General features: G+C 42.3%; 2 protein-coding genes across 2 annotated transcripts; both read right to left on the bottom strand.

Annotated features, from left to right (window-relative positions):
* Window positions 1-16,462: 16,462 nt before the first annotated feature.
* Window positions 16,463-144,934, bottom strand: LOC123774159 (probable glutamate receptor). The gene is made up of 13 exons (XM_069312765.1): window positions 144,931-144,934; window positions 141,597-141,715; window positions 141,363-141,479; window positions 121,333-121,556; window positions 121,062-121,190; window positions 117,272-117,400; window positions 108,962-109,052; window positions 46,757-47,057; window positions 39,371-39,588; window positions 27,599-27,779; window positions 23,194-23,293; window positions 17,455-17,584; window positions 16,463-17,304 (listed from the first exon to the last, which is right to left on the bottom strand). The coding sequence occupies exons 1-13, from the start codon at window positions 144,932-144,934 to the stop codon at window positions 17,221-17,223; spliced, it is 1,827 nt and encodes a 608-aa protein (XP_069168866.1). The 3' UTR covers window positions 16,463-17,220.
* A 16,993-nt stretch (window positions 144,935-161,927) lies between these two features.
* Window positions 161,928-163,097, bottom strand: LOC138356564 (protein starmaker-like). The gene has a single exon (XM_069312763.1). It carries the CDS (start codon window positions 163,095-163,097, stop codon window positions 161,928-161,930), a length of 1,170 nt encoding a protein of 389 aa, XP_069168864.1.
* Between the last annotated feature and the right edge of the window lie 49,403 nt (window positions 163,098-212,500).

Genomic DNA, 212,500 nt, shown 5'->3' with positions numbered 1-212,500 from the left:
TCCCGGGCTGTGAGGAGTTCAGAGACTACATAGCAGGCACCATAACAATGGGAGGACCAAGAATAGTAGTAGCAGTAATATACAACCCTCCACCAAATGACAGGAGACCCAGTCAAGAGTATGAAAACAACAACAAGGCAGTTAACACTATAATTGAGAGGGCAGCCTCTGCTGCCTGTAGAAATAGATCCCACCTGCTCATCATGGGCGACTTCAATCACGGAAAGATTGACTGGGAGAACAAGGAACCGCATGGAGGCGAGGATACGTGGAGAGCCAAACTATTGGAGGTGGTGACAAGCAACTTTTTAACGCAGCATGTCGGAGAACCCACAAGGATGAGAGGAAATGACGAACCAGCGAGACTCGACCTAGTCTTCACTCTGAACGACTCCGACATAAGAGAAATCGGTTTTGAGGACCCAGTAGGAATGAGCGACCACAGTGTACTGGTGTTTGAGTACTTGATTGAAGAAGGGTTATTGAACTCGAGGAGGGATACCGAAACCAAAAGGTTAGCATACCGAAAGGGAAACTATGAGGGGATAAGAAAATTCCTAACAGATATAGCATGGGAAACAGAGCTCAGGGGAAAGACGGCCCAAGATATGATGGATTACATCACGCAGAAGTGCAAGGACGCAGCAAACAAGTTTGTCCCAGTCCAAAAGGAAAACAGAGAAATGAAGATGAGAAACCCATGGTTTAATCAAAGATGTAGGCTAGCTAAGCAGCAAAGTAAAAGGGCATGGAGAAACTATAGGAATAACAGGACACTGGAGAGCAGAGAAAGATACCAGAATGCCAGGAATGAATATGTCAGGATGAGAAGAGAGGCAGAAAGACAATACGAAAATGACATCGCAAGCAAGGCAAAGACTCAGCCTAAATTGTTGCATAGCCACATTAGGAGAAAAACAACAGTAAAGGAACAGGTTATGAGATTAAGGATAGGGGCGGAAGGATTCACTACAAATGACAAGGAAGTGTGTGAGGAATTGAATAAGAAATTCCAGGAGGTCTTCACCTTAGAACAAGGAGAAATTCCAGAGGTAAGTGAGGGAATAGCTAACCAGGAACCACTGGAAGAGTTTGAGATTACCAGTGGGGAAGTAAGGAAGTGTTTACTAGAGTTGGACGTGACGAAGGCTATAGGCCCAGATGGAATCTCCCCTTGGGTTCTAAAGGAAGGAGCAAGAGAACTGAGCCTACCACTCTCCATAGTGTATAACAAATCACTGGCAACAGGGGAACTGCCAGATACTTGGAAAGCAGCTAACGTAGTCCCGATATACAAGAAAGGGGATAGACAGGAGGCACTGAACTACAGGCCAGTGTCCCTAACCTGCATACCATGCAAGCTGATGGAGAAGATTGTGCGAAAAAAACTAGTGGAGCATCTGGAGCGAAGGAACTTTGTAACACAGCATCAACATGGGTTCAGGGATGGCAGGTCCTGCCTCACAGGGTTACTTGAATTCTACGACCAGGCAACAAAAATAAGGCAAGAAAGAGAAGGGTGGGCAGACTGCATATTTTTGGATTGTCAGAAAGCCTTTGATACAGTGCCACACAAGAGGCTAGTGCGAAAGTTGGAGATGCAGGCTGGAGTGAGAGGGAAGGTACTCCGGTGGATAGAGGAATACCTAAGCAACAGGAGACAACGAGTCTGTGTGAGGGGTGAGGTCTCAGATTGGCGAGACGTCACAAGTGGAGTCCCGCAGGGGTCAGTCCTTGGACCTATACTGTTTCTGGTATATGTAAATGATCTCCCAGAGGGTATAGATTCGTTCCTCTCAATGTTTGCCGACGATGCAAAAATTATGAGGAGGATTGAAACAGAGGATGATAGTAGGAGGCTACAAGATGACCTGGATAGACTGAGTGAATGGTCCAACAAATGGCTGTTGAAGTTCAACCCGAGTAAATGCAAAGTAATGAAACTAGGCAGTGGAAACAGGAGGCCAGGCACAGGATACAGAATAGGAGATGAAGTACTTAATGAAACAGACAGAGAGAAAGATCTAGGAGTTGATATCACACCAAACCTGTCTCCTGAAGCCCACATAAAGAGAATAACGTCTGCGGCATATGCGAGGCTGGCTAACATCAGAACGGCGTTCAGGAACCTGTGTAAGGAATCATTCAGAATCTTGTACACCACATATGTAAGACCAATCCTGGAGTATGCGGCCCCAGCATAGAGCCCGTACCTTGTCAAGCACAAGACGAAGCTGGAAAAAGTCCAAAGGTATGCTACTAGACTAGTCCCAGAACTAAGAGGCATGAGTTATGAGGAAAGGCTGCGGGAAATGCACCTCACGACACTGGAAGACAGAAGAGTAAGGGGGGACATGATCACAACCTACAAAATCCTCAGGGGAATCGACCGGGTAAACAAGGACGAACTTTTCAACACTGGTGGGACGCGAACAAGGGGACACAGGTGGAAGCTGAGTACCCAAATGAGCCACAGAGACGTTAGAAAGAACTTTTTCAGTGTCAGAGTAGTTAGCAAATGGAATGCATTAGGAAGTGATGTGGTGGAGGCTGACTCCATTCACAGTTTCAAATGTAGATATGATAGAGCCCAATAGGCTCAGGAATCTGTACACCAGTTGATTGACGGTTGAGAGGCGGGACCAAAGAGCCAGAGCTCAACCCCCGCAAGCACAATTAGGTGAGTACAATTAGGTGAGTACACACACAACTTGTGTGTGTGTGTGTGAGATCTTTCTCTCTGTCCGTTTCATTAAGTGCTTCATCTGATTTTGATTGTTGCCGCCGAAGGCGGCTAGTTTATTGTGCACCCCATACTCATCCTGTGAGCGGTAGCGCAAAAGCATTACAGAGGGCACAAAAGGTCTTTATCAGACCTCATCTTAGATTATTACATAAACAATTTCTTCAATCCTTCACACCTTATAGATACAATGTCAGCTAGTTACAGAGAAAGTGCTATTACAAGAGCTACATATTTACAGTAAGTCATCATACATTAATGGTAGGTCTTGTCGTTAATACATAATAGTTTGGCTAATGGGGATATTACAGAGTCATAGGGGAGCTTCTGTTTATTATTAGTCCTCACAATACACTACTTGTTTCTGAATCTCATATGTCGTTCATCTACTGGAAGCAAAATGTGGGTATGACACTGTACTTGTTTTTATGAGATTCAGAGGCCGCCATTGTTCTTTTGTACTTTATCAGTCTGCAGTTTCAGGAAAGCAAGTATGTCTACATACCGGTTGTAGTGCTTTATTACAGCTTCTTTTTCCTCTTCAGTCAGCACATCACCTGTCACCATTTCTTTAAATGTGTCACGGCGGAACCATCTGGGATGTGGCGTGCGCGGCCCGAGGCGGGCATCCACGTCCAGTTGAACTTCGTCACTATCACTACAAGCGTCACTGGTTTCACTTTGTTCTTTACCACAATCACTTTCAACATTTCCACTACTGTATTCCTTCAAACAGAGTTTATTAGACCCGGTATCAACATCTTGATCGTCATCACCATTAAAGTTCTCACCCTCAGTGTCACTACGTTCATCATCAGGATCAGTTGCGCCATAATACTCATCGACAGCACTATGCGTTTCTACGTGGAATAGTTTACCTCTGTTCATAGCGCACTGCGTTGATGAGGCTGGGGTGTGGGGAGCCGTGGTGGGAGAGCCCAGCTGGTGTGAGGGCTGGGACACCCCCTGCTGGGGTCTCCCCTGGGGTGCTGGCCGCATGGGAGCACATGGTGGTACCCCAGGTTGGTGTGGCCTGCACTCAGTTAATACTCTCACAGTTTCCTGAAGAGTGGTTATCATCGTCTTTTGGTGCATGATTTCCTTATTTTGGTCGGTTATCTGCTTGGTCAGGTTTTCCACAATTTTGTTTTGTTTTTCTACTGTATGCATAAGCTCACTAATTTTCTGTGCCTGATCCAGGCCCCCCCGACCAACATGAATTGGTAGGGCCTACAACTGTGTCACTCGAGCTACTAGCCGTGGCGTTGGAGTGGTTGGGTAAGGGAGGGGAGTGTGACGGAGTGACCGGTGGGGGCACAGCAGATGAGCCAGGGTGGTTACTGGCGCCCCCAGCTGGTGTACCCCGGGCAGCCCGTCTCGGCGGGAGTGAGGTACAGTCCTCATGCTAGGCGGGAACTCCCTCCACGTGACAGTTTGCACACCTCAGTTTTAGTGCACCACCCTTTTTAGCATCACACACAGACGTTGCATGCTTTCCGGCACAGTGGCCACACCGCTCATCATTCCAACAGTTCCTTGCAACATGATTCCACCGTTGGCACTTGTAACACCTGCGCCTGGGAGGGTTGTAAATCTTCATTGTTAGTTGCCGATAAGCACATGGAACAGTAAATCTTTCCGGCGGAGTCTCTTCGCTGGTCCAGTTGGCGAGAATAGTCTCTCTGCCCTTAGTTCTTTTCGCATTGAAAATATATTCATGCTGCTCTACCATTGTGTGATCCTGGTAGAGGTCCAGACCAAAAATGATGACAGGTGTCCTGTGGGTATGAGCAGGCGGTGGTGGTTTCCTCATTGTTATACCAGCAAGCTCTTGAGTACAGAAATATTGCACCATCTCATCAGTACTGTTCATACGAACATGGTTTGCATGTCTATTCGCCAACCAATACCCACCACCAGGGTGTTTTTTGGCTGCCTCAGCCAACCATGCATATTTTGCTGCAGTTCCCGTGCCCGAGGGAAACTGCAGGTTGGTTCTTTTCTTCTCATGGTTACGATTTATGATATTTTTGACTCCTTGTGTCTTCCTCCGGGACGATACAGTTGTCCAAGGAGTTTCGTCACTATCAGGCTCCTCCTGTCCAGCATTTGAGTCCACTGTGAAAGATACCATGCTTGTATCTTCCTCGTGTAGACCACTTGATATACTAGCACTCTGGTGTGAGGCCACTGAGGCAGCACCTGCCTTAGAGGCAGCAGTCGCCATGCCTCGAGTGTCGCCTGGGCAGGTTCACAGCTGCACACAGCACGAACCACAGAGTTACACATCAACCACACAGCAAAGGGACTCCAATCATATCGCACGATCAGAAGGAAAGATTCACACACTGTTTATGCATGCAGAAGCACTGCTAAGAGGCGGGGCACGAGGAGTTAGGCCTCACTGCTCCACATAGGCGCGCTTGTTTTCAAGGTCACTCAGTCCGAGCTAAGATTCTTGCCAAATGTATCATTTTGTCACATGTGTAGCTCCTTAGTGTGCACAAACACCTTCTGCATACAGTGTAATAAAACTAACCACTGAAAAATTATATATAACACAAAATATATGAATCAGCAAAATTATAAATTAAATATGCAATCTGGTATGCACATGACTTGAAACTGGAGTTATGTAAATTAATTGGATCAGGTAAAGCATAGTAAATTTTATCATAAAACTGAGAGATGTAAATTTCATGAAAATAATTACACAAGTATACAACACTCAACATGTAGTACAATATGATACTTAATAATGGATAAAATGTAGAAAAATATACACAAAAGAATTAACATGTAATGCAGAACATGTAGCAATAAGGCATCAAGAATTTAAAACAAATTAACTTTCTGTAAATGTGTAAATAAGAATAATAATAGAAAAAAAAAACACTGTGGAAAGAATACAAGAATATTCTGCAATGTTATAGCAACTGCTGTAATTAGCTTATAATAAAGTTATAGAGTACAGTACTATAAACACAGATACTGTAACATTTAATATAAAATGCTAAAGGAAACTTCAGATTAAGGTCTAGGGAAAACATAAAATTTGTCTATAATGCACTTCAACTGCTGAAAAAAACAATATTATTTATACTTAATACACTGCACCATAATGTACTTGGAATCACTTAACATAACATTACTAATGAACAATGGAACTTGTAGCACCAAACACCACAAAAAGGAATTGAGTGAGGAATGGGCAGCTAATTCCTCTTATCAAGTCACTGGAGGAAAGAATATTTGATATACAGGGTTATTTCCTTATTAAATCGCAATTATTATATAGCACAGAGTGTACCAGCTATAGTTTACTTAGCTTCGGGCTGTGGTATCCTCAGAACAACTTTGGCTATCGTGAAAAACAATCCATGAGGAGTCGTGTGGGGAGGGGGGGGGGAGGTGAGTGGCGGCGTTGTTTACATCCGGAGGCGATCCTGGCGTCGGTTTCCTGAACCTGAGCTGACGTCATGGACTGCTGTGACGTCATGGGCTGCCGTGACGTCATGGGAGGACGAGGGCGACGATTACAGAAACGAAGAGTACAGATGAATGTTGTAATGTAGAAAATACTCCATCCAGTGAGCAGTACACTTCAAAAGGCGCTAGAGTTGACACTCGGCGGCGATAACAGTAGCTAGGGAGCACCAACGAAAATCTGGGCGAGTAGGCTGCAGCGTCACTGGACGTTTGAAATTCAAAATGGCTGGGTGAAGCTGGCCTTTCCTCCTCCCTGGATGAAGTAATGTTCTTGTTGGCTATAACTGCCTTACTTGGAGACGTTGACCTAGTGCAATAGTTGTCTGGTAAGACCCTGGACTAGTTAGATTATCGATGAAAGCAAGTGTTGCTGTGGTAGGTGGCTTGTGCTTGCTATGGCGTCGTGAGTTTCATTACTTTGCATTTACTTAGAAACTTGTGTAAGGAATCTTTCAGAACATTATATACCACATATGTCAGACCAATCCTGGAGTATGCGGCTCCAGCATGGAGTCCATATCTAGTCAAGCATAAGACTAAACTGGAAAAGTTCGAAGGTTTGCCACCAGACTAGTACCCCGAGCTGAGAGGTATGAGCTACGAGGAGAGACTACGGGAATTAAACCTCACTTCGCTGGAAGACAGAAGAGTTAGGGGGGACATGATCACCACATTCAAGATTCTGAAGAGAATTGATAGGGTAGATAAAGACAGGCTATTTAACACAAGGGGCACACGCACAAGGAGACACAGGTGGAAACTGAGTTCCCAAATGAGCCACAGAGATATTAGAAAGAACTTTTTTAGTGTCAGAGTGGTTGACAAATGGAATGCATTAGGAAGTGATGTGGTGGAGGCTGACTCCATACACAGTTTCAAGAGTAGATATGATAGAGCCCAATAGGCTCAGGAATCTGTACACCTGTTGATTGACGGTTGAGAGGCGGGACCAAAGAGTCAGAGCTCAACCCCCGCAAACACAGCTAGGTGAGTACACACAGGGACCAAAGAGACCAAAGACACATACACACACACACACACGCCAGAACTGAGAGGCATGAGCAACGAGAAAAGGCTAAAGAAGCTGAAACTCAAGTCCCTGGAAGACAGAAGAGACATGATAACAACCTATAAAATTCTCAGGGGAATTGAGAGGGGTGGACAAAGACAAACTCTTTATCATGGGTGGAACAAACAAGGGGACAGAGGTGGCAACTGAGTATCCAAATGAGCTACAGAGACATTAGAAACAACTTTTTCAGTGTCAGAGTAGTTAACAGATGGAATGTATTAGGGTGAGATGTGGTGGAGGCTGACTCCATACACAATTTCAAATGTTGATATGATAGAGCCCAGTAGGCTCAGGAACCTGTACACCAGTTAATTGACAGTTGAGAGAGGGGGGGGGAACAAGGAGCCAGAGCTCAACCCCTACAAGCACAACTAGGTAAACACACACAAAGTCATTGCGGCAGAGGCAAGGAAGAAGTGCAGGGTGAGTTGCAGTTGTCCAAATAACTTGACAAGCCAAAACCATATGGAATAATATTTCTCTTAACGCGTCTTTTAAGAATGTAAACAAGGGCCTCCTTCAGAGCTTTTTCAAACCAGCGCCATATCTGATATTATGTGTCTTTTTCTAGTCCCTCGTAAAAATGTTCACCCAATCTTCGTACTTCTCATGGAGGATTTTCGTATGTTGGTAAAGTTGTTGGTCTACTAGCAAACTGAGTCACTAATCCAATAATAAGGGGTAAATGGGGATCTTTATCCATCCTGCTGTTGAATTCAGGCGGTTCTCCAATATGTATACTGCCGGGGTTACTGCGATAAGATACAACAGCACGATTTTTGTAAGGAAAGTTTTCACGATGTAAACATGCATAAGGGTAATGATCCGACAATCCATGCACTATTTTACACATTTGTACATTTGTCACATCAAGATCATACAATAAACAGTCTTGATTATTATAGACAGGTAGAGAGGCAAAGTCTCCAACAATAGTCTTGATCTCCATAGTGTCGATTGTCAGAGCTTGAAGAAGATTATGTTATCCAAGAAGAGGAGGAAGCCGTCAGAGGACAACTCCGGGGAAGCATATATATACATCTTTTAGGATGCGCATGGGAATACTGCACACACATAGGGTTGCAGAGTGTTATTTGCTCTTCTTCTGCATATTTTCCTCGTTAAACAGTAATTTAATTTCCACTCCATAGGGTTTTAAATGTTTATACATATCTTGAATAACAGGAAGATAAGTGTTTTCCCAAACTTCATCTCTTTGAACACAGGTACGCCCAATTCCTGTTGGTATTATAACTCTCATAATTTGAGGATAGTCCTTGTTAAAGTTAAATAAATCTTTCATACCATTATTGAAGTAGACGAGACGATTAATGGATGTATCTTCTTTAATTCCAGCGAGCATGTTTCTGTCTTTTGATTTTTCTATAATTCCCTGAGCAATGTTATTACTTTCTATAGGTAATCCAATACCATATTGAGTGGCTAAAGCAACAATATATGGAAGATTTTCTCCTTTAGAGATATGAATTGTTCCTGGTACTGGACGATCTAAGGGATACATCTCTTAAGACTGTACAAGGGTCGGCGAACATTATAAGCGTTGGAGTGAGGATATTTCTTGGCTAAGTCTAGGGCCATTCCTCGGGAACACAGGATATACAGTTCACTCTGTACACAACGCAGATTTCATTATCACAAAAAGATTCGTCTGTTAAATAACCCTGACAAGTTTTCAGAACAGTTTTCATGGTGATTTTTCTTCCTCGTAAGGTAGTAGATACGGTCCAGTTAGTCTTAATAATAGCTCTAATGTGAGGTCCGCGCTCTTATATTGGAGAATGTGAAAGTTGCCACCTAATTCGATTATATTAATAAAGATTTTTTGATACCCTTGAATGTATTATATGTGGCATTATAACTAATAGTATATTTCAGTTAAGATGTAGATGCTTTAAGTATATTTAAAAATTCGAATAAATAGAGTTTTTTACTAAATTATATTTATATCTATCATTTATGTATGGCAGCTATGAATAATGACATAATTGTCTACAAATACTTTTAGTGAGATTGCCAAAAGTGATGTATTTTTTTCTAATTTTGTTAAGAAATGATAAAGGTAGTGTATTAAGTATTTGAACTTTCTTTATTTAATTATGAAACTTAATAGATTTATCATTTGAGAAGTACTCAGAAGCTATAGCTGTCTATTACAAATTGGGAAATATTATTATATGTGTTGATGTACGATACTTCTTTTTAGGGGATATATATACTTGTTTATCTTACTCCATTGGTTAGTGATGTCCTTACGCGATGGATCCTTTGTGTGCAAAGAAGTTTTACAGCATAGAGAGCCTTAAATGTGCAGGAGTTAGACTACAAACATTTGTGGACTGGCCTGTTAAGTGGTTAAACCCTATAGACTTAGTTGAAGATGGATTCTATTATCTCCGTACTACTGATTATTGTTTGTGTGTATTTTGTTATTGTATAGTAGGTGCTTGGATTGTTGGTGATACCCCATGAAGACGTCATAAGATGATTAATGAAGACTGCACCTTTATTAGAGGGAAGAGGAGTGATAATGTTTCTTTAGAGGTGTTGGAGATAGCGTTCCAATATTGACTGAAATTTGTTTTCCCATAAAATTGAAATGGAAAAGAAGGAAATCTGTGATAGTAGTAAGTATATATTCTTATGATGGCCTGATATATTCTGTATAAACTTGCTTTAGTAGGTTATTCTTCTAAAGAATATTTACATGAAATACATTATATTTTGGGTGGTGCACCTGGCAAGGAAGATCTCGGATTGATAAAATTTAGGAATTCGCTAAGTCCGGGAACGGTAACTTATAAATGTCACCTACAGACATTTGATATGACAAGGCCTGGAAGCGTCAAGGAAACTTCTCACGAGCTGTCTGAAGCTGTTTTTTTTTTATTGTCGTATGAAGTGTTTTAATTATTTTAAAATTAATAGAGATATAAGTAAAGGAATAATGATTACTAGTTCAGAAGATAATAATGAGATGTTGCTGGATTAATAGTGACATGGGTTTTTCAGGTATACGTGATCACGTCTGCTGCTTTTATTGCGGCTGTGGACTACGAAACTGGTGACCGGAGGATAATCCTTGCACATTACATGTGAGATGTAGTCCTGAATGTGCCTAAGTTATTCCTACAAGGGGCGAGGAATTTGTTAAGAATGCTGGATTGGCATTACCATTTGTTGTGACGCTGAACCCCGGTTCATTCCGAACACAGCGATTACACAACACATAACACCTTGCCTCAGCAACCGTTACTGCCACCGTGTACTCCTACACACACCAGACCCTTGAGGCGTACCACTAGGTTTGTACTGGAACACAATGAGTGAACATATGGAAGGTATTTAAAGGCCGTCGTGTTTTGTCATTTAATTACAAAGAATAGACTCTGACATATAATAATATATTAACATACTCTATTAGGTCAATACACTTCCAATACCCATAGACCACTTGACCTCCGCGATCACCACACACACTCGTAACTTCCTCCTAAGTCCCTAATACGGAATGATTACTACAACGCTCCACACCCGGTTAGTCTTTCATTCAATACTCACATACTGCAGACTTAACTTGGTCACTAAGATCACAACAGGCTCTCGCATAGCTGTCTGCTACACTTCGCTGCTGCCACAAACGGAGACCTCGGAGGACTTGCTAGTTCAACTTCCACAACCAGACTCACTCTAGCCAACCATGGCCTCAAACATTTCACCACTCCTCTCAAGGAAGGTATAATCCGATTAACCTTATCCCTAGAGCGGTAACCTTGATCCTAGAAGCCTGACGACGAATAATTCCTCTTTCCAGGAATTATTAATTTGGCTAAACAGCTTCGGTCTTAATCCATTGACCTTTCTTAGATATGTGATCCATAGTCTGTCTACTTACATGTACTTTCAATCATCATTCGTTAAGTGTTGTAGTAATGATCCTCTAGCTAATAATTCCTACTAACTTGTGGATTACAACACCATTACCTATAAAACCTATAGACGATGCTTTAATTAATATCCTAATGGAGGGTTTTGATAAGTTTAAAAATCTGATTCATCAAAAATTAATACCTGTTGAGAATGTAAGACATGCTTTACGGCAATACCTTAAGGGATCAAGGGATTTATTACCTTTATTATACAAAGTCTAGAAATAGATTTGAGGTATATGCAAGAGGGGTACAGATATTAGTTTACAGGTTGGGAAATAATTAATGAAGCTGTGGGTAATAAAGAGGATGAAGAAGTTACACCTGAAGATCTGGGATAACAAACTTCACCTGAGAGTTGTACTAACACTGCTGAAAACGAGGATTGTAAAGAGCTATCTTGGGAAGAGGATAGTTTATGCAGAGTTTGCATGGAAAAAAAATATAAATATTGTAATACTGCCATGTAAACATATGGTGACATGCAGCCGGATGTCTTTTATCTCTGAAAAGCTGTCCAATTTGTAGAGGAAATATTTCATGTATAATAAATCATATTGCTTGTTGAATAGCTTAAAATGTTTATTTCAATATAAGACTGTATAGGAATATGTTTACGAGTTCTTGAATAATTGTATAAGTATTATGAATAACTGTATATGTTTAATATTTGAATAAACTTGATGTCTTTTCTAAATAAGATTTCTTTATCCTTTAATAGAATAAGTTGCTTATTACATTGGGGGCAATAAAAAAGTATGATTACTTAAAAAAAGTAGATTGCCACTGAATAATGAAAACTCTTAGTAAGTTTAAGGGAAATATTGATTTAAATATGACTTGAAAAGTTACCTTTGACTACTGAAGATGTATTTTTTTTAATTAGGTTGAGTTATGAAAAAAGTGCCTTAAGATGCTGTAAGTAATGACTTAGTGTACTGGTATGTATCTTTAATTGCACGAAGATGTTTTAGAATGAATTATATTGACATAGTTTTGAAAATACAGATGAAGAATAACTACTAAATAAATACGTTGTAGTAAGTCGTTGAGAATTAGTAATGTTACTGTTGTTAATAAATATATAAGGATGGACTACTTACTAAATGACAGAAATAATTGGTTTAAGAATTAGTAAAAAAGATGAACGGAGAACGTGTAAGGGAATGTAATGAATGGGTAAGATCATGTAGCGGAGGGATAGATGGAGGAAAATTGCAAGGAAAGGTAGCGAGTTAGGTGGAGAACATGTGGAGACATGTAAAGGAGTGAGAGAGAGATTGTAGTCTGGCTAAGATGTCTGTTTTCCATAACGAAACATCTAAGACAATATTCTCTGATTTTTTTTTTTAATTTCGGTCATAAACTTGTAAATACACTTCTATGATAATGTGACCTCTGAAATATTTAAAAAAACTGAACTCAGATTTTTTTTAAATTTCTCCCATAAGAACTCTTTTAAGAACGTATGAGTGATTATTGGTCTGAATTTCCTCCATAAGAACTCTTTAACTCCAAATGAGTGATTTTCTAAAAAAAACATAAATGGCCGTAGAGTTTATTTTCAGTAAAAAGGGAGCAGACTTTGTCCCTGACTGTTTTTAAGATTTTCTTAACAAACTTCTGTGAATTCTGGAAATATTTTCAATTTCTACCATAAGAAACTTTCAACTCCAAATCGGAAAACTGGGAAATTTATTGGGAAACCCGACAGTTTAAACGGGATATTTGACCTGGAACCCCCTGCAGTCCAAATGCGAATTTAAAAAAATCATGTTTAGACTACACTCCCTACTGTTGGTGATCCCTGATGCTGCCTGTATGATGGCTGCCTGCATATCTGAGCTGGTTGGTGATCACATATATGGTGGCTGCCTGCATACCTGAGCTGGTTGGTGATCCCTGGTGCTGCCTGTATTGAAATTGAAATTGAAATAAGTTTATTGAGGTAAAATACGCACAAAGGAATGAGGTAGCTCAAGCTATTCTCACCCTGTTCAGTACATCGTGTTAATACATACATATACACACATCACAAACAATAAACATATTGTCAAACATTCTGAGAGATAAACATCTACATTTCCTCCTTTACACAAGTAGTATGGTGTTACAGCCCTATTGGGTCGCAACTGGGTTCTTCTCTGATGTTATTAGAGTTTGGGTATCCGGCCCCAAGTTAGTAGTGGCTTTCAAGAGGTGTGTTCCATAACGCAAGTTAAATTAAAGGGGAAGGGATACAAATGCACTGCGTTATATATATATTTCTACCACCACCATAAATAAATATCTCACAATCACAAGTGGGGGCTATAACTACACTTATGTACAATAACTTGTCTTCCTCTGAAGACTCAGGATGTTCCACGGTGCTCACGATGAGTAGCCCTGGTTCTCTTCTTTGTGGCCCACAATGAATCCTCTGATTCTCTCGGCGAATCTACCCTGGCCACAGGCCAGATAAATCACAGTCCCACTGGGTGCACCGTCGTAGAGGCCTTCAACCACAAATCCAGCCTGTAGCTGGCAGATTCCAATCAGCTCCGCTGTGTGGGCCACTCCACGACCGATACTAGGGTTGCGAGCCCTAGGCAGGAGCCTCGTGTGATTCCACAGATCACTCTCCTCTCTTCGCACCACAGTGGCTAGTCTCTTCCACCAGCCAGCCCCAGATAAGACAATTCCTGGTACTGCCACGTCACAGGCAGGCAAACACACTCAACAGTGTTCGTCCGGGGGTGACTCACAGCTTCTGCAGCAAACACGTGGAGAGACTTTGGCTGCCTTGGGTAGACTGCCCCATTGTCCAATACAGCAGTCCCAGGTCGACTCTGTAATCAGACACGTCATTAATACTTGGACTAGGGAACCTCACTTACAGGCTTAGACACAAACGTCCACCTATCCACTCCATAGATGGCGTTGCTGTCTAAGCGCCACCTCACCAGAGGTCAGCAGCGGCTATGTTACGAGCTGATTAAGACGGGAATCCAGCACCTGTGGCCGGTATATCCTGTCCTCACTAGATAGCGTCGTCCATTTGGAGGGGGTTTCGGGAGCTGACTCACAGCTGGCGTTGTCGTCACTGCTCCGTGCTATGACGCTGGACTCGGGTCCGTAACATATGGTACCAGACGTACACAAATACTTTTATGACCTACGTATACTATATAGACAATTAGCAGGAGACATGTAGATAATTAAAAAAAAAATTACAGTCTTGGTGCAAAATTCTTATATCTCTCAAGAATATCATCAACCTTTCCGTTGTGACACATCCAGGCTATTTGTTCAGGAACAGTCCTTATCTCAGTGTTTCTATATACATTAATCAACAGACAATCAAGAACATAATGGGCAAGGGTGTGAGACCTTAACATACCGCATAGTTTACACTTCGTGTCATTATCATGAACATCTATCCCTTATTCTCAGTAATATTTGTACCCAAGCCTGAGCCGCGTGTACACAGAGTCACTCCAAGCATTTCTCCTTTTACCATAAGTGAAATGGGTGTTTTGACTCACATACATGTAGTGTTGCATGGTTTGACTTCTCTCATAGATTATACTTCTCTCCACTTCTGCCTGTGCCTGAATATTTCTGATTTTGCTTCTTATTTGTCTCATTGTGAATTCACATTCAATGTCAACTTGTGGTTTTGATGTGGCACGTTTAGCCAAGTCATCCGCCACTTCGTTGAGCACTATTCCAACATGAGATGGAGTCCACATGAATTTCACACTATGACCTTCCAGCTGTATCTCAGTTATACTTTTCTTACAATCCTCAACTATGGACATGAAGACTGGGTTTCAACTGTTTAAGGAATCAAGTGCTCCTCGGCTATCGACAAATACAAAAACATTTTTCTCGTCATGACGCACTTCCTCCAAACACGCCAGAATGGCCTGCAGTTCAGCTTGTGTGGATGATATATAATTACTAAGTCAGAGATCAATTATTCTGTCAACAGTCCCAAACTCAGTATATTCCCTTATTAGGACACCACACCCTGCCCTGCCATCCTCCGCCACCGACCCGTCACAATATACATGTAAACTGTTGCTTCTTGGTAATCGAGATATCATGCTTCCATACAAACACCGTAATTGTCCCGGTTCATGATGAATCTTTTTCACCTTGAGGGGTACAATTTCGACCTCTATTTTCTGTACTTTCCAGGGAGCAGACTTATTACATTGGTGAGAGGGTTTACAGCAGTCAAGTACATCGTATTCCCTGAGGTCATGAGCTAATCCCCGTGCGTAGCGTGTCTCCCTCAGTTTCCTGGAAGTGTGTGCCTGTATGGTGGCTGCCTGCATACCTGAGCTGGTTGGTGGTTCCTGGTGCTGCCTGTATGGTGGCTGCCTGCATACCTGAGTTGGTTGGTGGTCCCTGGTGCTGCCAGTATGGTGGCTGCCTGCATACCTGAGCTGGTTGGTGGTTCCTGGTGCTGCCTGTATGGTGGCTGCCTGCATACCTGAGTTGGTTGGTGGTCCCTGGTGCTGCCTGTGTGATGGCTGGTTGGTGGTCCCTTGTGCTGCCTGTATGGTGGCTGGTTGGTAGTCCCTAGTGCTGCCTGTATGGTGACTGCCTGCATATCTGAGCAGGTTGGTGGTCCCTTGTGCTGCCTGTATGGTGGCTGGTTGGTAGTCCCTAGTGCTGCCTGTATGGTGACTGCCTGCATATCTGAGCAGGTTGGTGGTCCCTGGTGCTGCCTGTATTGTGGCTGCCTGCATACCTACATCCTGCAATAATTTATTGACTTCTGGCATGAACTTTTTTGTCCTCAAATGTGAGCTACACACCTATAGAGGATCCCTCACTGAACTCACCTGGAGAGGATCCCTCACTGAACAATCTCGTTTGTTCCATTTAGGAAATGTATTGATTATTATTTTAGGATCCTTAAATTCCTAGACCAACCTCAGCTGAGTCTCAAAATTGTTTCTGAAGGTGAAGGAAGAGTGAGGTCAGAGGCGTGACAAGTGTAAACACTGAGTTTACATATTTTAGGTGTTTTGTTTTTCAAGGTAAAATGGTAACACCTTAAGGTAATAGAAAACCTTAGGATGTGGCTTTTGTTCTAATTCTATAAAAGGAGTATATCTCTTATCTCGTAATTTGTAACGTCTAAAACTAGTGCTTTCATACAGTTTCTTGTCGTGTTAGATTTTAAGTGAAGCATTAAAACTATTTTCCTTAGTGAGATTTATATTTAAATAAAGTTTTATACAATTTATATGGAAGCAAAGAAAACTATTCAATAACTGTTACACAGAAACCCAAGAACTGTTTGTTCTATGTAAATGAAATCTAAGTTGACGATGTGTTAACTTATTCTTTGAGGATAAAACATTGACATTAAGTATTTAAGCATTGACTAGTGATCGCAAAGACAAAGTATTGATTGGTGCCTTCAAGTTACAGCATTTTCTGATGGCCTCTAGAAACAGTGCTGACTGGTGACTTCTGGAAACATAGTTAACTAGTGACTTCTAGGACCAGTGTTGACTGGTGACCTCTAGGACCAGTGTTGACTGGTGACCTCTAGGACCAGTGTTGACTGGTGACCTCTAGAACCAGTGGTGACTGGTGACCTCTAGAACCAATGGTGACTGGTGACTTCTATGACCAGTGGTGACTGGTGACCTCTAGAACCAGTGGTGACTGGTGACCTCTAGGACCAGTGTTGACTAGTGACCTCTAGCACCAGTGTTGACTGGTGACCACTAGCACCAGTGTTGACTGGTGACCTCTAGCACCAGTGTTGACTGGTGACCTCTAGCACCAGTGTTGACTGGTGACCACTAGCACCAGTGTTGACTGGTGACCTCTAGCACCAGTGTTGACTGGTGACCTCTAGCACCAGTGTTGACTGGTGACCTGTAGGACCAGTGTTGACTGGTGACCACTAGCACCAGTGTTGACTGGTGACCTCTAGCACCAGTGTTGACTGGTGACCTCTAGCACCAGTGTTGACTGGTGACCTCCAGCACCAGGAGGAACACAGCCAGAACATGTCCACCAATAAGAACCACAAACATTCCCTGTAATGTAAAAAGGGTTTGATTATTTAGGCCGTCGATCTTCAAATAGTCCTTATACACATAAGTAAGCATATTTACTATTCATTTTAAAAAGGCAGAAATACAAATTTATAAACAAAGTCTGAGAGTATGTATGTGTGTATACTTGACCCAGAGGTTGGCGAGGGAGAGGGAGGTGCTGACGGCGATCTTGCTGGGAGGATGAACACATGAAGTAGCATTTGGAACAGTGTCCTTGAACCACTGTTCGTACAGTCCCGCCTCAGAGAACGACATGATCCTAAAAGAGACAATAACTATGTTATACGAGAGATGAACATGTTATCCTCCTTGTTACGATATCAACACCGTTGCTTGAGTGAGGAGTGGCGATTTCGGCGCCATCTATGAACCTGAACTCTAATTCAAAGGCATTAAGTGAGCCAAAGACAATGCCATCTGTTGGCGGTGGTGTGGCGTCTGTGAAAAGCTCCAGTTTCATATCTCAGTCAGGAGGTGAGGTCGATGATGATGACTTCTGGGGCTAGATTCACGAAGCAGTTACGCAAGCACTTACGAGCATGTACATCTTTTCTTAAAATTTGGCGGCTTTGTTTACAATTATTAAACAGTTAATGAGCTCCGAAACACCAGGAGGCTGTTTATAACAATAACAAAAGTTGATTGGGAAGTTTTCATACATTTAAACTGTTTTATAAATGTAACTAAAGCCACCAAAGATTGAGAAAAGATGTACACGTTTGTAAGCACTTGCGTAACTGCTTCGTGAATCTGGCCCCTGGTGATGACGTAACGGTACCAACGCCATCTAGATCGTGCATCCGATTGTATTTCAGAGTTCCCCGGTGACCAGATTGTCATACAATGTTCTCCCTGTATACTTTCTCCCTGCTAATGACTTTTATGTTTACAGAGGTGACGTAGAAGGTCTATTGAGCTATGCAAATCAGTTCTCCTCGGGCAGTCCAGAACTCCTGATGTTTCCTGTGTGGACAAGTGGCCGCCGTCGGTAGTAAGTAGTGTGTTGCCTGTTGTACTTAGGCAGTGTTGTGTGATTGATTTAATTGTTGCCGCGGGAGGCGGCTAGTTTACTGTGCACCCCAGCCTCATCCTGTGAGCGGTAGCGCAAAAGGCATTACAGGGGGCACAAAAGGTCTTTGTCAGACCTCATCTTAGATTATTACGTAAACAGTTTCATCCATCCTTCACACCTTTTAATTGCATAAGAACATAAGAACAAAGGTAACTGCAAAAGGCCTATTGGCCCATACAAGGCAGCTCCTATTTATAACCACCCAATCCCACTCATATACATGTACAACCCACATTTAAAACAATCGAGGGACCCCACCTCCACCACGTTACGCGGTAATTGGATCCACAAATCAACAACCCTGTTACCGAACAGGGTTGTTGAGGAAAGGTGTGAAAGATTACATGTCAGCTAGTTACAGAGTGTTCCATTTCAAGAGCTATATATTTGCAGTAGGTTGTTATACATTAATTGTAGGTCCTATTGCTAATACATAATAGTTCGACCAATGGAGATATTACAGTCATAGGGGAGCTGCTTTTTATTATTAGTCTTCACAACACACTACTTGCTTCCAAATCTCATATGTCGTTTATCTACTGGAAGCGAAATATAGATACAGTGTAAGGATTTCAGGTAATTTATCCATGGTAATAAGATAGGTTGCCATATCATACAGCATGAGCTTAGATTTATCTCTAAATGGCTCAATTTTACTACAATCCAAGATATAGTGTTCGAGTGTGTCCCTGTCTTTGTCCACACACATTACACTTTACTTCATATAGATCCCTATACAAGCCGAACTGCCAGAGATACTTGTAGCCAAGTCTTATTCGAGCTTTAACAACATCTGTTAGTTTACTGACTTTGTTACTTACCCCATACACATGTTTTACTTCACGCATTTCATTGTGATGAACAATGGACCTGCTAGTTCCAGTTTGCACTGTTCTACTTTCTTCAAATCCATCCAGGAGTTCTCGTCTAATGACACTTTTAAGGGACCTATTTGCTAACTCAAGATTCTGTTCAATACTGTCTTTATTTACTGCAGCCTTAGCAAGGGCGTCAACTTTGTCTTGTTCCTGCAGTCCAATGTGAGAAGAGATCCACAACATTTTTATATTTACCCTCTTGCTAAGTATGTTTATATATCTACGTCTAACTTCAGAGACAAGCACGTTATTACTTGATTGCAAACTGTTTATTGCTCGTAGTGAGGAAAGGGAGTCGGAAATAATTAAGCTGTCTACTCCAGTGTTGTCAATAATTTAGTGCTATCAGTATTGCTACCAACTCGGCTTGCATTGTGGAGTTACTAATTCTTATATTCCTTTGAATTGTGCTGCCATCGGGCTGATGAGCAATAACAGAACTTCTTGCCCTCCCTGTAGCTGTATTGAGTGATCAGTCAGTGTATATGATCTGTGTTATATTGTTTTAGCTTGTATATTGTGAATGTGTTCTATGGTGCTTAATTTAGCAGCAATCTGAGCATGAGGGTTGTTTGTGATTAGTTTCTTGGTGGGGTATGCAGGGGTCAGGATGTCAAAAGGTACTATCTGCCAGAGTGGAAGGAAGTGTTGTACTCTTTCATCTGTATATACATCGTACAGTCCTGGGATTTGGCCAAGAGGAGTTACAAGACGACAGTAGTGGCCGTCTGCTGGGAAGTGCTGCTAGTGTGTTGCTAGGGATTTATGCCAGGTTTTATTGAGGTTATCTTGAGATGATTTAGGGGCTTAGCGTCCCCGCGGCCCATTCCTCGACCAGGCTTCCTTTTTGTTACACATCTGGAGAAATTGCTGACCTGGAGAGCGTGCAGAGATCCTTTACTGCTAGAATCCACTCAGTAAAACGTCTAAATTACTGGGACCGGCTAAAGAGCCTAAATCTGTACTCCCTTGAGCGCAGGCGGGAGAGATACATAATAATTTACACATGGAAAATAATTGAGGGGCTGGTCCCAAACCTGCACACAGAAATAACATCACATGAGACCAGGAGGCATGGCAGGATGTGCAGAATACCCACGTTGAAAAGCAGAGGTGCAACAGGTACTCTGAGAGAGAACTCTATCAACATCAGAGGCCCGAGACTGTTCAACACGCTTTCACTACACATAAGGGGTATAACTGGCCGACCCCTCACAGTGTTCAAGAGAGAACTGGATAAGCACCTCCAAAGGATAGCTGATCAACCAGGCTGTGACTCATACGTCAGGCTGCGAGCAGCCGCGTCCAACAGCCTGGTTGATCAGTCCAGCAACCAGGAGGCCTGGTCGACGACCGGGCCGCGGGGACACTAAGCCCCGGAAGCACCTCAAGGTAACCTCAAGGTAACCTCCCCAGGAAGCAGCCCGTAGCAGCTATCCAACTCCCAGGTACCTATTTACTGCTAGGTAAACAAACACATCAGGGTGAAAGAAACTCTGCCCATTTGTTTCCGCCTCCACCGGAGATCGAACCTGAAACCTCAGGACTACGAATCCGGAGCGCTGTCCACTCAGCTGTCAGGCCCCTACAGGGTGTTAAAGACCCCTGGAAATGATAATATATCACCTCTGTTAATGTGTTGCTGAAGCTCTCTGCCATTGTTGCTGGAGAGCAGATGTGGGGTATTGGGACATCGTGACGATAAAGTGTATGGACTGCCCCATGTTTAGGACGGTAAACTCGCTGGTGAGTACCATTGAGCGTGGACGACGTATTCTTCAGAATGGACTCGCCGGTATTTGAAGACCACTGCAGATATATTGAGTGTCCTGGGTGAAAACGAAACTGTGTACACAAGTGTAGTTACACTTCGATAGATAATATATTGAAGGTGTTACTACATCTTGATTACCCCCCTCCCCTTTATTCCTTGCACTATTACTTGCTACCACCAGTTCTTGAGAACTTACCACTGACTTGGGGATGGGCTCATAGAAGAGGATCTAAGGCACATTACGTAAAAAGAACCCTGTTACTCGTTCAAACAGGCCATAACACTTCTTGAACATGTCAGGTCAGTAACCAGGTTACACGAGATATGAAAATGGTGTAAAAGGGGAGTACAACCGACTCCCTCAATGCCCATTGCAACATTGCAAATATTGCAACAGGTATGATCGTGCAAGGGGGCAATGTTGAGTAGAAGAAAGTGAGCTTCAAGGCAATGTACAGTAACATAGATGGGATTATAAATAAAACAAGTGAACTTGAAGAATGGGCACTAAAAGAAAAACCCAGACATAATAGCACTCACAGAAACATAGCTAACGAAAATCATAACAAATTCAGTGTTTCCACAGGGCTACTATGTAGTGAGGAAAGAGAGAGGGGAGGTGGTGTAGCTCTGCTGATGAGAAAAGGCTGCAGTTTTGAAGAGATGGTTATTTAGGGCTATGATGAGTTCAGTGAATACATAACAGGTACCATAATAATTGTTACTTCTCCTCCCTTCTTCCAGTCTCGTCCGCGCATGTGCAAGGGCAAAGCGTTGTTATGGAGAGTTATTTTTCTAATAATTTCTCAACCTTGTGAGATATTAAGACTAGGGTTTATTATCAGGAAGGTAATATTTATGGTATTCTCGTCCTATAATTGCTAACATGAAACTGTTTTCATATGGACGAAAAATAGGTGAAATTGGATGGAGAATTTCGTTACTCCATGTTAACTCTGGGATAACAGATTACTGTTATAAAGTCGTGATCTTCAACTAATAACGCAAAATGACGTAATCCCTGGTTTATGTAGAGTCAGTCGAAAATTCTTAACAAGAATACTGATATGTAGTGAGAATAGAATTGAATTCTCTGGTATGTAGATGTTATCTTTCCCTATGCTAAGTGATTGGACGTACCCACGCCATAGAGTACAAATATTCGATAAAATAATTGGCGCAGTAGGAAAGTATTAATATGATTAATTTACAAGTTAGTAATATTAGTAAATTACTATTGTTAGTACAAGAGTTCTTCTTGAAGTACTAAAAGGGATGAAAGTTATTGGATATTTCCAACACCTGGCAACATTGCATACAACATCTGCAAACAGTATCATATTGCAGTAGCATGACTTTTTCAACATTTGCAATGTTGCAACAGGCATGGGAGGGTTGGCCGTAGTCTCCTTTTTTACTACTGATGAATTCATGTTACCCTTGTCATAGAACATGTGAGGAGACAGTAACTAGGTTACACGAGAGATGAACATGTTACCCTTATCCTTGAACATGTGAGGAGACAGTAACCAGGTTACACGAGAGATGAACATGTTACCCTTATCCTTGAACATGTGAGGAGACAGTAACCAGGTTACTCAAGTGATGAACATGTTACCCTTGTCCACGAACATGTCAGGACTAAAGTACACTCCCATACCGGGAAACACGGTTCACATCACAATGGTCTTGTGGCTGGTGTAAACTAGACAATGGTTCAGATGGTTTCCCTTGTCTGCTGGTGAAAAGTGAATTACACTCCTGTGGCACCAGGGTTAATGATGCCCCTTTGGCTAGTTACCTTGTGTTAGTAATGCCCTGCCTGATCTATCATGTATTTTGATAACTTGTGTTGATAGTATGTCTTTGAAAGTGTATTGTGTTATATTCATCATTGTATGATTGTTGATATACTTATCATGGGTATACTTTGTTATCGTAACGATTGCTATGTTTTCACATGTAGGTATGAGTTCTGAGTGGCTAGCATGCTTTATGCTCCTCATTTCCATAGTTCGTCTTGAGGATAATCAGCTCCCCCAGAACACGACCTACCAATTGGTCAGGTAACAGCTCCTGAGTTACGCTATCATGACTGTCTCTGATAAGTCTTGTAGATAATGTAAGTAGTCTTCAGTACCCACCTCTTGCTAAGGGCAGGAACGAGGGGACTGTCTCTCTGGCCGATCATAGACAACACCATGGGCAGGAACCTCTCCCTCGAGGAGTAGAAGTCGCACCGTCCTGTTGGGGGTTGAGATGTGTTATTTCCCACCGTGTCCTAACATGATTACTGTGACCTGCACCTATTATAATGAGTACATTAGTCAGGTTCAATATATTTCTTGCCACGTCAATGCACCAGATCACCAGCGTGACATTATGTGAGCGGTAAATCAGTAAATGATCAGACAAAAGTAATGTTTTAGTGAACATATCTGATAACAACTCAGTGGAGTTCGTCAGACAGAGGGATGAATGGTGTTAGTGTTCATTTATTTAGACAGAGGCGCAATATATGACTGTGTATGGTGTTAGAGCAAGCCTTGAAAACACAACAGAGGTACTCTTTAGTACGAAGCTGTTTTAGCTTTCGTAAATATATATCATCTAACTATGAACAGCCAGTTTTCTGTGAGTTACAGCATATCAGCCTCTGGAGTCTAGACCAGTAACAACTTCCTCCTACAGAGGGAAGACAAAGAGAGCAAAAGGCCATCAGTGAAATATCGAGACAACTAAATATTTTCTCTCCTATGCAAATTCCAGAGCAAGAACTACATCCAGTATCAAGCCCCTGCGAAAGAAAGATGAAACTTTCACAGATGACAACAAAGAAATGAGCGAAATACTGAGGAATCAGTAAGACTGTTTTCAGTGAGCCACTGAACACACTGATGATATTGATAATCTAAATGAATTATTCATGGATGTGATACCAACTTCAAATCATATATCAGATGTCACCCTATCCTTGAAGGATTTTGAACAAACTAAAGACAGTGTGCCTTTGCACTCTGCACCAGGCCCTGATTCTTGGAACTCTATATTCTTCAAACAGTAAAAAACAACTATCACATGCAATTCGCCTTGTTTGGAGACAGAGCCTAGATACTGGAATTATCCCTGATACACTGAAAACAGCAGAGATAACACACCTGAATAAAGGAGGGAATAAGACAGAATTAAAAAATTACAGACCGATAGCATTAACACCACATATCATAAGTCTTTGAAAGAGAGCTACGAAGTAGGATCACAAAATACATGGAATCCCAGCATCTCCATAACCCCGGACAACATGGTTTCTAGAAAAGGGCGCTCTTACCTATTTCGGTTCCTGGACAACTATGATATGGCCTTAAATGACATGGAAGACAAACGAAATGCTGATGTTATTACACAGTTTTCACAAAAGTCTTCGTCAAATGTGACCATGGTGTTATTGCACACAAAATGCGTTCAGAAGGAACTATCGGAAACATAGGCAGATGAATTTACAATTTCCTGACTAACAGAACCCAATGAGAAATAGTCAACAAAATAAAATCGGGACCATCAACCGTGAAAAACTCAGTTCCTCTGGGTACTGTGCTTGCTCCAGTGTTTTTTCTCACTCATATCAAACATAGACAAGGACAGAAACTATAGCTCTGTATTATCATTTGCAGATGACTCTAGTATTTTTATGAGAGTAGACAACATAAAGGATATTGCAAACCCCCAATCAGATGCAAATCAGGCCTTTCAATGGGCCACCCAAAAAATATGGTATTTAATGAAGATAAGTTCCAGCTCCTGCGCTATAGAAGAAATGAAAGTATTTAAGCGAAAACCACTTAGGAAACGCAGTCAAATCATACTGTACAACATAAAAGCAATGTAAAGAATTTGGGTGTACTCACGTTGGAAGACATTACATTTAAAGAACACAATATAGAAGCCTTCACTACTGCAAAAAAAGACAGGTTGGATAACAAGAACCTTTCAAACAAGAGAAGCTATACCAATGATGATACTTTTCAAGACGCTAGTGCTTTCTAGACTGGAGTACTGCTGCACAATGACAGTCCCTTTCAAAGCTGGAGAAATTGCTGACCTGGAGAGTGTGCATAGATCCTTTACTGCTAGAATCCACTCAATGATCAGTAATAATCAATTTATAAGTTATCAAGTAATAATCAACATCAGAGGCTCGAGACTGTTAAATACACTTCCACTACACATATGTGCTATAACTGACCGACCCCTTCGAAGTGTTCAAGAGAGAACTTGATAAACCTGTCCAAAGGATACCTGTTCAACCAAGCTGTGATTCATATGCCAGGCTGCGAGCAGCTAGCGCCCAACAGCCTGGTTGACTAAGTCAGCAACAAGAAGGCTGGGCGGGGACCGGACCGCGGGGACGTTGAGCTCCGAAGTCATCACAAGGTAACCGCAAGGTGCCCCACACCTAATGCCACTCCAGCCAACATCACTATGGAATTCTTCAATTCACTTCATCCATCTTGGAGTGTATAATTTACTCCAGGCCCTTCTATCTGTGTCATAATTGATTAAAAGAGCTTCAATGAAACGTATCTTTCAGCTTCATATTAAACTGTAAAACCTACTTTGACAGATATTTTTCCAACTTTCCTCATAGATGAAGGACATGACAAATATAGAGAATTCGTGCTAGAATCCTTGATCATATGCTGTTGGTCAAAATCAATAACTATGTCCTTGTCTGCCTCTGTCTTTGTCTTTGAAAATGTAAGGATTGCCTTGAAAAATGCATCCCTAGGCGTCTGACCATAATAGAGTAAGAAAATGAACCTTGGAGAGTAAATTTTTTATCTTCCCTCGACAGTGCAGTAAAACATAAGAAATATTGAGAAGATTTGTGTTAGAATCATTAATCTTACCCTTTCGGTCATATTTAACAACATATATGTCTTCAAGAAAGACTGCTACCAATATATATATATATATATATATATATATATATATATATATATATATATATATATATATATATATATATATATATATATATATATATATATATATTGTGACGATAATCTCTTTCAAGAGAGATTGAGCGTGCTCTTCCCTACCAAAAGTTACGTCCAATTCTACAAGTATAAGATGCTACATTCAAGATACGTCACCAGTAGCACAAAACGTTTTGACCAGGAGACAAAACGTACCCAAGCACCCCCCAACTCCACACACCCTCCACGCCGGCTCGTCCTCAACCAGCAAACTACCCATCCCAGCCTGCCTGCTCCTCATTGGTGACTCGCCGACCGCGCACCTGCACCCTACACCTCAGCGCCATCTACCTGAGTCGACGTCTGAGCCTGACCAGCCATCAACTTCAGAATATTCTTTGTGCTCTTAGAGTTGACATCTCTCTTTGGCATACTAAGCTCTCTGGCTTTCATATACTAAGGGAGGTCTCAGCTAAAGCCAATATTCTCAGCACCATTTCACCATTATATTACTTAATCTATTGTGTTTTTGCATTTATCTTTGTCATTTTATTGCACTAGTCATTTACCCGAGATTTGTCTTTATTTTCATTTACGTTTAAAGTATATATATTAAAGTTTCATTGTTCATACTTTGTGTTTTACGTGTTCCTCCCTCTAACTTACCACAGACAACAGGCAAGCAGTCTATCTTTTTTTTGTAAGTGTGACCAGGCATTGACACCTGCCATTGGAGGACTGCCGAACATCTACACTCCAACACTTTCCCGTCACAATATATATATATATATATATATATATATATATATATATATATATATATATATATATATATATATATATATATATATATATATATAATGTTTGATAGATGTATAAAGTTTTGTATTTATGCTGCAAAGACAACCTAAACTAACCTAACTTAACCTTCCTAGCCCTATTGCCCGCTCTTGATACCTAATATAGTGCATATGTGTGCTAAACTAGACCTTGGAATATTTAACTTGGTTTTTCTTATTTTTGGGGGGACTCTATCAAGTGAATAGTATCAAATTCTATAGTATACTATACTATAGTAAATAGTATATGCTGGAGGTTCTGGAGGACACAAACCAGGACCCAAAAGGGGTTTTCTAGCCAACCCGACCATACTAGGCTTAAGGTACCCTGTTGTGTAAGTGAGCACCCATCGTCAGATCCCCTGTGTGAGTGAGTACCCAACGTCAGATCACCTGTGTGAGTGAGTACCCAACGTCAGATCACCTGTGTGAGTGAGTACCCAACGTCAGATCACCTGTGTGAGTGAGCACCCAACGTCAGATCACCTGTGTGAGTGAGCACCCAACGTCAGATCACCTGTGTGAGTGAGCACCCATCGTCAGCTCACCTGTGTGAGTGAGCACCCAACGTCAGATCACCTGTGTGAGTGAGCACCCATTGTCAGCTCACCTGTGTGAGTGAGCACCCATTGTCAGATCACCTGTGTGGGTGAGCACCCATCGTCAGATCACCTGTGTGAGTGAGCACCCATCGTCAGAACACCTGTGTGAGTGAGCACCCATCGTCAGCTCACCTGTGTGGGTGAAGTACTGCCCGATGATCATAGTTATGACGATCTCCAGGTCAATGAGGACGTGGTCGCCGCGCCTCACCAGGGTGTTGATGGCCTGAGGGAACTCCGACAGCAACTTGTACTTGACGCGGCTCTTGGTCTCTGCCTCCGCTACCTCACGGAATATCCCGGACTCCACAGCCTGCATGGAAAATATACACGATGAGTGAGATGCTGTTAATGAAATTGGTCACGATGTACTTGTTGATGCAATACTGAGTGATAAAGGAATTGACACAGATTCAATAACTACCTATTGGGAGTGTTTTTCCATACCATTATTGAACCTTACAGGGGCATATTGTTTTACATACCATTTTTGGGGAAGGTATTTAAAGATCAACCATTTTAAGTGTTTGAATCAATGAGTGTATTTATGCATTTGTGGGTGTGCATATTCATGTGTGTGTTACCTATTTTTATGATGTGAAGTGAAATGCCACTCCTTGGCCCATTGTCTTAGCTATCAGATGTCATGATTCCAGGAAGCCTAGTTTTATTCTAACCTAACTGTTATGGTTTTGGTCAGACAAACAATCTTCGTCCACATGGTTTTTATTCTCCGCCAGTAACAACAACAAAAACATTATCAGGTACATGAAATATTATTAACAAGTTCATAAACAAAAGAGCATCTGCTCCAAACATGCTACCTCCAACATCTGTAGTACTCAATCCCAACATTCCTCCCCTTTTAAATAAACTATATCCCGACAGGTTAAGTCTATCAGGCGGTCGTATGACTCTTCCTGATTTTCTCAACTGGAAGTCCTGACCTGATACTTCTGGGAAACATTCTTCTGAATTACTCCTTGTAAAGTCCATAGGGTTAACTGTATCCCCATTACCCTCTGCTGCCCCTTGCTCTGCCTCCCGGTCTCCTGCAGGTGCTGCTATCCCTTCATTATAAGGATGGATATCACTAGTTGCCCCCCCCCCCCCACCTGAAGGGTCTTCAAAATTCCCTGTGAACCTTGGCATGAGCTGATCGGCATGCCTTTTCCAATTAATGTTCCCAAAACTCTGCACTTGCACAGTGAAGTTCCTGCGGCCCAGGACCTCCCTAATTTTCCCTTCCACCCAGGGCTTTCCACTTCCAAAATTCCTTGCATATACTGCATCCCCCTCATTAAACAACAATTCCTCTCCCTGAGCCAACTGACTGGCCAAGCGAGTTATCGATTTCTCTTTATTGGGATCTGTCTTTACTGCTTCCATGTGCACTTTAAAGTGTCTATTAAACAGTAATTCAGGAGATTTACCAGTAGTAGAATGAACAGTTTTCCTTTGATTATATAAAAATCTACAAAGCCTTGTATTAATAGTACCTTCCGTAAACCGCTTTAACCCTTCTTTCAAGGATCTCACTGCTCTCTCTGCTAGACCATTTGAAGAAGGATTATAGGGGGCAGGTGTTACATGTTTAATACCATTTTTCCGAAAAAAATCCTCCATTTCCACAGAAACAAAATAAGGAGCATTGTCTGAGACAATTATGTCTGGCAAACCAAATTTACAAAATGTTTTCCTTAGTAATTCACAAGTTACAGATGATGTGGTGGAATTACACACATGCACATCCAGAAATTTGGTGTATGAATCCACCACCACTAGGTAATATTTATTATCCATAGGTCCCGCATAATCTACATGAAGTCTAGACCAGGGTTTTCCAGTGCATGGCCAAGAAAGTACTGGGGCCTGGGGTTTCTGATAATTCTTAAAGCAAATATGACAATTTTTTGTTACCTCAGCAATATCCTGGTCTATTTTTGGCCACCAAACCCAACTTCTAGCTTCTGCTTTCATAGCATTTATGCCATTATGGCCTACATGCAGCTGTTCCAAAATCTTACATCTCAGTTCCCCAGGCACCACCACTCTGTTCCCATACAAGAGTACATCCTGGTGAATACTAAGGTCAGCCTTCACTGCAGCATACTCTGACAATAACAAATTATCATTCCAACCATATTTGACATTTTTCAACAACAGAATTAATTTAGGATCTCTACCAGTTGCCTTCCTAATAGTCTGGAATGAAATATCCTCAAAAGACATAGATTCCACCAGGTTAACATACTCCACTGGAATACTGGGATTTAATTCTTCTGTCACAGGCAATCTACTTAATGCATCAGCTACTACACTATCCTTGCCTGGCTTAAACTCTAAATCATACTCAAACTGCGAGAGTAGTAATGCCCATCTTTGAGTTCTAGCATTGGCATTAACTGGAATCTGCTTACCTCTGCCAAACAATCCTAGCAAGGGTTTATGATCTGTTCTAGCCTGAAATTTCCTCCCCAGCAGAAAATACCTCAGTTTTTTTACAGCATATACCAAAACTAAGGCTTCTTTATCTAACTGAGAATAATTCTGTTCCGCAGGAGATAATTTCTTGCTAGCAAAATATACTACTTTATCCTGACCATCTACTTCCTGTAATAATACACACCCCACTCCTACTGGGGAAGCATCTACCTCCAGTTTTAACGGGAGTCTACCTGTAAAATTAGTGAGCACTGGAGAATTGATCAATTCCTGCTTAATATTCCTGAATGCATTTTCCTCTCTTGCTGCCCACTTAAATCTAGCCCCTTTTTTCAACAATTCATACAAGGGTGCTAATTTTGTTGAAAAGTTCTTCACGAACTTACAAAAATATGTAACCATCCCAACAAAAGACTGTACTTCCACAACTGATGTTGGGGCTGGGGTATCTATTATAGCAGCTACATTTTTGTGAGAAGGAGTAAAGCCCTTACCTGAAATATGGTACCCCAGATATTCAATGGCCTTGGTCTTCAACGTTGTTTTTCCCTTATTAATCTTCACATTGTGCTTTTGCAAAAGATTCAAAACTTGTTCTAATCTAGCATCATGCACTTCCTCATTCTCCCCACATACAATAATGTCATCTAAAAAACTAGCCACACCTTCAATGTTAACTAACAACTGGGACATGAATCTCTGAAAAATTGCTGGAGACGAGGAGAGTCCAAAAGGAAGTCTTTTATACTTAAATAACCCCTTGTGGGTATTAATCACTAACAATTTCTGGCTCTCCTCCTCTACAGGAATCTGCAAGTAAGCATCTTTCAGGTCAGTCTTAGAAAAAATTGCTCCCTTGCAGACCACTGACAACAACTCATCTATCTTAGGTAAAGGGTACTTCTCACAGTGTATGCGGTTGTTCAGTTCTTTGAAGTCTGCACAGATTCTCAAGGATTTCCGATCTGCCTTCAACACTGGTACAGTTGGGGCTGCCCACTCACTATGTGTAATTGGCTCTAAGATGCCTTCTGCCACATGCTTTTCCAGGGCTGATTCTACCAATTGCTTGTAATGAAACGGCACTGTTCTTGCCTTGAAAAATTTAGGTGAAGCCCCACTTTTCAGGTGAATTTTTGCCACCATGCTATTAATTGGCTTATCTGCCTCCACTGAATATTTGTCTAACATTTGTTTGGCACTCTTAATTGTTTTAACTATCGACAATTCATCTAGGCCCGCCAAGACCATTTCCACTTTTTCCATGAGATCCTTACCACATAGGCTAGGATTATGTGAATCCACTACATAAAAATCCTGGACAATTTCTTTTCCATTATAACCTACTTTTGCCGACCCCTTGCCATAGACCTTAATCGGTACATTATCATAAGCACTTAAAGATTTTTTACCTGGTTTTACATTCAATTGCAAGGTATCTGCCCAATCTCTAGACAATGTTGACACTGCAGCACCAGTGTCCAGTTCCAAGGGAACTAACTTCCCATTAATTACAAAATTCACCACTTGTGACTTCACTGAACATACCTTTTCTTTCACCAAATATAGTCGGTTTTCCTCACCTGCAGCTTCTTCAGACTGGTTACCTTCCTCTACTGCCTTGACCACAGTACCACTACCTCTTCTTCCTGCATTCCCTGGTCGTCTCCTCTCCCAGGCCTTGTTGTTCCTGTTCAGATATTCCCTACACACTCTCTGCAAGTGTCCCTCCTTGTTACAAAAGTTGCATATATGTGCACGAAACTTGCACTTGCTACTTATGTGCTTGTATCCACAGTGTGTACATCTGGTCTGGCTCTGTACGACCATAATTTTCTGAGTAGAAGTCTTAGTTCCAAAAGCCCTTTCCAGGTTCAATATCTTCTCGAGCACCGTCCATGAAATCATCGATTGTAGATCCAAATTTTCTGCCACCAGGTTAGGGAAATAATTCTCCTTGTCCACTGCCATGAACAACTGGTCCCTAACCCTGCCGTCCAACTGTGCTCCGAAGTTGCTGCGGTTAGCCAAAGCCTTCAATTCCGCAAATAAATCCTGTACGGATTCCTGCTGCTTTTTCGTCCTCTTCTGGAAATCCATCAAACTCCTGTGATATGATGGTTTCACCACATAGTGACGTTTAAGCAAAGTAATCAAGTCTACATAGGTCTTCGTGTGCGGTAGCTCAGGTGCACACAGATTTCCGAGAACACTATATGCTTCAGAACCCAGAGAAACTAAGAGTACCGCTTTCTTGGTGGCGTCCTCCTTAATCTCCCGGTACTGAAAGTTTGCTTCCAGAAGGCTGAGCCGCAGGTCCAACGAGATCTTGGCGGTGTTTAACGGCTCGATTGACATGGTAGCCATGGCAACTGTGTAACACACTCCACTGTTATATGCGAAGCGTCCACACGACGTACCCTGCACTGTCTTGATCCTCACACCACGTCTCGTACCCAGGCTCTCTGCCAGCGATGTTTAATTCTCGTCGCCACTGTTATGGTTTTGGTCAGACAAACAATCTTCGTCCACATGGTTTTTATTCTCCGCCAGTAACAACAACAAAACATTATCAGGTACATGAAATATTATTCACAAGATTATAAACAAAAGAGCATCTGCTCCAAACATGCTACGTCCAACATCTGTAGTACTCAATCCCAACACTAACCTAAACTTCCTAGGCTTAATACACACTGAGGCCTAATATAGCACATATATGTGCTATACTAGGCCTAGGAATATTTAAGTTTAGTTCAGCTATATTTTTTTCGGACTATTATATAGTACCAAATTCTTGACCAAACACTATCGATTTGAGAATGGTCCAGAACGGACCGAAACGTCATCGTCCCTATATTTTCTAGTGTGTGGTTTGGTCAATTATTTGAATAGTACCAAATCGGAATTTAGATAGTACCAAATTCTATTATCTAATTGCCTTTTACATCAATGGTGATACTATTATCCACATCACCCTCTATGGGCGGAACTTATCCCTTTCCTTACTCCCATCACTAATGCCGTACAACGTGCGCTATTTAGTCACCTGGGTAGCTGATGCAACCCCCTTGCATCACCTGCCCAGGTGGTGCACGTGGTGTACGGTGTAAATCTCCCTACTGTTGCTGCCTACCGCACATGACACCTGTTGCTGCCTACCACACATGACATATGTCGCTGCCTACCACTCATGACACTTGTCGCTACCTACCACTCATGACACTTGTCGCTACCTACCACTCATGACACTTGTCGCTACCTACCACTCATAACACTTGTCGCTACCTACCACTCATGACACTTGTCGCTACCTACCACACATGACACATGACGCTGCCTACCACACATGACGCTGCATACCACACATGACGCTGCATACCACACATGACACATGACGCTGCCTACCACACATAACACATGACGGTGCCTACCACACATGACACATGACGCTGCCTACCACACATGACACATATCGCTGCCTACCACACACGAAACATGTCGCTGCCTACCACTCATGACACTTGTCGCTGCCTACCACTCATGACACTTGTCGCTGCCTACCACTCATGACACTTGTTGCTGCCTACCACACATGACACATGACGCTGCCTACCACACATGACACATGACGCTGCCTACCACACATGACACATGACGCTGCCTACCACACATGACACATGACGCTGCCTACTACACATGATACATATCGCTGCCTACCACACACGACACATGTCGCTGCCTACTATACATGACACCTGTCACTGCATACCACACATGACACCTGTCACTGCTCACCACTTATGACACATATCGCTGCCTATCACTCATTACCAGTTTTAAGCCTTCTGCTCGAATGGCAAAGAGTGTGACGCCAGGAGATGCTTCCAACAGATGGAGGGGTCATCGCGCCCCACTGGGCAGTTACCGCCCGCCTCCAGCTGGGCAAACTCCAGCCAATAAGGTGTTGTCTCGCAACGATCCCATTATCCTTACTGGGTGCATGGGGTTTAGCCCAATCTAGAAGAAGACCGCCATCCTGAAATCCGCCACAGAATTGATGATTGAGGACCAGACACTGAAGCTGAAGCACTGGGTCGAACACTATTCCGAGCTATACGCCAAAATGTGGTCACTGAAGACGCCCTGAGCGCCATTGAGTGTCTGCCTGTCTTAATGGAGCTCGACAGCGAACCGACCCTCGAAGAACTCAGCGAGGCCCTAGATTCCTTTGCTTCTGGCAAAGCTCTTGGAAACAACGGCATTCTTGCCGAGGCTTTGAAGTGCTGTAAAGGTAACTCACTCATGGAGCTGCATGAAATCCTCTGCCTCTGCTGGGAAGAAGGAGAGGTGCCACAGGACATGAAGGACGCCAACATTGTCACGCTGTATAAGAATAAAGGTGACGGGCGACTGCAACAATTACCACGGCGTCTCCCTCCTCAGTAATGTCGGAAAGCTGTTTGCTCGAGTCACATTGAAGAGGCTCCAAGTACTTGCAGAGAGATTCTATTCAGAATCATAATGCGGATTCCGAACGAACAGGTCCATCGACATATTTTTTTCCGACTGCAGGAGAAATACAGGGAACAGAAGCAGCAACTCTTCATAACCTTCATAGGTCTGACGGAGAGCTTCGACCTCGTCAGCAGGGATGGCTTGTTAAGTTCCTCCCCAAGATCGGATGTCCATCCAGGCTCCTCAGCATCATCAGATCTTTCTACGAGAACATGAAGGGCACCATGGTCTTTGATGGCTCAACATCAGACGCCTTCGACATCCGAAGAAGAGTAAAGCAGGGCTTGACGCCTTCGGATCTGCCACAGAAGGCATCTACCTCTGGACCAGGTCGGACGGAAAGCTCTTCAATCTCGCCGGGCTGAGAGCCAAGACAAACGTTCCACTGAGGTGCATTCGCAACTTCCTTTTTTGCTGACGACGCAGCAGTCACCGCCCACTCAGGTGAAGACCTCCAATGGCTCAAGAGCCGCTTCAGCGAAGCCTGTCAGGTTTTCAGACTCACCATCAGCCTAAAGAAAACACAGGTCATGGGACAACGACTGGACTCCCCACCTGACATTGGTATCTCTGATTACAAACTGGATGCCGTTCATGACTTCGTGTAACTGGACTCCACAATCTCTGACTCCCTCTCTCTCAATACGGACCTAAACAAACGCATCGGTAAGGCATCAACAACCATGGCGAGACTGACAAAGAGAGTGTAGGCTAACAATAAACTGAGTATACAAAGATCCAGGTTTACAGAGCCTGTGTCCTGAGCACTCTCCTATATGGCAGTGAGTCTTGGACACCCTGTGCTCATCAGGAAAAAAAAAGCTGAACAACTACAACATGCGCGGCCTCCGACACATCTTGGACATCACCTGGCAGGACAAAATAACAAACAATAGCATCCTGGGGAAAGCTAGAATCACCAACATGTACACAATGCTGAAGCAGAAACGAATGCGCTGCCTCGGGCACGTGGTGCGAATGGGCGACTGCAGGATCCCCAAGGATCTCCTGTATGGAGAGCTGACGCAGGGAAAACTTCCAACAGGCAAAGCCCAGCTACGGTATAAAGACATGCAAGAGGGACCTAAAAGCCATGGACGCCGATCTTGTCATGTGGGAAACATTCTGGTGTCCTTCAGGCTGATCGGCCGCAGACCGATCAGCCTGGAGGCAGTCTGTTCAGAAAGGTCTCTCCAAGTTCGTGGAGTCACTTGCTAAACAATCGAAGGCAAAGAGACAGAAGGAAAGCCGGTAGCCAGGAAGACAGACCAGAATCAGACTTCGTTTGTGTTCAGTGTGGGATGGACTGCCACTCTCGGATTAGCCTCATCATTCACACTAGACGCTGCACCAGGATTGACAAGCAGAGCGCAACTCCATAGTCTCCCGAGACTGATGGATGCCTACTAGGGATCATATCACCTCTTTTTCTTCTATCTTCCAGTTTTGGCATGTTTACTGCCTCTAGTCTCTTCTCGTAACTCTCGTTTTTCACTTGCGGAAGCAATTTTGTAGCATGCCGTTGCACCTTTTAAATTATATTTATGTGCTTCTTGAGATTTGGGCACCATACAACAGTTGCATATTCCAATTTTAGTCTGCAGTTCCAAAGGCATGAACAGATTCTTTAGTCTTTCACCATCCATATAATTAAAAGCTAGTCTGAAGTTGGAAAGCGATGCATACACTTCTCTGACAATGTTCTTTATGAGTTCCTCTGGCGAGAGCTTACTATCCAAAACCACCCCTAGGTTTCGTTCTTAATTAGATTTCTGTAATTTCTTTCCACATAATTTGTAAGTTGTGTGTGGTCTATTTTCTACAATTCCACATTCCATAACATGGCATTTATTCACATTGAATTCCATTTGCCACATAATGCTCCAAGCACCTAATTTTATCTAGATCAATTTGAAGGGCATTACAATCGTCTGCGTCTCCTATCTTCCGTAGTATCTTAGCATCATCCATAAACATGTTCATATAATTCTGTATTCTTTCTGGTAGATCGTTTATGTAGAAGATGAACATTACTGGGGCAAGAACTGAACCCTGTGGTACTCCACTAGGAACACTCCTCCAGTCAGATAGATTGTCTCTGATTACTACACTTATCTGTCTGTCAGAAATTTTTGCGTCCATGTCAGTAGTCTCTCTGGCACCCCTCCAGCATGTTCCAGTTTCCAGAACAGCCTCTTGTGAGGGACTATCAGAAGCAGTTTTTAGGTCCAAATAGACACAGTCAACCCAACCACCTCTTTCCTGTAGTATCACTGTGGCTCTAACATAAAAATTAAGTAGATTTGTTACACAGGATCTTCCTGTTCGAAAACCATACTGTCTATCCGTTATCATATCATTACTCTCAAGGTGTTCAACCCATTTGGCTTTAACTATTTTTTTCTAGTGTGTTAACTACCACGCTTGGTAATGATACGGATCAATTATTTAGAGGATTCTCTCGACTACTATTTTTATAGATTGGTACTATGTTTGCCTTTTTCCATATATCTGCTAAGATTCCTGTGCACAAGTATATCTGGAATATTAATTGGAGTGGAATGCTCAGCTCAGTTGCATATTCTTGCAGCACTCAAACATGAAACTCCATCAGGTCCTAACGCTTTATTTCTTCCGAGCCACTTGAGTAATTTATCCACTTCTTCTTGAGATACCACTATGTATTTATTCTATGGCATACTCCTACCCGGCTTCAGTCCAAGTCCATTCTGTCCAGCTGTCGACCCCAAAGATGCATTCATCAATTTTTTACATTCTGTTCATTCCAAATAGAACTTTTCTCAAATATAAATTACTGTTATATATTAGCATATTGTGCATATTTAGGCCCTGGTTAGGTTAAGTTATGTGTTTAGGTTGTGTTTGCGATTATTTGATGTTGTTGTACGTGGGTGAAGCACTTACAATGCTGTAGTTCAAATTAAAGTCGTCAGCGAAGAACTTGTTCCGGAAGTGTTCGGACGTCATCGACTGTGAGTTGTCTGTAAACCGTTTTTCATTCATAAGCAGGGGGTTTGGCGGTTGCATGGAATGGACTTCGGGTCTTTGTTTAGAGGACGGGCTGAGTACTCTTGAATTGGTATTTGGTCCGACTTTTGAATACCTTATTTTGTTCAAACACACTTTGCAATTGTTCATTTAGTATTTCACACATTTCTCTTTCGTTCTCAGTAGTCCTGTTCCCCATTATCAATCTCTAGACTTCACCCATTACATTCAGCATGCTTTTAATGAATTTATAGAAAAGTCCTGGATCAGTTTTACATTTGTCCATTATACCTTTCTCAAAGTTCCTTTCTGCCTCTCTCCTCACTGTTGTGCAATTGTTTCTTGCTTGCTTGTAGCGTTGGTATCTTTGCGGGTTAGGCCTTCTTCCGATACTGAACCATTTTCTTGCCATTTTCTCGCTGGCCCTCTCATAATCTCTGTTGAACAATCCTGTTTTTCTGGTCCTGCATCTCTATATTGTATGAATGTGTGGTGGGCCTTCAACATATAATTCGTAAAATTTGGCATACATCTCATTTATTTACTGGCCTAGCACAAAGTCTGTCCAATTAAACTCATTAAAGAATTTTCTAAGTTCACATAGTGTCCTCTCTTGAAATAGAGTTTATCAACTGTTTCAATGTCCCAATTCTCTTCTAGATTATATCGCAAAGCATATTTAATTTCCAACAGGACATGATCACACTTTCCCCAAAAAGGAAGGTACTGGATGTCAAATATCTCTTCTTCTTTCCTGGTGTCCTCACCTAGTTGTGCTTGCAGGGGTTGAGCTCTGGCTCTTTGGTCTTGCCTCTTAACTGTCAATCAACAGGTGTAAAGATTCCTCAGCCTACTGGGCTCTATCATATCTACATTTGCAACTGTGTATGGAATCTGCCTCCTGCACATCACTTTTATACATACCATCTGTTAACTACTCTGGCACTGAAAAAGTTCTTTCTAACGTGCATGGGGCTCATTTGGGTACTCAGTTTCCACCTGTGTCAGCTTTTTCACGTACCACTCATGTTAACCTTCCATGGTGTACACACAGAAATCACAATAGCATGATATATATCTTATGAACAAATCCACAAGGGCCGTGATGAGGGTTCGAACTTGTACGCAGGTTGTTCCCAGATGCGCCTTAGTCAACTGTACCATAACGTGGTCAAAAGAATTGCTACCTGGAGTTCTACTGCCCTCACGAGAATCCCAGAGCTTTGGGATTTGGGATTTCACCCAATCTGGAATTGTGTGAAACCCCGTCTGTGCTTTGGAGAAGCTTCGAGATCCTTGTGAGGGCAGTGGCACTCCAGGATGCATTTTTTTGACCATGTCGTGGTACAGTTGATTAAGGTGCATCTGGGAACATCCCATGCATAGGTTCGAACCCTCATCACGGACCTTGCTGATTTGTTCACCTTTGGTGTATTTATGTGGGTGTGTATGTTCAAATATGCAAAAAAGTATGTGTGAATGTGTACATGCATGTGTGTGTACTCACCTAGTTGTGCTTGTGGGGACTGAGAGTTGGGTTTATGGTTCCCCTCTCAATCTTCAGTGGTGTAGTTTCTGAGCCTATTGGGCAATATCACATATGCATTTAAAACACACTAAAAATATCCTTTCTAATAACTCTGTGGTTCATAATGGCCCTAAGTTTTCACCTGTGCCCCCTTCTTTGGGTGCCACCGTATTAAATGGTCTGTCGTTATCTACCCAGTCAGTTCCTCTGGGAATTTGGTACGGGTAATCATGTCTCCCCTAACTCTACTGTACGGTAGCCTCACCTGGTAGCTTTTACCCCTCAGTTCCGGGACTAGTTAGGCGACATATCTCTGAACTTTCTCTTACATTCATTTGTATGTATGAGTGCATAGGGATTTTCACATGTGAAAATATATAGTGAGTGTAAAAAGTCGAACCTACACGAAAGTACTGAACGTTGGTTGAGTTGGTCTGCCACAGCATTGTTATGGTGGGATGGTCGAGGACGTCACGTATGGTCTGGAAGGGTTGACGGATGTGCCTCACGGCCAGCCCTGACATAAGGTCTCCCTGGTAGCTCCTGCTCACCACCAGACCCAATACCATCCACGCTACCAACACAAGCCGCCTCCACCCCACGATGGCTGAAGCTCTGTAGTCTTTGCCACCAGGAAGAAGAAAACTGTTTACCAGAGTTGTTCGAGTGTTCGTCTCTATATCAATATTTATTGTTTTTGTCAACGTTGTTTTTACTTTTGTTACTGTATTATTACTCATATTGCTACTTTGGTTACTGTAATATTTCGCATATTGCTACTTTTGTTACTGTATTATTACTCATATTGCTACTTTTGTTACTGTATTATTACTCATATTGCTACTTTTGTTACTGTATTATTACTCACATTGTTACTGTATTATTACTCATATTGCTACTTTGGTTACTGTATTATTACTCACATTGTTACTTTTGTTACTGTATTATTACTCACATTGTTACTTTTGCTACTGTATTATTACTCATATTGTTACTTTTGTTACTGTATTATTACTCATATTGCTACTTTTGTTACTGTATTATTACTCACATTGTTACTTTTGTTACTGTATTATTACTCACATTGTTACATTTGTTACTGTATTATTACTCACATTGTTACTTTTGTTACTGTATTATTACTTACATTGTAAGAAACGTATCTGTAACAGTGTGTTATTTATGACAGTTTGAAATATATCAAATGAATATAAATTAAATGATCTGAACTACAATGAATGTAAACAGAGTGGGACTCAGTAACGAGGATGTTAATGAGGCTACACTACGCAGCCACAACATTGGTGACATTTAAAAGTTGGAGTTGATTTTTAAATATTAAGTATATTTTAATCAAGATTTTTTTATATATAGTTGGTGTAGTACCCGACGGTGCCCGGGTCCGACACACATCATTACACTCAAACAAATAAATACAAAATATGAGAAAAACGATTTATAAATGCAAGCATGTACGGCAGCTCAATATATGCCAACACCTCTTCTCTCTCTTCTCTCTCTCTCTCTCTCTCTCTCTCTCTCTCTCTCTCTCTCTCTCTCGTTGTACATTTTTTTGCAAGTCTAAAGTTCAATAGGAATGCCACTGATGAACCATGGAGGATATACAACCTGCAATCATTGCTAAATGCAAAACAATACTAATGCATAAATAATTAAATTAAATATTTAAAAAAATATATATATATATTGACGACATTAGCTGTCTTCCAACTTTCCGGTAGATCTCCTATTGCCATTGTGAATTTGAAACCTCTTAGAATTCATGGTGAGATTCTGTCAGGCCGAACAGCCTTTGTCAAATTCATACCCAACAGATGTTTCTCTCACTCTTTCTCTCTCTCTCTCTCTCTCTCTCTCTCTCTCTCTCTCTCTCTCTCTCTCTCTCTCTCTCTCTCTCTCTCTCTCTCTCTCTGTGGTGTGAAAATACTTAAAAAAATAATAGTAGTAGGCATCCATCAGTCTCAGGAGACTATGGAGTTGCGCTCTGGTTGTTGGTTTGGAGTGGCCTCTCCAGGGCACAAAGCCAGGGTAGTTTGATATGGGGGAGAAGCCGTTACCCATGCAGCAGGTACCCCTCTCTCTCCATGGCGCCGAAAGTTTCCAATGGAAAGGCAGACGCCAATATGATTAGTTTCGGCGCAGTCGCAGGAACTGTCAGAACGAGGTTGAAGGTAACAACAAACTGCCCTAGGTGCTCCAGCTCCGGAATTTATCTCAAGGTTAGTGAAAGAAGGCAAAGTGACTCCAAACCTGGAGACCGCCATGGGCGACGGTCACTAAAAGTCTCTAAAGGTATACAAAGAATAATTAACCCTTATTATGGGTAATAACATTTTCGGGCAGATGGGACTCGTCAGCCTGGGAAGGCAGCTCATCGAGAGGAAGGATAACCCCGAATTCATACCTCTGCTGTCTTGTGGCTAAACCCACTCATGGGGAAAGGCTTTGGGAGTCAACCCCCAAGGAAAAATCCGGAGCCGGAGTCCCTAAGGCAGTTTGCAGCTGTTTACAGATTAATTCTGGCAACTCCTGCGACGACACTGGAGCCAACCATATCGGTGCCTGCCCTTCCCTTGGATCACATCGGTGGAGTGGAGAGGGTGGATCTGCTGCATGGGCCACAGCCGGTTCTCCATAATTACTGCCCAGGCCTGTACCCAGGAGAAGACACTCCAGCATCCCCTTGGCGATGTCTCAACACGGGAAGCGACAATTACCGGTGGTAAGCATACCGCTCAATTGGCAGAGTGAGGCGCCAGGGGTTGCCTCTGTTGGTGGGAGAAATTTTCTAATTTCATAGGACAGCTACCGCCCGCCTCAAACTGGCAGCCCGCAGCCAATAAGGTGCTGTCACGCCATGGTCCGCCTGCTCGCTCCACTGGGTGCGTCGGGCTTAGGCCACGATCCAACAGGCGGGTCGTCAACCGGGTAAAAATAAAACAAACACAGAGCCGCCCAGCTCTCAAACTAGGCACGTGGAATGTAAGGACCATGTCATCGGGTCTTTCGGAAGATCTACTGAAAGTGAACGCCACCCGTAAGACAACTGTGATCAACAATGAACTATGGACAGATGGACATAGTCGCCCTGCAGGAGACACGTCTGCCCGCGACAGGCAGCATGCGGGAGAAGGATTTTACCTTTTTCTGGCAGGGCAAACCACCAGAAGATGTAAGGGAGCATGGTGTTGGCTTTGTCATCAGGAACAGGTTGTTAGGATCTACAGTACCGCCCACGGATGGGTCTCCCAGGATCATAAAACTTCAGCTTAATTTAGCAGAACGAATGGTCAGCCTGATCAATGCGTACGCACCAACACTGACCTCTTCTATCGAAACGAAGGACGAGATCTATGATGACCTCGGCCTAGCTCTCAGAGACATACCTCAACAAGAGCCAGTCTTCCTCCTGGGAGACTTTAATGCAATAACTGGTTCTGATCACAGCTCTTGGCCTCCCTGCCTGGGCCAGTTTGGATTTGTGACGATTGATGAATGGGAGTGGGCAGCGCATCCTGAAGTTCTGCTGCCGTCATGATCTCTGCATCACGAATTCCTTTTCGACACCAAGTCCCAGCACAAGGTTTCCTGGAGACATCCCAGGTCTAAGCATTGGCACCAACTCGACCTGGTGCTTACGGGGCGTAACAATCTGAGAAGTGTCAAACTGACCCGCAGCTTCCAGAGTGTAGATTGTGACACCGACCACTCTCTCGTCGTTTGCAAAGGAAAGTTCCAGCCCCGGAAAATCCACAGAGCAAAGAAGGAGGGAAGACCACGCATTAACGTAAACAAGACCCGTGACCTTCACAAGGTGGAGGAATTCACTTGCTGAACTGTTAAATGCCCTTCCTGTACCACCCTGTGATAGCGCAAGTGAGAGGTGGTCACATCGCAGGGCATTTTCAAACACTGGACTAAACTGGAAAAGGTTCAAAGGTTTGCCACCAGACTAGTACCCGAGCTGAGAGGTATGAGCTACGAGGAGAGACTACGGGAATTAAACCTCACTTCGCTGACAGAAGAGTTAGGGGGGAAGACATGATCACCACATTCAAGATTCTGAAGGGAATTGATAGGGTAGATAAAGACAGGCTATTTAACACGAGGCACACGCACAAGGAGACACAGGTGGAAACTGAGTGCCCAAATGAGCCACAGAGACATTAGAAAGAACTTTTTTTAGTGTCAGAGTGGTTGACAAATGGAACGCATTAGGCAGTGATGTGGTGGAGGCTGACTCCATACACAGTTTCAAGTGTAGATATGATAGAGCCCAATAGGCTCAGGAATCTGTACACTTGTTGATTGACGGTTGAGAGGCGGGGCCAAAGAACCAGAGCTCAACCCCCGCAAACACATCTAGGTGAGTACAACTAGGTGAGTACTGGAATGTCCATCTTCGGTAAAAGGCAGAACAGGTCAGCAGATTGGTTCGAGGCCAGTCAGAGAAACTTGTACCCATCGTAGAGGAAAAGAGACGAGTGCTCTCATCCTACAAGAGACTACCCTCAGAAAGGAACCTATAGGTCTTCCGTACTGCCCGCAGTAGAGTTCAACAAACTGTGAGGTGCTGTGCTAACGATTACTGCCTCCGACGTAAGAGTCAACATAAGAGCCATGTACGAAGGGATCAAACAGGCAACAGGCCCTACACAAAACAGGACGACTCCTCAGAAAGTCAGCCACTGGAGAGATCATTAAAGACCATGATTAACAGATGAATCTCTGGGTGGAACATTACTCTGAACTCTACTCCAAAGAGAACTTAGTCAGCGTAGAGGCCTTGGATGCAATTGAATGCCTGCCCATCATGGAAGAACTTGACCTTGAACCAACTGTGTAAGAAGTTGAGAAAGCACTGGATTCACTTTCCTCAGGGAAGGCCGCAGGAGACGACGGGATTTCGCTCGTGGAACACCTAAAACTTAGCTTCATGAATCTGTGCCCGTGCTGGAGGGAGGGCTCGGTGCCACAAGACTTGAGAGATGCAAACATCATCACTCTACAAAAATAAAGGTGACAGAAGCGATGTCAACAACTATCGCGGCATCTCCCTCCTCAGAGTCGTCGACAAACTCTTCGTCAGGGTCTTCTTGGTCAGGCTTCAGATTCTCGCTGAAAGAGTGTACCCTGACTCACAGTGCGGTTTCCGAGCAGAGAGGTCGACCACTGACAGGGTGTTCTCCCTGAGACAGCTTCAAGAAAAGTGCAGGGAGCAGAGAAAAGCCTTGTACATCGCTTTCATTGACCTTACAAAGGCCTTCGACCTCGTGAGTAGGGACGGACTCTTGAAGATCTTGGCCAAAATTGCCTGCCCTCCCTCCCTACTCAGCATGATACAATCGTTCCACAAGGACATGAAGCTAACAGTCGTGTACGACGGCCCAACTTCTAAACCATTCAACATCAACAGAGGTGTATTCTTGCTCCAACCCTGTTCGGCATCTTCTTCACGATCCTTGTCAAGCATGCCTTTGGAACAACCACAGAGAGCATCTATCTCCGTACAAGATCTGAATGGAAAGTTCTATAATCTATCCAGACTCAGAGCAAAGACGAAAGCACAAATACGAATCCTCAGGGAGTTCCTCTTCGCCGATGATGCAGCGATCACCACACACACACAGCAGAAGGCCTGCAGCAGCTACTCTACCGCTTTACCACAGCCTGTTCCGCATTCGGCCTGACAATCAGCCTGAAGAAGACACAGGTGATGGGACAAGATATCAATGAGCTACGCTGTATAAACATCGCAGACTATGTGCTGGAGGCGATCCACGAGTTTGTGTACATTCACATTCTCAGACACCCTTTCCCTGGACACTGAGCTCAACAGGCGTATCGGGAAGGCCGCAACAACACTGGCCAGGCTCACAAAGCGTGTTTGGGAAAATGTCAAACTGACAGTGCACACCAAGCCACAAGTCTACCTGGCATGTGTGGTGAGTACACTTCTCTACAGCTCGGAATCCTGGATCCTGCGCCTCGCCAGAAGAGACGGATCAATACCTTCCACATGCGGAACCAGAGACGCATCCTTGACATCACATGGAAAGACCACGTCACCAGCATCACAGTACTCGAGAGAACAGGAATCCCTACAATGTTCACTCTCCTGAAGCAGAGATGCATGTGATGGCTGGGACATGTCACACACATGGTAGAGGGCCGTATACCGAAGGACCTCTTATATGGAGAACTGGCATCAGGAAAGAGACCCACTGGAAGACTCCAGCTGCGTTTCAAAGACGCCTGCAAACGTGACCTCAAGCAGATGAACATTGATATCAACACTTTGGAGGCAGCAGGTGCGGACAGATCTGCCTGGAGATGCAAAGTTCAGCAATTCGAAGGTGAACTGAAAAGGCAGATGGAGGATAATAAACTTCAGAGGAGGTCTCGACCACTGTCAGACGCACCTGCTTCGGCGTTTATCTGTGCTCGCTGCAGTCGGGACTGTCATTCTCGGGCTGGCCTTCATAGCCACAGCAGGCATTGCATCCAACTAGACTAGAATATCTATAGACTCAGGGCACAACTCCATAACCCTACGGGATTGACGGATACCTACATGATTATGGGTAATAATAATTATGGACAGCAGAAAAAAATATGTTAATTTTCCCGAGATCATTTGAATAATGTTGTGCTATAAGTTTATTTTTAAAATATTTACCAGTGAAGTTGTCCGGCAGTGCCAACAATTGTCGTGGGGGTTCTAATAGGACCCTACCACACTGTTCTCGTTTGAATTCTGGCGACCCCGACTAGCCTTTGTTCATCCAGTACCCCAGACCATTCTCTCTGCCAATTTGGGCAAAAATAGCCCCCAAGCATTTGGCCTCCAACTTTGGACAGACAGACAGAGCCATTCTCAAGCATAGTACAGATAAATCAACAAATTACTTTGAGAAGTCTAAAATTTGTGGATACACAATTGAGCTGAGACAGAGTTATTCAACTCATGTTTCATTTTTCACAATACATATAGATTCGAAGCTGCTGCGATCAAATCTATGGGAATTGGAAGTAAAAACAAGTTCGCTGTAATTTAGGAGGATTGATTGATTCTTCATAGTTATCTCAAACAGCAGATGGTGCAACATGCCTAAACCTCAACCCTCTGTGGTAAGAGATGTACTCGCAGACACGCCAGGTCTGCGAGCACATGGGGCATCTCTAACAACAGAGGCTTGTGGAAAGAGTTTGAACATTTAAAAGGCAAACGTCACCATATCATAGATCAAAGGGTAAAGGATCTCGTTGTTTTAAATACCTTCCAATATTATGATTATTGGTCAACATAAACTGAAAGTTAATTTGTGCAAAGTAATGTATAAAAAATTACAAAGGTCTTTCTAATATAATAAATACCAAACCCAAATAAGAAAATTTCACAATAATGCCTCCGAGTCATTTTTTTGCATGGAAGGACCATACGATCCCATTCAGCTGTGAAAGGTTCTCTTGGGATTATCATGCCACCAGGACAATGTTACATTATTTGTCAAGAAGTCATATTTCTCTCTCAGTGTTTAACTTACCTGTTTTAGAACATTGTCATGTTAAATGAAAACTGATTGGAAAATGTACTCAGAATGTTAATATTACAAAAACCTATAGTTTCTGTTTAAAACTATTTAAGTTGGTTGAAAAAGTTGACTCAATATAATGAAAACGAATTAAATGTCAAATACATTTGATCACATATAACCTTTAACTAATTTAAAAACCTCACACAGACTAAGAAACAGTACTTAACTAACCTTGTTGTAACAATATTCGAGTCAGGTCAAAAATGTCCTTCCCCCAGGTGTACTGTTTAAGAGTTGTGACTGAGGAGCATGAAGCCAGGAGCACCATCACGACAGGCAGCACCAGCAGCGCCGTCAGGATGGCCGCCCACACCAGGGGCTCCAAGGGCAGCACGAAGCCCCAAGGGTCCACAACTGGACGCCCTCGAGCGCCCATGATCATTGAGTACTGGATGGTGAATGGCCAGGTGAAGTCTATAACCTCAGTGCGACTCTCAGTCATACCAAACGGGCCAATGGAGAAGTCTGCCTCCTGTGTTGATCAGTCGACAAAATTGTATGAATGTAGTGATAATCTGCACTCTGTTATCATGAAAACACTCCTACCAACATGTTGACCAGACCACACTAGATGGTGAAGGGACGACGACGTTTCGGTTCGTCCTGGACCATTCTCCAGGACGGAATGGAGATTCTCATGTCACAATCGACTTGAGAATGGTCCAGGACGGACCGAAACGTCGTCGTCCCTTCACCTTCTAGTGTGTGGTCTGGTCAACATACTTTAGCCACGTTATTGTGACTCATCGCCTGCATATCCTACCAATATAATTAATAACAACCACTCTACAGGGAAGCCAGCAGTTACTGTGCTGGGAAGCTAGCGGTTACGGTGCAGGGAAGTCAGCAGTTACTGTGCTGGGAAGCTAGCGGTTACGGTGCAGGGAAGCCAGCAGTTACTCTGCTGGGAAGCTAGCGGCTACGGTGACGGGAAGCCAGCAGTTACTGTGCTGGGAAGCTAGCGGTTACGGTGCAGGGAAGCCAGCAGTTACTGTGCAGAAAGTCCCTGATCAACACCAGTATTAAAACGTCACTTTAGTGAGATCTCTGCGAACAGGCCACAAGTCAGGTTCTCGGGGACTGAACAAGAACAGCGCCCCAGGACACTACTGGAGACTTTCTCAGCAGGTTCAAGTTGGAGGCTTCTAAAGCAGGTTCCTGTAGGACACTTCATCAGTAGGTCCCTGTAGGACACTCCATCAGTAGGTCCCTGTAGGACACTCCATCAGTAGGGGCCTGTAGGACACTCCATCAGTAGGGGCCTGTAGGACACTCCATCAGTAGGGGCCTGTAGGACACTCCATCAGTAGGGCCCTGTAGGACACTCCATCAGTAGGGCCCTGTAGGACACTCCATCAGTAGGGCCCTGTAGGACACTCCATCAGTAGGGCCCTGTAGGACACTCCATCAGTAGGTCCCTGTAGGACACTCCATCAGTAGGGCCCTGTAGGACACTCCATCAGTAGGGCCCTGTAGGACACTCCATCAGTAGGGCCCTGTAGGACACTCCATCAGTAGGGCCCTGTAGGACACTCCATCAGTAGGGCCCTGTAGGACACTCCATCAGTAGGGCCCTGTAGGACACTCCATCAGTAGGGCCCTGTAGGACACTCCATCAGTAGGTCCCTGTAGGACACTCCATCAGTAGGGCCCTGTAGGACACTCCATCAGTAGGGCCCTGTAGGACACTCCATCAGTAGGGCCCTGTAGGACACTCCTTCAGTAGGGCCCTGTAGGACACTCCATCAGTAGGTCCCTGTTGGACACTCCTGCAGTTGGTCCCTGTAGGAGACCTGAAGATGCACTAGCAACGGGGCTTTATTGAAGATAACATAAGTTTTACACACCACCAGACCAGACCACCAGATCTAACATATGTAACGTAATTGTACTTTACGGCTCGTTGTACTAACAGAGACAAGAAATTAACGGTCTAGGGACATAATAAGACTGTATCTAACCGCGTGCAACCAGTGTAAACCCGTAGTTACGTACATACAAAAATAATTAGAATCAAAATCACCAGGGAGAAAAATATTACACCTGTATATATAAAAAGATTTATATTAAATAAAAATGTATAATAATCCAGGTAATTATTCCTTCAGGTATAATAGTAAATCAGATGGCTTACATTCTATAATCAAATAATATAAATTCTCACCAGACTAATTGTACTACTAAAACAACACAGAAATAAAACACAGAACAGACACTTATCCGTAATCAGAGCAGTTGACCCAACGCTCGTCTCCCAGTTACTGACTCTCGCGCCGTCTCTACCCATAATTCTCTCCCCCTCCGCCTCATCCAGGATGAGGGATGGAAAATAAGGACTTTTTAATATTTACAGATAATGGAACAACCTCTTTTTCTCAAAAAACATAAGAATGCAAATAAAATATAATAGTTACTTTCAAAATATATAAGTTACAATGCCACCTGTTTAATTACAGTAAATTAACAAATATATGAATATTAAAAAGTGATATTTGGAACTCCCATAACTGAACAGGTCCAGCAATTCTAATTTCCTGAATCTAACAGGCATTAGACGTGTGACGAGCAACCCCGCTTTTGTCTCACTGATATTGCCACACCACACGATAATTTACAAAAATATAATATATATACATATACAGGTAATGATGAAATGGAACAAAATAAGTTTATTTCAATTTATGTACGTATCCAGCTAGGAGTACGTAACAACATACCACCAGAAATAACATACACACCACCAGACCAGACCACAAGACCTAACATACACTCCACCAGACCAGACCACAAGACTTAACATACACACCACCAGACCACAAGACCTAACAAACACTCCACCTGACCAGACCACAAGACCTAACATACACTCCACCAGACCAGACCACAAGACTTAACATACACACCACCAGACCACAAGACCTAACAAACACTCCACCTGACCAGACCACAAGACCTAACATACACTCCACCAGACCAGACCACAAGACTTAACATACACACCACCAGACCACAAGACCTAACATACACTCCACCTGACCAGACCACAAGACCTAACATACACACCACCAGACCACAAGACCTAACATACACTCCACCTGACCAGACCACAAGACCTAACATACACACCACCAGACCACTAGACCTAACATACACACTACCAGACCACAAGACTTATGTTACATAAAGGTGTTCGTCGTGTTAGATCGTCGCATCGCGATAAGAGTTGTAATATTAAAGAGCAATATTCCCACTTAAAATGTTGTAAGGAGAATGAGGGTAACGACCATGAAGGTTGTTTAACCAGCGCATCACGGCTCGTCCGGTGGTCGGGATTCTGATGGCCAATCAGAGCCGCCGGACTGGGCAATGAGCCCCCGCCGAAACGGGAGCAAAGCAGTACTCTACTCCCATCCCGTCGACATGACGTCGTCGTTTGTGTGGCCAGCCTTACCCGTACTTTGTGACAGTCTGCTCCACTCTCTCCATCAATACGGATATTAGGATCTTGCTGAAGGTCAACACCGTATGTAGTCTCAGAAATTACCGACTCAATGACATAGTGAGAATATTTAGCCGCCTTAGGAGTTAGGTAATTTCTCCTGACGATTAAGTGTGCAGTATATTAAACCGTCGTTGAGGTTTAGTTGTCAGAGATAGTTACGAGAGCTCTCTGCTTTGGAGTATTGGAACCAGTCAGAGAAGTTGATGGTTCTGAAGTGAGATGAAATGACTAACGAGTAACGGCCATCTCATATCATTGTGTCTTAACGTGTGTGTATATATATATAACTGTACATATAATGTACCTACGTGTTTGCAATATAGATGAATATAGCCGTGATACATTCTTTACCTAAATTATTATTTCACGACCTTTAGTCAGGCTCAGCCAAGTAACGTGTGACCCACTTGACAATGGGTCAGGCTGACGTCACATCAAGCGATTTCGTCTATATATAAGGAATCAACATACCTGAGTGTGGTCTTGAACAGCTGCACTGAAGCGTAGTTTGGACACAGGTGTATGACCTCACTCACACCAGGTTCAGCAACAGACTTAACAACAGCTTTACTTCTAAATCACAGAAGACCATACAGTATCGTTATTCAAATATTTTGGTTCCAGGAGACCAGGCACATTAGATGTGGTCTTCATAAGAGTGTATTGATAATGCTACACCAAGACCAAATATAGTGAAGTCCCTAACACCTCACTACCCTCACCCTGCACACCATACCCACCATGCTGGACCTGGGAGGGGCACAGCATGACCGGCAACATGTCTCTTGTTGGGTGTCCTATCCTCTAATTATGGCTCCGTGGCGATTGTGGAGATTAGGGAATGAAAATATTCCCTCTCGTTTTTATGGCGATGACTCCTGTTCCTCTTATGACTACTCGGGGTCGTGAGGTGGGCGACCATGCCCCCGAGTCGGACTGTGTAGGAAAACCGGGCTCTGTAGCCCCTGCTACATAGGGCCCAGACGTAGTCTCTCCTCTGACCCTCCTGACTGCTCCCCCTCGGTTCCTCTCCCTTCTCTGTGGTTGGGTTGAGCCCTAAGCCCCTAGCGGTGACCACCTCGTCCCCTGGCCCGGCTCCGTCTCTCCTTGTAACTACTGCGCCTTTTAACCCCCCCCTCTCTCTCTCTCTCTGGGGGGTTCTCATTGCCATCCCCGCCGCGACGACACTTGCGCAATCCCTTCCCATTCTAATTTGTACTTGTTACGTGCTTGTTTGGTCCTGCTATGTGGACTAAGTACCTTGGCCTCCATCATTTAGATTCTACTCCTCCAGACGATTTTTCCTTCCATAAGCACCTTGTTGATTCCGTGGATGCCTCTGTTACGTTGAACCCCACCTTTCTCGGTACACGTGTTGTTGGTGCTCCTTCTTAGGATGCAGCTACCCGCTTGGCCGCCATATCCTGCATTGGCGAGACCCCTGTTTGGGTCTCCAAGAACGCTCGGTTAAATGCCAGTGTTGGCACTATTCTCCTCCCACACCATGTGTTGACCGCTATGGAAATCTAAAGAACTGCCACACTGATGTCCTGCATGTTCTAGAAGCCCAGGGCCATTCTGTCCTCCAGATGGACACGTTTACTCGTCTCCCTCGTGGTCATTGCCGTCAGCCCCTTCAGGTTGTGAAAATTACCTTTGATGGTTGGACAGTTTGGTCCCTTCTTTTGATAATTGCTTACTTACTTTGATGGTAGAACCCTTCTGCCCTCTGTCATTCTCGCTGGTGCCAGGTGCTCCGTTCAGGAGTACATTCCCTCTCCTCGACTCTGAAATAAGTGCTGGAAGTTTGGGCATGGGTGCCCTCCGATGCTTCAGTACTGTCTCTCTGTCCCTTGTGTGGGGACGAAGGTCACTAAGTGAGAGTGCACTTCTCCCAAGGCTCGCTACCGCAATTGCAGTGAGGCCCACTCTACCTTCTCCCACGCTGTTACGGCCCTAATGGGTCGCAACTGGGGTTCTTCTCTGATATTATTAGAGTTTGGGTATCCGGCCCCAAGTTAGTAGTGGCTTTCAAGGGGTGTGTTCCGTAACGCAAGTAAATTAAAGGGGAAGGGATACAAATATACTAAATTAAATATATATATTAACCACCACCATAAATAAATATCTCACAGTCACTCGCTGGGGCTATAACTATACTTATATACAATAACTTGTCTTCCTCCGAAGACACAGGATGCTCTACGGTGCTCAAGATGAGTAGCCCTGGTTCTCTTCTCGTGGCCTCACGATGAATCCTTTGATTCTCTAGGTGAATCTACCCTGGCCACAGGCCAGCCAAATCACAGTCCCACTGGGTGCACCGTCGTGGAGGCCTTCAACCACATTTCCAGCCTGTAGCTGGCAGGTTCCAATCAGCTCCGCTGTGTAGGCCACTCCACGACCGATACTAGGGTTGCGAGCCCTAGGCAGGAGCCTCGTGTGATTCCGCTGATCACTCTCCTCTCTATAGCACCACAGTGGCTAGTCTCTTCCACCAGTCAACCCCCGGGTACGACGATTCCTCAACTCTGCCACATCACAGGCAGGCTAACACTCTCAGCAGTGTTCGTCAGGGAGCAACTCACAGCTTCTGCAGCAAACACGTGGAGAAACTATGGCTGCCTTGGGTAGACTGATCCACCGTCCAATACAGCAGTCCCAGGTCGACTCTGTAATCAGACATGTCATCAGTACTAGTTACACTCTAGGGCACCTCACTTACCGGCTTAGACACAAACGCCCACCTATCCACTCCATAGATGGCGTTGCTGTCTAAGGGCCACTTCACCAGAGGTCAGCAGCGGCTATGTCACGAGCAGATTAAGACGGGAAACCTGCCCCTGTGGCCGGTATATCCCGCCCTCGCTAGATGGTGTCGTCCATTTGGAGGGGGTTTCGGGAGCTGACCCACAGATGGCGTTGTCGTCACCGCTCCGTGCTAGGACGCTGGACTCGGGTCCGTAACACCTCCCCACCAAAAAGAATTTGGTTTGGGTCTCTAAAAGAAAAAAAACAAACCAAATTAGTACGTGGGTACAACTCCAAATGGATTCACGTACACTAAGAACTGGAATGGCGAGGATGTCTTGTCCACAGAACTGTCCTAACGGGAAACTCTGGCACCAATGAAATTCGAAGATGGTAAACAATGACCTGCCTGTTGCAACTTCCCACACCGTCACTGAGACGTTAAACAGGGGCATAATCTCACGTGTCCCGAGTAAGGATTGGTATAGACTCGATCTGGGGTGTAGTGACACTTCCCTTTGTCGTGGCACCGATGATGGCTGATAACGGACGGCATTTCTGGTACCGGTCCGGTAGTCCTTCAGGGAGACGGGAACCTGGAATACAGGGGTCTGATAATTTAGAGTGACAGCGACCGTGGGTAAGTCAATACTTACAGCATACGCCTCTATTAGGTCCACACCTAGTCCCAACAGGGCTGTTCGTACATCGAAGATGGTGTCCGCTCTACCACCGTCAGGTCGATCACCGTTCCGCATAATGCTACATCCAGGCTCGGCAATCACGCTGGGGGCGTCAACCTGTCGGAAACAGTAACTCATAATATCACCTCTTGTACCTCCTGTATCTACCATCACCTTCCAGGTCCCTCCTTTGACTGCAACACTCTCAGTGTAAATCTCCGATCCCTGGGATCCCTTCGCGATGTTCATGGGAGCCATCATCTGTCGGGTCGTCCACTGGTCCTTACTGAGAACACACATAAGAACAAAAAATACCGCTAGGAAACATTTGGTTAACTGAGGGATAAGCTTCCTGAGCCTGTAATGTCCATAGCCGGCTATATCCATTAGCCTGGGTCAGACTGAAGAGGATACTATAACCTCCGCACATACCTCACATACCTCCGACGTCTGGGGAATCTCTGGCCGGTTCAGTATACATTGTACTTTGCCATACCACAAGTACTCATCCGCCTTCACTCCAGACTCTTGGGTATCCGTGGGTACTTGTACACTAGGCCTCTCTTCTTGCTCAGTCGCTTCTGCCACCATAACCTCATGCTTCTTGTCGGGAAACGATTCAGGAGACTCTGCTAGAATGTTGTCGATCTGTGGGTGAGAGGGAGAATTAAACATGTCATCTAATTCCATGTCTGTATCTACCTGGACATTACCACTGCCTGCTGTTACCTCAGACTTTGCTGTTCCGGCTGACTCGTCCGCGACCTTGGGATGATTGTTGCTCCAATCTGTCACCAAGTCGTTGGCTAGTATCATGTCAATCCCAGCTATAGGTAGGGTATCGACTACTGCCAACGCACATGTGCTGCTGAAGTAAGGCGAGTCGAGATGTATCGGCACCAAGGGGGCAACGTACCGCTTCCTAGGAAACCCGACCAGGACAACCTTTTGTCTCCCGTCCACACTCATTCCCTCGGGTAGCGAGTTTTTCACGATCAGGGACTGGGCTGCTCCACTATCTCTGAGCACTACAACTGATCTACCAGTATGATCACTCGATACATACCCACCTGAAGTGTGAGGGGAAAAACAATCTTGGTTCTTTCTGACTAGTCATCAGGGACGGGGTTCCCTCTGGTGGTGTCACACAGCTCATCAACATCACCTCCCTACGTTGGCCGCTACCTCTTCTGCCTCGGCACATAGCAGCTACATGCCCTTTCTGCCCACAAGTTCAACACACCATACTCCTCCTCGGACTCCGGTGTTTCGGACTGTTAGGACTGGTCCTTCGAGGGCTACTTGGGGGCGTCTTCTTAGCGCTTTGTGGGACAGGTCTCTCCTCTTCATGATGAGGTTTGTCAAACCGGCGGGGGTAATTCCTCGGGACATACTTAGTGGAAGGCCTATGCGTTAAGATGTACTCTTCAGCCATGGTGGCTGCCGCACGTAAGGTCTCTACCTGCTGTTCCTCTAAGTACGTCTTCAGATCTCCAGACAGACAGTCTTTGAAGTCCTCTAACAGTATGAGCTGCTCGAGGTCTTCTTTGGTATCCACCTTCCGAGAGGCACACCATTCCTGGAAGAGCCGTTCCTTGATTGTGGCGAATTCGGTTAACGTGTGCTCTGAGGTCTTTTTCAGGTTCCTGAACTTCTGCTTGTAAGCCTCAGGTACCAATTGGTAAGCCATGGGCACTACCTTCTTCACCTTGTCGTAATCGCCAGTGTCATCAAGGGACGACATGGAGTAGGCGATTTGGGCCTTCCCAGTCAAGACGGACTGTATCATGATGGCCCAATTCTCCTTTGGCCACTCCAAGGAGGCTGCGACTTTCTCGAAGGCCGCGAAGAACTTCGAACCTTCCTTCTCGTTGAACTTCGGGACCATTTTGATGTTCCTCACCGGATCGAAAATACTGGTGTTCATTGTTTGTCTCCCACCGCCTAATCGCAATACTTCTAGCTCATGTTGTCTCTCTCTTTCTTTTTCTTCTCTCTCTCGCTCTTCTCTTTCTCGTTTCTCTTCTCTTTCTCGCTCTTCTCTTCTTTCTTCTCGTTCTAATTCTAAACGCCTCATCTCTAATTCTTTTCCTAGTTTCTCTCTTTCCATTTCTAATTTCTGATCTTCTCTCTCTCTTGCTTTCTCTTCTCTCTCTCTAGCGATTTCTAGCTTTTTCCATTCTATTTCACGGTGGATCTCTAGTTCACGCATTTTCACAGTAAGTAAACTTATATCCAGTTCACTCTCATCACTTTCGACATCACTGCCCTTACCTTCCTTTTCAGTGGAAGCTATCTCCTCACCTTCCTTTATACTATTTGCCTTGCTTTCCTTTTTCTCCTCGGTCTTCAAGTGTTTGTGAACCTTTGACAAGATCTCCACATGGGAATCACTGGCGCGTATTTTTATCTCCAAATAGGCACTTACTAATACGAGTTCCTGTTTCCCCAGATATTTTAATCTGGCAAGACAGTCCTCCCTATTCAGAAAGGCCTGAACATCGTCCAGATCGTGGATGGTCGCTTTTTCCGCCATTGTCGCTTAGATGGAACACTAGCACTTAACACACCGCTTTCACTTTAGCACTTAACGCACCGAGCACTGTTCTACGTCAATATTGCACTTTATCGCACCTAACACCGCACTTGCCAATATTGCACGTAATCACACCGGGCACCGCACTACGATATTGCACGTAATCACACTGGGCACTGCGCTACGATATTGCACGTAATCATACCGGGCACCGCACTACGCAATACTGCACTTAATCACAGCGAACACCACACTCTACAATATTGCACTGAATCAGTACGAGCACTGCACAGGACGTATAGCGTCCTAATAGTCACAAACAGGGGGAATTATTTACAGGGGATTGCGCTACTTCACCACCCCTGTCAAAAATACTTGACAAGGGGTCGGATCCCGCTGGGGATGCCAATTATGTTACGACCCTATTGGGTCGCAACTGGGGTTCTTCTCTGATGTTATTAGAGTTTGGGTATCCGGCCCCAAGTTAGTAGTGGCTTTCAAGGGGTGTGTTCCATAACGCAAGTAAATTAAAGGGGAAGGGATACAAATACACTAAATTAAATATATATATTAACCACCACCAAAAATAAATATCTCACAGTCACTCGCTGGGGCTATAACTATACTTATATACAATAACTTGTCTTCCTCCGAAGACACAGGATGCTCTACGGTGCTCAAGATGAGTAGCCCTGGTTCTCTTCTCGTGGCCTCACGATGAAACCTTTGATTCTCTAGGCGAATCTACTCTGGCCACAGGCCAGCTAAATCACAGTCCCACTAGGTGCACCGTCGTGGAGGCCTTCAACCACAAATCTAGCCTGTAGCTGGCAGGTTCCAATCAGCTCCGCTGTGTAGGCCACTCCATGACCGATACTAGGGTTGCGAGCCCTAGGCAGGAGCCTCGTGTGATTCCGCTGATCACTCTCCTCTCTATAGCACCACAGTGGCTAGTCTCTTCCACCAGTCAACCCCCGGGTACAACGATTCCTCAACTCTGCCACGTCACAGGCAGGCTAACACTCTCAGCAGTGTTCGTCCGGGAGCAACTCACAACTTCTGCAGCAAACAAGTGGAGAGACTATGGCTGCCTTGGGTAGACTGATCCACCGTCCAATACAGCAGTCCCAGGTCGACTCTGTAATCAGACACGTCATCAGTACTAGTTACACTCTAGGGCACCTCACTTACTGGCTTAGACACAAACGCCCACCTATCCACTCCATAGATGGCGTTGCTGTCTAAGCACCACTTCACCAGAGGTCAGCAGCGGCTATGTCACGAGCAGATTAAGACGGGAAACCAGCCCCTGTGGCTGGTATATCCCACCCTCGCTAGATGGCGTCGTCCATATGGAGAGGGTTTCGGGAGCTGACCCACAGATGGCGTTGTCGTCACCACTCCATGCTAGGACGCTGGACTCGGGTCTGTAACACACGCGTGTATGAATTACAAGCCTGACGCAGCCGTCTTCAACTTGAAGCACCAGCAACGTTCGTCTTTTCCTGAGGCGAGGCACCATGTTCGCCGTTTCCCCCACCCCCTTACGCTGCAACCCGTTCTTGCACTTTCTTACAGTCAGTATTGACTTATTAAATACGTGCATATGTGATATACTAAACATACTAGATTACCTTGAAAAGCCTAATAGAAAACACTGACCTTACCTAACCTTCTTAGTATGTTAAGATAAGCATCTTATTGCTTTGTAATTACAATTATTACTTAACCTATACCTATAATAGGTTAAGCAATAATTGTAATTACGAAGCAATAAGATGCTTATCTTAACATACTAAGAAGGTTAGGTAAGGTCAGTGTTTTCTATGAAGCTTTTCAAGGTAAACTAGTATGTTTAGTATGTCACATATGCACGTATTTAATAAGTCAATATTGACTATACAAAAGTGAGAGAACGGGTTGTACGCTGGCGTCTGTTATGATCGCGTGTTGCACTCTTCCTCTTCTCGTCCTTCCCACCTTCCTGAATCTCACAACCGTTTCCAGGCCTTAGACCAAGAAATGCCCACTGCCTCCTCATTTGTTCCTTTACGTTCTGTCCTGAAGGGTCCCCCTCCTCGTTCTCTGTCTGGGGTTCTTTCTTCCCAGTCTGTCATGCCTCCTGTCTCTTCTTTCTCCTCTCCTTCTCATCCTCCTTCTCCTCCGTCTCTTAGCTCTCCAGGCCACCTGTCTGTGAGAGATGATGTCCAACACTCTCCCGTCAATCATCATGTTGTTCGCTCTCGTTCTTCTTCTCCTATTGAGACGATTGAGTCTCTTGCTCAGTACGTTGTTGCTGGAACACCTGTCTCTTTGAGTCAGTAGCGAAAGCCTGGTTCATCTTCCTCCTCCCCAGCGGGTAAGATGGCTTCGCTTTCTTCCTCGCCCCCCACCTCTGACTCTCGCTCCATCCCCTCCCATTTCGGTGGCCGAGCCCCCTGTTCCTGCTATGGAGGTTCCATTGGCCACCGCTTCCTTCTCGGTTGCTGCCCATGCTGAGGTGCGCTCCCCGGTTTCTGCCTCTCCTCCTCCTGCTGTCCTTGACCCTCGGTTGTCTCCTCCTCCTCCAGACCCTGCTCGTCCACCTCTGGTCTGTCCTCCTGCTCCCTTCCCTCCATCCTTACTCAGTTTATCCATGCCCCCTAACCCTGACTTCGCTGACCCTTATCCTGAGCTTCTTTAACATGCTGTGTTCCTTTTTACCCTTTATTTCTTCATTGTTCTATGTTGCTGTCCTTTCTCTTTTTGTCGATGGTTATTCTTCAATCGAATATTCGTGCATATTACGCCAATTTCCATGAACTCCAACTTCTGATTTTACAGTTCCCCATCCCCCCCTTTGTGTCTGTCTCCAGGAGCCGATGCTTGGTGCTCATCCTGGTTGCTTCTGTGCCTTTTTTTTCTCTTCCCCTCCCCCCAGTTTTTGCTGGATCACATAACTCTACTGCTCTCTTGATTCGTTCTGATATTCCCTTCATCCCCCTACTTTTTCCATCGCCTCTCCAATGTTCAGCTGCCCATATCTTTGTGAGTAAATGGTACACGGTATGTTCCATTTATCTCCCCCCCCCCCATATGCCCTGCTTTCTCTCCTGTATCTTAAACACCTACTGGACTCCTTGCCAGAGCCTGTGCTCCTGCTGGGTGATTTCAATTGGCAACATACCCTATGGGGTGATGTTCTGACAAACACCCGGGGGTCGCCTTCTCGAACTGTTCATCCTCTCTTCTTCCCCGTTTCTTCTGAATTCTGGTGAGCCCACTCATTTGGACTCTTGAACTCGCACCCTTTCCTGTCTTGATCTTTCTCTCTGCTCGTCGTCTCTTTACTTGGATTTCTCGTGGCGGGTTCTTGATGACCTCTATGGTAGTCACCATTTCCCCATCCTTGTTACCATTTTCTCTTTTCATCCTCCCCTCTCCTTCCCTAGGTGGCAGTTTGCCAAGGTAGACTGGAACATCTTTACTCTCCGAGCTACTCTCTCCGACCTCTCCATTCTGCCTCTCCCTCACACCCTCCTTCATTTTCATGACACCATCTTCGACGCTGCCCTCCACTCTATTCCTAGCTCTACCTCTCGGGGCACGCGGAAGTGCGTTCCCTGGTGGAATGTCGACTATGCCCGCGTTGTCCGCTGTAAGCGTGCAGCCTGGAAGAGACAGCCGCTGGCAGACGGCTGATTCTTTTCTTTTGTTTTGGAAGGCGAGTGCGATGGCCCATAAGACCATCCGTACGACTAGACGTGAGTGTTGGAAGTCTTATGTTTCGACCATTACGTCTGAAACTCCTCTGCCGGTGATCTGGAAGTGTATCTGCAAGATAGCGGGTATGTTCGTTCCCGATGTCTCGCCGGTCCTTCATCTCCATGGAACACTTGCGGCAGACCCGATGTAGGTTGCAGCCCAACTGGGTTCCTACTTTTCATCTGTTAGCTCTGGTTCTCATCTTCCTCAGACTTTCTTTCTTCGTAAGTCTGTTCTTAAATCTCATCCTTTAGATTTCCGTACCCATCTCAGACTTCCATATAGCAATCCCCTTCTTTCTCTCTGAACTTCAGTCTGCCCTGGCCCTCTGCAGTTCTACGGCAGCGGGCTCCGATGGCATTCATTATGAGATGCTTCGCCATCTCAGTACGTCTCAGTATTTACTGAGTCTGTATAATCGGGTCTGGGAGTCGTCGTCAGTCCCTGAGGATTGGCTCGATGCTGTTGTTCTCCCTGTTCGGAAACCAGGGTCTCTCGGGACATCCCCCTAAGGACTTCAGCCCTATTGTCCTCACGAGTTTTGTCTGTAAACTCTTTGAACGTATGGTTAACGTTCGTCTGATGTGGGTTTTAGAACACTATCACCACCTCTCCCCTTCTCAATTTGGTTTTCGCAAGTGCCGCAGCACAACAGATGGCCTGGTGAACTTGGAGGTCAATATTTGTAGGGGTTTTGCTGTGAATACTTCCGTCGTTGCTGTCCTTTTTGACCTGGAAAAGGCTTACGACACCACCTGGAGATATCATATTCTGTCCCAACTTTATTCTTTTGGCCTTTGTGGTAATCTCCCTCTCTTCCTCCAAAGCTTCCTCTCTCGTCGTTCCTTTCGAGTAAGGCTTGGTGCCACTCTCTCTGCCCCTTTTAGACAATATGAGGGTGTACCCCAAGGTAGTGTTCTGACCACTACTCTTTTTATAGTTGCCCTCAATGGTCTTCTTTTCTCCCTTCCTTCTGGCGTCTTCTCCGCTCTCTATGTCAACGATCTTATCCTTTGCTGTCAGCGTGATGATTCGCCTCTCCTTCAACCGCGGCTTCAACTTGTGATTGATGCCGTGTCGTCTTGAGTCACCAATCATGGCTTCAAGTTCTCTACATCTAAGACTTGTGCCATGACTTTTACTCGGAAGCATGTCGTTCTTCGTCCCTCTTTGTTGCTTTATGGTCATCCCCATGTGTACAGGGATTCCACTAAGCTTTTGGGGTTAATCTTTGACACTCGTTTGTCTTGGTCGCCCCATATCTCTTACCTCCGTGTTGAATGTTGTAAGGCCCTTAACCTCCTTAAGGTTTTATCCCATACTTCTTGGGGAACGGATAGGCGCATGCTCCTCTTTTTACATTCCTCTCTCATCCTGTCTAAACTCGATTATGATTGCCCTGCTTACTTGTCTGCTTCTCCTTCTACTCTTCGTCGTCTTGATGCTTTGCACCATACTGGGTTGCGCTTCAGCTCTGGTGCCTTTCGTTCGACTCCCACCCTCTTCATGTATGTTGACACTAGGTTCCTATCTCTCCAGGACCACCGTGATCGCTACTGTCTTCGCTATTTTGCGCGGTCCTTGCAACATCCTTCCTCTCGCCTCTGTCATGCTTTGAATTTTACCTCTTCTGTGGTTCCTGTTCCTCTTCACCACCTCCCTCTTTCAGTCCGGTAATCTCTCTTGCAAGATTCTGTTTCGGTTCGTATTTCTAATGATTGTCCTCGTATTATTCCTTCCTTGCCCCCCATGGAGAGTCCCCCCTTCCAAAATTTAGTACATCCTTGACCCGCATCACTAAAGCTTTTACCCGTCCTTCCGTTCTGAAATGCCATTTCCTTGAACCTCATGGCTCTAGTGTCCTTTAATCTAGTCCATCTGGTGGTCGTCGAGATTCAACATTGGCTGTTTCTTATCTCCAGTAAATTTAAATCTGTAGAGTTTTGCTGAGTTCCCAGCAATATTGGTGTTTCTTTCAATGAGCATGCAAATGCTGCCGCTTGAGAAGTTATCCCCTCTTGTCCCATCTCCCGTAAAGGTAAACCTTATTCTGACTTTTACCCAGTTATTCATTCCTCCATCCTTCCCCGTTGGCAGGGTTTTTCGTCTTCTGTTGTTGGTAACAAACTGCGTACTCTTAAGCGTAGTGTGTCCCCATAGCCTTCCTCCTACCACCGTAACCAGCGATGGGAAACAGCTCTGGCAAGGTTGCGTATTGGCCATACACATTTAACTCATGGTCACTTAATGAAGCGCCGTCCTGCTCCTTATTGTCCAAATTGCATTTTCTCTCTCTTACAGTCCTGCATTTCCTTTTTGAATGTTCTGACTTCCAGGACAAGCATGTGTCTTGCTTTGCGACCATCCCTCGCAGTCACTTTTCCCTCGATAGAATTCTTGGTGAATCGGGTGCTTTTCATATCATTCGCCTTGTGCGTTTCTGTTCTCATTTTGGCATTCTTGGTGATATTTAGCGCCGTCTGATTATTCCGCACATTTGATGGTGCCACATACCCTTCCCGGTTTGGTGCCTTCTTTTGATAATTACTTACCTACGTTAATTGCAATTTATCACTCCGACAGTCCAACAATAAAAACAATAATTCCCCTACAGTAATTACTCTATCACAAACACAATTAAACAATCAGTAGGTAACTCCATTAATTACTGTCACACGGACAGCTAATTAATCAAGACGAATTATGTTAACACAACTTTATCACTCAAGACAGCTTGCCAACAAGACTTTGTCACTTCACTTAATTACGTTAATTACACTGCCTCAACGGACAGTTAATCACAACAAAGAATACTTTGATGATTCTTCAATAAATAATGTAATATTATACAATTGTTTGTCTCAGTAACAAATCAGAAATAACGGTAACAAATCTCACTCTCAGAGGTTACTTAATACCACAACAGCACAACGAATCACAACACAACACAATCATAATGTAATTAATAATCACAATTAATTAACAACAAACACAGTAATCAATAATTCAGGGTATCACATCAGACCACCCCTTACCTGTCTAGACTCACTGGTTTGTTCTTCTGAAATGATATCAAAGCATACACATAGAAAATCTATAACAGTATCTGAATAATACTGAACCGAACCTCAACTTCAACACAATAGTGCAACCTGACTAAATGAGTAAATATGTGTACTCATACACAACCAGAGACGAATTTACAGTAATCACTCACACGTACTGTAACCATCATACGTGCGTTCCTCGACTATGCTTCTCTCTCCCGTACAGGTGATAATGAGATAGCGTCAGGTCATAAGGTTAAATCAGATCAATACTAGGAACTTAATGCACAAAACACAATACAGAGATAAATTTAGAGTACTCACATTACATCGGCCTTATTCCATTCAATCTCTCCCCATACATAAGTGAGTAATTCTGCAGTTGATTGGTGATCTGCTCAGTGCTCTCCACACGTTATAACAAGACCAGGTGGAGTATGGTAGCCTGGTGGTGTGGAGTCGGGAGGCATCCTCACGGAGTATAGTTGAATGGCTCACAAGGGCAAGTTTAGGGAGCTCTAGCCGGGAGGGCGAGCAGAGCGTTTGGTGACACAGGCGGTGAAGATACGGGAACACACGGGGTGAGCACACGTAGATGACACAAGGTGGTGACCAGGTGTTAAGGTACACAGGGTGACGGCGCGGTTGGCGGGAAGAACACTATGTCCACAGCAGTGGCTGGGATTTCTGTATATCACTTGAGAACAACTTCGCAGCTTACTTGGTACAATGCTCAACCCTTACAGATCACTTCTCGTAAGAATTTGATGGCGGATCATCACGCTGATTATAGATACAACCCAATGCAGTCTGACTCACTATTTGGGGTGACCTCTTTTTCATGCTAGGAAATACAGTAAATACAATACGAAATAACATGATAATATAAACAGGAAAAAAAACCTGAGCCACAAAAACTGAACATGGACAATAGTACTGGAGCATTAACCCCAGAAAATAAACAGAAACAAAGAACAAGCACAGAACATGGAACAGGAAAACACAGGAATATAATCATGGACACAAAAGGAAACATTTATAAATAACATGGAAAACAACGGGACAATACAAGCCAGAAGGGCATCAGGGAAAGTACAAAATCCCAACATATACAAAAATAAAGCCCCGGAACACACAGGAACCGGGAAGAACAAAACAGAACCACACATACACACACACACACAGAAACAAAAACAAAAACACCGGCACACTCAGGAACCGGGTATGACAAAACACAACCACACACTTACACACGGGAGATGTAGCAATGGCAAGGATCCCTACAATTGGTCCAACATTTGCTGAAATACTGAAGAGCCCAGATGCTATGTGCACAGTCAAGGAAGTTGTAATGAAAGCAGTAACCTCACAGGAGGCAAGCTAGATGCACAAGCCTCCTAATGGAAAGGAAAAGACCTGTAGCAGTGATAGATGTGAAGAAACAAGAGGGTTCCACAAGGGAGGAATGGAGGATTAAAGACAAAGCTGCAGTGGCAGGGATATTAAAAGAGATAGGAATGGAAGGGGCTGAACAAGACATAGAACAGTTCTTCCGGATTGGCCAGTACAACAGAGACAAAAAGAGATTGATCAAGGTAGTATTCAAGAGCGAGGTCATCAAAGAGGACCTCCTAGTAAAGAAGAGCAAACTGAGGTATGCAAGGAACTACAAAAAGGTATATGTTCAGAGGGACATGACCAGGGACGAGATAGTAAGGGCAGCAGATGCAAAGAAAAGGCGCAGGGAGAGGGAAGGGAGCCAGGGAACCTCAGCCTCCATCCCAGCAATTCCAGAGGGGAGAGGGGAACCCCTATCCAGCAACTTAGAAATCCCAGAGGGGAATGCAACACCCCAGCCCACCACCCAATAGGGCCTCCCCCTTTACCCCCAGCACAAACCTTTCCTTGCCCCTGCATAATGCCCACCATATCACCCAAATCCTCCCTCTCCCCTTACCCCAAGTATCCCTTGCTTTCCCAGCCCGTGGTCGTCCTGCCCCAGGCAGGCTCAGGCAAGACCTAAGACCTCCATCCCTAACTCCACCTCCCCCCAAACCCCTGTCAACTACATCACAGGAGGGCGTGCCCTCTCCCCAAGTAATCCCTGCCCCCCCCCCCCAACCTCAAGCACTCCCTGCCCCCTCACCCCCAGACTTCATCTTGTCCCAAGCAGGCCTGAGCAAGACCTAGGCCCTCCATCCCCCACTCCACCTCCCCCTGAACCCTAGGCAACTACCTCACAGGAGGATGAGCCTACCCAAGTAGCAATGACCATGGAACAACTTCCTACACTTGTTCGGAGTGAGGGTGAAAATGGATATAAGAAAGTGAGCTTCAAGGTAATGTACTCAAACATTGATGGGATTACCAATAAAGCAAGTGAACTGGCAGAAAGGGCACAAGAAGAAAACCCTGATGTAATAGGACTCACGGAAACATAATTGTCAGGCGTCATAACAGATGCTGTGTTTCCAAAGGACTACAATATAGTAAGAAAAGAAAGGGAAGGGAGAAAAGGTGGAGAAGTGGCCCTGATGATAAGGAATGACTGGAGTTTTGATGAGATGGAAATTCCGGGCTGTGACGGGTTCAGAGATTACATAACAGGAACTATAACAATGGGTGGACCTAAGATAATAGTGACAGTCATTTACAACCCTCCCCTAAATGACATTTTTTGTTTTTTGTTTTTTGCTGGGGTATTCTTATGCGGGCCCCTAAGCCTCTGGCTGGCCCACTAAGTGTTGTTTGTTTCTATTTTACTTGGGCGGAGAATGAGTATTTATGACTCGTATGGTCGCTTCAGTAAGATTTTGCCATGTGTGTTTAACAACTTATTCTGCTTTGCTGAATCTAAGTTGAAATATTAATGGGTTTGTAACTGTGCACTGTGTTAGATAATGTTCTAGTGGTCTGTCGGGCATTTCTCCACAGTGCTGACATTCCTAAATGACAGAAGACCCAGACAAGACTTTGATAGGAACAACATGGCAACCAATAATATAATATATTAGAGAGAGCAGCTTCAGTTGCCTGCAGGAATGGCTCAAGACTCTTAATCATGGGTGATTTCAACCATGGAAAGATAGACTGGGAGAATGAGGACCCACATGGTGGTGCAGATACATGGAGAGCTAAACTCTTGGAAGTGGCAACAAGGAACTTTCTGCGCCAGCATGTCAGGGAACCCACAAGAGTGAGAGGCAATGATGAACCAGCTAGACTCGACTTGATATTCACCCTGAATGAGTCAGAAATAAGGGAACTCAAAGTTGAAGCCCCCATAGGAATGAGTGAGCACAGTGTACTGACTTTTGAGAACTTGGTGGAGGTAGGGATAACCTATCCAAGGATGGGATCGGAGGGGAAAAGACTAAATTACCGAAGAGGAAAATATGACGAGATGAGGCACTTCCTAAGGGGAATACCATGGGAAACAGAACTTAGAGACAAGAGTGTGTAGGACATGATGGATTTTGTCACCCAGAAATGCCAGGAAGCTGCAGACAGATTTATCCCGGTCCAAAAGGAGAAAAACGAAAAACAGAAAAATCCATGGCTCAACCAGGAATGCAAGGAAGCGAAGCAACTGAATAAAAGAACATGGAGAAACTACAGAAATAACAGAACACCGGAGAGTAGGGAGAGATACCAGAGGGGCCAGAAATGAGTACCTCAGAGTGAGGAGGGAAGCAGAGAGACAGTTTGAAAATGACATAGCGAGTAAAGCCAAGACCCAACCAAAGCTGCTCCACAGCCACATCAGGAGGAAAACAGCAGTGAAGGAACAAGTGATGAAATTGAAAAAAGGGGAGAACAGATCCACAGAGAATGGCAAGGAGGTGTGTGAAGAACTCAACAAGAGGTTCCAAGAGGTTTTCACAATAGAACAAGGAGAAGCCCCTACACTAAATGAGGAGGAGGCAAACCAAGCAACCTTGGAGGAATTTGACCTCACCAGTGAAGAGGTCAAAAGGTGTCTGCTGGAGCTGGATGTGACAAAGGCTGTTGGGCCTGACAGAATCACACCATGGATACTAAAGGAAGGTGCAGAAGCACTAAGTGTGCCACTCTCTATGGTGAATAACAGGTCACTGGAAACAGGAGACCTACCAGTAAGTTGGAAGACAGCTAACGTAGTTCCAATATACAAAAAGGGTGACAGGCAAGAGGCACTGAATTACAGGCCAGTTTCCTTAACTTGTATGCCATGCAAGGTAATGGAGAAGATCGTGAATAAAAGGCTCGTAGAGCATCAAGAGGGAAATACCTTTGTAACGCACCACCAACATGGGTTCAGAGATGGTAAATCGTGCCTCACAGGTTTACTAGAATTCTATAACCAGGCAACAAAAAATAGGCAGGAAAGAGAAGGGTGGGCCGACTGCATTTTTCTGGACTGCCAGAAAGCCATTGACACAATACCCCATAAAAAGTCTGTTAAAAAAGTTGGAGCAACAGACAGGAGTAAAAGGGAAGGTGCTGCAGTAGATAAGGGAGTACTTAAGCAACAGGAAACAGCGAGTAACGGTGAAAGGGGAGACATCAGAGTGGCGAGATATCACCAGTGGAGTCCCACAGGGCTCAGTACTTGGACCCATCCTGTTTCTAACATATGTAAACGATCCTCGGGAGGGTATAGACTCATTCTTCTCAATGTTTGCTGATGATGCAAAAATTATGAGAAGAATTAAGACGGATGAAGATACATAGAGACTACAGGATGACCTGGATAAACTGGAGGAATGGTCTAGAAAATGGCTGCTAAAGTTCAACTCAGGAAAGTGTAAAGTAATGAAATTAGGCGAAGGGAGCAGGAGGCTGAACACAAGGTACCACCTGGGAGGTGAAATCCTGCAAGAGTCAAACAGAGAAAAAAATCTGGGGGTTGATATCACACCGAACCTGTCCCCTGAGGCCCACATCAAAAGGATATCATCAGCGGCATATGCTAGACTGGCTAACATAAGAACTGCCTTTAGAAACTTGTGTAAGGAATCGTTCAGGATCCTGTATACCACTTACGTCAGACCAATTCTGGAATATGCAGCTCCAGCCTAGAGTCCATACCTAGTTAAACACAAGAAAAAGTTAGAGAAGATTCAGCGGTATGTCACCAGGCTCGTCCCGGAACTGAGAGGATTGAGCTACGAGGAAAGGCTAAAGGAACTGAATCTCACGTCCCTGGAAAACATCAGATTAAGTGGAGACATGATAACCACCTACAAAATTCTCAGGGGAAATGACAGGGTGGACAAAGGCAAACTCTTTAGCACGGGTGGGACACGAACAAGGGGCCACAGGTGGAAACTACGTACCCAGATGAGCCACAGACGTTAGAAAGAATTTTTTCAGTGTCAGAGTAGTTAATAAATGGAATGCTCTAGGAAGTGATGTGGTGGAGGCTGACTCCATACACAGTTTCAAATGTAGATATGAAAAAGCCCAGTAGGCTCAGAAATCTGTACACCAGTTGATTCACAGTGGAGAGGCGGGACCAAAGAGACAAAGCTGAACCCCGCAAGCACAATTAGGTGAGTACACACACACACACACACTAAAGACTAAACTGGAAAAGGTTCGAAGGTTTGCCACCAGACTAGTACCCGAGCTGAGAGGTATGAGCTACGAGGAGAGACAACGGGAATTAAACCTCACTTCGCTGGAAGACAGAAGAGTTAGGGGGACTTGATCACCACATTCAAAGTCTTGTCTGGGTCTTCTGTCATTTAGGAATGTCAGCACTGTGGAGAAATGCCCGACAGACCACTAGAACATTATCTAACACAGTGCACAGTTACAAACCCATTAATATTTCAACTTAGATTCAGCAAAGCAGAATAAGTTGTTAAACACATATGGCAAAATCTTACTGAAGCGACCATACGAGTCATAAATACTCATTCTCCGCCCAAGTAAAATAGAAACAAACAACACTTAGTGGGCCAGCCAGAGGCTTAGGGGCCCGCATAAGAATACCCCAGCAAAAAACAAAAAACAAAAAATGTCATTTAGGGGAGGGTTGTAAATGACTGTCACTATTATCTTAGGTCCACCCATTGTTATAGTTCCTGTTATGTAATCTCTGAACCCGTCACAGCCCGGAATTTCCATCTCATCAAAACTCCAGTCATTCCTTATCATCAGGGCCACTTCTCCACCTCCTCTCCCTTCCCTTTCTTTTCTTACTATATTGTAGTCCTTTGGAAACACAGCATCTGTTATGACGCCTGACAATTATGTTTCCGTGAGTCCTATTACATCAGGGTTTTCTTCTTGTGCCCATTCTGCCAGTTCACTTGCTTTATTGGTAATCCCATCAATGTTTGAGTACATTACCTTGAAGCTCACTTTCTTATATCCATTTTCACCCTCACTCCGAACAAGTGTAGGAAGTTGTTCCATGGTCATTGCTACTTGGGTAGGCTCATCCTCCTGTGAGGTAGTTGCCTAGGGTTCAGGGGGAGGTGGAGTGGGGGATGGAGGGCCTAGGTCTTGCTCAGGCTTGCTTGGGACAAGATGAAGTCTGGGGGTGAGGGGGCAGGGAGTGCTTGAGGTTGGGGGGGGGGGCAGGGATTACTTGGGGAGAGGGCACGCCCTCCTGTGATGTAGTTGACAGGGGTTTGGGGGGAGGTGGAGTTAGGGATGGAGGTCTTAGGTCTTGCCTGAGCCTGCCTGGGGCAGGACGACCACGGGCTGGGAAAGCAAGGGATACTTGGGGTAAGGGGAGAGGGAGGATTTGGGTGATATGGTGGGCATTATGCAGGGGCAAGGAAAGGTTTGTGCTGGGGGTAAAGGGGGAGGCCCTATTAGGTGGTGGGCTGGGGTGTTGCATTCCCCTCTGGGATTTCTAAGTTGCTGGATTGGGGTTCCCCTCTCCCCTCTGGAATTGCTGGGATGGAGGCTGAGGTTCCCTGGCTCCCTTCCCTCTCCCTGCGCCTTTTCTTTGCATCTGCTGCCCTTACTATCTCGTCCCTGGTCATGTCCCTCTGAACATATACCTTTTTGTAGTTCCTTGCATACCTCAGTTTGCTCTTCTTTACTAGGAGGTCCTCTTTGATGACCTCGCTCTTGAATACTACCTTGATCAATCTCTTTTTGTCTCTGTTGTACTGGCCAATCCGGAAGAACTGTTCTATGTCTTGTTCAGCCCCTTCCATTCCTATCTCTTTTAATATCCCTGCCACTGCAGCTTTGTCTTTAATCCTCCATTCCTCCTTTGTGGAACCCTCTTGTTCCTTCACATCTATCACTGCTACAGGTCTTTTCCTTTCCATTAGCAGGCTTGTGCATCTAGCTTGCCTCCTGTGAGGTTACTGCTTTCATTACAGCTTCCTTGACTGTGCACATAGCATCTGGGCTCTTCAGTATTTCAGCAAATGTTGGACCAATTGTAGGGATCCTTGCCATTGCTACATCTCCCGTGTGTAAGTGTGTGGTTGTGTTTTGTCATACCCGGTTCCTGAGTGTGCCGGTGTTTTTGTTTTTGTTTCTGTGTGTGTGTGTGTATGTGTGGTTCTGTTTTGTTCTTCCCGGTTCCTGTGTGTTCCGGGGCTTTATTTTTGTATATGTTGGGATTTTGTACTTTCCCTGATGCCCTTCTGGCTTGTATTGTCCCGTTGTTTTCCATGTTATTTATAAATGTTTCCTTTTGTGTCCATGATTATATTCCTGTGTTTTCCTGTTCCATGTTCTGTGCTTGTTCTTTGTTTCTGTTTATTTTCTGGGGTTAATGCTCCAGTACTATTGTCCATGTTCAGTTTTTGTGGCTCAGGTTTTTTTTCCTGTTTATGTTATCATGTTATTTCGTATTGTATTTACTGTATTTCCTAGCATAAAAAAAGAGGTCACCCCAAATAGTGAGTCAGACTGCATTGGGTTGTATCTATAATCAGCGTGATGATCCGCCATCAAATTCTTACGAGAAGTGATCTGTAAGGGTTGAGCATTGTACCAAGTAAGCTGCGAAGTTGTTCTCAAGTGATATACAGAAATCCCAGCCACTGCTGTGGACATAGTGTTCTTCCCGCCAACCGCGCCGTCACCCTGTGTACCTTAACACCTGGTCACCACCTTGTGTCATCTACGTGTGCTCACCCCGTGTGTTCCCGTATCTTCACCGCCTGTGTCACCAAACGCGCTGCTCGCCCTCCCGGCTAGAGCTCCCTAAACTTGCCCTTGTGAGCCATTCAACTATACTCCGTGAGGATGCCTCCCGACTCCACACCACCAGGCTACCATACTCCACCTGGTCTTGTTATAACGTGTGGAGAGCACTGAGCAGATCACCAATCAACTGCAGAATTACTCACTTATGTATGGGGAGAGATTGAATGGAATAAGGCCGATGTAATGTGAGTACTCTAAATTTATCTCTGTATTGTGTTTTGTGCATTAAGTTCCTAGTATTGATCTGATTTAACCTTATGACCTGACGCTATCTCATTATCACCTGTACGGGAGAGAGAAGCATAGTCGAGGAACGCACGTATGATGGTTACAGTACGTGTGAGTGATTACTGTAAATTCGTCTCTGGTTGTGTATGAGTACACATATTTACTCATTTAGTCAGGTTGCACTATTGTGTTGAAGTTGAGGTTCGGTTCAGTATTATACAGATACTGTTATAGATTTTCTATGTGTATGCTTTGATATCATTTCAGAAGAACAAACCAGTGAGTCTAGACAGGTAAGGGGTGGTCTGATGTGATACCCTGAATTATTGATTACTGTGTTTGTTGTTAATTAATTGTGATTATTAATTACATTATGATTGTGTTGTGTTGTGATTCGTTGTGCTGTTGTGGTATTAAGTAACCTCTGAGAGTGAGATTTGTTACCGTTATTTCTGATTTGTTACTGAGACAAACAATTGTATAATATTACATTATTTATTGAAGAATCATCAAAGTATTCTTTGTTGTGATTAACTGTCCGTTGAGGCAGTGTAATTAACGTAATTAAGTGAAGTGACAAAGTCTTGTTGGCAAGCTGTCTTGAGTGATAAAGTTGTGTTAACATAATTCGTCTTGATTAATTAGCTGTCCGTGTGACAGTAATTAATGGAGTTACCTACTGATTGTTTAATTGTGTTTGTGATAGAGTAATTACTGTAGGGGAATTATTGTTTTTATTGTTGGACTGTCGGAGTGATAAATTGCAATTAACGTAGGTAAGTAATTATCAAAAGAAGGCACCAAACCGGGAAGGGTATGTGGCACCATCAAATGTGCGGAATAATCAGACGGCGCTAAATATCACCAAGAATGCCAAAATGAGAACAGAAACGCACAAGGCGAATGATATGAAAAGCACCCGATTCACCAAGAATTCTATCGAGGGAAAAGTGACTGCGAGGGATGGTCGCAAAGCAAGACACATGCTTGTCCTGGAAGTCAGAACATTCAAAAAGGAAATGCAGGACTGTAAGAGAGAGAAAATGCAATTTGGACAATAAGGAGCAGGACGGCGCTTCATTAAGTGACCATGAGTTAAATGTGTATGGCCAATACGCAACCTTGCCAGAGCTGTTTCCCATCGCTGGTTACGGTGGTAGGAGGAAGGCTATGGGGACACACTACGCTTAAGAGTACGCAGTTTGTTACCAACAACAGAAGACGAAAAACCCTGCCAACGGGGAAGGATGGAGGAATGAATAACTGGGTAAAAGTCAGAATAAGGTTTACCTTTACGGGAGATGGGACAAGAGGGGATAACTTCTCAAGCGGCAGCATTTGCATGCTCATTGAAAGAAACACCAATATTGCTGGGAACTCAGCAAAACTCTACAGATTTAAATTTACTGGAGATAAGAAACAGCCAATGTTGAATCTCGACGACCACCAGATGGACTAGATTAAAGGACACTAGAGCCATGAGGTTCAAGGAAATGGCATTTCAGAACGGAAGGACGGGTAAAAGCTTTAGTGATGCGGGTCAAGGATGTACTAAATTTTGGAAGGGGGGACTCTCCATGGGGGGCAAGGAAGGAATAATACGAGGACAATCATTAGAAATACGAACCGAAACAGAATCTTGCAAGAGAGATTACCGGACTGAAAGAGGGAGGTGGTGAAGAGGAACAGGAACCACAGAAGAGGTAAAATTCAAAGCATGACAGAGGCGAGAGGAAGGATGTTGCAAGGACCGCGCAAAATAGCGAAGACAGTAGCGATCACGGTGGTCCTGGAGAGATAGGAACCTAGTGTCAACATACATGAAGAGGGTGGGAGTCGAACGAAAGGCACCAGAGCTGAAGCGCAACCGAGTATGGTGCAAAGCATCAAGACGGCGAAGAGTAGAAGGAGAAGCAGACAAGTAAGCAGGGCAATCATAATCGAGTTTAGACAGGATGAGAGAGGAATGTAAAAAGAGGAGCATGCGCCTATCCGTTCCCCAAGAAGTATGGGATAAAACCTTAAGGAGGTTAAGGGCCTTACAACATTCAACACGGAGGTAAGAGATATGGGGCGACCAAGACAAACGAGTGTCAAAGATTAACCCCAAAAGCTTAGTGGAATCCCTGTACACATGGGGATGACCATAAAGCAACAAAGAGGGACGAAGAACGACATGCTTCCGAATAAAAGTCATAGCACAAGTCTTAGATGTAGAGAACTTGAAGCCATGATTGGTGACTCAAGACGACACGGCATCAATCACAAGTTGAAGCCGCGGTTGAAGGAGAGGCGAATCATCACGCTGACAGCAAAGGATAAGATCGTTGACATAGAGAGCGGAGAAGACGCCAGAAGGAAGGGAGAAAAGAAGACCATTGAGGGCAACTATAAAAAGAGTAGTGCTCAGAACACTACCTTGGGGTACACCCTCGTATTGTCTAAAAGGGGCAGAGAGAGTGGCACCAAGCCTTACTCGAAAGGAACGACGAGAGAGGAAGCTTTGGAGGAAGAGAGGGAGATTACCACAAAGGCCAAAAGAATAAAGTTGGGACAGAATATGATATCTCCAGGTGGTGTCGTAAGCCTTTTCCAGGTCAAAAAGGACAGCAACGACGGAAGTATTCACAGCAAAACCACTACAAATATTGACCTCCAAGTTCACCAGGCCATCTGTTGTGCTGCGGCACTTGCGAAAACCAAATTGAGAAGGGGAGAGGTGGTGATAGTGTTCTAAAACCCACATCAGACGAACGTTAACCATACGTTCAAAGAGTTTGCAGAGAAAACTCGTGAGGACAATAGGGCTGAAGTCCTTAGGGGGATGACCCGAGAGACCCTGGTTTCCGAACAGGGAGAACAACAGCATCGAGCCAATCCTCAGGGACTGACGACGACTCCCAGACCCGATTATACAGACTCAGTAAATACTGAGACGTACTGAGATGGCGAAGCATCTCATAATGAATGCCATCGGAGCCTGCTGCCGTAGAACTGCAGAGGGCCAGGGCAGACTGAAGTTCAGAGAGAAAGAAGGGGATTGCTATAGGGAAGTCTGAGATGGGTACGGAAATCTAAAGGATGAGATTCAAGAACAGACTTACGAAGAAAGAAAGTCTGAGGAAGATGAGAACCAGAGCTAACAGATGAAAAGTAGGAACCCAGTTGGGCTGCAACCTACATCGGGTCTGCCGTAAGTGTTCCATGGAGATGAAGGACCGGCGAGACATCGGGAACGAACATACCCGCTATCTTGCAGATACGCTTCCAGATCACCGGTAGAGGAGTTTAAGACGTAATGGTCGAAACATAAGACTTCCAACACTCACGTCTAGTCGTACGGATGGTCTTATGGGCCATCGCACTCGCCTTCCAAAACAAAAGAAAAGAATCAGCCGTCTGCCAGCGGCTGTCTCTTCCAGGCTGCACGCTTACAGCGGACAATGCGGGCATAGTCGACATTCCACCAGGGAACGCACTTCCGCGTGCCCCGAGAGGTAGAGCTAGGAATAGAGTGGAGGGCAGCGTCGAAGATGGTGTCATGAAAATGAAGGAGGGTGTGAGGGAGAGGCAGAATGGAGAGGTCGGAGAGAGTAGCTCGGAGAGTAAAGATGTTCCAGTCTACCTTGGCAAACTGCCACCTAGGGAAGGAGAGGGGAGGATGAAAAGAGAAAATGGTAACAAGGATGGGGAAATGGTGACTGCCATAGAGGTCATCAAGAACCCGCCACGAGAAATCCAAGTAAAGAGACGACGAGCAGAGAGAAAGATCAAGACAGGAAAGGGTGCGAGTTCAAGAGTCCAAATGAGTGGGCTCACCAGAATTCAGAAGAAACGGGGAAGAAGAGAGGATGAACAGTTCGAGAAGGCGACCCCCGGGTGTTGTCAGAACATCACCCCATAGGGTATGTTGCCAATTGAAATCACCCAGCAGGAGCACAGGCTCTGGCAAGGAGTCCAGTAGGTGTTTAAGATACAGGAGAGATAGCGGGGCATATTAGGGGGGGGGGAGATAAATGGAACAAACCGTGTACCATTTACTCACAAAGATATGGGCAGCTGAACATTGGAGAGGCGATGGAAAAAGTAGGGGGATGAATAGAATATCAGAACGAATCAAGAGAGCAGTAGAGTTATGTGATCCAGCAAAAACTGGGGGGGAGGGGGGAAGAAAAAAAAGGCACAGAAGCAACCAGGATGAGCACCAAGCATCGGCTCCTGGAGACAGACACAAAGGGGGGGGGGGGGGCTGTAAAATCAGAAGTTGGAGTTCATGGAAATTGGCGTAATATGCACGAATATTCCATTGAAGAATAACCATCGACAAAAAGAGAAGGGACAGCAACAGAGAACAATGAAGAAATAAAGGGTAAAAAGGAACACAGCATGTTAAAGAAGCTCAGGATAAGGGTCAGCGAAGTCAGAGTTGTGGGGCATGGGTAAACTGAGCAAGGATGGGGGGAAGGGAGCGGGAGGACAGACCAGAGGCGGACGAGCAGGGTCTGGAGGAGGAGGAGGAGGAGATAACAGAGGGTCAAGGACAGCAGGAGGAGGAGAGGCAGAAACCAGGGAGCGCACCTCAGCATGGGCAGCAACCGAGAGGGAAGCGGTGGCCAATGGAATCTCCATAGCAGGAACAGGGGGGCTCGACCACCGAAATGGGAGGGGATGGAGCGATAGAGTCAGAGGTGGGGGGCGAGGAAGAAAGTGAAGCCTTCTTACCCGCTGGGGGAGGAGGAAGATGAGCCAGGCTTTCGCTACTGACTCAAATTGATTGATTGTTGCCGCCGAAGGCGGCTAGTTTATTGTGCACCCCATACTCATCCTGTGAGCGGTAGCGCAAAAGCATTACAGAGGGCACAAAAGTTCTTTATCAGACCTCATCTTAGATTATTACATAAACAATTTCTTCAATCCTTCACACCTTATAGATACAATGTCAGCTAGTTACAGAGAAAGTGCTATTACAAGAGCTACATATTTACAGTAAGTCATCATACATTAATGGTAGGTCTTATCGTTAATACATAATAGTTTGGCCAATGGGGATATTACAGAGTCATAGGGGAGCTTCTGTTTATTATTAGTCCTCACAATACACTACTTGTTTCTGAATCTCATATGTCGTTCATCTACTGGAAGCAAAATGTGGGTACAGTGCAAGGATTTCAGGTAATTTATCCATGGTAATAAGATAGGTTGCCATATCATACAGAGTGAGCTTAGACTTATCTCTAAAAGGCTCAATTTTACAACAATCCAAGATATAGTGTTCGAGTGTGTGTCCCTGCCTATGTCCACACACTTTACACTTTACTTCATCTAGATCCCTATACAAGCCGAACTGCCAGAGATACTTGTAGCCAAGTCTTATACGAGCTGTGACAACATCTGTTAGTCTACTGACTTTGTTACTTGCCCCATACACATGTTTTACTTCACACATTTCATTGTGATGAACAATGGACCTACTAGTTCCAGTTTGCACTGTTCTACTTTCTTCAAATCCATCTAGGAGTTCTCGTCTAATGACACTTTTAAGGGACCTATTTGATAACTCAAGATTCCATTCAATACTGTCTTTATTTACTGCAGCCTTAGCAAGGGCGTCAACTTTGTCATGTTCCTGCATGCCAATGTGAGAAGGAATCCACAACATTTTTATATTTACCCTCTTGCTAAGTATTCTTACATATCTACGTCTAGCTTCCAAGACAAGCACGTTATTACTTGATTGCAAACTGTTTATTGCTCGTAGTGAGGATAGGGAGTCAGAAATAATTAAGCTGTCTACTTCAGTGTTGTCAATAATTTCGAGTGCTACCAGTATCGCTACCAACTCGGCCTGCATTGTGGACGCCCAGTTACTAATTCGGATATTTCTTTGAATTGTGCTGCCATCGGGCTGATGAGCAATAACAGCACTTCCTGCCCTCCCTGTAGCTGTATTGAGTGATCCGTCAGTGTATATGGTCTGGGCAATGTTGTTTTCAGCTTGTATATTGTCCTCAAAGAGACAGGTGTTCCAGCAACAACGTACTGAGCAAGACTCAATCGTCTCAATAGGAGAAAAAGAACGAGAGCGAACAACATGATTGCCGGGAGAGTGTTGGACATCATCTCTCACACAGACAGGTGGCGTGGAGAGCTAAGAGACGGAGGAGGAGGAGGAGGAGGATGAGAAGGAAAGGAGAAAGAAGAGACAGGAGACATGACAGACTGGGAAGAAAGAACCCCAGACAGAGAACGAGGAGGGGGACCCTTCGGGACAGAACGTAAAGGAACAGAGGAGGAGACAGTGGGTGTGTCTTGGTCTAAGGCCTCGAAACGGTTGTGAGACTTGGGAAGGTGGGAAGGACCAGAAGAGGAAGAGTGCAACACGCGATCATAACAGACGCCAGCGTAAGGGGGGCGGGGGGGAACGGCGAACATGGTGCCTCGCCTCAGGAAAAGACGAACGTTGCCGGTGCTTCAAGTTGAAGACGGCTGCCTCAGGCTTGTAATACATACACGCGTGGGAGAAGGTAGAGTGGGCCTCACTGCAATTGAGGTAGCGAGCCTTGGGAGAAGTGTACTCCGACTTAGTGACCTTCGTCCCCACACACAAGGGACAGAGAGAGACTACTGGAGCATCGGCGGGCACCCATGCCCAAACTTCCAGCACTTATTTCAGAGTCGAGGAGAGGGAATGTACTCCTGGACGGAGCACCTGGCACCAGCGAGAATGACAGAGGGCAGAAGGGTTCTACCATCAAAGTAAGTAAGCAATTATCAAAAGAAGGCACCAAACTGTCCTACCATCAAAGGTAATTTTCACAACCTGAAGGGGCTGACGGCAATGACCACGAGGGAGACAAGTAAACGTGTCCATCTGGAGGACAGAATGGCCCTGGGCTTCTAGAACATGCAGCAAATCAGTGTGGCAGTCCTTTAGATTTCCATAGCGGTCGCAACATGGTGTGGGAGGAGAATAGTGCCAACACTGGCATTTAACCGAGCGTTCTTGGAGACCCAAACAGGGGTCTCGCCAATGCAGGATACGGCGGCCAAGAGGGCAGCTGCATCCTAAGAAGGAGCACCAACAACACGTGTACCTAGAAAGGTGGGGTTCAAAGTAACAGAGGCATCCACGGAATCAACAAGGTGCTTATGGAAGGAAAAATCGTCTGGAGGAGTAGAATCTAAATGATGGAGGCCAAAGTACTTAGTCCACATAGCAGGACCAAACAAGTACGTAACAAATACAAATTAGAATGGTAAGGGATTGCGCAAGTGTCGTTGCGGCAGGGATGGCAATGAGAACCCCCCAGAGAGAGAGAGAGAGGGGGGGGGGGGTTAAAAGGCGCAGTAGTTACAAGGAGAGACGGAGCCGGGCCAGGGGTCGAGGTGGTCACCGCTAGGGGCGTAGGGCTCAACCCAACCACAGAGGAGGGAGAGGAGCCGAGGGGAGCAGTCAGGAAGGTCAGAAGAGAGACTAGGTCTTGGCCCAATGTAGCAGGGGCTACAGAGCCAGGTTTTCCAACACAGTCCGACTCGGGGGCCTGGTCGCCACCTCACGAGCCTGAGAAGTCGATCCCAATAATTTAGGTGCTTTATTGCGTCTATGCGTGCCGTATATGTTCTCTGTATTCCCTCTATTTCAGCAATCTCTCCTGCTCTGAAGGGGGAAGTGAGTACTGAGCAGTACTCAAGACGGGAGAACACAAGTGACTTGAAGAGTACAACCATTGTGATGGGATCCCTGGATTTGAAAGTTCTCGTAATCCATCCTATCATTTTTCTGGCTGTCGCAATATTTGCTTGGTTATGCTCCTTAAACGTTAGGTCGTCAGACATTATTATTCCCAAATCCTTTACATGCTGTTTTCCTACTATGGGTACATTTGATTGTGTTTTGTACTCTGTATTATGTTTAAGGTCCTCATTTTTACCGTACCCGAGTACCTGAAATTTATCACTGTTAAACATCATGTTATTTTCTGATGCCCAGTCGAAAACTTTATTAATATCAGCTTGAAGTTTTTCAATGTCCTCAGCCGAGGTAATTTTCATACTGATTTTTGTGTCATCTGCAAAGGATGATACGAAGCTGTGACTTGTATTTTGTCTATATCTGATATGAGAATAAGGAAAAGCAGCGGTGCAAGGACTGTACCCTGAGGTACAGAGCTTTTCACTGCACTTGGACTAGATTTTATATGGTTGACAGTTACTCGCTGAGTCCTGTTTGACAGAAAACTGAGTATCCAGCGTCCTACTTTACCGGTTATTCCCATTGACTTCATTTTGTGTGCTATCACGCCATGGTCACATTTATCGAAAGCTTTTGCGAAGTCCGTGTATATCACATCAGCATTCTGTTTCTCTTCTAATGCCTCAGTGACTTTGTCGTAGTGCTCAAGTAGCTGTGAGAGGCACGATCTTCCCGCTCGAAATCCATGTTGGCCTGGGTTGTGAAGGTCATTGGTCTCCATGAAATTGGTGACCTGACTCCTAATCACTCTCTCAAATACTTTTATGATGTGTGATGTTAGTGCAACTGGTCTATAATTTTTTGCCAATGCTTTGCTCCCTCCCTTGTGTAGAGGGGCTATGTCTGCTACTTTAAGTGCATCTGGTATCTCCCCCGTGTCCAAGCTCTTCCTCCATACTATACTGAGTGCCTGTGCTACCGGCACTTTGCATTTGCAGCAGAACGCTTTAAAAAGAGACCAATGTCGTCTATGCCTTCAAATGCCCACTTGGGGACTGTAAGCCTCAAAGAATTCAGTATATAGACAAGACAACAACATCTCTTTCCAGGCGATTAACGATGCATAAGCAATAGGGCTCCATTAAGGAACATATAATCTCTTCCCACAACCAGACCATCACCAGAGAAGTCTTAACAAAAAACACGGAAATCATCGATAGATACAGCGATAGCAGGTAGCTTGATATCTGTGAGGCACTACACATTAAGAAGTCAACACCAGCAATCAACAGCCAATTAATGCACAACTATATTCTACCCACTTCATGACTCCGCACCAATATAGAAGCATCAAGAAATATGGGCCAATAGGCCCTTTGCAGTTACTTCCATTCTTCCCTTTAACCTACAAAATATTATACCCATTGTTATATATATATATATATATATATATATATATATATATATATATATATATATATATATATATTGTAATGTGACGGTAAAGCGTTGGTGTTCGGCTGTTTCAAAAGCTGGGGGCAGGGCCTCGTCACATAACAAAAAAAAAGAGAAGTTTGTCCATTCGTCTGTGGTAAGGAAGACACACAAAACACAAGGTATATAAACAATGAAATTTTAATTACTCTAGAAAACAAGACATGAATAAAGACAATCTCATAAAATTCAAAACAGGTCAACAAACAAAACAACATGAATAATTACTGGTAATAAAAAGTTACTATAAGACAAGAATGCAAGTTACAATAAATTAAATAAATGAGGTGCTGGGAATACTGGCTTCAAGCTGCCACCTCCCTTAGTACACGACAGCCAAGGCTTAGTCTACTAGCAAGAGATGTCAACTCCAAGGAGCACAGAGATATTCTGAGGAGTACGGCATGCTGCTGGCCCAGACGTCGACTCTTGGTGGTTGCGTGAGTGCAGGTGCGGCGAGACACCAGCCAATCAGCAACAGGCAGGCGGAGAATGAGCAGTTTGCTGGTTACGGCGGGCTGTAGCCGGTGTGTCGGGGTGTGCATGGTACGATTTGCTTCCTGGGCAAAACGTTTGGCGATACTGGTGGACGTATCTTCAATACAGTATCTTGTACTTTAAAGACGTAAATATGTAGGGAAGAGCAGGCTCAATCTCTCTTGAAAGAGTTTATCGTCACAACTCTCCCCCGAAGCCTGCGGTTCTGGAAGAAGTTATGTCTTCATGTGGTGGAGTGATAGTTGGAGTTGCTTCTACTTCATAGACTCTGGAGAGGGTGTCGGCTATGATGTTGTCAGAACCCTTGATATAGCGGATCTCCAGGTTGAAATCTTGCAGATATAAAGCCCATCGTAGAAGACGTTGGTTATTGAATTGGGCTTGATGTAAGAAGCAGAGAGGATTGTGGTCTGAGAAGATGGTGGTAGACCTGGCACATTGTAGGTATGGAGCAAAGTGCTGGAGATTCAGGACGATGGAGAGTAGCTCCTTGCCAATAGTGCTGTAGTTCCTCTGGTGGGGTTTCAACTTGTAGCTGTAGTAGCTGACAGGTAGAACCTCCTCGCCTCGTTACTGCATCAGGACACCACCGATGCCGGTACCACTGGCGTCGATAGGAAGGACGAAAGGCTTGGTGATATCTGGCGAGGCGAGAATGGGATTAGAACAGAGGAGGAATTTGAGTTGTTCGAAAGCAACGGTTTGCTGCATGGTCCAATTATACCGCTGCTTGGGACTGGTTAAAATGATTAATGGTGTGGCTACCTTACCTTGGGGTTTTGGCACCAAGATATAGGGCGAGGCCCAGGGGGACTCACAAGGTGTAGCCAGTCCATGATCCAAGAGGAACTGCACCTCAGCACGCATGACTTCCTTCTTGCTAGGGCTGATTCGGTAGAAGGGTTGATGAATCAGCCGGGTGTCAGGGAGCAGTTGGATGTTGTGCTGGGTAACATTACACTCTTGGGGGTCATCTCGGAACAACTCCTGATGTTCTTTGAAGATTTTGATGAGAGGTGCACTATGATTGTCCTGAAAATAATTGTGAAGATCAGTTAGGATTTCCGAATTGGAAAGCGCTGACTCCTTGTCAGTGCTTTCGGGAGGAGAAGCAGGGAAGGTCTCACTGTGGATGTATGGCTCTTTAAAGGAAGAATATGTTATCATGACAGTGGGAGAGTACCGTTATATAACTTCAGGAGGTTGACGTGGCACAACTGGGTCTTCCGCCGCCTATCTGGAGTCTCTAGAACGTAGTTGTGGTTGTTTCTGCACTCCTTGATGCGGTAGGGTCCTGAAAACCTGTTTTGCAAAGAGAACCTGGGATAGGGAAATAAGCAAGCACGAAGTCTCCCGGTTTAAATTTCCTTACTTTGCTGGTCTGGTCGTAATGAGTCTTCATCCTCTCCTGTGCTTTCAATAGATTATCTTGGGCAAAACTGTGGACCCTCTCTAGAATGTGTTGTAGGTTTTGAAGAAACTGGGGCACATTCTGATGCTCACTGAAGGTGGCATCACGTAGAGAGTCTTTGAAAGCTTTGAGAGGAGTACGGCACTTACGCCCGTAGAGCATCTCATAAGGAGACACTCCTAGAGACTCATTGGGAAGACTTCTAAAGATGCACATTATCAGGTCAATTTGCTTATCCCAATCCTTAGAGGTTTCATTACAAAACTTCTTCAGGAGTGCTTTAATAGTCTGATGACTACGCTCAAGAGAACCCTGTGAAGCAGGATGATAGGGGCTGGACAATACCTGTTTGATGTTGAACTCTTCCAGTGTCTTCTTGAAGAGATCACTGGTGAAGTTGGTGCCACAGTCGCTCTAAACCTCCCTTGGAAATCCATACTGGGTGAAGATCTTCAATAAGTATTTCACAGCCGTAGCAGCAGTAATGTTCTTTACTGGAACTGCTATGGGGAATCTGGTGGTAGGACACAGGATGGTTAAGATATAGGCGTTACCTGAACTGGTCCGAGGTAAAGGACCAACACAGTCTATAATAAGTCTATGGAAAGGTTCCGCAGGCACCTGTATGGGAGTCAGTGGTGCTCTGGGGATAGAGATGTTCGGTTTACCTGCCATCTGACATGTATGACACTGTTTGACGTACTGTTTGACGCTATTTACCATACCTGGCCAGTAGTAGTCCTGACGGATTCCGTGGTAGGTCTTGTTAAATCCGTAGTGGGAGAGTGCTCCGTGGGCCAGGTGTAGAATAGTGGGCCGCAGGCTGGCAGGAATCACTAGTTGTTCGATGTTGGCCCAATCGTCCTCCTCCTTCAGTTTACTGGGTCTATATCTGCGGTAGAGCAACTCGTTCTCTAGGAAGAACCCAGGAATACTGTCAGGTTGAGTCTCAGCCTCGAAAAATAATGGTGTCAAGGTAAGATCTTCCCTCTGTAACTTACGGAACTCCAACTTGGTCAGATTCGGGGGTAGTTTCTGAGGGTCTTGAGGGACAGCGGTAGCAGTTGAGTCAGCTGGCTGTGGTCGTGCAGCTTGTGCACGGGTGGTCACTAAAACCGGAGGAGAAACTTCATCACTCTCTTGAACCTTTGCTGGAACATACTCAAAGATGGGATTATCCATTACAGAGGTACACACCTGGGGTTTGTCCATGACAATCAGGTTGGTCGGTTGCAGGTCTTCTGCCAAGTCGTTGCCCAGGAGAAGTTGCACTCCAGGCATGGGAAAAGGCTTTTCCCTGATGGCGACTTGGACTTCTCCGGTCACGAAGGGACAATCCAGGTGGACTCTGGCGAGAGGATAAGGAGTGGTAGCAGTGAGGTCAGTGATGAAGACAGTTTCTCCGGTGTAGGCGATATTGGGCACAGCCGACTTCAAGATGATCGATTGAAGAGCCTCTGTGTCCCCTCAAGATCTTCAATTTGAAACGTCCCTCCGGATTTGAGCCGTTGGTAGAGACAGTTCCAGTATACAGGTGTTTACTGAAAAGAGAAAGATCATTGACATGAACACCAACACTCATCACAGGCTTACCGGACTTAGGAGGAGTCTGTTTGGGTTTCGTGGATTCAGTATTTCCTTTGTATTGAGACTTACCACATTTATCTATGGTATGTCCATAGAGTCTACAATACTTACAGTACAATTGCGAGCCAGCTAGATCGGTACTCACTTTCTCATAACTGTACCAAGACTTCTTACTGGAAGATGGTTCTGGTGTCAGCCGGTGGATGAGGCTGTAAGTGTCAGCCGACTTAGCACACTTTAGGTAGTCGGTTTCTTCTTTATCTGCTAAATATAGACGGACAGGAAGCGGCACACGCCTCAAGAATTCTTCAACTAGCATGAGGTTGACGAGTTCTGCAAAGGTAGAGACATGTGCTGCTTCCAGCCATTTCATAAAATATCTCCTTTTGGTATTAGCAAATTCGAGAAAGGTAGTGGTACTTGCCTTCAGGTGGTCACGGAATTTCCTTCGATAACTTTCGGTGGAGAGAAGGTAGGCGTCCAACACTGCTTGTTTCAGAGTCTGGTAGTCATTCTCAGTCGCCAAAGTACTGAGTGTAACTGCAGCTCTACCTGTGAGATGTACTCTGAGAAGGATTGCCCATTGGTCGGCAGGCCAACTAAGTTGATTAGCAAGGGTTTCAAAGGTGGTGAAAAACACATCAACTTCTGTCTCTACGAATGGTGGCATTAACTTACTTGCATGTGATATATTGAAACTGACAGGAAGATTGGCGGTATCTTGCTGGCGTTGAGCGAGGTGTGTAGTTTCCAACGCGAATTCTCGTTGACGACATTCCATAGCCAGAGCTGCTTGTTGTTTGTCATGGTCGCGTTTCATCTCCAATTCGTGTTTTGTTTCAAGCTGTATACGTTCCCGCTCACGGAGTATTGCAATCTCACGTTCCTTGAGGGCGATTTCACGTTCTTGTTCTTCCTTCCTCAAGGCAGCTTCTCGTTCCTTTTCTTCCTTTCGTATGGCAGCTGCTTCCCTTTGTTGCTCGAGGGCTTCTTTTTGCATGGCAGCTGCTTCTCTTTGCTGTTCTCGTTCGATCTTGGCCAGCTCTAGTTTGAGTTTCAGAGTTGCCAAATCAGGTTTATCTGCAATAAAGTAAGTTTCGTGAGTTTCAGAGTCTATCTTACCTTTCTCTAAGAGATGATCCAGTAACAGGTTATGTATTTCATTTTTGTTGGCTTGGTAGGGAACTTCTAGTTGATACTCATGTGCAAGAGTTTGTAATTCAGTCCTCTTGGCACGACTTAAACTCCCTATTTCGCCTGCTGGATCTGTACGGAAAGCTTGGAGACGAAACATGGTGAATTTAGCAAATAAATGGACAACGAATATACTGTTGTAATATGGTGAATCTCAGAAACAGGACGACTGGCAACTGGTACCTATCCTGTGGAATCGTTAACAATTAATGTTAATTTCAAGATGATAAATGATTAATAAATCAAGGTCGCAGAAAATCTTGTACCTGGTACTCAATGTAAGAGGATAAGGGCAAGAAAATCCTACTAAATAAGCGAAACTGAGTTTCTAAAACAAATGAAACAGTTAATTGCCTCAAAAGTGAATTAGGTAGTCCAAGAATGTAGGCATACCTTGCCGAGTTTCTATAGGACATAAGCAAGTTTTTCCCACTGAAATTAATATGATACTTACAGAATTAGTGAACTTTTGTGCTCTGAAAAAGAAGGCTAATTCCCTACCAATGTAAATATCATCTTCTCTGACCGACGTGTAGGGGTGCGAGGTGTCAACTGGTGACGAGAACTGCTGCTGAGGTCCCAATTCAGCAACTAAAGTTCGTGCGAGAGGAACTATGGCCCTCTTTATCCTCCTACTGTCAGACTGCAGAAGATTAGGTGCTCTTGACCCGGGGACAGACCACAGTACCAGGATACCAATATGATGATCTGCCGAAAATATGAGAAATATCCAAGGGACAAAAGATGGTAAACACGAGTAATAACACGGAGGGAGAGATGACTAATTAAGAGAATGACTGAGGCCTACAGTCACCACGTAATCCAAAGTTGTCTCACCTTCACCATATGCTACTCTCGGAATGCACAATACACACAGCACCATATGAAAATAAAATTGAATATTGAAAATAGTGAAAAGCTACTTTACCAAAGGCAAATACGCTTACCACAAATTTACAATTTGGTACCAGTACCTGAGTGAAGCTCCGTGGACAGGTCTCCATGTAATGTGACGGTAAAGCGTTGGTGTTCGGCTGTTTCAAAAGCTGGGGGCAGGGCCTCGTCACATAACAAAAAAAAAGGAGAAGTTTGTTCTTTCGTCTGTGGTAAGGTAATGGGAAGACACACAAAACACAAGTATATAAACAATGAAATTTTAATTACTCTAGAAAGCAAGACATGAATAAAGACAATCTCATAAAATTCAAAACAGGTCAACAAACAAAAGAACATGAATAATTACTGGTAATGAAAAGTTACTCTAAGACAAGAATGCAAGTTAAAATAAATCAAATAAATGAGGTGCTGGGAATACTGGCTTCAAGCTGCCACCTCCTTTAGTACACGACAGCCAAGGCTTAGTCTACTAGCGAGAGATGTCAACTCCAAGGAGCACAGAGATATTCTGAGGAGTACAGCGTGCTGCTGGCCCAGACGTTGACTCTTGGTGGTGGCGTGAGTGCAGGTGCGGCGAGACACCAGCCAATCAGCAACAGGCAGGCGGAGAATGAGCAGTTTGCTGGTTATGGCGGGCTGTAGCCGGTGTGTCGGGGTGTGCTTGGTACGATTTGCTTCCTGGGCAAAACGTTTGGCGATACTGGTGGACGTATCTTCAATATAGTATCTTGTACTTTAAAGACGTAAATATGTAGGGAAGAGCAGGCTCAATCTCTCTTGAAAGAGATTATCGTCACAATATATATATATGTATATATATATATATACATATATATATATATATATATATATATATATATATATATATATATATATATATATATATATATATATATATATATATATTAGTATATTTTGGTAGCAGTCTTTCCTGTAGACATATATTATTAAATATAACCGAAAAAGTAAGAATAATAATTCTAACACGAATTTTCTCGATCTTTCGTACGTTTCTTTTCACTGTTGGTGGTAATTCAAAAATCAATTCTCCAAAATTCATTTTTATTTCTAGTCTGACGCGACACTTGAGCGCGTTTAGTAAAACTTATTACATTTTCAAAGACTTTAGTTTACACATACACAACTGAATAGAACTTACACATCTTCGATTTGTTTATATCTACATTTGAGTGATGTGGATGGGGTGAGGTGGTATTAATTGGGTATTAAATTCCTAAACACAAGACAGAACACGAAACAATGGGTATTGAATGGAAGTGATTGTAGAAAGGCTATTGGTCCATATTTCTTGATGCTTCTATATTGGAGCGGAGTCTTGAGGTGGGTAGAATATAGTTGTGCATTAATTGGCTGTTGATTGCTGGTGTTGACTTTTTGATGTGTAGTACCTCGAAGACGTCAAGCCGCCTGCTATCCCTGTATCTATCGATGATTTCTGTGTTGTTTACTACGATTTCTCTGGCGATGGTTTGGTTGTGGGAAGATATTATATGTTACTTAATGGAGCCCTGTTGCTTATGCATCGTTAAACGCCTAGAAAGAGATGTTGTTGTCTTGCCTATATACTGGGTTTTTTGGAGCTTACAGTCCCCAAGTGGCCATTTGAAGGTATAGACGACGTTGGTCTCTTTTAAAGCGTTTTGCTTTGTGTCTGGAGAGTTTCTCATGAGTAGGCTGGCCGTTTTTCTGGTTTTATAGTAAATCGTCAGTTGTATCCTCTGATTTTTGTCTGTAGGGATAACGTTTCAAATAACAATATCTTTCAGGACCCTTTCCTCCGTTTTATGAGCTGTGGAAAAGAAGTTCCTGTAAAATAGTCTAATAGGGGGTATAGGTGTTGTGTTAGTTGTCTCTTCAGAGGTTGCATGGCGTTTCACTTTCCTTCTTATGATGTCTTCGACGAAACCATTGGAGAAGCCGTTGTTGACTAGGACCTGCCTTATCCTACAGAGTTCTTCGTCGACTTGCTTCCATTCTGAGCTGTGGCTGAGAGCACGGTCGACATAGGCGTTAACAACACTCCTCTTGTACCTGTCTGGGCAGTCGCTGTTGGCATTTAGGCACATTCCTATGTTCGTTTCCTTAGTGTAGACTGCAGTGTGGAAACCTCCGCTCTTTTCCATGACTGTTACATCTAGAAAGGGCAGCTTCCCATCCTTTTCCATCTCGTAAGTGAAACGCAGCACGGAACTCTGCTCAAATTCCTCCTTCAGCTCCTGCAGATGTCTGACATCAGGTACCTGTGTAAAAATGTCGTCAACATACCTGCAGTATATGGCCGGTTTCAAGTTCATGTCGACTAAGACTTTTTGCTCGATGGTACCCATGTAGAAGTTTGCAAACAGGACACCTAGGGGAGAACCCATGGCGACCCCATCTACTTGCTTATACATGTGCCCATCCGGGCTCAAGAAATATATATATATATATATATATATATATATATATATATATATATATATATATTTATATTGGTGTATACTGGCAGCAGGTTTTCTTTCAAACATGTTTCATTGAATATGACCGCATATTCTGTATTTATTATTTTCTGGTTTAGGGCTTCTATCCCTCTAACTATTTTCTTAGCATCAGGGCTTAATTGAAATAGGAGTTCTCCAAAACTCATTTTCGTACTTTTAAGGTGAAGAAAAGAAGTGATTTTCTATAGAGTGTATTACACTTATTTATATAATTTGCACAACGTTTCGAACCTCCATGGTCATGGGCTTGTCTCATGACATTACTCTAACAAGAGAAATGTTGAACAAGAATACCTGCAGGCCTATCTCAAGTTGGTAAACACCCACGGTCAACACCCACGGCCAGCTCCCACGGCCAGCACCCGCGGTCAACTCCCCCACCGGTCAACACCCCACCTTGTAAGACCATCACCACTGAACAGAAGTGTTCAAAAAATGGCTTTGATAAAAACGTGCATAGAATGCAACATGAAGGTAGATTACCAACAGAGCTTTCAATGCCAACTCTGTTCAGCAGCCATACACAAAAAATGTGCCAACATGACTAACAATTCAAGGAGAAATGGTCCCAGTGACCACTCTGTGTACTGGCTCTGCAAAAAGGATGATGTAACTTTTTTGAAATTGATGGAAATCCTGGATAAAACTCCCGCCGAAAACAGAGAATTACTAATTAATGCCTGCATAGCAATTTCTAATGTCTTCAAACAAACTGTACATGACACCAAGGTACAACCAGATGCGACACAGAGCTCGGTGGCAGCGGCGCCTGAGCAGGGCGCGGAGTCGGGGATGCCTGAGCAGGGCGCGGAGTTGGGGATGCCTGAGCAGGGCACGGAGTCGGGGACCCCTGAGCAGTGCGCGGTGTCACAGGCACCTGAGCAGAGCGCGGTGTCACAGGCCCCGGAGCAGAGCGCGGTGTCACAGGCCCCGGAGCAGAGCGCGGTGTCACAGGCCCCGGAGCAGAACGCGGTGTCACAGGCCCCGGAGCAGAGCGTGGTGTCACAGGCACCGGAGCAGAGCGCGATGTCACAGGCCCCGGAGCAGGGCACAGTGTCACAGGCACCGGAGCAGGGCACAGTGTCGGGGGCGCTGCAGTAGAGTGCGGTCCCTGGCAGAGGGACACAAACAAAACAAGGCCCCAAAATCTGTTGGTATTACAGATGGGCTACCTGTAAGCATGGGGAATCGTGAAGAATAAATGGAACATGTACACACGATCACCCTAGAAAGTGCAGAAACCTCCTCAATACAGGTAAACGTACCAAAAGCTGTGAATTCTTTCACCCAGAAATTTGCAAGAACTCTTTGGACAGGAAAGAGTGCTTCAATGCTGAATGTCCAGCTTTTCATATAAGAGGTACCAGGGGAATAAAACCGACAGACTACCACTATGAAAACAGCCACTACTCCATCGACCGGGATAATTTTTTAGCAAGAGGAGGAGGAGAAGAATGGCTAAAAATGACCAGACTCTACCACCAACTCGGTCAAATGCTAGAGAGGACGCAAACACAGTGGCCTCCTTACCAGAGCTTCAGATATTAACACCAATTAAAGCATCCAGCACTTCCACTAACACGATAACATCATTTATATTTGCCAACATCCAGGGTATAAAAACACGCAAATCCAACAAAGTTCACTTTATAGATGGTCTCCTTCATGAGGCAAATGCAGTGTTTGCAGCCCTAACGGAAACTCACACAAAGGACTACCTTGATGGTGAAATATGGATCTCAGAATACAATCTCTTCAGATGTGATAGGAAACACCGGCTTCAGGGTGGGGTCAGCCTCTACATCAAAGACACACTCATCTGTACTGAGCTGCTAAACACCTCAAATGATATGGTGGAAGTGCTGATAGTCAAAATAGAGATCCTAAATTTAGTTGTTGTCCTTGTATATAAGTCATTGGAGGCAAACCCTCAGCAGTTTAAAGACCAACTAATGAAAATAGAGCACTGCTTGGAAAACCTCACAAATCCAGCTCCGAACATCATCCTGCTTGGGGACTTCAACCTACGGCACCTGAAATGGAAGCACCTGGCTAATACAGTAATATCAGAAAGAATACCAGGAAGTAGCCTAAATGAACAGGCACATGCAAATGACCTGCTACGGATGTGCGATAGGTTTGCCTTAAACCAGCAAATAGTAGAACCAACTGGGAAGGAGAACACGCTGGACCTCATTTTCACTAATAATGATGAGTTGATCAGGAACATAATGATTACAAATATTTGTTACTCAGATCACAACTTAAATGAAGTTCTGACAATCATGGGAAATGGACCTTCAAAACCAGTCCAGATTCCCGGTGGAGGAGATTTCAGCAAATTCAACTTCAATAATAAACGGATAAACTGGGAGCAAATAAACCAGGACTTCACAGAAATAAACTGGGAAGAACAGCTAGGAAATGCAAACCTGAACCAGTGCCTGGAAAAAATAAGCTCAGTAGCACTAGAAATATGTTCAAACCGCATACCCCTAAGAAAAAAGAGGAAGAGATGCAGATTGGAACGGGAACGTCGTTCCCTATATAGGCGAAGAAAACGAATCGCGGAACAACTTGAGAGTCGCACCCTATCTCAAGAACGGCGAGGAAGGTTAGGTAGAGAAATAGAAACAATTGAACTCAAGCTACAAGAATCATACAAAACCCAGGAGAGGCAAAGAGAGTAAAAGGCCATCAGTGAAATAGAGAGAAATCCGAAATATTTTTTCTCCTATGCAAAATCAAGATCAAAAACCACATCTAGTATCGGGCCCCTGCGAAAGGGAGATGGAAATTTCACCGATGACAACAAAGAAATGAGCGAGTTACTGAGGAAGCAGTACGACTCTGTTTTCAGCGAGCCATTAAATGCACTAAAGATTGATAACCCAAATGAATTTTTCATGGATATGATACCAACATCAAATCATATATCAGACGTCGCCCTATCCCCACTAGATTTTGAAGAAGCCATAAACAGTATGCCTATGCACTCTGCACCAGGCCCGGATTCTTTGAACTCCATATTCATCAAGAACTGTAAAAAATCACTATCGCAGGCCCTTCACATTCTGTGGAGACAAAGCCTAGATACTGGCGTTATCCCTGACATACTAAAAACAGCAGAGATAGCACCACTCCATAAAGGAGGAAATAAGGCAGAGGCAAAAAATTACAGACCGATAGCACTAACATCGCACATCATAAAAAATTTTGAGAGAGTGCTAAGAAGTAAGATCACAAAATACATGGAATCACAGCATCTCCATAATCCCGGACAACATGGTTTCAGAACAGGGCGCTCTTGCCTGTCGCAGTTGCTGGACCACTATGATATGGCATTAGATGCTATGGAAGACAAACAAAACGCTGATGTAATTTACACAGATTTTGCAAAAGCTTTTGATAAATGTGACCATGGTGTTATTGCACATAAAATGCGTTCAAAAGGAATTACCGGGAAAATAGGCAGATGGATCTACAATTTCATGACTAACAGAACCCAATGTGTAATAGTCAACAAAATAAAATCCAGCCCATCAACCGTGAAGAGCTCAGTCCCCCAGGGTACTGTGCTTGCTCCAGTACTTTTTCTCATCCTCATATCGGACATAGACAAGAACACAACCTATAGCACTGTATTATCCTTTGCAGATGACACTAGAATTTTCATGAGAGTTGGCAACATAGAGGACACGGCAAACCTCCAATCAGATGTAGATCAGGTCTTTCAATGGGCTACAGAAAATAATATGGTGTTTAACGAGGATAAGTTCCAGCTCATGCGCTACGGAAAAATTGAAAATATAAAAACAGAAACCACGTACAAAACTCAGGCAAATCTTAACATAGAACGAAAAGGCATTGTAAAGGATCTGGGTGTACTCATGTCGGAAGACCTTACCTTTAAAGAACACAGTAAAGTAGCCGTCACAACTGCAAGAAAAATGACAGGTTGGATAACAAGAACTTTTCACACTAGAGATGCTATACCGATGATGATACTTTTCAAAACGCTTGTGCTCTCTAGAGTGGAGTACTGCTGCACAATGACAGCCCCTTTCAAAGCTGGAGAAATTGCTGACCTAGAGAGCGTGCAGAGATCCTTTACTGCTAGAATCCACTTAGTAAAACATCTAAATTACTGGGACCGACTAAAGAGCCTAAATCTGTACTCCCTTGAGCGCAGGCTGGAGAGATACATAATAATTTACACGTGGAAAATAATTGAGGGGCTGGTCCCAAACCTGCACACAGAAATAACACCACATGAGACCAGAAGACATGGCAGGATGTGCAGAATACCCCCCGTTGAAAAGCAGAGGTGCAACAGGTACTCTGAGAGAGAACTCTATCAACATCTGAGGCCCGAGACTGTTCAACACGCTTCCACTACACATAAGGGGCATAACTGGCCGACCCCTCACAGTGTTCAAGAGAGAACTGGATAAGCACCTCCAAAGGATACCTGATCAACCAGGCTGTGACTCATACGTCAGGCTGCGAGCAGCCGCGTCTAACAGCCTGGTTGATCAGTCCAGCAACCAGGAGGCCTGGTCGACGACCGGGCCGCGGGGACACTAAGCCCCGGAAGCACCTCAAGGTAGCCTCAAGGTAGGTGTAGGCCGCCCAGAATTTCTTGCCCTATTTTGTCATTGTCGATCCAGCTGTAAGATGTGCCATCCCATAGCTGCGGCCACAACTACGAAAACACTGTCTAATGCGACACTAAGTTCATCTTGCTATCTTGGTTTCATCAATGCGAGTACGTTTTCAAAATCCGGTTTTGTGACAATAGGAATGTATGATATTACTAGCAGTTCCCGGCAACGCGTTGCTGAGCCACAGCAGCCTTCCCTGTCCCCCCAGTCCTCCCCACCATTTCCCCCCCCCCCCCCTCACCCGTCTCCTCGACCTCCCAACCATTCCTCACTCAACCGTCCCCTGACATCCCCATCATTCCCCACTCCACCATCCTCTCTTCCTTCCCGCCATGCCCCACTCCCTTGTCCCTATCTCCTACCCACCATTCTCCATTCCCCTATCCCCTCTTTTCCACCATTCCAAACTCCCCCGTCCCCTCGTCCTTCCCTACTATTACTCCCTCCCTTGTCCCTTCGTCTTCCCCCACCATCTCTTACTTCAATTACAGACCCATTTCATTAACATCATGCATTAGTAAAACTGCAGAACGGATGGTCTTAAATAGGCTACTGTGGAAGACTGGAGACCTTTATAAACACATATTTGGCTTCACTAGAGGAGTAGGTACTGCAAACTGCATAGCAACATTATTAGGATCAGTTAACTCAGGTCCAGCTATAGTGATCTTCCTTCATCTAGAAAAAGCATTCGAACTTGCAAGCCCGCAAGCAATTTTACACACCTTAGTTAAAAAAGGTGTAAAGGGAAATATGCTAGCATGGATTCAAGATTACTTAAGACACAGGTATGCCAGAGTAAAGTTGCAAGGACAAGTGTCGGACTACCACTTGCATGAGAAAGGACTCCTCCTTGTGGAGTCCCAAAGTCCTAGTCTTTTTAACAACCCTATGGAAAACCCTGTTACCATGACATTTACAGAAGGGGTTAAATTGCTAAGCTATGCTGATGATATATCATTAGTCATTACAGGTCCTTCACTTCTAAATAAAGCACAAGGTGCATTAGATAAAGTAAACATCTGAATGCAGCGTTTTAGTGCTTAAAATATCTGCACAGAAGTCTAAGGCAATGAGACTAGGCGGCAACACTCCAGACAGGAACCTACACATTCAAGACATTAACCTTCAGTGGGTTACACAATATCAATATCTCGGAGTGTGGATAGATTTTAAAATGACATTCAACAAGCAAATTCAATATCTAAAGGAGAAAACAAAATCACGACTAAATATAATGAGAGCAATCACAGGGCCCCGTCTAGGAGCCAGACTAAGTGTTAAGAATATTTTGCATACAAGCTGTTCGTTCCCTAGTTGATTACGCAGCGCCTGCCTTACTTACTCTTTCTCCTGGTCAGTGGGCAAACGTTGAGGTTATTCAAAACGATGCATTGCGAATCATAACAGGAGCTCCCAGATGGACTAAAATACTGAACCTAAGACTAGAAACCAAGCTAACGTCGATTGAAATAAGGGTAAAAGAGATTTCTGCATGCATGCTGACCAAGATATTGACTAAACCTAGAATCAGTTCACTCAAAGATATAATCACTGGAGCCCTAACTCTGGACAGAAGAATCTCCAATAGCAACAGGTGGACCCATTGTGCGATAAACACCATCAATACATTCGATATAACAAACACAAGTCACTGAGAAGGATGTCGACAAAATACATGCAGACTTTGTTATGCAGGCCCCTTGGGAATCTCCGCCAGCAGACTTTAAGATTATTGTTATTGAAGGAAAAAAGAACCAGACAAATCCTCATCTGCTACGTAACATTGCACAGATGCATATAGAAGCAAACATGGCATCCGACAGCTTCACTTACTTCACAGATGGATCAGTAGACCAGCAAGGACAAGAAACCGAAGCTGCAGCTAAAGCAGGAAACTCTGTAAATAGTTGGAGGCTCTCAAATGGGTGTTTGACTTACAAACAGAGATGCTAGCCAATCAAAAGGCTTTGGAACATGCTCTTGCTGAACACCGACAACATGTTATCATACATACAGATTCGAGAACCGCCATTGAAACCTTGCAACAAGAACACATATGTGATAACATACATCTGATCACAAATGTCATATCATTAATGCCAACACTCAAACGACAAGGCCGTCGGGTACTTATCAACTGGGTGCCAAGTCCTGTGGGAATAATAGGAAATGATATTGCAGACGAAGCTGCAAAACTTGCAACTAAGAGAAGAAATGTAGACATTTACATACCACAGAGTCTATCACAGATTAAGAAAGTAATTAGAAACAGAGCAATGCAAAAGATGTACAGTGACCACAACACAGCAGTTGCAACATCAGGATCTGCGGGTTGGTACAAGAATTCAACCAACTACGAACCCCTTAGTTTGATGAAAGGGAGCAGTAGAGCAACAGAAGTACACTTACATCGTATCAGGCTTAGATACCCATGTGCATGGGAAATAGGCTTACAGGTTTCGGAAGATGAGAGGAAATGTCAACACTGTGGAGAAATGCCCGACAGACCACTGGAACATTATCTAACACAGTGTGCAGTTACAAACCCATTAAGATTTCAACTTAGATTCAACAGAGCAGAAGAAGTTGTTAAATACTTATGGCAAAATCTTACTGAAGCGACCATACGAGTAATAAATACTCATACTCCGCTCAAGTAAAACAGAAACAAGCAACACTTAGTGGGCCAGCTAGATGCTTAGGGGCCAGCGCAGGAATATCCCTGCAATAAGTTTACATATTGCAGATATGTAAACGATAAGTTTACATATCTGCAATACTTTTCCCTTGCTGGATGCTTTGGAAATGTTGCACTTGGGAGTTTCAATGAATTGCATGTTCAATGGCAATTTCAAAGCTGAAGTAGCAGTTCTTCTACCTGGTAACAATGTCCCAACTATTCCGAACGATAAAAGAGCTAAGTTTATGCCATTTTGGGATCGAAATGCTGCCAGAATCAATCTAATTAGGAAGGATTTACAGTTCCTCCTGGCGCCTCTAAGAAGATTTTTCCAAACCCGTTATTGACAGTTTGAATTATTTGATTGTAAATGCCTTTTCGCTCAAGCGTTAGCTTAGGAATATTAGATTGCACATACGACAACAGATCACCCGAGTTGTAATTTTGTTCACGACGCAATTCTAAATCGAACGAAGCAGCAGCAGATCTATTCGGTGATGGCATTTCCAATTGGTTTAGAACTTTGTTCGTGAATTCTAAGCACAAATCTTCAATCATTATCAACACTTCGTTGTAGATTTCTGCTGTGGCATCCATGTTCATATTTGAATTTTCCTTCATATTCAATGGATAATATCTTCAGCCATGTATGATTTATATTTCTTCCATAACTCTGTTGTATATGAAGGAGAGCAGGCGGTCAATATGATTGCCAAAAATGCATAAATTTGATTTGGATGTAACGTGTTGGACACGTCATTAATGCATGCATCCCAGTGTCGGTCGTTCTCCAATAAATTCCGAGCTTGACATGCACTACGGAAAGTGGCATGTGTTACACCGTTGACAAATCTCGGTGGCTGGAAAGACGTTAGACTTGGCACATTTGCCAACAACATGCGAAGAAAGAAGCATGCATCTTGATTGGGATGCACGGTGTACAGTCTGCCTATCGTAGTTTATTTGAATATGCCAGGTTGTCCGTCGACTCGGTCTCCTCGTTTGCGTCGTTCAAATGATTTTCTACTGGCATTCCATGTGTTATACGTAGGCACTTCCGAATACAGCAGTGTTTTCGCAAATGCGTCATTTTGACATAACGTGAAGAAAACAGTTAACATTGTATCCGATGGATTCATACCGTTTGTTGTACATTTTCAGCTGTGAAAAACGTGCTGTCAATTTTCTTGTTTTCAAAACAAAAGCAACAAATACTAACGAAATATTTCAGTTCAAATGCAGATCAATCGACACAGCTCAATTTCACCACCAATTGCACTGAAAAATAAGAGAAATAGTTAAAAAAACAAAATGAAAACAATGAAAAAAGAAACAAATAAGCTATACCCACAAAATGAATGGAATGGCAAAACACACAGCTCAATTTCAATGCAACGTCACACAAAGTAATTAAATCAAAATGAAAATAAATAAAAATCTATGAAAATTCAATTTATCAAAGCAACCGGAAACATTAAAATGGAATCGTAACACATTTTGTGTATCATGTGTTGCTCTTATGTGCAACAGATGGCATGTTTTTACCTGTCACAGGTGTGGCATCTAAATTGTAGGTATATTAAAACATGCACGTATTCGAAAGGAACGTTGAGTCAAAATTTCAAAGCAATTGGTGAAGAACTTTTGGAGATTACAACGTGTGTTGCTCTTTTGCCCTACAGATGGCACTGTTTTAAAAAAAAAAATGTTTTTTCTTGTCACAGGTGAGGCATGTATATATTAAGTATGTAAAAACAATCGCCTATTTGAATGCAGTGTTGTGTCCAAATTTCAAAGCAATTAGTAAAGAGGTTTCAAAGATTTTCCTCACATGAAAAACACCCGAAAATTACACTTTTCAAAAACAGCATGTTTTTTCCCGTCACAGATGTGACATCTTTATAATATGTATATAAAAACCCGCTGGATGCGAATGGAACGTTGTGTGAAAATTTCAAGGCAATCGGTGAAGAACTTTTGGAGATTAGCGATTTTGAACAAACGAACATTTCCCTTTTTATTTATATAGATTAGTGAAACTAAAGATATGGAGAGATTGTGTACCATGAGGTCATCGACGATTGGCTGCTCGCGACCCGTTGGAAGTGGTCACGGCGCCTGCGCTCTCCATTTTTCACCTCGCACTTGGAGTGTGCGGTTGGCTGCAGGTGGTGCGGGGTGGTCCGGCAGGTTGTGGGAGCGGCAGGCAGTATGGTGTCACCTGTGGCGCCGATTCAGAAGGTTGACTCCTCGGGCTTGGAGTTTTTTGATGCTGCAAACTGGTCTGTCATGGAAGTGGCGCTCCATGACGTTTTAAAGGTGGACCTGGCTTCCATCTATGGTTTCGAGAAGGTCTCGGAGCAGCGGAAAGTGATTAAGTTTACCTATCCTGCTCTCTATTAGTAGTTTCCTCTCAACTGTCAATCAACAGGTGTACAGGTTCCTGAGCCTATTGGGCTCTATCATATCTACACTTGAAACTGTTTATGGAGTCAGACTCCATTACATTACTTCCTAATGCAATCCATTTGTCAACCACTCTGACACTAAAAAAGTTCTCAGTAATATGAGATAGTGCCCAAATGAGCCACAGTAATATCTGTGGCTCATTTGGGCACTCGGTTTCCACCTTTGTCCCCTAGTGCATGTGCCCCTTGTGTTAAATAGCCTGTCTCTATCTATCCTATCAATTCCCTTGAGAATTGATGGAAGCCAGGTCCACCTTTAAAACGTCATGGAGCGCCACTTCCATGACAGACCAGTTTGCAGCATCAAAAAACTCCAAGCCCGAGGAGTCAACCTTCTGAATCGGCGCCACAGGTGACACCATACTGCCTGCCGCTCCCACAACCTGCCGGACCACCCCGCACCACCAGCAGCCAACCGCACACTCCAAGTGCGAGGTGAAAAATGGAGAGCGCAGGCGCCGTGACCACTTCCAACGGGTCGCGAGCAGCCAATCGTCGATGACCTCATGGTACACAATCTCTCCATATCTTTAGTTTCACTAATCTATATAAATAAAAAGGGAAATGTTCGTTTGTTCAAAATCGCTAATCTCCAAAAGTTCTTCACCGATTGCCTTGAAATTTTCACACAACGTTCCATTCGCATCCAGCGGGTTTTTATATACATATTATAAAGATGTCACATCTGTGACGGGAAAAAACATGCTGTTTTTGAAAAGTGTAATTTTCGGGTGTTTTTCATGTGAGGAAAATCTTTGAAACCTCTTTACTAATTGCTTTGAAATTTGGACACAACACTGCATTCAAATAGGCGATTGTTTTTACATACTTAATATATACATGCCTCACCTGTGACAAGAAAAAACATTTTTTTTTTTAAAACAGTGCCATCTGTAGGGCAAAAGAGCAACACACGTTGTAATCTCCAAAAGTTCTTCACCAATTGCTTTGAAATTTTGACTCAACGTTCCTTTCGAATACGTGCATGTTTTAATATACCTACTATTTAGATGCCACACCTGTGACAGGTAAAAACATGCCATCTGTTGCACATAAGAGCAACACATGATACACAAAATGTGTTACGATTCCATTTTAATGTTTCCGGTTGCTTTGATAAATTGAATTTTCATAGATTTTTATTTATTTTCATTTTGATTTAATTACTTTGTGTGACGTTGCATTGAAATTGAGCTGTGTGTTTTGCCATTCCATTCATTTTGTGGGTATAGCTTATTTGTTTCTTTTTTCATTGTTTTCATTTTGTTTTTTTAACTATTTCTCTTATTTTTCAGTGCAATTGGTGGTGAAATTGAGCTGTGTCGATTGATCTGCATTTGAACTGAAATATTTCGTTAGTATTTGTTGCTTTTGTTTTGAAAACAAGAAAATTGACAGCACGTTTTTCACAGCTGAAAATGTACAACAAACGGTATGAATCCATCGGATACAATGTTAACTGTTTTCTTCACGTTATGTCAAAATGACGCATTTGCGAAAACACTGCTGTATTCGGAAGTGCCTACGTATAACACATGGAATGCCAGTAGAAAATCATTTGAACGACGCAAACGAGGAGACCGAGTCGACGGACAACCTGGCATATTCAAATAAACTACGATAGGCAGACTGTACACCGTGCATCCCAATCAAGATGCATGCTTCTTTCTTCGCATGTTGTTGGCAAATGTGCCAAGTCTAACGTCTTTCCAGCCACCGAGATTTGTCAACGGTGTAACACATGCCACTTTCCGTAGTGCATGTCAAGCTCGGAATTTATTGGAGAACGACCGACACTGGGATGCATGCATTAATGACGTGTCCAACACGTTACATCCAAATCAAATTTATGCATTTTTGGCAATCATATTGACCGCCTGCTCTCCTTCATATACAACAGAGTTATGGAAGAAATATAAATCATACATGGCTGAAGATATTATCCATTGAATATGAAGGAAAATTCAAATATGAACATGGATGCCACAGCAGAAATCTACAACGAAGTGTTGATAATGATTGAAGATTTGTGCTTAGAATTCACGGACAAAGTTCTAAACCAATTGGAAATGCCATCACCGAATAGATCTGCTGCTGCTTCGTTCGATTTAGAATTGCGTCGTGAACAAAATTACAACTCGGGTGATCTGTTGTCGTATGTGCAATCTAATATTCCTAAGCTAACGCTTGAGCGAAAAGGCATTTACAATCAAATAATTCAAACTGTCAATAACGGGTTTGGAAAAATCTTCTTAGAGGCGCCAGGAGGAACTGTAAATCCTTCCTAATTAGATTGATTCTGGCAGCATTTCGATCCCAAAATGGCATAAACTTAGCTCTTTTATCGTTCGGAATAGTTGGGACATTGTTACCAGGTAGAAGAACTGCTACTTCAGCTTTGAAATTGCCATTGAACATGCAATTCATTGAAACTCCCAAGTGCAACATTTCCAAAGCATCCAGCAAGGGAAAAGTATTGCAGATATGTAAACTTATCGTTTACATATCTGCAATATGTAAACTTATTGCAGGGATATTCCTGCGCTGGCCCCTAAGCATCTAGCTGGCCCACTAAGTGTTGCTTGTTTCTGTTTTACTTGAGCGGAGTATGAGTATTTATTACTCGTATGGTCGCTTCAGTAAGATTTTGCCATAAGTATTTAACAACTTCTTCTGCTCTGTTGAATCTAAGTTGAAATCTTAATGGGTTTGTAACTGCACACTGTGTTAGATAATGTTCCAGTGGTCTGTCGGGCATTTCTCCACAGTGTTGACATTTCCTCTCATCTTCCGAAACCTGTAAGCCTATTTCCCATGCACATGGGTATCTAAGCCTGATACGATGTAAGTGTACTTCTGTTGCTCTACTGCTCCCTTTCATCAAACTAAGGGGTTCGTAGTTGGTTGAATTCTTGTACCAACCCGCAGATCCTGATGTTGCAACTGCTGTGTTGTGGTCACTGTACATCTTTTGCATTGCTCTGTTTCTAATTACTTTCTTAATCTGTGATAGACTCTGTGGTATGTAAATGTCTACATTTCTTCTCTTAGTTGCAAGTTTTGCAGCTTCGTCTGCAATATCATTTCCTATTATTCCCACAGGACTTGGCACCCAGTTGATAAGTACCCGACGGCCTTGTCGTTTGAGTGTTGGCATTAATGATATGACATTTGTGATCAGATGTATGTTATCACATATGTGTTCTTGTTGCAAGGTTTCAATGGCGGTTCTCGAATCTGTATGTATGATAACATGTTGTCGGTGTTCAGCAAGAGCATGTTCCAAAGCCTTTTGATTGGCTAGCATCTCTGTTTGTAAGTCAAACACCCATTTGAGAGCCTCCAACTATTTACAGAGTTTCCTGCTTTAGCTGCAGCTTCGGTTTCTTGTCCTTGCTGGTCTACTGATCCATCTGTGAAGTAAGTGAAGCTGTCGGATGCCATGTTTGCTTCTATATGCATCTGTGCAATGTTACGTAGCAGATGAGGATTTGTCTGGTTCTTTTTTCCTTCAATAACAATAATCTTAAAATCTGCTGGCGGAGATTCCCAAGGGGCCTGCATAACAAAGTCTGCATGTATTTTGTCGACACCCTTCTCAGTGACTGTGTTTGTTATATCGAATGTATTGATGGTGTTTATCGCACAATGGGTCCACCTGTTGCTATTGGAGATTCGTCTGTCCAGAGTTAGGGCTCCAGTGATTATATCTTTGAGTGAACTGATTCTAGGTTTAGTCAATATCTTGGTCAGCATGCATGCAGAAATCTCTTTTACCCTTATTTCAATCGACGTTAGCTTGGTTTCTAGTCTTAGGTTCAGTATTTTAGTCCATCTGGGAGCTCCTGTTATGATTCGCAATGCATCGTTTTGAATAACCTCAACGTTTGCCCACTGACCAGGAGAAAGAGTAAGTAAGGCAGGCGCTGCGTAATCAACTAGGGAACGAACAGCTTGTATGCAAAATATTCTTAACACTTAGTCTGGCTCCTAGACGGGGCCCTGTGATTGCTCTCATTATATTTAGTCGTGATTTTGTTTTCTCCTTTAGATATTGAATTTGCTTGTTGAATGTCATTTTAAAATCTATCCACACTCCGAGATATTGATATTGTGTAACCCACTGAAGGTTAATGTCTTGAATGTGTAGGTTCCTGTCTGGAGTGTTGCCGCCTAGTCTCATTGCCTTAGACTTCTGTGCAGATATTTTAAGCACTAAAACGCTGCATTCAGATGTTACTTTATCTAATGCACCTTGTGCTTTATTTAGAAGTGAAGGACCTGTAATGACTAATGATATATCATCAGCATAGCTTAGCAATTTAACCCCTTCTGTAAATGTCATGGTAACAGGGTTTTCCATAAGGTTGTTAAAAAGACTAGGACTTTGGGACTCCACAAGGAGGAGTCCTTTCTCATGCAAGTGGTAGTCCGACACTTGTCCTTGCAACTTTACTCTGGCATACCTGTGTCTTAAGTAATCTTGAATCCATGCTAGCATATTTCCCTTTACACCTTTTTTAACTAAGGTGTGTAAAATTGCTTGCGGGCTTGCAAGTTCGAATGCTTTTTCTAGATGAAGGAAGATCACTATAGCTGGACCTGAGTTAACTGATCCTAATAATGTTGCTATGCAGTTTGCTGTACCTACTCTTCTAGTGAAGCCAAATATGTGTTTATGAAGGTCTCCAGTCTTCCACAGTAACCTATTTAAGACCATCCGTTCTGCAGTTTTACTAATGCATGATGTTAATGAAATGGGTCTGTAATTGAAGTGAGAGATGGTGGGGGATGACGAAGGGACAAGGGAGGGAGTAATAGTAGGGAAGGACGAGGGGACGGGGGAGTTTGGAATGGTGGAAAAGAGGGGATAGGGGAATGGAGAATGGTGGGTAGGAGATAGGGACAAGGGAGTGGGGCATGGCGGGAAGGAAGAGAGGATGGTGGAGTGGGGAATGATGGGGATGTCAGGGGACGGTTGAGTGAGGAATGGTTGGGAGGTCGAGGAGACGGGTGAGGGGGGGGGGGAAATGGTGGGGAGGACTGGGGGGACAGGGAAGGCTGCTGTGGCTCAGCAACGCGTTGCCGGGAACTGCTAGTAATATCATACATTCCTATTGTCACAAAACCGGATTTTGAAAACGTACTCGCATTGATGAAACCAAGATAGCAAGATGAACTTAGTGTCGCATTAGACAGTGTTTTCGTAGTTGTGGCCGCAGCTATGGGATGGCACATCTTACAGCTGGATCGACAATGACAAAATAGGGCAAGAAATTCTGGGCGGCCTACACCTACCTTGAGGCTACCTTGAGGTGCTTCCGGGGCTTAGTGTCCCCGCGGCCCGGTCGTCGACCAGGCCTCCTGGTTGCTGGACTGATCAACCAGGCTGTTAGACGCGGCTGCTCGCAGCCTGACGTATGAGTCACAGCCTGGTTGATCAGGTATCCTTTGGAGGTGCTTATCCAGTTCTCTCTTGAACACTGTGAGGGGTCGGCCAGTTATGCCCCTTATGTGTAGTGGAAGCGTGTTGAACAGTCTCGGGCCTCAGATGTTGATAGAGTTCTCTCTCAGAGTACCTGTTGCACCTCTGCTTTTCAACGGGGGTATTCTGCACATCCTGCCATGTTTTCTGGTCTCATGTGGTGTTATTTCTGTGTGCAGGTTTGGGACCAGCCCCTCAATTATTTTCCACGTGTAAATTATTATGTATCTCTCCAGCCTGCGCTCAAGGGAGTACAGATTTAGGCTCTTTAGTCGGTCCCAGTAATTTAGATGTTTTACTAAGTGGATTCTAGCAGTAAAGGATCTCTGCACGCTCTCTAGGTCAGCAATTTCTCCAGCTTTGAAAGGGGCTGTCATTGTGCAGCAGTACTCCACTCTAGAGAGCATAAGCGTTTTGAAAAGTATCATCATCGGTATAGCATCTCTAGTGTGAAAAGTTCTTGTTATCCAACCTGTCATTTTTCTTGCAGTTGTGACGGCTACTTTACTGTGTTCTTTAAAGGTAAGGTCTTCCGACATGAGTACACCCAGATCCTTTACAATGCCTTTTCGTTCTATGTTAAGATTTGCCTGAGTTTTGTACGTGGTTTCTGTTTTTATATTTTCATTTTTTCCGTAGCGCATGAGCTGGAACTTATCCTCGTTAAACACCATATTATTTTCTGTAGCCCATAGAAAGACCTGATCTACATCTGATTGGAGGTTTGCCGTGTCCTCTATGTTGCCAACTCTCATGAAAATTCTAGTGTCATCTGCAAAGGATGATACAGTGCTATAGGTTGTGTTCTTGTCTATGTCCGATATGAGGATGAGAAAAAGTACTGGAGCAAGCACAGTACCCTGGGGGACTGAGCTCTTCACGGTTGATGGGCTGGATTTTATTTTGTTGACTATTACACATTGGGTTCTGTTAGTCATGAAATTGTAGATCCATCTGCCTATTTTCCCGGTAATTCCTTTTGAACGCATTTTATGTGCAATAACACCATGGTCACATTTATCAAAAGCTTTTGCAAAATCTGTGTAAATTACATCAGCGTTTTGTTTGTCTTCCATAGCATCTAATGCCATATCATAGTGGTCCAGCAACTGCGACAGGCAAGAGCGCCCTGTTCTGAAACCATGTTGTCCGGGATTATGGAGATGCTGTGATTCCATGTATTTTGTGATCTTACTTCTTAGCACTCTCTCAAAAATTTTTATGATGTGCGATGTTAGTGCTATCGGTCTGTAATTTTTTGCCTCTGCCTTATTTCCTCCTTTATGGAGTGGTGCTATCTCTGCTGTTTTTAGTATGTCAGGGATAACGCCAGTATCTAGGCTTTGTCTCCACAGAATGTGAAGGGCCTGCGATAGTGGTTTTTTACAGTTCTTGATGAATATGGAGTTCCAAGAATCCGGGCCTGGTGCAGAGTGCATAGGCATACTTTTTATGGCTTCTTCAAAATCTAGTGGGGATAGGGCGACGTCTGATATATGATTTGATGTTGGTATCATATCCATGAAAAATTCATTTGGGTTATCAATCTTTAGTGCATTTAATGGCTCGCTGAAAACAGAGTCGTACTGCTTCCTCAGTAACTCGCTCATTTCTTTGTTGTCATCGGTGAAATTTCCATCTCCCTTTCGCAGGGGCCCGATACTAGATGTGGTTTTTTATCTTGATTTTGCATAGGAGAAAAAATATTTCGGATTTCTCTCTATTTCACTGATGGCCTTTTACTCTCTTTGCCTCTCCTGGGTTTTGTATGATTCTTGTAGCTTGAGTTCAATTGTTTCTATTTCTCTACCTAACCTTCTTCGCCGTTCTTGAGATAGGGTGCGACTCTCAAGTTGTTCCGCGATTCGTTTTCTTCGCCTATATAGGGAACGACGTTCCCGTTCCAATCTGCATCTCTTCCTCTTTTTTCTTAGGGGTATGCGGTTTGAACATATTTCTAGTGCTACTGAGCTTATTTTTTCCAGGCACTGGTTCAGGTTTGCATTTCCTAGCTGTTCTTCCCAGTTTATTTCTGTGAAGTCCTGGTTTATTTGCTCCCAGTTTATCCGTTTATTATTGAAGTTGAATTTGCTGAAATCTCCTCCACCGGGAATCTGGACTGGTTTTGAAGGTCCATTTCCCATGATTGTCAGAGCTTCAATTAAGTTGTGATCTGAGTAACAAATATTTGTAATCATTATGTTCCTGATCAACTCATCATTATTAGTGAAAATGAGGTCCAGCGTGTTCTCCTTCCCAGTTGGTTCTACTATTTGCTGGTTTAAGGCAAACCTATCGCACATCCGTAGCAGGTCATTTGCATGTGCCTGTTCATTTAGGCTACTTCCTGGTATTCTTTCTGATATTACTGTATTAGCCAGGTGCTTCCATTTCAGGTGCCGTAGGTTGAAGTCCCCAAGCAGGATGATGTTCGGAGCTGGATTTGTGAGGTTTTCCAAGCAGTGCTCTATTTTCATTAGTTGGTCTTTAAACTGCTGAGGGTTTGCCTCCAATGACTTATATACAAGGACAACAACTAAATTTAGGATCTCTATTTTGACTATCAGCACTTACACCATATCATTTGAGGTGTTTAGCAGCTCAGTACAGATGAGTGTGTCTTTGATGTAGAGGCTGACCCCACCCTGAAGCCGGTGTTTCCTATCACATCTGAAGAGATTGTATTCTGAGATCCATATTTCACCATCAAGGTAGTCCTTTGTGTGAGTTTCCGTTAGGGCTGCAAACACTGCATTTGCCTCATGAAGGAGACCATCTATAAAGTGAACTTTGTTGGATTTGCGTGTTTTTATACCCTGGATGTTGGCAAATATAAATGATGTTATCGTGTTAGTGGAAGTGCTGGATGCTTTAATTGGTGTTAATATCTGAAGCTCTGGTAAGGAGGCCACTGTGTTTGCGTCCTCTCTAGCATTTGACCGAGTTGGTGGTAGAGTCTGGTCATTTTTAGCCATTCTTCTCCTCCTCCTCTTGCTAAAAAATTATCCCGGTCGATGGAGTAGTGGCTGTTTTCATAGTGGTAGTCTGTAGGTTTTATTCGCCTGGTACCTCTTATATGAAAAGCTGGACATTCAGCATTGAAGCACTCTTTCCTGTCCAAAGAGTTCTTGCAAATTTCTGGGTGAAAGAATTCACAGCTTTTGGTACATTTACCTGTATTGAGGAGGTTTCTGCACTTTCTAGGGTGATCGTGTGTACATGTTCCATTTATTCTTCACGATTCCCCATGCTTACAGGTAGCCCATCTGTAATACCAACAGATTTTGGGGCCTTGTTTTGTTTGTGTCCCTCTGCCAGGGACCGCACTCTGCTGCGGCGCCCCCGACACTGTGCCCTGCTCCGGTGCCTGTGACACTGTGCCCTGCTCCGGGGCCTGTGACACCGCGCTCTGCTCCGGTGCCTGTGACACCACGCTCTGCTCCGGGGCCTGTGACACCGCGCTCTGCTCCGAGGCCTGTGACACCGCGCTCTGCTCCGGGGCCTGTGACACTGCGCTCTGCTCCGGTGCCTGTGACACCACGCTCTGCTCCGGTGCCTGTGACACCACGCTCTGCTCCGGGGTCTGTGACACCGCGCTCTGCTCCGGGGCCTGTGACACCGCGCTCTGCTCCGGGGCCTGTGACACCGCGCTCTGCTCCGGTGCCTGTGACACTGCGCTCTGCTCAGGTGCCTGTGACACCGCGCACTGCTCAGGCATCCCCGACTCCGCGCCCTGCTCAGGCATGCCCGACTCTGCGCCCTGCTCAGGCGCCGCTGCCACCGAGCTCTGTGTCGCATCTGGTTGTACCTTGGTGTCATGTACAGTTTGTTTGAAGACATTAGAAATTGCTATGCAGGCATTAATTAGTAATTCTCTGTTTTCGGCGGGAGTTTTATCCAGGATTTCCATCAATTTCAAAAAAGTTACATCATCCTTTTTGCAGAGCCAGTACACAGAGTGGTCACTGGGACCATTTCTCCTTGAATTGTTAGTCATGTTGGCACATTTTTTGTGTATGGCTGCTGAACAGAGTTGGCATTGAAAGCTCTGTTGGTAATCTACCTTCATGTTGCATTCTATGCACGTTTTTATCAAAGCCATTTTTTGAACACTTCTGTTCAGTGGTGATGGTCTTACAAGGTGGGGTGTTGACCGGTGGGGGAGTTGACCGCGGGTGCTGGCCGTGGGAGCTGGCCGTGGGTGTTGACCGTGGGTGTTTACCAACTTGAGATAGGCCTGGAAGAGGCTGTATGGACGGCCAGTGTTGCTACCACGTGTCGCACTCTTAATTTGTTTTGTTCACTTGTTAGGTTACATTACTTGCATTTTCCCACTAGTTATCTTACAGCGGATGCATCTAGTTTCTGTGTCTGGGCACTAGTTACCTGAGTACGTTACATTGATGTTTCAATAGCGAGAGATGTGATTTATTGACGACTTGGCAACTATCGCCTAAGGCCTCCTGGCACCACGAGGGCAGGCCTTGACTACACACGAATTTCACTTATTTTTCCTTGAACACAAACGGTCGGATGGTAATCACTATGATATATTGGTTAATATGTTGATACACACTTTAAAAGTTATCTGACTGTGTTTAGTTCCTGTATCACTGAAATGTCCCTAGATATATATTGTTTTCCGCGGAGCTCGCACCGCGTGGCCCTTCCCCTCTCACACCCAAAACAAACCACCATACACTGGCACAACCATACACTAGTTCCCTTGTCTCATCCGAAGAGCGAATCAGAGGGAGGTACATAGTGCCTGAACCACTCACAGTCTCTCCTTGGGTGGCGTGATACCTCTGACGTTTGGATCGTTTAGTGTGATCTCTGTGTGTAATCGTTGGAAAAGGTCTGTCGACCACAAGCTCTGCTAGTACCACGCCACTCTAAAACGGGATTCCCAAAACTTAGAGTTAGCTTAGTGTAATACTTATTACAATGGGTGTAATTTCCTTATCAAAATTGCTACGGTGGCCACCGTGCTACTTTCTGACAGCTAGAGTCATGCACTGTCCATAGACACCCAACAATGTACACCTACAGTACTTGCAAATGAAGTTAGCTTTGGTGCACTCTCTGTTCACTCATGAGAGAAGAGTCAAAATGCTGGTGCGCACTCGAGCAACGCTCACCTTTCTGCTCACCATTCCCACCATTCCGGACCACGAACCATCGTCCTGTTTTGAGCCAAATGATCCGTCAGCGGTGCTCACGTACTTGTACCTGAAAAATTAGATTACATATTTGAGTTTTCGTTATTTGAGCAAAATGATCCAACACATTAGAACTGTTGTGGTAATGTAAACATGTATACATATACGAATACATGCATATATACATACGTATACATAGTAGTAGGCATCCTGCAGTCTCGGAAGACTATGGAAATGCGCTCTGGTTGCCGAGGCTGGAGTGTCCTCACTAGGGTGCAAAGCCAGGGGTAGGTCGAAATGGAGGAGAAGCTGTTACCCATGCAGCAGCCCCCCCCCCCATCTCTACATTGATGAAATTGTCGGAAATTGTCCATACTGTCCCCAGAGCTCAAAGAGGCAGCTAAGAGCCTTTGCGAGAACAAGGAGATAGTCGTCAGGAGAGGTGACAAGTCGTCAATATAAGTTATTCTTAAAAAAAGACGAATATCTGGCAAAAATAAACCTCATACTCTCTGACCAAACTAAATTCCAAACGGTAACGAAGGACACTACAGCCGAATTGAAAACAAAGGTAAACAGATTGATCGAAACTGTGAACGCCAAGAAATCCGGACTCCACTTGCCAAAGGTTATTGGGGAATATAAACTTGGGTATGCATTTGGAAATGTCAAGACTCACAAGCCTGAAACCTACTTCGGGCAATCATCAGCCAGATGCCCACACCCACGTACAGACTGGCTTAGCGACTCAATGGCTAGCTGACTCCTTATGTACCTTGTGCTTTCAGCCTGAAGTCTCCAAAGGAATTTGTTGACTTACTGCGGGGAACACAGGCCACAGGGATAAGAGCCTCTTTGGGCGTAGCATCACTGTTTACCAACGTACTTGTGGATGAAATAATCGGAATGATGTAGGACAGAGTGTATCGTGATCTGGCTTGTACTCCTCTTGACATACCAGAAAACTACTCCATACTTGTACTAAAGAGGCACCCTTCTTGAGCCCAAATGGGCACATGTATAAGCAAGTAGATGGGGTTGGCATGGGTTTTCCCCTAGGTGTCCTGTTTGCAAACTTCTACATGGGTACAATCGAGCAGAAGGTCTTAGTTGACATGGACTTGAAACCTGCCATATACTGCAGGTATGTTGATGACATTTTGACACAGGTACCTGATGTCAGATGTCTGAAGGAGCTGAAGGAGGTATTTGAGCGGAATTCTGTGTTGAGTTTCACTTACGAAATGGAGAAGGATGGGAAGCCGCCCTTTCTAGATGTAACAGTCATGGAAAGGAGTGGAGGCTTCCACATTGCAGTCTACACTAAGGAAACAAACATAGAAATGTGCCTCAATTCCAATAGTGACTGCCCAGACAGGTACAAGAGGAGTGTTGTCAACGCTTACATCGACCGTGGTCTCAGCCACAGCTCAGGATGGAAGCAAGTTGATGAAGAACTCTGTAGGGTAAGGCAGGTCCTAGTCAACAACGGCTTCTCTAATGGTTTTGTTGAAGACTTCATAAAAAGAAAGGTAAAACGCCATGCAACCTCTGAAGAGTCAATTAACACAACACATGTATCCCCTATTAGACTATTTTACAGGAACTTCTTTTTGACAGCTCATAAAAAGATCCTGATAGATATTGTTGATAGGAACGTTATCCCTCCAGACAAAAATCAGAAAATACAATTGACAATTTACTATAAAACCAAAAAAAAAAAAAGCCAACCTACTCATGAAAAACTCTCCAGACACAAAGCAGAACGCCTTGAAGGAAACCAACATCGTCTGAGCCTTCAAATGCCCACTTGGGGATTGTAAGTTCCAAAGAACTCAGTATATAGGCAAGACAACAACGTCTCTTTTTAAGCAATTAACAATGCGTAAACAACAGGGCTCCATAAAGGAACATATAATCTCCTCTTACAACCAGACCATCACCAGAGAAATCTTAACAAACAACATAGAAATCATCGATAGATACAGCGATAGCAGGCAGCTTGACATCTGCGAGGCACTACACATCAAAAAGTCAACACCAGCAATCAACAGCCAATTAATGCCCAACTATATTCTACCCACTTCAAGACTCCGAACAAATATAGAAGCATCAAGAGGAAGTATGGGCCAAAGGCCCTCTGCAGTTACTTCCATTCTTATGTTCTCATATCCAATTAATACCCATAGTTTCGTGTTTTGTCTTGTGTTTGTCACAAGTTTGTTCACCTCACCCAAAACTGTTGTACCATATCACCTCACCCAAATGCGAGTATAAGTATGACGGATTAGCGTGTTTACAGGTTACAGTTGTGAGTGTAAACTAAAGTCCTTGAAAATGTAATAAGAAATTACGAAACACGTTCAGGCGTCGCGTCAGACTAGAAATAAAAAGGAATTTTGAGAATTGATTTTTCAATTACCATTGACAGTGAAAAGAAACATAAGAAATATTGAGAAAATTCCTGTTAGATTTATTAATCTTACCTTTTCGGTCATATTTAACTACATATGTTTACAAGAAAGACTGCCACTAAAATATACTAGGAATTTTGAAATTTATTAGGAATTAGGAATTCCTAATAAACATTAGGAATTCTCTAATGCGCCATCATTATAAAATTCACTATTTTTATAGCTCCTATAAGTACACAACATAATTTATCCTGTACAGCCTGGTACTCTGTAAATATATTAATTAACTAGCAGTACCCGGCCATGCGTTGGTGTGGCTCAACTACGCATGTGCATTGCTGAGCCACAGCTACCTTCCCTGTCTCCCAGTCCTCCCCATCATCCCACCTTACCCGTCCCCTCGTCCTCCCCACCATTCCCCACTCCACCATCCCCTCTTCCTTCCCACCATGCCTCACTCCCCGGTCCTTTTGCCCTCCCCATCGTTCTCCATTCCCCCATCCCCTCGTCCCCGCCATCCCAAACACCCCCGTCCCCTCGTCCTTCCCCACCATTACCCCCTTCCTCTGTCCCCTTGTCCAACCCACCATCTCTCACTTCCATCCCCTCGTCATCCCCACTATTCCCCACGCCCTCGTCTGATGGTTTCCCAAATGGTCCGATGTTCCCATCAGAAAATTAAGAACATCAAGTGATCTGATGTTCCCAGCAGGGTAGTGCTCATCAAGTGACCATGAGCTAAGCGAGTATGGCCAATACACAACCTCGCTAGAGACGTTTCCCATTGCCGGTTACGGTGGTAGGAGGACGGCCACGAGGACACACAACTCTTAAGAGTACGCAGTTTGTTACCAGTAACAGAAGACCAACAAGCCTGCCAACGGGTAAGAATGGTGGAATGGATAACCGGGTAAAAGTCAGAATAAGGAATACCTTTATGAGAGATGGGACAAGAGCGGACAGTTTCCCTGGCAGCAGCATCCGCATGCTCATTGAAAGAGACACCAATATGGCTGGGAACCCAACAAAACTCAACCGACTTAAATTTACTGTGAACAAGAAACAGCCAATGCTGGATCTCGACAACCACTGGATGAACCGAATTAAAGGACCCGAGAGCCATGAGGGCACTACGAGGGTCAACAACAACTACAAAGGAAGATTGATAACGAGAAAGCAGGAAACGAAGAGCATAGAGAATAACAAAGTTCCGCTGTGAAGATGCTAGTCTCCGGAGGTAAGCGACACATATAAGTGCGATCAGGAAAAACAACAGAGTAGCCTACACCGTCCGCGACTTAGACCCATCGGTGAAGACGGAAACGGAGCGGGAGTGAGAAGAAAAGTGCTCAAGGAAAAGGCGTTTTAGACCCATAGGAGGGGTAAAAGCTTTAGTGATGTGGGTTAAGGATGTACAAAACTGCGGAAGGGGGACTCTCCACGGGGGCAAAGAAGGAACAACCCGAGAAGAAATATTAAATATACGAACTGAAAGAGAATCCTGTAAGTGAGGTAACCGGACAGAAAGAGGGAGGTGGTGAAGAGGAACAGGAACCGCAGGAGGGACAAAAGTTAAAGCATGATAGAGGCGAGAGGAAGGATGTTGCAAGGAACGCACAAGATAGCGAAGGCAGTAGCGATCACGGCGGTCCTGGAGCGACAGGAAGCTAGTGTCAACATATAAGCTGAGAACGGGAGTCGAACAAAAGGCACCAGAACTGAGGCTCAACCCAGTATGGTACAAAGCATCAAGACGGCGAAGAGTAGAAAGATAAGCAGACGAGTAAGCAGGGCAACCATAATCGAGCTTAGACAAGACGAGAGAGGAATGTAAAGCAAGTAGAGTGCGCGTATCCACTCCACAAAAAGTATGGGACAATACCCGAAGGAGGGTAAGGGGCCTTAGAGCATTCAACACGGAGGTAAGAGATATGGGACGACCAAGACAAACGAGTGTCAATAATCAACCCCCAAAAGCTTAGCAGAGTCCTTGTACACAATGGGGTAACCATAAAGCGACAAAGACGGACGAAGAATGACATGCTTCCGAGTAAAAGTCATGGCATAAGTCTTAGACGTAGAGAACCGGAAGCCATTTTCGGTGGCCCAAGACAACACGGCATCAATCGCAAGTTGAAGCCGGCGTTGAAGGAGAGGCGAATCATCACCTCGACAGCAAAGGTCAGATCGTCGGCATAGAGAACGGAGAAGACGCCTGAAGGAAAAGAGGAAAGAAGACCATTGAGGACAACCAGAAAAAGAGTAGTACTCAGAACACTACCCTGGGGCACTAGGTGATCAGTAATCACCCAATCTCGGATCGATCAGAGTATATCTCGCAACAAGCTTTCTCTGTGTTTGAATCCAACGAGATTGTGGAAAATTTAAGCTGTCAGTTCATGGAAAAGTGACAGGTCTTAACCTTCGAGGATCACGTCACTAGTGACTGACCGACGAGTGTATGTGTGGACGTTATTATGAACAGATTTGAGATAGGATTTGTTACCCTCTGTTACAGAAAGTATTGGGATTGATTAATTACTATGGTGTTAATTAACTAATTGTGATTTTGTGATTTAATGTCTTGGTGAGTGTTAAAGTAAAGTAATTACTTGTTGTCTTAGTGCCAGTTGTTCTTTTACATTCATTAACGTGTGTTAATTTGTTGTGTTGTTGAAGTGTTTTGATACTGCCAGTGGCGAGTGCAGAAATTTCCAAGAGTATTTACAAATAGTTCAGTTAGTTCAGTTTTGATTATGACCTGTCCAGTGGGTCGAGACTGTGGTCTCTTTCACACCTGTCAGTGGTGGAAAACCCAACACCATTTACTAATATTAAATACAACAGGCAGATAATATTGTTGCTGAGTTGAATATATAAATTCACACAGAGAAGATGTGGCACAGTGGAATTTTCCTCCCATAGAAAACTGAAATATCATTGCCATGTCGTTTTAAATTCACCAGCTATTCTGCTGGGAATTATTCCTAATACAGCAGTCTTTGGGCTGTTAACATCATAAAACATTTCACTTGAATTAACTTATTTATTTGTACCAAAATAGAGTAAATGTAACCTTTCTAACACTTTCTGACACACCTGGAGAACAGGGGCATCAATGGGAGGGAGGCCAGTAGTCAGCCATTGTTTATCAACAAGGTCGCTGGAGCGAGTCTACCTCCTAGAATTCTCCCTGGGACACTTGTGTCACAAGAGAAAAGTGCTTCTGTCATCGACTCACAACTACGTCTACTATAAGTGAAGTGTACAACAGAAATCCGTTTATTATCTTTACATTCCTGGCCAGTTATGTTCGTTATATAGGGCGAACCGGTTAGCACACACGAAAGCGCCCAACCTAGAGTGAGTAATATCTCATCTCTTTATTTAAATTGGCAATGTTTCCTCTGTTATAGCTGTCATATATATATATATATATATATATATATATATATATATATATATATATATATATATATATATATATATATATATATAGGATTACTGCTATTATTGCAAGCGCCCTTTGACAGGAACAATTGAAGAGGAAGCAAGAATTAATTCTAGTAATTCAGTACATTAGTTGAGGGCCAGCCACACCCACAAGGTGTATAGATTGGCTTGTTCATTTGTGTTTTTACTGGATGTCTAGGACAAAATAAGCCATAAAAGATAAGGCCTTCTAATTTTATTTACTAATGTATGTAGTTTAATACTGTAGTTTGATTGACTGCGTATATAAACAATATAACCCTTCCCCCTAATGTGCAAGGAGATCGATTTGTAAGAATTTGCAGAAATACAATCTGCTAAACATGATAAAACTGATATCGCAATATATGAATTTCACAGGTCGGTTTCCCACAGAGTTGTGGGAATGGGTTCCTGCTGCGAGGAGGTGTTTTAACAGTTGTTGAGGTCACACTCTTGAATAACATAACTAACGTAGGTCACTGTGTATTAGTAAGTTGTTGAATCAATTTATTTTGTATACATGTGCCTTTGATGTCATTCCTCATTCTGAAATACTGCCCCCAAGTTTCATCTAAATTGCTACTTGACATTGTCATTAATTTGAGTTGGCTCTGGATCAAGCCCAGAGCCTCAAGCACTGAATATAAATTCCATGTGAGGACCCGGGGGGGCCGGCCGGCCGAGCGGACAGCACACTGTACACGTGATCCTGTACTCACCTAGTTGTACTCACCTACTTGTGTTTGCGGGGGATGAGCTCTGGCTCTTTGGTCCCGCCTCTCAACCGTCAATCAACAGGTGTACAGATTCCTGAGTCTATTGGGCTCTATCATATCTACACTTGAAACTGTGTATGGAGTCAGCCTCCACCACATCACTTCCTAATGCATTCCATTTGTCAACCACTCTGCCACTAAAAAAGTTCTTTCTAATATCTCTGTGGCTCATTTGGGCACTCAGTTTCCACCTGTGTCCCCTTGTGCGTGTTCCCCTTGTGTTAAATAGACTGTCTTTATCTACCCTATCAATTCCCTTGAGAATCTTGAATGTGGTGATCATGTCCCCCCTAACTCTTCTGTCTTCCAGCGAAGTGAGGTTTATTCCCGTAGTCTCTCCTCATAGTTCATACCTCTCAGCTTGGGTACTAGTCTGGTGGCAAACCTTTGAACCTTTTCCAGTTTAGTCTTATCCTTGACTAGATATGGACTCCATGCTGGGGCTGCATACGCCAGGATTGGCCTGACATATGTGGTATACAAAGTTCTGAATGATTCTTTACACAAGTTTCCGAATGCCGTTCATATGTTGGCCAGCCTGACAAATATGCCGCTGATGTTATCCCCTTGATATGTGCTGCAGGAGACAGGTCTGGCATGATATCAACCCCCAAGTCTTTTTCTTTCTCTGACTCCTGAAGAATTTCCTCTCCTAGATGATACCTTGTATCTGGCCTCCTGCTCCCTACACCTATCTTCATTACATTACTTTGGTTGGGTTAAACTCTAACAACCATTTGTTCGACCATTCCTTCAGCTTGTCTAGGTCTTCTTGAAGCCTCAAACAGTCCTCTTCTGCTTTAATCCTTCTCATAATTTTGGCATCGTCCGCAAACATGTGGTCCTGGGTTCGATCCCGGGCGCCGGCGAGAAACGATGGGCAGAGTTTCTTTCACCCTATGCCCCTGTTACCTAGCAGTAAATAGGTACCTGGGAGTTAGTCAGCTGTCACGGGCTGCTTCCTGGGGGTGGAGGCCTGGTCGAGGACACAAAAGCCCCGAAATCAACTCAAGATAACCTCAAGATAACCCATGCGCTACCTGCTATATTTGCTTCGTTGCAAGAAAGTTGTAGAGTGAACGACTAACATAGCGGTCTGGTATTGCTTGTACAATAGAAGACCGTCCTGGCCTTCATCTGTACCTGGTGTACCTGGACCTTGGCGTCTTGCTCACGCCTCCGGGGGCGTATTCATTTGTTTGTCAATTGGCTGTTGTGAATACTGCAAAGTGACCTCTTGCAGCATGGCGCCCACTGGTGTTGGTGCCGTTGCATGCAATTGCAGGTTGTTGCAGGGAGCAACAATAGCCAAGGCAAACATTCTAATCCACACCCCCAATAACGGGTTCACTCACATTCTGGCGCCCAGTGTGAGGCTAAGAGTTCTGGCGCCCAGCACAGTGCTAAGAGTTATGTGTGTAAATGCTGCTCACCAATTACATACATGTACGGGTGAGCATCATGTGTCCTTACTCGTGTTCACTTACGTACACCCACTGATGAGTGCCATGTTTCCTTACCATTGTTCAAGTACGTACATATACTGATGAGTGTCGGTATGAGTGCATACATATAAATGTGAAATACAGTTAATATATTGAGCATATTCAGGACTTAGATCTTACGTAAAGTTGAGTCCTTGTGCGAGGTAAAGCATCATATAATCTTTGCTTCCTCCGTCACTCTTGACTTTGGTCACTTCGCGGGAGTTGAGCGCCTCTGTTGCCGCCACCAACTGTGGCCGCCGAAGGAACCTGACGGAAGGAAGGTTGTTAATAATATTAAATGACATATATATTACTAGCTCAGTCCAATTCAATAACTTGAATTATAAATGTCTGTTTAGAACATTTATAGTTGGATTAGTTTACATAAGGTAACAGTGAATTATTTGCCCGAGAAAGTCATAATAAAATAACATGAAAATCTATCGATGAGAATATAATTTTAAGGACGAATTTAAACTAATCATTCAGTGAGTTTATACATAAAATTTTAACACCATCAGCACTCTCTTATCAACAGATTCTGGACCTATCCCCGATAAAAATCACTGTCAAAACAGCGTTCATGCAACATAGAGCAGGAGTGGCTATGCTGATAAGGAAGGACTGAGGTTTCGAAGAGATGGACATTCCAAGCTTTGAAGATTTCAGAGACTACATAGCAGGCACTATGCCAGTGGGACGATCAAAGATAATAGTAGTTGTAATGCAGATGAAGAGCCACGATAACGTGGCTGAAAAATGTTGACCGAACCACATACTAGAAAGTGAAGCGACGACGACGTTTCGGTCCCTCCTGGATCATTATCAAGTCGATTGTGATCATCTTGATAATGGTCCAGGACAGAGCGAAACGTCGTCGTCTCTTCACTTTCTAGTATGTGGTTTGGTCAACAGTAGTTGTAATATATAACCCCTCCCCCACTAACCCATAAAGTGACAGAAGACCCATACAGAAGCATGACAGAAACAACTTCGCAACAGTTGATATAACAAGAGAGAACAGCTTCTATTGCCTGCAGGGAGAAATCCAGACTGTTTATCATGGGTGTCTTCAGCCATGGACAGATTGACTGGGAGAACAGAGAACTACATGAAGGTACAGACTCATGTACAGCTAAAATGTTAAATGTGGTGACAAGACACTTTCTCACCAATTTGTTGACACAAGTCAACATGGCAAAGAACCCACACGAATGAGAGGATATGACGAACGAGCCAGACTCGAGTAGATGTTCACCCTGAACGGGTCAGACATAAAGAGTCAAATTAGTCAACCAAGAATCAAAATCAGTCAAATTAGAACCCCCCCCCCCCCAATGGGGAATGAGTGACCACAATGTATTGACATTTGAGTTTCTGGTCGAAGTTCTGGGGAACATCTTCGAGCAGAAATTTATTTATTGACTTTTATTTAAGTTTTAATTTATTAATTTACTTCTTAAGCATTTATTTTAAATTTAAGAGGACTTTATTTTCTGAGTGGACTGTATGATTCTATTTCATCTTGTTAGGAGTCTCCCTTCACAAACTTGGTGGGGCAGGGCGTTTAAATACACATAGCCTATCAATCAAAACTAATCGACTGATAGAAATTTGCTACTAATTGTTAGTAATAATTAATCTACAATGGTTAAGTAAAATGTAAGACAGCTAAGCAGTTATGTTGACTGAAGTTTTGTTATTCAACCATGCACGTGTCCTGATCATACGAGCTGCGCCGCCTCGTGGTTGAACAATACATGCGTCAGGACATGTGTCTTGCAGCAGCAAATAATTCGTAGCTGTTATCTCCTTCCCCTTAATTTCACCTGTGAATTAAGTCCAAAGTAATAAACACAACAACTATATGATACATATATCTAGAGAAAGGAGGTTATATCTAGATGACTCAAGCTTACCCATTTCGGTGACATGCCCTACGTCCTAATCGATTAACTAACTGCTGATTCTGCCCACAATTACTTATCTGTCAACCAGGTATAGAACACTTCCCTATGACTAGCGAAGTCCGTGTTTGAGAATAGGTGAATCTGGCGTTACACAACACTATGGTTCGTAGGAAGTTTTTTGAGAATTCGCGTAAGCGTGTTCACTGGGCTAAGCTTGATGTTAATAGCATTTCCTTTCCTTCCCCGGTCTAGGAACGCGTCCACCTAGCACGGTTCTAAATCTGTCCTTATCGACTTTGAGGAGGAAACTGGTTTTATTGACGTTTTAATTATATCCAACCTTGGGGTAACACTTTTTATTATTTCTATTGCCCAGACTGGTGTTGTTAAGATTATATGAGATACGTATTATGAATAAACAGAGATACAGGTGACATGGCAAAAGTCATATTCTCTAAGAGAAGCCCCGAAATCCGAGTTGCTTTGAATGATTCACTTAGGTAAATTAGTGGTTAGTTAATGTTAGTATTTGCCTAACATACAGTGTTTGCTTGGTATGTTAGGTTGTTACGGCCCTCTCGGGTCGCAACCGGGTTCTTACTCTGATGTTGTTAGAGGAAGGGTATCCGGCCCCAAGCCAGTAGTGGCTTTCAAGGGATGTGATCCGTAACGCAAGTAAATTAAAAGGGGAAGGGAAAGAAAGGCAGAAACTTAATATTATAATTAACACCTTCACCAATAAATATATATAAGAAGATTACACGGGGGGGGGGGGGGTATAAACACTATTATCTACACGGTTGTTTTCCTCTGAAGACTCTGGATCTTCACGGTGCCAAGCTCTTGGTGCTCTCGTGGCCTCACGACAAATCCTTCGAGAATCTTGAATCTACCCCGGCCACAGGCCAGCCAAAACACAGTTCCACTGGGGGCACCGTCGTGGAGTCCGTCAACCACAAGTCCAGCAGATAGCTGGCAGGTTCCAAATCAGCGACGCTGGTTAGGCCACTCCACGAGCGATTCTAGGGTCGCGCCCTAGTCAGGAGCCTCGTGTGATACCACAGATCACTCTCCTTTCCACAACACCCCCAGTGGTTAAGCGTCTCCACCAGTCAGTCCCGGGTATGACAATCCTTCAACTGCCGCTTCACAGGCAGGGTAACACCACAGTGTTCATCCGGGGGGCGACTCACAGCTGCTGCAGCAAACACTTGGTGACGAGACGGCTGCCTTGGGTAGACTGACTCAACTTCCCTTACAGCAGTCCCAGATCGACTCTGTAAGCAGACACGTCATCAATAACAGGGACACACTAAAGCACCTCACTTACAGGCTCAGACCCAAATGCCCACCTATCCACTCCATAGATGGCGTTGTTGTCTGAGCACCACCTCACCAGAGGTCAGCAGCGGCTGTGTTGTGAGCTGAACAGGACCGGAAACTGGCCCTCGTGGCCAGTACACCTCGTCCTCACCAGGTGTCGTCGTCCATTTGGAGGGGTTTTCAGGAGCTGACCCACAGATGGCGCGGTCGTCACTGCTCCAGGCTCGGACGCTGGATTCGGGTCCGTAACATAGGTGTTTGTATTTAGTGTCGGAATTTCCGACAGAATAGGAAACCTAAACAAGGACCAGAAAACAATAGGCTGGCATACCAACGGGGAACTATGATGACATATGTACACTTTGTATAATATGTGTACAAAATTGTACACTATGGGAAACAGAGCTCAAAGAAAAGTATGTACAAGACACAATGACAAGGCAATTGTTGACGCACCTGTTGACACCCAGAAGTATCAGGAGGCAGAAGACAGGTTTATTCCGGCCCAAAAAGAAAACTATAAAAATCAAAAGGGAAATCCGTGGTTCAATCAGGCATGTAAGGAAGCAAGGCAGCTAAGTACAAGGGCATGGAGTACAACAAGTATAAGTGAAGGCTAAGTACAACTGATGGAATAAGAGAATTCCAGAGCAGAGAGAGATGTTCTTAGACGAAATTTAAGGATAATAACTAACCTGGTGTATTTGTCTGGGAAGAACGGCAGGCTGGAGGCTACCACGAAGCCTCGCTGCGGCGTCCAGGTAGCCAGCCGTTCAGGCAGGTCTTCCCGGGAGGTGTAGGGCAGGTACACAAACAACCTGCACCTGTCAGTGCAATCTTTGGTGCATTTTGCCACCATTATATGTAAGCAATTTTAAATAACATTTTTGCACACTATGAATAGGACAGTAAGGGCTATAAACCATTCAAAAGCTAAGAAAATATTCACAAAATATGAATCAGTACCTGAGCATTCTGGGAATGTCTTCAGCAATGAGTAAGATGGAGTTGGTGGAGGAGAGGAGCCCGTGGAGGACCTGGAGGTGGTGGAGGGGCAAGCGGGTGACGACCAGGAGCCTGGTTGACCACACCAGGAGGCGACCCTTGAGGGACCACAGGGCGAAGGTGGAGAGGAAGGCCAGGTCGTCACTCGCCACCACCACTGTCACGCACCACGACACCTGCCGCACCTGTTGACACCAACACCACTGTCACGCACCACGACACCTGCCACACCTGTTGACACCAACACCACTGTCACGCACCACGAAACTGCCTCACCTGTTGACACCACCCCCACTGTCACGCACCACAACACCTGCCCCACCTGTTGACACCAACACCACCGTGTTGGTGTCAACATGATGTCACAAAAATGGTGTCACAAAAATGTCTTTGATAAAAACGTGCATAGAATGCAACATGAAGGTAGATTACCAACAGAGCTTTCAATGCCAACTCTGTTCAGCAGCCATATACTAAAAATGTGCCAACATGACTAATAATTCAAGGAGAAATGGTCCCAGTGACCACTCTGTATACTGGCTCTGCATAAAGGATGATGTAACTTTTTTGAAGATGATGGAAATCCTGGATAAAACTCCCGCTGAAAACAGAGAATTACTAATCAATGCCTGCATAGCAATTTCTAATGTCTTCAAACAAACTGTACATAACACCAAGGTACAACCAGATGCGGCGCAGAGCTCGGTGGCAGCGGCGCCTGAGCAGAGCAGGGAGTCAAGGACGCCTGAGCAGAGTGGGGGGTCGGGGACGCCTGAGCAGAGCACGGAGTCGAGGACGCCTGAGCAGAGCGAGGAGTTGGGGACGCCTGAGCAGAGCGGGGAGTCGAGGACGCCTGAGCAGAGCGGGGAGTTGGGGACGCCTGAGCAGAGCACGGAGTCGAGGACGCCTGAGCAGAGCGAGGAGTTGGGGACGCCTGAGCAGAGCGGGGAGTCGAAGACGCCTCAGCAGAGCGGGGAGTCGGGGACGCCTGAGCAGAGCGGGGAGTCGGGGACGCCTGAACAGAGCGGGGAGTCGGGGACGCCTGAACAGAGCGGGGAGTCGGGGACGCCTGAGCAGAGCGGGGAGTCGGGGATGCCTGAGCAGAGCGGGGAGTCGAGGACGCCTGAGCAGAGCGAGGAGACGGGGACCCCTGAGCATAGCGCGTTGTCAATGGCGCCGGAGCAAAGCGCGGTGTCGCGGGCACCGGAGCAGAGCGCAGTGGCGATGGTACCGGAGCAGAGTGCAGTGTCACAGGCCCTGGAGCAGAGCACAGTGTCGGGGACGCCGCAGCAGAGTACGGTCCATGGCAAAGGGAAACAAACAAAACAAGGACCCAAACCCTGTTGGTATTACAAATGGGATATCGGGAAGAACAAATGGAGCATGTAAGTACGATCGCCCTAGAAAGTGCAGAAACCTCCTCAATACAGGTAAATGTACCAAAAGCTGTGAATTATTTCCCCCAGAAATTTGCAAGAACTCTTTAGACAGGAAAGAGTGCTTCAATGCTTAATGTCCAGCTTTTCATATAAGAGGTACCAGGCGAATATAACCGACAGACCGCCACTATGAAAACAGCCACTACTCCATCGACCGGGATAATTTTTTAACAAGAGGAGGAAAAGAATGGCTTAAAATGACCAGACTCTACCACCAACTCGGTCAAATGCTAGAGAGGACGCAAACACAGTGGCCTCCTTACCAGAGCCTCAGATATTAACACCAAGTAAAGCATCCGGCACTTCCACTAACACGATAACATCATTTATATTTGCCAACATCCAGGGTATAAAAACACGCAAATCCAACAAAATTCACTTTATAGATGGTCTCCTTCCTGAGGCAAATGCAGTGTTTGCAGCCCTAACGGAAACTCACACAAAGGACTACCTTGATGGTGAAATATGGATCTCAGAGTACAATCTTTTCAGATGTGATAGGAAACACTGGCATCAGGTTGGGATCAGCCTCTACATCAAAGACACTCATCTGTACTGAGCTGCTAAACACCTCAAATGATATGGTGGAAGTGCTGATAGTCAAAATAGAGATCCTAAATGTACTTGTTGTCCTTGTATATAAGTCACCGGAGGCAAACCCTCAGCAGTTTAAAGACCAACTAATGAAAATAGAACACTGCTTGGAAACCCTCACAAATCCAGCTCCGAACATCATCCTGCTTGGGGACTTCAACCTACGGCACCTGAAAGGGAAGCACCTGGCTAATACAGTAATATCAGAAGGAATACCAGAAAGTAGCCTAAATGAACAGGCACATGCAAATGACCTGCTACGGATGTGCGACAGGTTTGCCTTAAACCAACAAATAGTAGAACCAACTAGGAAGGAGAACACGCTGGACCTCATTTTCCCTAATAATAATGAATTGATCAGGAACATAATGATTACAAATACCTGTTACTCAGATCACAACTTAATTTAAGTTCTGACAACCATGTGGAATAGACCTTCAAAACAGTCCTGATTCCCGGTGGAGGAGATTTCAGCAAATTCAACTTCAATAATAAACAGATAAACTGGGAGCAAATAAACCAGGACTTCACAGAAATAAACTGGGAAGAACAGCTAGAAAATGCAAACCTGAACCAGTGCCTGGAAAAAATAAGCTCAGTAACACTAGAAATATGTTCAAACCGCATACTCCTAAGAAAAAAGAGAAAGATATGCAGATTGGAACGGTAACGTCGTTCCCTATATAGGCGAAGAAAACGAATCGCGGAACAACTTGAGAGTCGCACCCTATCTCAAGAACGGCGAAGAAGGTTAGGTAGAGAAATACAAACAATTGAACTCAAGCTACAAAAATCATACAAAACCCAGGAGAGGCAAAGAGAGCAAAAGGCCATCAGTGAAATAGAGAAAAATCCGAAATATTTTTTCTCCTATGCAAAATCAAGATAAAAATCCACATCTAGTATCGGGCCCCTGCGAAAGGTAGATGGAAATTTCACCGATGACAACAAAGAAATGAGCGAATTACTGAGGAAGCAGTACGACTCTGTTTTCAGCGAGCCACTAAACGCACTAAAGATTGATACACCCAAATGAATTTTTCATGGATATGATACCAACATCAAATCATATATCAGACGTCACCCTACCCCTCACTGGATTTTGGAGAAGCCATAAACAGTATGCCTATGCACTCTGCACCAGGCCCGGATTCTTGGAACTCCATATTCATCAAGAACTGTAAAAAAAACACAATCGCAGGCCCTTCACATTCTGTGGAGACAAAGCCTAGATACTGGCATTATCCCTGACATACTAAAAACAGCAGAGATAGCACCACTCCATAAAGGAGGAAATAAGGCAGAGGCAAAAAATTACAGACCAATAGCACTAACATCCCACATCATAAAAAATTTTGAGAGAGTGCTAAGAAATAATATTACAAAATACATGGAATCACAGCATCTCCATAACCCCGGGCAACATGGTTTCAGGACAGGGCGCTCTTGCCTGTTGCAGTTGCTGGACCACTATGATATGGCATTAGATGCTATGGAAGACAAACAAAACGCTGATGTAATTTACACAGATTTCGCAAAAGCTTTTGATAAGAGTGACCATGGTGTTATTGCACATAAAATGCGTTCAAGAGGAATTACCGGAAAAATAGGCAGATGGATCTACAATTTCCTGACTAACAGAACCCAATGTATAATAGTCAACAAAATAAAATCCAGCCCATCAACCGTGAAGAGCTCAGTCCCCCAGGGTACTGTGCTTCCTCCAGTACTTTTTCTCATCCTCATATTGGACATAGACAAGAACACAACCTATAGCACTGTATCATCCTTTGCAGATGACACTAGGATTTTCATGAGAGTAGGCAACATAAAGGACACGGCGAACCTCCAGTCAGATGTAGATCAGGTCTTTCTATGGACTACAGAAAATAATATGGTGTTTAACGAAGATAAGTTCCAGCTCATGCGCTACGGAAAAAAAGGAAAATATAAAAACGGAAACCACGTTCAAAACTCAGGCAAATCATAACATAGAACGAAAAGGCAATGTAAAGGATCTGGGTGTACTCATGTCGGAAGACCTTACCTTTAAAGAACACAATAAATTAGCCGTCACAACTGCAAGGAAAATGACAGGTTGGATAACAAGAACTTTTCACACAAGAGATGCTATACCGATGATGATACTTTTCAAAACGCTTGTGCTCTCTAGAGTGGAGTAGTGCTGCACAATGACAGCCCCTTTCAAAGCTGGAGAAATTGCTGACCTGGAGAGCGTGCAGAGATCTTTTACTGCCAGAATCCACTCAGTAAAACATCTAAATTACTGGGACCGACTAAAGAGCCTAAATCTGTACTCCCTTGAGCGCAGGCGGGAGAGGTACATAATAATTTACACGTGGAAAATAATTGAGGGGCTGGTCCCAAACCTGCACACAGTAATAACATCACATGAGACCAGAAGACATGGCAGGATGTGCAGAATACCCCCGTTGAAAAGCAGAGGTGCAACAGGTACTCTGAGAGAGAACTCTATCAATATCAGAGGCCTGAGACTGTTCAGCACGCTTCCGCTACACATAAGGGGCATAACTGGCCGACCCCTCACAGTGTTCAAGAGAGAACTGGATAAGCACCTCCAAAGGATACCTGATCAACCAGGCTGTGACTCATACGTCAGGCTGCGAGCAGCCGCGTCCAACAGCCTGGTTGATCAGTCCAACATCTAGGAGGCCTGGTCGACGACCGGGCCGCGGGGATGCTAAGCCCCGGAAGCACCTCAAGGTAACCGTCATGCATCACGACACCTGCCGCACCTGTTGACACCACTGTCACACACCACGACACCTGCCGCACCTGTTGACACCAACACCACCGTCACGCACCACGACGCCTGCCGCACCTGTTCATGTTAACACCACCACCATGCACCGTGACACCTGCTCCACCTGTTCACGTCAACACCGCCACTATGCACCAAAAAATCTGTTGTCGGAAATTTCCGACACCCCAAATACTGACCCTTGACACAATAAGATAAAATCCGTTGTGTTAAGACTCTAATTTAACTAACCGTACTAATAATCTAATTATTGAGAGTTTAGAAGTTCTAGAACATGCAAATGGATGATTGTGTCAACCACCACCTGTTCGCGGTGACTATTCCTTTGCCTAGCACTTGATAGATTCTCTGTCTTCAATCTCCTCTCATTTGCGATTGCTATATTATCCATGTATTCCATGTTTTACATATGTGACGGTAAAGTGTTGGAGTGTTGATGTTCGGCAGTCCTCCAATGGCAGGTGTCAATGCCTGGTCACACTTACATAAAAAAAAAAGAGACTGCTTGCCTGTTTGTCTGTGGTAAGGTAATGGGAAGACACGCAAAACACAAAATATAAACAATGAAATTTTAATTACTTTAGAAAACAAGATATGAACAAAGACAATCCCTTGGCTTACGTAAAATTCAAAACAAGTCAACAAACAAAACAACATGAATAATTAATAGATGTGAAAATTTACTCTAAAAAAAATTAATGTGCAAGACAATAATAATAAGGTGCTGAGAATATTGGCTAGAGCTGCCACCTCCATTAGTACACGACAGCCAGGGCTTAGTATACCAGAGAGAGATGTCAACTTCTAAGAGCACAGAGATATTCTGAGGAGGACGGCGTGAGCTGGCCCAGACGTCGACTCAGGTATAGAGGGCGTGAGTGCAGGTGCAGGTGTGCTGTCGGCGATACACCAGCCAATCAGGAGCAGGCAGGCGGAGAATGGGTAGTTTGCTCGTTGACGACGGGTGGAGAGCCGGCGTGTCGGGTGGTGCAAGGTACGCTTTGCTTCCTGGGCAAAACGTTTTGTGATACTGATGGACGTATCTTTAATATAGCATCTTGTACTTGTAGAATGATGTAAATGATATGGGGAAGAGCAGGCTCAATCTCTCTTGAAAGAGATTATCGTCACACATATTTTACCTCTTTCTGCTGATATTGTTGTCAATCTTGTTAAGTTCTGCATTAAAGAATGTAAATTTTTATTTAATAATGAGTATTATTTGCAGACTTTTGGAATGGCAATGGGGAATCCTTTATTGCCATTGCTTTCAAACTAGTACATGGAATTCTTCAAAAAGAAATTTGTTTAAAAAATTACCCCTGGAATCATTCCAAAGTTTAGATATATTGATGATATTTTGTGTATATGGCCTACAGATGAAAACACAGACGAATTTGTATCCAAACTTAATGATCAAGTCACCTCTATAAATGGACTATGGAGACTGAAATTGATAAATGTTTGCCATTCCTAGATGTACTTATTCATAAGGAAGATTTTTCACTAAAGTTTAGTGTCTACAGAAACCTACGAATAATTTATATTATATTCATTATTTCTAAGCGCATAGATACATGTGAAAAGATGATTTTTTCTTCAATGTATCTAAGAGCTCTTCGGGTTGTGAGTCCAGAATTCTTAGATGAAGAGTTTAAGAATATTGATTCTATTGGTCTCAAGCTTTGTTATCCACTTTTTGGAAGTTTGCCGCAGCAAAGCACGTCGTACATATTATAATAATATTTGCAGTGAAAAAATCGCCCAAAGAAAGTGTTATGTTTACCATATTTCTCTGGGTTTGAGAATATTGTCAGGGCCTTGAAATTTTTTTATATACATGTATTGTTTAGCTACGAAAATACTGTTTGTAAACTATTAGTTAGAAACAGCCCTCGTAGTGATAATTGTGTCATTTATAAAATCCCTTGTAAAGACCATAATAGATTCTATGTTGGGCAAACATCTAAAGATTTGAAATGTAGAATTTCGCAACATAAATACTCTGTAAGACATGGCCAATTGTCTAATGCTTTGTCTGTTCATTTTTCAGAAAATACTCACCAAATTGACTGGGAGATGGCTTATTCAATAACGAATTGTAAAAGCACTTATAACAGGAACATAATTGAATCTGCTATAATACATATTACAAAAGAATGTAATTTGAACATTAGCAGAGGTTTACATAACTTAGATCCATTTTTGATAGATCAATTAAGGGACGATTTGAGTAGGATCATTGATACACATTTGTCTCACTAATTCATTGTAAATATTTACTATCGTATGCTATTATTATCCATGTGTGGGCCTATTGGTGGGTATAAATAGGAGCGGCCTTGCATGGGCCAATAGGGCTCCTGCAGTTCTTATGTGGCTCTTATTTGTATCCACCTAATTCCCATTAATTTTTCATTGTACCTCAACTCACTTCACCTCTTTCTACTGCCTATATATATGTCCAATACTTGACTTATAATCATTCCTTCTGAAGATGTATTAATATACGAAAGTACTTAAGGAAATTCCTGTTTCACTTCTTCCTCCGTGGTCTGACACTGTCTCATTTTTCATCACGTGTCTATTTTTCGTGATTTATTATTCCTATTTTAAATACAAATGGAAATGTTCGTTTTTTTAAAAATCGTTAATCTTCGAAAATTCTTCACCGATTGCCTTGAATTTTTACACAACGTTCCCAATGCATCCGAGTGGGTTTTTATATACATACTATATAGATGTCACATCTGTGACGGGGAAAAACATGCTGTTTTTAAAAAGCTGTGATTTTCGGGTGTTTTTCATGTGAGGAAAATCTTTGAAACCTCTTTACTGATTGCTTTGAAATTTTGACACAACATTGCAATCGAATAAGTGAGTGTTTTTACATACCTAATATATACAGCCTCACCTGTGATCGGAAAAAAACATTTTTTTTTTTTTTTAAGTGCCATCTGTAGGACGTAAGAGCAACACATGCTGTAATCTCCAAAAGTTCTTCACCGATTGCTTTGAAGTTTTGACTCAACGTTCCTTTCAAATACGTGCGTGTTTTTATATACCTACTATTTACATGCCACATCTGTGACAGGTAAAAACATGCGTTTTTTTTTTAACAGCGCAATCTGTTGCACATAAGAGCAATACACGATACACAAAATGTGTTACGATTCTATTTCAATGTTTGCATTGATAAATTGCATTGCAATTTATAAATTTATCCGATTGCATTGATAAATTGAATTTTCATAGATTTTTATTTATTTTCATTTTGATTTAATTATTTTGTGTGACGTTGCATTGGAATTGAGCTGTGTTGTTTACCATAACGTTTATTTCGTAGGTATAGCTTATTTGTTTCTTCTTCATTGCTTTCATTTCGTTTTTTTTTTTTTTAACTATTTCTCTTATTTTTCAGTGCAATTGGTGGTGAAATTGAGCTGTGTCGATTGATCTGCGTTTGAACTGAAATATTTCGTTAGTATTTTTTGCTTTTGTTTTGAAAACAAGAAAATGGACAGCACGTTTCACAGCTGCAAATGTACAACAAACAGTATGAATCCACCGGCTATACTACTTTCTTCACTTTCTATAACTACTTTCTTCACGTTATGTCAAAATGACGCGTTTGCGAAAATACTGCTGTATTGGGAAGTGCCTACGTATTACACATGGAATGCCAGTAGAAAATCATTTGAACGACGCAAACGAGGAGGCCGAGTCGATGGACAACCTGGCATATTCAAATAAACTACGATAGGTAGACTGTAGACCGTGCATCCCAATCAAGATGAATGCTTCTTTCTTCGCATGCTGTTGGTAAATGTGCCCGGTCCAACGTCTTTCCAGCCACTGAGATTTGTCAACGGCGTAACACATGCCACTTTCCGTAGTGCATGTCAAGCTCGGAATTTATTGGAGAACGACCGACACTGGGATGTATGCATTAATAACGCGTCCAACACGTCACATCCAAATAAAATTTGTGCATTGTTTGCAATCATATTGACCACCTGCTCTCCTTCATCTACAACAGAGTTATGGGAGAAATATAAATCGCACATGGCTGAAGATATTATCCGTCGAATACGCAAGGAAAATTCAAATATGAACATGGATGCCACAGCTAAAATCTACAACGAAGCGTTGATAATGATTGAAGATTTGTGCTTAGAATTCGCGAACAAAGTTCTAAATCAATTGGAAGTGCCATCACCGAATTGATCTGCTGCTACTTCGTTCGATGTAGAATTGTGTCGTGAACAAAATTACAACATGAGTGATCTGTTGTTGTATGTGCAATCACATATTCCTTAGCTAACGCTTGAGCGAAAAGGCATTTACAATCAAATAATTCACACTGTCAATAACGTGATTGGAAAAATCTTCTTAGATGCGCCAGGAGGAACTGTAAATCCTTCCTAATTAGATTGATTCTGGCAGCATTTCGATCCCAAAATGGCATAAACTTAGCTCTTGCATCGTCCAGAATAGCTGGGACATTGTTGCCAGGTGGAAGAACTGCTACTTCAGCTTTGAAATTGCCATTGAATATGCAATTCATTGAAAATCCCAAGTGCAACATTTCCAAAGCATCCAACATGGGAAAAGTATTGCAGATATGTAAACTTATCGTTTGGGATGAATGCACAATGGCCCATAAAAAATCGCTCGAGGCTCTTGATCGATAATTGCAAGATTTGCGTGGAAACATCATACCATTTGGGAACGCATTAATATTGCTTGCAGCAGATTTCAGGCAAATATTACCTGTAATTCCTCGATACAAGTCCGTCGACACTGTTGAGAAAGCAGATGAAGCAGTTAGTTATCCAACAGAATATTTTAATTCACTCGATCTACCTGGGATACCATCACACGTACGGCAATTGAAAATCTGCGTGCCAATTATCATGTTGTGAAATATCAATCAGCTAAAGCTTTGCAACGCCATGCGCCTTGCAGTAGAAAATTAATCAGCAACGTCGTAGAAGCAACAATCTTGACAGGACCTTTCAAAGGTGAAGATGTCCTCATTCCTTGCATTCCTATGATTCCAACAGACATGCCATTTCAATTTAAGATATTGTAATTTCCAATTCGAGTGGCATTTGCAATCACCATCAACAAAGTTCAGGGCCAATGTTGCATGTTCTAGAGTCGGCAAACCAGACAACCTGTAAAACTTCACAGACAATGGAACAACAAAACATATTGTATACCCACAAGCATTGTGAAATTAAACATATTAAAAACGTGCACTTTCTCTTTTCTTTCTTTTCCATTTAACCAGACTGAGCCACAGCAACGCGTGGCGGGTACAGCTAGTGTATATATATGTGTGTGTGTATATATATATATATATATATATATATATATATATATATATATATATATATATATATATATATATATATATATATATATACATATATATATATATATATATATATATATATATATATATATATATATAAATATATATATATATATATATATATATATTTATATATATATATATATATATATATATATATATATATATATATTTATATATATATATATATATATATATATATATTTAGTATATTTTGGTAGCAGTCTTTCCTGTAGACATATATTATTAAATATGACCGAAAAAGTAAGATTAATAATTCTAACACGAATTTTCTCAATCTTTCGTACATTATGCTTCACTGTTGGAGGTAAATCAAAAATCACTTCTCCAAAATTCATTTTTATTTCTAGTCTGACGCGACACGGGCGCGTTTCGTAAAACTTATTACATTTTCAAAGACTTCACAAATACACAACTGATTAGAACTTGCGTTTCCCTGATTTTATATCTACATTTGAGTGAGGTGGGAAGGGTGATGTGGCATTACATTTGAGTGAGGTGGGAAGGATGATGTGGCATTAACACAAGACAGAACACTAGAGGATATTAATAGGGTATTAAAAGTATCAACACAAGACAGAACAGAAACAATGGGTATTGAATAGAAGTGTTTGTAGAAAGCCTATTGGTCCATATTTCTTGATGCTTCTATATTGGAGCGGAGTCTTGAGGTGGGTAGAATATAGTTGTGCAATAATTGGCTGTTGATTGCTGGTGTTGACTTCTTGATGTGTAGTGCCTCGCAAACGTCAAGCCGCCTGCTATCGCTGTATCTATCGATGATTTCTGTGTTGTTTACTAGGATTTCTCTGGCGATGGTTTGGTTATGGGAAGAGATTATATGTTCCTTAATGGAGCCCTGTTGTTTATGCATCGTTAAACGCCTAGAAAGAGATGTTGTTGTCTTGCCTATATACTGGGTTTTTTGGAGCTTACAGTCCCCAAGTGGGCATTTGAAGGCATAGACGACGTTAGTCTCTTTTAAAGCGTTCTGTTTCGTGTCTGGAGAGTTTCTCATGAGTAGGCTGGCCGTTTTTCTGGTTTTATAGTAAATCGTCAGTTGTATCCTCTGATTTTTGTCTGTAGGGATAACGTTTCTATTAACAATATCTTTCAGGACCCTTTCCTCTGTTTTATGAGCTGTGGAAAAGAAGTTCCTGTAAAATAGTCTAATAGGGGGTATAGGTGTTGTGTTAGTTGTCTCTTCGGAGGTTGCATGGCTTTTCACTTTCCTTCTTATGATGTCTTCGATGAAACCATTGGAGAAGCCGTTATTGACTAGAACCTGCCTTACCCTACAGAGTTCTTCGTCGACTTGCTTCCATTCTGAGCTGTGGCTGAGAGCACGGTCGACGTATGCGTTAACAACACTCCTCTTGTACCTGTCAGGGCAGTCGCTGTTGGCATTTAGGCACATTCCTATGTTTGTTTCCTTTGTGTAGACTGCAGTGTGGAAACCTCCGCCCTTTTCCATGACTGTTACATCTAGAAAAGGCAGCTTCCCATCCTTTTCCGTCTCGTAAGTGAAACGCAGCACGGAACTCTGCTCAAATGCCTCCTTCAGCTCCTGCAGATGTCTGACATCAGGTACCTGTGTAAAAATGTCGTCAACATACCTGCAGTATATGGCCGGTTTCAAGTTCATGTCGACTAAGACTTTTTGCTCGATGGTACCCATGTAGAAGTTTGCAAACAGGACACCTAGGGGAGAACCCATGGCGACCCCATCTACTTGCTTATACATGTGCCCATCCGGGCTCAAGAAGGGTGCCTCTTTAGTACAAGCTTGGAGTAGTTTCCTCAGAATACTTTCTGGCATGTCAAGAGGAGTACAGGCTGGATCACGATACACTCTGTCGGCTATCATTCCGATTGTCTCGTCCACAGGTACGTTGGTAAACAGCGATTCTACGTCCAACGAGGCTCTTATCCCTGTGGCCCGTGCGCCCCGCAGTAAGTCCACAAATTCCTTTGGAGACTTCAGGCTGAAGGCGCAAGGAACATAAGGAGTCAGCAGGCCGTTGAGTCGCTTCGCCAATCTGTACGTGGGTGTGGGTATCTGGCTAATGATTGGCCGAAGTGGGTTTCCAGGCTTGTGCGTCTTGACATTTCCATACGCATATCCAGGTTTATATTCCCCAATGATCTTTGGCAGGTGGAGTCCGGATTTCTTGGCGTTCACAGTTTCGATCAGTTTGTTGACCTTTGCTTTTAATTCGGCTGTAGTGTCCTTCGTTACCCTTTGGAACTTAGTTTGGTCAGAGAGTATGATGTTCATTTTCGCCAGATATTCGTCTTTTTTAAGAATGACATATATTGGCGACTTGTCACCTCTCCTGACAACTATCTCCTTGTTCTCACGAAGGCTTTTAGCTGCCGCTCTAAGCTCGGGGGACAGTATGGTGCTTCTGTAGTTGCCTCGATTCTTTCCTCCTTCTGCAATAAGTTCTGCTTGTAAGGTATCTTTGGTAGTGACCTTCTTTTGTGTCTCGAGGTCGAATATGTCGTCCAACAGAATTTCCAACTCCACTTTCCGGGCCATTTCACTCGGTCTGGACATAACATGACAGTTTATGCCCAGATTTAGGAGAGTGACTTGGTCCTCAGTGAGGTTAATTCCTGCAAGGTTCAGGAAGCCATCTCTTGGTCGTGGAATTGCCATAGGTCCTCCATATAATGTTGTTAGTTTCTTGATAATCCTTGTTTCAGTGCTGAGGTGATGTTGGTCTGTGAGGATGTCGAGGTGTTGTTCAATGCGGGTACGGATACTATGGTCGATGTTGCTATTTCTCCACTCGTTTGTAGCATGAAGTAGTTGCGTTTTGTTGTCTTTGATTGCATTCTCTGCCTTGTATATCTGATCACGAATCAGATCCTGGCGATATTTTATCGTGAAGGCTTGATTCCTTGCTGCTGGGTCGTGCACTTTAACATTAGTATATTTTGGTAGCAGTCTTTCCTGTAGACATATATTATTAAATATGACCGAAAAAGTAAGATTAATAATTCTAACACGAATTTTCTCAATCTTTCGTACATTATGCTTCACTGTTGGAGGTAAATCAAAAATCACTTCTCCAAAATTCATTTTTATTTCTAGTCTGACGCGACACGGGCGCGTTTCGTAAAACTTATTACATTTTCAAAGACTTCACAAATACACAACTGATTAGAACTTGCGTTTCCCTGATTTTATATCTACATTTGAGTGAGGTGGGAAGGGTGATGTGGCATTACATTTGAGTGAGGTGGGAAGGATGATGTGGCATTAACACAAGACAGAACACTAGAGGATATTAATAGGGTATTAAAAGTATCAACACAAGACAGAACAGAAACAATGGGTATTGAATAGAAGTGTTTGTAGAAAGCCTATTGGTCCATATTTCTTGATGCTTCTATATTGGAGCGGAGTCTTGAGGTGGGTAGAATATAGTTGTGCAATAATTGGCTGTTGATTGCTGGTGTTGACTTCTTGATGTGTAGTGCCTCGCAAACGTCAAGCCGCCTGCTATTGCTGTATCTATCGATGATTTCTGTGTTGTTTACTAGGATTTCTCTGGCGATGGTTTGGTTATGGGAAGAGATTATATGTTCCTTAATGGAGCCCTGTTGTTTATGCATCGTTAAACGCCTAGAAAGAGATGTTGTTGTCTTGCCTATATACTGGGTTTTTTGGAGCTTACAGTCCCCAAGTGGGCATTTGAAGGCATAGACGACGTTAGTCTCTTTTAAAGCGTTCTGTTTCGTGTCTGGAGAGTTTCTCATGAGTAGGCTGGCCGTTTTTCTGGTTTTATAGTAAATCGTCAGTTGTATCCTCTGATTTTTGTCTGTAGGGATAACGTTTCTATTAACAATATCTTTCAGGACCCTTTCCTCTGTTTTATGAGCTGTGGAAAAGAAGTTCCTGTAAAATAGTCTAATAGGGGGTATAGGTGTTGTGTTAGTTGTCTCTTCGGAGGTTGCATGGCTTTTCACTTTCCTTCTTATGATGTCTTCATAAGAAGTCTTTGATGTCTTTGAAGTCATATGATGTCTTTGATAGAAATAAAAATGAATTTTGGAGAAGTGATTTTTGATTTACCTCCAACAGTGAAGCATAATGTACGAAAGATTGAGAAAATTCGTGTTAGAATTATTAATCTTACTTTTTCGGTCATATTTAATAATATATGTCTACAGGAAAGACTGCTACCAAAATATACTAATGTTAAAGTGCACGACCCAGCAGCAAGGAATCAAGCCTTCACGATAAAATATCGCCAGGATCTGATTCGTGATCAGATATACAAGGCAGAGAATGAAATCAAAGACAACAAAACGCAACTACTTCATGCTACAAACGAGTGGAGAAATAGCAACATCGACCATAGTATCCGTACCCGCATTGAACAACACCTCGACATCCTCACAGACCAACATCACCTCAGCACTGAAACAAGGATTATCAAGAAACTAACAACATTATATGGAGGACCTATGGCAATTCCACGACCAAGAGATGGCTTCCTGAACCTTGCAGGAATTAACCTCACTGAGGACCAAGTCACTCTCCTAAATCTGGGCATAAACTGTCATGTTATGTCCAGACCGAGTGAAATGGCCCGGAAAGTGGAGTTGGAAATTCTGTTGGACGACATATTCGACCTCGAGACACAAAAGAAGGTCACTACCAAAGATACCTTACAAGCAGAACTTATTGCAGAAGGAGGAAAGAATCGAGGCAACTACAGAAGCACCATACTGTCCCCCGAGCTTAGAGCGGCAGCTAAAAGCCTTCGTGAGAACAAGGAGATAGTTGTCAGGAGAGGTGACAAGTCGCCAATATATGTCATTCTTAAAAAAGACGAATATCTGGCGAAAATGAACATCATACTCTCTGACCAAACTAAGTTCCAAAGGGTAACGAAGGACACTACAGCCGAATTAAAAGCAAAGGTCAACAAACTGATCGAAACTGTGAACGCCAAGAAATCCGGACTCCACCTGCCAAAGATCATTGGGGAATATAAACCTGGATATGCGTATGGAAATGTCAAGACGCACAAGCCTGGAAACCCACTTCGGCCAATCATTAGCCAGATACCCACACCCACGTACAGATTGGCGAAGCGACTCAACGGCCTGCTGACTCCTTATGTTCCTTGCGCCTTCAGCCTGAAGTCTCCAAAGGAATTTGTGGACTTACTGCGGGGCGCACGGGCCACAGGGATAAGAGCCTCGTTGGACGTAGAATCGCTGTTTACCAACGTACCTGTGGACGAGACAATCGGAATGATAGCCGACAGAGTGTATCGTGATCCAGCCTGTACTCCTCTTGACATGCCAGAAAGTATTCTGAGGAAACTACTCCAAGCTTGTACTAAAGAGGCACCCTTCTTGAGCCCGGATGGGCACATGTATAAGCAAGTAGATGGGGTCGCCATGGGTTCTCCCCTAGGTGTCCTGTTTGCAAACTTCTACATGGGTACCATCGAGCAAAAAGTCTTAGTCGACATGAACTTGAAACCGGCCATATACTGCAGGTATGTTGACGACATTTTTACACAGGTACCTGATGTCAGACATCTGCAGGAGCTGAAGGAGGCATTTGAGCAGAGTTCCGTGCTGCGTTTCACTTACGAGACGGAAAAGGATGGGAAGCTGCCTTTTCTAGATGTAACAGTCATGGAAAAGGGCGGAGGTTTCCACACTGCAGTCTACACAAAGGAAACAAACATAGGAATGTGCCTAAATGCCAACAGCGACTGCCCTGACAGGTACAAGAGGAGTGTTGTTAACGCATACGTCGACCGTGCTCTCAGCCACAGCTCAGAATGGAAGCAAGTCGACGAAGAACTCTGTAGGGTAAGGCAGGTTCTAGTCAATAACGGCTTCTCCAATGGTTTCATCGAAGACATCATAAGAAGGAAAGTGAAAAGCCATGCAACCTCCGAAGAGACAACTAACACAACACCTATACCCCCTATTAGACTATTTTACAGGAACTTCTTTTCCACAGCTCATAAAACAGAGGAAAGGGTCCTGAAAGATATTGTTAATAGAAACGTTATCCCTACAGACAAAAATCAGAGGATACAACTGACGATTTACTATAAAACCAGAAAAACGGCCAGCCTACTCATGAGAAACTCTCCAGACACGAAACAGAACGCTTTAAAAGAGACTAACGTCGTCTATGCCTTCAAATGCCCACTTGGGGACTGTAAGCTCCAAAAAACCCAGTATATAGGCAAGACAACAACATCTCTTTCTAGGCGTTTAACGATGCATAAACAACAGGGCTCCATTAAGGAACATATAATCTCTTCCCATAACCAAACCATCGCCACAGAAATCCTAGTAAACAACACAGAAATCATCGATAGATACAGCGATAGCAGGCGGCTTGACGTTTGCGAGGCACTACACATCAAGAAGTCAACACCAGCAATCAACAGCCAATTATTGCACAACTATATTCTACCCACCTCAAGACTCCGCTCCAATATAGAAGCATCAAGAAATATGGACCAATAGGCTTTCTACAAACACTTCTATTCAATACCCATTGTTTCTGTTCTGTCTTGTGTTGATACTTTTAATACCCTATTAATATCCTCTAGTGTTCTGTCTTGTGTTAATGCCACATCATCCTTCCCACCTCACTCAAATGTAATGCCACATCACCCTTCCCCCCTCACTCAAATGTAGATATATATATTTATATATATATATATATATATATATATATATATATATATATATATATATATATATATATATATATATATATATATATATATATATATATATCACTAAGAATTCTTTGACCCGGCCAGGATTCGAACCTATGCCGTCCAGGATCACCCCTAAACGTACACAGTACCGTGACCACCGCACCAATGATCGTCTATAAGGATTGGTCAGTCTTGGTGCTTATTAACTAAGCTCCCTGACTGATCAACCCCCGACGACACTCATGGATCCATTTGGGTACAGTTTTTCATCAAATTCTGGCGCATGCACGGGCCCCACTGAGTCTAACATGTGTGAGAAAGCTGCATGAATGCGCAAGCCATAGATCACTAAGAACTCTTTGACCCGGCCAGGATTCGAACCCATGCCGTCCGTCAGGGAGCTTAGTTAATAAGCACCAAGACTGACCAATCCTTATAGACGATCATTGGTGCGGTGGTGACGGTACTGTGTAGATTTAGGGGTGATCCTGGACGGCATGGGTTCGAATCCTGGCCGGGTCAAAGAGTTCTTAGTGATCTATGGCTTGCGCGTTCATGCAGCTTTCTCACACACACACATTGTACATATATATATAACTGAAAACACACATCCCAGAAGTGACTCGAACCTATACTGCCAGGAGCAACGCAACTGGTATGTACAGGACACCTTAATCCACTCGACCATCACGACCGGACAAAAACTGATGGTAGCCGAGGCTATTTGTCCATCAGCCCGCCGGCACTCAGATGGTAATCTTGGGCATAGTATATTATCAAATCACCTCATTCTTTGGGGCACACGTGAGGAACACAAATGCAAACAAACCTGAATGGTCCCCAGGACTATGTTGATTGCAACCTGGAATTCAATTAAACACATAAGGATTTCCTGAGACTTCTACTGAAGCCAGGACAGCATTTTCACTCAATCCCCACTTGCACTCTGCCTCTGTCATACAGGACTTGTTTTACCTCTGATGCTCTTCTTCCAATACAAAGAGAATATTCACTATAACTGCATCAATGGTTTTCTCATTGATGCTGTCACGTTACTGCGATTACTTTCTGTGTATAAATATAATTGTTGTTATTTTTTTCTTCCTTTGAGTGTCGTAACCTGTACACTGCCTCAATTTATGGCCTCGAACATATTTGATAATGGACCTGCAGGGAGCCATGACCCGCAGTTTGGGAACCAGTGCTCTAGGGGATAGTTAAAAAAAAAAATAATTTCATATTATACATGTTTGAGAATAACACTTTGTTTTAACCTAACCAAACTTAACCTTAACCTAATATAACCATGGATTGGGAGACGATAATAACGTAAATCACATAATGCTTCTGAAGTGATTACTATGGGAATAGACCCTCCCTGAGGACAAGTTGGGAGACAGCAATAGCTAGATAGAGAAAGAGGTCGATAGAGATATAGCTAGCTGGAGAGACAGCTAGAGACAGGTGGAGTTCTTACTGAAAAAAAACGAAATGAAGAGAATAGAAGAGAAAGGAAAAAAAGCACCCGAAACCCATAAATATGTTTCAGTGTTTCTTCAGAGAGGAAGCACAGACGAGGGAAGACAGAGAGATAGCCTGTTAGGGTAATAGCTAGATGATGATATAACTTGATAGACTGCTTGATACATATGTAGAGATATGCTGAGATTAATTATTCTAGCGCGAATCTTCTCTGATTTCTTAGCTTCCTCTCTGTTAGAGATGGAAGGTGAAAAAGTTTCTCTCCAAAATTCATTTTACAGTTATAATGGCGTGACGCTGATATGTGTGTTTCGTTGATCCTGTCAACATCTTCAAAGTCAGAGTAAAAGTAACTATAATTTGGCTGAAGCAGCCGAATATATAATCGAGAGTCCAGTGTGGCAAGTGTGGCATAGACCACTAGGCCGACTGCAGCTTGCCCGTCCCCAGTGTTTCAATGTTAGCTGGAGCAGTATGTTGGATGATCCGCCTTGGCCTCGAAGATAGCAGTGTTAGCTTGCTGTTGATGGCTGAAGTTCCTTGATGTGCAGTGCCTTGCCAATACACAATATATACATGATATATTTTCATATCACAACACTCCTCACCTGGATAAAGATGGACGATAAAGTCCAGTGAACAGGGATAAAGTACATTGATTAGCCAGTCAAGGCTGCTGTGATAGTTGGCTCAGCTCGGGAGGTGAGTGTACCATGAGAGCACCTCCTAACCTCACCAAGCACAACCATGTTAGCTGTAATTTAATACACAGTTTCAAAGACAACTGCTTGCTTGTAACGTTGAGGTGAATCCTCTTCCGAGTGCATTGTGCATATGGTACAACTCTGTATTTTTTTGTCGGTACGAACTTCATTATTGTTGCATGACATCCTGATGAACGTCCTTTATCCCATGTGGTAGGACCTGTCTTTCCGAATTGAGTCCAATAACCTTTCTGGTATTCACACACCAGCAGCCTGGCTTTGTGTGCACACATAAAAAATAATCCAAGCTGCTCCTCCGAACTCAGCTGACTTCCACTTGATTGCTGCAACGACCACAAAACGGCTCAGCCAAAGTTTCTCATACAGACAGTTGTAATGCACAATAACTTCCTGTGGCAATGAAAAGTACTTTGACTATCGTAGTTTTTCATCACATATTTCTACCGTCGACCAGGGCTGCTAGAATGAGTGCTCTCACTCTGTGATTTTAGATGATGTGTTGTGACCAATCATGGACCTCTTTTGTACTCGATGATACATGATATCATAGATGTCCTTCCATAGGTTAATGAAAACCTCATAATCTGTAGAGCACACTCGACTAAACTCACGTCAGGGCTCTGCAATACGCCATCTTGGTGGATTAAAGTAACACATTGAAACCGAGACAAAAATTGATCTCAGTCTCATTGTGCAAGTTATTATGTCTTAATAAATAAAATATTCCCTTTCAGTAATTTTGGCCGGGTGTGCGAGAGTCGTCACTGATAGGTAGCCATTAATATGTAGTTAGCAATAGGAAAGTGATGATACATAAGTGAGACCTACCCGCCTAGCGTGAGCGACCACCCGGGAGAGCTTCGTCAGTGTCACGTTGGCGTTCTGGCCGCCTTCTGTCGCCTCAAACACTGTCACACTCCACGGAGGTCGGTGAGACATGAACCCCTATGGAAATACATACACGTTCATGGTGAGTTTATCAACATTAATTATATTCAGCAACAAAATTTGAAAAAAATGTGTATTATAGCAAAATTATTTGAGCAAGTATGATGTTCATACCGTGAAGAGAGAGGTGGAGGAAGGTTTGTCATCTACAAGAAAGAGGACGGAGCAGCGAGGGTCTGATCTTGTTCCTAAAATTGCCACGACAACTTCAGCTGTGTCAGTTCCCCGGTTAACTGAGGAAAACCATAAATATATTAATTGTTGTCATTACTTAACAATACAATATTATTAATAATTGTTCATTACATAAAGTAATCAATCCAGTAACTTCTTGATGAAGGATGATATTGTAATCCCAGTAACGTATATACTATGGCTAAGAGAATTGAGCATCCCAGCAGTTTTTCCAAAATCTAGATAATTGATAATGATAGTAAGCGCTTGACATAGTGGGGAGGGCGATGATTTATTATCCTAGAAGTCTCCTGACAAAGTGTTAATTGAGGCGGATAATCTAATTTCCATATAAGACCTGACAAAGGGCAAAGTTAGCATAGGCACTGAGGCCCAATCACTCAGTCCCAATATATTAATTCACACACCAGGCATACACACGTCAACAAACGGTTACGTGTATGCTTGTATGGGAAGTAATTGGTATAAATAAGGAATAATAAAAACCTTAGGTCAGAACCAACAGAGCAAAGTTGGAGACGATGAGTCACAATAATGTGGCTGAAGATATACAGACCAAACCACACACCAGAAGATGAGTCGTCGTCTCGTCTTCTGGTGTGTAGTTTGGTCATCAAGTAACGTTGGATATAGTAGGTGTCATGATTTCATCTCAGCCTAGCATATGGCTCATCCTGCGTGAGTTTTTATACACTCAGTAACCTTCGTTATCGTTCATTTTAACGTTTTTGCCACCATGGTTATCTCAAGATAACCATTGTAAACTTAGGCGAGCATAGGTTAAGTCAGTGTGAATGTGATGTTACGACTTAGGGGAAAATTAATCGGTGATGAGGGTGAGGACAGATTCCCGACCAGACGGAAGCAATGATGAAATGTTCGAGAAGTCGAGAACAGGACGTTGTCATGATAACAGATCAAAATGCGGACCGTCGGGACCAATTTGTGAAAAACAAAGTCAAGACATTTTGCAAAGAAGCCCAAGGATTGTCCCAGGCGTATCACTCCTATCAGAGATAAAAAGTAGGATAAAAACTGCCACCTGTTGCTCCACACCTGTTGAATGTACCTCGTCAAATTGATGCTGTGTCAGTAAGGACGGAACCAAAAGAAGATTATTGTGACACCCACCAGTGAGTGTGAGCCCAGGAGTTGGTCTTGGAAGACAGATTTTACTGGACCTTTAATATGAAGGCTAAAAGAATAGACAAACTGCCACACCAGAAGGTGGGGACCAAAGAGCCAAAGCTCAACCCCTGCAAGTACACCAATGGGAACAGACCTGATGTTGATGGTAAAATTCTTCAGAGGAGTGGATGACATACTTTTTTCAAGAATATTGGCGTGCCAAGGAAGGACATGAGGCTGAAAGTGCACTAAGGAAGGTAGCACTAATTCTGAGTAAATGGAAGATGCATCCGTGTCTAACCATCCAAGTGAAATCTTGAGGTGGCGTGATATCAAAACAGAACATTCAGAGTGAATGAAACTGGAAAAGCCCAGGTGCTGAGTGTGTTACATCAGCTAACATACAAACCCAGGAGCTACACACAACAGTGGTTTGATCTATCAGTTAAACTGTAATGGTAATGGAAGAGTAATGTCTTTCAACAGTGGCAAAGTTTAACAGGACCAGTGATGCCATCTCAGTCGAAAAGAGCCTCGTGACAATTATTTTTATTGAGTCGAGTTCCTTATGGGGCCCAGTACTTGTAGCCACAGGCAGCATACAGTAGACTGGAATATTAATACAGCGGTATAAATTTAGATGGTGCACTAGTGTCATAGTGTTTGCACAGCTAGGGAGTGCTGTACCCATGCAGAGATAGTGAATTTAAGAGAGAACAAGCGTGTTGTTGTTTTAGATTCAGCTATTCGGAACAAAAAGTTCCAAGCAGCACAGACTGTGGTGAGCCCGTCGTACTTACCTGGCACAAGAGATATGCCGAGCACAAACGTTGGAACTAAAGGAGAGGAGGTGCCTGTGAGCAAGATCTAGGGGGCGGGTAACATTGTAATAGCGTCCTAGAACTAACTACAGTTTGTTGGCAGATAGTCGAGAATGCCTAGTATCCAGAAACACAGGTGAATAATTAAACAGATCCACAGCTGGAAGGGCCATCCGGTCCTCGACTCAAGTCCATTACATCCAGTGGTCGACCCCACAGACGCATTCATAAATTTTAATATGCTGTTCATTCAAAACGGAAATTTTCTCAAGTATAAATTAATATTATAATATATTAGCATATTGTGCATATATAGGCATAGGTTAGGTTAGGTTAGGTGTTTAGGTTCTGTTGGCGATTATTTGTATTTGTAGTACGTGGGTGAAGCATTTATAGCGTTGTGATTCGAACAAAATTCGTCAGTGAAGCACTTGTTCCGGATATGTTCGAACTTCAGCAGTTGTGAGTCGTGTGTAAATCGCTTTTCATTCATAAACAGGGGGTTTGGCGGGTGCATAGAACCACTTTTGGATCTTTGTTTGGAGGACGGGCTGTTTACAGCGTTGTGGTTCGAACAAAATTCGTCAGTGAAGCACTATTTCCGGAAGTGTTCGAACGATATCAGTTGTGAGTCGTGTGTAAACCGTTTTTCATTCATAAACAGGGGGTTTGGCGGCTGGATGGAATCACTTTTAGGTCATTGTCTGGAGGACGGCAGGGAAGGGCGTAAGGATTTCGTCCAAGGTTAGTGGTGAACCAACCTTGGACGTGAACCAACCAATTCCTCTCTGAGGAATTTCGCTGGAACTCCAGGGACGGTTGCCAGTTAGATATAAATAGTATTTAAATGGTAATGACAGTTGAAAGCTTGGTATGATTGTTTTTATATATTCTTGTGATGAGACCACATTAGCATAGGAGAAACAATTACAAATAGATTGTGTTTAGCTTGTTTTGGGAATTTACTTATGGGAATATGGGTTTAATTTATTTAATTTAATTCAATTCTTATTAATGGTGATTTATTGTGTATTTCTTTAGAACATAGTGGACTGTATACTTTGATTTCACAGAAATAAACTCTTCACAAGCTTGAGGGTTATATATTTAAATTTAATTAAATAAATTGAATTAAACTCAATTATTTCAACTTGAGAATAAATAAATTTAACTATTACTTAGGACTGCTGCTTATCTGTTTGTGCCGCTGAAGCTCTCATTGTTACATTGTAAAAAATGTAAACAACATCTACTTAGCAGATAGTACAAGTAACATTTTATTTTTAGTTATGAGGGACACTTACCCATTCTGGGGTTGATTGTCCGGCCTTATAACCACATCAACACAATTAAGAAAGCTAATGACCATTAATTCTTAACGTGATAGAAGCTGAAATAAGGTACGTCCCAATAATTTGGCGAGGTCGAAGTGGAGATTAGCTGGAGGATATCTCGAAATTCACGAGAATTCGCAGCACTCAACAGCGTGTAGCTCGCGGGAGGCATACCGTAATGGCGTCTTTCGTCTGCCTGGGCAGGAACCATTCGTGCTTGCATAACATTATTTTTATTCCCGGAAGGAGAGTTGTTTAAATTGGATTTCTTTTGAGTAAGCTTATTAATAATTATTTGTATTATTTTATAGCGGATTCAGTCCTCAGACTGAACCTTTAAAATTTGTAATGCGAGATATATATGGGCTACAACGCATTAAATTGCTGACGTGGCAGCTCGTTTTTTCTCGTGGCAATGAGGGAATTTATTAGTCTCCTTTTCAGGATAAATTTTTACTTCAAATTAATTTCAGTAGTTTTATACAGCAATATAAATTATAATTTCTTGCTATATACTTAATTATAACATTACTAAACATTTAGTTAATTAACTAAATGTTTAATAAATAGGTGGGAATATTTTCACACAGCTTGAGAACCCGATTCTAATGATACCACACCAGCCAGAAAAATCAGCTCGGCCTCCAAACAAAGACCCAAAAGTGATTCCATGCACCCTCCAAATCCCGTTTATGAACGAAAAACCGTTCACATCATCAACCCGTCTTCGACTCGAGTCCATTACATCCAGCGGTCGACCCCACAGACACAATCATAATTTTTTATATACTGTTCATTCAAAACGGAAATTTTCTAAAATATAAATTAATGTTATAATATATTAGCATATTGTGCTTACATAGGCATCGGTTAGGTTAAGTTAGGTGTTTAGGTTCTGTTGGCGATTATTTGTATTTGTAGTACATGGATGAAGCAGGTACAGCGTCGTGGTTCGAACAAAATTCGTCAGTGAAGCACTTGTTCCGAAGTGTTTGAACGAAATCAGTTGTGAGTCGTGTGTAAACCGTTTTTCATTCATAAACCGGGGGTTTAGCAGGTGTATGAAATCACTTTGGGGTCTTTGTTTGGAGAAGGGGCTGTTACACACGACTCACAACTGATTAACGTTCGAACACTTCTGGAACAAGTACTTCACTGACTAATTTTGTTCGAACCACAACACTGTTAATGCTTCACCCACGTACTACAAATACAAATAATCGCCTAAACAGAACCTAAACACCTAACCAAACCTATGCCAATATATGTACAATATGCTAATATATTATAATAATAATTTATATTTGAGAAAATTCCCGTTTTGAATGAACAGCATGTAAAAATTGATGAATGCGTTTGTGGGGTCAACCTCTAAAAGAAATGGTCTTGAGTCGAGGGCATGTTGAGAAAAATAAAGCAAATTTGTCATAACATTACTGGGGCACTTTGAAGTCACTCAACGTGATGTATCAACGAGAAAATGCACTCTGTGGTTACATTGTGCATTTGAAGAGAAGCGTTGGAGGTAGAACGCCTGGACCACAACCAGAGTGCGTGAGAGTAATGTATGAAACCCTGATTGGGCTTCAGTGGAAGCCTCAGAAACCCTAGAGGATTCAGTTAAATTCCAGGTTGCATTGCTTTTAACCATGTCGTATGTTATGGTCTAGTGTGTGGGCTTGGGAGTACTAAGTGTGCAGGTTCAAATCCTACTGATTTTATCAGAATTAGAAGCTCTTTTTTTTCTCCAATGAGCTGTCTATGTCCCTGATGTTCAAAGTTGATTTTTCTTAACGGATAATCTTTTATAGAGTGTTCCTGCCAATGTGCATAAATATTTGCTAACCATTTGTAGCATTGATTAAGAAGTGAAAGCGGTAGAAGTTAATTTGTAGCATTAACATATTTAGAGTGCATGTGACTTAAAATGTAGTTTAGTCTGCATTGATATATATTTCTACTTTGTGAGATATATTTGTTATTAAATTTTTTGTGTGTACAATAATCATACAGTGGTGTAGCCTTTCAGAAAATAAAACAGCTGGGAAGAGATAATGTGTTAATTTCTGTTGTACGAGGACCAATGTGATCTATTATGGTATGCCAGGAAGACGCGACTAATTTCTACTGTTACGTGTGAATCACTAACAATAGAACGTATTAAGATTACTTTCAGTATATATTTGTTAAATTTATATTAAGTATTTTGCTCTTGCTTTGGTGCTCCTGGGAAAATGTATCAGAAGGTGTCTTGCTTAACCTAGCCTGAGACTCTAAGTGATGTATAAATTGTAAGAAAGCTACTGTAGGATTTGTGTGGAGGATGACAACCGCACGAGGGATCACAGCCTACAGGTGTGAGCAACCAAGCTCATATACACATACTTTGCATACACCTGACACAATGGGGGGTTGGTCAGATATTCCCACATCCAGACCGAGGCTGCGGTCCACACATTGAGTGACAGGTACAGTAGAAGAAAGTTGAAATGACCTAGTGTATACACCATATACTAAATATGCATTGCATCCTAACTTTATTAATAAATTAAATTATTAAGTTTTGAATGTGTTTATTCAGATAACCAAATAATTCTTAAAACAAATGACAAAGTATATGTTTAATGTATCTGATATAAATGGATTTTATATTTGTTCATATATAATCCAGACAACACAATCATACTCTAATGTTTTATTTATATCTTTTAGTGAGATGTCAAAATATGCAGCTGTTTGTTAATGAGTGAGCGGGAATGTTTGGTAGCCGGCAGGCAGTAGTGTAAGTGTTGCGTATATGTGTCATTCTCCAGGGCAGCCAACCCTATGGATAAGTAATCTCGGTGTATGAATAGTTTAATTGGTATACACTTTTGTTATTACTTGAATGAGCATCTGTTGTGTAAGTTCAAGCACATTAAGTACTAGAAGTAGTTAAGTTTAGTGTACTATGAGAGGGCATTAATTAAGTTGGTGCAGCAGATGAGTAAATCCACAAGGGCCGTGACGAGGATTCGAACCTGCGTCCGAGAGCATCCCAGGCGCTGCCTTAATCGACTGGACTACGACATTGTATAAGAATTTCAACCAGAAATTCTACTGAATTTTCTTGGATCCTTCAGCCTCTTCGAGAGACAAACCAGGATTTTACACAATTCCCCCATGCACTCGAGCTATGTCACTAGGCCCTTCTACCTCTTCGCCATTACTTCATTACATTTACTTGGATCCAAGTAAATTCAGTAGAATTTCTGGTTGCAATTCTTATACCATGTCATAGTTCAGTCGATTAAGGCAGTGCCTGAGATGCTCTCGGACGCAGGTTCGAATCCTCGTCACGGCGGGTCGGTCGGCCGAGCGGACAGCACGCTGGACTTGTGATCCTGTGGTCCCGGGGTCGATCCTGGGCGCCGGCGAGAAACAATGGGCAGAGTTTCTTTCACCGTATGCCCCTGTTACCTAGCAGTAAAATAGGTACTCGGGTGTTAGTCAGCTGCCACGGGCTGCTTCCTGGGGGTGGAGGCCTGGTCGAGGACCGGACCGCGGGGACACTAAAAGCCCCGAAATCTTCTCAAGATAACGGCCCTTGTGGATTTGTTAATTTTATGCATCACGCTATTGGGATTTCTGTGTGTAATTGGTGAAGCACATTTGTCATTGATATAGTTTACTTCTGGGCTGCTTTGATCCTCCTTCACTGGTCTGAAGAAACTAGCAGAGGGAGGTCTAATTTATTTCATCTCTGAGGAGCCACTAGTTTTACAATACTTGTAATTTATTGTAGTGTGTAAGGTCAGAATTTGTGATTATTTTTTATTATTATCAGTGAATTTCACATTTCGGGAGGGGTTAGGTGGCTTTATAAATGTCACTCCATAAGGAGACTTTGACCTCGCTAAGCCAAGGACTTTAGCTTTCTCAGTAAATATTGTATTCGACGGTCGGCTGCCAGAGGGTGCAGACGTACCCACGTATTGGTGCTCTGTTGACGAGCGAGACGTGAAGTCGGTGATTGTTCCGTGCCCTGTGTGGTACCCTTCTGGTGCCAGGTACAGTTGCTCAAGGATGGGGTCGTCATTGTCTTCTCTTCAGCAGACTTCTTCGGCTGGACTAGAGTCCAGGTCTCTGCTGGCTATTGCAAGGGGATGTTTGCTGGCACCAGGACGAATCCCTGATGCGGAATATACCGTCTTCGATATCCCTGATGAGGTTTGCACTCTGTTCTCTATTCAGGCCAGCCTTGCACATGTTATAGGTGTGAACTGCTGGGTCATCTGGCAGAGGTGTGCTCCATTGGGGCTCCTGACCAAGTCAATATCGTCTGGGAAGGTGATTCTCCGCCTCTCAAGACTCCGGAAGCTCCAGGGAGAGCATCGGCTGGTGGTGTTGTCCTGCCTCCCAGTCTCCTGGAAGGTGGACCTCCGGATGCGTGCGAGGAATCGGTAGAGCGCCCTGTGATACCGGGTGTCGCTGGACCGCTGGTGTGTATAGTTGAGGATAAGCCTGTCGGTCTGTGTATACAGTCGAATGTGCCGGTAGAGATTCACAGTGAGCCTATTGTTGTGGTGGTGGAGGAAGTTCCCCTGGAGGTGTTCCCTTCTGCTTTGGTGAGTGGGTCTGGTGAGGTTGCTCCGCCTGTGGAGCCTCTAGGGGTGAGGGCTTTCCCCGCGTCTCCGGCTGCCTCTCCAATGGAGGGTGTGGGTCCCCCTCGTCACATTCATGCAGCGTCGCGTCTGTCTTCGCTGGTGCCTGAGCAGAAGCGGAGGAGGAAAGCTGGCCGGATGCGTTCCACTGAGTGTGAGGATACTCTGGCGCATATGGAGGATGAGCAGGGTGTTGTGGTGGAGGCTGTAGATTTAGCGGGGCAGGGACCGGGTGAGGTTGCTCCCTCGCTGGCACCGGCCTGTGGGCCCCCTTGTGAGGTGAGTCGAGGTAGGGTGTTGTTGAGACGGGTGACGGTGGATCCGATGCCCGTGATTTGCGGTTGGTGTTGCTGAGGGGATCTCTCAGCCCTTCTCTAGGGGATTCTTCTAATTTAACTCTTGCTTCATTCCTTCAGTCCCATCCCAAAAACCTTCTGTCCCAGTACTATATAGTCAAAATGGCTTGGCGCTTAGTTTGTTGACTTAGTTTGTTGAGAGCTTATATGTGTTTAATTTGTATTTGTGTATTCTGTATTTACCTGTTGTGAAACACAGTTCTGTATTTCTGGTTCTACCTTTACAGTGCCTTAACAGTGTTTTTATGGTATAGTTCTGTTCCCTTGTATAGCAGCATTTGCGCGGGGCCCTGGTTCGTGTACTTGTATTTCCATGGTGCGCTTGTATTTAAGTATTGGTTTGGTGTATTTGTTTTGTATTGGAATAGTGCTATGTTGCTGGTGTTGTATCCTGTGGTGTTCCACAATGGTATGGTGCTTCGGTATCTTGTCTTTTATTTGTATTTATATGCCATTTTAAAATAAAGAAAAAAAAAGTAAAAATTATATTGAATTTGATACCCCTTTTTGGACTTAGGCTTTGATTGAGTCACAGTGACTTTAAGTTTGTTAATTCTAGTGCCTAAGTTGGCCAGTCCTAGATAGTTTGACTTTGTTGAGTCTCGCGAGACTTTTATATTGAGTCCAGAATGATTTTAAACCTTTAAAAAGTTCACATTGAGTCCAGCTGATAACGATTTTAACTTAGAAGCATCTGGCATTGTTGTGCGTTTTTTTAAGGAGTTGAAGGTTTCTGAAACCTTTCAGCCGAATTGGATCCTTACCTTAAAAATTGCTCGTTAAACCTTACCCAACTAATTTTCTCTGGAACACAATCGGTTTACAACCAGGTTTGTAATTACTACTGGGTGAACAGGTGAATATAATTAAGGATTGGTTTCCAGTTAATTCTCCTTCAACACGACTAGAATCCACAGGCAATCGTTGAAAGTGCGTGGCAAGTGTGCTCCCACTACGCTATGTAATATAATACCTTTTCTGGATAAATAATTTATGATCGAATGGCATAATTTTGTAATAAAAACACCACCGATCCACCTAAAAGCAGAAGCTTTTTATTTTCAGGCATTTTCTTATTACGCACAAATCAAATATATTTACCCTACTATTATCAACACTAATGCGAGAGAATACAGCTTGAGATGAGTGAAGTGTATAATGGATTGACAAGTCTACGGGGTAGAGTATAACGACTAACCAGCAGGGACAGAAGAGATACCTCTAAGTACAAACATAATATTTTTTCGTAATTACTTGAACAAAGATGACTTGCTGACATGACATCTAAATCCTGTCGAAGTCAGACCTGGTGAATGAGCCGCTGCTTTATGAGTGAGGCTGACCCCTGTAGTTCCTCATAACATACAACTGATACAGTTGTGAACAATGTTTCAAGAAAGTTTTTCTATTTACTTATGTATTAAAGAGAATTAGGCAAAAGATAAGCAATTCTCATTTCGAGCCACGTTACTTTAATGTATGTTATAGTTATAAACATATGCTGTATGCTGAATCGTTACCCCTAAGCTAAGCAAAACTGAAAGTATATGTTGAAAACATATATAATATTATATACCTGAACTTTTCTGAAAATATTGGTCAATTAAACAGGCAATCAGATTTGGCGTGATAGAGAGAAATGTTGTTAAAATATTACTTTGAGTTTTGTAAATTAAAGAATTTTGCAGGGAAAGAAAGTAAAGAATACTGATTCGCATTTTATGCATAGAACCTTATATTTTATAGATCGTTTTTCATTTACCCATTACCTTTTTACTTAGCATAGGCTGAGTTAGCCAAAGTTAAATATGACTGTAATTGTGGAAAGATGCTTCGTAAAACATGAATATAATATGATAAATATTATATGAATAACCAATATTATAGTTTTGTGTGAGATAAGATGTGAATGAACCATACAAAGAATTCCAAATGAATTCAAGCAACAACAAACCATTATACGCAAGCTAGGCTGCTTGTTTATGGTGGTACAGATTATTTTCAACTTTTCTCAGTGAAAATTTAAATACTCGGACCTTCTTAAATGTGACCTGACATAACTCGAGCGCCTCTAAGCTCTCTTTATTTTCTTTCGCTTATAATACTAATTCACTGTGTCGGGGGACAGGCAGCCAGAGTATATTCATACACGTTAGTTTTATACTGTAATATCCCCCCCCTCCCAAGGTCGAATTACTGACCTTACCCAAGATGCATCCCAACAACAAGCTGACTTACTCCTGAGTACCTACTTACTGCTAGGTGAACAGGTACATTAGGTTAATGGAAACGCGGCCATCCATTTATGTTCCGACTGGGATTCAAACCTGAACTACCTGGACCCCCTTTTCTCACATATTTCTCTTCACCTTTAGCCCTCCTGGAGTTTTGTTCCTATTATTCCTTTGGTTTCTCTACCTTCTCGCTTTTTGCCTTTGTATGGTATACTTGAACTTCTATGATATACGTCCACCTTCTCCCCTTTCACCTTACATTTTTACCTTATATATTGACTTTCTCCGGCACTCATTCTTTACACTGGATAATGGTCCAGGACGGACCAAAATCTCGTCACCTCCTTATAGAAAGGAGCGGCGGCACTATATTTCACAGGCGTGTTGCAAGTTCACATTTTCATTTATTTATCTGTCTTGTGTCATTTTTGTGTTGTTATTAAATGTTTGCATACTCTTTGACTCTGGTGTTTCCTGTCCCCCATTCTTTACTTGCCGATCACTTGCCTAATTCAGTGAGCTGAGTATACACAGCCAGGGACCAAAGAGCCAAAGCTCAACCCCTGCAAGCACAGCTAGGTGAGTACAACTAGGTGAGTATACATTTACTTTGTGCTGAAACATAACCACTGTGAGAGAAATGGCTTATTTTACCAGCCAGTCTTCCTAAGGTTTCCCAACGTCCAGAAACTGTAGTACTAAAGTCGCCTTTCCAAATACTACCAGAGGATCCAAAACCGAAAACGGAACAGTATGTCATTTTCGCATTTTCTAGTACGACCATTTTTGGCCGTAGGTAAAGTATACGTCAAAATGCGGCGTTCTATTAGAAGGGAAGGTTGATTTTACAGTGTAGGGAGAGTACATCACTGAGACTTCTTGAAGTATGTAGCCTACCCCAACAGGTATTTGGAGGCTGAAAGGGCGCTTCCCAAATTGGCGACCTTGTTTGTGGAGAACCTTTGTGACGGCTTGGCACGGGAGTTTATGTATGCCGAGAGCCCAGACTACATGTGATCAGGCAGCTTTCAGGGCAGCTGTGGGCGCGTGAAGCTCGCAATCTATGGTAAGAAGAAGCCACAGTAAAGATTCCTGGTCTTATGCCACTAATCACAAGGGAGCGAGACATGGTGAATGATCCCTATGTGCTTGAGTCTGGGATCTTTTGAGTGACAGTGGCTCCACTTAGGGGATACGCACATCAGTGTTTAATATTGGGTCACATTATTATGATTTGCTTTGGCCATCGATGCGCAGTTTAGACATACATATGTAAGAATTGATGTGGATATAAATAGAAGATACCTCGGGCCAATGGCCTTTCTGAAGCTCTTAAATTCCAATAATTTCATTTATATATTCTTTCAAGACTGAATCAATTTAACTTCTTTCAATGGGCTTCGTTTGAAATATTTATGTCGTACTTGTAGGATATCTGGAGCTTGACTCATGTATTTAATTATTTGATTATTGTATTTAAATAAATCGAAGGACCACCCACTTTTGAGAAAAGAGGGAAAACGAATAATAGTGATTATTAGATTGACACTAGAGAACTAATGTCTATGGATATTAATTAAAAGAATAATCACTTGAAAATAATGAATAGACTGTATTATTAATTAATTAAAGTAAAGTAATTGTGAGGATTAATAATGGAGATTCGATGAGGTTCTGGTTCTTTCATGGGAGTAGTGATACTGGTCACTATGACTTGTGGTTTCTGTTTGGGCCACTGACCACTAACAAGCCATGAAGGTCCATTAAACCACAACGAAGACTTGATTAGCTGTTTTAATGTTAAACCTCGAGATAAGTAATCTGCAGGATTGTCCTTAGTGGGGACATGTCTGAATTTATATCCAGCAGATAATTCATGAATTTCCCTAACGCGATTACTAGCGTAGGGAGTTTTGTTGTTATTTCTTACCCATTGTAAGACTGCCTCATTGTCTGACCACACTACGATTTCACCAAAGTGGATATTATTGAGTGTCTTGGTCAGGCAATGAGCCAATCTCACTCCCACCAGTAATGCAGTTAACTCCATTTGAGGTAAAGATCTCTTCTTGATTGGAACAACTCTTGCTTTAGATGTGAGTAAAATTGATTGTGCACTATTGACTAAGTAGGCTGCAGCGCCATACGCTTTGCCAGAGGCATCACAAAAAACGTGCAAATTTTTGGGTAAGTTTTGTCCTGAAGCATTACGAGAAAATTTCAAAACACCTAATTGATTGAAATCCGTTGAGTATCTGCCATTTATCTTGCAACTCAATTGGCAACGGATCATCCCATCCCATATGTTTCTGCCAGCATTCCTGCATTAGGAGTTTGCCCCTTATTAATATAGGACTAAGTAAGCCTAAAGGGTCAAACGGTTGACTGACATACGAGAGTAATTTTCTCATGGTAAGGATTGAATCATTGGTTTGTACTGACTTGACATTCATCTCGTCAGTACTTGTGTTCCATTTCATGCCCAGAACCTTAAATTGATAAGCACCTGATAACCCGGAAATTCTTTCTCAATTATCTGGTTTAATGATTTATTGTTTGAGGCCCATGATTGTAGTGGCATATTGGCTCCTAATAACTCATGGTTAGCCTCATGGTAAATTTCTACCTATTTGGATTTGTCATTTGTAGTTCCCTGGAAATTATCGACATACAAGTTGTCACTGATCTCTGTTTTATAAGGGCTATTTGACTTCCTCAAATGTGTATCTAATGTGGCTTGAAGTAGAAACGGGGAGGAAGTCGCTCCGAATAGCACAGAGGCAAACCGGTAGGTTATGACGTCACTATCAGGATCCAGTGGGTCCTTAATCCAGAGAAATTTGGTGTAATTACGATCCTCTTCTTGCAAGCCTACTCTAAGGAAAGCTTTACTGATATCAGCAGTATAAGCAAAAATACCAGTGCAGAATCGTAATAGTACATCATGTAGCCTTTGTGTTAGGCTAGGTCCTGGTTGGAGACATTCATTCAAGGACACGCTGTTTGGCCTCACTTTGGCACTACAGTTAAAGACAATACGTATTGGCGTTTCAATGAATCTTTCACTACAGCGTGGTGGGGTAAATAGTGACCTATTTTTCGGTCATCATTATCAACAACTTCAATAAATTTACTATTGAGTTGTTGTTGAATTAATTGATGATACATGTTCAATTTGTCTGGCTGTTTCTTCAGCCGTATTAATTGAGACTGTAATTGAGAGGCTGCCATGAAATAATTAACTGGAAGTTGTGGATGATTTAACTTCCATGGTAGTCTCATCCAGTATTGTTTGTCCTTATAGACAACTGTGTCCAGATATTGCTGGTAAGTAAACTTATCATCAGGGCTTGGTTGTTCAGGGACAATACCTTAAGTGTCTAAATCCCACAGACGATGTACAGGTGGATCAGACTCATTATCTTCAGATATTTCTCTTAAATGTAGGGGTGACTGTTCCAAGCCTAGTCACACCACTATTGTATTGTTAGATTGTTGGTTGGTTGACGCTGTTCTTTGTTGGAAAAGCACCGGTCCAGTAAGCAATTTGCCTCCAGCAGATGACAACAAAGTCATTCCATGTTGTCTGGTGCATCCCGTTATAAATTTATAATTATAGTCAGCGCCTATAAGTATACCAACATCAGTGAGGCAGTCAGAATATATTTTGTAATCTGCTAGCCTCATGCGGTTTCGTTTAAGATACCTCGCAGTGCGAGCTAGTCCTGTGACCTGCAGGTCTGAAGGAAGTTTATCTATTACTACCGCTTGTATTGGACTAGTGGAAGATCCAAGTCTCAATAACACCTTGACTACTTGGTATTCACGAGGTCCACTATTAGTCAGGAACCCAGAAATATTCAGTCTCACACTTTTGGCAGGTTTTAATTTTAACTGCTCGACTAATTGTTGTGTGATGAAGGTTTTCTGTGATCCTTCATCAAAGAGGCATCTAGTGTTAACTCTAGACTTCCTGTCAATTAGTTTGAGTTGAGCTGTAGGCAGAGTGGTATTATTGCCTGACTCAGTAGCAATTCCATTTATTTCTTGATGTAACTTGCAATATTGTGCTGTGATAGAATTCATAGAATTCTCCCCAGGTATCATAGATTGTGTAGAAGTTTTTCTACATAAGGCATAATGATGTACACCTTTGTTGCATCTACTGCACAACCGTAGCTGCACTACACATTTACTGGGATCATGAGAACCCATGCACTTGATGCTTCTGTGTAATTCTTGTAACCGTTTAATCCTGGTATTAAAGTTATGATAAACAGTGCATTTGTAGGTGACGTGTTCTTGATCACAGAACAGACACCTTCTCTCTCTGGCTGAGTTTGTCCTTTTAGTAGACATAACAGTTGTAACGTCAGAGAATAAATAAAAGAGATACAGAATAAATACCTACACTACCACTCCTTTTTCCAGTTTTTAGGTTTTTCCAGTCTTAGGTTTGAATTTATTGGACTTATTCAAAGTCGATTTGGGTTTAACTGAGTTGCCAATGTTAGGTGGTTTAGACTCAGGTTTAATCTTATCATGAGTCTTCAACCTGTTAACCGTTATTCTCAGTCCCTCGAATATTTGCTCGAGAGTGAGAAACTCGGTTTTATAGTGTGAGCAGATTTCTGCTAAGATATTTCGAGGTAATTTCCTCTGTAAAAGTAACTTGATTGACCATTCTGAGGCTGGTACATCAACTTTAGTACCTAAGGCCTTCACTAGAGACTCTACTTCAAGCCTGAAGCTTTGAAGTGAGTCTGGTCTGTTACTTGGTGCACTCAGATCTAGCAACTGGTAATAAAGGTTAGCTATACTCAACTCCTTGTTGCAATAGTTCAACTTTAGCAGTTTTATAGCTTCCTCATAAATACTCTCAGTGAGAGCTAGGTTATTTATGACCTTTTTAGCCTCCCCTTTGAGAAGACTAATCAAGTATGAGAATTTAGAAATTCTGTCAAGAGAAGATTTCTTATGTATATGAACTTCAAATGAAGTCCAAAATGTGTCCCAATTTTCTTCATCCAGCCCTGCAAATGTAGGTAAGTCTGAAGTAGGTAGACGAACCTCAGGTAATTGATTATTGGACTGAGACACAGCATTATTTGCATTAGATTTAGATTGTGTTACTATATTAGATAGTTTGTCGTTTATCTTGAGTCTAATCTTCATACGTGAAATATCTGCTAGAATTTCATACGTGAAATATCTGCTAGAATTTGATCTATTTCATCAGGATCAGTTTCAGTTGCATTCAGTAGGTCGAGATAAGACTGGCTTGTAGATCTAACTTGATCAAATTTTAGATCAGCCACTCTTACTGATGTTTCTAGTCGATAGCAATCAATGGGAGTTGCTTTAGACAAGGTATCAGACTTATTTATTAGTCTAGTTAAATGACCTTTAAGGCCAATATAGGTTCTCCTTAACTGTTTAGGAGTAGCCATGGTGGCTTTAAGTCCAAATTTCATAGGACTTGAATACATATTACTAATGAAGCTTGGGTACTTGCTTATTAGTTGACAAGTAATATTGAGTATAGCCTAAATTAATCTGGCTAAATTACACTCTACCTCACTCGAGGTTAAATGTACCTACCTAATAATACGTAGCTAATGATTTTGAGCAGTGCTTGAACTTCACCATTAACTTTCTTCCGGCTAGCTCATCTTTATCACCATTAGATGTAATGGTGATCATTCAGCAGCACTCAAAATGCATACACACAAATAATGAGTACACAAATAATTAATATGGATATACTCCAATCAGAGTTACTATAAAGTTGAATCCCACCCTCAATAGGGTCAGGACAAGAATGAATAATGAATGTACTACTAACTAGCTGAAGACTAGTTGTAAGAATTTCTACCTAAGAAACTACAAATTTATTTAGTCTGCATTTGTGCCAAATTCAGCACAATCACAGCCTAAATTCCTATCTAATACTGGTTTGGTTGGCATAGATTAATTTGTGGTGCAATAATGTGAATATATAGTTGTGCTGTGTTTTTGGGTTTTTTAGATTTTATAGTTTATCTAAATGTGCACTTGCACACACAGGTGAAAATACAATTATGTACAATTAATTTGGTTTGCCAGCCACAACCTTTTATGGTGGCTGATTGTGTTGATCAACTTGTCAACTACATGTGACCTAGACTCACCTGACAGTTGTACACCATCTCTTGCCAGGTTTTGCCTGTATGGTCTGGCTGTAAATTGAATGTAAGTGGCATCCAATCGTACTCTATTCCTCAGCTTAAAGTTTATATATTTGGCAGCTCTTTGGTAATATTCTGGACTCACTCCCCAACGACTATTATTGCTCAGTTGGCGAGGTTCCACCAATGTGAACACTACTGAACTGCTAACAAGTTTAAAGGAGGAAATTATTGTTTTAAGGTGATTAATTACCTCAGCTGGGTGTCGAGTAAGATGGATGTCATTACCACCTAAATAAATAATAGTTAGATGGTGAGGCCACTCTAACGCAGGTGTTAATGTGGAATTATTATAGAAGTTATGAGCTGTTGCTTCTGGTGACCTGAAGATTCTTACCTCAGTATGAGGTATAGGTCTGAGTGTTGTGGGCAATTGACTGTGTCCCACGAGTGCTACTTTATACATGAGGTATAAGCAGCAAATAAATTGGTGTGAATTAGGCTAACCTATGTGGTACACTGCCGGTAGCCACAATTAATAAAATGTGGTTAGTCTAGACTACTTCACACTATGATTAGTTATGACTAATTAGTAATGTTAATTGATATGTATCTGGTTCGAAGGACCATAATGTAGGATATCTGGGGCTTGACTCATGTATTTAATTATTGTATTTAAATAAATCGAAGGACCACCCACTTTTGAGAAAAGAGGGAAAACGAATAATAGTAATTATTAGATTGACACTAGAGAACCAGTGTCTATGGATATTAATTAAAAGAATAATCACTTGAAAATAATGAATAGACTGTATTATTAATTAATTAAAGTCAAAACCTCAAATATCAACATTGGGGGGGGGAGGTATTTCTAGAAGTTCATATATATCTAAAAACCAGTGTGGTTCGTCACTAGTTCATTGTTGAGTTAGTAACATAGTAAATCTAAACTAAGATAGATTCAAAGATATGATAACTCAAATTATGAATATTAAAGATTATGAATTATTGAGCAACAGTAAGAGCAAACATATTAATTACCAAATCATTATTTCTGGCAATAAATTATTCACTGTAAAGATCCTATATGAATTATATGGAAATCAATAATAATCTTAGATAAATTTGTACGAAATAAATGTCTTATCTGTAAGATGAATTCTGTAACGCCATTTCGTCATTCGTCCTCGTGGTCACAGGATCCCAATAAAGAAAGAACCCGAGGTGAATATCATGAATGAAGAGAAACAACTTGTCGACTCCTCGTATACATGCTGAAATCAGAGAAATTTAAGTAGCATTTGATTAGGCTACGAATTATTTCAAATATTCATGAAAACTGAGAAAATGTGGAAAATCAACTAACGTTGTGTATTAGGTATCCATGCGGTATAACAACAGACTACCCACAAATATACAATCTAGAATGATGCATCAAACAAGAATGGTATACTTAACATGAGTGTATCAAATACTAAGGTCTGCCAAACTCGCGTCAGCCAGTCCCAGGCGTCCACTGCTGCGTATGTGTAATTACGGGTCGTGGCTTCAATTGTTGATGCGTTATTAACTGACAGGGCACTATAGAACACGTGAATAGGTAATTGTTGACTATTAAACGGGTATCAACATAATTCTTGTCGATAAAAACTCCCCAGTCACTACCACGTGTCTCGCCATTCTTCTCACCAGGGATGCCTCGTGTACAATGGCGTCTCCGCCTGCCTTCCCTCAACCCGTCTCTCGCATTCACCACAGAAATTATTAATCACGGATAATTCTTTTCCACGTATTTATAGATGTAATTCGTTAATGAGAACTGGGTTGCAGTTATAGGGACTTAAATATTATCATATTCTCGTTTAATGGTGTTAAACGAGAAATGGAGAAGATTTTTATTCTCTCCATAGCATTCGTACGTAACAGATAAAACTGCTATTTGATAATAATTTCAGTTAATAACTCTCGGTTTCAGATTATCGGGAGTCATATTATCCGTAGGTAATTATTATGTGGAATACTGATAATTTTAGAGAACCACATTCAATTTTCTAACACGTTGGTAATAAACGTGTCTAACTAGACATTATCTGACAATTTTGCTACTCGATTTCATGAGAATTCTAGCACTAATACGCAGATGAAATGGTTAATTTTTGTTTACACTACCGTTAGTGAAATTAATAACTACTGTAGTTAGTATATAATGATGATGATGTATTATAATACAATAGTAGTTTATTAATGTAGAAAATTTCCAACAGTACTATCACTTATTTAGGTGGACTATGAACCTTTTCATTTAATTCCTATATTTATATTTGTTTTACCAGGATGTTCCTGCGTTGCCCTAAGCATAGGGTACGGGGCCTCGTAGCCTGGTGGATAGCGCGCAGGACTCGTAATTCTGCGGCGCGGGTTCGATTCCCGCACGAGGCAGAAACAAATGGGCCAAGTTTCTTTCACCCTATGCCCCTGTTACCTAGCAGTAAATAGGTACCTGGGAGTTAGTCAGCTGTCACGGGCTGCTTCCTGGGGGTGGAGGCCTGGTCGAGGACCGGGCCGCGGGGACACTAAAGCCCCGAAATCATCTCATGATCTCAAGATAGGGGCACGCAAGGTACTCACCTAGATGTGTTTGCAGGGGGTTGAGCTCTGGCTCTTTGGTCCCGCCTCTCAACAGATTCCTGAGCCTACTGGGCTGTCATATCTACATTTGAAACTGTGTAGGGAGTCAGCCTCTACCACATCACTTCCTAGTGCATTCCATTTACTAACTACTCTGATACTGAAAAAGTTGTTTCTAATGTCTCTGTGGCTCATTTGGGTACTCAGCTTCCACCTGTGACCCCTTGTGCGTGTGCCACCCGTGTTAAATAATCCATCCCTGTCCACCCTGTCAATTCTCCTGAGAATTTTGTATGTGGTGATCATGTCTCCCCTAGCTCTTCTGTCTTCCAGCGACGTGAGGTGCAGTTCACGTAGTCTGTCCTCATATCTCATGCCTCTTTGTTTTGAGACTAACCTAGTGGCATACCTCAGAACTTTTTCCAGCTTCGTCTTGTGCTTGACTAGGTACGGACTCCATGCTAGGGCTGCATACTCCAGGATTGGCCTTACATATGTGGTATACAAGGTTCTGAAGGATTCCTTACACAGGTTTCTGAAAGCAGTTCTGATGTAAGCCAGCCTCGCATAGGCCACTGATGTTATTCTTTTGATGTGGGCTTCAGGAGACAGGTTTGGCGTGATATCAACTCCCAGATCTTTCTCTCTGTCCGTTTCGTGAAGGACTTCATCTCCCATTCGGTATCCAGTGACTGGCCTCCTAGATCCTCCTAGTTTCATTACCTTACATTTACTTGGGTTGAACTTTAGGTAGTACACTGTCAAAGTTGACAGCATCCTTTACCAAGTACGACGACCACAACTGCCTTCAACAACCCAGCTGCTAGCATGTCCTAATGATATATACAAAGTAAGAATGACTTCCTCACTTCGAACCTTGAAAGATCTCTCCATGAAACCTTACATTCAATTATATATATTTGCAGCCCATGTTTATGCTTACTTGACCTCAGTTGATGAGAGCCTGTCACCCCCAGGTCTCTTCTGTCTGTCTTGGTCATCACGACTGTCTTGGTCATCACGACTGTCTTGGTCATCACGACTGTCTTGGTCATCACGACTGTCTTGGTCATCACGACTGTCTTGGTCATCATCACTGTCTTGGTCATCATGACTGTCTTGGTCATCACGACTTTCTTGGTCATCATGACTGTCTTGGTCATCATGACTGTCTTGGTCATCATGACTGTCTTGGTCATCATCACTGTCTTGGTCATCATGACTGTCTTGGTCATCATGACTGTCTTGGTCATCATGACTGTCTTGGCCATCACGACTTTCTTGGTCATCATGACTGTCTTGATCATCACAGCTGTCTTGGTCATCATGACTGTCTTGGTCATCATGACTGTCTTGGTCATCATGACTGTCTTGGTCATCACGACTGTCTTGGTCATCACGACTGTCTTGGTCATCATGACTGTCTTGGTCATCACGACTGTCTTGGTCATCACGACTGTCTTGGTCATCACGACTGTCTTGGTCATCACGACAGTCTTGGTCATCACGACTGTCTTGGTCATCACGACTGTCTTGGTCATCATGACTGTCTTGATCATCATGACTGTCTTGATCATCATGACTGTCTTGATCATCACAGCTGTCTTGGTCATCACGACTGTCTTGGTCATCACGACTGTCTTGATCATCACAGCTGTCTTGGTCATCACGACTGTCTTGGTCATCACGACTGTCTTGGTCATCACGACTGTCTTGGTCATCACGATTGTATTGGTCATCATCACTGTCTTGGTCATCATGACTGTCTTGGTCATCACGACTGTCTTGGTCATCACGACTGTCTTGGTCATCACGACTGTCTTGGTCATCATCACTGTCTTGGTCATCATCACTGTCTTGGTCATCACGACTGTCTTGATCATCACAGCTGTCCTGGTCATCACGACTGTCTTGGTCATCACGACTGTCTTGGTCATCACGACTGTCTTGGTCATCACGACTGTCTTGGCCATCACGACTGTCTTGGTCATCATGACTGTCTTGATCATCACAGCTGTCTTGGTCATCATGACTGTCTTGGTCATCAAGACTGTCTTGGTCATCACGACTGTTTTGGTCTTCCAGTAGCTTTGTAGTATTTTTTCTCATTTTGCATTACCATATAAATATTTCCATTGCAAATCTTTCCATTGCAAATGGAATTTTGTACATCAAAGAGCATAAGCTATTATCGATGTATTTCACATGAATCAGGAACAAATCTGATCCCTAAACTGACCCTTTTGTCACAAAAAATGTCATGCCTGTACATTTAGAACTACAGGCTATTTGCTTCCATATAACCAATTTTCCACCCGACCTAGTACATATTTTTATCAAGCAATTTTATTATTGTAAGTGTCTTCAATTTCATTGTAAAATTGTCTTCATCTGGCTTGAGTTAACCATAATAAAAATAATTGTCAAACTCAAACGATTACAACGAAAGTTATGATGGTAACTCAAAATGTCGTACACCATAGTCTCTATTCGTAATAAAAGTGCGTTTGCCAATTTTAGTTGTCCTCATCATTGGCCGATAGTTACAAGATGTCTTGTTTCCTTTTTCAGGTATTGGAGTGGCATTTGTATCCACTCATGTGGATCTGTTCCTGTCTCAATCAAGTGACAATGGCAAAAATGTTCACCATTGTAACGATTTGATTTTTATCTTTAATAGTCTTTCTTGCATGCATTTTTCAGGATTAGTTTTTGCTTGTAAAGTTTCAGTAAGGGTAACACAATAGCTTTTACTTTTGTCTTAATATTAGTGCTGAGAGTACATCCATCTCAGAAATTGTAAGAATTCAAAGATATTTGTGTGTGTTGCTTAGGAATAGTGATTGAAAAGGGATGTTATTTGAATTTCCCACATGAAAATAACAAAACCTTATTTATACTGATGAAATCTTTACTTCTTCATAGTTATGTGGAAGATAAGGTATTAGTAAGATTGTATTAGAAAATATTGAATGGATCTAAATTATACAAACCCCTGATAATGTACAAATTACATGAATGTGTAATCTGTATTAAAGCAGATTCCGTAGTGTTCCTATTGAACATTTCCTTCAAGCTTTCTAAATAGCTCACCACAATCTTGTCTCCCATTGTTAGAAACTATTTCATCTTCTCATTTGACCAATTCTATTCAATTAGTTTACAAATTGAATAATGTTCCAGTCATTTCAGATGTCAAGTTAATCAGTTTTGAAGATTGTTCTTTGTTTACTAAGGCTCCGAGAGATGATATTTTTGATTACCTTGCTCATGAATTAATGAACCATGTATTACCTATGCCTGCTGATATTACTGTCAATCTTATTAAGCTGTGTACAAAAGAATGTAAATTAACTTTTAATAATGAGTATTATTTACAGACTAGGAATGGCAATGGGAAATCCTTTATCTCCATGACTTTCAAACTTGTACATGGAACTTTTCGAAAAGAAATTTGTTTAAAAAATTACCCCTGGAATCATCCCATGGTTTAGATAAGATGATGATATATTGTGTATATGGCCTACAAATGTAAATTCAGACGAATTTGTAGCTAAACATAATGATCAAATCACCTCTATTAAATTTACTATGGAGACTGATATAGAAAAATGTAAGCCAATTTTAGATTCACTTATAGGGCAGATTTTTCACTCAAGATTAGTGTCTAAAGAAAGTTTACAAATAATTTATCTTGTGTTCATTATTTCTCAGGGCATAGATACAATGTGAAACAATAATTTTTTTCCTCAATGTATCTAAGAGCTCTTCGAGTTGAGTTATTAGTCCAGAATTCTTAGATGAAGAGTTTAAGAATATTGATTCTATTGGTCTCAAGCTTTGTTATTCACTGGGTTTTTTGCAAGTTTTCCATAGCAAAGTCCGTCGTACATAATATAATAATATATGCAGTGAGAAAATTCGGCTAAAGAATGTATTATGTTTATCATATTTTTCTGGATACGAAAATATTGTCAGGCCTTGAAAGTTTTTTAGATACATGTTTTGTATAATTACTAAAATGCTGTTGGAAAATTATAAGTTAGAAACAGTCTTCATAGTGATAATTGTGTTATATACAAAATACCTTGTAAAGACTAATAGGTTCTAAGCTGGGCAAACATCCAAAGATTTGAAATTTAGAATTTTGCAACATAAATATTTATTTTATTTATTGATTTATATATATACAAGAAGGTACATTGGGTTTGTGAGAATACATTGGATAGTACAGTATTTACATTCTTGTAAAGCCACTAGTACGCACAGCGTTTCGGGCAGGTCCTTAATCTAGCAGATAATTTTAAGTAGGTAATTTCAATCAGAATTGATAAATGATAAAGATACATTACAAGAGAAAAATGAGATGAGAGATATAAGTAGGTATATTAAAGCACATTGTTATATTAAAGCTCTGATTGATTACATTGACAGCTTGATTAGTAATTTAAACAAGGTTAATAGACACCATAAAACAGATTGACAGCACATATAAGACAGCAATGATCAATATGCTATAAGACACGGCCAATTGTCTAATGTTTTGTTTGTTCATTTGTCAGAAAGATCTCACCAAATTGATTGGGCCATGGCTTCTTCAATAACGAATTGTAAAATTACCTTCAATAGGAACATTATTGAATCTGCTTTAATACAAATAACAAAATCATGCAATTTGAACTACTGAAAACAACTGCAACTGAAAACTCCACACCCCAGAAGGATTCGAACCCAGACTGTCGGAAGCACTATGCACCTTGGTGTACCTAGTGCCTTAACCACTAGACCATACTGACTGTATAAAAATCTTGGTAGTCATGAGACTATTTATCCAAGATCTGACAGCTCACAGTGGTCAACTTGGGCATAGAAATTTCATTGAATCACCTCACTTGGTGGGGCCACGTGAGCAACACAAATGCAAATAAGCTTGAATGGGTCCCAAGCCAATATGCAACTGAAAACTCCGCACCACAGAGGTGTTTGAACCCAAACAGCCAGGAGCACTATGCACTTTGGCGAATCTGGTACCTTACCCACTAGACCACATTGACAACAAAAATCTTGGTTGTCGTGAGACTATTTATCCAAGATCCGAGAACGTTCCTTAACAAGTGGTGGAGGGGTCAGAGTACTGGTTGTGACTGGATGACTGGGTGCTTGAACACCTGGGCCTTCTAGGTTTGAGTCTCTTGCAGGGATGGAGTCCTTTGCGTGTTTATATATATATATATATATATATATATATATATATATATATATATATATATATATATATATATATATATATGCAACAATGATCACAAAAACACTGATCCAAGTATGCAGAATAACCACATGTGAAAAATAGAAAATGCTTAACGCGTTTTCGGCTAATTCGCCTTCATCAGAGCAAAGTAGAATGAAGATAAGATTGCTGATCAGACCTTTATATCCGCCTGGGCAGATCACCTGACCACCAAAAATAAGTGGAGGAAAGGAATTATAAGAAAGAAGGTAACTGCAGAAGGCCTATATTGGCCCATACGAGGCAGCTCCTATTAATATCTCCAAGTGCCATACGTGTTAAATGATTGCTATATTGTTTTGACGTGCTATATTGAGGCTTAAATAGGGATCCAACTTGTACATACCGGGGCTCACATTAAGGCTGTTGTTACAATGTTTGATCAGAGCAGACTCGATCACGTTTCGTTCAACAAAATCCATACTTTTAACAATACATTTTGCCCCTGTGAAGTCGGTAGAATGATTGCATAAACTGGAATGTAAATACAATGCACTGGATTGCTGGGCTGTACGAATAGCATATGAATGCTGTTTTAAACGCGAGGAAAGAGATTTACCTGTCTGGCAGATGTAAACACATGCACACTGTTACGGCCCTACTGGGACGCAACCGGGTTCTTCTCTGATGGTAGTAGAGTTTTGGAATCCGGCCCCAAGTTAGTAGAGTCTTTCAAGGGGTGTGTTCCGTAATGCAAGTAAAACTAAAGGGGGAGGGATACAAATATTCCAATTTATATATATATTTCCATCACCATAATTTAAAGTCATAAAAGGGAATTATAACTACACAATGTACAATGAGGTCTCCCTCTCTGAAGACGCTCAACACTCGGCAATGCTTCTTCTGGGTAGCCCTGATCTTGGCTTCCGTGGCTCACGATGAATCCACGATAACTCTACGACGAATCTACCCTGGCCACAGGCCAGCCAAATCACAGTCCCACTGGGTGCTTCGTCGTGGAGGCCTTCAACCACAATCCAGTCTGTAGCTGGCAGGTACCGATCAGCTCCGCTGTGTAGGCCATTCCACGACCAATACTTAGGGTTGCGTGCCCTAGCCAGGAACCTCGTGTGACTCGCTGGTCACTCTCCTCATACAGCACCCCAATGGGTGGTCTCTTCCACCAGCCAACCCCGGATAATGCGATTCTCAACACTGCCACTCCAATACTGTCGCTCTATTCTTATGTGAATTGCCTCAAGAATTTGTAATCTTCTTGAATCTTGGGTTTTGTCTATTATGCAAGTAATATTATTATACTTGCATAATAGTATTACTATTATGTATTACTTGCATAATAGACAAAACCCAAGATTCAAGAAGATTACAAATTCTTGAGGCAATTCACATAAGAATAGAGCGACCTACCATGAACACCCAAATCACGGAACTATTTACTCTACCCACCATGAGAGTAAGGACAAGACAAGAACATATCGATGCCAACACAGAAGACAATGTCCAACATAACAGGCCAATTACACTGGATTAATCTTTGTGTTTAGATAGGAGATGCCTCATATGGGCCAATAAGCCTTCTGCAGCCCCTATGTTTATCCCTTATGTATCCCCCCATGTTTTCACCTTCATTGTATTATCACCTGACCTAATGCGGGTATAAAATCAACTAGTATTGTAAGATCTGTTCACTTGAGAATGAACCATGGAGGTTCGAAACGTCGTGCAAATTATACAAATAAGTGTAATACACTCTATAGTAAATCACTTCTTTTCTTCACCTTAAAAGTACGAAAATAAGTTTTGGAGAACTCCTATTTCAATTAAGCCCTGATGCTAAGAAAATAGTTAGAGGGATAGAAGCCCTAAACCAGAAAACAATAAACACAGAATATGCAGTCATATTCAATGAAACATGTTTGAAAGAAAACCTGCTGCCAGTATACACCAATATATATATATATATATATATATATATATATATATATATATATATATATATATATATATATATATATATATATGTATATATATATATATATATATATATATATATATATATATATATATATATATATATATATATATATATATATATATATATATATATAATGTTCTAACACCAATCTTCTCAATAATTCGTAAGTTTTTCTTCACTGTCAAGAGAAGTTAAACAATTAAAACTTCTAAGTTAATTTTTACACTTGTCTATAATCTGACGCCTGAGGATGCATTTCGTCAGGTACACCTTATAATTCATTATAAGGAAGGTGACACACCATGCAACCTCTGAAGAAGCAACCAACTGTACCTCCTATTAGATTGTTTTACAGGAACTTCTTTTCCACGGCCAATAAAACAAAGGAAAGAGTCCTGAAAGATATTTTTGAAAGGAACGTTATCCCCACAGACACCAATCAGAAGATGCAACTAACAATTTACTACAAAAACAAGAAGACCGAACACTCTCTTATAAAAAACTCTCAAGACACCAAGAAAAGCGCCTTAAGAGAGACTAACGTCGCCAATGCCTTCACATGCCCACTTGGGGACTGTCAGCCCCAACGATCTCAGTATATAGGCAAGACAACAACGCCTCTCTCTCTAGGCAATTAACAATGCACAAACTATAGGGCTCTATCAAGGAATACATAATCTCCACACACAACCAGATAGTCACCAGAGACAACTTGTCAAGCAACACTGAAATAATCGACAGATATAACGACTGCAGGAGACTGGACATCAGCATGGCACTACATATTAAGAAGTCGAGACCAGCAATCAACAACCAGCTAACACATAATTACATTCTACCCACTCCGAGACCCAGAGCCAACGCAGACACGGCATCCAATAGCCCTACTAATACCCCCTGATCCATTTATTCATTGATCCACCTTGATCCATTTATTCAATGATACTCATTGATCCTTTTATTCATTGACACCCCTTGATCCATTTATTCTTTGATATATGTAATACCCCCCTTGTTATGGCATTCATCCCCCACCTCACCCAAAGAGTATATAATTCGATGTTTAACACAATAAAATTTTCTTTGAAAATGTAAGGTGTACCTTGCGAAACCCATTGCCAAGCGTCAGACTAGAGAAAAGTGTAATAATGAGCTTTGAAGAGTTAATTTTTCAACTACCCATGACAGGGAAGAAAAACATAAGAAATATTGAGAAGACTCGTGATAGAATCATTAATCTTTCCCCTTCGGGCATATTCAACAACATTTGTTTACAAAAAAGACTGCTACCAAAATATGCTAATATAATGTTCTCACATTACCATTTAGGAGAAGAGGATGAGCGACCAGAAACGGGAGAACTGCAGCCAGTAACAAGGGAACTGACTCCACCTTCACCACCATCACGGACCCTCGCCTGCAAGGACGTCACAAACTGTAATGCTATCAGCTATGTGTACTGTGTTGGGTCATCATATCGCTGATACTGACCCAGTACTGATATATTTATCTATATAAATAAAAATGTAAATGTTCGTTTGTTCAAAATCGCTAATATTTTTGTGAGGTGACAGAACATCTTTCACCTCACCCAAAAACACTTGTGTTTTATAACCTCACCCAAAAACCAATTTAAGCATTAAACAGTGTGTAAAAATTTGCCTTTGAAAATATATGAACTCTCTTGCAAAACGCTTCTAAGTATCAGAGCAAAAATAAAATGTGAAAATGAACTTTGGATAGTCAATTTTTCAATTACCCTCGACAGTGAAGAAAAACGTAAGAAATTTTGAGAAGATTCGTGTTAGAATCATTAATCTTACCCTTTCAGTCATATTAAACAGCATATGCTCACAAGAAAGATTGCTACCAATATATATATATATATATATATATATATATATATATATATATATATATATATATATATATATATATATATATATATATATATATATATATATATATATATATATATATATATATATATATATATATATATATATATATATATATATATATATATATATATATATATATATATATATATATATATATATATATATATATATATATATATATATATATATATGTCGTACCTAGTAGCCAGAACGCACTTCTCAGCCTACTATGCAAGGCCAAATTTGCCTAATAAGCCAAGTTTTCATGAATTAATTGCTTTTCGACAACCTAACCTACCTAACCTAACCTAACCTAAGTTTTTCGGCTACCTAACCTAACCTAACGTTTAAAGATAGGTTAGGTAGGGTTGGTTAGGTTCGGTCATATATCTACGTTAATTTTAACTTCAATAAAAAAAAATTGACCTCATGCGTAATGAAATGGGTAGCTTTATCATTTCATAAGAAAAAAATTAAAGAAAATATATTAATTCAGTAAAACTTGGCTTATTAGGCAAATCGGGCCTTGCATAGTAGGCAGAAAAGTGCGTTCTGGCTACTAGGTACGACATATATATATATATATATATATATATATATATATATATATATATATATATATATATATATATATATATATATATATATATATATATATATATATATATATATATATATATATATATATATATATATATATATATATATATATATATATATATATATATATATATATATATATATATATATATATATATATATATATATATATATATATATATATATATATATATATATATATATATATATATATATATATATATATATATATATATATGTCGTACCTAGTAGCCAGAACTCACTTCTCAGCCTACTATGCAAGGCCCGATTTGCCTAATAAGCCAAGTTTTCATGAATTAATTGTTTTTCGACTACCTAACCTACCTAACCTAACCTAACCTAACTTTTTTGGCTACCTAACCTAACCTAACCAATAAAGATAGGTTAAGTTAGGTTAGGTAGGGTTGGTTAGGTTCGGTCATATATCTACTTTAATTTTATCTCCAATAAAAAACAATTGACCTCATACATAATGAAATGGGTAACTTTATCATTTCATAAGAAAAAAAATAGAGAAAATATATTAATTCAGGAAAACTTGGCTTATTAGGCAAATCGGGCCATGCATAGTAGGCTGAGAAGTGAGTTCTGGCTACTAGGTACGACATATATATATATATATATATATATATATATATATATATATATATATATATATATATATATATATATATATATATATATATATATATATATATATATATATATATATATATATATATATATATATATATATATATATATATATATATATATATATATATATATATATATATATATATATATATATATATATATATATATATATATATATATATATATATATATATATATATATATATATATATATATATATATATATATATATATATATGTCGTACCTAATAGCCAGAACGCACTTCTCAGCCTACTATTCAAGGCCCGATTTGCCTAATAAGCCAAGTTTTCATGAATTAATGTTTTTTCGTCTACCTAACCTACCTAACCTAACCTAACCTAGCTTTTTTTGGCTACCTAACCTAACCTTACCCATAAATATAGGTTAGGTTAGGTTAGGTAGGGTTGGTTAGGTTCGGTCATATATCTACGTTAATTTTAACTCCAATAAAAAAAAATTGACCTTATACATAGAGAAAAGGGTGGCTTTATCATTTCATAAGAAAAAAATTATAGTAAATATATTAATTCAGGAAAACTTGGCTTATTAGGCAAATCGGGCCTTGAATAGTAGGCTGAGAAGTGAGTTCTGGCTACTAGGTACGACATATATATATATATATATATATATATATATATATATATATATATATATATATATATATATATATATATATATACTTGGACTCCCACGATGCCCTCTACCTTCTCACAAAGTGCCTTACCTTGCCCAGGCTAACATACTTCTTAAGGTGTGCACCAACTTTTGGCAACCCACTTCTAAATCAATATGATGAGCTCCTCAGGTCAATATTCAGGAAGGCGCTCAACCTAAATTTAGATGACAGTCAGTGGGACCAAGCAACACTACCAGTGAGATTTGGAGGGATAGGCATACGAAAGGCAACTGAGGTAGCACTTCCAGCATTCTTATCCTCATGTACAGCAGCCAACGAATTGGTAGGGCAGATCCTACCAGAGCGTATGAGAGAGACAGCGGGAACTCATGATCAAATGTTCATCGAAGCAGCCAGACAATGGGACACCATTGCACACCCTCAACCCCGACCACAAGTCCCAAAAGACCACAAGCAGGCCCACTGGGATAGCCCCATAATGGAAAAGACTGTCACAGCAATGATTGACAACGCTGATGCTGAAAACAAAGCCCGCCTCGTAGCGGTAACAGCACCCCACGCCGGGGATTTCTTATTTGCGGTGCCCAATGCAGCCCTGGGAACTCGCCTCAGTCATGACGCTCTACGCATTGGAGTTGCCCTTCGCCTTGCCGCCCCCATCCTCACCGAACATAGGTGCATCTGCGGAACTGCGATGGCAGACCAATATGGTCGTCATGGTCTGGTATGTCGTAAATCACAGGGTAAAATTGCAAGACATGAAGAAGTCAACGACATGATCAAGAGGAGCCTCGCCACAGCCCGCTGCCCGGCACAAAGAGAACCACACTTATCCAGACCTAACGACCCTCAGAAGCGCCCTGATGGGGTCACCTTGCTACCTTGGAAGGATGGTAAGCAAGTGGTATGGGACTACACGTGCGCTGCCACACTGGCCAGTACCTACCTCCACTACAGCACACATGAAAGCGGTGGTGCTGCTTCTTTCAGGGAATCGCAGAAAATTATTAAATACAGAGGTCTAGCACACTGCTACAGCTTTGTTCCGATCGGCTCGGAGACCCTCGGTTCGTGGGGAAAATGTGCATTGAAGTTCCTGAAGGAATTGGGGGACAAATTGATCAGCGCTACAAAAGACCAGAGAGCAAAAAGTTTCTTGTTCCAGCGCCTCAGTGTTGCGATTCAGAGGGGAAATGCCTGTTGCGTCTTGGGCACTAGTCCAACTTCAGAGGAATTCGAAGAAGTGTTTGACTTGCAACAATGATCGAACCCGTCTGTGACATTCATCAATGTTTCCCATTGTTGTGTTTTTCAAGAGATCCATAACCTTTGGGCACCTTTAAGCACCTTTTTGCATTATTATTTTTGTATCAACCCATGTATATCTTGTAACCATCAAATGCATAATAAAGCACAAAAAATAAAAAAGGAAGGGGGTGGTAGGAGAAAAGCAAACAGAAACTGTATTGGAGGGGATCTAAACATTCCCTCTAATGCGTTATGCGTGGTTTCCTCCGAGGCTATGGGTCCCCCTTCTTCCAGCTAGAGGTGGTACTCCCTTCCATTAAAATATATATATATATATATATATATATATATATATATATATATATATATATATATATATATATATATATATATATAAGGCACAACTCTCCTAAACACGAGAGTGAAGTGTACAACTTTAGAACACTTTCCCACCAGGAGACTCGAACCCTAGCCAGCACAGAAGCCTTCCAGCAACTGGCATAACAGGTGCGCCTTAACCCGCTCCACCACCAGCTCAGACCCTTAAAAGAGATGGTAATTTCGGAGTATTTAAATACACCAAAGATCACCACCTCCCAAGAGCAAGTGAGGGGTCATTTAGACGTTAATTTCATCAAGTCCCTGATAATATGGGAAGACACAGTGTCTATGCTTAAGGCACAACTCTCCTAAACACGAGAGTGAAGTGTACAACTTTAGAACACTTTCCCACCAGGAGACTCGAACCCTAGCCAGCACAGAAGCCTTCCAGCAACTGGCATAACAGGTACGCCTTAACCCGCTCCACCACCAGCTCAGATCCTTAAAAGAGATGGTAATTTCGGAGTATTTAAATACACCAAAGATCACCACCTCCCAAGAGCACTAGAGCAAGTGAGGGGGTCATTTAGACGTTAATTTCATCAAGTCCCTGTTAATATGGGAAGACACAGTGTCTATGCTTAAGGCACAACTCTCCTAAACACGAGAGTGAAGTGTACAACTTTAGAACACTTTCCCACCAGGAGACTCGAACCCTAGCCAGCACAGAAGCCTTCCAGCAACTGGCATAACAGGTACGCCTTAACCCACTCCACCACCAGCTCAGGCCCTTAAAAGAGATGGTAATTTCGGAGTATTTAAATACACCAAAGATCACCACCTCCCAAGAGCACTAGAGCAAGTGAGGGGTCATTTAGACGTTAATTTCATCAAGTCCCTGTTAATATGGGAAGACACAGTGTCTATGCTTAAGGTACAACTCTCCTAAACACGAGAGTGAAGTGTACAACTTTAGAACACTTTCCCACCAGGAGACTCGAACCCTAGCCAGCACAGAAGCCTTCCAGCAACTGGCATAACAGGTACGCCTTAACCCGCTCCACCACCAGCTCAGACCCTTAAAAGAGATGGTAATTTCGGAGTATTTAAATACACCAAAGATCACCACCTCCCAAGAGCACTAGAGCAAGTGAGGGGTAATTTAGACGTTAATTTCATCAAGTCCCTGTTAATATGGGAAGACACAGTGTCTATGCTTAAGGCACAACTCTCCTAAACACGAGAGTGAAGTGTACAAGTTTAGAACACTTTCCCACCAGGAGACTCGAACCCTAGCCAGCACAGAAGCCTTCCAGCAACTGGCATAACAGGTACGCCTTAACCCGCTCCACCACCAGCTCAGACCCTTAAAAGAGATGGTAATTTCGGAGTATTTAAATACACCAAAGATCACCACCTCCCAAGAGCACTAGAGCAAGTGAGGGGTCATTTAGACGTTAATTTCATCAAGTCCCTGTTAATATGGGAAGACACAGTGTCTATGCTTAAGGCACAACTCTCCTAAACACGAGAGTGAAGTGTACAACTTTAGAACACTTTCCCACCAGGAGACGCTAACCCTAGCCAGCACAGAAGCCTTCCAGCAACTGGCATAACAGGTACGCCTTAACCCGCTCCACCACCAGCTCAGACCCTTAAAAGAGATGGTAATTTCGGAGTATTTAAATACACCAAAGATCACCACCTCCCAAGAGCACTAGAGCAAGTGAGGGGTCATTTAGATGTTAATTTCATCAAGTCCCTGTTAATATGGGAAGACACAGTGTCTATGCTTAAGGCACAACTCTCCTAAACACGAGAGTGAAGTGTACAACTTTAGAACACTTTCCCACCAGGAGACTCGAACCCTAGCCAGCACAGAAGCCTTCCAGCAACTGGCATAACAGGTACGCCTTAACCCGCTCCACCACCAGCTCAGACCCTTAAAAGAGATGGTAATTTCGGAGTAATTAAATACACCAAAGATCACCACCTCCCAAGAGCACTAGAGCAAGTGAGGGGTCATTTAGACGTTAATTTCATCAAGTCCCTGTTAATAGGGGAAGACACAGTGTCTATGCTTAAGGCACAACTCTCCTAAACACGAGAGTGAAGTGTACAACTTTAGAACACTTTCCCACCAGGAGACTCGAACCCTAGTCAGCACAGAAGCCTTCCAGCAACTGGCATAACAGGTACGCCTTAACCCGCTCCACCACCAGCTCAGACCCTTAAAAGAGATGGTAATTTCGGAGTATTTAAATACACCAAAGATCACCACCTCCCAAGAGCACTAGAGCAAGTGAGGGGTCATTTAGACATTAATTTCATCAAGTCCCTGTTAATATGGGAAGACACAGTGTCTATGCTTAAGGCACAACTCTCCTAAACACGAGAGTGAAGTGTACAACTTTAGAACACTTTCCCACCAGGAGACTCGAACCCTAGCCAGCACAGAAGCCTTCCAGCAACTGGCATAACAGGTACGCCTTAACCCGCTCCACCACCAGCTCAGACCCTTAAAAGAGATGGTAATTTCGGAGTATTTAAATACACCAAAGATCACCACCTCCCAAGAGCACTAGAGCAAGTGAGGGGTCATTTAGACGTTAATTTCATCAAGTCCCTGTTAATATGGGAAGACACAGTGTCTATGCTTAAGGCACAACTCTCCTAAACACGAGAGTGAAGTGTACAACTTTAGAACACTTTCCCACCAGGAGACTCGAACCCTAGCCAGCACAGAAGCCTTCCAGCAACTGGCATAACTGGTACGCCTTAACCCGCTCCACCACCAGCTCAGACCCTTAAAAGAGATGGTAATTTCGGAGTATTTAAATACACCAAAGATCACCACCTCCCAAGAGCACTAGAGCAAGTGAGGGGTCATTTAGACGTTAATTTCATCAAGAAAGTGTTCTAAAGTTGTACACTTCACTCTCGTGTTTAGGAGAGTTGTGCCTTAAGCATAGACACTGTGTCTTCCCATATTAACAGGGACTTGATGAAATTAACGTCTAAATGACCCCTCACTTGCTCTAGTGCTCTTGGGAGGTGGTGATCTTTGGTGTATTTAAATACTCCGAAATTACCATCTCTTTTAAGGGTCTGAGCTGGTGGTGGAGCGGGTTAAGGCGTACCTGTTATGCCAGTTACTGGAAGGCTTCTGTGCTGGCGAGGGTTCGAGTCTCCTGGTGGGAAAGTGTTCTAAAGTTGTACACTTCACTCTCGTGTTTAGGAGAGTTGTGCCTTAAGCATAGACACTGTGTCTTCCCATATTAACAGGGACTTGATGAAATTAACGTCTAAATGACCCCTCACTTGCTCTAGTGCTCTTGGGAGGTGGTGATCTTTGGTGTATTTAAATACTCCGAAATTACCATCTCTTTTAAGGGTCTGAGCTGGTGGTGGAGCGGGTTAAGGCGTACCTGTTATGCCAGTTGCTGGAAGGCTTCTGTGCTGGCTAGGGTTCGAGTCTCCTGGTGGGAAAGTGTTCTAAAGTTGTACACTTCACTCTCTTGTTTAGGAGAGTTGTGCCTTAAGCATAGACACTGTGTCTTCCCGTATTAACAGGGACTTGATGAAATTAACGTCTAAATGACCCCTCACTTGCTCTAGTGCTCTTGGGAGGTGGTGATCTTTGGTGTATTTAAATACTCCGAAATTACCATCTCTTTTAAGGGTCTGAGCTGGTGGTGGAGCGGGTTAAGGCGTACCTGTTATGCCAGTTGCTGGAAGGCTTCTGTGCTGGCTAGGGTTCGAGTCTCCTGGTGGGAAAGTGTTCTAAAGTTGTACACTTCACTCTCGTGTTTAGGAGAGTTGTGCCTTAAGCATAGACACTGTGTCTTCCCATATTAACAGGGACTTGATGAAATTAACGTCTAAATGACCCCTCACTTGCTCTAGTGCTCTTGGGAGGTGGTGATCTTTGGTGTATTTAAATACTCCGAAATTACCATCTCTTTTAAGGGTCTGAGCTGGTGGTGGAGCGGGTTAAGGCGTACCTGTTATGCCAGTTGCTGGAAGGCTTCTGTGCTGGCTAGGGTTCGAGTCTCCTGGTGGGAAAGTGTTCTAAAGTTGTACACTTCACTCTCGTGTTTAGGAGAGTTGTGCCTTAAGCATAGACACTGTGTCTTCCCGTATTAACAGGGACTTGATGAAATTAACGTCTAAATGACCCCTCACTTGCTCTAGTGCTCTTGGGAGGTGGTGATCTTTGGTGTATTTAAATACTCCGAAATTACCATCTCTTTTAAGGGTCTGAGCTGGTGGTGGAGCGGGTTAAGGCGTACCTGTTATGCCAGTTGCTGGAAGGCTTCTGTGCTGGCTAGGGTTCGAGTATCCTGGTGGGAAAGTGTTCTAAAGTTGTACACTTCACTCTCGTGTTTAGGAGAGTTGTGCCTTAAGCATAGACACTGTGTCTTCCCATATTAACAGGGACTTGATGAAATTAACGTCTAAATGACCCCTCACTTGCTCTAGTGCTCTTGGGAGGTGGTGATCTTTGGTGTATTTAAATACTCCGAAATTACCATCTCTTTTAGGGGCTGAGCTGGTGGTGGAGCGGGTTAAGGCGTACCTGTTATGCCAGTTGCTGGAAGGCTTCTGTGCTGGCTAGGGTTCGAGTCTCCTGGTGGGAAAGTGTTCTAAAGTTGTACACTTCACTCTCGTGTTTAGGAGAGTTGTGCCTTAAGCATAGACACTGTGTCTTCCCATATTAACAGGGACTTGATGAAATTAACGTCTAAATGACCCCTCACTTGCTCTAGTGCTCTTGGGAGGTGGTGATCTTTGGTGTATTTAAATACTCCGAAATTACCATCTCTTTTAAGGGTCTGAGCTGGTGGTGGAGCGGGTTAAGGCGTACCTGTTATGCCAGTTGCTGGAAGGCTTCTGTGCTGGCTAGGGTTCGAGTCTCCTGGTGGGAAAGTGTTCTAAAGTTGTACACTTCACTCTCGTGTTTAGGAGAGTTGTGCCTTAAGCATAGACACTGTGTCTTCCCGTATTAACAGGGACTTGATGAAATTAACGTCTAAATGACCCCTCACTTGCTCTAGTGCTCTTGGGAGGTGGTGATCTTTGGTGTGTTTAAATACTCCGAAATTACCATCTCTTTTAAGGGTCTGAGCTGGTGGTGGAGCGGGTTAAGGCGTACCTGTTATGCCAGTTGCTGGAAGGCTTCTGTGCTGGCTAGGGTTCGAGTCTCCTGGTGGGAAAGTGTTCTAAAGTTGTACACTTCACTCTCTTGTTTAGGAGAGTTGTGCCTTAAGCATAGACACTGTGTCTTCCCGTATTAACAGGGACTTGATGAAATTAACGTCTAAATGACCCCTCACTTGCTCTAGTGCTCTTGGGAGGTGGTGATCTTTGGTGTATTTAAATACTCCGAAATTACCATCTCTTTTAAGGGTCTGAGCTGGTGGTGGAGCGGGTTAAGGCGTACCTGTTATGCCAGTTGCTGGAAGGCTTCTGTGCTGGCTAGGGTTCGAGTCTCCTGGTGGGAAAGTGTTCTAAAGTTGTACACTTCACTCTCGTGTTTAGGAGAGTTGTGCCTTAAGCATAGACACTGTGTCTTCCCATATTAACAGGGACTTGATGAAATTAACGTCTAAATGACCCCTCACTTGCTCTAGTGCTCTTGGGAGGTGGTGATCTTTGGTGTATTTAAATACTCCGAAATTACCATCTCTTTTAGGGGCTGAGCTGGTGGTGGAGCGGGTTAAGGCGTACCTGTTATGCCAGTTGCTGGAAGGCTTCTGTGCTGGCTAGGGTTCGAGTCTCCTGGTGGGAAAGTGTTCTAAAATTGTACACTTCACTCTCGTGTTTAGGAGAGTTGTGCCTTAAGCATAGACACTGTGTCTTCCCATATTAACAGGGACTTGATGAAATTAACGTCTAAATGACCCCTCACTTGCTCTAGTGCTCTTGGGAGGTGGTGATCTTTGGTGTATTTAAATACTCCGAAATTACCATCTCTTTTAAGGGTCTGAGCTGGTGGTGGAGCGGGTTAAGGCGTACCTGTTATGCCAGTTGCTGGAAGGCTTCTGTGCTGGCTAGGATTCGAGTCTCCTGGTGGGAAAGTGTTCTAAAGTTGTATATATATATATATATATATATATATATATATATATATATATATATGTCGTACCTAGTAGCCAGAACGCACTTCTCCGCCTACTATGCAAGTCCCGATTTGCCTAATAAGCCAAGTTTTCATGAATTAATTGCTTTTCGACTACCTAACCTACATAACCTAACCTAACCTAACTTTTTTGGTTACCTAACTTAACCTAACCTATAAAGATAGGTTAGGTTAGGTTAGGTAGGGTTGGTTAGGTTCGGTCATTTATCTACGTTAATTTTAACTCCAATAAAAAAAATTGACCTCATACACAATGAAATGAGTAGCTTTATCATTTCATAAGAAAAAAAATTAGAGAAAATATATTAATTCATGAAAACTTGGCTTATTAGACAAATCGGGCCTTGCATAGTAGGCTGAGAAGTGCGTTCTTCTATATATATATATATATATATATATATATATATATATATATATATTATATATGTCGTACCTAGTAGCCAGAACGCACTTCTCAGCCTACTATGCAAGGCCCGATTTGTCTAATAAGCCAAGTTTTCATGAATTAATATATTTTCTCTAATTTTTTTCTTATGAAATGATAAAGCTACTCATTTCATTGTGTATGAGGTCAATTTTTTTATTGGAGTTAAAATTAACGTAGATATATGACCGAACCTAACCAACCCTACCTAACCTAACCTAACCTAACCTATCTTTATAGGTTAGGTTAGGTTAGGTAGCCGAAAAAGTTAGGTTAGGTTAGGTTAGGTAGGTTAGGTAGTCGAAAAAAACATTAATTCATGAAAACTTGGATTATTAGGCAAATCGGGCCTTGCATAGTAGGGTGAGAAGTGCGTTCTGGCTACTAGGTACGACATATATAATATATAGTAGTAGTAGTAGTAGGCATCCTTCAGTCTCGGGAGACTATGGAGTTGCGCCCTAGTTGTCAATCCTGGTGTAGCGTCTGGTGTGACTGATGAGGCCAATCCGAGAGTGGCAGTCCTTCCCACACTGAGCACAAACGAAGTCCGATTCTGGTCTGTCTTCCTGGTTACCGGCTTCCCTTCTCTGTCTCTTTGCCTCCGATTCCTTGGCAAGTGACTCCTCGAACTTGGAGAGACCTCGTTGAACAGACTGCCTCCAGGCTGAACGGTCTGCAGCCAGTGTCTCCCATATAGCAAGATCGACGTCCATGGCTTTCAGGTCCCTTTTGCATACGTCTTTGTACCGTAACTGGGGCTTGCCTACTGGACGCTTTCCCTGCCTCAGCTCTCCATACAGGAGATCCTTGGGGATCCTGCCGTCGCCCATTCGCACAACGTGCCCGAGCCAGCGCATTCGTCTCTGTTTCAGCATTGTGTACATGCTGGTGATTCTTGCTCTCCCCAAGACGTTGTTGTTTGTCACCTTGTCCTGCCAGGTGATGTCCAAGATGTGTCTAAGGCAGCGCATGTGGTAGGCATTCAGCAGTCTTTCCTGACGGGCGCGGAGTGTCCAAGACTCACTGCCATAAAGGAGAGTGCTCAGGACACAGGATCTGTAAACCTGAATCTTAGTATACTCAGTTAGCCTATTGTTGGCCCACACTCTCTTTGTCAGTTTGAACAAGGTAGTAGATGCCTTACCGATGCGTTTGGTTTACCGAGTACATGCCTTACCGATTATATATATAATATATATATATATATATATATATATATATATATATATATATATATATATATATATATATATATATATATATATATATATATATATATATATATATATATATGTGTGTGTATTGTGACGGTAAAGTGTTGGAGTGTTGATGTTCGGCAGTCCTCCAATGTCAGGTGGCAATGCCTTGTCACACTTACAGAAAAAAAAGAGACTGCTTGCCTGTTTGTCTGTGGTAAGGTAATGGGAAGACACGCAAAACACAAAATATAAACAATGAAATTTTAATTACTTTAGAAAACAAGATATGAACAAAGACAATCCCTTGGCTTACGTAAAATTCAAAACAAGTCGACAAACAAAACAACATGAATAATTAATAAATGTGAAAATTTACTCTAATATAAAATAAAGTGCAAGACAATAATAATAATCAGGTGCTGAGAATATTGGCTAAAGCTGCCACCTCCCTTAGTACACGACAGCCAGGGCTTAGTCTACCAGAGAGAGATGTCAACTCCTAAGAGCACAAAGATATTCTGAGGAGGACGGCGTGAGCTGGCCCAGACGTCGACTCAGGTAGAGGGCATGAGTGCAGGTGCAGGTGCTGTCGGCGATACACCAGCAAATCAGGAGAAGGCAGGCGGAGAATGGGTAGTTTGCTCGTTGACGACGGGTGGAGAGCCGGTGTGTCATGTGGTGCAAGGTACGCTTTGCTTCCTGGGCAAAACGTTTAGTGATACTGGTGGACGTATCTTCAATATAGTATCTTGTACTTGTAGAATAACGTAAATGATATAGGGAAGAGCAGGCGCAAACTCTCTTGAAAGAGATTATCGTCACAGCATTCTTTCTTGTAAGCATATGCTGCTTAATAAGACAGAAAGGGTAAGATTATTGATTCTAACACAAATCTTATGTATATATATATATATATATATATATATATATATATATATATATATATATATATATATATATATATATATATATATATATATATATATATATATATATATATATATACATATATATATATATATATATATATATATATATATATATATATATATATATATATATATATATATATATATATATATATATATATATGTCGTACCTAATAGCCAGAACGCACTTCTCAGCCTACTATTCAAGGCCCGATTTGCCTAATAAGCCAAGTTTTCATGAATTAATGTTTTTTCGTCTACCTAACCTACCTAACCTAGCTTTTTTTGGCTACCTAACCTAACCTTACCTATAAATATAGGTTAGGTTAGGTTAGGTAGGGTTGGTTAGGTTCGGTCATATATCTACGTTAATTTTAACTCCAATAAAAAAAAATTGACCTCATACATAGAGAAAAGGGTTGCTTTATCATTTCATAAGAAAAAAAATATAGTAAATATATTAATTCAGGAAAACTTGGCTTATTAGGCAAATCGGGCCTTGAATAGTAGGCTGAGAAGTGAGTTCTGGCTACTAGGTACGACATATATATATATATATATATGTCGTACCTGGTAGCCAGAACGCACTTCTCAGCCTACTATGCAATGCCCGATTTGCCTAATTTGCCAAGTTTTCATGAATTAATTGTTTTTCGACTACCTAACCTAACCTAACTTTTTCGGCTACCTAACCTAACCTAACCTATAAAGATAGGTTAGGTTAGGTTAGGTAGGGTTGGTTAAGTTCGGTCATATATCTACGATATTTTTAACTCCAATAAAAAAAAATTGACCTCATACATAATGAAATGGGTAGCTTTATCATTTCATAAGAAAAAAATTGGAGAAAATATATTAATTCAGGAAAACTTGGCTTATTTGGCAAATCGGGCATTGCATAGTAGGCTGAGAAGTGCGTTCTGGCTACTAGGTACGACATATATATATATATATATATATATATATATATATATATATATATATATCTGAGGTGTACAAAGCAGCCATGTCTTTCCCAACAGGTTCAGCAGGGGGCTTTACAGGCCTAAGACCCCAGCACATCAAACAAATGCTGAACCCGGTGCTTGGAGATGCTGCAAAGGACCTTCTAGTGGAACTTACCAGATTCTCTAACATGTGTTTGGCTGGCGGCATCCCTGAGGACATCAGGCCTGTCTTTTATGGAGCAGCACTCTGTGCTCTAAAGAAGAAGGATAGGGGTATCAGGCCCATTGCCGTTGGCAACACCCTCCGACGCCTTGTAGCTAAGGCTGCAGTGAGATCTATCAGCCAGGAAGCAGCCACCTTGCTGAAACCTCATCAGCTCGGGTTTGGGATTCCCCTAGGTTGTGAAGCTGCAGCACATGCAGCGCGGGCTTACATTGCTGATCTTCCGGACCAGAAGGCACTAGTAAAGCTTGACTTCAAAAATGCCTTCAATCAAGTCAGACGAGACGCTGTCCTCAGGGCTGTACACAACCATTTCCGTCCCCTTTACCCATTCATCCGATCGTGCTACAGTGGGGACTCTAAGCTTCTTTTTGGGGAGCATGAAATAAACTCCTGTGAAGGTGTCCAACAAGGTGACCCCTTAGCCCCCCTCCTTTTCTGCCTAGCTATCAAAGAGGTCACTGATAGTCTGACAAGCGAGCTAAACATCTGGTACCTGGATGATGGCACTCTAGCTGGAACTCCGGAAACCATTTTGGGGGATATAAGGAAAATCCAGGAGCAGGGAGCAGCCTTAGGCCTCATTCTCAATGCATCCAAATGTGAAATAATCTCCCGCAACCCAGACATCACTGGGCAAATACAAAATGCTCTTCCAGACATTCTCGTTGTCGAACCACCGGACTGCACTCTCCTGGGTGCCCCCATTGGCCCACGAGCAATCGAGGAGGTCCTGGCTGCAAAAATCACTGACCTAAAGAGAATGCAGGACAGGATTGACAAGATTGATGCCCATGATGCTCTCTTTCTCCTTACAAGATGCCTGTCTCTCCCTAAGTTGACCTACTTTCTGAGATGTTCTCCATCCTACAGCAGCCCTAAGTTAAATGTGTATGACACCCTTCTGAGGTCCATGCTGGTGAAAGTCCTGAACCTGCCATTGGACGACTCTCAGTGGGAGCAAGCAACCCTTCCTGTAAGACTCGGCGGCCTTGGTGTCCGCACAGCCTCCCAAATTGCTCTACCAGCCTTCCTTTCCTCCTCTCATGCATCGCACGACCTCGTCAGAGATATTTTACCTGCAACCCTGAGAGATTCAGCAGGAATACACGATCCTGCTTTCACTGAATGTTCAAATCAGTGGAATGTTCTTGCAGCCCCAGCAACCATTATAGAACCAACAAAACAACACAAACAGTCCGGCTGGGACCACCCTCTAGTGGAAAAAGTAGCTGATGCCATGCTAAGCGTCGCAACATCAGACAAGGAGAAAGCCCGCCTCAGAGCAGTGCGTGCCCCCCATGCAGGAGACTTCCTCCTGGCAGTACCCATGTCTGCAATGGGCACGCGCCAAGATCCAGAATCCCTTCGTGTAGCAGTGGCCCTCCGACTTGGTGCCCCAATTCACACTGAATACAAGTGTATTTGCAACAGGGTGGAAGCAGACCAATACGGACTGCATGGGTTGCATTGCGGAAGCACAAAGGGCTGGCATGCAAGACATAACGAGGTCAATGACATCATCAAGAGAAGCCTCGTCTCAGCTGGGTGCCCAGCGGAGAGAGAACCTCGCATCCTAGGGGTCCAAAACCCGGATTTCCCAGCACTTCGCCCTGATGGCATCACCATATACTCATGGAAGGAGGGTAGACAGTTGGTGTGGGACTACACATGTGTATCCACCCTGGCTGACACCTATGTACACTTCGGAGCTGATCAAGCAGGTGGGGCGGCCAACCACAGGGAAACAGCAAAATCACTCAAGTACAGGCGACTGGAAGGTCAATACCTCTTTGTTCCCATAGCGTCTGAGACGCATGGCCCCTGGGGCAAGAGTGCCTTGGGATTTCTCAAGGAATTGGGGTCCAAGCTCATTGACGTCACCAGAGACCCAAGGGCTTCCAGTTTTTTATTTCAGCGTCTCAGTGTGGCGATCCAGAGGGGAAATGCTTGCTGCGTCCTCGGTTCCTGTCCAGAAGCGGAGGAGCTTCAAGAGATCCATAACCTTTAGGCATTTGTCTTGTATGTTTTGTAACCTTTAAATACACAATAAAGGAAAAAAAAAAAAAAAAGGGAAGGAAAAAAAAAAAAAAAAAAGGGAAGGGGGTGGTAGGAGAAAAGCACACAGAAACTGTATTGGAGGGGACCCACATTCCCTCCAATGCGTTATGTGTGGTTTCCTCCGAGGCTATGGGTCCCCCTTCTTCCAGCCAGAGGTGGTACTCTCTTCCCTATTTTATTTAAAAAAAAAAAAAAAATATATATATATATATATATATATATATATATATATATATATATATTATTAAATATGACCGAAAAAGTAAGATTAATAATTCTAACACGAATTTTCTCGATCTTTCTTATGTTTCTTTTCACTGTTGATGGTAATTGAAAAATCAATTCTCAAAAATTCATTTTTATTTTTTGGAGAATTGATTTTTCAATTACCATCAAGTGAAAAGAAACATAAGAAAGATCGAGAAAATTCGTGTTAGAATTATTAATCTTACTTTTTCGGTCATATTTAATAATATATGTCTACAGGAAAGACTGCTTTTGACTGAATTCGAATTGGGCACATGTATAAGCAAGTAGATGGGGTCGCCATGGGTTCTCCCCTAGGTGTCCTGTTTGCAAACTTCTACATGGGTACCATCGAGCAAAAAGTCTTAGTCGACATGAACTTGAAACCGGCCATATACTGCAGGTATGTTGACGACATTTTTACATAGGTAGCTGATGTCAGACATCTGCAGGAGCTGAAGGAGGCATTTGAGCAGAGTTCCGTGTTGCGTTTCACTTACGAGATGGAAAAGGATGGGAAGCTGCCCTTTCTAGATGTAACAGTCATGGAAAAGAGCGGAGGTTTCCACACTGCAGTCTACACTAAGGAAACGAACATAGGAATGTGCCTAAATGCCAACAGCGACTGCCCAGACAGGTACAAGAGGAGTGTTGTTAACGCATATGTCGACCGTGCTCTCAGCCACAGCTCAGAATGGAAGCAAGTCGACGAAAAACTCTGTAGGGTAAGGCAGGTCCTAGTCAACAACGGCTTCTCCAATGGTTTCGTCGAAGACATCATAAAAAGGAAAGTGAAACGCCATGCAACCTCTGAAGAGACAACTAACACAACACCTATACCCCCTATTAGACTATTTTTACAGGAACTTCTTTTCCACAGCTCATAAAACGGAGGAAAGGGTCCTGAAAGATATTGTTAATAGAAACGTTATCCCTACAGACAAAAATCAGAGAATACAACTGACGATTTACTATACAACCAGAAAAACGGCCAGCCTACTCATGAGAAACTCTCCAGACACAAAGCAGAACGCTTTAAAAGAGACCAACGTCGTCTATGCCTTCAAATGCCCTCATGGGGACTGTAAGCTCCAAAAAAAACAGTATATAGGCAAGACAACAACATCTCTTTCTAGGCGTTTAACGATGCATAAGCAACAGGGCTCCATTAAGGAACATATAATCTCTTCCCACAACCAAACCATCGCCAGAGAAATCCTAGTAAACAACACAGAAATCATTGATAGATACAGCGATAGCAGGCGGCTTGACGTTTGCGAGGCACTACACATTAAGAAGTCAACACCAGCAATCAACAACCAATTAATGCACATCTATATTCTACCCACCTCAAGACTCCGCTCCAATATAGAAGCATCATGAAATATGGACCAATAGGCTTTCTACAATCACTTCCATTCAATACCCATTGTTTCGTGTTCTGTCTTGTGTTGATGAATTTAATACCCTTTTAAATACCACCTCACCCCATCCACCTCACTCTAATGTAGATATAAACAAATCGGAGATGTGTAAGTTCTATTCAGTTGTGTATGTGTAAACTAAAGTCTTTGAAAATGTAATAAGTTTTACGAAACGCGCTCAAGTGTCGCGTCAGACTAGAAATAAAAATGAGTTTTGGAGAATTGATTTTTGAATTACCACCAACAGTGAAATGAAATGTACGAAAGATCGAGAAAATTCGTGTTAGAATTATTAATCTTACTTTTTCGGTCATATTTAATAATATTTGTCTAAATGCAATACATAGAGCAGGAAATAACGCCATCCTCAAGAGGAAAACAATTACCCAACAACATAAGGACCATTGGTATTACTGTGATAGGATCAAAGAACTACATTACAGTCTAAATTGTGCCCGAAAGAATTTCAGAAGACATAGAACAGAACCGAAGCTAATCTAGGACTTCTTAGAGCTATGGTTCTAGTGGTGCATCAAGCTAAATCAGCGTACATCCTTGGACGACATCTGGAGGCAGATCAACAATGCCAAAGGAAAATTGCCTCCTGCTCCGCCACATCATGTTCATCCAGAGCAAGAAGCAGGAAGATTAGCAATTCTATTTGCTTCAAGAGCCAGTTCCACTCAACTTCCTCAAGCTTCTCTGACTCACCAACAAAGACTTCAAGCAGCAAAATGGGAAAAAATAGACGATGCTTTAGTCTTCCCTGACGAACTAGACCAACCTTTCAACTTGAAAGAACTCAGGAGAGCTACAAAGAATACTAAGAACACAGCTCCAGGTGAGGACATTATTACTTACAACATGCTAGCCAAGCTATGAGAAAAGGGTGAAGAAGCCTTCATAAATCTCATCAACAGAGTACAGGTGACAAGAACTCGACCAATCTATTGGAATAGTGTAATTATAGTTCCCATTCCAAAACCCAAAGACCGAGGAAATCCAAGACCCAATCTCATTAATAAGCTGTCTGGCCAAAACTGTGGAAAAATGGCTCTTAATCGAATTGACTGGAATGCCAATCCACTACACCAAAATATGTTTGCTTACAGAAAAGGTGTTGTAACCACAGAATGCCTTACCTCCCTCCTGGATCAAATCAGTGACAAACCTGGAATCCTTATTTTTCTAGACCTTGAAAAAAAGGCAAAGGCTCTTGCCTTTGCCAAAGGAAGCCTGCTTAACCGAGAAGCTAAAGTCAAATTGCAAGGAAATACATCGACCTCAAATAAGCTGGAAAATGGAACTCCGCAGGGAGGAATACTAAGCCCCTTCCTCTTCAATTGTCTCATGGAACAATTCATGAAGCTCAAGTTACCAAAAGCCAAACTGCCTAACTATGCAGACGACTTTGTGATCATCATCAAATGCAAAAGCGCCAGGAAACCATGCACAAAAATGCCTAGATATCATCAGTAGGGAAGCGGAACGGATACCAATGAAAATAAACAGCAATAAAATCAAAGCTATGACCGTTAAAATGAGAACTCAAGATATCAGACTCGCAATACAAGGACATGAAATTGAGTGGGTTACCTCTTTTCTATACCTTGGATTGATAACAGAGAGCAAGTTGAAATTCACTCAAGTAATTGAATATTTCGGCAACGCTGTAAAGCCAGAAACTAAGCTTTGCGCTCCTGACAAGTCTTAGAGATGGTGCATTTTTACCAGTACTTAACATATACTATGTTCAAGCAGTTAGGTCACTCATTGACTATGCTGCTCCTGCTCTTACATCCCTCAGTGGAAACCAATGGGAGAAACTGGAAGTGTCTCAAAATGATTCCGTCAGAGCAATGCTGGGAGCACCTATATGGATGCGTCGAGAGAATTTATGAATGGAAACTAACTTACCAGCCTTAGAAAACAGGATCAAAGAAAGAATACCCACTATAACAGCAAAACGTGTTGGAACCACCGCCAGACTGTCAATCAAAGATGGCATAAACAGATCACTTCATAGAAACCTTCAATATAGAGCAAGTGCTAAATGGACAATCTTGTAAAGATTCTAGAGAAAGTGGACTTGAAACGGACAATTAAAAACAAAGGGGAAGAAAGACCATATCAACACTTTCGGAAGCCTCCTCAATGGGAAGACTCGAGTCTAAAGATAATTATTGAAGGATTACCAGTTAAAAAAAAACAGTATGTGACTCGCAGAGGCTCAAAGCAGTCATAGTGGTGAGTCACGGTACGCAGTCATTGTTGGAAATTTCCAACACTGACACACTACCATTGTATTATAATACATCATTATAGTATACTAAGTACAGTAATTATTAATTCTACTAACTGTAGAGCTAACATAAGTAAATATTTCTTTATCTGAGCATATTGCTAATATTCTCATGACATCGAGAGGCAAGATTGCGTCAGATAATGTCCATCTAAACATATAAATTACCAATATGTTAGAGAATTGAATGTGGTTCTCTAAATTTAGCAGTATTCCGTGCAATAATTAACTACGGATAATATAACTCCTAATAATCCAAAAACCGAGAGTTATTAACTGGGATTATCATCAAGTAACAGTTTTGTCTGTTACATACGAATGCTATGGAGGAAATAAAATTTATCTCCATTTCTCGATTAATACCATTTACCGAGAATATGATATTATTTAATTCCCTACAATTGCAACCCTGTTCTCATTAACACATTACATCAGTAATTACACGAAAAAGAATTATCCGTGATAATTAAATTCTGTTGTGAATGCGTAAGACGGGCTGAGGGAGAGAGGCGTGGAGACGCCATTCACTTTGAGCTGCTTCGCCATGCGGGCATTCGCCAGTAAGCACACGAGCTAGCGACGCCAACAATCACATCGTGCGTCCCGGGAGAGTCGAATTCCATCAATTCTACGTTATGCCCTTGCAGTTAATCGGCCTAGGAGCGTGCAATTGCTCCAGTAGCAATCTAGGATTGCTTCGGTGGACAATCAGCAGGTTAAGTGTCCTGGTATTTTTCATATCTTGAGATCTCTCTATATACATTTTTACTGTGCACTGTCCATCGTTACGCCACGCGACCTCCCCAAACAATAAGTACGTCCATAAGGAATTAATTTTATTCCTTCTATGGCATAATGAGGATACTAGATAGTAGGTGTAAACAATTGGTATATTTAGTTGAAATTTCAGCTTGTGTTGAAAGCGGTCGTGGTCCTCTCATTCCCACGCCATGCTCGAGCTCACGTGTTGCAGCAAGTAGCAGACGACGCCATTGCACCTCTTCCTCTCCGTTCACTATTACAGCTAAGCAGCTGAACCCTTTTCAGTTATTTTCTTTGATTGAGTGAAATCTAGAATCGATTATCAGTCAAGGATATTTAGTTTATTTGATTTGAGATATCTAACGTAATTTGATAGCCTCATAGAAGTCAAATGAGAATAATTTCTTGTTTGATCAACATATAATCTTCTTACCATTAATCAATTTATCTAATGTTTATTAATATATTATTTAGTAGAAATTACTAATTTTATTCGAGGAAGAACCAGCCTCGATGAAGCGTACTGGGAGTAGATTACTTCTGGTATTAACCCCCATTTTGTGAAGGATGGAAAGTTTATTCTCGAACATTAATATATTATTCAGTCCATTGAAGTTTAAAGAATAATCTTTAATAGTTTCCTTATCCATAGGCACTGGTATTTCAGTCCTTATCATTTATCTTTATGTTTCCCTTTTCAGTCAAAATAGGGTAGTCCTTCAATTAATTTAAATTAATCTATTAATTAAACATCAATCAATTAATAGAGAGTAAGATTTCTTCCCAACACAAAAATATGGTCTTATCGAACCGGATGTATTACAATTAATACCATAATCATAACTAATTACTGTGTGTAGTAATCTAGGCTAACCACATTTTATTAATTGTGGCTACCGGCAGTATACCACATAGGTCAGCCTAATACACACCAATTTATTTGCTGCTTATATCTCATGTATTAAGTAGCACTAGTGGGACACAGTCAATTACCCACAACACTCTGACCTATACCTCACACTGAGGTAAGAATCTTTTGGTCACCAGGAGCAACAGCTCACAATTTCTATAATATCTCCACATTAACACCTGCGTTAAAGTGGCCTCACCATCTAACTATTATTTATTTAGGTGGTAATGACATCCATCCTACTCGACACCCAACTGAGGTAATTAATCACCTTAAAACAATAATTTCCTCATTTAAACTTGTTAGCAGTTCAGTAGTGTTCACATTGGTGGAACCTCGCTAACTAAGCAATAATAATCGTTGGGGAGTGAGTCCAGAATATTACCAAAGGGCTGCCAAATATATAAACTTTCGGCTGAGGAAGAGAGTACGATTGGATGCCACTTACATTCAATTTGCAGCCAGACCATACAGGCAAAACCTGGCAAGAGATGGTGTACACCTGTCAGGTGAGTCTAGGTCACATGTAGTTGACAAGTTGGTCAACACAATCAACCATCATAAAAGGCTGTGGCTAGCAAGCCAAAATTAACTGTACATATTTGTATTTTCACCTGTGTGTGCAAGTGCACATTTATATAAACTATAAATTCTAAAAAAAAAAAAAACATAGCACAACTATATATTCACACTATTGCACCATAAATTAATTTATACCAACCTTTATTAGGTAGGAATTTAGGCTGTGATTGTCTCGAGTTTTGCACAAATACAGACTAAATAATTTAGTAGTTTCTTAGGTAGAAATTCTTACAACTAGTCCTGGGCTAGTCAGTAGTGCATACACTATTCATTATTGTGCTGACCCTACCAAGGGTGGGATTCAAACTTTATAGTAACTCTGATTAGAGTATATCCATATCAATTATTTGTGTATGAATTTTGAGTGTTGCTGAATGATCACTATTACATCTAATGGTGATAAAGAAGAGCAAGCCGGAAGACAGTTAATGGTGACATTCAAGCACTGCTCAAAATCCTTAGCTACTTATTGTTAGGTAGGTACATTTAACCTCGAGTGAGGTAGAGCGTATTTTAGCCAGATTAATTTAGGCTATATTCAATTTACTTGTCAACTAATGAGCAAGTACCCAAGCTTCACTAGTAATACTTATTTAAGTCCTATGAAACTTGGACTTAAAGCCACCATGGCTACTCTTGAACAGTTAAGGAGAACCTATATTGGCCTTAAAGTTCATTTAACTAGACTAATAAATAAGTCTGATACCTTGTCTAAAGCAACTCCCATTGATTGCTATCGACTAGAAACATCAGTGAGAGTGGCTGATCTAAAATTTGATCAAGTTAGATCTACAAGCCAGTCTTATCTCGACCTACTGAATGCAACTGAAACTGATCCTGATGAAATAGATCAAATTCTAGCAGATATTTCACGGTATGAAGATGAGACTCAAGATAAACGACATACTATCTAATATAGTAACACAATCTAAATCTAATACAAATAATACTGTGTCTCAATCCAGTAATCAATTACCTGAGGTTCGTCTACCTACTTTAGACTTACCTACATTTGCAGGGCTGGATGAAGAAAATTGGGACACATTTTGGACTTCATTTGAAGTTCATATACATAAGAAATCATCTCTTGACAGAATTTCTAAATTCTCATACCTGATTAGTCTTCTCAAAGGGGAGGCTAAAAAGGTCATAAATAACCTAGCTCTCACTAAGAGTATTTATGAGGAAGCTATAAAACTGCTAAAGTTGAACTATTGCAACAAGGAGTTGAGTATAGCTAACCTTTATTACCAGTTGCTAGATCTGAGTGCACCAAGTAACAGACCAGACTCATTTCAAAGCTTCAGGCTAGAAGTAGAGTCTCTAGTGAAGGCCTTAGGTACGAAAGTTGATGTACCAGCCTCAGAATGGTCAATCAAGTTACTTTTACAGAGGAAATTACCTCGAAATATCTTAGCAGAAATCTGCTCACACTATAAAACCGAGTTTCTCACTCTCGAGCAAATATTCGAGGGACTGAGAATAACGGTTAACAGGTTGAAGACTCATGATAAGATTAAACCTGAGTCTAAACCACCTAACATTGGCAACTCAGTTAAACCCAAATCGACTTTGAATAAGTCCAATAAATTCAAACCTAAGACTGGAAAAACCTAAAAACTGGAAAAAGGAGTGGTAGTGTAGGTATTTATTCTGTATCTCTTTTATTTATTCTCTTGTATTTATTCTCTGACGTTACAACTGATATGTCTACTAAAAGGACAAACTCAGCCAGAGAGAGAAAGTGTCTGTTCTGTGATCAAGAACATGTCATCTACAAATGCAATGTTTATCCTAACTTTAATACCAGGATTAAACGGCTACAAGAATTACACAGATGCACCAAGTGCATGGGTTCTCATGATCCCAGTAAATGTGTAGTGCAGCTGTGGTTGTGCAGTAGATGCAACAAAGGTGTGCATCATTATGCCTTATGTAGAAAAACTTCTACACAATCTGTGACACCTAGGGAGGATTCTATGAATTCTACCACAGTACAATATTGGAAGGTACACCAAGAAATAAATGTACTTGCTACTGAGTCAGGCAATAATACTACTCTGCCTATGGCTCAACTCAAACTAATTGATAGGAAGTCTACAGTTAACACTAGAGGTCTCTTTGATCAAGGATCACAGAAAACCTTCATCACACAACAATTAGTTGAGCAGTTGAAATTAAAACCTGCCAAAAGTGTGAGACTGAATATTTCTGGGTTCATGACTAATAGTGGACCTCGTGAGTACCAAGTAGTCAAGGTGTTAGTGAGACTTGGATCTTCCACTAGTCGAATACAAGCGGTAGTAGTAGATAAACTTCCTTCAGACCTGCAGGTCACAGAACTAGCTCGCACTGCGAGATATCTCAAACGTAACCGCATGAGGCTAGCAGATCACAAAATAAATTCTGACTGCCTCACAGATGTTGGTAACCTAATAGGCGCTAACTATTATAATAAATTTATAACAGGATGCACCAGACAACACGGAATGAATTTGTTGTCATCTGCTGGAGGCAAATTGCTTACTGAACCGGTGCTTTTCCAACAAAGAACAGCGTCAACCAACAAACAAACTTACAATTCAATAGTGGCGTGACTAGGCTTGGAACAGTCACCCCTGCATTTCAGAGAAATATCTGAAGATAATGAGTCTGATCCACCTGTACATTGTCTGTGGGATTTAGACACTTCAGGTATTGTCCCTGATAAACCAAGCCCTGATGATACGTGTACTTACCAGCAATATCTGGACACAGTTGTCTACAAAGACAAACAATACTGGGTCAGACTGCCATGGAAGTTGAATCATCCACAACTTCCAGTTAATTATTTCATGACAGCCTCTCAATTACAGTCTTAATTAATAAGGCTGAAGAAACAGCCAGATAAATTGAACATGTATCATCAATTATTTCAACAACAACTCAACAGTAAATTTATCGAAGTTGTTGATAATGATGACCGAAAAACAAGTCACTATTTAACCCACCACGCTGTGGTGAAAGATTCATTGACAACACCAATACGTATCGTCTTCAACTGTAGTGCCAAAGTGAAGGCCAACAGAGTGTCCTTGAATGAATGTCTCCAAACGGGACCTAGCCTGACACAATGGCTACATGACGTATTGTTACGATTCCGCACTGGTATTTTCGCTTATACTGCTGATATCAGTAAGGCTTTCCTTAGAGTAGGCTTACAAGAGGAGGATCATAATTACACCAAATTTCTCTGGATTAAGGATCCACTGGATCCTGATAGTGATGTCATAACCTACCGGTTTGCCTCTGTACTATTCGGTCCGACTTCTTCACCGTTTCTTCTTCAAGCCACATTAGATACACATTTGAAGAAGTCAAATAGCCCTTATAAAACGGAGATCAGTGACAACTTGTATGTCAATAATTTCCAGGGAACTACAAATGACAAATCCAAATTGGTAGAAATCTACCATGAGGCTAACCGTGAATTGTTAGGAGCCAATATGCCACTACAATCATGGGCCTCAAACAATAAATCATTAAACCAGATAATCGAGAAAGAATTTCCAGGTTATCAGGTGCCTAATCAATTAAAAGTTCTGGGCGTGGAATGGAACACAGGTACTGATGAGATGAATGTCAAGTCGGTACAAACCAATAAATAATTCATCCCTTACCATGAGAAAATTGTTCTCGTCTGTCAGTCAACCATTTGACCCTTTAGGCTTACTTAGTCCTATATTAATAAGGGGCAAACTCCTCATGCAGGAATGCTGGCAGAAACATATGGGAAGGGATGATCCGTTGCCAATTGAGTTGCAAGATAAATGGCAAATACTAGCAATGGATTTCAATCAATTAGGTGTTTTGAAATTTCCTCATAATGCTTCAGGATAAAACTTACCCACAAATTTGCACGTCTTTTGCGATGCCTCTGGCAAAGCGTATGGCGCTGCAGCCTACTTAGTCAATAATGTACAATCATTTTTACTCGCATCTAAAGCAAGAGTTGCTCCAATCAAGAAGAGATCTTTACCTCAAATGGAGTTAACTGCATTGCTGGTGGGAGAACGATTGGCTCATTGCCTGACCAAGACACTCAATAATATTCACTTTGGTGAAATCGTCGTGTGGTCAGACAATGAGGCAGTCTTACAATGGGTAAGAAATAACAACAACAAAACTCCCTACGTTAGTAATAGTGTTAGGGAAATTCATGAATTATCTGCTGGATATAAATTCAGACATGTCCCCACTAAGGACAATCCTGCAGATTACTTATCTCGAGGTTTAACATTAAAACAGCTAATCAAGTCTTCGTTGTGGTTTAATGGACCTTCATGGCTTGTTAGTGGTCAGTGGCCCAAACAGAAACCACAAGTCATAGTGACCAGTATCACTACTCCCATGAAAGAACCAGAACCTCATCGAATCTCCATTATTAATCCTCACAATTATTCTAACTTGAGTAAGTTATTAAGAGTGACAGCACATGTGTTTGATTTTCTTGCTAAGATAGGAATCAGGCATAAGTTTCCTAATCCTATCCTCTACTGAATCAAACGTGCACAACAAGAGACGTATGGAAGTGAATATGAAAATCTTCCAGATAAATTAACCAAGTCTCTAGGGATCTGGTATGATACCAACACTCATAATATATTAAGGTGTGGAGGGCGTCTGCTTCATGCAGAAATTGATTTGGATACAAAGAATCCGATCCTTCTACCACGTCACCACATTGTTACAATACTTCTAGTTTTACATCATCATCAATATGGTACTTTGCATGGTGGAGTGTTGGACACTCTCACCGATTTGAGACAGAAATATTGGCTTCCCCAAGGTCGTCAACCTGTCAAATCACTCATTAAGTTCTGTGTAATCTGCAAAAGATACGACGCTCGAGTGTGTCCTTACCCAGGACCTCCACCACTCCCTAAGGAGGGAGTAGTTCATCTTCGTCCCTTTGAGACCACTGGTGTCGATTACACAGGAGCCTTGCTTCTCACTGGTACTCCAGATAAGATACCAGTGAAAGCTTATATTTGCCTCTTCACGTGTGCAACCACACGAGGTGTACATCTAGAAGTGACTTCTGACATGAGTGCCGAAACCAAGCTTTTCGTAGATTTGCAGCTCGCAGATTTTGTCCCAAACTAATGATATCTGATAATGGATCAAATTTGGTGGCAGGAGAAGCCTGCCTACGAGAGATATGGAATCATCCAGAAGTGCAGTCTGTCATGCAGAGACGACAATGCCACTGGAAATTTATAGCTCCCAGAGCCCCCTGGCAAGGTGGGTTCTACTTACGTATGATAGGGACTGTCAAGAAATGTTTAAGGAAAACCTTACATCGACAGAAAATTAGTTTCTCTGAACTCCAAACACTCGTCGTGGAAATTGAGGCGCGAGTCAACAATCGCCCATTAGCTTACCTATCAGATGACTTCTCACAAAGAGAGCCCCTGAGTCCCTCACATTTAATACATGGAGGCCTGCTGATCCCTCTGATACCTTTGGCAGAAGAGGATCCCGTCGACCCTTCCCATGTGACTAGGAGTGATTTAGTGGAAAGTTACCAACATCTCTCGAAAGTAATTGAAAGGTGGAATGAGGTGTGGACTCGAGAGTACATCACAGCTCTACGAGAGTACAACTATGGAGCTTCGAGTCCCTATAATAAGGTTCAACTCAAACCAGGAGACCTAGTACTGATTGACAGTGATGGACCCAGGTCAGAATGGCCTATAAGCAAAATTGTCTCTATCCACCCAGATCACCAAGGCATCCTGAGAGTAGTACGGGTTTTGTGCCGAGGTACTACTACCCTAAAAACATTAGAGAAGTTGGTACCTCTCGAATTAGCAGAACGAGAGTGTTTAACAGAACCAACTTCACCTACAGTTTCCGAGATCCGAGAGGTGGATCAGAACAACAATTCTGATCCACCGAGCACCCGTCCACCTAGAGCAGCTGCTCAACGATGTAAACGGAAACTACAAGCCTATTATAGCTCTAACTAAGAGCAAATAGTTTACCATTCAATTTGAGTAATCATGATGATACCGTGTTGTGATGTCTAGTAACAAGTCAATTACAAGTCACAATGACCCAGGACATTCACCTCATATTGGATTCTCAGTTACCTTAAATTGTATGATTTAATCATTAATTTGTTTGTGTAGGCTATCAACTATAACATTATTCCATCTAGAGCATCTATGATTTTACAAAACTTTAAGACTTAGTAACATAACCGTTACACGTCATCGCGACACCAGTCATGGAGTACATTGTAGGCTTTAGTAGTTATTAACTTTAGATGATTCACAATTCCATGTTTTCCATTTTACATGAGTTCCTTTACAAGACTTAAAATCTTATCTGTCCTTGAGAATTACGGGACATCCGTTATGTGTGTACTAACGAACTAACATAGTAACATTAAAATTAACTTCGGGATAGGTACATCAGTACTCAACATTTAACTGCGACCCGAGTATTTTCCCCCCAGAGTTATTTTGGAAATTTCCTACACTGATACACTACCATTGTATTATAATACATCATTATTGTATACTAAGTATAGTAATTATTAATTCTACTAACTGTAGTGCTAACATAAATTAATATTTCTTTATCTGAGCATATTGCTAATATTCTCACGACATCGAGAGGCAGGATTGCGTCAGATAATGTCCATCTAAACATATTTATTACCAATATGTTTTTGAGAATTTGAGAGAGAATTGAATGTGGTTCTCTAAATTTACCAGCATTCCGTGCAATAATTAACTACGGATGATATAACTCCTAATAATCCAAAAACCGAGAGTTATTAACTGAGATTATCATCAAGTAACAGTTTTGATTGTTACATACGAATGCTATGGAGGAAATAAAATTTCTCTCCATTTCTCGATTAATACCATTTACCAAGAATATGATATTATATAATTCCCTACAATTGCAACCATGTTCTCATAAACGCGTTACATCAGTAATTACACGGAAAAGAATTATCCATGATTATTAAATTCTGTTGTGTATGCGTGAGACGGGCTGAGGGAGAGAGGCGTGGAAATGCCATTCGCTTTGAGCTGCTTCGCCATGCGGGCATTCGCCAGTAAGCACACGAGCTAGCGACGCCAACAATCACGTCGTGCGTCCCGGGAGAGTCAAATTCCATCAATTCTATGTTAGGCTCTTGCAGTTAATCGGCCTAGGAGCGTGCAATTGCTCCAGTAGCAATCTAGGATTGCTTCGGTGGACAACCAGCAGGTTAAGTGTCCTGGTATTTTGTATATCTTGAGATCTCTCTATATACATTTTTACTGTGCACTGTCCATCGTTACGCCACGCGACCTCCCCAAACAATAAGTACGTCCATAAGGAATTAATTTTATTCCTTCTATGGCATAGTGAGGATACTAGATAGTAGGTGTAAACAATTGGTATATTTAGTTGAAATTTCAGCTTGTGTTGAAAGCGGTCGTGGTCCTCTCATTCCCACGCCATGCTCGAGCTCACGTGTTGCAGCAAGTAGCAGTCGACGCCATTGCACCTCTACCTCTCCGTTCACTATTACAGCTAAGCAGCTGAACCCTTTTCAGTTATTTTCCTTGATTGAGTGAAATCTAGAATCGATTATTAGTCAAGGATATTTAGTTTATTTGATTTGAGATATCTAACATAATTTGATGGCCTCATAGAAGTCAAATGAGAATAATTTCTTGTTTAATCAACATATAATCTTCTTACCATTAATCAGTTTATCTAATGTTTATTAATATATTTTTTAGTAGAAATTACTAATTTGATTCGAGGAAGAACCAGCCTCGATGAAGAGTACTGGGAGTAGATTACTTCTGGTATTAACCCCCATTTGGTGAAGGACGGAAAGTTTATTCTCGAACATTAATATATTATTCAGTCCATTGAAGTTTAATGAATAATCATTAATAGTTTCCTTATCCATTAGGCACTGGTATTTCAGTCCTTATCATTTAACTTTATCTGTTTCCCTTTTCAGTCAAAATAGGGTGGTCCTTCGATTAATTTAAATTAATCTATTAATTAAATATCAATCAATTAATAGAGAGTAAGCTTTCTTCCCAACAGTCATAGAGGCTCAAAGCAGTTATAAATGGAAACCATCTCAAGACCTACAACCACTAACATCTTCACAGAGGGATCAGTTGATCAAAAGAGAGGTTCTTCTTAGGCAGCAGTTTACATTAACAGTCATGAAGCTTACTAGAGCATGAATAGTGGGAGCACAACATTGTAAATCAGAATTACAGGACCTGAAAGAGGATATAAATTATACAATTGAGAATAATTTACATGATGTCATCATTCATACCGACTCAAAATCTTCGCTCCAGGCATTGTCATCCAGTCAGCACAGAAATAATATACAACTCATCACAGAAATCCAGAATATAGGAAAAGAAGCACACAATCTAGGGTTGTCAGTCACCCTAAATTGGATACCAAGTCATATTGGCATAGATGGTAATGAAAAGGCAGACTCACTAGCAAAAGCTGCCACTTCTCTACCTGTTGTACAGGTTCAAATACCTCCAAGTTTTTCACAGATTAAGGAGCAAATCAAGAAGAAAATACTGCCAAATAGCAAATGTTGTCACAGAGCCAAAGTAGCGGAAGGAAGATCCACTGTAATGTGGTGCGAACAAGAAACTGGGTACTACTCCTTCAAGCCTGGCTAAAAGATATCCAGAGACATTGCAGTTGCCATACACAGACTCAGACTTGGTTACAAGTGCTGCTGGGAGGTAATGAACCATATAGTTAAAGAATGTCATAACTGTGGAACACAAGCAGAGGCGCCACTATTGCACTCCTTAATGAAATGTGAAGCAACTGAAGCCCTGAGCATCAAACTCAACATTAATTTAATGACAAGAGCTGCATTAGATTCAAATTCTACAGCAACTACAATGATTAGAAAAGCTGTTGAACAATGGGACTCACTAGTGAACATTCTGCATCTACATCCGCCATCAAGATAATGTTATTATAACAAGACTAAAACCAGTGCGCTAAAACAGAAGCGAAAAAGACACAGGAGAAGAGGAGGAAACCCCCTCCTCCATTTAAAACTTTGACCCAAATATCACAGTAACAAGGTTATCGCTAATAACGGAACTCAATTGTGGTCTCACTGTTGCTCGTGTTACATGGACATTTCGTTCTGAGTAGCTAAATCTATAACAACAACAACAACATCTAAGAATAAGGTAAGGATAGGATAAATGTAAGAATAAGGTAAGGATAGGATGAATGAAAGAATAAGGTAAGGATAAGATGAATGAAGAATAAGGTAAAAATAGGATGAATGTAAGAATTGGAATTGAGCTGTGTTGTTTACCATACCATTCATATCGTGAGTATAGTTTATTTTTTTATTTGTTCATATTTTCATTTCATTTTTTACCTGCTTTTCTTATATTTCAGCGATGGGAACATCAGATCACTTGATGTTCCCAATTTTCTGATGTTAACATCAGACTATTTGGGAAGGCATAGAACGAGGGAGTGGGGAATGGTGGGGATGACAAGGGGACGGAAGTGAGAGATGGTGGGGAAGATGAGGTGACAATGGCGGGTGATAATGGTGGGGAAGGACGAGGGGACGGGGGAGTTTGGGATGGTGGGGACGAGGGGATAGGGGAATGGAGAATGGTGGGTAGGACAAAGGGACAGGGGAGTGGGGCATGGTGGAAAGGAAGAGGGGATGGTGGAGTGGGGAATGGTGGGAGGACGAGGGAACTGTGGAGTGGGGAATGGTTGGGAGACCGAGGAGACGGGTGTGAGGGGGGGGGGATGGTGGTGAGGACTGGGGGACAAAGAAGGTTGCTATCACATTTATCTCATGAATATATAAATAAGTTGTACGGAATTTGAATTAGTATACAAACACTGTAATGGTTTGTTTAGGTTAAATATAAAAATATATATCAAAGTAGGTAATAAAACTGAATCTGCTTTCAAACAAATTATGTTAATTCATTAAGAATATATTTAACTAGTTTGAACACTCTGACGAGCAGATTGTGGTTAGGTTAGATTAGCTGTGATATATAAAACAACAAAGGGTTTTAATAAAATTATTGGATTGTTTGTATGTTTGTTGGCTTGCAATAGTGCAATTTTATTAGGGATAAGCTCTTCCCGAAATAAGTACAATTATTCACAAAGTTATTTGATGTTATAAGTTGTTCAGAAATAAAATCAGTCTAAAACGAATTGGTTATAACCTCTCTTTCTCTCTATCGAAGGAGACACTCAGATATGAGAAGGTACCAACTCGAGCTAAGCAAGAGCTACCACACTATTAATTAAAATATTATTAAAAATGTCAGGTGGGTGAAGATAATCACCCACTAGCCTACTCATACAAACAATCTCCTCTTGGATTCCTCTCCCTCACAACTCTCCCATACTGTCTACCTTCACTCATTCCTTTCTTGTTTAGGTGACCACTCCCATCCAGGAGTGATGTCTACATATAGTCTGCAACATATATCAAGTCCATATCTCTCATAGATACACGACTAAGTGAGAATAAGCTTTGACAGGCTAGAGAGACAACGTTAACACATTCCCAGACAGATTTAATTTATTTATGTTTGTTCTCCCAGACTCTGGTATTGATGGCATGACACGCGGACACACAGACGGGGAAAGAAAATCGACCTAACATAAAAATATATGACGACATAACTGGTATCAAATTGACCCCAGTTTTCGACACATTTTTTTTATCTCCACAGAAAACGTGATGACAGTAACTGAGCTCAAATTGAAGAAATCTGTTATTGTAAAAATGTCTTTATGTGAGTTTCATTCCAAAGCTTATTTATATATATTGACGCCAATTACACTTCTTTCCTTCTGTTTCAAAGTATTTTCTCTTTCAATGACTCTTCTGTTACACAGAGTATTATGTTACACAGTGTTTTGTTGAACAGCATTTTCTGTTATATCTTTATTTGTAACACTAACTGAAGAAACAAATGCACAGAAACACATTATTGTTTTTGTATTCTGATAGATGTTACTTCAGAATTCTGCCACGTTTGCTGCCTCCTGGAGACCAGACTGATGCAGATTTCTATACATTAGTGATCACTGGTGCTGCCTCCTGGAGAGTGATGCAGAGTTTTTACACTAGTGATCACTGGTATTGCCTCCTGGAGACCAGACTGAAGCAGGGTTCTTTATACTAATGATTACTGGTGCTGCCTCCAGAAAACCAGGGACCGGATTCATGAAGCAGAATTTTGAAATGTTTTTGTTCTTACTATCTTTGTGGCTGCAACGTCGGGATTCAGGAAAGCATTTAAAAACGAAAATCATCCTAAGTAAACAGGGTCGCGCAACGACAGCTCTGGACCAGTCGTAGCTTTATGTAAACGGGATCTAACAACATTTTTCTCTATTACACAAGCCGGAGGATCAAAATTTGATAATAAACATTATATGTCTGCTGGTGAGTCCTCCATGTTAGCTATATATATGCAGTTTCTTCCTATAACTTGTTACAACTTTGTCTTTTATGATATTAAAATGAGTTTTATAATAGCAAGATATTATTCCAGTAGTTGACCAGACCACACACTAGAAAGTGAAGGGACGACGAAGTTTCGGTCCGTCCTGGACCATTCTCAAGTCTCAATCGACTTGAGAATGGTCCAGGACGGACCGAAACGTCGTCGTCCTTCTAGTGTGTAGTCTGGTCCACTTACTTTAGCCACGTTATTGGGACTCATCGCCTGCATATTCCAGTAGTTATTAAGTAAATAAACACTGGTGTACATGAAATATGAGAGTAGGTGATGATCCCGGGCTGGTGGGAGTATTTACTATCATCAAATGCCCCTGTTCAGCTGGCAATAAGTATAGCTACGGGTGTTCCTCAATTATATATACCCATTTTTAATAATATTTTGATATTAAATCTGGGTTAGACTTAAAGGAAAAAATGCTGCAAAAATTATGTTAGGTAAGGTTTTTTCCTAGTTAAAATTCAGCAGCTTAAACTTCAAAAACTTTCGTCGTTGAATACTTAGGCCTATAATTATGACTATAACTGAATATTAAGGCCTGTTAAAAAGAGAAGAGGGAAGCAGGGGAGAGTGGAGGATGGGGAGTGTAAAATGGAAGAATAAGGGTGGGATGTGAGTTTTATTATTATTATTATTATTTTCTACCACAGACGTGGCCACACATTTACAATGCTAACCAGCTTAAATACATTTTCTTCTGTCCTCCATGGACAGGGTGAGAGATGTGTTAAACATATAGTTCAGGGATTTATTGAAAAATCAACCACGGAAGATGATTGTAATGCTTTTAAAATGCTAATCTAACCTTCAGACATAAATACATTGATACACAGAGTTACGTCTGCCCTACATAAAGTGGTCGATGTGTTCTTTACATTGTGTCATTAATGTGCATTTATAAAGGTGAAATGTAATTTTGATCAGCTTCCATATATACTTTATACTCATACATACATATACATATGCACACAAATATATATATATATATATATATATATATATATATATATATATATAGACATACATACATACATACATACATACATACATACATACATACATACATACATACATACATACATACATACATACATACATACATACATACATACACATATACGCTCACACATACACATACATTGTGAGTGAGAGGACAGAGACAATCCTGGGCACCACAGTCTACCCCCCCCCCCTCAATATGTATGTATGTTTGTGTGTATGTCTAATCTATATAAATATAAATGGAAATGTTCGTTTGTTCAAAATCGTTAATCTCCGAAAGTTCTTCACCGATTGCTTTGAAATTTTCACACAACGTTCCATTCGCATCAGAGCAAGTTTTCATATACATACTAAATAGATGTCACGTCTGTGGCCGGAAAAAAATGTGATTTTTTTTAAATTGTGTTTTTCATGTTTTTTCATGTGAGGAAAATTTTCAAAACTTCTTTGCCGATTGCTTGAAATTTTGAAACAACGTTGCATTCGAATAGGCGCGTGTTTTTGTATTACCACTATGTACATGCCTCACCTCTGACAGGAAAAAACATGATTTAAAAAAAAAACAGCGCCATCTGTTGGACGTAAGGGCAATACATGCTGTAATCTACGAAAGTTCTTCACCGATTGCTTTGAAATTTTGACATAATGTTCCATTAAAAAAGGGCGCATGTTTTTATATACCTACTATATAGATGCCTCACCTGTAGCAGGTAAAAATATGTTTTTTTTGAAAAACAGCGCCATCTGTTGCACATAATAGCAAACCACGCTATACTATATATGTTACGATTTCATTTCAATGTTTCCGATTGCATTGATAAATTTAATTTTCATCGATTTCGATTTATTTTCATTTTGATTTAATTATTTTGTGTGGCATTGCGTTGGAACTGAGCTGTGTTGTTTACAATACCGTTCATTTTGTGAGTATAGTTTATATTTTTGTTTTAATTGTTTTCATTTTGTTTTCTTAACTGTTCTACCTATTTTTCAGTGATGAAAAAATCAGATCATTCGAAGTTTCCTTTTTTCTGATGGGAACATCAGATCATTTGGGAACGCATCGGACGAAGGAATGGGTAATGGTGGGGAAGGATGGGGGAATGGGAGTAGGGAATTGTGGGGAGGACGAGGGGACGAGAGTGGGGGATGGTGGGTAAGACGAGGGGACGGGGGAGTGGGGGATGGTGGGGACGAGGGGACGGGGGAGTGGGGGATGGTGGGGACGAGGGGACGGGGGAGTGGGGGATGGTGGGGACGAGGGGACGGGGGAGTGGAGGATGGTGGGGACGAGGGGACGGGGGAGTGGGGGATGGTGGGGAAGACGAGGGAACTGGGGAGTGGGTGATGGTGTGGAGGACGAGGGGGACAGGGAGGTGGGAATAGTGAGGAGGATGAGGGGACAGGGTATTGGGAAATGGTTGGGAGGACGAGATCTGAGTGAAATGTAAGTCTCGTTCTAACTACACACTCAGACCTTGACAAAGCACTCAAGAGAGTGGAAAAGACTTGGTGTAAATCTTTATATACATTTTACAAATACACACGTGTGGGTTTTTATCCCATGTTATTATATCTGCGAACAGATATTACCATTATTTAATACTGGTAGCAATAAGAAAGTCAACTAGATCTCTGAGGTGACTCGAACCCGCGACAGAAAGATTCCCAGCCACTGTCACTGACCACTGGACCATCCTGACTTGGCCCAGATAATTTTTTCATTTACATATGACATTAGTGACATTTCTCGGTGTAACTGGTAATAATGGTAATTATAATAATATGCATTGTTATTTATATCATGTAATATATATTACAACATGTCACAGTGAATAATTAGTAGGTACATAGACCATGAAAGCAGCTGTAAAGCTTGGCTTTACACATAATCATTCTATTTGAATATTGCCATTTAATTTTATATCCTAGATACGTTAAAAATATAAATGTTTTATGTCTCAAAAAATGTCACTTCTCCAATTGAACCGGCAATGGTATTTGCTGAATAATAAGATGAACAATGTTACCTTTTCTCTGACTGGCCAAACGAGAAGCATTAGTGACATTTATCGAGACTTAAGTGAACTATATACAAATTGTTAAGTGCGTATTATCGCTTTTGTGAATCATATGCACAGGTCTTCTGACAGAGTATGTAACAACTCTCGTAACACTGTGATGTAAGAAATACATAACACTTCGTGATTATAGGTCTTGACTGACGCAGAGTTCCTTGCACTGTGATCACTGGTGCTGCTTCCTGGAGACCAGACTAACGCAGAGTTCCGTACACAGTGATCAATGGTGCTGCTTCCTGAAGACCAGACTGACGCAGAGTTCCTTACACAGTGATCAATGGTGCTTCTTCCTGGAGACCAGACTGACGCAGAGTTCCTTACACAGTGACCACTGGTGCTGCTTCCTGGAGACCAGACTGACGCAGAGTTCCTTACACAGTGATCAATGGTGCTTCTTCCTGGAGACCAGACTGACGCAGAGTTCCTTACACAGTGACCACTGGTGCTTCTTCCTGGAGACCAGACTGACGCAGAGTTCCTTACACAGTGATCAATGGTGCTTCTTCCTGGAGACCAGACTGACGCAGAGTTCCTTACACAGTGATCAATGGTGCTTCTTCCTGGAGACCAGACTGACGCAGAGTTTCTTACACAGTGATCAATGGTGCTTCTTCCTGGAGACCAGACTGACGCAGAGTTCCTTACACAGTGATCAATGGTGCTTCTTCCTGGAGACCAGACTGACGCAGAGTTCCTTACACAGTGACCACTGGTGCTTCTTCCTGGAGACCAGACTGACGCAGAGTTCCTTACACAGTGACCACTGGTGCTGCTTCCTGGAGACCAGACTGACGCAGAGTTCCTTACACAGTGACCACTGGTGCTGCTTCCTGGAGACCAGACTGACGCAGGAGTTCTTTACACTGGTGGTCAATGATGGCCTAAATATTCGACTACTGATCTAAAGTGTTGAATATGAGTGACGAGGCGCACGTAATCGATGTAGAAAGGTGGACAATGATGCAGTTTTCTCTCCAAGATATCTTGCGAGTAGTGTGAGGAGCGTGTGGCATCCACTGAGGTGCATGGAGATCCGTCACCTGCTGTGCCAGCTGTCACAGAGTAGGTATCTCGGAGTCTGTGTGTGCGACGTCTTGTGTTGACATTGCCTTCTGTCTGCCAGCGATGGACCCACCTGTAGACGGTGGTAACGCTGGCGCCTGTCTCTCTGGCGATGGATCGCAGAGACATTCCGCTCATCCACATCCACACAAACTTTGCTCTGTCTGCCATGTCTGTTGTCTTTGCTGCTCGCCTCCACTCCATAGACTTCCTGTGTGAGGAATGACATTATATTTTCCAGCTGCGTTCATTAATTTGTTATGACTGACTGAATACATTATGAATTATACCCTAAAGGCAGGTGCAAAATAATTCTATGAACGATGATTCTCCCTTAAGAGTTTTTACAACATATATTAGTCTTTTTGGGGAAGGTAAATGTTCATTTCCGTGCAGCAAGTGTTCACATTTCGTTACTAGACTCTAATATTATAATAATGTTGTAATTATCAAAGTCGAGTTTTAACTGAGGTTTGGGTAAATAACATTTCCAATCCTGATAAAACCTACAAAAGAAGGTATATTTTATATATTACCTATGAAATATAATGTACGAAACTTGTTTTAATGATGAAACAAACAGTATTTGATACTCCGAGAGTGTTTGTTATATATATATACTTAGCATTTATTAAACACTAACACGTGCTGATCACTGCCTCACTATGATGGGTGGGACTTTGGTTCCTTGTTACTACTGAGTATACCAGATACCAGATGTCAGAGTAGCTGAGAGATTCTTGAGGATGTCAGTATGCTGCGGCATGTTCTCAAAGATAAGAAGCATGTCCTCAGTGAACAGGAGCATGTCTTCAGTGAGCAGGAGCATGTGTTCAGTGAGCAGGACATGTCATCAGTGAACTGGAGCATGTCATCAGTGAGCAGGAGCATGTCATCAGTGAACAGGAGCATGTCATCAGTGAGCAGGAGCATGTCATCAGTGAACAGGAGCATGTCATCAGTGAACAGGAGCATGTCATCAGTGAACAGGAGCATGTCATCAGTGAACAGGAGCATGTCCTCAGTGAACAGGACATGTCATCAGTGAACAGGAGCATGTCATCAGTGAACAGGAGCATGTCATGAGTGAACAGGAGCATGTCCTCAGTGAACAGGACATGTCATCAGTGAACATCTAGCTGTGCTCACCCCAGCTGTGGTTGGTATTACTCATATAACAAGTGGTGTATATATATATATTGTGACGATAATCTCCTTCAAGAGATTGAGCCTGCTCTTCCCTCCACAAATACGTCGCCACAAATATATATAACTACTAGGGAAGAAATGTCCAACAACGACAACAACATCTCCAAGGTTTGCCAGAGCGCAAAACGTTGCAGCCAGAGACACCTGTTCAGACTCAAACCGCCAAACTACCTGTTGATCGCTACCGGCTCCGCTGATTGGTCGCCGGCCTGGCTGCACCTGCACTCGCCCCCCCATACTACTTGATGTCTGGGGTCGCCACGACCTCAGACCTCAGAATATTCTGTGCTTTCGCAGCTATCACTCCTCCCGGCTAGACGTTAGCGTGTACTGAGAGAGGTGGTAGCTTAAAGCCCATATTCCAGCACCTCCCTTTAATTTTGTGTTGCACTTCTTGTTATTTTATCTTAACGTAACTTTTCATTGTGTCATTTAATTATTCTTATTATTTTGATTGATTGATTTTATTATAAGAATTTGTTTGTCCATTTTTTCATGTTTTGATTTATTTAACGTAATTAAAATTTCATTGTTAAAGTTTACTTGTGTTTTGTGTGTCTTCTCCTTACCTTACCACAGACGAAGTTCCAGTTTTTCTATTTTTTTTTATAACTATGTGACGAGGCCATACCCCTAGCCTTAAACAGCCGAACACCAACGCGTTACCGTCACAATATATATATATATATATATATATATATATATATATATATATATATATATATATATATATATATATATATATATATATATATATATATATATATATATATATATATATATATATATATATATATTTTGGTAGCAGTCTTTCCTGTAGACATATATTATTAAATATGACAGAAAAAGTAAGATTAATAATTCTAACACGAATTTTCTCGATCTTTCTTATGTTTCTTTTCACTGTTGAAAATCAAATCTCCAAAATTCATTTTTATTTCTAGTCTGACGTGACACTTGAACGCGTTTCGTAATAACTTATTACATTTTCAATGACTTTTAGTTTACACACACACAACTATTACCTGCAAACACTAAACAGAGTTCTTACATATGCTATGATTTAAACAGCTTTCATTTTTAATTTTATACCCGCATTTTGGTGAGGTGATATGTTACAACACTTTTTGGATGAGGTGAACAAAACTTTCAACACAGGATAGAACACGAAACAATGGGTATTGAAGGTAGGAATGGAAGTAATTGCAGAGGGCCTATTGGCCCATATTTCTTGATGCTTCTATATTGGAGTGGAGTCTTGAAGTGGGTAGAATATGGTTGTGCATTAATTGGCTGTTGATTGTTGGTGTTGACTTCTTGATGTGTAGTGCCTCGCAGATGTCAAGCCGCCTGCTATCGTTGTATCTATCGATGATATCTGTGTTGTTTGCTAAGATTTCTCTGGTGATGGTTTGGTTGTGGGAAGAGATTATATGTTCCTTAATGGAGCCCCGATGCTTATGCATCGTTAATCGCCTGGAAAGAGATGTTGTTGTCTTGCATATATACTGAGTTTTTTTAGGCTTACAGTCCCCAAGAAGGCATTTGAAGGCATAAACGACGTTGGTCTCTTTTAAAGCGTTCTGCTTTGTGTCTGGAGAGCTTCTCATGAGTAGGCTGGCCGTTTTTTTGGTTTTATAGTAAATCGTCAAGTGTATCTTCTGAGTTTTATCTGTAGAGATAACGTTTCTATTAACAATATCTTTCAGGACCCTTTCCTCCATTTTATGAGCTGTGGAAAAAAGTTCCTGTAAAATAGTCTAATAGGGTGTATAGGTGTTGTGTTAGTTGTCTCTTCAGAGGTTGCATGGCGTTTCACTTTCTTTCTTATGATGTCTTCAACGAAACCATTGGAGAAACCGTTGTTGACTAGGACCTGCCTTACCCTACAGGGTTCTTCGTCGACTTCCTTCCATCCTGAGCTGTGGCTGAGATCACGGTCGACATAAGCGTTAACAACACTCCTCTTGTACCTGTCTGGGCAGTCACTGTTGGCATTGAGGCACATTCCTATGTTTGTTTCCTTAGTGTGGAGTGGAAACCTCCGCTCCTTTCCATGACTGTTACATCTAGAAAGGGCAGCTTCCCATCCTTCTCCATCTCGTAAGTGAAACGCAACACAGAATTCAGCTCAAATGCCTCTTTCAGCTCCGGCGGATGTCTGACATCAGGTACCTGTGTAAAAATGTCGTCAACATACCTGCAGCATATGGCCGGTTTCAAGTTCATGTCGACTAAGACCTTCTGTTCGATGGTACCCATGTAGAAGTTCGCAAACAGGACACCTAAGGGAGAACCCATGGCGACCCCATCTACTTGCTTATACATTTGCCCGTCCGGGCTCAAGAAGGGTGCCTATTTAGTACAAGTTTGGAGTAGTTTCTTTAGAATGTTTTCTGGTATGTCAAGAGGAGTACAGGCCGGATCACGATACACTCTGTCCGCTATCATCCCGATTGTTTTTCCACAGGTACGTTGGTAAACAGTGATTCTACATCCAACGAGGCTCTTGTGGTTGGTATTACTCATATAACAAGTGGTGTTATATGAGTAATACCATATAACCTGGTATTATCTGGAACACAGGCTGCGGCCTGTGTTCCCTGCAGTAAGTCAACAAATTCCTTTGGAGACTTCAGGCTGAAGGTGCAAGGGACATAAGGGGTCAGCAAGCCGTTGAGTCGCTTTGCCAGTCTGTACGTAGATGTGGGTATCTGGCTGATGAATGGCCGAAGTGGGTTTCTAGGCTTGTGTGTCTTGACGTTTCCATTTGCATACCCAGGTTTGTATTCCCCAATAATCTTTGGCAGGTGGAGTCCGGATTTCTTGGCGTTCACAGTTTCGATCAATCTGTTAACCTTTGCCTTCAATTCGGCTGTAGAGTCTTTCGTTACCCTTTGGAATTTATTTTGGTCAGAGAGGATGAGGTTCATTTTCGCCAGATATTCGTCTTTTTTAAGAATGACGTATATTGGCGATTTGTCACCTCTCTTGACGACTATCTCCTTGTTCTCACGAAGGCTCTTAGCTGCCGATTTGAGCTCGGGGGACAGTATGGTGCTTCTGTAGTTGCCTCGAATCTTTCCTCTCTCTGCAAAACGTTCTGCTTGTAAGGTGTCTTTGGTGGTGACCTTCTTTTGTGTCTCGAGGTCGAATATGTCGTCCAACAGGATCTCCACGCCCAAGAGACGGCTTCCTGAACCTTGCTGGAATCAACCTCACTGAGGACCAAGTCACTCTCCTAAATCTGAGTTTAAACTGTCACGTTATGTCCAGACCAAGTGAGATGGCCCGGAAAGTGGAGTTGGAGATCCTGTTGGACGACATATTCGACCTCGAGACACTATCTTCTATCCCTACAGAAAAAAATCCAAAGATACAATTGACGATCTACTATAAAACTAAGAAAACGGCCAATCTACTCATGAGAAACTCTCCAGACACAAAGCAGAACGCTTTAAAAGAGACCAATGTTGTCTATGCCTTCAAATGCCCACTTGGGGACTGTAAGCCTCAAATAATTCAGTATATAGGCAAGACAACAACATCTCTTTCCAGGCGATTAACGATGCATAAGCAACAGGGCTATATTTAGGAACATATAATCTCTTCACACAACCAGACCATCACCAGAGAAGTCTTAACAAAAAACACGGAAATCATCGATAGATACAGCGATAGCAGGCGGCTAGATATCTGCGAGGCACTACACATTAAAAAGTCGACATCAGCAATCAACAGCCAATTAATGCACAACTATATTCTACCCACTTCAAGACTCCGCACCAATATAGAAGCATCAAGAAATAT

This window comes from Procambarus clarkii, chromosome 73, assembly GCF_040958095.1.
Source record: "Procambarus clarkii isolate CNS0578487 chromosome 73, FALCON_Pclarkii_2.0, whole genome shotgun sequence".
Taxonomy (NCBI): Eukaryota; Metazoa; Arthropoda; class Malacostraca; order Decapoda; family Cambaridae; genus Procambarus; species Procambarus clarkii.
The sequence above is the reverse complement of the archived record's forward strand: the minus strand, read 5'-3'. Positions and strand labels throughout refer to the sequence as shown.

Coding starts and splice junctions, on each gene's coding strand:
- LOC123774159 (XM_069312765.1), bottom strand. Junction 23,294..27,598: donor GCAGTACTTCACCCACACAG/GTGAGCTGACGA, acceptor AACCCCCAACAG/GACGGTGCGACTTCTACTCC. Junction 17,305..17,454: donor TCTCCCTCGCCAACCTCTGG/GTCAAGTATACA, acceptor TTTACATTACAG/GGAATGTTTGTGGTTCTTAT.
- LOC138356564 (XM_069312763.1), bottom strand. CDS start 163,097: ATGAGAAAAAATACTACAAAGCTACTGGAAGACCAAAACAGTCGTGAT.